This window comes from Phyllobates terribilis, unplaced genomic scaffold (assembly GCF_046119375.1).
Source record: "Phyllobates terribilis strain yellow unplaced genomic scaffold, ASM4611937v1 Scaffold_4__5_contigs__length_816908805, whole genome shotgun sequence".
NCBI lineage: Eukaryota > Metazoa > Chordata > Amphibia > Anura > Dendrobatidae > Phyllobates > Phyllobates terribilis.
The window spans coordinates 455,227,494-455,515,851 of record NW_027362764.1 but is presented as its reverse complement, the minus strand read 5'-3'; positions in this window follow the sequence as shown (position 1 = coordinate 455,515,851).

The window sequence follows — 288,358 nt, the reverse complement described above, 5'->3', positions numbered from 1 at the left end:
CCATCTATACTGACCTCCATCAGGTTGCAAATTGAATAAAAAAATTTTCTGCATCTAGCTCTGAAAAAATATTTGGGCTTCTAACGGTGTGTGGGACTTGGTCTATTAGTCCATCTATACTGACCTCCATCAGGTTGCAAATTAAAAATAATTTTTTTCTGCATCTAACCCAGCCAATAGTTTTGGCCTAATACCACAGTTTGGCCACTCAGCTCTGCTCGGTTACCATCCATTGTTTTTTTGTGCAAACAACTCCAGAGTTGTGAATTAGTTAACCACCAAAATGAGTGGAAAAAGGCCTGCTGCTGGTGGAAAGGGGAATAGGCGTGTTGGGAAGGGGAAAAAAGGTTGTGTCCGTGGGGTAGGTGCAGAAGAAAGACCATCTTCCAGCCAAACTAAAATGTCTACTTCTTTTAGCGGACAATGTGATAAGATCCCTTTCTTACGGCCACGCCAATCGCTACAAATTCCAGATGAGGCACAAAAACAGCAGGTGATTCAACGGATATCAAGTGCTACTTTAAGTGGGCTCTCCTCCACATCAACTTCAACATCACAAATACTCCAGTCCTCAAAGGTGTCACCCAAATCGCACTTGCTTCCTCACAGCTCCCAAATCTCCAGCTGCCCGTCTGAGTATGAGGTAGAACAGATGGTTGAGTCTGCAGAGCTGTTTACTCATACTATAGCCTGGGAATCAGAGGTCGACTCCAGCGCTTCTGTGAATCCAGACGAGGAAATGATCTGCACTGATGCCCAGAATCTTTATAAGTCGGATCCAGGACCAGACGCAGAAGGTTCTGACCATAATGTAGACCCTCATTCCCAAACTGTAACTCCTGTTGGTGGAGACAATGAGGAAGACGATGATAAGACTCAAATACCTGATTGGAGCGACAACTTTAGTTTTTTGTCAGGGCAGGAACAGGTTGGCTCTGAGGACGACGGGTGTGATAACGCACAGGGTGATGATGATGTGGTCGGAGATCCCACTTACTGTCAACCCACAATCAGCCAAGAGATGAGGTCAGCAGAGGAGGTGGAGGAAGATGCTAGTGACGACGAGGTCAGGTTGCGCCTTCCTGGACAGAGACGTAGTACTGGAAGCACGTCAACAACTGCATCCTCAAACACAACTCTGCCTCTCACCACAAGTCGTGGTGGCTCTTCAGGTCGCATGGGTGCTAAGCCTTGCATAGCCTGGGCATTTTTTCAGATCGATAAAGATGACCCAACTCGTGTTATCTGTAACATTTGTTAGCAAAAGCTAAGTAGAGGCCAAAAAATACATAGTTTGAGTACTTCATGCATGAACCGGCACATGGACATGAAGCATAAGTTGCAGTGGGAAGCTCAGTGTGCTACAATGCGGCCTAGCCGGCCGGGCCAACCACCGTCTGCCATATCTTGTGCATCCGCGGCCTCTTCATCCTCTGTGACTAGGGGGACAGCAGTCACACCTGTTTTGGGGCGCAGACCTGCCACCTCTTTACCCGCAACAGCCAGCGTGATTGGCAGGTCATCATTTTCTTTGGAGGTGGTAACACCAGCTGGTCTTGAGCGCTGTCCGACATCGATAGCACCACCTTTGGATCAAGGCAACCTAACATGTCCGCCTGCATCTTCCTCACAGACCGGCAGTTTGCCGGGGACACCCTTATCAACCCTGTCTAAGCACAATAGCCAGCCCTCGGTCCCTCAGATGTGGACAAGTAAAAGACCATTTCCTCCTAGCCATGAGAAAGCTAAGAGGTTGAATTTCACCATCTGCAAGCTCTTGGCTACAGAAATGCTGCCTTTCCGCCTGGTGGACACAGAGGATTTTCGAGACCTTATGTCCGTCGCAGTGCCCCAGTACCAGATGCCCAGTCGGCACTACTTCTCAAAGAAAGGTGTGCCTGCGCTCCACCAGCATGTCGCACACAACATCACCGCTTCTTTGAGAAACTCTGTGTGTGACAGGGTGCATTTCACCACAGACACTTGGACGAGTAGGCATGGACAGGGGCGTTACATGTCGCTGACTGGGCACTGGGTAACTATGGTGACAGCAGGACAAGGGGCTGCTGTCCAAGTCTTGCCGTCCCCACGAGTTGTGCGTCAATCCTCTTTATGTCAAAGTTCCTCCACTGCTTCTGCCTCCTCAACCTCCTCTCGGTCTTCCACCTGCACCCAAAGCCTGTCTGGTCATGCCACAAGCTTTCTAACTGCGCAGAAGGGATCCTGCACACCTCCTTACTATGCTGGCAGTAGGGCTCAACGTCATCAGGCGGTTTTTACATTGAAATGTCTGGGAAATGTGAGTCACACAGCTGAGGAGTTGTGGTCAGCTCTGGAGAACCAATTTCATGAATGGTTGTCTCCACTGGACCTGAAACCAGGGAAGGCCGTGTGCGACAATGCTGCAAACCTGGGTGCGGCCCTTCGCCGGGGCAATGTCACACACGTGCCTTGTATGGCTCACGTGTTGAACCTGGTTGTCCAGCAATTTTTAGCCCACTATCCCAGACTAGATGGCCTTCTGCAGAGGGCACGGTCGCTGTGTGCTCACTTCCGCCGTTCGCATCCCGCAGCTCAGCGACTTACATCTCTACAGAAGTCGTTGGGCCTGCCACTTCACCGGCTAAAATGCGATGTGCCTACCCGGTGGAATTCAACTCTGCACATGTTGCAGCGACTGTGGCAGCACCGACAAGCCCTGGTGCAATACGTTCTGACGTATAGCCTGGGCCAACGAGATTCAGAGGTGGGGCAAATCACGCTGGAGGAGTGGTCTCAGATCAGGGACCTATGCACCCTTCTGCACAGTTTTGAAATGGCGACGAAGATGTTTAGTGCTGACGATGCCATTATCAGCATGACTATTCCGGTGATTTACATGCTGGAGCACATGTTAAACAGAATTCGGAGTCAGGTGGTGGCACAAGAGGAGGTGGAGGAAGTAGAGGAGGAGGAGTTGTATGCTGAAGGGCTAACATCTGCAAGGTCCAGACGGTCGGCAGCACCAAGGCGGCAGGCATGTGAGGGTGGGGGAGATGATTTTACCAGGGCGCATGGTAGCAGCCAAACTAGTGAGGAAGGTGCAGGAGCCCAGGAAGAAGTGGAGGACGAACTGATGGAAGACTCATCAGATGAGGGAGACCTTGATCACATTTCTGTTGTGCGAGGTTGGGGGGAGAGGACAGAGGAAGGAAGCATGATTGTTACCTCGCCACCAACACAACAGGGACTTGGTGCTCCTGGATGCGCAACACACATGAGTGCCTTCTTGCTGCACTACCTGCAACATGACCCTCGAATTGTGAGAATTAGAAATAATCCTGACTACTGGGTTGCCACACTGTTAGATCCCCGGTACAAAAGTAAATTTGCAGAAATTATTCCTGCCATAGAAAGGGATGCACGCATGCAGGAGTATCAGCAGAGACTGTTGCAGAATCTTACATGTGCTTTTCCACAAAATACCAGTGGTGCACGTAGTGAATCTCACAGTTCCAACTTGCCAACTGTGGGACCGTCAAGTGTTCAGCACTCAAACCGTAACAGAACCACAGTATCTGCTGGTAACATCAATTTTGCGGAATCATTTCACCACTTTTTTAGCCCATCCTTTGCAAGGCCACAGGAGACAAGAAGTCTGACACATAGTCAACGCCTAGAGACGATGGTACAGGAGTATCTCCAAGTAAACATTGAAGCCACGACTGTGTCACTGGACCCTTGCTCTTTTTGGGCTTCCAATCTGGATAAATGGCCGGAGCTAGCCACTTACGCCTTGGAGATCTTGTCATGCCCCGCAGCCAGCGTTCTGTCTGAACGTGTGTTCAGCGCTGCTGGTGGTGTGCTGACAGATAAGCGCACGCGGCTCTCCACTGATAATGTAGACAGACTCACGTTCATAAAGATGAACAAATCATGGATCCGAAACGACTTTTCTACCCCTGTGTCATCCTGGGGAGAGTAAAAGCTTGATGATTGGTTAAAATCACCCTACCAACCGTTTTAAGCTTTCAAATTACTAATCATGTTTATCTGTATCTTGACTGGAAAATAATTTGGGCTTTGTAGCAGTGTGCAGCACTGATCCTATTAGGCCATCTATAATAAGCTTCACCAGATTTAAAATTAAAAATAATTTTTAGCTGCATCTAGCCCGGAAAATAATTTTGGGGCTCCGAGATGCGCAAGACACATAAGTGCCTTCTTGCTGCACTACCTGCAGCATGACCCTCATATTGTCAGAATTCGAAGTAATCATGACTACTGGGTTGCCACACTCTTAGATCCCCCAAACTTTTCGATCAACCTTTTCATTTTAATAAAGACCAAAAAAATGGTCATTTTTGAAATTATAAGCATTAGCAGGTTGTTAGAAACTGAAATCAAACAGTTTTCAACTCAAAACTTTATTCTAGGTGATGTTACATTTTCACATAGGACCCCTTGTTCGAAAGGAGCTTCTGAACTCTCTCGTCCATTCAATTTGTCAGGTTTTGGATGGTTTCTGCTTCAATTGTTTTGCATGAGGACAGAATACCCTCCCAGAGCTGTTGCTTAGATGTGAACTGCCTCCCGCCATCATAGACACTCCTTTTAATGATGCTCCAAAGGTTCTGAATGGGGTAGAGGTCAGGGGAGCATGGGGGTCACACCATAAGTTTGTCCCCTTTTATGCCCATATCAGCCAGAGATGCAGATGTTTTATGTGCAGCATGAGATGGTGCATTATCATGCAGAAAAATGATCTTGCTGTGAAATACACGGTTCTTCTTCTTGAACCATGGCAGGAAGTGCTGTTTGAGAAAATCCACATACATTATGGAGTTCATCTTTAGCGCCTTCAGGGATCCTAAAGGGGCCGACAATCTCTCTCCCCATGATTCCAGCCCAAAACATTACTCCACCTCCTCCTTGTTGGCGCTGTAGCCGTGTTTGCGTGGGGTGTCCATCAACCAGCCATCCTCCACTCCATTCATCTGGACCATCGAGCGCTGCACGGCACTCATCCGTGAACAAAACAGTTTTGAAATCAGTCTTCATGTAATGTTTGGCCCACTGGAGCCGTTTCTGCTTGTGTGAAGTGGATAGAGGAGGTCGACAGGATGGCGTATGCACAGCTGCAAACCTCTGAAGGACCCTGCATCTTGTTGTTCGGGGGACGTTGGAGGCACAAGCAGCTTCAAAAACTTGTCTGCTGCTATGACAAGGCTTTTTTGCCGCTGCTCTTTCAACCTGACGTAATTGCCTGTAGGAAAGAGTCCTCAATTTGCCCTTATCAGCACGCACACGTGTGTACTGTGAATCAGCTACATACTTCTTGATTGCCAAGACACTTCATCCTGATCATCGCACAATGTTGATTGTAGTCATGCCTTGACCTAAACACTCCACAATTTGTTGCTTCTCAGCAGCCGACACATCCTTTTTCTTTCCCATTTTGGCAGAAAATGTAGGCTGCTTAATAATGTGAGAGAGCCTTCTTAAGTAGTCTTGCCTTTCATTGGACACACCTGCCAAACTAATTAGCACAGGTGTCTGCAATTGCTTACAGTGATATAAAGAGCCCTGACACACATCACCATCAATGAGTTTAACTGACAAACAAACAAATTCTTCCCTTATCACTCCTAAACACTTTTTGCATAATAATTTGGAACGCGGTGTACATGTGCTTTTCCACAAAACACCAGTGGTTCACGTAGTGAATCTTACAGTTCTAACTTGCCAACCGTGGTCTGTATGGAATTGTTCAATAAAGGGCCCAAAATTAAGATAACATAGATGGGAGAGGTCTCTATGAATAGGAATTCCTAAGTATTTGATACCCTGTGAGGGCCAGGCAAAGGGAAAGTTGGACTGGATGGAATCCTATATGGATTTAGGGAGGGAGACATCGAGGGCCTCAGACTTCGCTGCATTGATTTTAAAATTTTACCATGTAACAAAGTGATCTATTTCAGCCATAACAGCAGGGATGGATATATGTGATTGAGTGATATATACTAGGACATCATCAGCAAATAGAGAGCACTTGTACTCGGTGCCTCCCACCTCAATCCACCTAATATTGGGGTTATGGCGAATTGATGAGAGCAGGTGCTCCGTCACTAGGATGTATAAGAGAGGGGACAGAGGACATCCCTGCCTTGTCCCATTGGTGATTGTGAAAGGTGATGAAAATGTTCTGACGCACCCCCTGGGCCTTGGGACACCCGGAGCCGGACCCTTTTTGGTGGATGCTGGTGGTTGTAGTCTTCGTGGCGGCGATCCGGTTCCGTGGCTCAGGGCGGTCAAACCAGTGGCGGAACTATTTATGTGGTTTTGATGTTTAAATGTCCGACTACGCCACCCGTGGATTGCGGTCAGAGTGAACCGCCGCTACAGGGCAGACCGCTAAGGCTGGTGTTGTGGGTGCAGCAGAGCGTAGCATAACTCCCCACGGGAGGAGTATAGCCTCAGGGCAGTGTATGCGGAGGATGGGGGTGATGGTGCAGAGCAGCAGCAGTAACGACACGAGTCAGTGATGCAGTTCAGGGCCTTTACTCACAGTTCTTATTATCCAGACCACGTCTGCAGGTAACGGCTGCCCACGTCGTACTGTGCTCACCAGGTGAGGGGCTCAGACAACTCCCAGATAACTTTGGAGCGCTTCACAGGACCCCCTTTGTGTGTCCTTTGTCTGGCCTTTCTTACCAACACTTCTGTCCGGCTGCCTCGGGCCTCCTCTTGGTAAACTTGGCGCCAGTTTCCCTGACCCTATGTGGTGCCTTCCTAGCGGGTGGAGCAAGGGGCTGCGCCACATAAAATGTCAGAGCCTCCGGTTTCTAGCTGAGGGTCGTTTCCTGCCTCCACTAGTTCGGGGACCGGTCTCCCCCTTTGGCCTGACCCCTCCACGCAGGTGGATTCGGGCGTGCGGTGGCGACTCGCCCGTCCGCACCCCTGGGATCCCTTCATTCCTCGTTCCTGGAGCCTTCTCCGCTCCTCTTCCTTCCTTCTCCCTCTTGCAGGCCTGGGCCTCTGTTACTAGGCCCGCCTCCGGAGCAGAGCTCATGCAGAGCCCCTGCTCCCTGCCACTTCTGCTCAGACTTCTCTGCACTGAACTAAGATGGTGCCCACCTTTTATACTCCCTTCTCAATGCACCCAGGAACTGCTTCCTCCCTGCTCCTGCACTGCAGGGTTCCCCTTCCTCAGTGTTCCCTCCCCCCACTCCAGCCAGGGACAGGGACTGTCGTGCCCATCTCAGGGGCATATTGGTCGCCCTGCCCCACGGCAATGTGGTGTAATGCATGCAGGTGTCGGGTCCTGATCCACACTCCATCCTTATCTGAGAGTGAGATATCACACCTCTGGGTGAGGTGCAATACGTCTGTAGCAACCGAGCCCTCGGTGCTACAGTTCCATTTATCTTCAGCCTAGGTGACGTATTGTGATACAGGGCCGTGATTTTGGCTATAAAAGGGTCCCCTAGACCCCTACCCCAAGCTTTTTAAGAGAATCATATATGGCGTGCCAGGAGACTCTATGGAATGCTTTCTCAGCATCCAACGAGAGTATCTACTTACAAATTTTTAACTGCATCTAGCCCAGGAAATACTTTGTGCCTAGTAGCAGTGTCTGCTAGTCAGCGGATTATCCCGGCTGTTAAGCAAGCTACACCACCTGTAGTTTGGACACTTAATTTTTTCAAAGGAAATGCTTCGGGACCACGGGATACTCAGTGAAGAGCATCAGGAGGCACCCCAAGGCATAGGGGCTGGGACTGGCACTAGGATGCCTTGCGGTGGACAGCCGAGCTCGATCCTTATAAAAGCTTTTTAACTGCAGCAGCTTTAGTGGACGCTACTGGAGCTGGAATTACGCGGCTGCTGGCATGAGACTTGCCCTCCAATAGATCCTTGTAAATGGATTTAAAGTGTATTCATTCAAATTAGAGGGACAATTTAAATTAAAAAGCTTAGAGCTGCCTCCACCACAGGGGGGCTCTCTCGACCCACCAGCGGACAGGCACCAGTATTGGGAGAGGGGGGCTGGCCGTCAGGGTTCACCGCGGCTCTGGCACAAACCCGGCGACACGGAGGTGGCACGGGCAGGAGCGGACTGGCCGTCTCGGCTTCTCACTTTTTGGATTTTAGAAGGGCATGACATGCCTATATCTGTGTCTCCCCCTCCTTTTACTCCTCCACCTCTTTTCTTTTCGCATGACTATATGTACTTGTCACTTTTCCATGTGTTAGTTGTGTCTTCTGAGCAGTTTGTCAGCTTTTGGACACCTTTGAAGGTGTTTTCTATGTGTTTCTATGTGTTTTTGTTTGCCTGCCATTGGTTTTAACGGTGTTCGAAGGTGTTCGACGAACAGTTCGACGAACAGTTCGGCGAACACACGGGTGTTCGACGAACCGAACCGAACTCGAACACTACGGGGGTGGCTCAACACTACTCATGAGTATCTATGCCTCTTTTAATGCATCCCATTATTTTATTTGCCTTTGCAGCAGCTGCCTGACACTGGCCACTAAACGTGAGCTTGTCGTCCACCAATACACCCAGGTCTTTTTCTGTTACAGTTTTGCCCAGTGTTTTACAATTAAGCATATAATTATACATTTTATTTCCTCTGCCCAAGTGCATTACCTTACATTTATCCCCATTAAAGCTCATTTGCCATTTATCAGCCCAAGCTTCTAGTTTACATAGATCCTCCTGTAATATAAAATTGTCCTCCTCTGTATTGATTACCCTGCAGAGTTTAGTGTCATCTGCAAATTTTGAAATATTACTCTGTATGTCCCCTACAAGGTCATTAATAAATATGTTAAAAAGAAGGGGGCCCAATACTGACCCCTGTGGTACCCCACTGTTAACTGAGACCCAGTCTGAGTGTTTTCCATTAATAACCACCCTTTGTTTCCTATCACTGAGCCAATTCTTAACCCACATACATATATTTTCCCCTATTCCCAATGTTCTCATTTTATGTATCAACTTTTTGTGTGGAACCGTATCAAAAGCTTTTGAAAAGTCCATATACACAACATCCACTGCATTTCCTTGGTCCAGTCCAGAACTTGCCTCCTCATAAAAACTGATCAGATTAGTTTGACAGGAACGGTCCCTCGTAAACGCATATTGATATTGGGTCATGAGGTTATTCTTCTTCAGATACTCTATCATAGCATCTCTTAGGAAACCCTCCAGAATTTTACCCACAGTAGAGGTTAAGCTTACCGGCCTATAATTTCCAAGTTCAGTTTTTGTCCCCTTTTTGAATATTGGCACCACATTTGCTATAAGCCAGTCCTGTGGTACAGACCCTGTAATCTTTAAAGATTAAAAATAATGGTCTATCTATGACATTACTTAATTCCTGCAGTACTCACGGGTGTATCCCATCCGGGCCCGGGGATTTGTCAACTTTAGTGATTTTTAGACGCCGCCGTGCTTCCTGCTGGTTTAAGCAAGTGACATTTACTGGAGAATTTTTGTTATCACTAATCATGTTTTCTGTCATGTGATTTTCTTGTGTAAATACGGTTGAAAAAAAATCATTTAGCATATTGGCTTTTTCCTCATCCTCATCCACCATTTCACCCAGACTATTTTTAAGGGGGCCAACACTATCATTTTTTAGTTTTTTACTATTTATGTAGTTAAAGAATATTTTGGGGTTATTTTTACTTTGTCTGGCAATGATTCTCTCTGCCTCAATCTTTGCTGCCTTGATTTGTTTTTTACATAATTTATTTAATTTTCTATATTTATTTAATGCCTCATCACTACCTACTTGCTTTAGTTCTCTAAATGCTTTCTTTTTGTCACTTATTGCGCCCCTTACAGCTCTATTTAGCCATAGTGGTTTCCTCCTATTTCTAGCATGTTTATTCCCAAGGGGTATATATTGTGCACAGGTTCTGTTCAGGATGTTAATAAATGTCTCCCATTTGCTTTGTGTAGCTTTATGTCTCAGGATATCGTCCCAGTTTATTGCATTAAGATCATCTCTTAACCGTTGGAAATTTGCCTTCCTGAAGTTTAGTGTCCTTGTAACCCCTCTACTACACATCTTATTAAAGGTTACATGAAAACGTATTATTTTGTGATCACTATTACCCAAGTGACCCCCAACTCGTATATTTGATATGCGGTCTGGCCTATTGGTTAATATTAGGTCTAGCAGTGCCCCCCTTCTTGTTGGGTCCTGAACCAGTTGTGAAAGGTAATTGTCTCTCATAGTAGTCAAAAACCTATTTCCTTTGCTTGAACTACATGTTTCTGTCCCCCAATGTATTTCAGGGTAGTTGAAGTCTCCCATAATAATGACTTCTCATTGAGTTGCTGCTTCATCTATTTGCTTTACGTGGATATTCTCCGCTACTTCCATTATTTTTGGAGACTTATAACAAACCCCTATCAGTAATTTATTATTTTTTCCCCCTCCCCTTATCTCCACCCACAGGGACTCTACATTTTCATTAGATTCACATATATCCTCCCTCAAGACAGGTTTTAAGGATGATTTTAAATATAAACACACCCCCCCTCGCTTGTTTGTATGGTCATTTCTGAACAGACTATAGCCCTGCAAATTAACTGCCCAGTCATGGCTCTCGTCCAGCCACGTCTCAAATATCCCTACCATGTCATAATTATTTTCCAACAAAATTAATTCTAATTCCTCCATTTTGTTGGTGAAGCTTCTGGCATTAGTGTACATGCATTTTATGTATCTCTCTGTACCTCTATTCCTTCTTACTTTATTGACTGTTCTAACCCCACCCCCAATTTCTTTATTTGTGCCCAGGTCACTATCTGCACTATCTTCCCCACCTATAAAATGAATACCCTCCCCCCAATCCCTAGTTTAAACACTCCTCCAACCTTCTAGCCATTTTCTCCCCCAGCACAGCTGCACCCTCCCCATTAAGGTGCAGCCGGTCCCTAGCGTAGAGTCTGTAGCCAACTGAGAAGTCGGCCCAGTTCTCCAGGAACCCAAATCCCTCCTTCCTACACCAGTTCTTGTGCCACTTATTTATCTCCCTAATCTCCCGTTGCCTCTATGGCGTGGCACGTGGTACCGGTAGTATTTCAGAGAATACCACCTTGGAGGTCCTTGCTTTCAGCTTGTGTGGTTTATTCACTGTTGCTCTACATATTTGTGTGTAGAATATTTACTGCTAGTATGCATTTATGTGAGTAGAATATTCACTGCTGGTGTACATTTATGTGTGTAGAATATTCACTGCTGGTGTACATTTATGTGTGTAGAATATTCACTGCTGGTATACATTTATGTATGTGGTTTATTCACTGTTGGTATATACTTATGCATACATTTTCCCCTGTTAATATAATTGTATGTGCAGTTTATTTACTTCTAGCAAAAATGTATATGTTTAGGCAAGAGAAGGACAATTTTAAATTTTCTTTTTATTTTAACTTTTCCATTTTTTTGTTTACAGGTATGGTGGCACCATTTCACTTTTTGATTTCAGGTGGAAGAAACGTAAGACTCTAGACTAGACTTGCAGCCTTGTGCCTTTATATCAGAACTCTGAGGAAAATTCTAATATTTTCATAATTGTCAGGAAACAGGTTCAATATCCTATACCCAGAGGATTTTTGAGCAACAATGTAATCCTTGTGAGACTCGCCATCAGTGTTTCTTCTAAGCTTTTCATACTGGAACAAAAAACAGTTAAACAGCATTCTATCTAATGAGGTTCACAAGCCAAATAGTAGTTGCTTCCAGTTGCAGGCTTTCTTATTTTTAATTTTATAATTTCCAGAGACCACAGCGTAGAGGGAACGATGCTGGCAAACATGTAGTGATACCATGCCAATATTGTTGCTTTTGCTGCAGGTATACAGTAAATGGTCTGTGAATATCTGCATGCACCTTTCATTTACGACTATTAATTCAGCCAGTAGCATTTTTTGTAATATACCTTTATTAACATTTTGATAGTTTTCAGTTTTTATTCTTGATAAAGCCACCAATAGTTTACTGTATTTAGATATTACTTTGGGACTGGTTCTTAAATGAGTTTTCTGTGAATACGTTTCTTAGACTTATCAGCTTGTGATAGGTTAAAATATGAAAAAGATCTGTTACTTTATGAAGATGGCATGAGCCACTGAACTTAGTGATTGGCTGCAGCGATGTGCACTGTAGTTGTGACAGCAAATACCTGTTACATGAATTCAGTATTCTTGTATTTTACGCTATTTGGAGATGCGTTGTGTAGTTAGAAAATAAGATCCAGAGCCCATTTACAACATTGCATCAAATGTGCACTCAATGTGATTTGTACATTGTACAATGAACATAATGTGTAAAACAAAGTTGGTAGATATCACACTCAATCCTATCAAAGGCAATGCTAATAGAAAAATTTATCTTTGGCGCTCGTGATAATTTTTTTCTACAGGATCCATGAGCATGAAACTACCAATGTTGGCTCCCTTCTGCAGAAGAATAGGGGTCACATTTGTTAATATGGAATTTCTGCTCGGGAACTTAGTTTGTCTGTGGTAAAATGATCTGAGGGTGCAATAGCACTGGAGGTAATGAGCTGCGAGATAGTCTTACCAAAATATCCTGCAGCCTTTCTACTGGTTGGTATTCACGGTGGAGTGGAAAAAGTGATTTGGACTTGATTATGAATTGGTTTTTCTCCAACATGCTAGCAATGACCTGGAAAGAAGGAAGAACGCCTGAGGCAAGAATACTAGTGATGTTACCTACATGGATGCTTTTGGCAAATATCTTGTAATCCTTTCTTCCTGAATAATAAAGCCTGAGGCAGAATGTGACCATCATGTAGATTACACTTCAAGCTCATAAATCCCCTTTACTCTATAATCGCTTAGAATTTATTAAACTCTATTTTCTGTATTACGCCCAGATAACATTACTGCAATGAAAAGGGAGGAGAAAATAGTGCACAGCCGCTTGTCCATGACTCTTGTACATGTACAAGGTATATATTCAATTATGCTATATTTTCAGGCATTTATATTCTTCACTTTACTTGCATGATGACTGGTATGAAGTAATAATTAGCAATATTGCTACAGCCTTTTAATAAAAAATACTTACAGAGTTCCCTTTTAATTCTCACTATGATCAACCAGTTCATTTTTACCTGCATGGATGATAAATTACCCAGTTATTTTGTATTTTTTTTTTTACTTTTAACTTTTCTTTAAATGTTTTACATATAGGCAGATGTGACACATTTAACAAAAATGCTGTGATAAAATCACGTGTTTTAAATCTCAAAAACTCTCTGCAGAAATATAGTTCACATCTTAGCAGCCAGAGAAATGAGTCATAAATCAAATGGAAATTCTATGCACATGCATTCACTCCATGAGCGATATTATACAAAAAAAAAAAAAAAAGAAACTTAGCATATATATAGTCTATGAAACAAGTGACAAGTAGCAATACATCATTGCTGATATAGTAGCTTTTTGACTATATTTTGCACATGTACTTAGTACGTGTTGCACTCTTTGACATGTTGTGGGATGCTTATTTTACCACTTGTAACCAAGGGTGATTCTCAAAATAATAAAACTCCAAAAAATTCCATTCAAATGGACTTTTGTACACTTTTAACCAAAATGTAAAGAAATGTTTTTTTCATTCAGGTTTCTTGTAAGTTTGTAAGATAAAATTAAACTGTCACCTATTTGGAGCTATAACCTTTATTTAACAATTGCTTGCTAGATTTAAAAAAATCATTAAGATTCGCAATTAGATTAGGGAATCTTTATGAAACAGGGAAAAATTTGAACAAATGGGTACCAAAGCTAAAGGTCACCTCTTATGTATCCTTGATCTCAAAATGTCTGCCATGGACAGTCAAGGAACGAGCAGGTTCAAAGAGCTCTCCCTGGTTTTCACCCGTTGTCCCATGTACATGTATTGGGTTTCCCTGTAGTGTACCTGCTGGAGGGTGAAGTGAGTTGAGGAATGAAATGTAAAAAGTGGGGACAATCACAAAATAGTAACCATATATGTCATAGATGTAATTGTAAAATCTTTAAGCAATTTCATAGTTGATAATGAATATTGAAGCATGGCTATGACCTCTGGATGACCCCAGTGCAAGAGGACCCCCCCTAATGTGAACAAATAATTAAAGAGGATTATCTGATGGATCGCAGACCAGGCAGGGCTGACAGGAATTTTGGGGTACGACAGATTTATTGCCAGTAGAGATAGTCTATCATCTCTAGCCACAGCTTGAACAGAAAGACAAGCAGATTACTTTAAAATCCTTTGTTCTCCTTTGCAAATTATGAATATTATGTTATTATGGATGGCATAGATATAACATATATGAGAGACATATTTTTGGAGTTGTGATGAAGTGGCGAACATAACGCAATGTCTTACATCACTGGACAGTTGAGGCAACACCTCCAAATGAATATCAGCCAGATGGATGATACTATCCATGACATGTTTCCTATGTATAAAAAGGTGAAATCGAGATAGGAAACATGACAGTAATATTACCCGCCACATCCCTGACCAGCCCTGCTTTGAGTCACCAGAGGAGAGGTATGTGGGTTTGACTTGTGTTAATAAAAGCAAATGCCAAACTATAATCATTAACAGTCCTGTGTCAGTGAGCTAAGGTTCTGTACCGTTATCCCCCAACAATGAAGAGCTCCCCTTCATAAGAGACATAGCCAACCCTGCAACATCAGGTTTAGCATATTTCTTCTGTTTATCCTTTTATTTTATGTAATTGTTTATACAGTATTGTTTTGTCCTTTTTGTAACATCATGCATATTTTTATAAATAGTGCCTATTTTTCGGATTAAATATATATCATTTTATAGTTCCATTCCTCTTGCTCTATAAACCGCCCCCCTTAAGCAATACGCTATCTGTAATGGGTGTCCAATCGACCTGCATAAACGATTGGTGGTGGCAGCTAGTTCCTTTTGTTATTGTGGAGTTGGCAGTGATGGTACCGGAATATATATATTCCATGCACTGGAATCGGATGTGTATAAACTATACGCTCACTGTGAGTTCCCCAATAACTGGACTAGTAGTGGAAACAGCCACAGCCCGACCCATCAATCATCAGTTAATTGTGTAACTGTCCTTACGATTGGAGGCAGCGGAGTGTTGTTCACTGACAAATTGGTTACCCACCGGGAAATCTGTGTGATTCCTCATGTTGGTTCTTTGACAAATTGGTGTAAGTGGTCGGATCTGCGTGATCTCTCTTGGTGGTTATCTTTGACAATATAGTATAGTCAGTAGTTCAAGTCCATAAGATTAGCCAGAGATGTATGGCCAAGAGAGTAATCAGTCAGTCCAAGGATCAAGCTCATAGAATCATAGAACATCCTATGGTATTGAAGGAGAAAGCAGAGGAAATTATTGAACCACTCTCCATAATCTTTGAAAATTCTTGGAGAACAGGAGAAGTCCCAGAAGACTGGAGAAGTTCAAATGTTGTCCCTATCTTCAAAAAGTGGAAGGAGGTGGACCTTGGGAACTATAGGCCTGTGAGCCTTACTTCTATACCAGGAAAGATCTTTGAACAAATTATTAAACAACATGTATGCAAGTATCTTTCTAATAATGAAGTGATTAACCAAAGCCAGCATGGGTTTGTAACTAATAAGTCATGTCAGACTAACTTAAATTCCTTCTATGACAGAATCACTGACTGGGTGGATCAGGGAAATGCAGTAGATATAGTATATCTTGACTTCAGCAAAGCATTTGACAAAGCATCTCATACCATTCTTTTTGAAAAAATGACCAACTATGGAATGGACAAGGCAACTGTTATGTGGATTCATAACTGGCTTAGTGATCGGACCCAAAGAATGGTCATAAATGGTTGCACATCTAGTTGGAAGAACGTCTCAAGTGGGGTACAACAAGGCTCTGTCATGGGCCTCATATTGTTCAACATCTTTATCAATGATTTAGATGAATTAGAAGAAGGAATTGAGGGTACACTGATTAAATTTGCTGCTGACACAAAGCTAGGAGGGATGGCTAATACTAGAGAAGAGAGAGAATTCAAAGAGATCTTAACAAACTGGAACTGTGGGTAGCAACTAACACAATGGTTTTTAACAAGGAGAAATGCAAAGTCCTACATCTGGGCAAGAAAAATGAAAAAAGCATTTACGGAAGCAACAGTACATGTGAAAAAGACTTGGGTATACTAATAGATCACAGACTAAGCATGAGTCAACAGTGTGATGCAGCAGCAAAGAAGGCAAAAACAATAATGGGTTGCATTAACAGAAGCATACTGTCTAGATCACGTGAAGTAATTACTACTCCTCTTTGGTCAGACCTCATCTAGAATACTGTGTCCAGTTCTGGGCACCACATCTTAAAAAAGACATTAAGAAACTGGAGCAAGTTCAGAGAAGAGCAACCAAAATGATGACCAGCCTGCAAACAATGTCCTATGAGGAACGGTTAGAGGATTTGAGAACGTTTAGCTTGCAAAAGATAAGACTGAGAAGAGACTTAATAGCTGCCTACAAATATCTCAAGGACTATCACACTGTAGACAGATCAGCTTTATTCTCATTTGCATAACGAAAGCCTAGAAGCAATGGGATGAAACTGAAAGGAAGAAGAAACAGATTAGATATTAGAAAAAACTTTTTGACAGTGAGGGTGATTAACGAGTGGAACAGGCTGCCTCGAGAGGTGGTGAGTTCTCCTTCAATGGAAGTCTTTAAACAGAGGCTGGACAAACATCTGTTTGAGATGGTTTAGGGAATCCTGCATTGAGCAGAGGGTTGGACCAGATGAGTCTGGAGGTCCCCTTCAACTCTAACATTCTATGATTCTATTCTATTCTATACACACCCCTAGATCCATAAACTGCTCCTCTCCATAGTGACTGGCCTGCCAAGATGACCTTTATTAACATGTTTTATTGTATTAATTTTTAAGGGATGGATTTGAGCATGTGATGCATGGACATCCTTGCATTATTTGGTATCCTATCCCTGGATTGAAGTTTTATGCATGTAGCATTTAAGCGTTGGTGCACATTTGTCCTCTTGGAGTACATGGGAAGTTGAGGAGTGTAGCATTGAAATGCAAATGTAAGACTTGCCTTCTACAAGCACACACGCTAACTCCCTTCATGCTGTGGAAAGGGGAATTTACTGCTGGTTGAAGCTAAAGCATGCAACATGGAGCCTTAGGCGCAATGTTCAATACTTATGTGACATGCAGAAGTAGTGCTTTTGCTTCAAAAGTATCCAGCAACTATAAGAGTCAACACAGTCACAGTAGATAGGAAGTATTGTGCTTCAGAAGCATCCAGCAACTAGAGGGTCACACAGTCACAAGAGACACGGAGTGATTAGCAGAGACCCGGGGGGATTGTGGGGAACTTGTTTACTATTCTGGCTGCAGCAAAAGGGAGAAGTGGTGTGTGATCTGTATCTCACAGAAGTTCAGGAAAGAGAACAGTATTCAAGTCCAGGGCGAATCTCAACACAGGTCTGATACCCTGCACTGTTAGTTCAGGAAGTCTATCATCAGGCAGGAAGATAAGGACTGGAAGGAATTGTGTCACAGGGATATTCTCCCTCATCAAACCCTCCTCCCCTCCATCTCTATGCAGGATAAAGAATGCTGTGTACTAGTGAGTCCTTGTGAAGGAAAAGCCCACTGTTTATGCATAGAAGTGTGCTGCCAAGAGATCTAATCTGTGCTGAATTATGCTACTGAAGAGACTGACGTTACTGTGCCTGCTTTATGAGACTGTACTGTAATGAAGATTGTTGCTGTAATATCCCTGAATTGCACTGGCCATGCTTCAGATTAAATTCCACTGTTAAACTGTTGAAAAAGACTCTTGTCAGAAGTGTCTGGTCAGCAACTGAATATATCGTGTGCCTGTGGTCGCCCTGAGTAACAGTTCCCCCAGGATTCCAACAAATTCATGAAACCCATCTCTCCCTATCTGAACCTAGCGGTGTGCATGTAACACTTAGCGATGTAGGGCTACAGGACCCCTTTATCAGGTGTTGGATTTAGACAAACTGGAAGTGTAGCACCCCGAGGACTCGGCTGCTACAGGGGTATTGCACCTCAGACCAGAGGTGTGGTATTCCACTCCCGGGTAAGGATGGAGTGTGGAACTGGGCTCAGATAGCTGCATGCACTACACTCACCCCATTTCCGGGGGACAGATCAACGGTACTCCCACCAGATAGATGTGCAGGTACGACAGCTTCTGTCCCTGGCTGGAGTGGGGAGGGGGGAGGAACATCCTAGTGGTGTAGGAGCAGAGAGGGGAGGGACTCTGGGCAGAGGTAGGAGCCCATTGGTTGCTTGTCACCTGGGCTCGGGTGTCAGAGGGAGTATATAAGGTGGGCACCATCTTAGGACAGGGTCTGTTCTGTGCAGAGAGGAGCTCAGCCAGAGAGGGCTGACAGGGAGCTGTGGCTCAGTCTGGGCCCAGCTCCAGAGTCAGGCCTGGAGTGGAGGCCTGAAGCTGAGAGAGGGAGAGAGAGAGAAGTCAGAGGAAGAAGGAACAGAAACACCAGGAAAGGCCCAGAGACGCAAGAGAGAGGGAACCCTAAGATCCCACGAAATAACGGGTGAAGGGTTGGCAGAACAGGGTGCCGGATCCCAAACTGGTGAAGGCCAATTATCCTTAGCCAGGAACCGGAGGTCGTGGACAAGTTTTGGCGCGACCCCTCGCCATATCTACCAGGAAGGCATACCATATAGGGTCAGGGAAACCGGGAAAGGTTTCACCACCAGAAGGCCCGAGGGAGCTGGACAAAGGTGGATCCCTGGTGGGGACGGCCAGTAGAAAGGAAGAGAGGGGAGTTCAGGACCACGCTCTGGAACTGCCTGGGAGTTGGCCGAGTCCCGCACCTGGTGGACGCAGCACGGCTCGGGTGGTCCTAGCTGTACACAAGGGACCTGATAAAGAACTGTGAGTAAAGCTGTGAAAACTGCAATTGCACGTCTCTGAGCTTCCTTGTCACACCACCACTACCACTATCATCTTTTCCTGCTTCATCAGCTGCCCTGAGGCTATACCCCTCCCGTTGGGGGTTATACCATCCACGCTGCACATCCGTACCACCGGCCTCAGCGGACTGCCCTGCAGCGGCGGCTTCATAGCCTCATTCAACGGGTGGCGTAGTCGGACACTAATACCATTATATCAATAACGCCACTTAGTTTGACCACCCTGGGCACGGACCGGGTCACCGCCACACGAAGACTACTACCCCCATCGGATCCGGCTCCGGGTATTCCCCGCGCGCACGCGCGCCGCACCCCAAACATGGCCCAGGGGGCGAGTCAGAAGGATGCTGGATTAAAGCTGGGCATAGGTACTGGAGGTGAGCAGAGTAACTCACACAAGGCAAAGCTCAAGAAATCCAGTATTTCAATCCTCTTAGAGAGACGGCTCCTTTCAAGGTTCCAGACCTAGGTCATTCTGAGGACACTCCATAGGATAGAGTTGGATTACTGTGTACTCTTTGCAACCTTTAGATGCACCTGAATATACTAGCTCACTTGAAGAGGCAGACTGTAAAAGCAGCAGAATCACCATTGCAACATGATTATACCGATCATAGTGGGGAATCATTCCATGTTGCTTATGTCAAGTTATAAAGTCCCCTGTGTTTGCTGGAGGAAATTCAAACTGTAATCTAAAAATGTAGCGTGAATACAACTCCATCAATTGCTGTTTACAGGCTTGATTCCCAGGTTCATGGAATTTGGGATAATGCTGATTTCCAAGACAGATTAGGACCCATTTTTGATGCAATCTTATTAAACTCTGACTTTAACTATTTTGTGCAGGTGTTGGCAGGGAGACTATCCATGGCAATTACTGACTGTTCCTCACCACATCTACAAGGTGAGTATAAGTGTTTTTTTTGTTTTTAACCTTTTGATGGCCTTGTACGATTCAGAAAAATGGTGGCCAGATACCATAGAATCTGTAATAAGTGCCTGATTTTGGGTAGGAAAAGGATGAAAACAGAGTATTTTTCCCAACCTAAAGATCGAAGGATGTTAAGTCATCCCAAATATTGGCTTGTACTACTTGATGGCAAAGAATACATGCTTAATGAAATGAAGGAATTCTGACTTTCTTAAACATTTGGTGCTTCTTCGCCTTGGTAAAATGATATCTATTTGGGAATCTGGTTAGTTAAAGCTTGGAAAAATGTTGAGATTCCCATCCAGTGTTATGTTTATCAAGGTTTGAGAAAGAGTAAAATAAGTAAATAATACACAGAATATTTATTGTTCTTCACCATTAGAAAAAAATAACATGCACCTGTGTGTGGTCTATAAATTGAGCTTTTTTTGTAAACGGGAGAAAAGTGAAATACTTTAAATCCGAAGAAGAATGAGGAATATTATATTACTCAGCTTTTCTCTTCTACATAGACAGTTTAATCCCCCATATCTTGACCCATTCTCCTAGCATCAATTAAAACATGCTATACAGGCCACACAGGACAAAAATATTTTTTTTTTATTATTTTTCCTTCGGGAATCTTCAAAATTCTGAGAGAAAGTACAACAAAAAAGTAGAATTATGTCTAAAGTATATAAATTACTTTTAGAAGTATATAACAGAGATAAAATATTTAACCATGAGAACAGAAAGGAAAGGCATCTGGAGCAATTATGATGAAATTCACTGGAAATAAGAACTTATCCAACATGAATAAAGTAGCCATCAATAAAACTACTGTTATAATTCTATTTAATATTATTCACAGAATGTATCATACACTAGGTACTACAGATGTAGCCTTATTTAAACTAACACACAAGAAAAATATCACATGCAGAAAATTAATTCTTAACACAACAAAGGTGGCACGCAGTGACTATGGGCGCTAACCAAGTCCCTAGAACTAGGGGTGCCCTTGTCTATCCCTGTCCCCTGGATTACTCCTGAAGGTGGAGATGCTGGGTTCAAGTGCCTTGCTATGCTCCTATGTCAACCCTTATCTATCCCCTCCCCCACCCAGGGTAGTGGGAAGCTGCAGTGTATAGAAACACACTAACTAGACAAACAAGGAAAGAGGGACAGGGATAAATAACAATACAAGCCATATAAAATACACTCACCAAACAACAGAGTGGGACACATGGGAGTTAAATGAAGGAGGAACTAAATAGGAGAGGATGAGGGCATGCAAACAAACAAACTCCAAGCCACAGTCTCCTGAACGAATCTCCAAACGCCTACTCCAACCATGAACTACACCTCCAACTCCAGAACCATGCAGCAAGAACTAGCACTGGCAATCCCTAAGTGCTAGAGGTGAGCATATATAGCACAGGTGAGTGGCCAACAATGAACCGCTGAGTCAATCCAGATAGGAAAATTCCAAGAGCTTCAACTGAACAGTTTAACCTTTGCACTGCTAGCAAGGAAAAAACCCCACACTGTTTAATAAGATGGTGACGTTCTTCTAACCGATGCAGGAATTCGTGAAACCAGAAATCGCAGTCTTCTGGCCCTTTTCTGTCGCAGTATCCCCATGACAAAAGGACATTGAATTTGTAAAGTTAGCTGCTGAGTTACACAATACTACATTAGGATGTCTTTCTGCATCCTGATATTTTTGCCATTTTAAGTAAGACTACATATGCAATTTAGAAATATGAAGTTGACATATGCTAAATAGAATTATAAAAAATTGTATTACTCAAGTACTTTTTATCTGCTAGCCTTAGTCATTGTTGGTAACTGACTCTGATAAGTGTCCATCTGTTCAAACATGGGATAACATAGCGGAAAACTAAAATATATAAAAAAATATACTGCAACCATGTCAACATAAATTTAAGAAAATGGGAAATAATGTGGTCACATTGGTAATTGTTTTCTTTTTCATGTGGAACTATGAAAAAGTGGAAAAGGAAAAGAATCAGTGGGAAAAATTCAAGATGGATTTTGTATACTCTGATTTGAATAAATATATTAAAGGGAATCTGTTAGCAGGATAAACCCTCCTAAGCCGTCTATATGTGCATGTAGGTCATAGCAAGCTGAACAAAATGATTCCTTGATATTTGTGATCCAATGTGTTATTCCAGAGATACCCATGTTTTTCTTATATGATATGAGCTGTCAAGGACTATAGGCCAGACACTGATCTGCATGAGAATCTGTCTCCAGAGCTTATTTTACATGAAAGGGGAGTTACCAGTGTGAGACATGTAATTAACACAGTACAGTAGAACTGATCTTTGTCTTCTTACAAACACATTTTGCTGCTGTATTGTAACACTGTCTGCCTGTGAGATGGAAGCTGAAGCTGAGAGGAACTTGCAGATGTGTCAGGTATTATCACACTCAGCTCTGCAGTGAGATCAGAGCTGTGTGTGAATATGAGATGAGAGCAGAGAGCGGCCATTACACACCACCCTGGTAACTCCTCCTTTATGTAGAATAAGCTCTGGAGGCAGATTCTCATGCAGATTAGTGTTATTCACATAGTCTGGAACTGCTCATTTTCATATAAGATAAACATGGGTTTCTCTGAAATAAAACATTGGATCACAGATATCAAGATTTCTCTGAATAAAAGACTCATTTTATTCAGCTTCCTGTGAGCGATGTACCCATATAGATGATTTAGGAGGGTTGATCCTGCTAACAGATTCCCTTTAAACCAGAGGCGAATCTAGACTTTCCTCCACCCAGTGCAAAAATTAAAAAAATTGGTGTCACTGAAAACACTACTACTGGGAGGAAATTAAGTTTATTCCACCAGGCAACCTTTGGCTTTCAGTCATGGAGGTGTGCCATGGCGTATACAGTGACTGCTCAATACACAGTGAGCGGCGGTTGTAAGTACGCCCTAGCACCTTCATTGACAGCTGGCACTGCAGTACATCAGTGCAGAGAAAGCTATAAGCGGAGTGGTTACTATTACAGCTTACTGTATACTGAGCAGTGACTGATGACGACCATGCACGCCTCTATGCCTGAAAGTTGGAGGAATAAAGTTAATTTCCACCCAACAGCTGCACTTTTAGAACGCTATTAAACTGCAGATTAACTCTATGTCTGCAGGTTAATAGCATTTGGGGACGTGGTAGGTTCCCTTTAAGGGACCCCCTCCATGCTGCCTCCTTTCCATACAGAGCCCCTTCTTTATACGGTTTCCTCACACTGTATACTCCTTATACTGCCCAGTCTCTATACTGTTCAACCTCCACATAACCCCTCCTCTACATACTGTCATCTTCTTGTTACCCGCTTTCTATAATGCCCCCTACACTACCCAGTCTCTATACTGTGTCCCCCTCACATTTTTCCTTAGCCATATTCTCTCTTTCCACTCCTTACTATTCATACTATCATACTATTCCATTTCATTCCACAACATATTGTCCCCTCACAAGTCCTTTTCTTCCCCATTTAAAACTTCTCTGTATCTTCGGCTCTAATCAAAGCGCTTACGTCTTCGACACCACCGAAGGAGCGTTTACTCATGTGCAGCTCAGGTGTGATGTCAACTACATGCCGGTGGTCAAAAGATTCAATTGTACTCATGCCTGAAAACCCACCAAGCACCATTCCATATCACCTACCCAAATTCCAGAAAAGATACTATCAATACCACATGGTAAAAACTAAAAATCTCTTAGTAATTAAGAGGTTAATATGATCAAAATGCAAAAAAAAATCTTATTGTAGCACCCATCGATTTATATTTTTCAAACTAGTTCTTGGAAGCATTCTCAACATCTCTCGTGAAAACATTAAACTGTAATAACTGAAACGTGACTGTAGACAATTTTCAATGTTCATGTATCATTCAGTATTTCCAGAGATTGGTAGATTATTGTAATTTATGAACATAAGTGATTTATTCAAGCATAAACTGATAATATTTATTTTTGCTTTCTGCTGAGAAAGAGACATTTTTCAATATTATGAACAGTCTAATATTGATCTAGGCAGTAGGTATGTATAAGGAGATGGGCTGTGAATGATGGAATCATGTCTTAACTGCATAAATACGGCCATTGCAGACTGAATTTTTACCTGTTATTTTGCAGGATAGCAACCAGAAAGTTAAATTCCTTTAATTTGTCCTATTGTATCAGATTGTATCATCACAATAGAAGAAATATATTAAAACCAGTGAAAATAAAACTCAGCCCTGCTTTCATTTTCTAAAAGGTCTCTGAAAAATGAGAGGCATGAGAGTTGCTTGGCATGACCATTTTTAATTTCTATCAGTTTTCAGGAGGTTTTCTGCTGCAATTTTTAAAGTTAACTGTGAAAAGCTATATTTATTAAAGGGAATCTTTCAGCAGGTTTTTGCTACCTCATCTGAGAGCATGATGATGTAGAGATAGAGACCTTGAATCCAATGATGTATCACTTAGTTTACTGGGTGCAGCCGTTTTGACACAATCAGAGTTGTTAGATGTAGAATGCAGCAGAGCTGAGAAAGCTAACCCCACCCACACCAGGTTCTGTATTTACATTGTCTATTGACAGTGATCTGCTTATCACAGGAGGATGGCGGAGTCTGACTAGCAAGCACACACCAGCTAGTCACAGCAGTGATAATGTCCTAGTTATAAAATCTTCATTGTAAGTAGACAACAGCACACAGCTTGATAAGTGACACATCCCTCAATTCAATGTTTTTTTTAACCGCCATCTCATGCTGTCCTCAGATTACATAGCAAAAACCTGCTGAAAGATTCCTTTAAAAAAAAAGAAGTCAAACTTATGGAATCCGTTCCAGCACTGTGCTCTGACAGTCTCCATTAGACTCGATGCAATGACATCCCAATCACCATTTACCTAACCCTGCAGCCAATCAGTGACTTCAGTGGTTGGGTCACTGGAGTCTGTGATGTCAATGTTTCTGTTCTGGTGATAATCAGTGCTTTATTTCAGTAGTAAGTGTGACTTTTTTTTTCTTTCATCAGGAAAGCTACCCACTTTTAAACAAGTTGTCCACTACTTGGACAACCCCTTCTCATTCTCCATGTTTGGCCTCGATAAAATAAAAACACTTATACTCACCTCCCATGTCGGCACCGTTCCAACAGTGTCAGCACTCGCGGTCCTGGGGCTCACATGCGGTTTTTATGACAAGTGAGCCCTGTCAGCGTTGGCGTCACTCTCCCTGCCTTCAGAAATATATGTAATCAAAAGGCAGTGAGTGACCAGCCGCAGCTACCACTTCCTCTCGATTATTATACGTCCGAAGGTGGGGACAGTGACACCAGTGCTGATTGGGTACAGGGCTCACATGTCATAACTAGAGATGAGCGAGTAGAGAAATAATCGGACTCGCTATATTCATAACGAGTAGGTCCCAATAATCGGGTACTCGTTACGAATAGCGAGTCCAATGTATGTCAATGGGGAAAGCGAGTAAGCCGCGTAATTGTCTTCTGGAGCCTATAAAGCGGTCTGGGGGCTGAGGAAAAGGCTGAAATGGGTGCATGATTGTTTAAAAGCCGGCAGTAAAAAGCCGCCGGCTTTTAAACAATCACTCAGGCCCATACTCACTTCCCCGCAGCCTTCCATCCCATTCCTAAGTTAGGACCGGGCGGGGAGCGCAGCACCAGGGAGCGGGGAGCAAAGGACCCGGGCGGGGAAGCTGGCAGTGAAAAGACTTCACAGCCGGCTTTCCCGTTCGGTGCTGCGCTCCCCACTCCCTGATCTACGCTCCCCACTCCCTGGTTCTTCACTCCCCACCCGGTCCTAACTTAGGATCGGGATGGGAGGCAGCGGGGGAGCGGGGAGCGTACAAAATTGCCCAAATCGATGGGAACAGTGCTCAATTAAACGTCAGGCAGGCAGAATATATAGGCAGACAGGAAGGCAGGGTATATAGGAGGGTGAATGAATAACATAGCAGGGCACTTGGAACACACTAGTGCCCTCTGATTTTCATGCACCCGGCTGGCAATTCATCAGCGGCATACACCAGTACCCGACAATTTAGAACAGAAAGAATAGAGCATCACACATAGATAGATAGAAACATGTCAGTCACATATATAATAAGTACAGTGACAGTGTTGGTTACTGTACTTGTCATTGAGTTGTAAAATAAAGGATTTATTAAAAAACAAATTGGTGTGGGATCCCCCGTATTTTTAGTCTCTAGCGGAGGTTAAGCAGACGGCTGGGGCAGATGTTTGAAGCCTGGGAAGGGGGTAATACCCACGAAGCTTCCCAGACTACTAATATCAGCCCCCAGCTGAATACCTAGCCTTTACTAGCTATTAAAATGGGGGACCCCCCAAAAAAATGACGTGGGGTCCCCCTATTTTAATAGCAAGCAAAGGCTAGGCAGACAGCTGGGGGCTGATATTAATAGCCCAGGAAGTGTGCCATGAATATTGGCTCCCTCCCGGTCTAAAAACACCAGCCGTCAGCCGCCCCAGAAATGGCGCATCCATAGGATGTGCCAATTCTGGCACTTAGCCTCGCTCTTCCCACTGCCATGTGGCGGTGACAGTGGGGTAATAGGGCTGGGGTTGATGTCAGCTTATAATGCCAGCTGACATCAAGCCCAGGTTAGTAATGGAGAGGCATCTATAAGACACCCCCATTACTAACCCCATAGTGAAAGCTAAAAAAAACACCAACACCCAGAATAAAATCCTTTAATTGAAATAAACACACATTCCTTTAATGTTCTAAATTAAACTCTACTTACCGTATTGCCCATTCCAGCTGAAGCCAATGTCTTCTGCAATAAAAGTAAAATAATAAACCAACCTCATCTTTACCTTTCTATGGTTCCCAGGACGGCTTCAGCTCTGCTACATTGACATGACAGGCTGGATTGCAACAGAACGATGCCATCCAGCTTGCCATGCCGCAGACACTGAGAAGCTCTTCAGTGAAGCTCCTCACTGTCTGGCTGTGACGGCATACAGATGAGCCGAGTACATGTCCAATGAACTCAGCTCACCTCATGCACGTCACTGACAGCGTGGGAGAATTCTCCTGCGCATGCGGTGCCGGCAAATGACGTCACCGCTTGAGCAGGAGAATTCCCCCCACGCTGGGATGGCATTGAGATGGCAGGCTGGATGGTAGCAGAACGCTGCCATCAAGCTTGTCATCCTTCAGAGACACTGCGGAGTCCGGGTCCTTCGCTCCCCGATCACTGGTGCTGCGCTCCCCTCCTGGTCCTAACTTAGGATCGGGATGGGAGGCGGCGGGGGGAGTGGAGGATCGGGATGGGAGGCTGCCGGGAAACGAGTATGGGGCTGAGTGGTTGTTTAAAAGCCGGCGGCTTTTTACCGCCGGCTTTTAAACAATGATGCACCCATTTCAGCCTTTTCCTCAGCCCCCAGACCGCTTTATAGGCTCCAGCAGACACTTACTTGGCTTACTCGCATTTCCCATTGACTTAACATTGCACTCGGTACTCCAGCGTGTAATCACAAGGAAACTCGGGGAGTAACGAGTAGCCCTAGTACCGTACTATTCGGCGAGTACCAAATAGTGACGAGTATACTTGCTCATCCCTAGTCATAACAACTGCACATGAGCCCCGGGATTGTGAGTGCTGACATCAGTGGAACAGCGCCAGCGCAGGAGGTATTATTTTATTGGGGCCAAACATGGAGAATAAGAAGGGGTTGTCCTAGTAGTGGACAACCCCTTTAACTTCAAAACTAGCTATGTTCAATGTATAGAAAGAAAAATTATAAGTAGCACTAGCATATGGAATCAGGGTGCCAAGCCTCCCAGGCACAGGCCAACCTTCAATATAATCCAAAAAATTGGAGGCAGCACACCATATAGAAATTGAATAATAGTGCTATTTAATAGTTCATAATGGCCATCATGGCTATTAAATAGCACTGTTTTTCACTTTCTATATGGTGTGCTGCCTCCAATTTTTTGGATTATGTTCAATGTATGCAATTTGATAATTTATTAGTAAGGGTATAACATTGATCTTTTGTGCATGATCACAATGTATACCATAAAATTAAATACACTTATGGCCTCCATATAATTATCAGTCCACCATGGGGGCTTCTCAAAGTCTCAACTTGTCTTCATGAAAATCTTCTGTTCCTTCCAATTGCTGCAGATCTCTTTTCTCTGACATCACATTTCCTTGCTAACAAAATAATGTCGCCTCTGACAGTGAATCTCTTATCAGAGTGGTCACATCTCCCATCCAGCAGAACATCAAACTGCTGGGCAACACATCTCCAACCTTCTGCTCACTGCCCGCTAAAGCTAATGACATTGTGGCAGGATTAATCCTCAATATTGTAAAAGCCTCTATTCAAATCCTGAGATGGCTCCAATTTAGCAGAATGGCTCCTAGAGACCTGCTTTGTGTGATATTGCTGTAATATTGGATTTCCAGTTCAACTATGGAATCAATCAGAAATATAAGCACCTGAGTAAAAAAAAGTTTCAATCTCCTTAAAACATATCGGGTTGTGCAGATGTGACCTGTAGGTCAGCTTCATCTGGCAATGGATCAGCCTGCAGTGTTAGCTAACACAGCAGAGGCCGCCCAAATACACAGATGAAACACGTCTAATCATCCTACTAATTCAAGCATACACGGACGAAGCTAAGATGTTTTGTCTGATACAGCAACAGGTTTGATGAATAATTAATGTAGCAGTGTAATTAATCAGTGCAACCTCTCATATATTAAACTCTCAAGGACTCTGTCATTAGAAATTTGCTAAGAAATGGATGAACAATAATAAAGGAGTGATACTATAAAGTGATTTTTTTTTTAAGAAAAGTGAGAACTCGGGTCCGTATAGTAGATGGCCATGAGTTCTTTAAACGGCAACTGAAATTCTTGTTATTGCAGTTGTTAAAGTTGTGGCAAACAGTGTTGAAAATGGGGAGATTGCCAGACTCCATGGGAGAAGCACCTGTGATTCCGATACCTAAGATAAGCAAGGATGCACTGTTGCCAGAGTCATATAGGCAAAATTTTAAACTATTGTCAAAATATTTGAAAAATATTGAGGATTTGATTAATTGGGATAATTATTGGTCTTATATAGTGAGCAAACCATATTTAAGAAAAATAGATGTTGCACTCTGTAACGGGTCTGGGAGGTGGAACCTCAGAGCAACTATACAAAGGGGCAGTCCTTGTAAGGAAGCGGGTAGCTCCCAGGGAAGGTGGGCAGGTAGTCACGGCAAGTGACAGGGACAGTCTCTGGGTAGAAGGGCAGGAGGTCACGGCAAGTGACGGGGACAGTCTCTTGACAGGCGGATGGACACGGCAAGTGACAGCAGGGTAAGAGTCCCTAGACGGGCAGGTGGTCACAGCAAGTGACAGCAGGGAAAGAGTCTCTAGACGGGCAGGTGGTCACGGCAAGTGACAGCAGGGAGTCTCTAGATAGGCTAGCAGGCAGGTAGCAGGTGAGCACTCCCAGGTGAGCGGGCAAGAGTCTCTGGACAGGCAGGTGGTCACGGCAAGTGACGGCAGAGCCTCCAGGTAGGCTAGCAGGCAGGTAGCAGGTGAGCACTCCCAGGTGAGCGGGCAAGAGTCTCTGGACAGGCAGGTGGTCACGGCAAGTGACGGCAGAGCCTCCAGGTAGGCTAGCAGGCAGGTAGCAGGTGAGCGCTCCCAGGTGAGCGGGCAAGAGTCTCTAGACAGGCAGGTGGTCACAGCAAGTGACGGCTAAGCCTCCAGGTAGGCTAGCAGGTAGGTAGCAGGTGAGCGCTCCCAGGTGAGCGAGTAAGAGTCTCTGGACAGGCAGGCAGGTATCAGGCAGGTATCTGGCAGGTACTTCCTGGTCCGCAGGCGGACTGATCCATAGACAGACTGGCAGGTGCTGGTAGGCAGACTGTCGGACCACAGGATAGCAAGCTGGTAAGCAGATATCAGGCAGGTATCAGGCAGGTATCAAGCAGGAATCTGGCAGGTGACTGGCAGGTAACTGGTAACGGGACCTGAGGGCTGAAGCAGAGTTGAAAGGCTTTGCAACAACATTGCTCGGGCACCTCCATTTTGGAGGAGGTGCCTTATATATGGTGAGGTCCTCCGGCCATTGGCCGGGGACTCCTTAGGACGGCGCGCGCGGCCCCTTTCAGAGAGGTGGAGCGCGCGCGCGCACGCCCTAAGCACAGAGGCCGGGAAGTAGCGCGCGCTGCCAGCAGAGCGGGAGGAAGCCGCCGGGCATGGAGCGGAGAGGTGAGGGGAACGGCGTCCCTGTCTGGCAGGAGGCAGGGACGCCGACGCTACAGTACCCCCCCCTTTAGGCCCCCCCTTTTTTAGGCCAGAGAGAAATTTTTCAAGGATGAGCGGGGCATGGATGTTCTCCCGGGGCTCCCATGTTCTCTCCTCAGGACCAAACCCCTTCCAATCCACTAGAAAAAAAGGACTTTCCTCTTACCCTTTTGGTGGCCAGAATGTTCTCTACCTCAAACTCGGTTTCAGCTGAAACCGGAGCAGGAGGCGTACCTGTAGACTTAGAAAAAGAGTTAAGTACCACGGGTTTGAGTAGAGATACATGGAAGGAGTTAGGAATCCGCAAGTTGGCTGGGAGTTTCAATTTATAGGCCACTGGGTTGATTTGTTTGATAACTTCCAGTGGGCCGATGAACCGAGGCCCTAACTTGTAGGAAGGAATCTTGAGCCGGACATACTTGGACGAGAGCCAGACCTTATCTCTAGGACGGAATTGTGGTGGATCCAGACGTCTTTTGTCAGCCTGTTTTTTCATCCGCTCGGATGACTGAAGAAGTGCGGATCTGGTACTCTCCCAAATGGAGGAAAATTCGATAACGAGAGATTCCGCAGCCGGATTGTCCACTGAGGTGGAGACGGGAAACGGGATCCGAGGATGCTGACCGAAGACTACAAAAAACGGGGATTTGGAGGAACATTCGCTCTCGTGATTATTGTAAGAAAATTCGGCCCACGGTAAAAGATCCACTCAGTCGGAATGGTGAGCATTAACAAAGTGCCGGAGGTAACTGGTTAAAATTTGGTTGATCCGTTCTACTTGGCCATTGGACTGTGGGTGATATGCAGAAGAAAAGTCCAAGGTGACCCCCAGCAGTTTACACATGGCTCGCCAAAAACGAGAGGTGAACTGAACCCCTCGGTCGGATACGATGTGGAGAGGAAGACCGTGTAGACGGAAGACATGATGGATAAAGTCTTTAGCTAACTCTGATGCAGACGGGACACCCGGCAGGGGAGTAAAGTGAGCCATTTTGGAAAAGCGGTCAGCGACCACCCATATGACCGTACAACCGGCAGAGACAGGGAGGTCCGTTATAAAGTCCATAGCTATATGCTGCCACGGGGCAGCAGGTACAGGAAGAGGAAGGAGACGGCCGGCTGGCAGATGTCTCGGAACCTTGTTGCGGGCGCAGGACACACAGGCTGAAACAAAGTCTATTACGTCCTTGTGCAGGGTAGGCCACCAGTAATGCCGGGAAATAAGCTGGAGGGTCTTTTTCTGACCAGCGTGGCCAGATAGCTTGGACGAGTGTCCCCAGTGTAGAACCTTCTCATGATCAGGAACAGTTACGAACGTCTTACCGGGTGGAAGACGATTTAGATTCACGGGGGCCACCTGCATTACTTTGGCGGGGTCGATGATGTGTTTAGGCTCCTCCTCAAGATCAGAGACCAAAAAGGATCGGGATAAGGCATCAGCTTTTATGTTTTTGTCAGCCGGGCGAAAATGAAGAATGAAATTAAAGCGGGCGAAGAACAAGGACCGCTTGGCGCGGGTTAAGTCTCTGGGCACTCTGGAGGTAAGCCAAGTTCTTGTGGTCCGTGTAAATTATTACCGGGTGAAGAGCCCCCTCGAGCAGGTAACGCCACTCCTCCAGTGCCAGCTTAATGGCCAACAATTCTCGGTCTCCTATAGAATAGTTGTGCTCAGATGAGGAGAAGAGTTTGGAGAAGAAGCCGCAGGTTACCATTCTTCCGGAAGATGAATTTTGGGTAAGTACTGCTCCGGCTCCGGAGGAGGAAGCGTCGACTTCTAGAAAGAATTGTTTGTTGCTGTCCGGACGATGCAGCACAGGGGCGGAGGAAAAAGCTCGTTTTAAGGAAAGGAAGGCCTCCTCTGCTTCGAGTGGCCATTCTCTGGGATTAGCGCCCTTACGGGTGAGCGCCGAGATAGGGGCAGTCCGGGAAGAGAAGTGCGGAATGAAGAGGCGGTAGTAGTTGGCGAAACCCAGGAACCGCTGAATAGCCTTCAACCCCTCTGGTCGGGGCCACTTCTGGATGGCAGACAGTTTCTCAGGGTCCATTTGTAGGCCGGTCTGAGAGATTATGTAGCCCAGAAACGGAAGCGAGGTCTGCTCAAAGAGGCACTTCTCATATTTAGCGTAGAGGTGGTTCTGCCTGAGCATGAGCAGGACCTGACGAACATCCCTCCGGTGAGTGAGAAGATCTGGAGAGAAGACCAAGATGTCGTCCAGGTACACCACCACGCAGGAGTAGAGAAGGTCATGGAAGATGTCATTGACCAACTCTTTAAAGACGGCGGGAGCGTTACAGAGACCGAAGGGCATTACAAGGTATTCATAGTGATCGTCCCGGGTGTTGAATGCCGTCTTCCATTCATCCCTCTGACGGATACGAACCAGATTATACGCCCCACGGAGGTCCAGCTTGGTGAAGATTCTAGCCCCCCTCAGACGGTCAAATAATTCAGGAATGAGCGGAAGGGGGTATTTATTTTTCACTGTGATCTGGTTAAGGCCTCTATAGTCTATACAGGGACGGAGTGAGCCGTCCTTCTTTTTGACGAAGAAGAAGCCTGCTCCCGCCGAAGAGGTAGATTTCCGGATAAATCCCTGGGCCAGATTCTCCTCAATATATTCAGACATGGACCGGGTCTCAGCAGCGGACAAAGGGTAAATACGCCCACGGGGAGGAGTAGCGCCGGGCATCAGGTCAATTGGGCAGTCGTATGGTCTATGAGGGGGTAATGTCTCTGCTTCTCTTTTATTAAAGACGTCCGCAAAAGGCCAATAGGGAACCGGTAGGCCGGGTAGATTGGCTGGGGTAGGAGAAGGACGAGCAGGATGAAAGGGAACTAAACAAGTCTTATGGCAGTCCTGTCCCCAGCGAAGAACTTCTCCGGTCTGCCAATCAAGCACGGGTGCGTGTCTCTGGAGCCATGGTAGGCCTAGCAAGAGGGCGTGAGAGAGTCCAGGCAGAACATGAAAGAAGATGCTCTCAGAGTGCAGCATTCCCACCTGCAGAGTTATGGATTCGGCGATGAGTTGGATGGGATGAGGTAAGAGGCCCCCATCCACGGCGACGACAGATAAGGGTACAGCCAGAGGTTTGGTGGGAATGCGGTATTTCTCTACCAGGGACTGAGAAATGAGATTTCTGGCAGCTCCAGAGTCAAGTTGAGCCAGTTCAAAATAACGGTTCTCCCCCCAGATGATAGAGACCGACAGCATTAGAGATGGAGAGGGTTTATTTCTGCCTAGGGCGACCTCTCTGAGCGACCCTAGACACAGGCGTTTCCCGACCTCTCCGGGCAGGAACGGATTCGGTGCTCCTTACTGCCACAGTAGAAGCAGCTCCCCTTGGCACGGCGTAATTCTTGACGGGTCTTGACCATCTTGGTCTGGTCGACCTGCATAGGCTCGGGTGAGTGCTCCGGGGGAGTAACGGAGGAAGTGACGGGTCTCTGGAAGGTAGCGGCAAGGCGTGGAAACGTTCTCTCACGGGTGGCCTCTTTGGTGCTCCTGGAACCGGATGTCAATCCGGGTGGCAAGTGTAATTAAGTCGTCGAGAGTGGTAGGAATGTCCCGACCGGCGAGTTCATCTTTAATACGGCCGGACAGACCCTCCCAGAAGACGGACACCAGGGCGTCGTTATCCCAGGCAAGCTCCGAAGCAAGGGTGCGGAACCGTATGGCATATTGGCCCACGGTGAGACTTCCTTGGCGGAGGCGTAGCAGAGATGAGGCGGATGAGGTCTTCCGTCCTGGTTCATCGAAGACCTTCAGGAAAGCAGTGAGAAAGGCTGGCAGGTTCGACACCAGGGGGTCTCCTCTCTCCCATAGAGGATTTAGCCAAGCCAGCGCCTCCCTCGTGAGATGGGACATGATGAAGGCTACTTTGGCTCGGTCGGTGGAAAACTGGTGTGCCAACAGTTCGAAGTGCAGAGTGCACAGGTTAATGAAGCCCCGTGCCTGACCGGGATCTCCGCCAAAACGAGGCGGGGCGGTGAGGTGGGGACCGGGAAGAGATGCCATGGAATTGATGGGCAGCGACGCTGCCGGGGTAGGAGTCGTGCGACTGGAAGCAGGTCCCGAAGAGGTAGTCAGTGTGTCTAGGCGGGAGTTAACACTACGCAGGTGGCTCAGGATGGACTCCTGTTGGGACCTCTGACGGGAAAGTTCATGACATAGGTCCGAGAGCGAGGGAGCTTGGGTGCCACCGGGTTCCATGGCCCTAGCAAACTGTAACGGGTCTGGGAGGTGGAACCTCAGAGCAACTATACAAAGGGGCAGTCCTTGTAAGGAAGCGGGTGGCTCCCAGGGAAGGCGGGCAGGTAGTCACGGCAAGTGACAGGGACAGTCTCTGGGTAGAAGGGCAGGAGGTCACGGCAAGTGACGGGGACAGTCTCTTGACAGGCGGATGGTCACGGCAGTGACAGCAGGGTAAGAGTCCCAAGACAGGCAGGTGGTCACGGCAAGTGACAGCAGGGAAAGAGTCTCTAAATAGGCTAGCAGGCAGGTAGCAGGTGAGCGCTCCCAGGTGAGCGGGCAAGAGTCTCTGGACAGGCAGGTGGTCACAACAAGTGACGGCTAAGCCTCCAGGTAGGCTAGCAGGTAGGTAGCAAGTGAGCGCTCCCAGGTGAGCGAGTAAGAGTCTCTGGACAGGCAGGCAGGTATCAGGCAGGTATCTGGCAGGTACTTCCTGGTCCGCAGGCGGACTGATCCATAGACAGACTGGCAGGTGCTGGTAGGCAGACTGTCGTACCACAGGATAGCAAGCAGGTAAGCAGATATCAGGCAGGTATCAGGCAGGTATCAAGCAGGAATCTGGCAGGTGACTGGCAGGTAACTGGTAACGGGACCTGAGGGCTGAAGCAGAGTTGAAAGGCTTTGCAACAACATTGCTCGGGCACCTCCATTTTGGAGGAGGTGCCTTATATATGGTGAGGTCCTCCGGCCATTGGCCGGGGACTACTTAGGACGGCGCGCGCGGCCCCTTTAAGAGAGGTGGAGCGCGCGCGCCCTAAGCACAGAGGCCGAGAAGCAGCGCGCGCTGCCAGCAGAGCGGGAGGAAGCCGCCGGGCACAGAGCGGAGAGGTGAGGGGAACGGCGTCCCTGTCTGGCAGGAGGCAGGGACGCCGACGCTACACACTCCAAGATTTCATGCAGAAAAAATAAATTTATTTTTTCTGCATGAAATCTTGGAGTGCCAAATCTATTTTCTTACTTCTGGAGTGGTATCCTATTTGTGCACCCTCTAAGAGAGTGCCACACAGCCTTTTTTTTACTTCAAACCATAGTTATGCCTGAGAAGTCTTCCACGAATAATATTAGGCAGCTGTTTCTGAACATCCTGGTGTCCTCAAGGAATATGGGAGATTGTTTTTCCCCAAGATTTTTTACAGTATTGAGTTTAATTATTGTAGGTAGTCACGTATTGGATGGTCTTTGGTGCCCCTTTAATCTCATGGGTGCATTTTCTGTGTAGTGGCCCAGGTACAAAGGTTTTCTCACAATGCTTCTGGATATAAGGGTCTAACGGGAAAAGTACTGACTTATCTCAATTCATGGATTGTTCCCAGTGGTGCTATAAACTACTTTATGGTACAAGTCACCCAAAAACAATAACATGTCATTGGTGTACGAGGCAAAACGCTTCTCGATATTACTGTGTGAGAAACCTAATATTCCGAGAATTAGACCTTCAAGGGATTCAATAAATACTTCACAGAAGAGGGGAGACAATAGATACCCTTGAGAGAAGTGGTATAAAGTGGTGTCACAATATGGATACTTAGAGACAGAGGCCATTGTCTGCCCTGAATGAGCACATTGCTTCTATGTAATCTGGTTATTTGATTAATTTACTTAATAGAATAACTTCTGATGCAAGTGTCCTTTATCTGTGGTAAGGAGAAACAATTTAATTAAAATGGTACTTGTAAAATGTAAAATGTCCCAGTAAGAGATGAGCTAATATATTCAAAGGGAATGGAATTCACTTATATGTGGATTCAGCAAAATGGCGGCCGCTGGCCGACATTTTTCTGAGTTGTAGAGAACCATCCAAAGATAAAAGAACAAAAAAAAAATCCCTATACTCTGAGCACCACTCACCTCTCTGACCCCTCTGCTCTTCAGTGACTTTAGGGGTGCAGGGGCCGGAGAGGTGAGCAGTGAGGTGAGGGTAAGGATTCTTTTTTTTTTATATCTTACGTTTAGAAAAATCAGAAAATGCCCAAAAGAATAAGCATATGCATTTCTATGTAGCTATGACATACAGTATGTTAAGGCTTATTAAAGTCTTTTAACCACTTCAGGCTTCTAAAAATGGCAAGTAGTTAAAAGAAGTGACTTGTCCATTGTTCTGCTGTTTTCCACTCAGAAGATGCTTTGTAATTTTTGGAGTGAAAAAAATGACTGAAAAACTACAGTATAAGAGACGTCACATAAACCATGGGAAAACCCTCCAAAAAAATGCTAGTGACCAAAACTGTTGGAAAAATGCTCAGGAAACGACTTGTAAATTGACTCATAAGATGCTTCAGAAAAATGAAGCTCAAACTTTCCTGAAGGATCTTCTGCTTAAAAAACTTGTGGATTTGCCTGAGTTTAAGGGCCTACTCACACAGGCGTTGATACTCTCATGAGAGAGAATCAAGTCAATTATATTAATGACACTCGGCTCAAACTATGTCAGAGTTTGATTCGAGTATCATCTGAGTGTGATCCGACTCTCTATCTCGCATGAGAGAAGATGGAGAATGCAATTTCTCCATCTTCTCCATTGTCTCTGTGTGCGTACATTGGACTGCACTTAGATGACATCCGATCTAAATATTGGAGCCACTCACAGCATGCTGTGATCATTTTTTCATGCCGAAGCAGCATGAGAAAATAATCGCATATCTGCGCTGCTCCATGGTATACTGCAATGAGAGTGTACCCTAAAAGACATTGTGTATACAGTACATGCCCTAATTGTTTTAAAAGGCTCAAATTGTTTGAGCCGCTGATATGGCAGAAATAATATGTAAGATTAGATTAGAGACCTTCCAGAGGGAGAAGTAAAGGAGTAGCCACAATCTTCTAAGCCCCTGGCTATATTTTATAGTAACCCAGCTGTAACAGTATAAGGAATGGGGACAGGTGGCGACAATGGGTATTGCGGCAAAATTATTTACCCAAAGAGGGAGGGGACACCATCTATTATATTCACTCCTCAATAATAAAATTGCAACACCAAGAAACAAAGTCTAATCTCACACCAGTCCTACTCCTGGGATGATGGCAGTGGCGTACCGCCAATGGCGGTAGACCACGTCACTGCTATGGGGCCCGTGGCCAGAGGGGGCCCGTGAGCCAGAAGGGCCCCAAGCAGCGTGGGAACGAGGAGGATAGGTGAGTAGGAGGTTGCGGCAGTGGAGGAGCGGGGCACACGCAGTAGCCCCTGCCGCAGCTACTACATGTGCCCGCTGCTAAAGGGACATGAATATTCCCTCTTCTCAACTCCCATGGGTGTGGAGAAGAGGGAATATTCATTCTCTTCAGCAGTGGGCATGGAGGAGCGCTGAGCCGTGGCTCCTGTCAGTGCCCGCTGCTAAAGAGAAAGCATATTCACACTTCTTCACATCCATAGTCTCAGTGTGGAGAGGAGTGAATGTGCCAGCAGCAGCAGCAACAGCAGCTCACCTCAGCTTCTGAGAGCGCGCGCAGCTCAGATGCCGACATGAGCTGCTGCAGACATGACTCAGCTCTGGAGCAGAGGTGAGGAAGGAAGGTGAGTATAAGTGTTTATTGTTTTATGTGTGCAGTGATTGGGGGATGAGGGGGCCACACATACCAAAATACTTGGATTGAGGAGGCCACACATACCAGGAATGGGGGATTGAGGAGACCACACATACCAGGATTAGGTGATTGAGGAGGCCACACATACCAGGATTTGGGGATTGAGGAGGCCACACATACCAGGAATGGGGGATTGAGGAGGCCACACATACCAGGAATGGGGGATTGAGGAGGCCACACATACCAGGATTTGGGGATTGAGGAGGCCACACATACCAGGATTTGAGGATTGAGGAGACCACACATACCAGGATTTGGGGATTGAGGAGGCCACACATACCAGGATTTGGGGATTGAGGAGGCCACACATACTAGGATTTGGGGATTGAGGAGGCCACACATACCAGGATTTAGGGATTGAGGAGGCCACACTTACCAGGATTGGGGGATTGAGGAGGCCACACTTACCAGGATTGGGGGATTGAGGAGGCCACACATACCAGGACTGGGGGATTGAGGAGGCCACACATACCAGGATTTGGGGATTGAGGAGGCCACACTTACCAGGATTGGGGGATTGAGGAGGCCACACTTACCAGGATTGGGGGATTGAGGAGGCCACACTTACCAGGGATTAGGGGATTGAGGAGGCCACACTTACCGGGATTGGGGGGTTGAGGAGGCCACACTTACCAGGGATTGGGGGATTGAGGAGGCCACACTTACCAGGATTGGGGGATTGAGGAGGCCACACATACCAGGATTTGAGGATTGAGGAGGCCACACATACCAGGATTTGGGGATTGAGGTGGCCACACTTACCAGGATTGGGGGATTGAGGAGGCCACACATACCAGGATTGAGGGGTTGAGGAGGCCACACATACCGGAGTTGAGGAGGCCACACATACCAGGATTGAGGGATTGAGGAGGCTACACATACCAGGGATTGTGGGATTGAGGGGGACACACATACCAGGGATTGGGGGATTGAGGAGGCTACACATACCAGGGATTGTGGGGGCCACAGATACCAGGGATTGTGGGATTGAGGGGGCCACACATACCAGGATGGGAAATTTAGCTGCTGCTGCATTTCCCACCCTAGGCTTATACTCAAGTCAATAGGTTTTCCCATTTTTATGTGGTAAAATTAGGGGTCTCGGCTTATATTCGGGTCAGTTTATTTAAAATATACGGTATTTTAAAATCAGTGAGTATGTGGTGCCCATAATACGTCAGGACTGTGGCGTGCATTATACTATATGGGGGCTGCATTTTACCCTATGGGGTGTGTAATATACTGTATGGAGGACTATGGGGAGTGCATTATATTCTATGGAGGACCATGGGAAGTTCATTATACTATATGGAGGATTATGGGGGGAGCATTATGCTATATGGAGGATTATGGGGGCGCATTATACTATATGGAGGATTATGGGGGGAGCATTATACTATATGGAGGATTATGGGGGCGCATTATACTATATGGAAGATTATGGGGGGAGCATTATACTATATGGAAGATTATCGGTGGTGTATTATACTATATGGAAGGCTATGTTGGGCCATTATAATATTTGAGGGCTATGTGGGGGGCCATTATACTGTATGAAAGCAATTATACAGTGTGAAGGTTTGTGTAGGGTCCATTATACTGTTTGGAGGGCTGTGTGGGGGCCATGAGAGTGTATGGAGGGCTCTGTGGGGTTCACAGTTGGGGGATTATATTGCGTTAGGGTCACCATACTTTGCCGTGGGAGTTGAAGTGGGGTACAATAGGGTCATTATACTGTGCATGTGGAGAAATGCACCATAGGGGCACTTTTGTTGGCATCATACTTTATGAGGCAATGAAAGAGGAATCTACAACTTCAGAAGGAGGAAAATTTCTATGTAAAGGCTGGAAAGTTATGAGATCTGCTCTTCTGTGACACTGACAAATATTTATTTATTTTTTGTGGGGGGGGGGCCCAATTAGAGCTTCTGCTATGGGGCCCCATGTACGTCCCTGGATGATGGTGTGGGATGGCATAATGAATGGTAGCCAGGCCCCTCTATTCTTCATTCCATATGCACTAACAACATTAATTTGTCAGTGGAGTCTGTGGTACAGCCATTTTTCCAAAGTGTCCCAGAAGCTTTTGTTCATGCTACTGTGTACAGCCTGCATGATGTAAAAGTGCTACAATGACCTTTAGAGTCTCCAGTATTGTCTCCAATTAGGAACATCTGGTAACATCATTGGTTCACAACTGCAAAGGGAACTGCCAGAAGTGGAATTGAATGATTTGCTTGCTAAAAGGCATACCACAAATAAATTCTCAAGTTTATATATAGATCACAATGCAACATATCATAAATAACCTATCAAAGAAATCATAACTGCGACCATACAATAATGCAAAAATAGATACCTCTATTGAATGATTAATAAAAACATGCAAAAGTACTGTTCAATGAATCCATTTAATGAAAGGAAACAGAAAGATTGACAATAATGTCACTATAATGCAAATAATGTTGCAATTTTAATGTTGATGAGTGTATTATGGTAACTTACTGCATTGGGAACTAATATTTTTACTAATGATGCATGTCTGGAATAAGGCTAAACTAGTGCAAACATGACAAGGTGTACATTTCTTATCCCACTTTGGAAAAATGCTAAATAACCTGAACTGTTGAAGCTGAGGGGCTTTCACACATGAGGTGCCAGGTATATATAAAGTTGCCCAGGTGTATTATAATAGTATTCTGAAAAGTTTAGATCAAGTACAAGTGGCATTTGAGCTGTGAACATGAATGTACAGTGTAGATTAATAGTGTATAGTTTAGTAAGCAATGGGACAGAGGTCCATTTTCTTTGTTGTAAAGGAACCTTCTATCTTTCTCGCCTAGATTAGGTGAATATGTTTATTTTTTATTTTTGTATGGGGGTCCTCATATAGAGTCGTAACTACTAAGGGGGCCCTCATATAGAGTCGTGGCTACTAAGGGGGCCCTCATATAGAGTCGTGACTACTAAGGGGGCCCTCATATAGAGTCGTGGCTATTATGGGGCCCTCGTACAGTGTGGGGAATACTAAGGGAGCCCCCATACAGAATTCGAAAGCATGTATTTCTATGCAGCTGTCACGAGGATTGCGATGCTAACCTCACCCGAGTAATACAGCAGTCTGACTGCACGCTATCACTGATGCTGGCGCAGAGGGGTGGGAGGGTTTATGGGTGGGATTCGGGGTGCATATTTACTTTTGATTTACATGTGCTTGACTAGTCGGTGCGTGACTCTGAATTGTCCGGAGCTTACAGCAAGAAAATGACACAAGGTAGAGCAATAAAAAGTTACAGATTCTGAAAGGGCTGCCCAAGCCCTATTTCAGGATACTATTGGTATGCTATGAAAAAAATCACTTGACAGCTTCCCTTTAAGATTCTCATTAGAGATGAGTGGTGTTCGACTCGAACTGTTCGACAATCTCAAGTTCGAGCTGTTTTGGGCGGTGTTCGAGACGTTCGGTGAACACGAACAATTTGAAAAAAATTTGGCTGTTCGAGGTTATGTTCGATAACTGTTCGTGCACCAAAATCATAATTGGATTTTTTCTCAGTAATGCTGAAAATTAATGTTAATACGCAGTTTGAGTGTACAGCGGGGAGGGGGGAGGGGCATGGGATGGATCTCTGCAGAAATAATGAAGATCTCCATTTTTTTTCTCTTTCCCGCATTTACAGTGGGGAGCAGCGCACACACGGAGCAAACTGCTTTTTTCACACAAGCAACGGCATGTGTCATTGGCAGTGTATGTTACATGTCCTTGCCCTATAAGATCCAGCCATTTTCCCCGTCGCCACAATTTTCTCACTGTTGCAGCTGCGTGTTAGACGCTATACTTTGTTAATTTTAAGCCAATTTTCGCACAAATCTACAGATAGCTTGGGAGTAGGGAATAGTTGTGATTGCAGTCCTTTTAAGGACTAGGTTACATCATTTCCTACGACATTTATCAGGCAGGTCTGTGCTCTTAAATAGATAGGTTGGGAGTAAAGACTAATTGTAATTGCAGTCCTTTTCAGGGCTATGTTACATCAGTTCCTATCACTTTTATCAGACAGGTCTGTGCTCTTAAATAGATAGGTTGGGAGTAAAGACTAATTGTAATTGCAGTCCTTTTGAGGGCTAGGTTACATCAGTTCCTGTCACTTTTTGCCAGGCAGGTCTGTTTTAGTGCTGTGCAAGTTTTTTTCACAGCATTTGGCTAAATCTAGCAAAGCAAATTCTTTTTGGCCTCTTGCAGTGTGTGTTAGTCAGTGGAGTAGCCTATCTGTGTTGCAAGCTACACCACCTGTGTATAGAATACAATTGTTTTTACTGCACCTAGTGAAGTAAAACCTTTTGGGCATAGCATCATTCTATTAGTCCATTTATACTAACCTCCACCAGGTTGCAAATTCAATATAATTTTTTTCTGCATCTAGCTCTGAAAAAATATTTCGGCTTGTAGCAGTGTGTGGGACTTGTTCTATTAGTCCATCTATACTAACCTCCACCAGGTTGCAAATTCAATATAATTGTTTTCTGCATCTAGATCTGAAAAAATATTTCGGCTTGTAGCAGTGTGTGGGACTTGTTCTATTAGTCCATCTATACTAACCTCCACCAGGTTGCAAATTCAATATAATTTTTTTCTGCATCTAGCTCTGAAAAAATATTTCGGCTTGTAGCAGTGTGTGGAACTTGTTCTATTAGTCCATCTATACTAACCTCCACCAGGTTGCAAATTCAATATAATTTTTATCTGCATCTAGCTCTGAAAAAATATTTCGGCTTGTAGCAGTGTGTGGGACTTGTTCTATTAGTCCATCTATACTAACCTCCACCAGGTTGCAAATTCAATATAATTTTTTGTCTGCATCTAGCTCTGAAAAAATATTTCGGCTTGTAGCAGTGTGTGGGACTTGTTCTATTAGTCCATCTATACTGACCTCCACCAGGTTGCAAATTCAATATAATTTTTTTCTGCATCTAGCTCTGAAAAAATATTTCGGCTTGTAGCAGTGTGTGGGACTTGTTCTATTAGTGCATGTATACTAACCTCCACCAGGTTGCAAATTCAATTTAATTTTTTTCTGCATCTAGCTCTGAAAAAATATTTCGGCTTGTAGCAGTGTGTGGGACTTGTTCTATTAGTCAATCTATACTAACCTCCACCAGGTTGCAAATTCAATTAAATTTTTTTCTGCATCTAGCTCTGAAAAAATATTTCGGCTTGTAGCAGTGTGCGGGACTTGTTCTATTAGTCCATCTATACTAACCTCCACCAGGTTGCAAATTCAATATAATTTTTATCTGCATCTAGCTCTGAAAAAATATTTCGGCTTGTATCAGTGTGTGGGACTTGTTCTATTAGTCCATCTATACTAACATCCACCAGGTTGCAAATTCAATTTAATTTTTATCTGCATCTAGCTCTGAAAAAATATTTGGGCTTGTAGCAGTGTGTGGGACTTGTTCTATTAGTCCATCTATACTAACCTCCACCAGGTTGCAAATTCAATATAATATTTTTCTGCATCTAGCTCTGAAAAAATATTTCGGCTTGTAGCAGTGTGTGGGACTTGTTCTATTAGTCCATCTATACTAACCTCCACCAGGTTGCAAATTCAAAATAATTTTTATCTGCATCTAACCAGATACTTTTGGGCTAATTCCACAGTTTGGGCACTCAGCTCTGCTCGGTTCCCATCCATTATTTTTTGTGCAAACAACACCAGAGTTGTCAATTAGTTAACTACCAAAATGAGTGGAAAAAGGCCTGCTGCTGGTGGAAAGGGGAATAGGCGTGTTGGGAAGGGAAAAAAAGGTTGTGTCCATGGGGTAGGTGTTAAAGCAGCAGTAACATCTGCAGAAGAAAGACCATCTTCCAGCCAAGCTAAGATGTCTACTTCTTTTAGCGGACAATGTGATAAGATCCCTTTCTTACGGCCACGCCAATTGCTACAAATTCCAGATGAGGCACAAAAACAGCAGGTGCTTCAATGGATATCAAGTGCTCCTTTAAGTGGGCTCTCCTCCACCTCAACTTCAACATCACAAATACTCCAGTCCTCAGAGGTGTCACCCCAATCGCATTTGCTTCCTCACAGCTCCCAAGTCTCCAGCTGCCCATCTGAGTATGGGGTAGAACAGATGGTTGAGTCTGCAGAGCTGTTTACTCATACTATAGCCTGGGAATCAGAGGTCGGCTCCAGAGCTTCTGTGAATCCAGACGAGGAAATGATATGCACTGATGCCCAGAATATTTATGAGTCGGATCCAGGACCAGACGCAGAAGGTTCTGACCATAATGTAGACCCTCGTTCCAAAACTGTAACTCCTGTTGGTGGAGACAATGAGGAAGACGATGATGAGACTCAAATACCTGATTGGAGCGACAACTTTAGTTTTTTGTCAGGGAAGGAAGAGGTTGGCTCTGAGGACGACGGGTGTGATAACACACAGGGTGATGATGACGAGGTTGGAGATCCCACTTACTGTCAACCCACAGTCAGCCAGTCGTTGAGGTCAGCAGAGGAGGTGGAGGAGGATGCTAGTGACGACGAGGTCAGGTTGCGCCTTCCTGGACAGAGACGTAGTACTGGAAGCACGTCAACAACTGCATCCTCAAACACAACTCTGCCTCTGACCACAAGTCGTGGTGGTTCTTCAGGTCGCATGGGTGCTAAGCCTTGCATAGCCTGGGCATTTTTCTCAGATCGATAAAGATGACCCAACTCGTGTTATCTGTAACATTTGTCAGCAAAAGCTAAGTAGAGGCCAAAAAATACATAGTTTGAGTACTTCATGCATGAACCGGCTCATGGATATGAAGCATAAGTGGCAGTGGGAAGCTCACTGTGCTACAATGCGGCCTAGCCGGCCGGGCCAACCACCGTCTGCCACATCTTGTGCATCCACGGCCTCTTCATCCTCTGTGACTGGGGGGACAGCAGTCACACCTGTTTTGGGACGCAGACCTGCCACCTCTTTACCCGCAACAGCCAGCGTGATTGGCAGGTCATCATTTTCTTTGGAGGTGGAAAAACCAGCTGGTGTTGAGCTCTGTCCGACATCGATAGCACCACCTTTGGATCAAGGCAACCTAACATGTCCGCCTGCATCTTCCTCACAGACCAGCAGTTTGCCGGGGACACCCTTCTCAACCCCGTCTAAGCACAACAGCCAGCCCTTGGTCCCTCAGATGTGGACAAGTAAAAGACCATTTCCTCCTAGCCATGACAAAGCTAAGAGGTTGAATTTCACCATCTGCAAGCTCTTGGCTACAGAAATGCTGCCTTTCCGCCTGGTGGACACAGAGGATTTTCGAGACCATATGTCCGTCGCAGTGCCCCAGTACCAGATGCCCAGTCGGCACTACTTCTCATAGAAAGGTGTGCCTGCGCTCCACCAGCATGTCGCACACAACATCACCGCTTCTTTGAGAAACTCTGTGTGTGACAGGGTGCATTTCACCATAGACACTTGGACGAGTAGGCATGGACAGGGGCGTTACATGTCGCTGACTGGGCACTGGGTAACTATGATGACAGCAGGACAAGGGGCTGCTGTCCAAGTCTTGCCGTCCCCACGCGTTGTGCGTCAATCCTCTTTATCTCGAAGTTCCTCCACTGCTTCTGCCTCCTCAACCTCCTCTCAGTCCTCCACTTGCACCCAAAGCCTGTCTGGTCATGCCACAACCTTTCTAACTGCGCAGAAGGGATTCTGCACACCTCCTTACTATGCTGGCAGCAGGGCTCAATGTCATCAGGCGGTTTTTACTTTGAAATGTCTGGGAAATGTGAGTCACACAGCTGAGGAGTTGTGGTCAGCTCTGGAGAACCAGTTTCATGAATGGTTGTCTCCACTGGACCTGAAACCAGGGAAGGCCATGTGCGACAATGCTGCAAACCTGGGTGCGGCCCTTCGCCGGGGCAATGTTACACATGTGCCTTGTATGGCTCACGTGTTGAACCTGGTTGTCCAGCAATTTTTAGCCCACTATCCCGGACTAGATGGCCTTCTGCAGGGGGCACGGTCGCTGTGGTGCTCTCTTCCGCCGTTCGCATCCCGCAGCTCAGCGACTTACATCTCTACAGAAGTCGTTGGGCCTACCACTTCACTGGCTAAAAAGCGATGTGCCTACCCGGTGGAATTCAACTCTGCACATGTTGCAGCGACTGTGGCAGCACCGACAAGCCCTGGTGCAATATGTTCTGACGTATAGCCTGGGCCAACGAGATCCAGAGGTGGGGCAAATCACGCTGGAGGAGTGGTCTCAGATGAGGGACCTATGCACCCTTCTGCACAGTTTTGAAATGGCGACGAAGATGTTTAGTGCTGACGATGCCATTATCAGCATGACTATTCCGGTGATTTACATGCTGGAGCACATTTTAAACAGAATTCGGAGTCAGGTGGTGGCACAAGAGGAGGTGGAGGAAGTAGAGGAGGAGGAGTTGTATGCGGAAGGGCTAACATCTGCAAGGTCCAGACGGTCGGCAGCATGTGAGGGTGGTGGAGATGGTTTTACCAGGGCGCATGGTAGCAGCCAAACTAGTGAGGAAGATGCAGGAGCCCAGGAAGAAGTGAAGGATGAACTGATGGAAGACTCATCAGATGAGGGAGACCTTGATCACATTTCTGTTGTGCGAGGTTGAGGGGAGAAGGCAGAGGAAGGAAGCATGATTGTTACCTTGCCACCAACACAACAGGGACTTGGTGCTCCTGGATGCGCAAGACACATGAGTGCCTTCTTGCTGCACTACCTGCAACATGACCCTCGAATTGTGAGAATTAGAAATAATCCTGACTACTGGGTTGCCACACTGTTAGATCCCCGGTACAAAAGTAAATTTGCAGAAATTATTCCTGCCATAGAAAGAGATGCACGCATGCAGGAGTATCAGCAGAGACTGTTGCAGAATCTTACATGTGCTTTTCACCAAAACACAAGTGGTGCACGTAGTGAATCTCACAGTTCCAACTTGCCAGCCATGGGACCGTCGAGTGTTCAGCACTCAAAACATAACAGAAACACAGTATCTGCTGGTAACATCAATTTTGCGGAATCATTTCACCACTTTTTTAGCCCATCCTTTGCAAGGCCACAGGAGACAAGAAGTCTGACACATAATCAACGCCTACAGACGATGGTACAGGAGTATCTCCAAGTAAACATTGACCCTTGCTCTTTTTGGGCTTCCAATCTGGATAAATGGCCGGAGCTCGCCACTTACATCTTGGAGATCTTGTCATGCCCCGCAGCCAGCGTTCTGTCTGAACGTGTGTTCAGCGCTGCTGGTGGTGTGCTGACAGATAAGCGCACGCGGCTCTTCACTGATAATGTAGACAGACTCACGTTCATAAAGATGAACAAATCATGGATCCGAAACGACTTTTCAACCCCTGTGTCATCCTGGGGAAGAGTAAAAGCTTGATGATTTGTTAAAATCACCTCTCTAACCATTTTAATTTTAAGCTTTCAAATTACTAATCATGTTTATCTGTATCTTGGCTGGAAAATAATTTGGGCCTTGTAGCAGTTTGCAGTACTGATTCTATTAGGCCATCTATACTAAACTCCACCAGATTTAAAATTACTAATCATGTTTATCTGTATCTTGGCTGGAAAATAATTTGGGCCTTGTAGCAGTGTGCAGTACTGATTCTATTAGGCCATCTATACTAAACTCCACCAGATTTAAAATTACTAATCATGTTTATCTGTATCTTGGCTGGAAAATATTTTGGGCCTTGTAGTAGTTTGCAGTACTGATTCTATTAGGCCATCTATACTAAGCTCCACCAGCTTTCAAATTAATAATAATTTTTAGCTGCATCTAGCCTGGGAAATAATTTTGGGGCTCCTAGATGCGCAAGACACATGAGTGCCTTCTTGCTGCACTACCTGCAACATAACCCTCAGATTGTCAGAATTCGAAATAATCCTGACTACTGGGTTGCCACACTCTTAGATCCCCCACACTCTTCGATCAACCTATTCATTTTGATAAAGAACAAAAAAAAATGGTCATTTTTGAAATTATAAGCATTAGCAGGTTATTAGAAACTGAAATCAAACAGTTTTCAACTCAAAACTTTATTCTAGGTGATGTTACATTTGCACAAGGACCCCTTGTTCGAAAGGAGCTTCTGAACTCTCTCGTCCATTGAATTTGTCAGGTTTTGGATGGTTTCTGCTTCAATTGTTTTGCATGAGGACAGAATACCCTCCCAGAGCTGTTGCTTAGATGTGAACTGCCTCCCGCCATCATAGACACTCCTTTTGATGATGCTCCAGTGGTTCTCAATGGGGTTGAGGTCAGGGGAGCATGGGGGTCACACCAGAAGTTTGTCCCCTTTTATGCCCATATCAGACAGAGATGCAGATGTGTTATGTGCAGCATGAGACGGTGCTTTATCATGCATGAAAATGATCTTGCTGCGGAATACACGGTTCTTCTTCTTGAACCATGGCAGGAAGTGCTGTTTGAGAAACTCCACATACATTATGGAGTTCATCTTTACCCCTTCTGGGATCCTAAAGGGGCCGACAATCTCTCTCCCCATGATTCCAGCCCAAAACATTACTCCACCTCCTCCTTGTTGGCGCCGTAGCCGTGTTTGCATGGGGTGTCCATCAACCAGCCATCCTACACTCTATCCATCTGGACCATCGAGCGTTGCACGGCACTCATCGGTGAACAAAACAGTTTTGAAGTTAGTCTTCATGCATTGTTTGGCCCACTGGAGCCGTTTCTGCTTGTGTACAGTGGATAGAGGAGGTCGACAGGATGGCTTACGCACAGCTGCAAACCTGTGAAGGACCCTGCATCTTGTTGTTCGGGGGACGTTGGAGGCACCAGCAGCTTCAAAAACTTGTCTGCTGCTATGACAAGGCTTTTTTGCCGCTGCTCTTTTAACCTGACGTAATTGCCTGTAGGAAAGAGTCCTCATTTTTTCCTTATCAGCACGCACACCTGTGTACTGTGAATCAGCTACATACTTATTGAATGTGCGATGATCAGGATGAAGTGTCTTGGCAATGTTGATTGTAGTCATGCCTTGACCTAAACACTCCATAATTTGTTGCTTCTCAGCAGCCGACACATCCTTTTTCATTTTGGCAGAAAACGTAGGCTGCTTAAAAATGTGGGACAGCCTTCTTAAGTAGTCTTGCCTTTCATTGGACACACCAGCCAAACTAATTAGCACAGGTGTTTGCAATTGCTTACAGTGATATAAAGAGCCCTGACACACATCACGATCAATGAGTTTAACTGACAAACAAAAAAATTCTTCCCTTATCACTCCTAAACACTTTTTGCATAATAATTTGGAGCACAGTGTACATGTGCTTTTCCACAAAACACCAGTGGTTCACGTAGTGAATCTTACAGTTCTAACTTGCCAACCGTGGTCTGTATGGAGTTGTTCAATAAAGGGCCCAAAATTAAGATAACATAGACGGGAGAGGTCTCTATGAATACGAATTCCTAAGTATTTGATACCCTGTGAGGGCCAGGCAAAGGGAAAGTTGGACTGGATGGAATCCTGTATGGATTTGGGGAGGGAGACATCGAGGGCCTCAGACTTCGCTGCATTGATTTTAAAATTTGACCATGTAACAAAGTGATCTATTTCAGCCATAACAGCAGGGATGGATATATGTGATTGAGTGATATATACTAGGACATCATCAGCAAATGCAGAGCACTTGTACTCGGTGCCTCCCACCTCAATCCACCTAATATTGGGGTTATGGCGAATTGATGAGAGCAGGTGCTCCGTCAGTAGGATGTATAAGAGAGGGGACAGAGGACATCCCTGCCTTGTCCCATTTGTGATTATGAAAGGTGATGAAAATGTTCCATTTATCTTCAGCCTAGGTGACGTATTGCGATACAGGGCCGTGATTTTGCTTATAAAATGGTCCCCTAGACCCCTACCCCAAGCTTTTTAAGAGAATAATATATGGCGTGCCAGGAGACTGTATGGAATGCTTTCTCAGCATCCAACGAGAGTATCTAATTACAAATTTTTAACTGAATCTAGCCCAGGAAATACTTTGTGCCTAGTAGCAGTGTCTGCTAGTCAGTGGATTATCCCAGCTGTTAAGCAAGCTACACCACATGTAGTTTGGACACTTAATTTTTTCAAAGGAAATGGTTGGGGCCCCCGGGACACTCAGTAAAGAGCATCGGGGAGGGTCCCCAAGGCACAGGGGCTGGGACTGGCGGTAGGACGCCTTGTGGTGGACCGCCAAACTCGATCCTTGTAAAAGCTTTTTAACTGCAGCAGCTTTAGTGGATGCTACTGGAGCTGGAATTACCGCGGCTGCTGGCATGAGACTTGCCCTTCAATAGATCCTTGTAAAAGGATTTATAGTGTACTCTTTCAAATTAGAGAGACAATTTAAATTAAAAAGCTTAGACCTGCCTCCACCGCAGGGGGGCTCGCTCGACCCACCAGCGGACAGGCACCAGTATTCGGAGAGGCGGGCTGGCCGTCAGGGTCCACCACGGCTCTGGCACAAACCCGGTGACACGGAGGTGGCACGGGCAGGAACGGACTGGCCGTGTCGGCTTCGCACTTTTTTGGTTTTAGAAGGGCATGACATGCCTATATCTGTGTCTCCCCCTCCTTTTACTCCTCCACCTCTTTTCTTTTCGCACGACTATATGTACTTGTCACTTTTCCATGTGTTAGTTGTGTCTTCTGAGCAGTTTGTCAGCTTTTGGACACCTTTGAAGATGTTTTCTATGTGTTTCTATTTGTTTTTGTTTGCCTGCCATTGGTTTTAATGGTGTTCGAAGGTGTTCGACGAACAGTTCGACGAACAGTTCGGCGAACATACGGGTGTTCGACAAACCGAACCGAACTCGAACACTACGGGAGTGGCTCAACACATATTCTCATATCTCAACTTGCCCCAGCTCAAGCTCTCCAGCTGTAGGTTAATATTAGGGTACCATCTCTGAAGCAGGTTGCATCTCATGCATGTATTTGTGGGGCCCCTGCGGGTCCAGTTGCCACAGAGGTACTGCATCTCACCTAGAGGTGTGGTACCCCACTCTCAGGTAAGGACGGAGTACTACCAGAGACCCACACATCCACATCCAATGCACTCCACTTCAGTAGGAAAGGGTGAGATTGCTCCTAAGGGAGAGCACAGTCCCTGTTTCCTAGCTGAAGAGTGGAACCATGTAGTGGGTGTGGGTGGAGGAAGTAAATCAGGGGAGCACCTTCAGAAGGAAGGGAACCATCTAGAAGGAGTTCAGTCATAGCCATTCCTGCTCAGGAGAGCAGTGTAGGAGGGTCCAGGCTCCTGGCTCCAGTGCTTGGAGCAGGAGTTGAGAGGAGAGAGAGGAGTTGGGCCTAGTCTGAGAGGCCCAGGAGAGAGAGTGAGAGAGGACGGGAGCAGAGGGAAGGCTCCAGAGACAGAGGGGATCCCAGGTGCACGGTAAGTGCAGGAAGCCACCCGTGCGCCTGAATTCACACGGACGTGGAGGGATTAGGCCACAGAGAGGGGACCGGCCCCTAAACTAGTGGAGATCAACCAGGCTCAGCTAGATAACCAGAGGCTGCTGCATTTTCAAGGTGCTGCAGCCAACAACCACAATTACATCGCCGAAAAGGTGGCCGCATAGGGTCCAGAGGACTGCAGGTCACCTGACAAGACCCAAGGCTACTGGCTCGGGACACTGATTGTGAGGTACAGGGCAGTAGGATGAGAGCCAACGCAGTGAGACGACCGGGAAAGGTACATAGAACGGGGTCCCATGCAAGTTCTCCTAAAATACCTGAGAGTTTGCTGGATCACTACCCCGGAGGACACAGGACGACGTGGGCGGTTATAATCCAGAAAGTGTAACCTGAGGAACTTAACAACTGTGAGTAAAACCTGAAGACTGCACCCCACTGTGTCCTTGAATAATTGCTGCGCCATCACCAGCCCTGCACTACACAGCACCAGCAACATCTACCTCATATAATATATAATTTCCTGCCCTGAAGCTTAGCTCTGCCTGTGGAAAGCTGAACCAACTCTGCTGCGTCACCATCAGCTCCAGAGGATCTGCACCGCAGTGGCTGCTTCATATAGCCGCATACCACAGGTGGCGTCACAAACATTATCTCTGAAAACACTTTATTTCCTCTTTTACTTTCCCTTTAATTGATCGCCATGGGTCACGGACCGGGTCACTGCCACCGTGACATCCCCAGCACTGACCGGCCTGGCTACCGAGTACCCCACGGCCCGTCATATTCTTTTACAAGGCATTATTCTATTGTGGCATTACACTCACTTAGAAGAAGACACAAAAAAAGGTTTGGGCAAACCAATACATGGACATTTGGTCTTTAATCCCTGCAGACTAATACACATGGGATAAAGAGCGCATACCGTTCTCAGAGTGGTATAGATTTAAGGTTGGGGATTTGTAGGACAATGGGTAATTGGATTCAGGTTTTCATGGTGTTAGGATGTGTAATGGGTCAGCAGCACCATGAATGATGTTCGGAGATATTTACCTGTACAGACTCAGCTATAGTGCTTACTAGTCCCTTGGGGGCAGTGCCTGGTGCAGACGTGACAAGGAATTTCCTTGTTGCCTAGCTCTGCAGCTTAATATTGAGTGGTGAGTTAAGGCCACAGATGTATGGCTTCAGTTAATGATGATGGCTCAAAAGATTCCTTCCTTTTAGTCAGGGGCAGCTGCATCCCCATGCATGTATGTCATCCCAGAGAGTGCAGGCTTTTTAATGAGGGCCACTGCAAGTTCTTCAGTTTATGTAAATGTAAGCACAAATGCTTGGCCTGTGGTGGCCCACACGCTGCAGCCCACTGCAATAGATCAGTCAAAACAGCACCTAAGACAATGAGGACAATAGAGGGAAAAGACCCCAGCAAACATAGCCGAGATGTCCCTATGGCTCAACCAATATGCCAATAAAGCAGCAGCCTCTTAGCTATGTTTTGGTTTCACCTATGGTTTCTTTATCCCTTTTTACTACTATATTGAGCCCTTCATATTAGAAAATTAAAATTTGCATGTAATACCCAGTTATACTTAAACAAAATTTAATTGGTCTCTGCAGTCTGGTGGACCCCAAGCCAATTAGGGAAGTGGTCACTGATTGCAGGAGCAATGTTCATGCCACTATGATAATGTTCCCCTGCCCTCCTGCCCTTACTTTTTTTAAGATATGAAGAAGTTAACAAGTTTTAACCCTTTCCTTCCTCAAGCTTTTCAAAGTAATGTGTTGCTAGGGGTCTCACTCAAACCTCTCCTATTGGACCTTAGTATAGCTTTTCCATTTGCTGCCCCCCCAAACTGGCTGTAGCAATAATGCCTGGTATGTACCATCCCCCTGGGTTCCTTTTCTCCGATATCTGTGGCTGAAGCTTCCCATCCTAACAGTGCCTATTATTTGTATTGATATGTTTTATGTATGGTTGACTTCTTTTGCTTTCTATCTGATTCTAGTGTTACTGAAACGAGTCACAGCTAGTGGTTGGATATCTCCATGGATATGGATGGAACTGAAGGTGGACTTGCCCACTGCAAGTCAGGTGGTGACATATCATTTAGGACTCTGGATGTCTACATGGTTTTATATTATAAGAAAGTTTTAAGAATAAATAAAGCTGTGTCAGATCCCATCTAACAAAGAATCATTGTTTGCATGTTTTTTTTTTTTTTCTATTTTATAGGGTGAACTGGAGCAGTGGGGACCCATATGGCAACATTTTATTGGTCTCTATTGTCTCAACAGATCATGAAGAACAGAGATGGTCTCGGGTGCTCGATGCTCGGGTCGAGCACATTGGAATACTCGGGTGCTCGACCCGAGCAACGAGCCCAATGTAAGTCTATGGGAAAGTCGAACATTTTTCAGGCGGCTCTCCCCGGCGGTCTTCAGAGGGCCTAAAAATTGGCAAAATAAATGGGAACAGTGCTCAAATGACATGGGGACAGCATGCGGAAGACCCCTGGAAGCATTTCTGACTCCCAGGTCACTTCTGTCAACAACGTTGTCAGAGGTATTATGCCACTTTTACGGAATCACAATGAAACATACCAAAACGAAACCAAAATGGATTTTCCTGGGAAATATGTTCAGGAACATCCTTTCCAGGGTAATGACTTGTATATAAAGCAAAATAAATAACCAAAAACAAAAATGCTCCTCCACACCTTGGGCTATGTTCACATGTAGCGTTTTTGATGCGTTTTTTCACTTGTGCATTGCTTTCAACCATGACAAATGCATTCATCAGGAAATGTCATTTTAACATTTTACAACCTTATCTGGACATGTGGTGTGTGAGATATCATCAGTCACACCGTGTTTCATTTATGAAGGAGGGACTCTGAAAGTCATAAAGCCTATTTTTATAGGGCCATCAGATGGCTGTTCTTAAAGGACCAGCAGTCGGCCCTCACTATTCTTAGAGAGCCATCAGCCAGCTATATTTTATTGTTCCCATTACTAAAGAGTGGGTCTCCTATACTGTTATTGCGCATGCAGTGAGTGCCAGGGCTGCCCAAAATTTGGACGCACCCCAATACCCCTTTGAAGAGACTTAGAGGAGGGCCTCCTGTAAAACAATGTTCCCATTATTAGGAAGTAGGTCTCCCATTGCGTTTGCCTATGCAGTGAAAGCAAGGGTTGCCAAAAATTTGGAAGCACTTCAATGCCCCTTGGAAGAGACATGGAGGTCAGAGGGCCTCCTCAAAACAATGCTCCCATTATTAGGAAGTGGGTCTCCCATAGTGCTGGCCTATGCAGTGAACGCAAGGGTTGCCAAAAATTTGGAGGCACTTCAATGCCCCTTGGAAGAGACATGGAGGTCAGAGGGCCTCCTCAAAACAAGGTTCCCATTATTAGGAATTGGGTCTCCCATAGTGCTGGCCTATGTAGTGAATGCAAGGGTTGCCAAAAATTTATAGGCACTTCAATGCCACTTGGAAGAGACATGGAGGTCAGAGGGCCTCCTCAAAAATATGCTCCCATTATTTGGAAGTGGGTCTCCCATAGTGCTGGCCTCTGCAGTGAATGCAAGGGTTGCCAAAAATTTGGAGGCACTCAAATGCCCCTTGGAAGAGACATGGAGGAGGGCCTCATAAAAAAATGTTCCCATTAGAAAGGAGCAGGCCTCCTATACTTGTAATGCCCATGCACTAAGTGTATGGGCTGACAAACATTTACCCCTGGGGGGTATACATGAACATACTGTATAATTTTTTATTTTTTTTATGGGCATCATAAACACCCTTTAAAAAAAATATGTGGGTGTTGCATCATGGACCACGGTCACCTTGGTGATATGGTGGTGGAGGATGAGGATAAGGAGGAGGACAAGAGCAAATAGCCAAAATCAGGAAGCGTATACCCATGTGTGGGTGTGAAAAGGTGCATGGGAATACACCTCCCAAGAAAAGACACTGGATTTGAGTTTATGTTACGCTGCTATCAGCCTCAGGAATAAGAGATATAAAGTTCTCCTTGTAGCGTGGGTCTAGAAGTGTCACTAACCAGTAATGACTGTCACTAAAAATTTTGAGAACGCGAGGGTAATGGTAAAGGCAGCGTAACATAAACTCAACCATGCATGCAAGACTGCTAACAGGCAAGACTTCTGTGTCCTCACCAAGAGGATGACTGACCATGCTCTCCTCCTCCTCCTCTCTGTCCTCTGGCCATCCACGCTGAACAGACGGTATGACAGCTGTGCAGGTAGTACCGTGTATAGCACATGAAACTAGCTCCTGTCCTTCCTCCTCCTCCTCTTCCTCATTGTCACCCAATCCATGTTGGGATGAGATGAGGCTGGGCTGTGTGAAATCACCATGTATGGTTCCTTGCTCCATCTCATCATGCTCCGCCTGCAATGCATCCTTTTTGATTGTGAGCAGAGAGCATTTCAGAAGACAGAGAAGTGGGATGGTGACGCTAATTATGGCATCATTGCCGCTCACCATCTTGGTGGAGTCCTCAAAGTTTTGAAGGATGGTACATATGTCTGACATCCATGTCCACTCCTGAGGTCTTATGTGTGGAGTCTGGACTGAATACCGACGGCCTTGTTGATGCTGGTACTCAACAACTGCCCTCTTCTGCTCACAAATCCTTCCCAACATCTGCAGTATAGAGTTCCAATGTGTGGGGACATCACACACCAGTCTGTGAACCGGAAGCTGCAAACGCTGCTGAAACAAGGCATGGGCGGCGGAAGCTGTAGCTGACTTTCTAAAATGGGCACACAGGCGGCGTACTTTAACTAGCAGATCCGGCAACTCCGTGTAGGATTTGAGAAACCGCTGAACCACGAGGTTAAGCACATGGGCCAGGCATGGTACGTGTGTGAGCTTGCCTCAGAGCCACCACCAGGTTCCGGACATTGTCACACACGACCATGCCTGGCTGTAGGTTCAGCAGTGTGAGCCACAGATCTGTCTGCTCTTTCAGAGCTGTCCACAACTCTTTAGCATTGTACGGTTTGTCACCTAAGCATATTAGCTTCAGCACAGCCTGTTGCTGCTTGGCCGAGGCAGTGCTGCAGTGCTTCCAGCTTGTGACTGATGTGGTCATCTTGGAGATGGAGGCTGAAGAGGAGGAGGAGGCTGAGGAGGATGAGGTGCAGGAGCTGTAGACCATGGGGGCAACCCTGATTGACCTAGGGCCCGCAATCCTTGGCGTCGGGAAGACGTGTTCCGTCCCAAGGTCTGACTGGGTCCAGGCTTCCACTATGTTAACCCAGTGTGCTGTCAGCGAGATGTACCGTCCCTGCCCACAAGCACTTGTCCACGTGTCCGTGGTTAGGTGGACTTTCCCGGTAACTGCGTTGTTGAGGGCACGGCTAATGTTTTGGGACATGGGCTTGTGTAATGCGGGGACGGCACACCGGGAGAAATAGTGGCGGCTGGGGACCGAGTACCGAAGGATGGCCACCGCCATCAGGTTGCGGAATGCTTCCGTCTCCACAAGCCTGAAAGGAAACATTTCGAGCGCAAGCAGTTGTGAAATGTGAGAATTTAGTAGTGTGGCCTGTGGGGCGTTGGCTGCATATTTTTGCTTGCATTCCAAGGACCGGGGTATGGACAACTGAACGCTGCACTGGGACAAGGACATGGACCTGCTTCCTGATGCTGCTAATTGAGAGTGCGCAATGACAGGTGCAGGGCAGGAGGCATCTTCGCATGCACCATGGACAGGGGGTTGGCTTGCATGCACAACAGCGGAAGAAGCAATGGTGCCACCCGCAGACACTATTCCTGGACCCTGGGGTTCAGCCCACAAAGTCGGGTGTTTTGCTGCCATGTGCCTGATCATGCTGGTGGTGGTCAGGCTGGTCGTTTTGCCACCCCTGCTGATGCTGGCATGGCAGGTGGTGCAAATGGCCTTTTTGGGGTTATCGGCAAAGTCTTTAAAAAACATCCAGACTCAGAAAGACCTAACAGTTGTACTGGCAACTTCCTTCGTGTTGGTGTTACTGGGAACGGTTGCCTGCCTTCTGTCTACGGCCAACACACTGCTTCTTCCTGCCTGTTGGGATGCTCTGCCTCCCTCCCCCTGTGTGCTGCTGTCCTCGTTCTGCATGTCCTCCTGCCATGTTGGGTCAGTTACTATTTAATCCACCACCTCGTCTTCCACTTCTGCACCCTGGTCCTCCTCCTGACTTTCTGGCAATTGTGTCTCATCATCGTCCACCTATTGTGACACTTTCCCACCATCCCCTTCATGTGACCGTGGCTGCTCAAATATTTGGGCATAGCTACATGTGATCTCCTCTTGCCCCGCTTCAAATGGACCGGGCGAGAGGCCTGAATCTATAAATGGAAAAGTGAACAGCTCTTCAGAATGTCCAAGTGTGGGATAAGTTGTCTCAGGGCACTCGGCATGGTGGGAGGAAGGAGGATAAGGGTGAGGAATATGCGGTCCAGACTCACGGCTACTGAGACTTGATCGTGTGGAAGACAGGGTGGTGGTGGTGGCTAAGTGATTGGAAGCATTATCCGCTATCCAACCAACAACCTTTTGACACTGGTCTGGGTTCAATGGTGGTGTGCTGCGGTCCCCTAGGAATTGGGACAGGAAGGTCGGGCGAGAAGATGTGGGTGTTTTTTGTGGCACAATTTCAGCTTGCCCACGGCCTTGTCCTCGGCCTCTGCATGCACCATCACCATCAAGTCCAGTCCCCCGTCCCTTGCCACGTGCCTTGCCCATTTTAAATGCAGGTCAGTATCTTCCATGCTCACTACAAATGACTGAGTTTGGAGTGAACATATATGTGATCCGTGTGATGGAGAAAACACAGTTTTAAATAGCTGGATTTCTAGCGCTGTAATATGGAAAGGACCTGGCTGTATTCTGCAGTGCCAACAAGCAAATGGCGCAGAAAAAACATGTTTTCTGGATCGCTTTTTAACCGGTTCCCAACCGCCCACTGTACATAAACGTCCGCGCTGCCTGGGCTCTGTGCAGCGCGGACGTTTAAAAACGGTGGGTGGTCTCGCAGCGCTCAGGACCCCCAGGGTCCTGCAAGCACTGCGATTCCGGTGCAGAGCGTTAGCTCTGACAGGGAACATCAGCGGGACCTGATTGGATCAGGTCCCAGTGATGTTAACCCTTTGCTGTCTTCTATATGCTGCGATCTATAGTGATCGCGGCATATAGGAGACAGCAGGAGGAGAGGGGGTCGTCTTTCTTACCTCCGAAGACCTCCGATTCCTTTCAGGACCTGGGGTTGCTATGGCAGCTGGAGGTCACATAACCGCCTCCAGGTCTGCCATATATGGTGTCCTGTCTGGCTCAGCCTGCAAGCTGAGCCAGACAGGAGACTCTGCCTGAAACAGGGAAGATCTCATGTAATGTAATGTAATACATGTCTATTACATTACATGAGATCAGTGATCAGAAAAATAAAAATCAATGTCCCATACAGGGACTAAGTAAAAATGTAAAAAAAAGTAAAAAAAAAGCTTTTAAACAGTTAAAAAAAAATCACAAAATAAATAAAAATAAATAAATAAAATATTAAACCAATAAATCCGTATATTTTTACAAAACCAAAAAAAGAACACATATTTGGTATCGCCGCGTCCAAAACAACCCGAGCTATAAAACTGTCACACTAATTAACTCCTTCTGTGCACACCGTAATAAAAATAAATAAAAAACGGACCAAAAAATATGCTTTTTCATCATATCGCCAAACAAAAAGTGGATAAAAATGCGATCAAAAAGCAAAATAGAAAAAGAAATGGTACCGCTGAAAACGTCATCTTGTTCCGCAAAAAACAAGCCACCATACAGCTCCATCAGTCGAAAAATAAAAAAGTTATAGTGCTCAGAATAAAGCAATGCAAAAAAAAAAATTTTTTCTATAAATTTGTTTTATTGTGTAAAAGTGCCAAAACATAAAAAAAATACAGTAAGTGTAGTATCGCTGTAAATGTACTGACCCGAAGAATAACGCTGCCTGATCACTTTTACCTCACGCAGAACGGCATAAAAAAAAACCTCAAAGAACAATTCCTGAATTGTTTTTTGTTAATTTTACCTCCAAAAAACGGAATAGAAAGCGATCAAAAAATGTCACGTACCCAAAAATGGTACCAATAAAAATGTCAACTCGTCCCGCAAAAAACAAGCCATCACATGACTGTCGGTCGAAATATGGAAAAATTATAGCTCTCAAAATATGGTGATGCAAAAACTAGATTTTGCAAAAAAAAGCGTCTTTTAGTGTGTGACAGCTGTCAGTCATAAAAACCCGATATAAATCTGGTATCTCTGTAATCGCACCGACCCGAATAATAAAGTAATATCATCACTTATACCGCACGAGGAGCGGCGTAAAAAATAAATAAAACCAATTCTTCACCTGCTACTGATTTGTTTATTATGTCTCTGAAAGATCGCAGTAAGGCTCTGCTCACATTTATCCTGCGCTCTGCGCTGAGCACTTACACCAGAGTTTCCGTGTAAATCTCAGAAATACGTGATTCAGCCAGAACCCATGACGGAAGATTCCCTGTAATGAGGCAGATATAGACCACTGTGGACGCCGTCTAGCCTGGGATCCCACGGTGTCATTTGTTTTAGGCGTTCATAAAAGTGCGGTTGGCCCATTTTGTGCACTTCTGAAAAAAAGGACACCGCTAAACAGAGGCCAGACGGAGTCCAGAGTAACTCTGCTGCCTCATTACAGTGAATGGATCCCGCAGGGGTTTTATCTGAATTATATCACTTGGAAATTTAGATGGAAACCCCGATGTAAGTGCTCAGCCTAGAGCGCCGGATAAATGTTACATAAAATGTTCCCAATAAAAGCTTCAACTCAGTCCTCTAAAAAAGCTAGTCCCCACTCAGGTCTGTCATCTGTTAAAAATATAAGGGACTTCCAAGTTACTGGTAGCAGAAAGGCTCTGGAAAAGCGAAATGGCCCTTGCCCCCCAAAAGAAATTCAGAAAATTTTGTGCTCCCAAATCCAAATGCCTATTCTACAATAATTTGTTCTCCAATTGTCAAATAGCACTCCCCCCCCCCCCAGATCTCGCTGTATGGCTGAGCGGTACGATACAGCCACATATGGGGTATTGCCACTTTTAGAAGAAATTGTGTGACACATTTCGGCACCATTTTTACCCATTGCCCTGTGTGAAAATGTAAAATCTGAGGGTAAAACATTTTTTTGTGGTAAAAATATAATTATGCTTTTTTCACTGCCCAATGGTATAAATTTAAAAATTAAAAAATACTCACTACTTCCCTAGATGAATTCCTTGAGAGGTGTAGTTTACAAAATGGGGTCACTTGTGGGGGTTTCTGCTGTTTCGGCATGTCAGCGACTCTTCAAATGTGACATGGTGTCAGCCACCTATCCCAGCCAACATAGCGCTCCTTTCTCTTCCGAACCCTGCCGTACACCAAAGCAGTGCTTTTCCCCCACATATGGGGTATCGGCGTACTCAGGAGAAATTGCACAACAAATTTCATGGTGCAATTTATCCTGTTACCCTTATGATAATGCAAAGTTAAGGGATGAAAAACGGTTTTGTGGGAAAAATTAGAAAATTTAATTTTTACAGCTCAATATTATAATCTTCTGTGAAGCACCTTGGGGTTCAAGGTGCTCACCACACATCTAGATAAGTTCCCTAAGGGGTCTAGTTTCCAAAATCGTGTCACTTGTGGGTGGTTTCCACTGTTTAGGCACATCAGGAGCTCTCCAAACGCAACATGGCGTCTGCTAATTATTCAGACAAATTTTATATTCAAAAAGTCTAATGGCGCTCCTTCCCTTCCGAATCCTGCAGTGTGCCCAAACAGTGGTTTTCCCTCACATATGGGGTATCAGCACGCTCAAGAGAAATTGAACAAAAAAAATTGGGGTCCATTTTTTCCTGTTACCCCTGTGAAAATAGAAAAAATTGGGTCTAAAGTAACATTTTTGTGAAAAAAGTTAAATGTTAATTTTTTTCTTCCACATTCCAAAAATTCCTGTGAAGCACCTGAAGGGTTAATAAAGTTCTTGAATGTGGTTTTGAGCACCTTGAGGGGTGCAGTTTTTAGAATGGTGTCACTTTTTGGTATTTTCTGTCATAAAGACCCCTCAAAGTGACTTCAAATATGATGTGGTCCCTAAAAAAATGTTTTTGCAAATTTTGTTGGAAAAATGAGAAATCGCTGGTCAACTTTTAACCCTTATAGCTCCCTAACAAAAAAAAAATTTGGTTCCAAAATTGTGCTGATGTAAAGTAGACATGTGGGAAATGTTATTTATTAACTATTTTGTGTGACACATCTCTCTGATTTAAGGGCATGAAAATTCAAAGTTAGAAAATTGCAAAATTTTCAAAATTTTCGCCAAATTTCCGATTTTTTCACAAATAAACGTAAGTTATATCGAAGAAATTTTACCAGTATCATGAAGTACAATATGTCGCGAAAAAACATTCTCAGAATTAGGGGAATACGTTGAAGCGTTCCAGAGTAATTACTTCATAAAGTGACAGTGGTCAGAATTGAAAAAATTGGCCCGGTCACGAAGGCAAAAACAGGCTCTGGTGCGAAGTGGTTAAGCAAATAATGAGGATTAAGATCCAAATAAAAGCACTCCTGGCCTCTGAGACCTGGGCCTTTGTATAGAAATATCTAACAGCAGTAGAAGGCAGAATTGGAATGGAGCCTCTTGTGCTACATGCACTGCAGTCTGCTATGTTCACTACCATTCAAAAGTTTGGGGTCATCCAGACAATTTTGTTTTTTCCATGAAAACTCATACTTTTATTTATCAAATGAGTTGCAAAATGATTAGAAAATATAGTCCAGACATTGACAAGGTTAGAAATAATGACTTTTATTTGAAAGAATAATTTTCTCCTTCAAACTTTGCTTTCGTCAAAGAATGCTCCCTTTGCAGCAATTATAGCATTACAGACCTTTGGCATTCTAGCTGTTAATTTGCTGAGGTAATCTTGAGAAATTTCCCCCCATGCTTCCTGAAGCCCTTCCCCAAAGTTGGATTGGCTTGATGGGCACTGTTTCCATACCATACGGTCAAGCTGCTCCCACCGCAGCTCAATGGGGTTGAGATCTGGTGACTGCGCTTTCCACTCCATTACAGATAGAATACCAGCTGCCTGCTTCTTCCCTAAATAGTTCATGCATAATTTGGAGGTGTGCTTTGGGTCATTATCCTGTTGTTGGATGGCTCCAATCAAGCGCTGTCCACAGGGTATGGCATGGCGTTGCAAAATGGAGTGATAGCCTTCCTTATTCAAAATCCCATTAACTTGTACAGATCTCCCACTTTAACAGTACCAAAGCAACCCCAGACCATCACATTACCTCCACCATGCTTGACAGATGGCGTCAGGCACTCTTCCAGCATCTTTTCAGTTGTTCTGCATCTTACAAATGTTCTTCTGTGTGATCCAAACACCTCAAACTTTGATTCGTCTGTCCATAAAACTTTTTTCCAATCTTCCTCTGTCCAATGTCTATGTTCTTTTGGCCATACTTATCTTTTCCTTTTATTAGCCAGTTTCAGATATGGCTTTTTCTTTGCCACTTTGCCCTGAAGGCCAGTATCCTGGAGTCACCTCTTCACTATAGACGTTGACACTTGTGTTTTGCGTGTACTATTTAATGAAGCTGCCAGTTGAGGAGCTGTGAGGCATCGATTTCTCAAACTAGAGACTCTAATTTACTTGTCTTGTTGCTCAGATGTGCAGCGGGGCCTCCCATTTATCTTTCTACTCTGGTTAGAGCAGTGTTTGTGCTCTCCTCTGAAGGGTTGTAGGAAATCTTCAGTTTCTTGGCAATTTCTCACATGGAATAGCCTTCATTTCTAAGAACAAGAATAGACTGTCGAGTTTCACAAGAAAGTTCTCTTTTTCTGGCCATTTTGAGAGTTTCATAGAACAAACAAATGTAATGCTCCAGATTCTCAACTAGCTCAAAGGATGGTCAATTTTATAGCTTCTCAAATCAGCCAAACAGTTTTCAGCTGGGCTAACATACTTGTGCAAGAGTTTTCTAGGGTTTTCTAAACATCCATTAGCCTTCTTACACAGTTAGCAAGCACAATGTACCATTAAAACACTGGAGTGGTGGTTGTTGGTATTGGGCCTCTATACAACTATGTAGATATTGCAGATATTTACAGCTAGAATAGTCAATTACCACATTAACAATGTATAGAGTGTATTTCTGATTCATTTAATGTTAGCTTCATTGACAAAAAATATGCTTTTCTTTCAAAAATAATGAAATTTCTAAATTACCCCAAACTTTTGAACGGTAGTGTACACTGCCTGCCTATATACTCTGTCTGCCTGATATCTCTGCAGACGGATTAGTTAGACCTCAAAGGGACTGTTTGTTAAGATGGATATGTGAAATGTACGTTTTTTATCCCTACACTACCTAATATACAAGCAAATCTCTCCCTGACGCAGCAGCACCTCTCCCTACTTTGCCTGATTCTGGAGTGACTGTGATGAGCACAGCGTCGCCAGGTCTGATATAGACCTGATGACGCTGTGCTGCCATCCAATCACTGTAATGCCACAACCACCATGGCTGCGGCATTGCAATGAGTGGCAGGCAATCCCTGCATGTTGATTAGCTCTGTAAAGAGTGCCAAACATGCAGGGAGGGGACCCGAGCATCCGCCCGAGCATCTCGCAAGTACTCAGCCAGCTCCGAGCATCTCGAGTACTGAGATGCTCGGGCGAGTACCGAGTACTTGCGAGTATGCTCGCTCATCACTAATGTTCAGTAAATGCACTCAGTACTTTGTCGGGGCTCCTTTTGCATCAATTATTGCATCAATGTAACGTGCCATGGAGACGATCAGCCTGTGGCACTGCTGAGGTGTCATGGAAGCCGAGAGTGCTTTGATAGCAGCCTTCAGCTCATCTGCATTGTTGGGTCTGGTATCTCTCATCTTCCTCTTGACAATACCTCATACATTCTCTATGGGGTTAAGGTCGGCGAGTTTGCTGGCTAATCAAGCACAGTGATACTGTTGTTTTTAAACCAGGTATTGGTACTTTTGGCAGTGTGGACAGGTGCCAAGTCCTGCTGGAGAATGAAATTTCCATCACCAAAAAGCTTGTCGGCAGAGGGAAGCCTGAAGTGCTCTAAAATTTCCTGGTAGACGGCTGCGCTGACTTTTGTCTTGATAAAACACAGTGGACCTACACCAGCAGATGACATGGCTCCCCAAACCATCACTGATTGTGGAAACTTCACACTAGACCTCAAGCAGCTTGGATTGTGTGCCTCTCCACTCTTCCTCCAGACTCTGGGATCTTGATTTCCAAACGAAATGCAAAATTTGTTTTCATCTGAAAATAACATCTTGGACCACTGAGCACCAGTTCAGGTCTTTTTCTCCTTGAACCAGGTAAGATGCTTCTGGCATTGTCTATGGATCATGAGTGGCTTGACACAAGGAAGGCGAGACTTGTAGCCCATGTCCTGGATACGTCTGTGTGTGGTGGCTCTTGAAGCAATGACTCCAGCAGCAGTCCACTCCTTGTGAATCTTCCCCAAATTTTTGAATGGCCTTTTCTTAATAATCCTTTTAAGGCTGCGGTTATCCTGGTTGCTTGTGCACTTTTTTCTCCCACACTTTTTCCTTGAACTCAACATTCCATTAATACGCTTGCATACAGCACTGTGTGAACAGCCAGCTTCTTTAGCAATGACATTTTGTGGCTTACCCTCCTTGTGGAGTGTGTCAATGACTGCCTTCTGGATATCTCTCAAGTCAGCTGTCTTCCCCATGATTGTGAAGCCTACTGAAACAAACTAAGGGACCTTTTTAAACGCATCGGAAGCCTTTGCAGGTGTTTTTTTTGTTAATTATACTAATTTTCTGAGACTATGATTTTTGTGTTTTCATTGGCTGTAAGTAGTGATGAGCGAACGCGCTCGCCACTACTCGGTACTTGCCCGAGCATCATGGTGCTCGACAAGCTTGGCGAGTATTTCCAGGTTGCTCGGGTGGGAACTCGGGTCCCCTCCCTGCTTGTTTGGCGCTCTTTAGAGAACCAATGAACATGCAGGGATTGCCTGCCATGCACTGTAATGCTGTAGCCATGTTGGTTGTGGGCATTACAGTGATTGGCTGGCCGCACAGCATCATCAGGTCTATATAAGACCTGGCGCCGCCATGCTCGTCACAGTCACTCCGGATCAGACAGTGTCGGGAGAGCTGTTGCTGTGTCAGGGAGAGATTTAATCATGTATTAGGTAGTGCAGGGAGAAAAAACGTACATTACACATATCCATTTTAACAAACAGTCCTTTTGAGGACTAACTAATCCATCTGCAGAGATATCAGGCAGGCAGTGTATATAGGCAGGCAGGCAGGGTATATAACAGACTACAGTGCACATAGGACAAGAGGCTCCATTCCAGTTCTGCCTTCTGCTGCTGTTATATTTCTAGAAATAGGCCCAGGTCTCAGGGGCCAGGAATAATTTTTTTTGCATCTTCATCCTCATAATTTGCTTAAAAAGCAATCCAGAGAACACAATTTTTCTGCGCCATTTGCTTGTTGGCACTGCAGAATACAGCCAGGTCCTTTCCATATTACTGCGCTAAAAATCCAGCTATTTAAAACTGTGTTATCTCCGTCACATGGATCACATATATGTTTTCAGAAAATACTGCCATTTCTGGCCTGCATTAATTTTTTTTTTTTGAGTGTGTCAGCAAAGTTTTTGACCCTGGTTAGCTGTTTAAAATAGTTACCTACAGGCCAAGTATTTAAAAACGTGTTTTCTTCGTCACACGAATCACATATACGTTTTCAGAAAATACTGCCATTTCTGGCATCCATTAAAAATGTTTTTCAGTGTGTCAGCAAAGTTTTTGACACTGGTTTGCTGCTCAAAATAGTTACCTACAGGCCAGGTATTTAAAACTGTGTTTTCTCCGTCACACGGATTACATATACGTTTTCACAAAATACTGCCATTTCTGGCCTCCATTAAAAATTTTTTCAGTGTTTCAGTGAAGCAATTCACAGCAGTTTGCTGTTCAAACTACTTACCTACAGGCCAGGTATTTAAAACTGTCTTTTCTCCGTTAAACGGCTCACATATAAGTTCGCTCCAAACATTTGTAGTGAGCGTGGAAGATACTGTCCTCCATTTAAAATGGGCAAGGCACGTGGCAAGGGACGGGGAACTGGACGTGATGGTAATGGTGCATGCAGAGGCCAAGGACAAGACCATGGGCAAGCTGAAATTGTGCCACAACAAGCACCCACATCTTCTCGCCTGACCTTCCTGTCCCAATTTCTAGGGGACCGCAGCACACCACTATTGAACCCAGAGCAGTATCAAAAGGTTGTTGGTTGGATAGCGGATAATGCTTCCAGTCACTTAGCCACCTCCCCCACCACCCTGTCTTCCACACGGTCAAGTCTTAGTAGCCGTGAGTCTGGACCGCATATTCCTCACCATGATCCTCCTTCCTCCCACCATGCCGAGTGCCCAGAGACAACTGATCCCACACTTGGACACTCTGAAGAGCTGTTCACTTTTCTATTTATAGATTCGGGCCTCTCGCTCGGTCCACTTGAAGCGGGGCAAGAGGAGATCACGTGTAGCGATGCCCAAATATTTGAGCAGCCACGGTCACACGAAGGCGATGGTGGGAAAGTGTTACAATAGGTGGACGATGATGAGACACAGTTGCCAGAGAGTCAGGAGGAGGACCAGGGTGCGGAAGTGGAAGACGAGGTGGTGGACGATATAGTAACTGACCCAACCTGGCAGGAGGACATGCAGAGCGAGGACAGCAGCACACAGGGGGAGGGAGGCAGAGCACCCCAACAGGCAGGAAGAAGCAGTGTGGTGGCTGCAGAGAGAAGGCAGGCAACCCTTCCCCGTAACACCAACACGAAGGAAGTTGCAAGTACAACTGTTAGGTCTTTCTGAGTCTGGTTGTTTTTTAAAGACTCTGCCAATAACCCCAAAAAGGCCATTTGCACCACCTGCCAGGCCATCATCAGCAGGGGTGGCAAAACGACCAGCCTGACCACCACCAGCATGATCAGGCACATGGCAGCAAAGCACCCAACTTTGTGGGCCGAACCCCAGGGTCCAGGAACAGTGTCTGCGGGTGGCAACATTGCTTCTTTCACTGTTGTGCATGCAAGCCAATCCCCTGTCCATGGTGCATGCGAAGATGCCTCCTGCCCTGCACCTGTCATTGCACACTCTCAAGTGGCAGCATCAGGAAGCACGTCCATGTCCTTGTCCCAGCGCAGCATTCAGTTGTCCATACCCCAGTCCTTGGAACGCAAGCGCAAATATGCAGCCAACACCCTACAGGCCACACTACTAAATTCTCACATTTCTCGACTGCTTGCACTCGAAATGTTGCGTTTTAGGCTCGTGGAGACGGAAGCATTCTGCAACCTGATGGCGGCGGCCATCCCTCGCTACTCGGTCCCCAGCCGCCACTATTTCTCCCGGTGTGCCATCCCCGCATTACACAAGCACATGTCCCAAAACATTAGCCGTGCTCTCAACAACGCAGTTACCTGTAAAGTCCACCTAACCACGAACACGTGGACAAGTGCTTGTGGGCAGGGACGGTATATCTTGCTGATGGCACACTGGGTTAATATAGTGGAAGCCTGGACCCAGTAGGACCTTGGGACGGAACAAGTCCTCCCGAAACCAAGGATTGCGGGCCCTAGGTCAATCAGGGTTGCCCCCATGGTCTACAGCTCCTGCACCTCATCCTCCTCAGCCTCCTCCTCCTCTTCAGCCTCTGTCTCCAAGATGACCACATCAGTCACAAGCTGGAAGCACTGCAGCACTGCCTCGGCCAAGCAGCAACAGGCTGTACTGAAGCTAATATGCTTAGGTGAAAAACCGCACAATGCTGAAGAGTTGTGTACAGCTCTGAAAGAGCAGGCAGATCTGTGGCTCACACCGCTGAACCTACAGCCAGGCATGGTCGTGTGTGACAATGGCCGGAACCTGGTGGTGGCTCTGAGGCAAGCTCACACACGTACTATGCCTGGCCTATGTGCTTAACCTCGTGGTTCAGCAGTTTCTCAAATCCTACCCGGAGCTGCAGGATCTGCTTGTTAAAGAACGCCGCCTGTGTGCCCATTTTAGAAAGTCAGCTACAGCTTCCGCCGCCCTTTCAGTGTTTCAGCAGCGTTTGTAGCTTCCGGCTCACAGACTGGTGTGTGATGTCCCCACGCGTTGAAACTTTACACTGCAGATGTTGGGAAGGAAAGCCTTGTCTTAGCGGCAGACAAGTTTTTGAAGCTGCTGGTTCCTCCAACGTCCCCCGAATAACAAGATGCAGGGTCCTTCAGAGGTTTGCAGCTGTGCGTAAGCCATCCTGTCGACCTCCTCTATCCACTGTACACAAGCAGAAACAGCTCCAGTGGGCCAAACAATACATGAAGACTGACTTCAAAACTGTTTTGTTCACCGATGAGTGCCGTGCAACGCTCGATGGTCCAGATGGATGGAGTGGAGGATGGCTGGTTGATGGACACCCCACGCAAACACGGCTACGGCGCCAACAAGGAGGAGGTGGAGGAATGTTTTGGGCTGGAATCATGGGGAGAGAGATTGTCGGCCCCTTTAGGATCCCTGAAGGGGTAAAGATGAACTCCATAATGTATGTGGAGTTTCTCAAACAGCACTTCCTGCCATGGTTCAAGAAGAAGAACCGTGTATTCCGCAGCAAGATCATTTTCATGCATGATAATGAACCGTCTCATGCTGCACATAACACATCTGCATCTCTGTCTGATATGGGCATAAAAGGGGACAAACTTATGGTGTGACCCCCATGCTCCCCTGACCTCAACCCCATTGAGAACCTCTGAAGCATCACCAAAAGGAGTGTCTATGATGGCGGGAGGCAGTTCACATCTAAGCAACAGCTCTGGGAGGGTATTTTGTCCTCATGCAAAACAATTGAAGCAGAAACCATCCAAAACCTGACAAATTCAATGGACGAGAGAGTTCAGAAGCTCCTTTCGAACAAGGGGTCCTATGTGCAAATGTAACATCACCTAGAATAAAGTTTTGAGTTGAAAACTGTTTGATTTCAGTTTCTAATAACCTGCTAATGCTTATAATTTCAGAAATGACCAATTTTTTGGTTCTTTATTAAAATGAAAAGGTTGATTGAAGAGTGTGGGGGATCTAAGAGTGTGGCAACCCAATAGTCAGGATTATTTTGAATTCTGACAATCTGAGGGTCATGTTGCAGGTAGTGCAGCAAGAAGGCACTCATGTGTCTTGCGCATCTCGGAGCCCCAAAATTATTTTCCGGGCTAGATGCAGCTAAAAATTATTATTAATTTGAAAGCTGGTGGAGCTTAGTATAGATGGCCTAATAGAATCAGTACTGCAAACTGCTACAAAGCCCAAATTATTTTCCAGCCAAGAAACAGACAAACATGATTAGCAATTTTAAATCTGGTGGAGTTTAGTATAGATGGCCTAATAGAATCAGTACTGCACACTGCTACAAGGCCCAAATTATTTTCCAGCCAAGATACAGATAAACATGATTAGTAATTTTAAATCTGGTGGAGTTTAGTATAGATGGCCTAATAGAATCAGTACTGCACACTGATACAAGGCCCAAATTATTTTCCAGCCAAGATACAGATAAACATGATTAGTAATTTGAAAGCTTAAAACGGTTGGTGAGGTGATTTTAACAAATCATCAAGCTTTTACTCTCCCCAGGATGACACAGGGGTAGAAAAGTCATTTCGGATCCATGATTTGGTCATCTTTATGGAAGTGAGTCTATCTACATTATCAGTGGAGAGCCGCATGCGCTTATCTGTCAGCACACCATCAGCAGCGCTGAACACACGTTCAGACAGAACGCTGACAGCGGGGCATGACAAGATCTCCAAGGCGTAAGTGGCGAGCTCCGGACATTTATCCAGATTGGAAGCCCAAAAAGAGCAAGGGTCCAGTGACACAGTCATGGCTTTAATGTTTACTTGGAGATACTCCTGTACCATCGTCTCTAGGTGTTGATTATGTGTCAGACTTCTTGTCTCCTGTGGCCTTGCAAAGGATGGGCTAAAAAAGTGGTGAAATGATTCCGCAAAATTGATGTTACCAGCAGATACTGTGTTTCTGTTACGTTTTGAGTGCTGAACACTCGACGGTCCCACAGTTGGCAAGTTGGAACTGTGAGATTCACTACGTGCACCACTAGTGTTTTGGGGAAAAGCACATGTAAGATTCTGCAACAGTCTCTGCTGATACTCCTGCATGCGTGCATCTCTTTCTATGGCAGGAATAATTTCTGCAAATTTACTTTTGTACCAGGGATCTAAGAGTGTGCAACCCAGTAGTCAGGATTATTTCTAATTCTCACAATTCGAGGGTCATGTTGCAGGTAGTGCAGCAGGAAGGCACTCATGTGTCTTGCGCATCCAGGAGCACCAAGTCCCTGTTGTGTTGGTGGCAAGGTAACAATCATGCTTCCTTCCTCTGCCCTCTCCCCCCAACCTCGCACAACAGAAATGTGATCAAGGTCTCTCTCATCTGATGAGTCTTCCATCAGTTCGTCCTCCACTTCTTCCTGGGCTCCTGCACCTGCCTCACTAGTTTGGCTGCTACCATGCGCCCTGGTAAAACCATCTCCCCCACCCTCACATGCCTGCCGCCTTGGTGCTGCCGACCGTCTGGACCTTGCAGATGTTAGCCCTTACGCATACAACTCCTCCTCCTCTACTTCCTCCACCTCCTCTTGTGCCACCACCTGACTCCAAATTCTGTTTAAAATGTGCTCCAGCATGTAAATCACCGGAATAGTCATGCTGATAATGGCATCGTCAGCACTAAACATCTTCGTCGCCTTTCAAAACTGTGCAGAAGGGTGCATAGGTCCCTGATCTGAGACCACTCCTCCAGCGTGATTTGCCCCACCTCTGGATCTCGTTGGCCCAGGCTATAGGTCAGAACGTATTGCACCAGGGCTTGTCGGTGCTGCTTCAGTCGCTGCAACATGTGCAGAGTTGAATTCCACCGGGTAGGCACATCGCATTTTAGCCGGTGAAGTGGCAGGCCCAACGACTTCTGTAGAGATGTAAGTCGCTGAGCTGCGGGATGCGAAAGGCGGAAGTGAGCACACAGCGACCGTGCCCTCTGCAGAAGGCCATCTAGTCCGGGATAGTGGGCTTAAAAATTGCTGGACAACCAGGTTCAACGCGTGAGCCATACAAGGCACGTGTGTGACATTGCCCCGGCGAAGGGCCGCACCCAGGTTTGCAGCATTGTCGCACACGGCCTTCCCTGGTTTCAGGTCCAGTGGAGACAGCCATTCATGAAACTGGTTCTCCAGAGCTGACCACAACTCCTCAGCTGTGTGACTCACATTTCCCAGACATTTCAAAGTAAAAACCGCCTGATGACGTTGAGCCCTGCTGCCAGCATAGTAAGAAGGTGTGCAGGATCCCTTCTGCGCAGTTAGAAAGCTTGTGGCATGACCAGACAGGCTTTGGGTGCAGGTGGAGGACCGAGAGGAGGTTGAGGAGGCAGAAGCAGTGGAGGAACTTCGAGATAAAGAGGATTGACGCATAACTCGTGGGGACGGCAAGACTTGGACAGCAGCCCCTTGTCCTGCTGTCACCATAGTTACCCAGTGCCCAGTCAGCGACATGTAACGCCCCTGTCCATGCCTACTCGTCCAAGTGTCTGTGGTGAAATGCACCCTGTCACACACAGATTTTCTCAAAGAAGCGGTGATGTTGTGTGCGACATGCTGGTGGAGCGCAGGCACACCTTTCTTTGAGAAGTTGTGCCGACTGGGCATGAAGTACTGGGGCACTGCGACCTTCATAAGGTCTCGAAAATCCTCTGTGTCCACCAGGCAGAAAGGCAGCATTTCTGTAGCCAAGAGCTTGCAGATGGTGAAATTCAACCTCTTAGCTTTCTCATGGCTAGGAGGAAATGGTCTTTTACATGTCCACATCTGAGGGACCGAGGGCTGGCTGTTGTGCTTAGACGGGGTTGAGAAGGGTGTCCCCGGCAAACTGCCGGTCTGTGAGGAAGATGCAGGCGGACATGTTAGGTTGCCTTGATCCAAAGGTGGTGCTATCAATGTCGGACAGCGCTCAACACCAGCTGGTGTTTCCACCTCCCAAGAAAATGATGACCTGCCAATCACGCTGGCTGTTGCGGGTAAAGAGGTGGCAGGTCTGCGTCCCAAAACAGGTGTGACTGCTGTCCCCCCAGTCACAGAGGATGAAGAGGCCGCGGATGCACAAGATGTGGCAGACGGTGGTTGGCCCGGCCGGCAAGGCCGCATTGTAGCACAATGAGCTTCCCACTGCAACTTATGCTTCATATCCATGTGCCGGTTCATGCATGAAGTACTCAAACTATGTATTTTTTGGCCTCTACTTAGCTTTTGCTGACAAATGTTACAGATAACACGAGTTGGGTCATCTTTATCGATCTGAAAAAATGCCCAGGCTATGCAAGGCTTAGCACCCATGCGACCTGAAGAGCCACCACGACTTGTGGTCAGAGGCAGAGTTGTGTTTGAGGATGCAGTTGTTGACGTGCTTCCAGTACTACGTCTCTGTCCAGGAAGGCGCAACCTGACCTCGTCGTCACTAGCATCCTCCTCCACCTCCTCTGCTGACCTCATCTTTTGGCTGACTGTGGGTTGACAGTAAGATGAATCTCCAACCTCGTCATCATCACCCTGTGTGTTATCACACCCGTCGTCCTCAGAGCCAACCTCTTCCTGCCCTAACAAAAAACTAAAGTTGTCGCTCCAATTAGGTATTTGAGTCTCATCATCGTCTTCCTCATTGTCTCCACCAACAGGAGTTACAGTTTGGGAACGAGAGTCTACATTATGGTCAGAACCTTCTGCGTCTGGTTCTGGATCCGACTCATAAAGATTCTGGGCATCAGTGCAGATCATTTCCTCGTCTGGATTCACAGAAGCTCTGGAGCCGACCTCTGATTCCCAGGCTATAGTATGAGTAAACAGCTCTGCAGACTCAACCATCTTTTCTACCCCATACTCAGACGGGCAGCTGGAGACTTGGGAGCTGTGAGTAAGCAAGTGCGATTGGGGTGACACCTCTGAGGACTGGAGTATTTGTGATGTTGAAGTTGAGGTGGAGGAGAGCCCACTTAAAGGAGCACTTGATATCCGTTGAAGCACCTGCTGTTTTTGTGCCTCATCTGAAATTTGTAGCGATTGGCGTGACCGTAAGAAAGGGATCTTATCACATTGTCCGCTAAAAGAAGTAGACATCTTAGTTTGGCTGGAAGATGGTCTTTCTTCTGCAGATGTTACTGTTGCTTTAACACCTACCCCACGGACACAACCTTCTTTTCCCTTCCCAACACGCCTATTCCCCTTTCCACCAGCAGCAGGCCTTTTTCCACTCATTTTGGTAGTTAACTAATTCACAACTCTGGAGTTGTTTGCACAAAAAACAAAGGATGGGAACCGAGCAGAGCTGAGTAGCCAAACTGTGGTATTAGCCCAAAAGTATTGGCTGGGTTAGATGCAGATAAAAATTATTTTGAATTTGCAACCTGGTGGAGGTTAGTATAGATGGACTATTAGAACAAGTCCCACACACTGCTACAAGCCGAAATATTTTTTCAGAGCTAGATGCAGAAAAAAATTATATTGAATTTGCAACCTGGTGGAGGTTAGTATAGATGGACAAATAGAACAAGTCCCACACACTGCTACAAGCCGAAATATTTTTTCAGAGCTAGATGCAGAAAAAAATTATATTGAATTTGCAACCTGGTGGAGGTTAGTATAGATGGACTAAAAGAACAAGTCCCACACACTGCTACAAGCCGAAATATTTTTTCAGAGCTAGATGCAGAAAAAAATTATATTGAATTTGCAACCTGGTGGAGGTTAGTATAGATGGACTAATAGAACAAGTCCCACACACTGCTACAAGCCGAAATATTTTTTCAGATCTAGATGCTGAAAAAAATTATATTGAATTTGCAACCTGGTGGAGGTTAGTATAGATGGACTAATAGAACAAGTCCCACACACTGCTACAAGCCGAAATATTTTTTCACAGCTAGATGTAGAAAAAAATTATATTGAATTTGCAACCTGGTGGAGGTTAGTATAGATGGACTAATAGAACAAGTCCCACACACTGCTACAAGCAGAAATATTTTTTCAGAGCTAGATGCAGAAAAAAATTATATTGAATTTGCAACCTGGTGGAGGTTAGTATAGATGGACTAATATAATGATGCTATGCCCAAAATGTTTTACTTCACTAGGTGCAGTAAAAAAAATTGTATTCTATACACAGGTGGTGTAGCTTGCAACACAGATAGGCTTCTCCACTGACTAACACACACTGCAAAAGGAGAAAAAGGATTTGCTTTGCTAGATTTAGCCAAATGCTGTGAAAAAAACTTGCACAGCACTGGCACAGACCTGCCTGGCAAAAAGTGATAGGAACTGATGCAACCTAGCCCTCAAAATTACTGCAATTACAATTAGTCTTTACTCCCAACCTATCTATTTAAGAGCACAGACATGCCTGATAAAAGTGATACGAACTGATGTAACCTAGCCCTGAAAAGGACTGCAATCACAATTAGTCTTTACTCCCAACCTATCTATTTAAGAGCACAGACCTGCCTGCTAAAAGTCCTAGGAAATGATGTAACCTAGTTCTTAAAAGAACTGCAATCACAACTATTCCCTACTCCCAAGCTATCTGTAGATTTGTGCGAAAATTGGCTTGAAATTAACAAAGTATAGCGCACACAGCAACAGCGGTGCCGTCTAACACGCAGCTGCAGCAGTGAGAAAATGGTGGCGACGGGGAAAATGGCTTGGTCTTATAGGGCAAGGACATGTGATATACACTGCCAATGACACATGTCCTTGCTTTTGTGAAAAAAAGCAGTTCGCTCCATGTGTGCGCTGCTGATAGACTGACAGATTGCACCTCCCCACTGTAAATGCGGGAAAGAGAAAAAAAAATGGAGATCTTCATTATTTCTGCAGAGATCCATCCCCTGCCCTCCACCTGCCCCGCTGTACACTCAAACTGCGTATTAACATTAATTTTCAGCATTACTGAGAAAAAATCCAGTTATGATTTTGGTGCACGAACAGTTATCGAACATAACCTCGAAAAGCCAAATTTTTTTCAAATTGTTCGTGTTCGCCGAACGGCTCGAACACCGCCCAAAACAGCTCGAATTTGAGATTGGCGAACAGTTCGAGTCGAACACCGCTCATCTCTAGTCATGGTTAGGGTTTTGAACTGGAGTCTCTGAGCAATGGGGAGCCAGTGAAGAGATTGACAGAGAGGAGAGGCCGGGGAATAGCGGGGGAACAGGTTGATTAGTCGAGCAGCAGAGTTTAGGATAAATTGGAGGGGTGCGAGAGTGTTAGAGGGGAGGCCACAGAGCAGGAGGTTGCAGTAGTCAAGGCGGGAGATGATGAGGGCGTGCACTAGTGTTTTTGCAGATTCATGGTTGAGGAATGTGCGGATCCGGGAGATATTTTTGAGTTGGAGTCGGCAGGAAGTGGAAAGGGTTTGGATATGTGGTTTGAAAGAGAGTTCAGAGTTCAGGGTTACCCCAAGGCAGCGAGCTTGACGGACTGGGTAGAGTGGGCAGCCATTGACGTTGATAGATAGGTCAGTTGGGTGGTTGAATGAGATGGCGGAAAGATGATGAATTCTGTTTTGTCCATGTTAAGTTTTAGAAATCTGGCAGAGAAGAAGGATGAAATAGCAGACAGACATTGTGGGATTTTGGTTAGTAGGGAGTAGTGTTGAGCGAGCATTAAAATGCTCAGGTGCTCGAAGCTCGGGCCGAGCTTCCCGTGATACTCGGGTGCTCGACGCGAGCAACGAGCCCAATGTTAGTCTATGGGAGACTCGAGCATTTTTGCGGTGGCACCCCTGGCAGTCTTTTAAAAGCCTAACAAGTGCCCAAAACGATAGTGACAGTGCTCAAATGACATGGGGACAGCATGGGGATCGCCCCAGGAAGCATTTCTGACCCCCAGGTCACTGCTGTCAACAACGTGGTCAGAGGTATTAAGCCACTTTTACGGGCTCACAATAAAACGTTCAAAAACGAAAGTGAAACTTTTTTCCTGTGAAATATGTTAAGGAACATCCTTTCCAGGGAAAAGACTTGTGTATAAGTTAAAATAAATGACCAAAACCAAAAATACTCCTCCACACCTTCGGCTATGTTCACAAGTAGCATTTTTTATGCGTTTTTGCACTTTTGTATTGCTTTCAACTATGACAAATGCATTCACCGGGAAATGTCATTTTAACATTTTACAACCTTATCTGGCCATGTGCTGTGTGACACATGGATAAAGTGCTGAAAAGACATGGGAACAGCATGGGGAAGACCCTTGGAAGCATCTCTGACTCCCAGGTCACTGTCTAAAAGTGTGCCCATCATAAGTGATCCTTGCCGCATCAGAAGATGCAGACTTGCAACTATCCCCATGCAAGTTCTAGTCCCAGGGCAGTGTTCAATTGTACCTCCCCCATTCCTTGCAATACAAGCACAAGTATGCAGCCTGCCACCCACCCACCCCCAGGCTGCAATACCATACTGCTTGCTTGCTTGAACTTGAAATTGGGCCTTTTACGCATGTGGAGGCGGAATCTGGCCACCACGTCATGGCTGTGTTGGCGGCCTGGAATCCATACTCAGTCCCCAGCCGTCCGGCGGCCGGGTGTCCATACTCAGTCCCCAGCCGCCTGGGGGCAGCCAGGTGTCCATAAACGGTCCCCAGCCGCCCCTATTTCTCCTTGGAACATCCCCCCACACACTTTTCTTAGCCCGGCCTACTTTAGGCAGCATTGGACGAGCCCACCAGAGAACCAGACTCCTCCGGTGGGCCCTGACTTCTCCATCGGTGGATTTGAGAGTGCCAAGGTGAGGAGCATGATGATGATGACAGAAGTTAGCATCTGCTATGTTTTCTTTTAATGCAAGTGTAAGTGTGCAGCCTGCCACCCACCCACCCCCAGACTGCAATTCCATACTGCTAGCTTGCACTTGAAATGGGGCCTTTTAGTTTGGAGGAGGCCGAAGCTGGCCACTACCTCATGGCTGCTTCAGCAGCGAGGTATCCATACTCAGTCCCCAGCCGCCCCTATTTGTCCTGGTGTGCCTTATACATAAGATTAAGCGCGTATACCAAAACATTACCTGTGCCCTCCCCAGTGCATTTAGTGGGAAGGAGAGCCTATTCCGCTGTAGTGTGTGAATGCGAAACCCCTGTTCATGGTACATGCGAAGATGCCTCCCACCTTGCACCTGTCGTTGCAGACTTGCAACTATCACCATTCAAGTCCTTGTCCCAGGGCAGTGTTCAATTGTACCTCTCCCATTCCTTGCAATGCAAGCGCAAGTATGCAGCCTGCCACCCACCCACCCCCAGGCTGCAATACCATACTGCTTGCTTGCACTTTAAATTGGGCCTTTTAGGCATTTGGAGGCGGAATCTGGCCACCACGCCATGGCTGTGTCGGCGGCCTGGTATCCATACTCAGTCCCCAGCCGCCTGGTTGCCGGGTGTCCCCGCTTGCTCCCAGCCTCCAGGGGGTGGCCGGGTGTCCATACTCGGTCCCCAGCCACCCCTATTTGTCCCGGTAACCTTTCCGACACTTTTCTTAGCCTGGCCTGCTTTAGGGCAGCGTTGGCCGAGCCCACCGGACTATCAGACTCCCCCGGTGGGCCCTGGCTTCTCCATCAGGGGAGTTGAGAGTGCCAAGGTGAGGAGCATGATGAGGATGATAGAAGTTAGCATCTGCTTTGTTTTGTTGTAATGCAAGCGCATGTATGTAGTAGCGGCTAGGCCTGAGGTGGTCAGCGTTTTGGCGCATATCCTACCTCCTCCGAGGATGGCTGGATGTTTTCCTGCTACTATCCAAGTTCTATGACTCCCGTTAAAACAAAGCTTCAGGTGATAAATGATGGATGAGGTAGTGGCAAAGGAGAAAGAGCAGGAGGAACAGGGACCATTCACATCAATATCAGGCCAGTCAACCAGATATGTCTTGTAGGATATGTTTCTGTAACAAAAGGAGCGGTTCGGCTACACAGTTATAGGGCATACAGTGAGTGCAATGCCTACCAAAAATTTCGAGGCACTCCAATGCCCCTTGGAAATGACATGGAGGTCAGAGGGCGTTAACTAAACCTTTTTTTCCATTTATAGCAACTGGGTCTCCTGTGCACTGTTGGCCTAAGCAGTGAATGGAAGGCTTTCCAAAAATTATGAGGAACTGCAATGCCCCTTACAAGAGCCATGTGTGGCACCCCAGGGGTCTGGTCACCACAGTAATAGAAATATTACGTCGGAGAGCAAGTGGGAGGTTTCCTGGTCAGGATCCCTTAAACATGCAATATCCTCCAATTCCAGTCCTGGGAGGCGAGAATTCTGCCCTTATAAACTGGATCTGGGGCGGGGTTAAGTGAGTCAGAGAACAGAGAACAGTCAGAGTCAGAGTGAGAGCAAGGGAAAGTAACAGCAAGGAGCTCTGTAGGAGCTAGGAGCTAAAGACCAGGGGCTGGAAGCTGAGCAGAGCTCGCACTGGCAGAAGACAATAGGAACCGGACACAGGAGTCCGAGGCTGTGAGGACTTATATATCCAGCAGCAGAAACCAGCCAGCAGGGGATTTCAGGTCCTCTGCCCATAGAAGCCCGGAGGCTCAGTCACAAGCAAGGGACCAGCACCGCCGTCGTGGAGCTGAGGCCCCAAGTCACCAGCCATACGGGTGAGCACTACACGGCACACTCAGGGACGTGGGCTACTTCTACCCGCTTACAGCAAGGTTGCCAGGAAGAGTGCAGACAGACGGGGAGGCCTACAACTCCACCTGGCCAGGGGAACTCCTGCTTGCTCACAGACTGACCAGGCCTCTTATGCTAGCCAGTACTCCCGGGAGGGTCAACCATATAATCATCAGTAAAGACCCTGAACTGCACTGCAAAGACTCTGAATCGTTCCTGCTTCGCTCGTGCACCATCACCCCCATCATCCACACTCACTGCCCTAAGGCTATACTCCTCCCGTGGGGAGTTATCCCATTCTCTGCTGCGCACACAACACCAGCCTCAGCGGTCTGCCTCGCAGCGGTGGTACTCCCTGACCGCAATCCACGGGTGGCGCAGTCGGACAATTAACCTCAAAACCTAAGAAAGACTGCCACTGGTTTGACCAGCCTGAGCCACGGGACCGGGTCACCGCCACGGAGACTACAGACCCCAGAGACCCGGCACCAAGTATCCCACACACGTGTACACACAGCCCAGGGGGCGCGTCACATGCAGTACAGCATATTACAAACATAAGTCCCATTTTTGGGGAGTGGGTCTCCCATAGTATTTGCTTATGCTTTCCAAGCAAAAGCTGCCAAAAATTAGGACGGAGCAACTTGCAATGCCCCTTACAAGAGCCATGCAGTACAGCATATTACAAACATAAGTCCCATTATTGGGAAGTGGGTGTCCCATAGTATTTGCTTATGCCTTGCAAGCAAAAGCTGCCAAAAATAAGGACGGAGGAACTTGCAATGCTGGCACCCTGGTGGTATAGTGGTGGTGGAGGCTGAGGATAAGGAGAGGAAGATAAAACAGCCGAAACGAGGAAGCGTATACCCATGTGTGGGTGTGAAGCGGTGCATGTGAATACACCTCCCGAAATAACACAGTGGATTTGACTTTATGTTACTCTGCTGTCATTTGGTGGTGATGAGAAGTCTGGCCCAATCCAGCCCTTGTTCATTTTGATAAGCGTCAGCTTGTCAGCATTGTCAGTTAACAGGCGAGTGCGCTTATCAGTTATAATTCCCCCAGCGGCACTAAAAACACGCTCCGATAACGCGCTAGCGGCAGGGCAGGCCAGGACCTCCAAGGCGTACAGAGCGAGTTCATTCCAAGTGTCCAGCTTGGATACCCAATAATTAAAAGGCACAGAGGAATCACGGAGGACGCTGGTACGGTCGGCAAGGTACTCCCTCACCATCTTTTGAAACTTTCCACTCCTTGTGAGAGTATCCCCCGCGCCTCAGGGCCTGTAAGCTGCGCGGGTGTCAGAAAACTGTCCCAGAACGTTGACAGTGTTCCCCTGCCTCTGCTGGATTGGAGTTGCATCTCTCTCACCTGTACGCCTTGGTTGGGCAACGAACTGTGACCTCTGCCGCTAGCGTGCTCAGATGGGAATTTTTTTAAGAGTTCTGCAGCAAGGGCCTTCTGGTACTGCCCCATTTTTGTAGACCTCTCCACCTCAGGAATAAGAGAGTGAAAGTTCTCCTTGTAGCGGGGGTCTACAAGTGTCACCACCAGTAATGACTGTCACCCAACATTTTGACAACGTGAGGGTCACGGTTAAGGCAGCGTAACATAAAGTCAGCCATGCGTGCCAGACTGGTAACGGGCAAGATTTCCGTGTCCTCACCAAGATGACGACTGACCATGCTCTCCTCCTCCTCTTCCTCCTCCCCCCTGTCCTCAGGCCACCCACGCTGAACCGACGGTATGACACTTGTACAGGTACTACAGTCTACAACGCATGATAGCAGCTCCTGTTCTTCCTCCTCCTCCTCCTCCTCCTCCTCCTCTCCCTCATTGTCCCCCAATGCACGTTGGGATGAGATGAGGCTGGGCTGTGTGTAATCGCCCGCTACGGCTTCTTGATCCATCTCATCATACTCTGGATGCAATGCCTCCTCTTTAATTCTCTGCAGAGAGCGTTGCAAAAGACAGACAAGTGGGATGCTGACACTAATGATGGCGTCATCGCCACTCACCATCTTGGTGGCCTCCTCAAAGTTTGTCAGGATGGTACATATGTCAGAGATCCAGGTCCACTCATGAGGTCTTATGTGTGGAGTCTGACCTGAATATCGATGGCCTTGTTGCAGCTGGTACTCCACAACTGCTCTCTTCTGCTCACAAATCCTTTGCAACAAGTGGAGGGTAGAGTTCCAACGTGTGGGGACATCACACACCAGTCAGTGTGCCGGAAGCTGCAAACGCTGCTGCAACACAGCAAGGGCGGCGGAAGCTGTAGCCAACTTGCGAAAATGAGCTGACAGGCGGCGTACTTTCACGAGCAGATCTGGCAACTCGGGGTACGATTTAAGAAACCACTGAACCACGAGGTTAAGCACATGAGCCAGGCATAGTACGTGTGTGATCTCACCTTGCCTCAGAGCCGCCACCAGGTTACGGCCATTGTCACACACGACCATGCCAGGATGTAGGTTCAGCGGTCTCAGCCACAGATCTGCCTGCTCTTTCACAGCTGTCCACAACTCACAAGCAGTGTGAGGCTTATCACCTAAGCTTATGAGTTTCAGCACAGCCTGTTGCCGCTTGGCGGAGGCAGTTCTGCAATGCTTCCAGCTTGTAACTGATGTGGTGATATCGGAGATGGAGGCTGAACATGAGGAGGAGGAGGAGGAGGATGCGCAGGAGCTGTACACTGTGGGGGCAACTCTGACTGACATAGGGCCCGCAATCCTCGGCGTGGGGAGTATGTGTTCCGTCCCAAGGTCCGACTGGGTCCCGGCTTCCACTATGTTTACCCAGTGTGCCGTCAGAGAGATGTACCGCCCCTGGCCACAAGCACTTGTCCACGTGTCCGTTGTCAGGTGGACTCTCCCAGTAACTGCGTTGCTGAGGGCACGGCAGATACTTTGGGACACGTGCTTGTGTAGTGCGGGTATGGCACACCGGGCAAAATAGTGTCGGCTGGGGACCGAGTACCAAAGGACGGCCACCGCCATAAGATTGCGGAAGGATTCCGTCTCCACCAGCCTAAAAGGCAGCATTTCCAATGCAAGCAGTCGTGAAATGTGCGAATTTAGGACTGTGGCCTGTGGGGCATTAGCTGAGAATTTCCGCTTTCGTTCAAAGGTCTGGGATATGGACAATTGAACACTGCGGTGGGACGTGGACGTGGACGTTGATGCTGTTTCTTGAGAAACTGCCATAACAAGTGAAGACTGAGAGGAGGGGGCATCTTTACATGCAGTATGGACAGGGGATTGCCTTGCACACACAACAGGGGGTTCTATTGCACGCACAACAGTGAAAAAGCAGTGGTGACACCCGCTGACACTGGTCGTGGACCCTGGGTTTCGCCCCACAAAGTCGGGTGCTTTGCTGCCATGTGCCTGATCATGCTGGTGGTGGTCAGGCTGGTAGTTTTGTCACCCCTGCTGATGCTGGCATGGCAGGTGGAACATATGGCCTTTTTGGGGTTATCAGCAGAGTCTTTAAAAAAATTCCAGACTCTGGAAGACCTACCGCTTGTACTGGCAACGTCCCTCGTGTTGGTGTTACGGGGAACGGTTGACTGCCTTCTGTCTGCGGCCACCACACTGCTTCTTCCTGACTGTTGGGGTACTCTGCCTCCCTCCCCCTGTGTGCTGCTGGCCTCGCTCTGCATGTCCTCCTTCCACGTTGGGTCAGTTACTAGATCATCCACCACCTCCTCCTCTTCCACTTGTGCACCACGATCCTCCTCCTCACTTCCTGGCAATTGTGTCTCGTCATCGTCCACCTCTTGTGACAGATTGCCAACGTCGCCTTCCTGTGGCCATGGCTGTTCAAATATTTGGGCATCGCAACATGGAATCTCCTCTTCCACCACTTCAAGCGTATCAGGCGAGGGGCCCAAATATGGAAATGGACCAGTGAACAGCTCTTCAGAGTGTCCAAGTGTGGGATCACTTGCTGTCTGACGACACTCGGCATGGTGGGAGGAAGGAGCATCAGGGTGAGGAGGAGTATGCAGTCGAGACTCACGGCTACTAAGAGTTGACCGTGTGGAAGACAGACCGGAGGTGGTGGTGCCCAGGTAACTAGAAGTATTATCTGCCATCCAATTAATAACCTGTTCACACTAATAAGTTCTCAATACTGGTGTTGTTCTGTGCTTCCCTAGTAATTCGGGCAAGAAGTGGGAGCAAGAAGATGTGGCTGTTGGTTGTGGCACATTTTCACCTTGGCCACAGCCCCGTCCTCTGCACGAACCATCACCAGAACGTCCACTTCCACGTCCCTTGCCACGCGCCTTACCCTTTGTAAATGAAGTAAAATAGCTTACACTTGCACTATCAATGGAAAAAGGGTAATAAAAAGTAGATTAGAACCATGGAAGAGGAAAACCACAGTTATTGTTCACTGGGGTATACCACACTTTTTTAAATAGAGATATTTGCGGCTGAACAGTGAGCGACACACTCAAACTGCTATTTTTTTAGATACCAAAGGCCCAAAACTGGATAGTACAGCGATTTGACCCGTGGAACTGCGAAACCACACTGGGATGTCGGGCCTACACAAGACTATTTTCAACAGATATATTTTTGTGTCACAACAGTCCGGAGACACTACTGCTTTTCTTTACGGAAAAAACTACCAAAAGCTGAATAATAGAGATTTTTTTACCGTGGGATGGCAAAACCACAGTTATTGTTTACTGGGGTATGCCACACTTTTTTAAATAGAGATATTTGCGGCTGAACAGTGAGCGACACACTCAAACTGCTTTTTTTTTAGATATCAAAGGCCCAAAACTGGATAGTACTGCGATTTGACCCGTGGAACTACGAAACCACACTGGGATGTCGGGCCTACACAAGACTATTTTCAACAGATATATTTTTGTGTCACAACAGTCAGGAGACACTACTGTTTTTCTTTGCGGAAAATATACCAAAACCTGAATAATAGAGATTTTTTACCGTGGGATGGCAAAACCACAGTAATTGTTTACTGGGGTATACCACACTTTTTTAAATAGAGATATTTGTGGCTGGACAGTGAGCGACACACTCAAACTGCTTTTTTTTTAGATACCAAAGGCCCAAAACTGGATAGTACAGTGATTTGACCCATGGAACTGCGAAACCACACTGGGATGTCGGGCCTACACAAGACTATTTTCAACAGATATATTTTTGTGTCACAACAGTCAGGAGACACTACTGTTTTTCTTTGCGGAAAATATACCAAAACCTGAATAATAGAGATTTTTTACCGTGGGATGGCAAAACCACTGTAATTGTTTACTGGGGTATACCACACTTTTTTAAATAGAGATATTTGTGGCTGGACAGTGAGCGACACACTCAAACTGCTTTTTTTTTAGATACCAAAGGCCCAAAACTGGATAGTACAGTGATTTGACCCATGGAACTGCGAAACCACACTGGGATGTCGGGCCTACACAAGACTATTTTCAACAGATATATTTTTGTGTCACAACAGTCAGGAGACACTACTGTTTTTCTTTACGGAAAATATACCAAAACCTGAATAATAGAGATTTTTTAACGTGGGATGGCAAAACCACAGTTATTGTTTACTGGGGTATACCACACTTTTTTAAATAGAGATATTTGCGGCTGAACAGTGAGCGACACACTCAAACTGCTTTTTTTTTTAGATACCAAAGGCCCAAAACTGGATAGTACAGCGATTTGACCCGTGGAACTGCGAAACCACAGTGGGATGTCGGGCCTACACAAGACTATTTTCAACAGATATATCTTTGTGGCACAACAGTCAGGAGACACTACTTTTTTTCTTTATGGAAAAAACTACGAAAAGCTGAATAATAGAGATTATTTACCGTGGGATTGCAAAACCACAGTTATTGTTTACTGGGGTATACCACACTTTTTTAAATAGAGATATTTGCGGCTGAACAGTGAGCGACACACTCAAACTGCTTTTTTTTTTAGATACCAAAGGCCCAAAACTGGATAGTACAGCGATGTGACCCGTGGAACTGCGAAACCACACTGGGATGTCGGGCCTACACAAGACTATTTTCAACAGATATATTTTTGAGACACAACAGTCAGGAGACACTACTGTTTTTCTTTACGGAAAATATACTAAAACCTGAATAATAGAGATTTTTTACCGTGGGATGGCAAAACCACAGTTATTGTTTACTGGGGTATACCACACTTTTTTAAATAGAGATATTTGCGGCTGAACAGTGAGCGACACACTCAAACTTCTTTATTTTTAGATACCAAAGGCCCAAAACTGGATAGTACAGCGATTTGACCCGTGGAACCGCGAAACCACACTGGGATGTCGGGCCTACACAAGACTATTTTCAACAGATATATTTTCGTGTCACAACAGTCAGGAGACACTACTGTTTTTCTTTACGGAAAAAACTACCAAAAGCTGAATAATAGAGATTTTTTACCGTGGGATGGCAAAACCACAGTTATTGTTTACTGGGGTATACCACACTTTTTTAAATAGAGATATTTGCGGCTGAACAGTGAGCGACACACTCAAACTGCTTTTTTTTTAGATACCAAAGGCCCAAAACTGGATAGTACAGCGATTTGACCCGTGGAACTGCGAAACCACACTGGGATGTCGGGCCTACACAAGACTATTTTCAACAGATATATTTTTGTGTCACAACAGTCTGGAGACACTACTGTTTTTCTTTAGGGAAAATATACCAAAACCTGAATAATAGAGATTTTTTACCGTGGGATGGCAAAACCACAGTTATTGCTTACTGGGATATACCACACTTTTTTAAATATAGATATTTGCGGCTGAACAGTGAGCGACACACTCAAACTGCTTTTTTTTTAGATACCAAAGGCCCAAAACTGGATAGTACAGCGATTTGACCCATGGAACTGCGAAACCACACTGGGATGTCGGGCCTACACAAGACTATTTTCAACCGATATATTTTTGTGTCACAACAGTCAGGAGACACTACTGTTTTTCTTTACGGAAAAAACTACCAAAAGCTGAATAATAGAGATTTTTTACCGTGGGATGGCAAAACCACAGTTATTGTTTACTGGGGTATACCACATTTTTTTAAATACAGATATTTGCGGCTGTACAGTGAGCGACACACTCAAACTGCTTTTTTTTTAGATACCAAAGGCCCAAAACTGGATAGTACAGCGATTTGACCCATGGAACTGCGAAACCACACTGGGATGTCGGGCCTACACAAGACTATTTTCAACAGATATATTTTTGTGTCACAACAGTCAGGAGACACTACTGTTTTTCTTTACGGAAAATATACCAAAACCTGAATAATAGAGATTTTTTAACGTGGGATGGCAAAACCACAGTTATTGTTTACTGGGGTATACCACACTTTTTTAAATAGAGATATTTGCGGCTGAACAGTGAGCGACACACTCAAACTGCTTTTTTTTTTAGATACCAAAGGCCCAAAACTGGATAGTACAGCGATTTGACCCGTGGAACTGCGAAACCACAGTGGGATGTCGGGCCTACACAAGACTATTTTCAACAGATATATTTTTGTGTCACAACAGTCAGGAGACACTACTTTTTTTCTTTATGGAAAAAACTACGAAAAGCTGAATAATAGAGATTTTTACCGTGGGATTGCAAAACCACAGTTATTGTTTTATGGGGTATACCACACTTTTTTAAATAGAGATATTTGCGGCTGAACAGTGAGCGACACACTCAAACTGCTTTTTTTTTAGATACCAAAGACCCAAAACTGGATAGTACAGCGATGTGACCCGTGGAACTGCGAAACCACACTGGGATGTCGGGCCTACACAAGACTATTTTCAACAGATATATTTTTGTGACACAACAGTCAGGAGACACTACTGTTTTTCTTTACGGAAAAAACTACCAAAAGCTGAATAATAGAGATTTTTTACCGTGGGATGGCAAAACCACAGTTATTGTTTACTGGGGTATACCACACTTTTTTAAATAGAGATATTTGCGACTGAACAGTGAGCGACACACTCAAACTGCTTTTTTTTTAGATACCAAAGGCCCAAAACTGGATAGTACAGCGATTTGACCGGTGGAACTGCAAAACCACACTGGGATGTCGGGCCTACACAAGACTATTTTCAACAGATATATTTTTGTGTCACAACAGTCTGGAGACACTACTGTTTTTCTTTAGGGAAAATATACCAAAACCTGAATAATAGAGATTTTTTACCGTGGGATGGCAAAACCACAGTTATTGCTTACTGGGATATACCACACTTTTTTAAATATAGATATTTGCGGCTGAACAGTGAGCGACACACTCAAACTGCTTTTTTTTTAGATACCAAAGGCCCAAAACTGGATAGTACAGCGATTTGACCCATGGAACTGCGAAACCACACTGGGATGTCGGGCCTACACAAGTCTATTTTCAACCGATATATTTTTGTGTCACAACAGTCAGGAGACACTACTGTTTTTGTTTACGGAAAAAACTACCAAAAGCTGAATAATAGAGATTTTTTACCGTGGGATGGCAAAACCACAGTTATTGTTTACTGGGGTATACCACACTTTTTTAAATAGAGATATTTGCGACTGAACAGTGAGCGACACACTCAAACTGCTTTTTTTTTAGATACCAAAGGCCCAAAACTGGATAGTACAGCGATTTGGCCGGTGGAACTGCAAAACCACACTGGGATGTCGGGCCTACACAAGACTATTTTCAACAGATATATTTTTGTGTCACAACAGTCTGGAGACACTACTGTTTTTCTTTAGGGAAAATATACCAAAACCTGAATAATAGAGATTTTTTACCGTGGGATGGCAAAACCACAGTTATTGCTTACTGGGATATACCACACTTTTTTAAATATAGATATTTGCGGCTGAACAGTGAGCGACACACTCAAACTGCTTTTTTTTTAGATACCAAAGGCCCAAAACTGGATAGTACAGCGATTTGACCCATGGAACTGCGAAACCACACTGGGATGTCGGGCCTACACAAGACTATTTTCAACCGATATATTTTTGTGTCACAACAGTCAGGAGACACTACTGTTTTTCTTTACGGAAAAAACTACCAAAAGCTGAATAATAGAGATTTTTTACCGTGGGATTGCAAAACCACAGTTATTGTTTACTGGGGTATACCACACTTTTTTAAATAGAGATATTTGCGGCTGTACAGTGAGCGACACACTCAAACTGCTTTTTTTTTAGATACCAAAGGCCCAAAACTGGATAGTACAGCGATTTGACCCGTGGAACCGCGAAACCACACTGGGATGTCGGGCCTACACAAGACTATTTTCAACAGATATATATTTGTGTCACAACAGTCAGGAGACACTACTGTTTTTCTTTACGGAAAAAACTACCAAAAGCTGAATAATAGAGATTTTTTACCGTGGGATGGCAAAACCACAGTTATTGTTTACTGGGGTATACGACACTTTTTTAAATAGAGATATTTGCGGTTGAACAGTGAGCGACACACTCAAACTGCTTTTTTTTTAGATACCAAAGGCCCAAAACTGGATAGTACAGCGATTTGACCCGTGGAACTGCGAAACCACACTGGGATGTCGGGCCTACACAAGACTAATTTCAATAGATATATTTTTGTGTCACAACAGTCTGGTGACACTACTGTTTTTCTTTAGGGAAAATATACCAAAACCTGAATAATAGAGATTTTTTACCGTGGGATGGCAAAACCACAGTTATTGCTTACTGGGGTATACCACACTTTTTTAAATAGAGATATTTGCGGCTGAACAGTGAGCGACACACTCAAACTGCTTTTTTTTTTAGATACCAAAGGCCCAAAACTGGATAGTACAACGATTTGACCCATGGAACTGCGAAACCACACTGGGATGTCGGGCCTACACAAGACTATTTTCAACAGATATATTTTTGTGTCACAACAGTCAGGAGACACTACTATTTTTCTTTACGGAAAATATACCAAAACCTGAATAATAGAGATTTTTTACCGTGGGATGGCAAAATCACAGTTATTGTTTACTTGGGTATACCACACTTTTTTAAATAAAGATATTTGCGGCTGAACAGTGAGCGACACACTCAAACTGCTTTTTTTTTAGATACCAAAGGCCCAAAACTGGATAGTACAGCGATTTGACCCATGGAACTGCGAAACCACACTGGGATGTCGGGCCTACACAAGACTATTTTCAACCGATATATTTTTGTGTCACAACAGTCAGGAGACACTACTGTTTTTCTTTACGGAAAAAACTACCAAAAGCTGAATAATAGAGATTTTTTACCGTGGGATTGCAAAACCACAGTTATTGTTTACTGGGGTATACCACACTTTTTTAAATAGAGATATTTGCGGCTGTACAGTGAGCGACACACTCAAACTGCTTTTTTTTTAGATACCAAAGGCCCAAAACTGGATAGTACAGCGATTTGACCAATGGAACTGCGAAACCACACTGGGATGTTGGGCCTACACAGGACTATTTTCAACAGATATATTTTTGTGTCACAACAGTCAGGAGACACTACTGTTTTTCTTTACGGAAAATATACCAAAACCTGAATAATAGAGATTTTTTACCGCGGGATGGCAAAACCACAGTTATTGTTTACTGGGGTATACCACACTTTTTTAAATAGAGATATTTGCGGCTGAACAGTGAGCGACACACTCAAACTGCTTTTTTTTTAGATACCAAAGGCCCAAAACTGGATAGTACAGCGATTTGACCCGTGGAACTGCGAAACCACAGTGGGATGTCGGGCCTACACAAGACTATTTTCAACAGATATATTTTTGTGTCACAACAGTCAGGAGACACTACTTTTTTTCTTTATGGAAAAAACTACGAAAAGCTGAATAATAGAGATTTTTTACCGTGGGATTGCAAAACCACAGTTATTGTTTACTGGGGTATACCACACTTTTTTAAATAGAGATATTTGCGGCTGAACAGTGAGCGACACACTCAAACTGCTTTTTTTTTAGATACCAAAGGCCCAAAACTGGATAGTACAGGGATGTGACCCGTGGAACTGCGAAACCACACTGGGATGTCGGGCCTACACAAGACTATTTTCAACAGATATATTTTTGTGACACAACAGTCAGGAGACACTACTGTTTTTCTTTACGGAAAATATACTAAAACCTGAATAATAGAGATTTTTTACCGTGGGATGGCAAAACCACAGTTATTGTTTACTGGGGTATACCACACTTTTTTAAATAGAGATATTTGCGGCTGAACAGTGAGCGACACACTCAAACTTCTTTATTTTTAGATACCAAAGGCCCAAAACTGGATAGTACAGCGATTTGACCCGTGGAACCGCGAAACCACACTGGGATGTCGGGCCTACACAAGACTATTTTCAACAGATATATTTTTGTGTCACAACAGTCAGGAGACACTACTGTTTTTGTTTACGGAAAAAACTACCAAAAGCTGAATAATAGAGATTTTTTACCGTGGGATGGCAAAACCACAGTTATTGTTTACTGGGGTATACCACACTTTTTTAAATAGAGATATTTGCGGTTGAACAGTGAGCGACACACTCAAACTGCTTTTTTTTTAGATACCAAAGGCCCAAAACTGGATAGTACAGCGATTTGACCCGTGGAACTGCGAAACCACACTGGGATGTCGGGCCTACACAAGACTAATTTCAATAGATATATTTTTGTGTCACAACAGTCTGGAGACACTACTGTTTTACTTTAGGGAAAATATACCAAAACCTGAATAATAGAGATTTTTTACCGTGGGATGGCAAAACCACAGTTATTGCTTACTGGGGTATACCACCCTTTTTTAAATAGAGATATTTGCGGCTGAACAGTGAGCGACACACTCAAACTGCTTTTTTTTTAGATACCAAAGGCCCAAAACTGGATAGTACAACGATTTGACCCATGGAACTGCGAAACCACACTGGGATGTCGGGCCTACACAAGACTATTTTCAACAGATATATTTTTGTGTCACAACAGTCAGGAGACACTACTATTTTTCTTTACGGAAAATATACCAAAACCTGAATAATAGAGATTTTTTACCGTGGGATGGCAAAATCACAGTTATTGTTTACTTGGGTATACCACACTTTTATAAATAGAGATATTTGCGGCTGAACAGTGAGCGACACACTCAAACTGCTTTTTTTTTAGATACCAAAGGCCCAAAACTGGATAGTACAGCGATTTGACCCATGGAACTGCGAAACCACACTGGGATGTCGGGCCTACACAAGACTATTTTCAACCGATATATTTTTGTGTCACAACAGTCAGGAGACACTACTGTTTTTCTTTACGGAAAAAACTACCAAAAGCTGAATAATAGAGATTTTTTACCGTGGGATTGCAAAACCACAGTTATTGTTTACTGGGGTATACCACACTTTTTTAAATAGAGATATTTGCGGCTGTACAGTGAGCGACACACTCAAACTGCTTTTTTTTTAGATACCAAAGGCCCAAAACTGGATAGTACAGCGATTTGACCAATGGAACTGCGAAACCACACTGGGATGTTGGGCCTACACAGGACTATTTTCAACAGATATATTTTTGTGTCACAACAGTCAGGAGACACTACTGTTTTTCTTTACGGAAAATATACCAAAACCTGAATAATAGAGATTTTTTACCGCGGGATGGCAAAACCACAGTTATTGTTTACTGGGGTATACCACACTTTTTTAAATAGAGATATTTGCGGCTGAACAGTGAGCGACACACTCAAACTGCTTTTTTTTTTAGATACCAAAGGCCCAAAACTGGATAGTACAGCGATTTGACCCGTGGAACTGCGAAACCACAGTGGGATGTCGGGCCTACACAAGACTATTTTCAACAGATATATTTTTGTGTCACAACAGTCAGGAGACACTACTTTTTTTCTTTATGGAAAAAACTACGAAAAGCTGAATAATAGAGATTTTTTACCGTGGGATTGCAAAACCACAGTTATTGTTTACTGGGGTATACCACACTTTTTTAAATAGAGATATTTGCGGCTGAACAGTGAGCGACACACTCAAACTGCTTTTTTTTTAGATACCAAAGGCCCAAAACTGGATAGTACAGGGATGTGACCCGTGGAACTGCGAAACCACACTGGGATGTCGGGCCTACACAAGACTATTTTCAACAGATATATTTTTGTGACACAACAGTCAGGAGACACTACTGTTTTTCTTTACGGAAAATATACTAAAACCTGAATAATAGAGATTTTTTACCGTGGGATGGCAAAACCACAGTTATTGTTTACTGGGGTATACCACACTTTTTTAAATAGAGATATTTGCGGCTGAACAGTGAGCGACACACTCAAACTTCTTTATTTTTAGATACCAAAGGCCCAAAACTGGATAGTACAGCGATTTGACCCGTGGAACCGCGAAACCACACTGGGATGTCGGGCCTACACAAGACTATTTTCAACAGATATATTTTTGTGTCACAACAGTCAGGAGACACTACTGTTTTTGTTTACGGAAAAAACTACCAAAAGCTGAATAATAGAGATTTTTTACCGTGGGATGGCAAAACCACAGTTATTGTTTACTGGGGTATACCACACTTTTTTAAATAGAGATATTTGCGGTTGAACAGTGAGCGACACACTCAAACTGCTTTTTTTTTAGATACCAAAGGCCCAAAACTGGATAGTACAGCGATTTGACCCGTGGAACTGCGAAACCACACTGGGATGTCGGGCCTACACAAGACTAATTTCAATAGATATATTTTTGTGTCACAACAGTCTGGAGACACTACTGTTTTACTTTAGGGAAAATATACCAAAACCTGAATAATAGAGATTTTTTACCGTGGGATGGCAAAACCACAGTTATTGCTTACTGGGGTATACCACCCTTTTTTAAATAGAGATATTTGCGGCTGAACAGTGAGCGACACACTCAAACTGCTTTTTTTTTAGATACCAAAGGCCCAAAACTGGATAGTACAACGATTTGACCCATGGAACTGCGAAACCACACTGGGATGTCGGGCCTACACAAGACTATTTTCAACAGATATATTTTTGTGTCACAACAGTCAGGAGACACTACTATTTTTCTTTACGGAAAATATACCAAAACCTGAATAATAGAGATTTTTTACCGTGGGATGGCAAAATCACAGTTATTGTTTACTTGGGTATACCACACTTTTATAAATAGAGATATTTGCGGCTGAACAGTGAGCGACACACTCAAACTGCTTTTTTTTTAGATACCAAAGGCCCAAAACTGGATAGTACAGCGATTTGACCCATGGAACTGCGAAACCACACTGGGATGTCGGGCCTACACAAGACTATTTTCAACCGATATATTTTTGTGTCACAACAGTCAGGAGACACTACTGTTTTTCTTTACGGAAAAAACTACCAAAAGCTGAATAATAGAGATTTTTTACCGTGGGATTGCAAAACCACAGTTATTGTTTACTGGGGTATACCACACTTTTTTAAATAGAGATATTTGCGGCTGTACAGTGAGCGACACACTCAAACTGCTTTTTTTTTAGATACCAAAGGCCCAAAACTGGATAGTACAGCGATTTGACCAATGGAACTGCGAAACCACACTGGGATGTTGGGCCTACACAGGACTATTTTCAACAGATATATTTTTGTGTCACAACAGTCAGGAGACACTACTGTTTTTCTTTACGGAAAATATACCAAAACCTGAATAATAGAGATTTTTTACCGCGGGATGGCAAAACCACAGTTATTGTTTACTGGGGTATACCACACTTTTTTAAATAGAGATATTTGCGGCTGAACAGTGAGCGACACACTCAAACTGCTTTTTTTTTTAGATACCAAAGGCCCAAAACTGGATAGTACAGCGATTTGACCCGTGGAACTGCGAAACCACAGTGGGATGTCGGGCCTACACAAGACTATTTTCAACAGATATATTTTTGTGTCACAACAGTCAGGAGACACTACTTTTTTTCTTTATGGAAAAAACTACGAAAAGCTGAATAATAGAGATTTTTTACCGTGGGATTGCAAAACCACAGATATTGTTTACTGGGGTATACCACACTTTTTTAAATAGAGATATTTGCGGCTGAACAGTGAGCGACACACTCAAACTGCTTTTTTTTTAGATACCAAAGGCCCAAAACTGGATAGTACAGCGATGTGACCCGTGGAACTGCGAAACCACACTGGGATGTCGGGCCTACACAAGACTATTTTCAACAGATATATTTTTGTGACACAACAGTCAGGAGACACTACTGTTTTTCTTTACGGAAAATATACTAAAACCTGAATAATAGAGATTTTTTACCGTGGGATGGCAAAACCACAGTTATTGTTTACTGGGGTATACCACACTTTTTTAAATAGAGATATTTGCGGCTGAACAGTGAGCGACACACTCAAACTTCTTTATTTTTAGATACCAAAGGCCCAAAACTGGATAGTACAGCGATTTGACCCGTGGAACCGCGAAACCACACTGGGATGTCGGGCCTACACAAGACTATTTTCAACAGATATATTTTTGTGTCACAACAGTCAGGAGACACTACTGTTTTTGTTTACGGAAAAAACTACCAAAAGCTGAATAATAGAGATTTTTTACCGTGGGATGGCAAAACCACAGTTATTGTTTACTGGGGTATACGACACTTTTTTAAATAGAGATATTTGCGGTTGAACAGTGAGCGACACACTCAAACTGCTTTTTTTTTAGATACCAAAGGCCCAAAACTGGATAGTACAGCGATTTGACCCGTGGAACTGCGAAACCACACTGGGATGTCGGGCCTACACAAAACTAATTTCAATAGATATATTTTTGTGTCACAACAGTCTGGAGACACTACTGTTTTTCTTTAGGGAAAATATACCAAAACCTGAATAATAGAGATTTTTTACCGTGGGATGGCAAAACCACAGTTATTGCTTACTGGGGTATACCACACTTTTTTAAATAGAGATATTTGCGGCTGAACAGTGAGCGACACACTCAAACTGCTTTTTTTTTAGATACCAAAGGCCCAAAACTGGATAGTACAACGATTTGACCCATGGAACTGCGAAACCACACTGGGATGTCGGGCCTACACAAGACTATTTTCAACAGATATATTTTTGTGTCACAACAGTCAGGAGACACTACTATTTTTCTTTACGGAAAATATACCAAAACCTGAATAATAGAGATTTTTTACCGTGGGATGGCAAAATCACAGTTATTGTTTACTTGGGTATACCACACTTTTTTAAATAGAGATATTTGCGGCTGAACAGTGAGCGACACACTCAAACTGCTTTTTTTTTAGATACCAAAGGCCCAAAACTAGATAGTATAACGATTTGACCCATGGAACTGCGAAACCACACTGGGATGTCGGGCTTACACAAGACTATTTTCAACAGATATATTTTTGTGTCACAACAGTCAGGAGACACTACTGTTTTTCTTTATGGAAAAAACTACCAAAAGCTGAATAATAGAGATTTTTTACCGTGGAATGGCAAAACCACAGTTATTGTTTACTGGGGTATACCACACTTTTTTAAATAGAGATATTTGCGGCTGAACAGTGAGCGACACACTCAAACTGCTTTTTTTTTAGATACCAAAGGCCCAAAACTGGATAGTACAGCGATTTGACCCATGGAACTGCGAAACCACACTGGGATGTCGGGCCTACACAAGACTATTTTCGACAGATATATTTTTGTGTCACAACAGTCAGGAGACACTACTGTTTTTCTTTACGGAAAATATACTAAAACCTGAATAATAGAGATTTTTTACCGTGGGATGGCAAAACCACAGTTATTGTTTACTGGGGTATACCACACTTTTTTAAATAGAGATATTTGCGGCTGAACAGTGAGCGACACACTCAAACTTCTTTATTTTTAGATACCAAAGGCCCAAAACTGGATAGTACAGCGATTTGACCCGTGGAACCGCGAAACCACACTGGGATGTCGGGCCTACACAAGACTATTTTCAACAGATATATTTTTGTGTCACAACAGTCAGGAGACACTACTGTTTTTCTTTACGGAAAAAACTACCAAAAGCTGAATAATAGAGATTTTTTACCGTGGGATGGCAAAACCACAGTTATTGTTTACTGGGGTATACCACACTTTTTTAAATAGAGATATTTGCGGCTGAACAGTGAGCGACACACTCAAACTGCTTTTTTTTTAGATACCAAAGGCCCAAAACTGGATAGTACAGCGATTTGACCCGTGGAACTGCGAAACCACACTGGGATGTCGGGCCTACACAAGACTATTTTCAACAGATATATTTTTGTGTCACAACAGTCTGGAGACACTACTGTTTTTCTTTAGGGAAAATATACCAAAACCTGAATAATAGAGATTTTTTACCGTGGGATGGCAAAACCACAGTTATTGCTTACTGGGGTATACCACACTTTTTTAAATAGAGATATTTGCGGCTGAACAGTTAGCGACACACTCAAACTGCTTTTTTTAGATACCAAAGGCCCAAAACTGGATAGTACAGCGATTTAACCCATGGAACTGCGAAACCACACTGGGATGTCGGGCCTACACAAGACTATTTTCAACAGATATATTTTGTGTCACAACATTCTGGAGACACTACTGTTTTTCTTTACGGAAAAAACTACCAAAAGCTGAATAATAGAGATTTTTTACCGTGGGATGGCAAAACCACAGTTATTGTTTACTGGGGTATACCACACTTTTTTAAATAGAGATATTTGCGGCTGAACAGTGAGCGACACACTCAAACTGCTTTTTTTTTAGATTCCAAAGGCCCAAAACTGGATAGTACAGCGATTTGACCCGTGGAACTGCGAAACCACACTGGGATGTCGGGCCTACACAAGACTATTTTCGACAGATATATTTTTGTGTCACAACAGTCAGGAGACACTACTGTTTTTCTTTACGGAAAATATACCAAAACCAGAATAATAGAGATTTTTTACCGTGGGATGGCAAAACCACAGTTATTGTTTACTGGGGTATACCACACTTTTTTAAATAGAGATATTTGCGGCTGAACAGTGAGCGAAACACTCAAACTGCATTTTTTTTAGATACCAAAGGCCCAAAACTGGATAGTACAGCGATTTGACCCATGGAACTGCGAAACCACACTGGGATGTCGGGCTTACACAAGACTATTTTCAACAGATATAGTTTTGTGTCACAACAGTCAGGAGACACTACTATTTTTCTTTACGGAAAATATACCAAAACCTGAATAATAGAGATTTTTTACCATGGGATGGCAAAACCACAGTTATTGTTTAATGGGGTATACCACACTTTTTTAAATATAGATATTTGCGGATGAACAGTGAGCGACACACTCAAACTGCTTTTTTTTTTAGATACCAAAGGCCCAAAACTGGATAGTACAGCGATTTGACCCGTGGAACTGCGAAACCACACTGGGATGTCGGGCCTACACAAGGCTATTTTCAACAGATATATTTTTGTGTCACAACAGTCAGGAGACACTATTGTTTTTCTTTACGGAAAAAACTACCAAAAGCTGAATAATAGAGATTTTTTACCGTGGGATGGCAAAACCACAGTTATTGTTTACTGGGGTATACCACACTTTTTTAAATAGAGATATTTGCGGCTGAACAGTGAGCGACACACTCAAACTGCTTTGTTTTTAGATTCCAAAGGCCCAAAACTGGAGAGTACAGCGATTTGACCCGTGGAACTGTGAAACCACACTGGGATGTAGGGCCTACACAAGACTATTTTCAACAGATATAGTTTTGTGTCACAACAGTCAGGAGACACTACTGTTTTTCTTTACGGAAAATATACCAAAACCTGAATAATAGAGATTTTTTACCGTGGGATGGCAAAACCACAGTTATTGTTTAATGGGGTATACCACACTTTTTTAAATATAGATATTTGCGGCTGAACAGTGAGCGACACACTCAAACTGCTTTTTTTTTAGATACCAAAGGCCGAAAATTCGATAGTACAGCGATTTGACCCATGGAACTGCGAAACCACACTGGGATGTCGGGCCTACACAAGACTATTTTCAACAGATATATTTTTGTGTCACAACAGTCAGGAGACACTACTGTTTTTCTTTACGGAAAATATACCAAAACCTGAATAATAGAGATTTTTTACCGCGGGATGGCAAAATCACAGTTATTGTTTACTGGGGTATACCACACTTTTTTAAATAGAGATATTTGCGGCTGAACAGTGAGCGACACACTCAAACTGCTTTTTTTTTAGATACCAAAGGCCCAAAACTGGATAGTATAGCGATTTGACCCATGGAACTGCGAAACCACACTGGGATGTCGGGCTTACACAAGACTATTTTCAACAGATATATTTTTGTGTCACAACAGTCAGGGGACACTACTGTTTTTCTTTACGGAAAATATACCAAAACCTGAATAATAGAGATTTTTTACCATGGGATGGCAAAATCACAGTTATTGTTTACTGGGGTATACCACACTTTTTTAAATAGAGATATTTGCGGCTGAACAGTTAGCGACACACTCAAACTGCTTTTTTTTTAGATAGCAAAGACCCAAAACTGGATAGTATAGCGATTTGACCCATGGAACTGCGAAACCACACTGGGATGTCGGGCTTACACAAGACTATTTTCAACAGATATATTTTTGTGTCACAACAGTCAGGAGACACTACTGTTTTTCTTTACGGAAAAAACTACCAAAAGCTGAATAATACAGATTTTTTACCGTGGGATGGCAAAACCACAGTTATTGTTTACTGGGGTATACCACACTTTTTTAAATACAGATATTTGCGGCTGAACAGTGAGCGACACACTCAAACTGCTTTTTTTTCAGATTCCAAAGGCCCAAAACTGGATAGTACAGCGATTTGACCCGTGGAACTGTGAAACCACACTGGGATGTCGGGCCTACACAAGACTATTTTCAACAGATATATTTTTGTGTCACAACAGTCAGGAGACACTACTGTTTTTCTTTACGGAAAATATACCAAAATCTGAATAATAGAGATTTTTTACCGTGGGATGGCAAAACCACAGTTATTGTTTACTGGGGTATACCACACTTTTTTAAATAGAGATATTTGCGGCTGAACAGTGAGCGACACACTCAAACAGATTTTTTTTTTAGATACCAAAGGCCCAAAACTGGATAGTACAGCGATTTGACCCGTGGAACTGCGAAACCACACTGGGATGTCGGGCCTACACAAGACTATTTTCAACAGATATATTTTTGTGTCACAACAGTCAGGGGACACTACTGTTTTTCTTTACGGAAAATATACCAAAACCTGAATAATAGAGATTTTTTACCATGGGATGGCAAAATCACAGTTATTGTTTACTGGGGTATACCACACTTTTTTAAATAGAGATATTTGCGGCTGAACAGTGAGCGACACACTCAAACTGCTTTTTTTTTTAGATACCAAAGGCCCAAAACTGGATAGTATAGCGATTTGACCCATGGAACTGCAAAACCACACTGGGATGTCGGGCTTACGCAAGACTATTTTCAACAGATATATTTTTCTGTCACAACAGACAGGAGACACTACTGTTTTTCTTTACGGAAAAAACTACCAAAAGCTGAATAATACAGATTTTTTACCGTGGGATGGCAAAACCACAGTTATTGTTTACTGGGGTATACCACACTTTTTTAAATACACATATTTGCGGCTGAACAGTGAGCGACACACTCAAACTGCTTTTTTTTTATATTCCAAAGGCCCAAAACTGGATAGTACAGCGATTTGACCCGTGGAACTGTGAAACCACACTGGGATGTCGGGCCTACACAAGACTATTTTCAACAGATATATTTTTGTGTCACAACAGTCAGGAGACACTACTGTTTTTCTTTACGGAAAATATACCAAAATCTGAATAATAGAGATTTTTTACCGTGGGATGGCAAAACCACAGTTATTGTTTACTGGGGTATACCACACTTTTTTAAATAGAGATATTTGCGGCTGAACAGTGAGCGACACACTCAAACTGCTTTTTTTTTTAGATACCAAAGGCCCAAAACTGGATAGTACAGCGATTTGACCCGTGGAACTGCGAAACCACACTGGGATGTCGGGCCTACACAAGACTATTTTCAACAGGTATATTTTTGTGTCACAACAGTCAGGAGACACTACTGTTTTTCTTTACGGAAAATATACCAAATCCTAAATAATAGAGATTTTTTACCGTGTGATGGCAAAATCACAGTTATTGTTTACTGGGGTATACCACACTTTTTTAAATACAGATATTTGCGGCTGAACAGTGAGCGACACACTCAAACTGCTTTTTTTTTAGATTCCAAAGGCCCAAAACTGGATAGTACAGCGATTTGACCCGTGGAACTGTGAAACCACACTGGGATGTCGGGCCTACACAAGACTATTTTCAACAGATATATTTTTGTGTCACAACAGTCAGGAGACACTACTGTTTTTCTTTACGGAAAATATACCAAAACCTGAATAATAGAGATTTTTTACCGTGGGATGGAAAAACCACAGTTATTGTTTACTGGGGTATACCACACTTTTTTAAATAGAGATATTTGCGGCTGAACAGTGAGCGACACACTCAAAGTGATTTTTTTTTTAGATACCAAAGGCCCAAAACTGGATAGTACAGCGATTTAACCCGTGGAACTGCGCAACCACACTGGGATGTCGGGCCTACACAAGACTATTTTCAACAGATATATTTTTGTATCACAACAGTCTGGAGACACTACTGTTTTTCTTTACGGAAAATATACCAAAACCTGAATAATAGAGATTTTTTACCGTGGGATGGCAAAACGACAGTTATTGTTTACTGGGGTATACCACACTTTTTTAAATAGAGATATTTGCGGCTGAACAGTGAGCGACACACTCAAACTGCTTTTTTTTTAGATACCAAAGGCGCAAAACTGGATAGTACAGCGATTTGACCCGTGGAACTGCGAAACCACACTGGGATGTCGGGCCTACACAAGACTATTTTCAACAGATATATTTTTGTGTCACAACAGTCAGGAGACACTACTGTTTTTCTTTACGGAAAAAACTACCAAAAGCTGAATAATAGAGATTTTTTACCATGGGATGGCAAAACCGAGGTTATTGTTTACTGGGGTATACCACACTTTTTTAAATATAGATATTTGCGGCTGAACAGTGAGCGACACACTCAAACTGCTTTTTTTTTAGATACCAAAGGCCGAAAACTGGATAGTACAGCGATTTGACCCATGGAACTGCGAAACCACACTGGGATGTCGGGTCTACACAAGACTATTTTCAACAGATATATTTTTGTGTCACAACAGTCAGGAGACACTACTGTTTTTCTTTACGGAAAATATAAGAAAACCTGAATAATAGAGATTTTTTACCGTGGGATGGCAAAATCACAGTTATTGTTTACTGGGGTATACCACACTTTTAAAATAGAGATATTTGCGGCTGAACAGTGAGCGACACACTCAAACTGCTTTTTTTTTTAGATTCCAAAGGCCCAAAACTGGACAGTACAGCGATTTGACCCGTGGAACTGCGAAACCACACTGGGATGTCGGGCCTACACAAGACTATTTTCAACAGATATATTTTTGTATCACAACAGTCAGGAGACACTACTGTTTTTCTTTACGGAAAAAACTACCAAAAGCTGATTAATAGAGATTTTTTACCGTGGGATCGCAAAACCACAGTTATTGTTTACTGGGGTATACCACACTTTTTTAAATAGAGATATTTGCGGCTGAACAGTGAGCAACACACTCAAACTGCTTTTTTTTTACATACCAAAGGCCCAAAACTGGATAGTACAGCGATTTGACCCGTGGAACTGCGAAACCACACTGGGATGTCGGGCCTACTCAAGGCTATTTTCAACAGACATATTTTTGTGTCACAACAGTCTGGAGATACTACTGTTTTTCTTTACGGAAAATATACCAAAACCTGAATAATAGAGATTTTTTACCGTGGGATGGCAAAACGACAGTTATTGTTTACTGGGGTATACCACACTTTTTTAAATAGAGATATTTGCGGCTGAACAGTGAGCGACACACTCAAACTGCTTTTTTTTAGATACCAAAGGCCCAAAACTGGATAGTACAGTGATTTGACCCGTGGAACTGCGAAACCACACTGGTATGTCGGGCCAACACAAGACTATTTTCAACAGATATATTTTTGTGTCACAACAGTCAGGAGACACTACTGTTTTTCTTTACGGAAAAAACTACCAAAAGCTGAATAATAGAGATTTTTTACCGTGGGATGGCAAAACCAAGGTTATTGTTTACTGGGATATACCACACTTTTTTAAATACAGATATTTGCGGCTGAACAGTGAGCGACACACTCAAACTGCTTTTTTTTTAGATACCAAAGGCCGAAAACTGGATAGTACAGCGATTTGACCCATGGAACTGCGAAACCACACTGGGATGTCGGGCCTACACAAGACTATTTTCAACAGATATATTTTTGTGTCACAACAGTCAGGAGACACTACTGTTTTTCTTTACGGAAAAATATACCAAAACCTGAATAATAGAGATTTTTTACCGTGGGATGGCAAAATCACAGTTATTGTTTACTGGGGTATACCACACTTTTTTAAATACAGATATTTGCGGCTGAACAGTGAGCGATACACTCAAACTGCTTTTTTCTTAGATACCAAAGGCCCAAAACTGGATAGTATAGCGATTTGACCCATGGAACTGCGAAACCACACTGGGATGTCGGGCTTACACAAGACTATTTTCAACAGATATATTTTTGTGTCACAACAGTCAGGAGACACTACTGTTTTTCTTTACGGAAAAAACTACCAAAAGCTGAATAATAGAGATTTTTTACCGTGGGAAGGCAAAACCACAGTTATTGTTTACTGGGGTATACCACACTTTTTTAAATACAGATATTTGCGGCTGAACAGTGAGCGACACACTCAAACTGATTTTTTTTTTAGATACCAAAGGCCCAAAACTGGATAGTACAGTGATTTGACCCGTGGAACTGCGAAACCACACTGGGATGTCGGGCCTACACAAGACTATTTTCAACAGATATATTTTTGTGTCACAACAGTCTGGAGACACTACTGTTTTTCTTTACGGAAAATATACCAAAACCTGAATAATAGAGATTTTTTACCGTGGGATTGCAAAACCACAGTTATTGTTTACTGGGGTATACCACACTTTTTTAAATAGAGATATTTGCGGCTGAACAGTGAGCGACACACTCAAACTGCTTTTTTTTTTAGATACCAAAGGCCCAAAACTGGATAGTACAGCGATTTGACCCATGGAACTGCGAAACCACACTGGGATGTCGGGCTTACGCAAGACTATTTTCAACAGATATATTTTTGTGTCACAACAGTCAGGAGACACTACTGTTTTTCTTTACGGAAAAAACTACCAAAAGCTGAATAATAGAGATTTTTTACCGTGGGATGGCAAAACCACAGTTATTGTTTACTGGGGTATACCACACTTTTTTAAATAGAGATATTTGCGGCTGAACAGTGAGCGACACACTGAAACTGCTTTTTTGTTAGATACCAAAGGCCCAAAACTGGATAGTATAGCGATTTGACCCATGGAACTGCGAAACCACACTGGGATGTCGGGCTTACACAAGACTATTTTCAACAGATATATTTTTGTGTCACAACAGTCAGGAGACACTACTGTTTTTCTTTACGGAAAAAACTACCAAAAGCTGAATAATAGAGATTTTTTACCGTGGGATGGCAAAACCACAGTTATTGTTTACTGGGGTATACCACACTTTTTTAAATACAGATATTTGCGGCTGAACAGTGAGCGACACACTCAAACTGATTTTTTTTTTAGATACCAAAGGCCCAAAACTGGATAGTACAGTGATTTGACCCGTGGAACTGCGAAACCACACTGGGATGTCGGGCCTACACAAGACTATTTTCAACAGATATATTTTTGTGTCACAACAGTCAGGAGACACTACTGTTTTTCTTTACGGAAAATATACCAAAACCTGAATAATAGAGATTTTTTTACCGTGGGATGGCAAAATCACAGTTATTGTTTACTGGGGTATACCACACTTTTTTAAATAGAGATATTTGCGGCTGAACAGTGAGCGACACACTCAAACTGATTTTTTTTTAGATACCAAAGGCCCAAAACTGGATAGTATAGCGATTTGACCCATGGAACTGCGAAACCACACTGGGATGTTGGGCTTACGCAAGACTATTTTCAACACATATATTTTTGTGTCACAACAGTCAGGAGACACTACTGTTTTTCTTTACGGAAAAAACTACCAAAAGCTGAATAATAGAGATTTTTTACCGTGGGATGGCAAAACCACAGTTATTGTTTACTGGGGTATACCACACTTTTTTAAATACAGATATTTGCGGCTGAACAGTGAGCGACACACTCAAACTGCTTTTTTTTCAGATTCCAAAGGCCCAAAACTGGATAGTACAGCGATTTGACCCGTGGAACTGTGAAACCACACTGGGATGTCGGGCCTACACAAGACTATTTTCAACAGATATATTTTTGTGTCACAACAGTCAGGAGACACTACTGTTTTTCTTTACGGAAAATATACCAAAATCTGAATAATAGAGATTTTTTACCGTGGGATGGCAAAACCACAGTTATTGTTTACTGGGGTATACCACACTTTTTTAAATAGAGATATTTGCGGCTGAACAGTGAGCGACACACTCAAACAGATTTTTTTTTTAGATACCAAAGGCCCAAAACTGGATAGTACAGCGATTTGACCCGTGGAACTGCGAAACCACACTGGGATGTCGGGCCTACACAAGACTATTTTCAACAGATATATTTTTGTGTCACAACAGTCAGGGGACACTACTGTTTTTCTTTACGGAAAATATACCAAAACCTGAATAATAGAGATTTTTTACCATGGGATGGCAAAATCACAGTTATTGTTTACTGGGGTATACCACACTTTTTTAAATAGAGATATTTGCGGCTGAACAGTGAGCGACACACTCAAACTGCTTTTTTTTTTAGATACCAAAGGCCCAAAACTGGATAGTATAGCGATTTGACCCATGGAACTGCAAAACCACACTGGGATGTCGGGCTTACGCAAGACTATTTTCAACAGATATATTTTTCTGTCACAACAGACAGGAGACACTACTGTTTTTCTTTACGGAAAAAACTACCAAAAGCTGAATAATACAGATTTTTTACCGTGGGATGGCAAAACCACAGTTATTGTTTACTGGGGTATACCACACTTTTTTAAATACACATATTTGCGGCTGAACAGTGAGCGACACACTCAAACTGCTTTTTTTTTATATTCCAAAGGCCCAAAACTGGATAGTACAGCGATTTGACCCGTGGAACTGTGAAACCACACTGGGATGTCGGGCCTACACAAGACTATTTTCAACAGATATATTTTTGTGTCACAACAGTCAGGAGACACTACTGTTTTTCTTTACGGAAAATATACCAAAATCTGAATAATAGAGATTTTTTACCGTGGGATGGCAAAACCACAGTTATTGTTTACTGGGGTATACCACACTTTTTTAAATAGAGATATTTGCGGCTGAACAGTGAGCGACACACTCAAACTGCTTTTTTTTTTAGATACCAAAGGCCCAAAACTGGATAGTACAGCGATTTGACCCGTGGAACTGCGAAACCACACTGGGATGTCGGGCCTACACAAGACTATTTTCAACAGGTATATTTTTGTGTCACAACAGTCAGGAGACACTACTGTTTTTCTTTACGGAAAATATACCAAATCCTAAATAATAGAGATTTTTTACCGTGTGATGGCAAAATCACAGTTATTGTTTACTGGGGTATACCACACTTTTTTAAATACAGATATTTGCGGCTGAACAGTGAGCGACACACTCAAACTGCTTTTTTTTTAGATTCCAAAGGCCCAAAACTGGATAGTACAGCGATTTGACCCGTGGAACTGTGAAACCACACTGGGATGTCGGGCCTACACAAGACTATTTTCAACAGATATATTTTTGTGTCACAACAGTCAGGAGACACTACTGTTTTTCTTTACGGAAAATATACCAAAACCTGAATAATAGAGATTTTTTACCGTGGGATGGAAAAACCACAGTTATTGTTTACTGGGGTATACCACACTTTTTTAAATAGAGATATTTGCGGCTGAACAGTGAGCGACACACTCAAAGTGATTTTTTTTTTAGATACCAAAGGCCCAAAACTGGATAGTACAGCGATTTAACCCGTGGAACTGCGCAACCACACTGGGATGTCGGGCCTACACAAGACTATTTTCAACAGATATATTTTTGTATCACAACAGTCTGGAGACACTACTGTTTTTCTTTACGGAAAATATACCAAAACCTGAATAATAGAGATTTTTTACCGTGGGATGGCAAAACGACAGTTATTGTTTACTGGGGTATACCACACTTTTTTAAATAGAGATATTTGCGGCTGAACAGTGAGCGACACACTCAAACTGCTTTTTTTTTAGATACCAAAGGCGCAAAACTGGATAGTACAGCGATTTGACCCGTGGAACTGCGAAACCACACTGGGATGTCGGGCCTACACAAGACTATTTTCAACAGATATATTTTTGTGTCACAACAGTCAGGAGACACTACTGTTTTTCTTTACGGAAAAAACTACCAAAAGCTGAATAATAGAGATTTTTTACCGTGGGATGGCAAAACCGAGGTTATTGTTTACTGGGGTATACCACACTTTTTTAAATATAGATATTTGCGGCTGAACAGTGAGCGACACACTCAAACTGCTTTTTTTTTAGATACCAAAGGCCGAAAACTGGATAGTACAGCGATTTGACCCATGGAACTGCGAAACCACACTGGGATGTCGGGTCTACACAAGACTATTTTCAACAGATATATTTTTGTGTCACAACAGTCAGGAGACACTACTGTTTTTCTTTACGGAAAATATAAGAAAACCTGAATAATAGAGATTTTTTACCGTGGGATGGCAAAATCACAGTTATTGTTTACTGGGGTATACCACACTTTTAAAATAGAGATATTTGCGGCTGAACAGTGAGCGACACACTCAAACTGCTTTTTTTTTTAGATTCCAAAGGCCCAAAACTGGACAGTACAGCGATTTGACCCGTGGAACTGCGAAACCACACTGGGATGTCGGGCCTACACAAGACTATTTTCAACAGATATATTTTTGTATCACAACAGTCAGGAGACACTACTGTTTTTCTTTACGGAAAAAACTACCAAAAGCTGATTAATAGAGATTTTTTACCGTGGGATCGCAAAACCACAGTTATTGTTTACTGGGGTATACCACACTTTTTTAAATAGAGATATTTGCGGCTGAACAGTGAGCAACACACTCAAACTGCTTTTTTTTTACATACCAAAGGCCCAAAACTGGATAGTACAGCGATTTGACCCGTGGAACTGCGAAACCACACTGGGATGTCGGGCCTACTCAAGGCTATTTTCAACAGACATATTTTTGTGTCACAACAGTCTGGAGATACTACTGTTTTTCTTTACGGAAAATATACCAAAACCTGAATAATAGAGATTTTTTACCGTGGGATGGCAAAACGACAGTTATTGTTTACTGGGGTATACCACACTTTTTTAAATAGAGATATTTGCGGCTGAACAGTGAGCGACACACTCAAACTGCTTTTTTTTAGATACCAAAGGCCCAAAACTGGATAGTACAGTGATTTGACCCGTGGAACTGCGAAACCACACTGGTATGTCGGGCCAACACAAGACTATTTTCAACAGATATATTTTTGTGTCACAACAGTCAGGAGACACTACTGTTTTTCTTTACGGAAAAAACTACCAAAAGCTGAATAATAGAGATTTTTTACCGTGGGATGGCAAAACCAAGGTTATTGTTTACTGGGATATACCACACTTTTTTAAATACAGATATTTGCGGCTGAACAGTGAGCGACACACTCAAACTGCTTTTTTTTTAGATACCAAAGGCCGAAAACTGGATAGTACAGCGATTTGACCCATGGAACTGCGAAACCACACTGGGATGTCGGGCCTACACAAGACTATTTTCAACAGATATATTTTTGTGTCACAACAGTCAGGAGACACTACTGTTTTTCTTTACGGAAAAATATACCAAAACCTGAATAATAGAGATTTTTTACCGTGGGATGGCAAAATCACAGTTATTGTTTACTGGGGTATACCACACTTTTTTAAATACAGATATTTGCGGCTGAACAGTGAGCGATACACTCAAACTGCTTTTTTCTTAGATACCAAAGGCCCAAAACTGGATAGTATAGCGATTTGACCCATGGAACTGCGAAACCACACTGGGATGTCGGGCTTACACAAGACTATTTTCAACAGATATATTTTTGTGTCACAACAGTCAGGAGACACTACTGTTTTTCTTTACGGAAAAAACTACCAAAAGCTGAATAATAGAGATTTTTTACCGTGGGAAGGCAAAACCACAGTTATTGTTTACTGGGGTATACCACACTTTTTTAAATACAGATATTTGCGGCTGAACAGTGAGCGACACACTCAAACTGATTTTTTTTTTAGATACCAAAGGCCCAAAACTGGATAGTACAGTGATTTGACCCGTGGAACTGCGAAACCACACTGGGATGTCGGGCCTACACAAGACTATTTTCAACAGATATATTTTTGTGTCACAACAGTCTGGAGACACTACTGTTTTTCTTTACGGAAAATATACCAAAACCTGAATAATAGAGATTTTTTACCGTGGGATTGCAAAACCACAGTTATTGTTTACTGGGGTATACCACACTTTTTTAAATAGAGATATTTGCGGCTGAACAGTGAGCGACACACTCAAACTGCTTTTTTTTTTAGATACCAAAGGCCCAAAACTGGATAGTACAGCGATTTGACCCATGGAACTGCGAAACCACACTGGGATGTCGGGCTTACGCAAGACTATTTTCAACAGATATATTTTTGTGTCACAACAGTCAGGAGACACTACTGTTTTTCTTTACGGAAAAAACTACCAAAAGCTGAATAATAGAGATTTTTTACCGTGGGATGGCAAAACCACAGTTATTGTTTACTGGGGTATACCACACTTTTTTAAATAGAGATATTTGCGGCTGAACAGTGAGCGACACACTGAAACTGCTTTTTTGTTAGATACCAAAGGCCCAAAACTGGATAGTATAGCGATTTGACCCATGGAACTGCGAAACCACACTGGGATGTCGGGCTTACACAAGACTATTTTCAACAGATATATTTTTGTGTCACAACAGTCAGGAGACACTACTGTTTTTCTTTACGGAAAAAACTACCAAAAGCTGAATAATAGAGATTTTTTACCGTGGGATGGCAAAACCACAGTTATTGTTTACTGGGGTATACCACACTTTTTTAAATACAGATATTTGCGGCTGAACAGTGAGCGACACACTCAAACTGATTTTTTTTTTAGATACCAAAGGCCCAAAACTGGATAGTACAGTGATTTGACCCGTGGAACTGCGAAACCACACTGGGATGTCGGGCCTACACAAGACTATTTTCAACAGATATATTTTTGTGTCACAACAGTCAGGAGACACTACTGTTTTTCTTTACGGAAAATATACCAAAACCTGAATAATAGAGATTTTTTTACCGTGGGATGGCAAAATCACAGTTATTGTTTACTGGGGTATACCACACTTTTTTAAATAGAGATATTTGCGGCTGAACAGTGAGCGACACACTCAAACTGATTTTTTTTTAGATACCAAAGGCCCAAAACTGGATAGTATAGCGATTTGACCCATGGAACTGCGAAACCACACTGGGATGTTGGGCTTACGCAAGACTATTTTCAACACATATATTTTTGTGTCACAACAGTCAGGAGACACTACTGTTTTTCTTTACGGAAAAAACTACCAAAAGCTGAATAATAGAGATTTTTTACCGTGGGATGGCAAAACCACAGTTATTGTTTACTGGGGTATACCACACTTTTTTAAATACAGATATTTGCGGCTGAACAGTGAGCGACACACTCAAATTGCTTTTTTTTTAGATTCCAAAGGCCCAAAACTGGACAGTACAGCGATTTGACCCGTGGAACTGCGAAACCACACTGGGATGTCGGGCCTACACAAGGCTATTTTCAACAGATATATTTTTGTGTCACAACAGTCAGGAGACACTACTGTTTTTCTTTACGGAAAATATACCAAAACCTGAATAATAGAGATTTTTTACCGTGGGATGGCAAAACCACAGTTATTGTTTACTGGGGTATACCACACTTTTTTAAATAGTGATATTTGCGTCTGAACAGTGAGCGACACACTCAAACTGCTTTTTTTTTAGATTCCAAAGGCCCAAAACTGGATAGTACAGCGATTTGACCCGTGGAACTGTGAAACCACGCTGGGATGTCGGGCCTACACAAGACTATTTTCAACAGATATATTTTTGTGTCACAACAGTCAGGAGACACTACTGTTTTTCTTTACGGAAAAAGCTACCAAAAGCTGAATAATAGAGATTTTTTACCGTGGGATGCCAAAACCACAATTATTGTTTACTGGGGTATACCACACTTTTTTAAATAGAGATATTTGCGGCTGAACAGTGAGCGACACACTCAAACTGATTTTTTTTTAGATTCCAAAGGCCCAAAACTGGATAGTACAGCGATTTGACCCGTGGAACTGTGAAACCACGCTGGGATGTCGGGCCTACACAAGACTATTTTCAACAGATATATTTTTGTGTCACAACAGTCAGGAGACACTACTGTTTTTCTTTACGGAAAATATACCAAAACCTGAATAATAGAGATTTTTTACCGTGGGATGGCAAAACCACAGTTATTGTTTACTGGGGTATACCACACTTTTTTAAATAGAGATATTTGCGGCTGAACAGTGAGCGACACACTCAAACTGCTTTTTTTTTTTATACCAAAGGCCCAAAACTGGATAGTACAGCGATTTGACCCGTGGAACTGCGAAACCACACTGGGATGTCGGGCCTACACAAGACTATTTTCAACAGATATATTTTTGTGTCACAACAGTCAGGAGACACTACTGTTTTTCTTTACGGAAAAAACTATCAAAAGCTGAATAATAGAGATTTTTTACCGTGGGATGGCAAAACCACAGTTATTGTTTACTGGGGTATACCACACTTTTTTAAATAGAGATATTTGCGGCTGAACAGTGAGCGACACACTCAAACTGATTTTTTTTTTAGATACCAAAGGCCCAAAACTGGGTAGTACAGCGATTTGACCCGTGGAACTGCGAAACCACACTGGGATGTCGGGCCTACTCAAGGCTATTTTCAACAGATATATTTTTGTGTCACAACAGTCAGGAGACACTACTGTTTTTCTTTACGGAAAAAACTACCAAAAGCTGAATAATAGAGATTTTTTACCGTGGGATGGCAAAACGACAGTTTTTGTTTACTGGGGTATACCACACTTTTTTAAATAGAGATATTTGCGGCTGAACAGTGAGCGACATACTCAAACTGCTATTTTTTAGATACCAAAGGCCCAAAACTGGATAGTACAGCGATTTGACCTGTGGAACTGCGAAACCACACTGGGATGTCGGGCCTACACAAGACTATTTTCAACAGATATATTTTTGTGTCACAACAGTCAGGAGACACTACTGTTTTTCTTTACGGAAAAAACTACCAAAAGCTGAATAATAGATATTTTTTACCGTGGGATGGCAAAACCACAGTTATTGTTTACTGGGGTATACCACACTTTTTTAAATATAGATATTTGCGGCTGAACAGTGAGCGACACACTCAAACTGCTTTTTTTTTAGATACCAAAGGCCGAAAACTGGATAGTACAGCGATTTGACCCATGGAACTGCGAAACCACACTGGGATGTCGGGCCTACACAAGACTATTTTCAACAGATATATTTTTGTGTCACAACAGTCAGGAGACACTACTGTTTTTCTTTAGGGAAAATATACCAAAACCTGAATAATAGAGATTTTTTACCGTGGGATGGCAAAATCACAGTTATTGTTTACTGGGGTATGCCACACTTTTTTAAATAGAGATATTTGCGGCTGAACAGTGAGCGACACACTCAAACTGCTTTTTTTTTAGATACCAAAGGCCCAAAACTGGATAGTATAGCGATTTGACCCATGGAACTGCGAAACCAAACTGGGATGTCGGGCTTACACAAGACTATTTTCAACAGATATATTTTTGTGTCACAACAGTCAGGAGACACTACTGTTTTTCTTTACGGAAAATATACCAAAACCTGAATAATAGAGATTTTTTACCGTGGGATGGCAAAACCACAGTTATTGTTTACTGGGGTATACCACACTTTTTTAAATAGAGATATTTGCGGCTGAACAGTGAGCGACACACTCAAACTGCTTTTTTTTTAGATACCAAAGGCCCAAAACTGGATAGTATAGCGATTTGACCCATGGAACTGCGAAACCACACTGGGATGTCGGGCTTACGCAAGACTATTTTCAACAGATATATTTTTGTGTCACAATAGTCAGGAGACACTACTGTTTTTCTTTACGGAAAAAACTACCAAAAGCTGAATAATAGAGATTTTTTACCGTGGGATGGCAAAACCACAGTTCTTGTTTACTGGGGTATACCACACTTTTTTAAATACAGATATTTGCGGCTGAACAGTGAGCGACACACTCAAACTGCTTTTTTTTTAGATTCCAAAGGCCCAAAACTGGATAGTACAGCGATTTGACCCGTGGAACTGTGAAACCACACTGGGATGTCGGGCCTACACAAGACTATTTTCAACAGATATATTTTTGTGTCACAACAGTCAGGAGACACTACTGTTTTTCTTTACGGAAAATATACCAAAACCTGAATAATAGAGATTTTTTACTGTGGGATGGCAAAACCACAGTTATTGTTTACTGGGGTATACCACACTTTTTTAAATAGAGATATTTGCGGCTGAACAGTGAGCGACACACTCAAACTGATTTTTTTTTTAGATACCAAAGGCCCAAAACTGGATAGTACAGCGATTTGACCCGTGGAACTGCGAAACCACACTGGGATGTCGGGCCTACGCAAGACTATTTTCAACAGATATATTTTTGTGTCACAACAGTCAGGAGACAATACTGATTTTCTTTACGGAAAAAACTACCAAAAGCTGAAGAATAGAGATTTTTTTACCGTGGGATGGCAAAACCACAATTATTGTTTACTGGGGTATACCACACTTTTTTAAATAGAGATATTTGCGGCTGAACAGTGAGCGACACACTCAAACTGCTTTTTTTTAGATACCAAAGGCCCAAAACTGGATAGTACAGCGATTTGACCCGTGGAACTGTGAAACCACACTGGGAAGTCGGGCCTACACAAGGCTATTTTCAACAGATATATTTTTGTGTCACAACAGTCTGGAGACACTACTGTTTTTCTTTACGGAAAATATACCAAAACCTGAATAATAGAGATTTTTTACCGTGGGGTGGCAAAACCACAGTTATTGTTTACTGGGGTATACCACACTTTTTTAAATAGAGATATTTGCGGCTGAACAGTGAGCGACACACTCAAACTGCATTTTTTTTAGATACCAAAGGCCCAAAACTGGATAGTACAGCGATTTGACCCATGGAACTGCGAAACCACACTGGGATGTCGGGCTTACACAAGACTATTTTCAACAGATATATTTTTGTGTCACAACAGTCAGGAGACACTACTGTTTTTCTTTATGGAAAAAACTACCAAAAGCTGAATAATAGAGATTTTTTACCGTGGGATGGCAAAACCACAGTTATTGTTTACTGGGGTATACCACACTTTTTTAAATACAGATATTTGCGGCTGAACAGTGAGCGACACACACAAACTGCTTTTTTTTTAGATTCCAAAGGCCCAAAACTGGATAGTACAGCGATTTGACCCGTGGAACTGTGAAACCACACTGGGATGTCGGGCCTACACAAGACTATTTTCAACAGATATATTTTTGTGTCACAACAGTCAGGAGACACTACTGTTTTTCTTTACGGAAAATATACCAAAACCTGAATAATAGAGATTTTTTACCGTGGGATGGCAAAACCACAGTTATTGTTTACTGGGGTATACCACACTTTTTTAAATATAGATATTTGCGGCTGAACAGTGAGCGACACACTCAAACTGCTTTTTTTTTTAGATACCAAAGGCCGAAAACTGGATAGTACAGCGATTTGACCTATGGAACTGCGAAACCACACTGGGATGTCGGGCCTACACAAGACTATTTTCAACAGATATATTTTTGTGTCACAACAGTCAGGAGACACTACTGTTTTTCTTTACGGAAAAAACTACCAAAAGCTGAATAATAGAGATTTTTTACCGTGGGATGGCAAAACCACAGTTATTGTTTACTGGGGTATACCACACTTTTTTAAATATAGATATTTGCGGCTGAACAGTGAGCGACACACTCAAACTGCTTTTTTTTTAGATACCAAAGGCTGAAAACTGGATAGTACAGCAATTTGACCCATGGAACTGCGAAACCACACTGGGATGTCGGGCCTACACAAGACTATTTTCAACAGATATATTTTTGTGTCACAAGAGCCAGGAGACACTACGGTTTTTCTTTACGGAAAATATACCAAAACCTGAATAATAGAGATTTTTTACCGTGGGATGGCAAAATCACAGTTATTGTTTACTGGGGTATGCCACACTTTTTTAAATAGAGATATTTGCGGCTGAACAGTGAGCGACACACTAAAACTGCTTTTTTTTTAGATACCAAAGGCCCAAAACTGGATAGTATAGCGATTTGACCCATGGAACTACGAAACCACACTGGGATGTCGGGCTTACACAAGACTATTTTCAACAGATATATTTTTGTGTCACAACAGTCAGGAGACACTACTGTTTTTCTTTGCGGAAAATATACCAAAACCTGAATAATAGAGATGTTTTACCGTGGGATGGCAAAACCACAGTTATTGTTTACTGGGGTATACCACACTTTTTTAAATAGAGATATTTGCGGCTGAACAGTGAGCGACACACTCAAACTGCTTTTTTTTTAGATACCAAAGGCCCAAAACTGGATAGTACAGCGATTTGACCCATGGAACTGCAAAACCACACTGGGATGTCGGGCCTACACAAGACTATTTTCAACAGATATATTTTTGTGTCACAACAGTCAGGAGACACTACTGTTTTTCTTTACGGAAAATATACCAAAACCTGAATAATAGAGATTTTTTACCGTGGGATGGCAAAACCACAGTTATTGTTTACTGGGGTATACCACACTTTTTTAAATAGAGATATTTGCGGCTGAACAGTGAGCGACACACTCAAACTGCTTTTTTTTTAGATTCCAAAGGCCCAAAACTGGATAGTACAGCGATTTGACCCGTGGAACTGTGAATCCACACTGGGATGTCTGGCCTACACAAGACTATTTTCAACAGATATATTTTTGTGTCACAACAGTCAGGAGACACTACTGTTTTTCTTTACGGAAAATATACCAAAACCTGAATAATAGAGATTTTTACCGTGGGATGGCAAAACCACAGTTATTGTTTACTGGGGTATACCACACTTTTTTAAATAGAGATATTTGCGACTGAACAGTGAGCGACACACTCAAACTGATTTTTTTTTAAGATACCAAAGGCCCAAAACTGGATAGTACAGCGATTTGACCCGTGGAACTGCGAAACCACACTGGGATGTCGGGCCTACACAAGACTATTTTCAACAGATATATTTTTGTGTCACAACACTCAGGAGACACTACTGTTTTTCTTTACGGAAAAAACTACCAAAAGCTGAATAATACAGATTTTTTACCGTGGGATGGCAAAACCACAGTTATTGTTTACTGGGGTATACCACACTTTTTTAAATAGAGATATTTGCGGCTGAACAGTGAGCGACACACTCAAACTGCTTTTTTTTACATACCAAAGGCCCAAAACTGGATAGTACAGCGATTTGACCCATGGAACTGCGAAACCACACTGGGATGTCGGGCCTACTCAAGGCTATTTTCAACAGATATATTTTTGTGTCACAACAGTCAGGAGACACTACTGTTTTTCTTTACGGAAAAAACTACCAAAAGCTGAATAATAGAGATTTTTTACCGTGGGATGGCAAAACCACAGTTATTGTTTACTGGGGTATACCACACTTTTTTAAATATAGATATTTGCGGCTGAACAGGGAGCGACACACTCAAACTGCTTATTTTTTAGATACCAAAGGCCGAAAACTGGATAGTGCAGCGATTTGACCCATGGAACTGCGAAACCACACTGGGATGTCGGGCCTACACAAGACTATTTTCAACAGATATATTTTTGTGTCACAACAGTCAGGAGACACTACTGTTTTTCTTTACGGAAAATATACCAAAACCTGAATAATAGAGATTTTTTACCGTGGGATGGCAAAATCACAGTTATTGTTTACTGGGGTATACCACACTTTTTTAAATACAGATATTTGGGGCTGAACAGTGAGCGACACATTCAAACTGCTTTTTTTTTAGATACCAAAGGCCCAAAACTGGATAGTATAGCGATTTGACCCATGGAACTGCGAAACCACACTGGGATGTCGGGCTTACACAAGACTATTTTCAACAGATATATTTTTGTGTCACAACAGTCAGGAGACACTACTGTTTTTCTTTACGGAAAATATACCAAAACCTGAATAATAGAGATTTTTTACCGTGGGATGGCAAAATCACAGTTATTGTTTACTGGGGTATACCACACTTTTTTAAATAGAGATATTTGCGGCTGAACAGTGAGCGACACACTCAAACTGCTGTTTTTTTTTTATACCAAAGGCCCAAAACTGGATAGTATAGCGATTTGACCCATGGAACTGCGAAACCACACTGGGATATCGGGCTTACACAAGACTATTTTCAACAGATATATTTTTGTGTCACGACAGTCAGGAGACACTACTGTTTTTCTTTAAGGAAAATATACCAAAACCTGAATAATGGAGATTTTTTACCGTGGGATGGCAAAACCACAGTTATTGTTTACTGGGGTATACCAGACTTTTTTAAATATATAGATTTGCGGCTGAACAGTTAGCGACACACTCAAACTGTTTTTTTTTTTAGATACAAATGGCCCAAAATGGATAATACAGAGGTTTGAACCGTGGAAGTGCAAAACAACACTTCTGTTTATGAAAAATCAGAGACACGTGTTTTTTTTGGGGGGGGGGGGGGGACACACCAAAAGGTTAATAAGACGGGTATCTGTACACTGTGAAGGAGGAAAAAAAAAGGAGGATTTAGATGTAAAAAAAAGGATTTTTCCTGGCCCCCGACACCTGGTGCTACGTCCAGCAATTTCAGCAACAGGAGCACACAGGACTGTAATGCAGTGTTTGCTGGTATAACCACTGTGTCTCCTATACAGCCTGCCTGCCTGGTATCTGTGATGGATGTTAGTCCTGTAAAGGACTGTTTGTTTGTTCTGGCAGCCTTTACAGACCCTACACTAACTATTTCGCAGTTTATATCTCTCCCTAAATCAGCAGCGCTGTCCCTACACTGTCTAATCCGGAGCGACTGTGTCCAAGATGGCGGCGCCCGGTTTTAAATACTCGAGGTGACGCTGTGCGGCCAGCCAATCACTGTAATGCCCACAACCAACATGGCTGCAGCATTACAGTGACTGGCTGGCAATCCCTGCATGTTCATTGGCTCTGTAAAGAGCGCCAAACATGCAGGGCGGAGACCCGAGCTCCCGCCCGAGTAACCCGGAAATGCTCGGTGCTCGCCGAACATCCCGAGTAGCGTGATGCTCGGGCGAGTACCGAGCATGTTCGCTCAACACTAGTAGGGAGGTGATATCGGGTCCAGAGAGGTAGATCTGTGTGTCATCAGCATAGAGGTGATAATGAAAGCCGTGAGACTCTATCAGCTGTCCCAGGCCGAAGGTGTAGATGGAGAAGAGCAGAGGTCCTAGAACTGAACGTTGGGGGACACCGACAGATAGGGGGCGAGATGAGGAGGTGGTGTGTGAGTGGGAGACACTGAATGTCCGGTCTGTTAGGTATGAGGAGATCCAGGATAGGGCCAAGTCTGTGATGCCGATAGATGAGAGAGTCTGTAGTAAGAAGGAATGGTCCACTGTGTCAAAGGCAGATGACAGGTCTAGGAGGAGGAGGACAGAGTAGTGTCGCTTAGATTTTGCGGTTAGTAGGTCGTTGGTGACTTTAGTCAGTGCAGTTTCAGTAAAATGGTGCGGTCGGAAACGAGATTGTAGGCGGTCAAAGAGGGAGCAGGAGGAGAGGTGGGAGGACAGTTCAGAATGGACATGTTGTTCCAGTAGTTTTGAGGCACAGGGGAGAAGTGATATGGGGCGATAGCTAGACACAGAGGATTGGTCAAGGGAGGGCTTTTTGAGGATGGGTGTGATTGAGGCATGTTTGAAGCATGAGGGGAAGACACCAGTTGTTAGTGACAGGTTGAAGAGGTGGGCTAGGGCTGGGATGAATATAGTGGTAAGGTTTGGGATGAGGTGGGACGGGGTTGGGTCAAGTTTACAGGTGGTGAGGTGTGATTTGGAGAGTAAGGAGGAAAGTTGATCTTCAGAAATGGTGAAGAAGGTGGTTTTGGAGGAAGAGGGTTGAGTAGGTATGGGGAGGGGGTGTGGGGGCTTTAGGCAAAAGGTTTGTCTGATGGTGTCAATCTTCTGCTTGAAGAATGAGGCAAAGTCTTCGGCTGAAATAAGAGGAGAGGTAGGAGGCACTGGGGGATGGAGGAGAGAATTGAAGGTGTTGAATAGTTGTTTGGGGTTGTGAGACAGGGAGGATATGAGAGATGTGAAGTATATTTGTTTTGCTGCAGTGAGTATGGACTTGAAGGTAGTGAGGGACTGTTTGAATGCGATGAAGTGCTCATGGGAGTGGGACCTTTTCCATCTATGCTCAGCAACCCTGGAGGCCCGTTGCAGTTCTTTAGTTAGGCTGGTGTGCCAGGGTTGTCTGTTGATTGTGCGAGTCTTGGTATGTGTGAGGGGGGCGACCGAATCGAGAACTGCAGCGGTTGTGGTGTTGTATAAAGTGGCAGCAACATCTGCATCATGTAAGGAACGTGGGAACATCTTTTTATGAGGCCCTCCTCCACGTCTCATTCAAGGGGCATTGAAGTGTCTCCAAATATTTGGCAGCCCTTGCATTCACTGCATAGGCCAACACTATGGGAGACTCTCTCCTTTCTAACGGGAATTTGTCATTACTGTGGCCCTGCTCTATGTGTCTTTAAATTCTTAGTGGGGTATTTCCTAAAATTGGTCAGCCGTTGGACTCACTACATACAGTGGTGGCCAAAAGTATTGGCACCCCTGCAATTCTGTCAGATAATACTCAGTTTCTTCCTGAAAATGATTGCTATCACAAATTCCTTGGTATTATTATCTTAATTTAATTTGTCTTCAAAGAAAAAACACAACAAGAATTGTCCTAAAGCCAAATTGGATATAATTCCACACCAAGCCTAAAAAAGGGGGTGGACAAAAGTATTGGCACTGTTTGAAAAATCATGTGATGCTTCTCTAATTCGTGTAATTAACAGCACCTGTAACTTACCTGTGGCACCTAACAGGTGTTGGCAATAACTAAATCACACTTGCAGCCAGTTAACATGGATTAAAGTTGACTCAACCTCTGTGCTGTGTCCTTGTGTGTACCACATTGAGCATGGAGAAAAGAAAGAAGACCAAAGAACTGTCTGAGGACTTGAGAAACCAAATTGTGAGGAAGCATGAGCAATCTCAAGGCTACAAGTCCATCTCCAAAGACCTGAATGTTCCTGTGTCTTCCATGCGCAGTGTCATCAAGAAGTTTAAAGCCCATGGCACTGTGGCTAACCTCCCTAGATGTGGACGGAAAAGAAAAATTGACGAGAGAGTTCAACGCAAGATTGTGCGGATGGTGGATAAAGAACCTCGACTAACATCCAAACAAGTTCAAGCTGCCCTGCAGTCCGAGGGTACAACAGTTTCAACCCGTACTATCCGTCGGCGTCTGAATGAAAAGGGACTGTATGGTAGGATACCCAGGAAGACCCCACTTCTTACCCAGAGACATAAAAAAGCCCGGCTGGAGTTTGCCAAAACTTACCTGAGAAAGCCTAAAACGTTTTGGAAGAATGTTCTCTGGTCAGATGAGACAAAAGTAGAGCTTTTTGGGAAAAAGCATCAACATAGAGTGTACAGGATAAAAAAAGAGGCATTCAAAGAAAAGAACACGGTCCCTACAGTCAAACATGGCGCAGGTTCCCTGATGTTTTGGGGTTGCTTTGCTGCCTCTGGCACTGGACTCCTTGACCGTGTGCATGGCATTATGAAGTCTGAAGACTACCAACAAATTTTGCAGCATAATGTAGGGCCCAGGGTGAGAAAGCTGGGTCTCCCTCAGTGGTCATGGGTCTTCCAACAGGACAATGACCCAAAACACACTTCCAAAAGCACTATAAAATGGTTTGAGAGAAAGCACTGGAGACTTCTAAGGTGGCCAGCAATGAGTCCAGACCTGAATCCCATAGAACACCTGTGGAGAGATCTCAAAATGGCAGTTTGGAGAAGGCACTCTTCAAATATCAGGGACCTGGAGCAGTTTGCCAAAGAAGAATGGTCTACAATTCCAGCAGAGCATTGTAAGAAACTCAATGATGGTTACCGGAAGCGGTTGTTCGCAGTTATTTTGGCTAAAGGTTGTGCAACCAAGTATTAGGCTGAGGGTGCCAATACTTTTGTCTGGCCCATTTTTGGAGTTTTGTGTGAAATGATCAATGATTTGATTTTTGCTTCATTCTCTTTTGTGTTTTTTCCTTGCAAGCAAAATAAATGAAGATAATAATACCAAAGAATTTGTGATTGCAATCATTTTCAGGAAGAAACTGAATATTATCTGACAGAATTGCAGGGGTGCCAATACTTTTGGCCACTACTGTACCCTATAACTGTATAGCAGACCCTCTCCTTTCTAATGGGAACATGTCGTACCTTTCTACTGTGGCCCTGCTTCCTGTGTCTTTAAATTCTTAGTAGGGTTTTCCCTAAATTAGTCAGCCATTGGACTCACTGCATACCCTATAACTGTATAGCAGACCCTCTCCTTTCTAATGGGAACATGTCGCACCTTGTTACTGTGGCCCTGCTCCGTGAGTCTTTAAATTCTTAGTGGGGTTTTTCCTAAAATTAGTCAGCCGTTGGACTCACTGCATACCCTATAACTGTATAGCAGACCCGCTCCTTTCTAATGGGAACATGTCATACCTTGTTATTGCGGCCCTGCTCCGTGTGTCTTTAAATTTTTAGTGGGGTTTTTCCTAAAATTAGTCAGCTGTTGGACTCACTGCATACCGTATAACTGTATAGCTGACCCTCTCCTTTCTAATGGGAACATGTCGTACCTTGTTACTGTGGCCCTGCTCCGTGTGTCTTTAAATTCTTAGTGGGGTTTTTCCCAAATTTTGGCAGCCCTTGCAGTCACAGCATGGGCATTACCACTATAGGAGACCCGCTCCTTTATAATGGGAACATTTTTTTTACTGAGACACTCCTCTATGTCTCTTCAAAGGGGTATTGGGTTGCGTCCAAATTTTTGGCAGCCCTTGCAGTCACTGGATACACAATAACAGTATAGGAGACCCACTTGTTAATAATGGGAACAACAAAGCATAGCCGGCTGATGACTCTCTAACAATAGCTTGGGCCGACTGCTGGCCTTTTAAGAATAGTAAGGGCCATCTGATGTCCCTATGAAAATAGGCTTTATGACTTTCAGAGTCCCTTCATCATAAATAAAACAGGAAGTGTCTGATGATGTGTCACACACCACATTGCCGGCTAAGGTTGTAAAATGTTAAAATGACATTTCCCGGGGAATGCATTTGTCTTAAAAAAAAAAACTTAAAAAAAACAAAACAATAGGATCTTTCATTAATATAAAGAACAGCGTCACCAATTTAACAACAATGTAATCACATTGTTCAGCTCATGCACCTCCTCCTCCATCTCCGAAATGACCACATCAGTCACAAGCTGACAGCACTGCAGCACTGCCTTGGCCAAGCGGCAACAGGCTGTGCTGAAGATAACATGCTTAATGCTTAATTGACAAACCGCCCAGAGTTGTTGAAAGCTGTAACACAGAAGCCTGATCTGTGGCTCTCGACGCTGAATATACAGCTTGGCATGGTCGTGTGTGACAATGGGCGGAACCTGGTGACGGAGAAATGATAGCCGGGGTAGATACGGTTTCCCTCTATACCAGTCCTTTCACCGAGCTAAAGAATATGGCTGTGGTGAAATACAACTCCCACTAACAAGCTGTTTCAGATTGAAAAACATTGTGCCCACCAGAGGATTTGATTCTGAGGTCTAACCTTTCTTCTCCGCTCAAGAGCCCCATAGCAGCTGCAAAGTTAGCGTTATCATGAACTCTCCTGAGGTAGAAGCCAAGGCACACCAGAGGACACCGTGTGTGGAAAGGTTCCCAGACACTCTATGGCTGCTTTTTTACTGAGGTGGAAACCCACGCAAACACGGGGAGAACATACAAAGTCCTTGCAGATGTTGTCCTTGCTGGAATTTGAACCCAGGATCACAGCGCGGCAAGTCTTCAGTGCTAACCACTGATCCAATGTGCTGCCGTTCACCCTCTAATATCTAACAGGCTAGCACCTGCTGCCACTCTATCTTCAGCTCCTTTGTGAGAAAATGTATTTGGGCAGCCACTCAGTCTTCCAAATAAAATTCCTGAGAAGGAAATTGGGGATGGCTTCTCTACTGGTACTGGGGGCAGTGCTAATACCATGGCGTCGTACCATAGTTTGCTGGAAATATTCCAGGCTGGTAGGAGGCAAGCTAATTCCCACAGAAAAGTACCAGCAGTAATGCTCAGGGACCCGGGGGAACATTACCAGCAGTAATGTTCAGGGAAGACGGAGACAACACCGTGAGAAATAGTGACGGCTGGGGACCGAGTATGGACACGAGGCATGAGGCATGTGGTTGTGAAAAGCTTCTGCCTCCACGAGCCTAAAAGGCCACATTTCAAGTGCAAGAAGCTTTACAGGACTTCCTGTGAGAAATGACATGCAGGCTAGATAGGGTTTCCCTCTATGCCAGTCCTTTCACCGAGCTAAATACAACTGTCAGCAAAAAAAGTTGTGGACTGGCTCTGTACCATCCCAGGCCACATTCACCTGTCCACGTGTTTGTGATTAGGTTGTCCTTCCCAGTAAGTGCACTGCGGAGGTCACGGGTAATGTTGTGGGACCCGTGCTTGTGGAAGGCTGAGGCGATACCGGGAAATATAGTGGCGGCTGAGGACCGAGTATGGGTATGGGTGGGTGGTTGGCTGGCTGCTTGCATTCTTGCACTTGCATTCCAAGGAATGGGGTAGGGACAACTGAACGCTGCAGTGGGACAAGGTGATTGTTGCAAGTCTGCAATGACTGGTGCATGGCGGGAGGCATCTTCGCATGCGCCAAGGATCACTTATGATGGGCACACTTTTAGGCAGTGACCTGGGAGTCAGAGATGCTTCCAGAGGTCTTCTCCATGCTGTTCCCATGTCTTTTCAGCACTGCATGCATGTGTCTGATGATGTGTCACACACCACATGGCCAGATAAGGTTGTAAAATGTTAAAATTACATTTCCTGGTGAATGCATTTGTCTTGGTTGAAAGCAATGCAAAAGTGCAAAAACGCATCTAAAACGCTACGTGTGAACATAGCCCAAGGTGTGGAGGAGTATTTTTGGTTTTGGTTATTTATTTTGCCTTACCCTGGAAAGGATGTTCCTTAACATATTTCCCAGGAAAATCCATTTTGGTTTAGTTTTTGTATGTTTTATTGTGAGTCCGTAAAAGTGGTGTAATACTCTGACAACGTTGTTAACAGCAGTGACCTGGGAGTCAGAAATGCTTCCAGGGGTCTTCCCCATGCTGTTCCCATGTCATTTGAGCACTGTTCCCATCAATTTGGGCAATTTTTAGGCCCTCTGCAGACCGCCGGGGGGAGCCGTCTAAAAAATGCTCACGTTTCCCTTAGACTTACATTGGGCTCTTTGCTTGGGTCGAGCACCCGAGTATTCTAATTTGCTCGACCCGAGCAACGAGTACCTGAGCATTTTAGTGCTCGCTCATCACTAGCTGTAAGCCATAATCATCAACATTAAAAGAAATAAACGCTTGAAATAGATCACTCTGTTTGTAATGACTCCATATAAGATATGAATTTCACTTTTTGTATTGAAGAACTGAAATAAATTAACTTTTTGATGATATTCTAATTTAGTGAGATGCACCTGTACCAAGATAAAACACATTATCTGAACATGTCTTGTTTCTGTCTCCATCAGTAAAATATTATCAGTATAATATTTTAGTCCAACAAACTGTTAACATAAATCGTCTATTTCCATAATCTTACTAATGAAGACAGCTACATTGACATCTTCCTTTGAGTCAAATTGACTTCTATTTATATTTTGCTTTTAATTAATCTCTAGGAATTGTTAAATGTTTCAACATGATCCTCAAATATGTTACATAGTAACAGTGGCAGCACATCTTGTGGAATAATTACATCCCCACTCCTACTACCCGGGGAATAAGTAAGAAACACATCACTTGTAAGCACAAATCATTCAGTTCTTTTAACTTGTGACTAAATGGGCTACAATTCCTCCCATATATGAAGTGTGACTGATGTGGGTCTTACAAGCTCGGGCTAAAATATTAGGTGAAAAGCGTGAGAAAGATTATATTTTACTGTATGTTCACATCATTCCTTTCATGGTTTCTATGCTTTTAATTAGAATTGTTGTCTTTTTGTTGTACTGGGACAACTGGATAAAGGGGTAAATTGAACTAAATTTGTTTTCCGCTTTGAATAACCATTAGTAGAGATGAGTGGATTTTTTGATATTTGAATTCACCGTCTTCACTAAATGTTCCCCAAAAATTTGATTTGCAGCGAAGAAATTTGCCTTAATCTCAATATTGGAAACTTGTAATTGCTTGGAAAATATATGTGGGGGATAATAGAGAGAAACCTGATAACCATAAGAGCTTACACTTTATAGGCATTAGAGAGAGAGAACCCAGGTGACCATAAGAGCTTACACTCCACACAAGAGAGAGAGAGAGAGAGAGAAGAGAGCTAACCATAAGAGAATTCGCTCTACAGGAGAGAGAGAGGACTCTGCTTTTAATAAGAGCTTACACTCTACATGAAAGAGAGAGAACCCTGCTGATTATAAGAATTTATACTCTACATGAGAGAGAGAGAACCCTGCTGACCATAAGAGCTTACACTCTACAGGAGAGGCCCAGTTACTGACTACCACTGTACAAGGAATGATAATCCGCTAGATGTCATAGGTGCAGGACATTATGGGAAGGCCTGTGTGACAATGCAAAGTGACATTAGCCCGCTCTCTTATCGTTTAACGGTGTGGGAAATGATGCCAGGAAAGTTTTTTTGCGAACTACAAATAGAATCTCAGTTTGAATTTGTATGAAATTGCGAATTTCAATAAATTTGAATCAAATTCTGACTACTGTTGAACTCTAGCTATTAGGGCTCATGCACATGGACATTACCATTCCGGTTTGCACAGACCCATAATAAAGCCTTCTTTTATGTGAATTTGGCCTCCACTGTACCTCCGTGTGAAGAGGCATATGGAGGAGTATTTCTCTTTTACTATCTGATTTAAATACAAGAAAACTGTATTGGACTGTATGGAAGTAATCTCAATTAGAAGAATAGCAGGGGAGTAAACCTCCATTTGTACATCTGACTGCCTGCGCTGAGTACTAGTGATGGGCGAGCACTAAAATGCTCGGGTGCTCGTTGTTCGAGTAGAACAAATTGGAATGCTCGAGTGCTCGATCCAAGTAACGAGCCCAATGTAAGTCTATGGGAAACTCGAGCATTTTTCAGGCGGCTCCCCCCGGCGGTCTGCAGAGGGCCTAAAAATTGCCCAAATCGATGGGAACAGTGCTCAAATGACATGGGAACAACATGGGGAAGACCCCTGGAAGCATCTCTGACTCCTAGGTCGCTGCTATGAACAATGTTGTCAGAGTATTATGCCACTTTTACGGACTCAGAATAAAACATACAAAAATGAAATCAAAATGGATTTTCCTGGGAAATATGTTAAGGAACATCCTTTCCAGGGTAATGACTTGTATATAAGGCAAAATAAGTAACCAAAAACAAAAATGCTCCTCCACACCTTGGGCTATGTTCACACATAACGTTTTTGATGCGTTTTTGCACTTTTGCATTGCTTTCAACGGTGAAAAATACGTTCACCGGTAAATGTTATATTAACATTTTACTACCTTATCTGGCCATGTTGGGTGTGAGACATGATCAGACACATCCTGTTTCATTTATGAAGGAGGGACTCTGAAAGTCACAAAGCCTTTTTTTATAGGGCTATTAGACGGCCCTTACTATTTTTAAAGGGCCAGCAGTCGGCCCTCGCTATTGTTAGAGAACCATCAGCCGGCTATGCTGTGTTGTTCCCATTATTAAAGGGAATGTGTCGCCCCCTTGGTGATATCAGACCTCTACTATGTTCATACAGGTGATAGAAGAGTAAATCTATATTTATCTGTATGGCCCATAGCAGAGGTCTGATTGCAGAGAAATCTGGTTTTATAAAGTCTGCTTTCCAGAGGCTTAGCGTCTGGGGGGCGCCAAGTAAACCCCTCCTATCTGCTTACTATTCCCCTAAATCGCCGCCTGTGTGTTAAATTACCATATTCCCCCCCTCCCCTGCATGTCACAGGGCCCTGTGACAGGCCCTGTGACGTGCCCTGCTCTGCCTCTCCTCCCGCGCATGTGCAAAGCGCCGCTCCTGTGGAGCGCGCTTTGTTTCCCTCTGGCCCCATTGGCTGCATACTGCCGGTGGAGCGTAAGTCTCATTGACTCACCGTCGCTTGTGTAATACAAGGCTGGGGCGCAGTATGCAGCCAAATGGGGCTGGAGGGAAACAAAGCACGCGCCATGGGAAATATGGTAATTGAGCACAGCGTCGGCGATTTTTTGCGGAATAGTAAGCAGACAGGAGGGGTATGCTTGGTGTCCCCCAGACGCCAAGCCTCTGGAAAACAGACTTTATAAAACCAGATTCTCTGCAATCAGACCTCTGCTATGGGCCATACAGGTAAGTATAGATTTACTTTTCTAACACCTGTATTCCCATAGTAAAGGTTTGATATCGCCCAGGGGGTGACACATTCCCTTTAAAGATTGGGTCGCCTATACTATTATTGCATATGCAGTGACTGCAAGGGCTGACAAAAATTTGGACGCACCCCAATATCCCTTTGAAGAGAGGAGGGCCTCAGTAAAAAAAATGTTCCCATTATAAAGGAGTGGGTCTCCTATAGTGGTAATGCCCATACAGTGAGTACAACGGCGGCCAAAATTTGGGAAAAACCCCAATACCAATTTAAAGACACATAGAGGTGGGCCTCACTAATGACATGTTCTCATTAGAAAGGAGTGCTTCTGCTATACCGTTATAGTGTATGCAGTGAGTACAATGCCTGACAAAATTTGGGAAAAACCCCAATACCAATTTAAAGACACATAGAGGTGGGCCTCACTAATGGCATGTTCTCATTAGAAAGGAGTGCTTCTGCTATACCGTTATAGTGTATGCAGTGAGTACAATGCCTGACAAAATTCGGGAAAAACCCCAATACCAATTTAAAGACACATAGAGGTGGGCCTCAGTAACGACATGTTCCCATTAAAAAAGAGTGGGTCTCCCATACTGTTCTTGCATATGCAGTGACTGCAATGGCTGCCAAAAAATTGGAGGCACTCCAATGCCCCTTGCAAGAGGCGTAGAGGAGGGCCTCATGAAAAATTTTTCCCACTATTAGGAAGTTGGTCTCCCATACTGTTTGCCTATAGGACGGCACAGCAGGAGAAATAGTGGCGGCTGGGGACTGAGTACTGAGGGACGGCTGCCGCCATCAGATTGTGGAAAGCTTCCATCTCCACGAGCCTATAAGGCAACATTTTAAGTGCAAGTGACTCGCCCCCTGGGCCGTGGGGTACTCGGAACCGGGCAATAGGGAGACGATGGGGGTAGTAGTGGCGACCCGGTCCCGTGGCTCAGGGTGGTCAGACCAGTGGCAGTCTTTTAGATGTCTTAGATAATGTCCGACTACGCCACCCGTGGATTGCGGTTATTAGGAACTGCCGCTGCAGGGCAGACCGCTGGGGCCGATGATGTATGCAGCTGGGATGATGTGACTCCCCACGGGAAGAGTGCGGCCCCAGGGCAGTGTAGTGGATGGTGGGAGTGATGGTGGTGAGAGTTCCCGTGCCGTTAGTGCTGGAGGAGCGAAAGAGCACACAGACAACGTACTGCAGTCCAATGTCTTTTACTCCCAGTTCAGGTGCTCCGGGTCACTTCTGCGCAAGCAGTGACCACCCAAGCCGTGCAGTGTCCACCAGGTGAGGGGCTCGGTCAACCCCCAGGCAGTTCAGGAGCATGGCACAGGACCCCCTTCAATCCTTTCTCTGGCCTGCCTCACCAGTGACCCACTTTTGTCTAGCTGCCGCGGACTTGTGCGGGTAAACGTGGGCCCCGTTCTCCGCTGTCCTATATGGTGCCTTCCTAGCAAGTTTGATGAGGTACTGCACCAATAAATGGTCACAGCCTCCGGTCTTTGGCTGAGGGTTGTTTCTCCTCCACCAACTTGGGATCCGGTACCCTTAATCTGCCTGACCCTGCACCCTGGATTCTCGTGGGTTCTTAGGGTCCCTTCCACCTTCTTGTTCCTGAGCACTTCTGTTTCTCTGTCTCTTCTTCTCCTTTTCTGTTCTGTCTTCTCCTCCTTCCCTTGGCCTCTTCTCCAGGCCCACTTCTCCTTCTCCTCTCAGGCTCCGGCCTTTTCTCTAGGCCTGCCTCTGAGCAGAGCTCCTACAGAGCCTCTGCTCCCTGTCTTCTCCTCTCTCTGCACAGACTGAACTGAACTTCACACAGAGCTAAGATGGTGCCCACCTTTTATACCTCCCTCTGACCATGAGCCCAGGTGACCAGCAACCAATGGGCTCCTACCTACGCTCAGGAACCAACCCCTATCTGCCCCTACAGCACTGGGTATTCCACCCCCCTCCCCACTCCAGCCAGGGACATAGTCGGTCGTGCCTGCACTTCTGTCTAGTGGGAGCACCGTTGAGCTGTCTCTCGGAAATGGGGTGTGTGTGCTGTATGCAGCTAACTGAGCCCTGGTCCATACTCCATCCTTACCCGGAAGTGGAATACCACACCTCTGGCAGAGGTGCAATACCCCTGTAGTGGCCGAACCCTTGGGGCGCTACACAAGCATGTGCAAAATGTGTGAATTTAGTATTGTGGCCTGTGGGGCTTCGTATTTGCACTTGCGTTGGAAAGGACTGGGGAAGGGACAACTGAATGCTGCGCTGGGACAAGGACATGGACGTGGTTGCTGATGGTGCTAGTTGAGAGTGTGCATTGACACGTGCAGGGCGGGAGGCATCTTCACATGCGCCATGGACAGGGGATTGGCGTGCACACACAAGAGCAGAAGAAACAGTGGTGTCACCCGCAGACACTGTTTCTGGACCCTGGCATTCAGCCCACCCAGTCGGATGCTTTGCTGTCATGTGCCTGAGCAAGCTGGTGGTGGTAAAGCTGCTAGTTTTGATATCCCTGCTGATGCTGGCCTGGTAGATGGTGCAAATGGCCTTTTTGGGGTTATCTGCAGAGTCTTTAAAAAACAACCAGACTCGGGAAGACCTAACAGTTGTACTGGCAACTTCCGTCATGTTGGTGTTAAGGGGAACGCTTGCCCGCCTTGTGTCTGCGGTCACCACACTTCTTGTTCCTGCCTGTTGTGGTGCTACACCTCCCTCCCTCTGTGTGCTGCTGTCCTTGCTCTGCATGTCCCCCTGCCAGGTTGGGTCAGGGACTATGTCGTCCACCACCTCATCTTCCACTTCCGCACCCTGGTCCTCCTCCTGACTTTCTGGCAATTGTGTGTCATCATCATCCACCTCTTGCGACAGTAGTTGCACTTTCCCACTGTCCCCTCCGCGATCTCCTCTTGCACTGCTTGAAGCTGGCTTGGCGAGAGGCCCAAATCTATAAATGGAAACGTGAACCGCTCTTCAGAGTGTTCAAGTGTGGGATCAGTTGTCTCCGAGCACTCGTCGTGGTGGGAGGAAGGAGCATCAGGGTGAGTTATATGCGGTCCAGACTCACGGCTACTGAGACTTGACCTTGTGGAAGACTGGGTGGTGGTGGCAAAGTAACTGGAAGCATTATCTGCTATCCAACCAACAACCTATTGATACTGCTCTGTGTTCAATAGTGGTGTTCTGCAGTCCCCTAGTAATTGGTCGAGCAACAAGATGTGGGTGTTTGTTGTGGCCTCGGCCTCTTCATGCACCATCACCATCACATCCACTTCCCCGTCCCTTGCCACACGTCTTGCCTATTTTAAATGGAGGACAATATTTTTCACGTTTCCTACAAATGACTGAATTTGGACCGCAGTTATATGTGATACGTCTGACAGACAACTACGGTTTTAAATAGCGGGCTTGTAGTTTACTATTCTTCACAGCAACCACGTGTGAATAGCTTCACTGACACACTGCAACAAACTGTAAATGGAGGACAGAAATGGCTGAATTGGGACCACAGTTATATGTGACATGTCTGACGGACACCCACGGTTTTAAATAGTGGGCTTGTAGTTTACTATTCTTCACAGCGACCTTGTGTGAATAGCTTCACTGACACACTGCAACAAACTGTAAATGGAGGACAAAATGGCTGAATTTGTACTGCAGTTATATGTGATACATATATCCCATAGAAAAAAAAACATGTACAAAAGAACCACTTGGATATATAAACCATATCAACTCTTTATTTAGACAGATTATACAAACATTAAAATAACGTGAAAAACATATAAACATGGAGTTAACCACTCTGTGGCACCACAATACCAGTAAATGCCATCAGCATACAGATCTTAATCAGTCATCAATATATACCCCCTTCATGGTCTGGTATTAATAAAATCATCCAAGCTGAATCAGGCCCCTAAACCCTTTGGGGCCATCTAATATATATAATCGTCTTATCCCGTCTGTCTGCAACGCTGGATTTCAGAAAAAGATGGCGGCCGTTAGCGGCTCATCTGCCGCATGGAGGTCAGCGGCGATGCAGCCGGGAGATGAGCGGCTAGGGCCGCTGATCTCCCGACGGCAAGTGTGAAGGGAGGACCGGGGAGCGGCGCCACCGGTCGCCATCTCCCGGCTCCTCGCAGCGGAAGTGCCGCACAGGCAGCGCCGCTGCCCGGTCCTCACTAATACGATTCGCCGGCAGCCGCGACCAATCAGCGATATTGGCGCAAAATTTAAACACCGCTCTGCCGATTGGGCGTGGCCGCCGGCCGCAACCAATCAGCGATATTGGCGCCAAATTTAAACACCGCTCTGCACAGAGGTCAGCGGCGATGCAGCCGGGAGATGAGCGGCGCTAGCCGCTCATCTGCCGGCTGCTCACAGCAAAAGTACCCTGACCGGCGGCGCCGCTGACCTCTATGCGGCTACCATCGGGAGATCAGCGTATAAATTGTCCAAAAGTGATGATTCGGTGGATGTAGACAATGAAGATGAACAAGAGCATTATCCAGTTGAATTTTTAAATAGTGTTACGCCATCAGGAATGCCATCCCACAGACTCCAACTTAAAGTTGGTACAATCGTAATGTTGCTGCGGAATCTAAATACAAGAAATGATCTATGTAATGGAACTCGCCTTTTTGTTACTGGACTCCATTCCCACATAATTCAATCAAGAGTGATCAATGCATCAGCAAGAGGACACGAAGTGTTCATTCCACACATTGATTTATGTCCTTCGGACACCGGTCTTCCATTTAGGCTTCGGCGTTGACAGTTTCCAGTAAAACCAGCATTTGCCATGACAATAAACAAGTCACAAGGTCAAACTCTACACCGTGTTGGCATATATTTACCGGAGCCCGTATTTGCTCATGGACAACTCTATGTTGCATTTTCAAGAGTTAAAATGAGATCCAACATCAAAGTGCATGTTTTGGATACCCATTTACAAGGAAAGTTGCTTACAGATAGTCAAAAAGTATTCACAAAAAATGTAGTGTACAAAAATATTTTGGGTTGATATTGTTAAGAAATATATTATAGGGTCGTACTTCTTTTGTCCGAAGATTTATTTAAAAATATAGTTCGATATTCATGGAATAGTTTATATATTTTGATCATCTGTTTAATAATTTCGTTCAGTTGTATTAAGTTCTATAAGCAATAATATTTAATAATAAAGTATTATTTTACCCAGAAAATCCTGTGTATTCATTGTATTATTCTTAAATCTTCATAGTACACACCAGGATATGGAAATGTAACAGTAGGTGCTGCATTTCCCACCCTAGGCTTATACTCAAGTCAATAAATTTTCCCATTTTTTTTGTTGTAAAATTATGGGTCTCGGCTTATACTCTGGTCACTGCGCACAAGCAGCATGTGACCACCGGCTGCAGCTGGCTCTTGCTTCCGCTTATGTCACGACTATTTGCGGCTGCAGCCAAGAGGTCTCCTGTTTCGCATTCCAAGGTGAGTGATGGGCTGTGGGCGGGGTTATCCCCCATCCCGTCACACCCGGCATTCACCGCACGCGCATTCATTGATAAAGCGCGCGGTGGATGCAGGGTGTGACACGATGGGAGATAACCCCGCCCACAGCCCGTCATTCACCGTGATACGTGGAACAAGAGACCCCTGGCTGCAGCGGCAAATAGTCGTGATGTAAGCGGAAGCAAGAGCCGGCTGCAGCCGGGAGAATTACGTGCTGGCTGTGCGTGGTCAACGATGTTGTCACAAGCAGTATTAAGAACATGACGTAATTACAAAATTCCTTACGGGCCCTGGGGGGATACATTGGGGGGGTAATTTAAAGTAGTGCACAACCCATTTAAATACTGCTTCGCTGCTTAGTCGCGCCCGGTCGGCCGCATACATATTCTAGAATACCCGATGCGTTTGAATCGGGCCACCATCTAGTTAAGTATATAAAGGTAATTTAGAGTAATACCTTGACACTGGTGTGGTGCCAGTCCCAGATCCCCAAAAAAAAACCTATTACAAGTTGCAAATGTGTCAAACATAGCCTTTAAAGCAAGAAACCCTCTGCCAGGTCACATCAGCTCAGACCAAACATTGTAGATTTCTTATATCTATTGAATTAGGAATTATACACACTTTTATCAATCACTTTCTTAGGTACACTATACTAAATATGGTGTGCAGCTTGTAAAATTTACATATAATATATTTTAACCCCTCAACAACATCTGATGTACTAATACGCGTCTGTGCCCTGGGACTTAAGAGCCAGACCGGTATTAATACATCATGGCGATCGCGCGCGCACACAGGCTGTGCGGGCGTGATCGCCACTGGGTGTCAGCTGATTGTCACAGCTGACACCCGATACTATGTGCAGGGAGCGGTCCTGCACCGCTCCCAGCACATTAACCCCCGCGATGCTGCGGTCGAAGTCGATCGCAGCATTGCGGGGGCAAGGGGAGGTGATCGCAGATACTCACCTCCTCTTCCGGCTTCCAGCGCTGTCTGCAAAGGCTTCCTGGGTGTTGCCATGACGACCCGATGTCGTCGTGACAACATCCGGGTCACCAGACAGCAGGAAGATTGTTTGGACATGCGCAGTGCATCTCCAAACAATCTTCTCCCTTTCCAGCGCTGACAGCCTGCATGGCACAGGGATGGTGCTGCATTCCTGTGCTATGCAGGCGATCAGAGAAAAAAAGTGAAAGTCCCACAGTGGGACAAAGTAAAAAAGTATATAAACTTTCAGAAAGTGGAAAAAAAAAAAAAAAATTGCAAAAATATTTAAAAAAAAACGAAAAAAATAATCCACCAAAAATAAAAATATAATGTACCCATCAATAAATATTATTATAAAAAAAAAATAAAAAAGAAATAAAAGTACACATATTTGGTATCGCCGTGTCCGGAACAACCTGACCTATAAAACGGTCACACTAGTTAACCCCTTCAGTGAACACGGTAAAAAAAAAAAAAAAAAAAAACGAAGCAAAAAACAATGCTTTATCACCACACTTCCAAACAAAAAATGAATAACACGCGATCAAAAAGACAAATATAAATAAAAATGGTACCGCTGAAAACGTCATCTCGTCCCGCAAAAAACAAGCCAACATACAGCTCCATCAGCCGAAAAATAAAAAAGTTATAGCTCTCTGAATAAAGCTATGCTAAAAAATAATTTTTTCTATAAAATTGCTTTTATTATGTAAAAGTGCAAAACATAGAAAAACGATATAAATGTGGTACCGCTGTAAACGTACTGACCCGAAGAATAAAGCTGCCTTATCAAATTTACCACACGCGGAACAGAATAAAAAAATAACAAAAAAAACAATTCCTGAATTGTTGGTTTTTGTTTATTCTGCCTCCCAAAAATCGGAATAGAAAGCGATCAAAAAATGTCACGTACCTGAAAATGGCACCAATAACAACGTCAACTCATCCCGCAAAAAAAGAGCCATCACATGACTGTCTGCCAAAATCTGGAAAAATTATAGCTCTCAAAATATGGCGATGCAAAAACTAGATTTACAAAAAATGCGTCTTTTAGTGCGTGACAGCTGTCAGTCATAAAAACCCCATATGATTCTGGTATTGCTGTAATCACACCGACCCGAAGAATAAAGTCGTCTAATCACTTATACCGCACGAGGAACGGCGTCAAAAATAATCTCTTGGGTTAGGATTGGGCTAGGGTTAGGGCTGGGTTTGGGGTTGTGGTTGTGCTAGGGTTAGGGTTGTGCTAGGGTTAGGGTTGTGCTAGGGTTAGCGTTATGCTACAGTTAGGGCTGGGGTTGGGGTTAGGGTTGGGGTTAGGGTTGTGATGGGGTTGGGATTTTTTTCAAAAGTAAGAAAAAAAGATGACGATATGGCGACTAGTGTTGAGCGCAAGTGCTCGCTACTTGAGTTTGTATTAGGTGCTCTGGTATGCATTGAGTATCGTGGGCATTTGAGTGACATGCTCGAGTCTCTGTCCCATATGCTTCGCGGCCAAAAAAACTTTACGGGGATTGCCTGCCATGCACGAGCGATCCCCGCATGTTATTTTTTGGGTGTCTAATAACCGTGAAACATGCGGAGCAGGGACTCGAGCATGTCACTCGAGCACACGCTGTACATGGTGCATACCTGAGTACCCGATGCAAACTCAAGTAGCGAGCACTTGCGCTCAAGACTAATGACAACTTATACAATATGATGACCTAATGTAAACAAATTCTGTGCCGTACCTCTGGGTTCAAAATGTTCACTATACACCTTAATAAAATCCTTGAGGGGTATAGTTTCCAAAATGGGGTCACTTGTGGGGGAGCTCCACTGTTTAGGCACATCACGGACTCTCCAAACGCGACATGGTGTCCGCTAACAAATTGAATAAAAAATCGGCTCAAATTGTTAGTGGACGCCATGTTGAGTTTGGAGAGCCACTGCATGCCCAAACATTGGAGCTCCCCCACAAGTGACCCCATTTTGGAAACTAGACCGCCCAAGCCACCAATCTAGATGCATAGTGAGCACTTGGAACCCCCAGGTGCTTCACAAATTGATTCATAAAAATGAAAAAGTGTTTTTTTTTTCACTTTTTCATTTTTATGAATCAATTTGTGAAGCACCTGGGGGTTCCAAGTGCTCACTATGCATCTAGATATGTGCCTTGGGGGGTCTATTTTCCAAAATGGGGTAACTTGTGGGGGAGCTCCAATGTTTGGGCACACAGGGGCTCTCCAAACACAACATAGCGTCCGCTAATTATTCAAGCAAATTTTACAATCAAAAAGTCAAATGGCGCTCCTTCCATTCCGAGCCCTGCCGTGCGCCCAAACAGTGTTTTTTCCCCACATATTGGGTATCTGCGTGCCCAGGGGAAATTGCACAACAAATTTTGGGGTCCATTTTTTCTTGTTACACCCGTGAAAATAAAAAAAATTGGGTCTAAAGTAACATTTTTGTGAAAAAAGTTAAATGTTCATTTTTTTCTTCCACATTCAAAAAATTCCTGTGAAGCACCTGAAGAGTTAATAAAGTTCTTGAATGTGGTTTTGAGCACCTTGAGGGGTGCAGTTTTTAGAATGGTGTCACTTTTGGGTATTTTCTGTCATAAAGACCTCTCAAAGTGACTTCAAATGTGATGTGGTCCCTAAAAAAATGGTTTTGTAAATTTTGTTGGAAAAATGAGAAATCGCTGGTCAAATTTAACCCTTATAGCTCCCTAACAAAAAAAAATTTTGGTTGCAAATTTGTGCTGATGTAAAGTAGACATGTGGGAAATGTTATTTATTAACTCTTTTGTGTGACATCTCTCTCTGATTTAAGGGCATAAAAATTCAAATTTTGAAAATTGCTAAATTTTCTAAATTTTTGCCAAATTTCCATTTTTTTCACAAATAAACGCAAGTGATATGAAAGAAATTTTACCACAATCATGAAGTACAATATGTCACGAAAAAACATTCTTAGAATCAGGGGGATCCGTTAAAGCGTTCCAGAGTAATTACCTCATAAAGTGACAGTGGTCAGAATTGTAAAAATTGGCCTGGTCATTAACGTGCAAACCACCCTCGGTGCTTAAGGGGTTAACCAAATGACAATAAACATGTCTCCATATCTGAACCCTTGAAGGAACTAGTGGGTGAAATGTTCTGCAACTTGTTAGTATTTCGTTGTTTCATTCATTACCAACTTAAACAGATATTCGTTTGCTACCATTGAATGAGAGCTCTCTATACATTGCTATATCTGAAAAGTATTCAACATATTAATTGACTGACAGAGTTGGTGTGATCCAGTCCTTCGGCCACAGCAATAATCTGTGGACAATGGACGGGGACCCTGAGAACCGCCTCCTACCGTCCAGCATTGCTGCTCTTCTTTTGATTAGCTGACCTGGTGCATTGTTATATGTGTAACACAATGTTGTACTAGGCCAGCTAATCAAAATGACAGCTAGTGATGCTGAGAGGCAGTTCTCAGTATTATAGATTACTGATGTGGTTGATCGACCAGGTCCTAAGAATTGATTTACACCAACTTTAATCAAAATATTTAAAATGAGATGTACATCTTATTTGGTACTGAGGCAAATTAGTTTTAACTAGTGATGAGCGAACGTGCTCGCCACTGCTCGGTACTCGCTGAGCAGCACTGTGCTCGACAAGCTCGGCGAGTATTTCCGGGTTGCTCGGGCAGGAGTTCGGGTCCCCTCCATGCATGTTTAGCGCTCTTTAGAGAGCCAATGAACATGCAGTGATTGCCTGCCATGCACTGTAATGCTGTAGCCATGTTGTTTGTGGGCATTACAGTGATTGGCTGGCCGCACAGCATCTATATAAGACCTGGCGCTGCTATGCTCGTCACAGTCTACCCCGGAAACAGGCAGAGTAGGGAGAGCTGCTGCTGCCTCAGGGAGAGATTTGCTTGTTTATAGTTAGTGTAGGTATTCCACAACATATATATATATACAGTACAGAACAAAAGTTTGGACACACCTCATTTAAAGATTTTTCTGTATTTTCATGACTATGAAAATTGTACATTCACACTGAAGGCATCAAAACTATGAATTAACACAAGTGGCATTATATACTTAACAAAAAAGTGTGAAACAACTGAAAATATGTCTTATATTCCAGGTTCTTCAAAGTAGCCACCTTTTGCTTTGATAACTGCTTTGCACGCTCTTGGCATTCTCTTGATGAGCTTCAAGAGGTAGTCAACGGAAATGGTCTTCCAACAATCTTGAAGGAGTTCCCAGAGATGCTTAGCACTTGTTGGCCCTTTTGCCTTCACTCTGCGGTCCAGCTCACCCCAAACCATCTCAATTGGGTTCAGGTCTGGTGACTGTGGAGGCCAGGTCATCTGGCTTAGCACCCCATCACTCTTCCTCTTGGTCAAATAGCCCTTACACAGCCTGGAGGCGTGTTTGGGGTCATTGTCCTGTTGAAAAATAAATGATGGTCCAACTGAACGCAAACCGGATGGAATAGCATGCCGCTGCAAGATGCTGTGGTAGCCATGCTGGTTCAGTATGCCTTCAATTTTGAATAAATCCCACACAGTGTCACCAGCAAAGCACCCCCACACCATCACACCTCCTCCTCCATGCTTCACGGTGGGAGCCAGGCATGTAGAGGCCATCCGTTCACCTTTTCTGCGTCGCACAAAGACACGGTGGTTGGAACCAAAGATCTCAAATTTGGACTCATCAGACCAAAGCACAGATTTACACTGGTCTAATATCCATTCCTTGTGTTCTTTAGCCCAAGCAAGTCTCTTCTGCTTGTTGCCTGTCTTTAGCAGTAGTTTCCTAGCAGCTATTTTACCATGAAGTCCTGCTACACAAAGTCTCCTCTTAACAGTTGTTGCAGAGATGTGTCTGCTGCTAGAACTCTGTGTGGCATTGACCTGGTCTCTAATCTGAGCTGCTGTTAACCTGCGATTTCTGAGGCTGGTGACTCGGATAAACTTATCCTCAGAAGCAGAGGTGACTCTTGGTCTTCCTTTCCTGGGGCGGTCCTCATGTGAGCCAGTTTCTTTGTAGCGCTTGATGGTTTTTGCAACTTCACTTGGGGACACTTTCAAAGTTTGCTCAATTTTTCAGACTGACTCACCTTCATTTCTTAAAGTAATGATGGCCACTCGCTTTTGTTTAATTAGCTGCTTTTTTCTTGCCATAATACAAATTCAAACATTCTATTCAGTAGGAATATCAGCTGTGTATCCACCAGACTTCTGCACAACTGATGGTCCCAACCCCATTTATAAGGCAAGAAATCCCACTTATTAAACCTGACAGGGCACACTTGTGAAGTGAAAACGATTTCCGGTGACTACCTCTTGAAGCTCATCAAGAGAATGCCAAGAGTGTGCAAAGCAGTCATCAAAGCAAAAGGTGGCTACTTTGAAGAACCTAGAATATAAGACATATTATCAGTTGTTTCACACTTTTTTGTTAAGTATATAATTCCACATGTGTTAATTCATAGTTTTGATGCCTTCAGTGTGAATGTACAATTTTCAAAGTCATGAAAATATAGAAAAATCTTTAAATGAGAAGGTGTGTCCAAACTTTTAGTCTGTACTGTATATATATCCAACTGAACTAAAAGTCCTTCTGAGGACTAATCCAGTTGCATATAATCAGTGCTAGTCAGGCAGTGTATGTGGCTGACTGCAGTGTATGTGGCAGACTGCAGTGTATGATACAGCACAAGAGGGTCCATTGAAGTCCTGTTAGTATAGGTGTTCCACAACATATATATATATATATATATATATATATCTATCTCCATCTGAGCTAACAGTCCTTCTGAGGACTAATCCAGCTACATATAATCAGTGCTAGGCAGGCAGGCAGTGTATGTGGCAGACTGCAGTGTATGATACAGCACAAGAGGGTCCATTGAACGTCCTGTCGGCTGCTGCTGTAGTAATTACAGATATTTGTAGACATAGCCCCAGATATCAGGGGCCAGGGCAAATTTTTTTTTATCTTAATCCTGGTTATTTAATTAAAAAGCAATCCAGAGTACACCATTTTTCTGCTCCATTTACTTGTTCTCACTGCAGAATAAAACCAGATCTGTTCCATATTTCAGTTATAAAAGTCCAGAAATTTGAACTGAACGTGGAAAATATTGGCCTCCTTTTCCATTCTGTTGCAGTGTGTCGGTCAAGCTGTTCACACTAGGTGTCTGTGAAGAATAGTATTAGTAAATTACAGGCCTGCTATTTAAAACCGTGGTTCTCTGTCAGACATATCACCTATAAGACTGTTCCAAAATCAGACATTTCTTCCATTTTCCATGTTATTTATTAACTCTTTGTGTGACATCTCTCTCTGATTTAAGGGCATAAAAATTAATATTTTGAAAATTGCAAAATTTTCTAAATTTTCGCCAAATTTCCGTTTTTTTCACAAATAAACGCAAGTGATATCAAAGAAATTTTACCACAATCATGAAGTACAATATTTCATGAAAAAACAATCTCAGAATCAGGGGGATCCGTTGAAGCGTTCCAGAGTAATTACCTCATAAAGTGACAGTGGTCAGAATTGTAAAAATTGGCCTGGTCATTAACGTGCAAACCACCCTCGGGGCTTAAGGGGTTAACTAAATGACAATAAACATGTCTCCATATCTGAACCCTTGAAGGAACTAGTGGGTGAAATGTTCTGCAACTTGTTAGTATTTCGTTGTTTCATTCATTACCAACTTAAACAGATATTCGTTTGCTACCATTGAATGAGAGCTCTCTATACATTGCTATATCTGAAAAGTATTCAACATATTAATTGACTGACAAATAGAGTTGGTGTGATCCAGTCCTTCGGCCACAGCAATAATCTGTGGACAATGGACGGGGACCCTGAGAACCGCCTCCTACCGTCCAGCATTGCTGCTCTTCTTTTGATTAGCTGACCTGGTGCATTGTTATATGTGTAACACAATGTTGTACTAGGCCAGCTAATCAAAATGACAGCTAGTGATGCTGAGAGGCAGTTCTCAGTATTATAGATTACTGATGTGGTTGATCGACCAGGTCCTGAGAATTGATTTACACCAACTTTAATCAAAATATTTGAAATGAGATATACATCTGATTTGGTACTGAGGCAAATTAGTTTTAACTAGTGATGAGCGAACGTGCTCGCCACTGCTCGGTACTCGCTGAGCAGCACTGTGCTCGACAAGCTCGGCGAGTATTTCCGGTTTGCTCGGGCAGGAGCTCGGGTCCCCTCCATGCATGTTTAGCGCTCTTTAGAGAGCCAATGAACATGCAGTGATTGCCTGCCATGCACTGTAATGCTGTAGCCATGTTGTTTGTGGGCATTACAGTGATTGGCTGGCCGCACAGCATCTATATAAGACCTGGCGCTGCTATGCTCGTCACAGTCTACCCCGGAAACAGGCAGAGTAGGGAGAGCTGCTGCTGCCTCAGGGAGAGAGTTGCTTGTTTATAGTTACAATAGCAAAAAAGAAGCAAGACAAAAATATATCTCATACCCTACCATAATTATATATAAATGTAAAGCAAAATTGCATAATAAATATAGGGTACTTAGTGAACTATTTTTGATCAAAAAAAGTATACAAGCCGTCCCACCAGCGGCAAGGTGACCCTAAATTGGGACGGTACCTATACTGCCTATATTAAAAACCTTACTGTATATCAAAGTTGAAGTAATGCATATAAAAGGGTAGACAAATAGGACCGGGTCCCAACTCCAGACCACCTAGGCCCGTGGTAAGCTACATATATACCAATCAGCTCAACAAAGGGCATGCCACACCCTTAAATTGCACAGAATGCAAACAAGTCAAAAAACCAGACAATGTGAACTGAGGTCTAAGATGGCAGACATACAAGAAACAGAGGCATGTTCACACTAGCAAAAAAGAAGCAAGACAAAAATATATCTCATACCCTACCATAATTATATATAAATGTAAAGCAAAATTGCATAATAAATATAGGGTACTTAGTGAACTATTTTTGATCAAAAAAAGTATACAAGCCGTCCCACCAGCGGCAAGGTGACCCTAAATTGGGACGGTACCTATACTGCCTATATTAAAAACCTTACTGTATATCAAAGTTGAAGTAATGCATATAAAAGGGTAGACAAATAGGACCGGGTCCCAACTGCCATCTTAGACCTCAGTTCACATTGTCTGGTTTTTTGACTTGTTTGCATTCTGTGCAATTTAAGGGTGTGGCATGCCCTTTGTTGAGCTGATTGGTATATATGTAGCTTACCACGGGCCTAGGTGGTCTGGAGTTGGGACCCGGTCCTATTTGTCTACCCTTTTATATGCATTACTTCAACTTTGATATACAGTAAGGTTTTTAATATAGGCAGTATAGGTACCGTCCCAATTTAGGGTCACCTTGCCGCTGGTGGGACGGCTTGTATACTTTTTTTGATCAAAAATAGTTCACTAAGTACCCTATATTTATTATGCAATTTTGCTTTACATTTATATATAATTATGGTAGGGTATGAGATATATTTTTGTCTTGCTTCTTTTTTGCTAGTGTGAACATGCCTCTGTTTCTTGTATGTCTGCCATCTTAGACCTCAGTTCACATTGTCTGGTTTTTTGTTTATAGTTAGTATAGGCATTCCACAACATATATATATATATATATATATACAGTACAGACCAAAAGTTTGGACACACCTTCTCATTTAAAGATTTTTCTGTATTTTCATGACTATGAAAATTGTACATTCACACTGAAGGCATCAAAACTATGAATTAACACATGTGGAATTATATACTTAACAAAAAAGTGTGAAACAACTGAAAATATGTCTTATATTCCAGGTTCTTCAAAGTAGCCACCTTTTGCTTTGATAACTGCTTTGCACGCTCTTGGCATTCTCTTGATGAGTTTCAAGAGGTAGTCAACGGAAATGGTCTTCCAACAATCTTGAAGGAGTTCCCAGAGATGCTTAGCACTTGTTGGCCCTTTTGCCTTCACTCTGCGGTCCAGCTCACCCCAAACCATCTCAATTGGGTTCAGGTCTGGTGACTGTGGAGGCCAGGTCATCTGGCGTAGCACCCCATCACTCTTCCTCTTGGTCAAATAGCCCTTACACAGCCTGGAGGCGTGTTTGGGGTCATTGTCCTGTTGAAAAATAAATGATGATCCAACTGAACGCAAACCGGATGGAATAGCATGCCGCTGCAAGATGCTGTGGTAGCCATGCTGGTTCAGTATGCCTTCAATTTTGAATAAATCCCCAACAGTGTCACCAGCAAAGTACCCCCACACCATCACACCTCCTCCTCCATGCTTCACGGTGGGAGCCAGGCATGTAGAGTCCATCCGTTCACCTTTTCTGCGTCGCACAAAGACACGGTGGTTGGAACCAAAGATCTCAAATTTGGACTCATCAGACCAAAGCACAGATTTACACTGGTCTAATATCCATTCCTTGTGTTCTTTAGCCCAAGCAAGTCTCTTCTGCTTGTTGCCTGTCTTTAGCAGTAGTTTCCTAGCAGCTATTTTACCATGAAGATCTGCTGCACAAAGTCTCCTCTTAACAGTTGTTGTAGAGATGTGTCTGCTGCTAGAACTCTGTGTGGCATTGACCTGGTCTCTAATCTGAGCTGCTGTTAACCTGCGATTTCTGAGGCTGGTGACTCGAATAAACTTATCCTCAGAAGCAGGGGTGACTCTTGGTCTTCCTTTCCTGGGGCAGTCCTCATGTGAGCCAGTTTCTTTGTAGCGCTTGATGGTTTTTGCAACTTCACTTGGGGACACTTTCAAAGTTTGCTCACTTTTTCGGACTGACTGACCTTCATTTCTTAAAGTAATGATGGCCACTCGCTTTTCTTTAATTAGCTGCTTTTTTCTTGCCATAATACAAATTCTAACATTCTATTCAGTAGGAATATCAGCTGTGTATCCACCTGACTTCTGCACAACTGATGGTCCCAACCCGATTTATAAGGCAAGAAATCCCACTTATTAAACCTGACAGCGCACACTTGTGAAGTGAAAACCATTTCCGGTGACTACCTCTTGAAGCTCATCAAGAGAATGCCAAGAGTGTGCAAAGCAGTCATCAAAGCAAAAGGTGGCTACTTTGAAGAACCTAGAATATAAGACATATTTTCAGTCGTTTCACACTTTTTTGTTAAGTATATAATTCCACATGTGTTAATTCATAGTTTTGATGCCTTCAGTGTGAATTTACAATTTTCAAAGTCATGAAAATATAGAAAAATCTTTAAATGAGAAGGTGTGTCCAAACTTTTGGTCTGTACTGTATATATATCCAACTGAACTAAAAGTCCTTCTGAGGACTAATCCAGTTGCATATAATCAGTGCTAGTCAGGCAGTGTATGTGGCTGACTGCAGTGTATGTGGCAGACTGCAGTGTATGATACAGCACAAGAGGGTCCATTGAAGTCCTGTTAGTATAGGTATTCCACAACATATATATATATATATATATATATATATATATATATATCTCCATCTGAGCTAACAGTCCTTCTGAGGACTAATCCAGCTGCATATAATCAGTGCTAGGCAGGCAGGCAGTGTATGTGGCAGACTGCAGTGTATGATACAGCACAAGAGGGTCCATTGAACGTCCTGTCGGCTGCTGCTGTAGTAATTACAGATATTTGTAGACATAGCCCCAGATATCAGGGGCCAGGGCAAATTTTTTTTTATCTTAATCCTGGTTATTTAATTAAAAAGCAATCCAGAGTACACCATTTTTCTGCTCCATTTACTTGTTCTCACTGCAGAATAAAACCAGATCTGTTCCATATTTCAGTTATAAAAGTCCAGAAATTTGAACTGAACGTGGAAAATATTGGCCTCCTTTTCCATTCTGTTGCAGTGTGTCGGTCAAGCTATTCACACTAGGTGTCTGTGAAGAATAGTATTAGTAAATTACATTCCTGCTATTTAAAACCGTGGTTCTCTGTCAGACATATCACCTATAAGACTGTTCCAAAATCAGACATTTCTTCCATTTTCATTTCGCTGCAGTGTGTCGGTCAAGCTATTCACACTAGGCATCTGTGAAGAATAGTATTGTTGGTTGGATAGCAGAAAATACTTCCAGGCACTTTGCCACCACCACGACCACCCTGTCTTCCACACGGTCAAGTCTCAGTAGCCGTGAGTCTGGATCGCATATTCCTCAACCTGATCCTCCTTCCTCTCATCATGCCGAGTGCCCAGAGACAACTGATCCCACACTTCAAAAATCAGAAGAGCTGTTTACTTTTCCATTTGTAGATTCGGGCCTCTCGACCGGCCAGCTTCAAGCGAGTCAAGAGGGGAACACGTGTAGCGATGCCCAAATATTGGAGCAGCCACGGTCACATGAAGGCAACGGTGGGAAAGTGCAATTACTGTCGCAAGAGGTGGATGAGGATGAGACACAATTGCCAGAAAGTCAGGAGGAGGACCAGGGTGCGGAAGTGGAAGACGAGGTGGTGAATGATATAGTAACTGACCCAACCTGGCAGGGGGACATACAGAGTGAGGACAGCAGCACACAGGGGGAGGGAGGCATAGCACCACAACAGGCAGGAAGAAACAGTGTCGTGGCCGCAGACACAAGGCGGGAAAGCGCTCCTTGTAACGCCAACATGACGAAAGTTGCCAGCACAACTGTTAGGTAGTGTTGAGCGAGCATGCTCGACACTGCTTGGTACTCACCCGAGCATCACGCTACTCGGGATGTTCGGCGAGCACCGAGCATTTCCGGGTTACTCGGGCGGGAGCTCGGGTCTCCGCCCTGCATGTTTGGCGCACTTTACAGAGCCAATGAACATGCAGGGATTGCCAACCAGTCACTGTAATGCCGCAGCCATGTTGGTTGTGGGCATTACAGTGATTGGCTGGCCGCACAGCGTCACCTCGAGTATTTAAAACCGGACGCCACCATCTTGGACACAGACGCTCTGGATCAGACAGTGTAGGGACAGCGCTGCTGAGCTAGGGAGAGATTTTTGCTGTGAAATAGTTAGTGTAGGGTCTGTAAAGGCTGCCAGAACAAACAAACAGTCCTTCTCAGGACTAATATCCATCCCAGATATCAGGCAGGCAGGCAGGCTGTATAGGAGATGCAGTGGTTATACCAGCAAACGCTGCATTACAGTCCTGTGTTCTCCTGTTTCTGAAATTGCTGGACTTAGCTGCAGGTCTCGGGGGCCAGTAAAAATCCTTTTTTTTCATCTAAATCCTCTTTTTTTTTTCCTCCTACACACTGTACAAATACCCGTCTAATTAACCTATTGGTGTCCCACCCCCCCTTCCCCCCCAAAAAAAATATGTCTCTGATTTTTCAGACACAAATATATCTGTTGAAAAGAGTCTGGTATAGGCCACAGAAACAGAAGTGTGGTTTTGCAGTTCAATGGGTAAAATCTGTGTAGTATCCAGTTTTGGGCTTTTGGTATCTAAAAAAAAAACAGTTTGAGTGTGTCGCTCACTGTTCAGCCGCAAATCTATAGATTTTAAAAAGTCTGGTATACACCAGTTAATTAAAACTGTGGTTTTGCTGTTCCACGGTAAAAAATCTCTATTATCCTGCTTTTTGCATTTTTTGCAGTAAAAAAACCAGTAGTGTCTCCTGAGTGTTCTGACACAAAAATATATCTGTTGAAAATAGTCTGGTGTACGCCTGACAAATCCCAGTGTGGTTTTGCAGTTCAACGGGTAAAATCTGTGTAGTATTCAGTTTTGGGCCTTTGGTATCTAAAAAAAAAACAGTTTGCGTGTGTCGCTCACTGTTCAGCCGCAAATCTATATATTTTAAAAAGTCTGGTATACACCAGTAAACAATAACTGTGGTTTTGCCATTCCACGGTAAAAAGTCTCTATTATTCAGGTTTTGGTATTTTTTCCGTAAGGAAAAACAGTAATAGTTTCTCCCTGATTGTTCTGATTGTTTAAAAGAGTCGGGTGTAGGCCAGAGAAATAGAACTGTGGTTTTCCTCTTCCACGGTTCTAATCTACTTTTTATTACCCTTTTTCCATTGATAGTGCGAGTGTAAGCTATTTTACTTCCTTTACAATGGGCAAGGCGCGTGGCAAGGGACGTGGAACTGGACCTTCTGGTGATGGTGTGTGCAGAGGACGGGGCCGTGGCCAAGGTGAAAATGTGCCACAACCAACAGCCACATCTTCTCGCTCCCATTTCTTGACCGAATTACTAGGAAAACACAGAACAACACTAGTATTGCGAACTGATCAGTGTGAACAGGTTTTTAATTGGATAGCAGATAATACTTCCAGTTACCTGGGCACCACCACCTCCGGTCTGTCTTCCACATGGTCAACTCTTAGTAGCCATGAATCTCGACCGCATACTCCTCCTCACCCTGATGCTCCTTCCTCCCACCATGCCGAGTGTCGTCAGACAGCAATTGATCCCACACTTGGACACTCTGAAGAGCTGTTCACTGGTCCATTTCCATATTTGGGCCCCTCGCTTGCTACGCTTGAAGTGGTGGAAGAGGAGATCCCATGTAGGGATGCCCAAATATTTGAATAGCTACGGCCACAGGAAGTCGACGCTGGCAATTTGTCACAAGAGGTGGACAATGACGAGACACAATTGCCAGGAAGTGAGGAGGAGCATCGTGGTGCGCAAGTGGAAGTGGAGGAGGTGGTGGATGATCTAGTAACTGACCCAACGTGGCAAGAGGACATGCAGAGTGAGGCCAGCAGCACACAGGGGGAGGGAGGCAGAGTACCCCAACAGGCAGGAAGAAGCAGTGTGGTGGCCGCAGGCAGAAGGCGGGCAACCGTTCCCCGTAACACCAACACGAGGGACATTGCCAGTACAAGCGGTAGGTCTTCAAGAGTCTGGAATTTTTTTAAAGACTCTGCTGATAACTAATGTTGAGCCACCCCCATAGTGTTCGAGTTCGGTTCGGTTCGTCGAACACCCGTGTGTTCACCGAACTGTTCGTCGAACTGTTCGTCGAACACCTTCGAACACCGTTAAAACCAATGGCAGGCAAACAAAAACACATAGAAACACATAGAAAACACCTTCAAAGGTGTCCAAAAGCTGACAATCTGCTCAGAAGACATAACTAACACATGGAAAAGTGACAAGTACATATAGTCATGCGAAAAGAAAAGAGGTGGAGGAGTAAAAGGAGGGGGAGACACAGATATAGGCATGTCATGCCCTTCTAAAATCCAAAAAGTGAGAAGCCGACACGGCCAGTTCGTTCCTGCCCGTGCCACCTCCGTGTCGCCGGGTTTGTGCCAGAGCCGCGGTGGACCCTGACGGCCAGCCCCCCTCTCCCAATACTGGTGCCTGTCCGCTGGTGGGTCGAGCGAGCCCCCCTGTGGTGGAGGCAGCTCTAAGCATTTTAATTTAAATTGTCTCTCTAATTTGAATGAATACACTTTAAATCCTTTTACAAGGATCTATTGGAGGGCAAGTCTCATGCCTGCAGCCGCGTAATTCCAGCTCCAGTAGCGTCCACTAAAGCTGCTGCAGTTAAAAAGCTTTTATACGGATCGAGCTCAGCTGTCCACCGCAAGGCGTCCTACCGCCAGTCCCAGCCCCTATGCCTTGGGGTGCCTCCTGATGCTCTTCACTGAGTATCCCGTGGTCCCGAAGCATTTCCTTTGAAAAAATTAAGTGTCCAAACTACAGGTGGTGTAGCTTGCTTAACAGTTGGGATAATCCGCTGACTAGCAGACACTGCTACTAGGCACAAAGTATTTCCTGGGATAGAAGCAGTTAAAAATTTGTAATTAGATACTCTCGTTGGATGCTGAGAAAGCATTCCATAGAGTCTCCTGGCGCGCCATATATTATTCTCTTAAAAAGCTTGGGGTAGGGGTCTAGGGGACCCTTTTATAGCCAAAATCACGGCCCTGTATCGCAATACATCACCTAGGCTGAAGATAAATGGAACTGTAGCACCCTGAGGGCTCGGTTGCTACAGACGTATTGCACCTCACCCAGAGGTGTGATATCTCGCTCTCAGGTAAGGATGGAGTGTGGATCAGGACCCGACACCTGCATGCATTACACCACATTGCCATGGGGCAGGGCGACCAATATGCCACTGAGATGGGCACGACAGTCCTTTTCCCTGGCTGGAGTGGGGGGAAGGAACACTGAGGAAGGGGATCCCTGTAGTGCAGGAGCAGGGAGGAAGCAGTTCCTGGGTGCATTGAGAAGGGAGTATAAAAGGTGGGCACCATCTTAGTTCAGTGCAGAGAAGTCTGAGCAGAAGTGACAGGGAGCAGGGGCTCTGCATGAGTTCTGCTCCGGAGGCGGGCCTAGTAACAGAGGCCCAGGCCTGGAAGAGGGAGAAGGAAGGAAGAGGAGCGGAGAAGGCTCCAGGAACGAGGAACGAAGGGATCCCAGGGGTGCGGACGGGCGAGTCGCCACCGCACGCCCGAATCCACCTGCGTGGAGGGGTCAGGCCAAAGGGGGAGACCGGTCCCCAAAACTAGTGGAGGCGGGAAACGACCCTCAGCTAGAAACCGGAGGCTGTGACATTTTATGTGGCGCAGCCCCTCGCTACACCCGCTAGGAAGGCACCACATAGGGTCAGGGAAACTGGCGCCAAGTTTACCAAGAGGAGGTCCGAGGCAGCCGGACAGAAGGGTTGGTAAGAAAGGCCAGACAAAGGACACACAAAGGGGGTCCTGTGAAGCGCTCCAAAGTTATCTGGGAGTTGTCTGAGCCCCTCACCTGGTGAGCACAGTACGACGTGGGCAGCCGTTACCTGCAGAAGGGGTCTGGATAATAAGAACTGTGAGTAAAGGCCCTGGACTGCATCACTGACTTCGTGTCGTTACTGCTGCTGCCCTGCACCATCACCCCTATCCTCCGCATACACTGCCCTGAGGCTATACTCCTCCTCAGCCTCAGCGGTCTGCCCTGCAGCGGCGGTTCACTCTGACCGCAATCCACGGGTGGCGTAGTCGGACATTAAAACATCAAAACCACATAAATAGTTCCTCCACTGGTTTGACCGCCCTGAGCCACGGAACCGGGTCGCCGCCACGGAGACTACAACCACCAGCATCCACCAAAAAGGGTCCGGCTCCGGGTGTCTCAAGGCCCAGGGGGTGCGTCAGAACATTTTCATCACCTATCATAATCACCAATGGGACAAGGCAGGGATGTCCTCTCTCCCCTCTCTTATACATCCTAGTGACGGAGCACCTGCTCTCATCAATTCGCCATAACCCCACTATTAGGTGGATTGAGGTGGGAGGCACCGAGTACAAGTGCTCTCTATTTGCTGATGATGTCCTAGTATATATCACTCAATCACATATATCCATCCCTGCTGATATGGCTGAAATAGATCACTTTGTTACATGGTCAAATTTTAAAATCAATGCAGCGAAGTCTGAGGCCCTCGATGTCTCCCTCCCCAAATCCATACAGGATTCCATCCAGTCCAACTTTCCCTTTGCCTGGCAGTCACAGGGTATCAAATACTTAGGAATTCCTATTCATAGTGACCTCTCCCGTCTATGTTATCTTAATTTTGGGCCCTTTATTGAACAACTCCATACAGACCACGGTTGGCAAGTTAGAACTGTAAGATTCACTACGTGAACCACTAGTGTTTTGTGGAAAAGCACATGTACACTGTGTTCCAAATTATTATGCAAAAAGTGTTTAGGAGTGATAAGGGAAGAATTTGATTGTTTGTCAGTTAAACTCGTTGATGGTGATGTGTGTCAGGGCTCTTTATATCACTGTAAGCAATTGCAGACACCTGTGCTAATTAGTTTGGCAGGTGTGTCCAATGAAAGTCAAGACTACTTAAGAAGGCTGTCCCACATTATTAAGCAGCCTACATTTTCTGCCAAAATGGGAAAGAAAAAGGATGTGTCGGCTGCTGAGAAGCAACAAATTGTGGAGTGTTTAGGTCAAGGCATGACTACAATCAACATTGTGCGATGATCAGGATGAAGTGTCTTGGCAATCAAGAAGTATGTAGCTGATTCACAGTACACACGTGTGCGTGCTGATAAGGGCAAATTGAGGACTCTTTCCTACAGGCAATTACGTCAGGTTAAAAGAGAAGCAGCAAAAAAGCCTTGTCATAGCAGCAGACAAGTTTTTGAAGCTGCTGGTGCCTCCAATGTCCCCCGAACAACAAGATTCAGGGTCCTTCAGAGGTTTGCAGCTGTGCGTACGCCATCCTGTCGACCTCCTATATCCACTGCACACAAGCAGAAACGGCTCCAGTGGGCCAAACAATACATGAAGACTGACTTCAAAACTGTTTTGTTCACGGATGAGTGCCGTGCAACGCTCGATGGTCCAGATGGATGGAGTGGAGGATGGCTGGTTGATGGAAACCACACGCAAACACGGCTACAGCACCAACAAGGAGGAGGTGGAGTAATGTTTTGGGCTGGAATTATGGGGAGAGAGACTGTCGGCCCCTTTAGGATCCCTGAAGGGGTAAAGATGAACTCCATAATGTATGTGGAGTCTCTCAAACAGCACTTCCTGCCATGGTTCAAGAAGAAGAACCGTGTATTCCACAGTAACATCATTTTCATGCATGATAATGCACCATCTCATGCTTCACATAACACATCTGCATCTCTGGCTGATATGGGCATAAAAGGGGACAAACTTATGCTGTGACCCCCATGCTCCCCTGACCTCTACCCCATTCAGAACCTCTGGAGCATCATCAAAAGGAGTGTCTATGATGACGGCAGTTCACATCTAAGCAACAACTCTGGGAGGGTATACTGTCCTCATGCAAAACAATTGTAGCAGAAACCATCCAAAACCTGACAAATTCAATTGACGAGAGAGTTCAGAAGCTCCTTTCGAACAAGGGGTCCTATGTGCAAATGTAACATAACCTAGAATAAAGTTTTGAGTTGAAAACTGTTTGATTTCAGTTTCTAATAACCTGCTAATGCTTATAATTTCAAAAATGACCATTTTTTTGGTCTTTATTAAAATGAAAAGGTTGATCGAAGAGTGTGGGGGGTCTAAGAGTGTGGCAACCCAGTAGTTAGGATTACTTCGAATTCTGACAATCTGAGGGTCATGTTGCAGGTAGTGCAGCAAAAAGGCACTTATGTGTCTTGCGCATCTCGGAGCCCCAAAATTATTTTCCGGGCTAGATGCAGCTAAAAATTATTATTAATTTTAAATCTGGTGGAGCTTAGTATAGATGGCCTAATAGAATCAGTACTGCACACTGCTACAAAGCCCAAATTATTTTCCAGCCAAGATACAGATAAACATGATTAGTAATTTTAAATCTGGTGGAGTATAGTATAGATGGCCTAATAGAATCAGTAATGCACACTGCTACAAAGCCCAAATTATTTTCCAGCCAAGATACAGATAAACATGATTAGTAATTTGAAAGCTTAAAACGGTTGGTGAGGTGATTTTAACCAATCATCAAGCTTTTACTCTCCCCAGGATAACACAGGGGTAGAAAAGTCGTTTTGGATCCATAATTTGTTCATCTTTATGAACGTGAGTCTGTCTACATTATCAGTGGAGAGCCGCGTGCGCTTATCTGTCAGCACACCACCAGCAGCGCTGAACACACGTTCAGACAGAACGCTGGCTGCGGGGCATGACAAGATCTCCAAGGCGTAAGTGGCGAGCTCCGGCCATTTATCCAGATTGGAAGCCCAAAAAGAGCAAGGGTCCAGTGACACAGTCATGGCTTCAATGTTTATTTGGAGATACTCCTGTACCATCGTCTCTAGGCGTTGACTATGTGTCAGACTTCTTGACTCCTGTGGCCTTGCAAAGGATGGGCTAAAAAAGAGGTGAAATGATTCCGCAAAACTGATGTTACCAGCAGATACTGTGTTTCTGTTACGGTTTGAGTGCTGAACACTCGACTGTCCCACGGTTGGCAAGTTGGAACTGTGAGATTCACTACGTGCACCACTGGTGTTTTGTGGAACAGCACATGTAAGATTCTGCAACAGTCTCTGCTGATACTCCTGCATGCGTGCATCCCTTTCTATGGCAGGAATAATTTCTGCAAATTTACTTTTGTACCGGGGATCTAACAGTGTGGCAACCCAGTAGTCAGGATTATTTCTACTTTTCACAATTCGAGGGTCATGTTGCAGGTAGTGCAGCAAGAAGGCACTCATGTGTCTTGCGCATCCAGGAGTACCAAGTCCCTGTTGTGTTGGTGGCGAGGTAACAATCATGCTTCCTTCCTCTGTCCTCTCCCCCCAACCTCGCACAACAGAAATGTGATCAAGGTCTCCCTTATCTGATGAGTCTTCCATCAGTTCGTCCTCCACTTCTTCCTGGGCTCCTGCACCTTCCTCACTAGTTTGGCTGCTACCATGCGCCCTGGTAAAACCATCTCCCCCACCCTCACATGCCTGCCACCTTGGTGCTGCCGACCGTCTGGACCTTGCAGACAGGGCCGGCCTTTGGGGCGTGCCAGCTGTGCAACTGCACAGGGCGCCTCAAACTTGAGAGTGAAGGGGGGCGCTGCGCTGGCTCCCTCCCCGTCGGTATTTTTCTTATGGAAGAGCAGAGAGGGAGCGCCCAGCGTTTCTTCTGTGCTCAGGCGCCGGCGCCCCCTCTCTGCTCTGAAATGTCCGGCCGGGACCCGGGCGCGCTGCACTCTCTCCTCCTCACACACAGGGGCGGAACTACCGCCCGTGCAGCCGGTTCATTGAACGGGGGCCCCGAGGGAGAGGGGGCCCCTTCAGCCTCCAGCAGGGCCGCCATCAGGGCATGACTGCCCTGACTCCAGTATGGGGCCCGGCCGGTAGGGGCCCCCTTGGGGGCCCCCCTCTTGTGTGTCTCTCTCCTCATGGGGCCCCCGGCCCCATGCTAAGCGCCGGGGCCGGAACATCTCTGTCATGATTTCTCTGACTTCCGGTCATGTGACGGCACCGTCACATGACCGGAAGTCAGGAGAACCTGGTGTCATCGATTTGGACGAGGATTCTGCAGGGATCGCATGGGGGTAAGTATAACAAGTTTTTTTTTTTTTTTAAATACAATTTACTAGGAGTGGGGGGAATGGGAGGTGCACATGTGGGGGAGGGGAATGAGAGAGGTGCACATGTGGGGGAGGGGGATGAGAGAGGTGCACATGTGGGGGAGGGGGATGAGAGGTGTGCACATGTGGGGGAGGGGGATGAGAGATGTGCACATGGGGGGGATGAGAGAGGTGCACATGTGGGGGAGGGGGATGAGAGAGGTGCACATGTGGGGGAGGGGGATGAGAGAGGTGCACATGTGGGGGAGTGGGATGAGAGAGGTGCACATGTGGGGGAGGGGGATGAGAGAGGGGCACATGTGGGGGAGGGGGATGAGAGATGTGCACATGGGGGGGTGAGAGCTGCACATGGGGGAATTGGGAGAAAATGAGCTGCACATGGGGGAATTGGGAGTAGGGGGATAATGAGCTGCACATAATGAATGTGGGGTGGGGGACAGTAAATGATGATGGGGTGGGGAGAGCAGGACATGATATAATGAATTGGGGCAGGGGGTGCATGTAAATAATGAATGCGGGGAGCAGGAAGTATAGAGTAGGGGGCGTTGCGGATGCAGGAGTGTAACTGGTAACAAATTGGCGGAAAGAGTAGAGGTTCTAATTAAATTATATATTAAGTGCCTATTTACAGTTAATGGGGGCACCGTGGTGGATTACAATTTATATTTGGAATGGTAGGTTGTATAATAACTAACCATATATTGATGGTGGATACACGTCTGTATTCAGCTGCGTAATGTAGAAGTTGGGGAATGTGCTCTAGATAACTGTGTTATTTTATGCAGAGACGAGTCCTGGCTGGAAGACGTAATGGCGGTCTGTGCTGGATGAAGGAGAAAAGCGTAGCTGAAGGACTTCACCTAGAGACGTCACCAGTGAGTCAGTGTATTACATGTACACTTACACTATATACTATGTACCGGGCTCCTGTGTATAATGTCACTGGTGATCACTGTATTACCTGTACACTGACACTATATACAGAGCTCCTGTGTATAATGTCACTGATGATCACTGTATTACCTGTACACTGACACTATATACAGAGCTCCTGTGTATAATGTCACTGGTGATCACTAGATTACCTGGACACTTACATTATACATACCATGTATAGAGCTCCCGTGCATAATGACACTTATGGTAATATTAGTAATGTGGTGGTAATATTAGTAATGTGGTGGTAATATGTGGTCTGGTCATGGTGTGGCAGTTTTTCCCCCTTCTGTGTGGTATTATTCGGTCACTATGTTGTGGTAATATGTGGTCTGGTCATGGTGTGGCAGTATTCCCTGTATGTGGTATTATTGGTCATTTTTAAAAAAAAATGTATATGACACATTCCCTTAAAGAAAACTAAATAAAAATATATCTAAAAAGAGTATTGGATATTTTAAGAAAATTTTAATAGGTTAGAGTAGGGCCCTGCCAGAAGAGTCTACCTTATCGTGGTGGCGGCTTTAAAACTTTTCAACTTTTGTTGCTTGTTATTACTTGATCATTTGATTAATAAAAAATGCACTTGTTGTTTTCACCTACATGAGTTTAATTTTTTTTCTTTGGGGGGGGGCGCCAAGAGGGATTTCGCACAGGGCGCCATATACCCTAAGGCCGGCCCTGCTTGCAGATGTTAGCCCTTCCGCATACAACTCCTCCTCCTCTACTTCCTCCACCTCCTCTTGTGCCACCACCTGACTCCGAATTCTGTTTAAAATGTGCTCCAGCATGTAAATCACCAGAATAGTCATGCTGATAATGGCATCGTCAGCACTAAACATCTTCGTTGCCATTTCAAAGCTGTGCAGAAGGGTGCATAGGTCAATGATCTGAGACCACTCCTCCAGCGTGATTTGCCCCACCTCTGGATCTCGTTGGCCCAGGCTATACATCAGAACGTATTGCACCAGGGCTTGTCGGTGCTGCCACAGTCGCTGCAACATGTGCAGAGTTGAATTCCACCGGGTAGGCACATCGCATTTTAGCCGGTGAAGTGGCAGGCCCAACGACTTCTGTAGAGATGTAAGTCGATGAGCTGCGGGATGCAAACGGCGGAAGTGAGCACACAGCAACCGTGCCCTCTGCAGAAGGCCATCTAGTCCGGGATAGTGGGCTAAAAATTGCTGGACAACCAGATTCAACACGTGAGCCATACAAGGCACGTGTGTGACATTGCCCCGGCGAAGGGCCGCACCCAGGTTTGCAGCATTGTCGCACACGGCCTTCCCTGGTTTCAGGTCCAGTGGAGACAACCATTCATGAAATTGGTTCTCCAGAGCTGACCACAACTCCTCTGCTGTGCGACTCACATTTCTCAGACATTTCAAAGTAAAAACCGCCTGATGACGTTGAGCCCTACTGCCAGCATAGTAAGGAGGTGTGCAGGATCCCTTCTGCGCAGTTAGAAAGCTTGTGGCATGACCAGACAGGCTTTGGGTGCAGGTGGAGGACCGAGAGGTGGTTGAGGAGGCAGAAGCAGTGGAGGAACTTTGAGATAAAGAGGATTGACGCACAACTTGTGAGGACAGCAAGACTTGGACAGCAGCCCCTTGTCCTGCTGTCACCTTAATTACCCAGTGCCCAGTCAGCGACATGTAACGCCCCTGTCCATGCCTACTCGTCCAAGTGTCTGTGGTGAGATGTTCCCTGTCACACACAGAGTTTCTCAAAGAAGCGGTGATGTTGTGTGCAACATGCTGGTGGAGCACAGGCACACCTTTCTTTGAGAAGTAGTGCCGACTGGGCATCTGGTACTGGGGCACTGCGACGGACATAAGGTCTCGAAAATCCTCTGTGTCCACCAGGCGGAAAGGCAGCATTTCTGTAGCCAAGAGCTTGCAGATGGTGAAATTCAACCTCTTAGCTTTCTCATGGCTAGGAGGAAATGGTCTTTTACTTGTCCACATCTGAGGGACCGAGGGCTGGCTGTTGTGCTTAGACGGGGTTGATAAGGGTGTCCCCGGCAAACTGCTGGTCTGTGAGGAAGATGAAGGCGGACATGTTAGGTTGCCTTGATCCAAAGGTGGTGCTATCGATGTCGGACAGCGCTCAACACCAGCTGGTGTTACCACCTCCAAAGAAAATGATGACCTGCCAATCACGCTGGCCGTTGCGGGTAAAGAGGTGGCAGGTCTGCGTCCCAAAACAGGTGTGACTGCTGTCCCCCCAGTCACAGAGGATGAAGAGGCCGCAGATGCACAAGATGGGGCAGATGGTGGTTGGCCCGGCCAGCTAGGCCGCATTGTAGCACAGTGAGCTTCCCACTGCAACTTATGCTTCATGTCCATGTGCCGGTACATGCATGAAGTACTCAAACTATGTATTTTTTGGCCTCTACTTAGCTTTTGCTGACAAATGTTACAGATAACATGAGTTGGGTCATCTTTATCGATCTGAAAAAATGCCCAGGCTATGCAAGGCTTAGCACCCATGCGACCTGAAGAGCCACCACGACTTGTGGTCAGAGGCAGAGTTGTGTTTGTGTCACGCTGTCTCTGTATACTGGAGGTAGGGGGCCTAAGCTGACCCTAAGCTGGGGCCCTGACTAATCCCTCAACCTGGAGGTACTGTTAAAGGTACAGAGGTCCAGGCCGCCGGCGTAACCCCTACCTCCTGAGGATCCCTGCACCTAAGTAATCTAGTCCTGAGAAGGACCCCGATCACAACAAAAGGGGACAAGTAACAATATGCCCACACACAGTACTTAGACGAACGAGACAGTACAAGGGAAAAACCAAAACCACCTTGCATACAACAACTACACAACTACAACAGAGGGAACACCAACGGGAAAGGAGATAAATGATAAAGCGAGGAAGGGAAAAAACATTCCAAATACACTTATCTCAGAAACTCCAAATACCACGATCCGCTCTGTTAGTCAGAATGAAAAGCTTTCACCGACACTTCCCAAACAGACCAGCAGGCATTTGAAGGAGTCTCACTACAGCAGTATTGATTGCAGCTGGGCGAGGCTGGACCTCGTCTAGCACAGAGAGAGAGAGAATTAACTCCCTCACTGCCGAAAAACACAAAGCACCAACAAGTCAGCTGCGAGAAGTCAGGCTGTGTACTCGTGACGATCTTCGTGGCGACACACCCGTGACAGTACCCCCCCTTCTACGAGGGGCCTCCGGACCCTCAGGGCCAGGTTTATCCGGGTGAGTCGTGTGGAAGGCCCGAACTAATCGGTCTGCGTTAATATCCGACGCAGGAACCCACATCCTCTCCTCAGGACCATACCCTTTCCAATGAACCAGGTACTGAAGGGACCGGCGATTAAAGCGTGAATCGATGACCCTCGATACCTGGAACTCCAAGTTACCATTGACCACCACTGGAGGGGGAGGTAAAGGTGACGGTACCACCGGCGCCACATACCTCTTAAGCAACGATCTGTGGAACACGTCGTGAATTTTAAACGTAGGGGGGAGGTCAAGACGGAATGCCACCGGATTAATAATAGAACTGATTCTGTACGGCCCGATGAACCTGGGACCCAGTTTCCAGGAGGGAACCTTAAGTTTAATATTCCTGGTAGACAACCATACCCGATCGTTCACACTTAGGTCCGGACCAGACACTCTCCTCCTATCAGCCATACGTTTGTATCGGTTCCCCATAGTATTCAGATTCTTCAGCACCCCTCTCCATACTGAAGCGAGTGATGAGGAAAATCGTTCCTCCTCAGGAACCCCCGAATAGCCCCCCCTACTGAAAGTACAAAACTGGGGGTGAAAACCATATGCCCCAAAAAACGGGGACTTACCAGTGGACTCGCTCCGCCTATTATTAAGAGCAAACTCTGCCAGAGGTAAGAAAGAAGCCCAGTCCTCCTGGTTCTCTGACACAAAACACCGGAGATATGTCTCCAAGCTCTGGTTCATACGTTCCGTCTGACCATTGGTCTGAGGATGAAAAGCCGATGAGAATGACAAATGCATCCCCCGCCGTGCACAAAACGCCTTCCAGAACTTGGACACAAACTGAGACCCCCGATCAGACACCACCTCGGAGGGTACCCCGTGAAGCCTCACAATCTCCCCAATGAACACCTGCGCAAGAGTTTTAGCATTAGGGAGAGCCGGAAGAGCGATAAAATGTGCCATCTTGCTGAACCTGTCCACTACAACGAGTATGACTGTTTTACCCAAAGACGGAGGGAGGTCCGTAATAAAGTCCATAGACAGATGAGTCCAAGGACGCTCCGGGATCTTCAAAGGTAAGAGGGCCCCAGATGGACGGGTATGTGAGGTCTTAGAGCGCGCACAAACCCCACAGGACGCGACAAAAGTTACGACCTCCTTATGTAAGTTAGGCCACCAAAACCGACGCGAGAGGAGATCCACAGTTGCTTTACTCCCCGGGTGTCCTGCAAAAACTGAGTTATGGTGTGCCTCGATCACCTTTTGTCGCAACTGATCTGGAACAAACAGTCTCCCCAGAGGTCCAACAGGGGCGTCCCCCTGAGCCTCCAATACCTCCTCCTCCAGCTCAGAGCATACTGCCGAAACCACCACCCCCTCCTGAAGGATAGGAATCGGGTCGTCCGTATTCCCGGCCCCAGGGAAACTACGAGATAAGGCATCCGCCTTTACATTTTTTGACCCAGGACGATATGTAACGAAAAAATTAAACCTGGTAAAAAACAATGACCACCTAGCTTGTCTGGGATTCAGACGTTTCGCGGACTCCAGATATAGCAGGTTCTTGTGATCGGTGATGACGGTGACCGGATGGACTGCCCCCTCCAAAAAATGGCGCCACTCCTCAAAAGCTAACTTAATGGCCAAGAGTTCCCTATTGCCGACATCGTAATTCCTCTCAGCGGACGACAATTTTTTAGAGAAAAAGGCGCACGGATGCCACTTACCAGGGGACGAACCCTGTGACAATACTGCTCCCACCCCTACCTCGGAAGCGTCTACCTCTACAATGAATGGCTGTGACGCATCAGGTTGAATGAGTATGGGTGCCGAGGCAAAACATTTTTTCAAGGAGGAGAATGCTTGACAAGCCTTGTCAGACCACCTAGAAAAATCCGTCCCCTTTTTAGTCATGTCTGTGAGAGGCTTAACCATGGACGAGAAATTACGAATGAACTTCCGGTAATAATTAGCAAACCCCAGGAAACGTTGTAGTGCCTTAAGATTCTCTGGCCGATCCCACTCAAGAACTGCCCGCACTTTCCCAGGGTCCATACGAAAACCGGACGCTGAAACCAGGAAGCCTAAAAACTGGAGTTCCTGTACGGCGAACACACACTTTTCCCATTTGGCATACAGTTTATTATCCCGCAAGATCTGTAACACCTGCCTAACGTGCTCCTGATGAGACACCAGATCCGGCGAGTAAATTAAGATATCATCCAGATATATGACAACAAACTGTCCCACCAGGCGGCGAAAAATGTCATTAACAAAGTGTTGGAACACTGCCGGGGCATTAGTCAGACCGAATGGCATGACAAGGTTCTCATAATGCCCCTCCGGAGTGTTAAACGCCGTCTTCCACTCATCCCCCTCCTTCATCCTAATCAGATTGTACGCCCCCCTGAGATCCAACTTAGAGAACCATTTGGCGCCCACGATCTGATTAAAGAGATCGGGAATAAGTGGGAGCGGATACGGATCTCGGACCGTAATCCGATTAAGTTCACGGAAATCCAGGCAAGGGCGTAGGCCTCCATCTTTCTTCTTAACAAAGAAGAACCCCACAGCCACCGGTGAAGATGAAGGTCTAATATGCCCCTTAGCCAGACTTTCTGAAATATAATCCTTCATGGCCTGCCTCTCAGGACCAGAAAGGTTATACAACCTAGCTTTAGGTAACTTGGCCTCAGGGAGCAATTTTACAGAACAGTCATACTCGCGATGAGGAGGTAGTTCCTGACACCCTTTCTCCGAGAATACATCCTCAAAGTCCGCCAGAAATGGAGGTAAGACCCAAGGAGTAACCGCACCGATGACCGTGTTCATGCAGTTTTTATTACAGAATTTACTCCATTGGCTTATCTCTCTGGTTTGCCAATTAATAACCGGGTTATGCTTAGCTAACCAAGGAAGGCCCAACACTATAGGAGTGGGAAGACCCTCCAACACGTAGCAAGACAACAGTTCTTTATGTATCGCCCCCACTTGAAGTTTTACGTCATGCACAGCTTGCAAAAAACTTCCCTGACCGAGAGGCCTGGCATCGATCGAGAATATGGGGATGGGTTTAGCCAACTCACTCAATCGCATACCTTGAACCCGGGCAAACCGAGCATCAACCAGATTAGCCCCGGCCCCACTATCCAGAAGAACAGATATCCTCTCAGTTCTCGTACCCACCACCACCTCCGCCGGTACGAGAAACTGAGACGAACCTAGGGACGAAATACCTACTCCCAGATTGCCGTCCACCACACAACCTGGGATCAACAGTTTTCCGACGACTCTTCACTCTGCAAGGGACGGGATGGACACCCCCCAATAAAATGTCCCTCTCTCCCGCAGAAGAAACACCTTCCTGTCTTATGGCGCACCACCGGTCCCCTCCCCCGAAATGATGTCCCTCCTAATTTCATAGGCTCCTCTGGACTGACCAGGGGAACCACCATATGAGGGGACCTTGTAGGAGGTGGAGTCATCACAGGGGGTGGAGTTATCCCGCACCTCTCCCGAAGCCGTCTGTCAACGCGAATAGCAAGGGCCATAGCGGCTTCCAGTGACGCGGGAGAGTCATACTGTGCCAACACATCCTGTAATTTGTCGGATAAACCTTGACAAAACTGGCTCCTAAGAGCCGGGTCATTCCACTGGGTGTCCGTGGCCCACCTACGGAACTCCGAACAGAATTCCTCCGCCGGACGATCTCCCTGCTGGATCCTACGTAACTTAGACTCAGCAAGGGAGATCCGATCTGGGTCATCATACACGAGTCCCAGAGCAGCGAAAAACCTATCCACTGACTGGAGAGCCGGGGAGCCCGGGGGAAGAGAGAACGCCCAAGATTGTGGGTCCCCTTGTAGGAGCGAGATGACAATTCCCACCCTTTGTTCTTCACTCCCCGATGACCGAGGCCGCAGCCGAAAGTACAACTTGCATGCCTCCCGGAAAACAAAAAACTTGTCCCGCCCCCCAGTGAACCTGTCAGGGAGAGCTACTTTAGGTTCTGGTCCGGCTTGCTCCTGAGGATGCAAAACCTTGGACCTAACGTCCGCCAGCTCCATGGACAAACTCTGCAACTGCCGAGCTAGACCGGCTACTGGATCCATGGTAGCTGGAGAAAAACTAAGTGGGTCGGTGAAAATGTCACGCTGTCTCTGTATACTGGAGGTAGGGGGCCTAAGCTGACCCTAAGCTGGGGCCCTGACTAATCCCTCAACCTGGAGGTACTGTTAAAGGTACAGAGGTCCAGGCCGCCAGCGTAACCCCTACCTCCTGAGGATCCCTGCACCTAAGTAATCTAGTCCTGAGAAGGACCCCGATCACAACAAAAGGGGACAAGTAACAATATGCCCACACACAGTACTTAGACGAACGAGACAGTACAAGGGAAAAACCAAAACCACCTTGCATACAACAACTACACAACTACAACAGAGGGAACACCAACGGGAAAGGAGATAAATGATAAAGCGAGGAAGGGAAAAAACATTCCAAATACACTTATCTCAGAAACTCCAAATACCACGATCCGCTCTGTTAGTCAGAATGAAAAGCTTTCACCGACACTTCCCAAACAGACCAGCAGGCATTTGAAGGAGTCTCACTACAGCAGTATTGATTGCAGCTGGGCGAGGCTGGACCTCGTCTAGCACAGAGAGAGAGAGAATTAACTCCCTCACTGCCGAAAAACACAAAGCACCAACAAGTCAGCTGCGAGAAGTCAGGCTGTGTACTCGTGACGATCTTCGTGGCGACACACCCGTGACAGTTTGAGGATGCAGTTGTTGACGTGCTTCCAGTACTACGTCTCTGTCCAGGAAGGCGCAACCTGACCTTGTCGTCACTAGCATCCTCCTCCACCTCCTCTGCTGACCTCATCTCTTGGCTGACTGTGGGTTGACAGTAAGTGGGATCTCCAACCTCATCATCATCACCCTGTGTGTTATCACACCCGTCGTCCTCAGATTCAACCTGTTCCTGCCCTGACAAAAAACTAAAGTTGTCGCTCTAATCAGGTATTTGAGTCTCATCATCATCTTCCTCATTGTCTCCACCAACAGGAGTTACAGTTTGGGAATGAGGGTCTACATTATGGTCAGAACCTTCTGCGTCTGGTCCTGGATCCGACTCATAAAGATTCTGGGCATCAGTGCAGATCATTTCCTCATCTGGATTCACAGAAGCGCTGGAGCCGACGTCTGATTCCCAGGCTATAGTATGAGTAAACAGCTCTGCAGACTCAACCATCTGTTCTACCTCATACTCAGATGGGAAGCTGGAGATTTGGGAGCTGTGAGGAAGCAAGTGTGATTGGGGTGACACCTCTGAGGACTGGAGTATTTGTGATGTTGAAGTTGAGGTGGAGGAGAGCCCACTTAAAGGAGCACTTGATATCCGTTGAAGCACCTGCTGTTTTTGTGCCTCATCTGGAATTTGTAGCGATTGGCTTGGCCATAAGAAAGGGATCTTATCACATTGTCCGCTAAAATAAGTAGACATTTTAGTTTGGCTGGAAGATGGTCTTTCTTCTGCAGATATTACTGTTGCTTTAACACCTACCCCACGGACACAACCTTTTTTCACGTTCTCAACACGCCTATTCCCCTTTCCACGAGCAGCAGGCCTTTTTCCAATCATTTTGGAGGTTAACTAATTCACAACTCTGGAGTTGTTTGCACAAAAAAACAATGGATGGGAACCGAGCAGAGCTGAGTGGCCAAATCTATTGTCTGGGTTAGATGCAGAAAAAAATTATATTCAATTTGCAACCTGATGGAGGTCAGTATAGATGGACTAATAGAACAAGTCCCACACACTGCTAGAAGGCCAAATATTTTTTCAGAGCTAGATGCAGATAAAAATTATTTTTAATTTGCAACCTGATGGAGGTCAGTATAGATGGACGAATAGAACAAGACCCACACACTACTAGAAGGCCAAATATTTTTTCTGAGCTAGATGCAGAAAAAAATTATATTCAATTTGCAACCTGATGGAGGTCAGTATAGATGGACTATTAGAACAAGTCCCACACACTGCTAGAAGGCCAAATATGTTTTCAGAGCTAGATGCAGATATAAATTATTTTTAATTTGCAACCTGATGGAGGTCAGTATAGATGGACTAATAGAACAAGTCCCACACACTGCTAGAAGGCCAAATATTTTTTCAGAGCTAGATGCAGAAAAAAATTATATTCAATTTGCAACCTGATGGAGGTCAGTATAGATGGACTAATAGAACAAGTCCTACACACTGCTAGAAGGCCAAATATTTTTTCAGAGCTAGAGACAGATAAAAATTATTTTTAATTTGCAACCTGATGGAGGTCAGTATAGATGGACTAATAGAACAAGTCCCACACACTGCTAGAAGGCCAAATATTTTTTCAGAGCTAGATGCAGAAAAAAATTATATTCAATTTTCAACCTGATGGAGGTCAGTATAGATGGACTAATAGAACAAGTCCCACACACTGCTAGAAGGCCAAATATTTTTTCAGAGCTAGATGCAGATAAAAATGATTTTTAATTTGCAACCTGATGGAGGTCAGTATAGATGGACTAATAGAACAAGTCCCACACACTGCTAGAAGGCCAAATATCTTTTCAGAGCTAGATGCAGATAAAAATTATTTTTGATTTGCAACCTGATGGAGGTCAGTATAGATGGACTAATAGAACAAGTCCCACACACTGCTAGAAGGCCAAATATTTTTTCAGAGCTAGATGCAGATAAAAATTACTTTTAATTTGGAACCTGATGGAGGTCAGTATAGATGGACTAATAGAACAAGTCCCACACACTGCTAGAAGGCCAAATATTTTTTCAGAGCTAGATGCAGATAAAAATTATTTTTAATTTGCAACCTGATGGAGGTCAGTATAGATGGACTAATAGAACAAGTCCCACACACTGCTAGAAGGCCAAATATTTTTTCAGAGCTAGATGCAGATAAAAATGATTTTTAATTTGCAACCTGATGGAGGTCAGTATAGATGGACTAATAGAACAAGTCCCACACACTGCTAGAAGGCCAAATATTTTTTCAGAGCTAGATGCAGAAAAAAATTATATTCAATTTGCAACCTGATGGAGGTCAGTATAGATGGACTAATAGAACAAGTCCCACACACTGCTCGAAGGCCAAATATTTTTTCAGAGCTAGATGCAGATAAAAATTATTTTTAATTTGAAACCTGATGGAGTTCAGTATAGATGGACTAATAGAACAAGTCCCACACACTGCTAGAAGGCCAAATATTTTTTCAGAGCTAGATGCAGAAAAAAATTATATTCAATTTGCAACCTGATGGAGGTCAGTATAGATGGACTAATAGAACAAGTCCCACACACTGCTAGAAGGCCAAATATTTTTTCAGAGCTAGATGCAGATAAAAATTATTTTTAATTTGCAACCTGATGGAGGTCAGTATAGATGGACTAATAGAACAAGTGCCACACACTGCTAGAAGGCCAAATATTTTTTCAGAGCTAGATGCAGATAAAAATTATTTTTAATTTGCAACCTGATGGAGGTCAGTATAGATGGACTAATAGAACAAGTCCCACACACTGCTAGAAGGCCAAATATTTTTTCAGAGCTAGATGCAGAAAAAAATTATATTCAATTTGCAACCTGATGGAGGTCAGTATAGATGGACTAATAGAACAAGTCCTACACACTGCTAGAAGGCCAAATATTTTTTCAGAGCTAGATGCAGATAAAAATTATTTTTAATTTGCAACCTGATCGAGGTTAGTATAGATGGACTAATAGAACAAGTCCCACACACTGCTAGAAGGCCAAATATTTTTTCAGAGCTAGATGCAGATAAAAATTATTTTTAATTTGCAACCTGATGGAGGTAAGTATAGATGGACTAATAAAACAAGTCCCACACACTGCTAGAAGGCCAAATATTTTTTCAGAGCTAGATGCAGATAAAAATTATTTTTAATTTGCAACCTGATGGAGGTCAGTATAGATGGACTAATAAAACAAGTCCCAAACACTGCTAGAAGGCCAAATATTTTTTCAGAGCTAGATGCAGATAAAAATTATTTTTAATTTGCAACCTGATGGAGGTCAGTATAGATGGACTAATAGAACAAGTCCCACACACTGCTATAAGGCCAAATATTTTTTCAGAGCTAGATGCAGATAAAAATGATTTTTAATTTGCAACCTGATGGAGGTCAGTATAGATGGACTAATAGAACAAGTCCCACACACTGCTAGAAGGCCAAATATTTTTTCAGAGCTAGATGCAGATAAAAATGATTTTTAATTTGCAACCTGATTGAGGTCAGTATAGATGGACTAATAGAACAAGTCCCACACACTGCTAGAAGGCCAAATATTTTTTCAGAGCTAGATGCAGAAAAAAATTATATTCAATTTGCAACCTGATGGAGGTCAGTATAGATGGACTAATAGAACAAGTCCCACACACTGCTCGAAGGCCAAATATTTTTTCAGAGCTAGATGCAGATAAAAATTATTTTTAATTTGAAACCTGATGGAGGTCAGTGTAGATGGACTAATAGAACAAGTCCCACACACTGCTAGAAGGCCAAATATTTTTTCAGAGCTAGATGCAGAAAAAAATTATATTCAATTTGCAACCTGATGGAGGTCAGTATAGATGGACTAATAGAACAAGTCCCACACACTGCTAGAAGGCCAAATATTTTTTCAGAGCTAAATGCAGATAAAAATTATTTTTAATTTGCAACCTGATGGAGGTCAGTATAGATGGACTAATAGCATGATGCTATGCCCAAAAAATTTTACTTCACTAGGTGCAGTAAAAAATTTGGCATTCTATACACAGATGGTGTAGCTTGCAACACAGATAGGCTACTCCACTGACTAACACACTCTGCAATAGGCCAAAAAGGATTAGCTTTGCTAGATTTAGGCAAATGCTGTGAAAAAAACTTGCACAGCACTGGCACAGACCTGCCTGGCAAAAACTGATAGGAACTGATCTAACTTAGTCCTGAAAAGGACTGCAATTACAATTAGTCTTTACTCCCAACCTATCTATTTAAGAGCACAGACCTGCCTGATAAAAGTCGTAGGAAATGCTGTAACCTAGTCCTTAAAAGGACTGCAATCACAACTATTCCCTACTCCCAAGCTATCTGTAGATTTGTGCGAAAATTGGCTTTAAATTAACAAGGTATAGCGCACACAGCAACAGCGGTGCCGTCTAACACGCAGCTACAGCAGTGAGAAAATGGTGGCGACGGAGAAAATGGCTGGGTCTTATAGGGCAAGGACATGTGACATACACTGCCAATGACACATGCCCTTGCTTGTGTGAAAAAAAGCAGTTCGCTCAGTGTGTGCGCTGCTGATTGGCTGACAGACTGCACCTCCCCACTGTAAATGCGGGAAAGAGAAAAAAAAATGGAGATCTTCATTATTCCTGCAGAGATCCATCCCCTGCCCCTCCCCCCGCCCCACTGTACACTCAAACTGCGTATTAACATTAATTTTCAGCATTACTGAGAAAAAATCCAGTTATGATTTTGGTGCACGAACAGTTATCGAACATAACCTCGAACAGCCGAATTTTTTTCAAATCGTTCGTGTTCGCTGAACGGCTCGAACACCGCCCAAAACAGCTCGAATTTGAGATTAGAAAACAGTTCGAGTCGAACAACGCTCATCTCTACTGATAACCCCAAAAAGGCCATTTGTACCACCTGCCATGCCAGCATCAGAAGGGTGACAAAACCACCAGCCTGAACACCACCAGCATGATCTGGCACATGGCAGCAAAGCACCCGACTTTGTGGGGCGAACCCCAGGGTCCACGACCAGTGCCAGCGGGTGTCACCACTGCTTATACGATGTTGTGCGTGCAATAGAACCCCCTGTTGTGTGTGCAAGGCAATCCCCTGTCCATACTGCATGTAAAAATGCCCCCTCCTCTCAGTCTTTACTTGTTATGGCAGTTTCTCAAGAAACAGCATCAACGTCCACGTCCCACCGCAGCGTTCAATTGTCCATATCCCAGACCTTTGAACGAAAGCGGAAATTCGCAGCTAATGCCCCACAGGCCACAGTCCTAAATTCGCACATTTCATGACTGCTTGCGTTGGAAATGCTGCCTTTTAGGCTGGTGGAGACGGAATCCTTCCGCAATCTTATGGCGGTGGCCGTCCCTCGGTACTCGGTCCCCAGCCGACAGTATTTTGCCCAGTGTGCCATCTCCGCACTACACAAGCACGTGTCCCAAAACATCAGCCGTGCCCTCAACAACGCCGTTACCGGGAGAGTCCACCTGACAACGGACACGTGGACAAGTGCTTGTGGCCAGGGACGGTACATCTCCCTGATGGCACACTGGGTAAACATAGTTGAAACCGGGATCCAGTCGGACCTTGGGACGAAACACATCCTCCCCACACCGAGGATTGCGGGCCCTATGTCAGTCAGAGTTGCCCCCACAGTGTACAGCTCCTGCGCATCATCCTCCTCCTCCTCATGTTCAGCCTCCATCTCAGATATCACCACATCAGTTACAAGCTGGAAGCACTGCAGTACAGCCTCCGCTAAGCGGCAACAGGCTGTGCTGAAACTCATAAGCTTAGGTGATAAACCTCACACTGCTTATGAGTTGTGGCCAGCTGTGAAAGATCAGGCAGATCTGTGGCTGAGACCGCTGAACCTACATCCAGGCATGGTCGTGTGTGACAATGGCTGTAACCTGGTGGCGGCTCTGAGGCGAGGCGAGATCACACACGTACCATGCCTGGGTCATGTGCTTTACCTCGTGTTTCAGCGGTTTCTTAAATCGCACCCCGAGTTGCCAGATCTGCTCGTGAAAGTACGCCGCCTGTCAGCTCATTTTCGCAAGTCGGCTACAGCTTCCGCCGCCCTTGCTGTGTTGCAGCAGCGTTTGCAGCTTCCGGCACACCGACTGTTGTGTGATGTCCCCACACATTGGAACTCTACTCTCCACATGTTGCAAAGGATTTGTGTGCAGAAGAGAGCAGTTGTGGAGTACCAGCTGCAACAAGGCCATCGAAATTCAGGTCAGACTCCACACATAAGACCTCATGAGTGGACCTGGATGTCTGACATATGTACCATCCTGACAAACTTTGAGGAGGCCACCAAGATGGTGAGTGGTGATGACGCCATCATTAGTGTCAGCATCCCACTTGTCTGTCTTTTGCAACGCTGTCTGCAGAGAATTAAAGAGGAGGCATTGCAGCCAGACTATGATGAGATGGATCAAGGAGCCGTAGCGGGCGATTACACACAGCCCAGCCTCATCTCATCCCAACGTGCATTGGGGGACAATGAGTGAGAGGAGGAGGAGGAGGAGGAAGAACAGGAGCTTTTATTATGCGCTGTAGACGGTAGTACCTGTACAAGTGTCATAACGTCGGTTCAGCGTGGGTGGCCTCAGGACAGGGGGGAGGAGGAGGAGGAGGAGAGCATGGTCAGTCGTCATCTTGGTGAGGACACGGAAATCTTGCCCGTTACCAGTCTAGTATGCATGGCTGACTTTATGTTACACTGCCTTAACCGTGACCCTCGCATTGTCAAAATGTTGGGTGACAGTCATTACTGGTTGGTGACACTTTTAGACCCCCGCTACAAGGAGAACTTTTACTCTCTTATTTTTGAGGTGGAGCGGTCTACAAAAATGGGCCAGTACCAGAAGGCCCTTGCTGCAGAACTGTTAAAAAAATTCCCATCTGAACACGCTAGCGGCAGCGGTCACAGTTTGTTGACCAACCAAAGCGTACAAGCGAGAGAGAGGCAACTCCAATCCAGCAGAGGCAGGGGAACACTGTCAACGTTCTGGGACAGTTTTCTCAGACCCTCCCTTCGGACAGACCCTGAGGCGCGGGGTACTCTCACAAGGAGTGGAAAGTTTCAAAAGATGGTGAGGGAGTACCTTGCTGACCGTATCAGTGTCCTCTGTGATTCCTCTGTGCCTTTTAATTATTGGGTATCCAAGCTGGACACTTGGAATGAACTCGCTCTGTACGCCTTGGAGGTCCTGGCCTGCCCTGCCGCTAGCGTGTTATCGGAGCGTGTTTTTAATGCCGCTGGGGGAATTATAACTCATAAGCGCACTCGCCTGTCAACTGACAATGCTGACAAGCTGACCCTTATCAAAATGAACAAGGGCTGGATTGGGCCAGACTTCTCATCACCACCAAATGACAGCAGAGTAACATAAAGTCAAATCCACTGTGTTATTTCGGGAAGTGTATTCCCATGCACCGCTTCACACCCACACATGGGTATATGCTTCCTCATTTCGGCTGTTTTACGTTCTTCTCCTTATCCTCAGCCTCCACCACCACTATGCCACCAGTGTGACTGTGGTCCATGTTGCCATTATTTTTGTCAGCTTTTGCTTGGAAAGCATAAGCAAAGACTGTGGGAGACCCACTCCCCAATAAGGGGAATAATATTTTTAAGATGCTGTACTGTATGACTCTTGTAAGGGGCATTAAAAGCATTTTGTTATACCACTCTGACCTCCACGTCTCTTCTGAGGGGCATTAAAAGCGTCTTGTTAAGCTGCTGCTACCTCCACGTCTTTTCTGAGGGGCATTAAAACCGTTTGGTATACCACTCTGACCTCCACGTCTCTTCTGAGGGGCATTAAAAGCGTCTTGTTATACCACTCTGACCTCCACGTCTCTTGTAAGGGGCATTAAAACCATCTTGTTATACCACTCTGACCTCCACGTCTCTTCTGAGGGGCATTAAATCCGTCTTGTTTTACCACTCTGACCTCCACGTCTCTTCTAAGGGGCATTAAAAGCGTCTTGTTGTACCCCTCTGACCTCCACGTCTCTTGTAAGGGGCATTAAAACCATCTTGTTATACCACTCTGACCTCCACGTCTCTTCTGAGGGGCATTAAAAGCGTCTTGTTATACCACTCTGACCTCCACGTCTCTTGTAAGGGGCATTAAAACCGTCTTGTTATACCACTCTGATCTCCACGTCTCTTCTGAGGGGCATTAAAAGCGTCTTGTTAAGCTAATGCGACCTCCATGTCTCTTGTAAGGGGCATTAAAAGCGTCTTATTATGCAACTCTGACCTCCACGTCTCTTCTGAGGGGCATTAAAAGCGTCTTGTTATACCACTCTGACCTCCACGTCTCTTCTGAGGGGCATTAAAAGCGTTTTGTTATACCACTCTGACCTCCACGTCTCTTCTGAGGGGCATTAAAAGCGTCTTGTTAAGCTACTGCGACCTCCACGTCTCTTCTGAGGGGCATTAAAAGCGTCTTGTTATACCACTCTGACCTCCACGTCTCTTCTGAGGGGCATTAAAAGCGTCTTGTTATACCACTCTGACCTCCACGTCTCTTGTAAGGGGCATTAAAACCATCTTGTTATACCACTCTGACCTCCACGTCTCTTCTGAGGGGCATTAAAACCGTCTTGTTTTACCACTCTGACCTCCACGTCTCTTCTGAGGGGCATTAAAAGCATCTTGTTATACCCCTCTGACCTCCACGTCTCTTGTAAGGGGCATTAAAACCGTCTTGTTATACCACTTTGACCTCCACGCCTCTTCTGAGGGGCATTAAAACCGACTTGTTATACCACTCTGACCTCCACGTCTCTTCTGAGGTGCATTAAAACCGTCTTGTTATACCACTCTGACCTCCTCGTCTCTACTGAGGGGCATTAAAAGCATCTTGTTATACCACTCTGACCTCCACGTCTCTTCTGAGGGGCATTAAAAGCATCTTGTTATACCACTCTGACCTCCACGTCTCTTGCAAGGGGCATTAAAACCATCTTGTAATACCACTCTGACCTCCACGTCTCTTCTGAGGGGCATTAAAACCCTATTGTTATACCACTCTGACCTCCACGTCTCTTCTGAAGGGCATTAAAAGCGTCTTGTTATAACACTCTGACCTCCACGTCTCTTCTGAGGGGCATTAAAAGCGTCTTGTTAAGCTACTGCGACCTCCACGTCTCTTCTGAGGGGCATTAAACCGTCTTGTTATGCCACTCTGACCTCCACGTCTCTTCTGAGGGGCATTAAAAGCGTCTTTTTATGCCACTCTGACCTCCACGTCTCTTGTAAGGGGTATTAAAACCGTCTTGTTATACCACTCTGACCTCCACGTCTCTTGTAAGGGGCATTAAAACCGTCTTGTTATACCACTCTGACCTCCACGTCTCTTCTGAGGGGCATTAAAAGAGTCTTGTTTTACCACTCTGACCTCCACGTCTCTTCTGAGGGGCACTAAAAGCATTTTGTTATACCTCTCTGACCTCCATATCTCTTGTAAGGGGCATTAAAACTGTTTTGTTATACCACTCTGACCTCCACGTCTCTTCTGAGGGGCATTAAAAGCGTCTTGTTATGCCACTCTGACCTCCACGTCTCTTCTGAGGGGCATTAAAAGCTTCTTGTTATACCACTCTGACCTCCACGTCTCTTGTAAGGGGCATTAAAACCGTCTTGTTATACCACTCTGATCTCCACGTCTCTTCTGAGGGGCATTAAAAGCGTCTTGTTAAGCTACTGCGACCTTCACGTCTCTTGTAAGGGGCATTAAAAGCGTCTTATTATGCAACTCTGACCTCCACGTCTCTTCTGAGGGGCATTAAAAGCGTCTTGTTATACCACTCCGACCTCCACGTCTCTTCTGAGGGGCATTAAAAGCGTTTTGTTATACCACTCTGACCTCCACGTCTCTTCTGAGGGACATTAAAACCGTCTTGTTATACCACCCTGACCTCCACGTCTCTTCTGAGGGGCATTAAAAGCGTCTTGTTAAGCTACTGCGACCTCCACGTCTCTTCTGAGGGGCATTAAAAGCGTCTTGTTATACTACTCTGACCTCCACGTCTCTTCTGAGGGGCATTAAAAGCGTCTTGGTATACCACTCTGACCTCCACGTCTCTTGTAAGGGGCATTAAAACCATCTTGTTATACCACTCTGACCTCCACGTCCCTTCTGAGGGGCATTAAAACCGTCTTGTTTTACCACTCTGACCTCCACGTCTCTTCTGAGGGACATTAAAACCGTCTTGTTATACCACCCTGACCTCCACGTCTCTTCTGAGGGGCATTAAAAGCGTCTTGTTAAGCTACTGCGACCTCCACGTCTCTTCTGAGGGGCATTAAAAGCGTCTTGTTATACTACTCTGACCTCCACGTCTCTTCTGAGGGGCATTAAAAGCGTCTTGGTATACCACTCTGACCTCCACGTCTCTTGTAAGGGGCATTAAAACCATCTTGTTATACCACTCTGACCTCCACGTCTCTTCTGAGGGGCATTAAAACCGTCTTGTTTTACCACTCTGACCTCCACGTCTCTTCTGAGGGGCATTAAAAGCATCTTGTTCTACCCCTCTGACCTCCACGTCTCTTGTAAGGGGCATTAAAACCGTCTTGGTATACCACTTTGACCTCCACGTCTCTTCTGAGGGGCATTAAAACCGTCTTGTTATACCACTCTGACCTCCTCGTCTCTACTGAGGGGCATTAAAAGCATCTTGTTATACCACTCTGACCTCCACGTCTCTTCTGAGGGGCATTAAAAGCATCTTGTTATACCACTCTGACCTCCACGTCTCTTGCAAGGGGCATTAAAACCATCTTGTAATACCACTCTGACCTCCACGTCTCTTCTGAGGGGCATTAAAACCGTCTTGTTATACCACTCTGACCTCCACGTCTCTTCTGAAGGGCATTAAAAGCGTCTTGTTATACCACTCTGACCTCCACGTCTCTTCTGAGGGGCATTAAAAGCGTTTTGTTAAGCTACTGCGACCTCCACGTCTCTTCTGAGGGGCATTAAACCGTCTTGTTATGCCACTCTGACCTCCACGTCTCTTCTGAGGGGCATTAAAAGCGCCTTGTTATGCCACTCTGACCTCCACGTCTCTTGTAAGGGGCATTAAAACCGTCTTGTTATACCACTCTGACCTCCACGTCTCTTGTAAGGGGCATTAAAACTGTCTTGTTATACCACTCTGACCTCCACGTCTCTTCTGAGGGGCATTAAAAGCGTCTTATTTTACCACTCTGACCTCCACGTCTCTTCTGAGGGGCATTAAAAGCGTTTTGTTATACCTCTCTGACCTCCATGTCTCTTGTAAGGGGCATTAAAACTGTCTTGTTATACCACTCTGACCTCCACGTCTCTTCTGAGGGGCATTAAAAGCGTCTTGTTATGCCACTCTGACCTCCACGTCTCTTCTGAGGGGCATTAAAAGCTTCTTGTTATACCACTCTGACCTCCACGTCTCTTGTAAGGGGCATTAAAACCGTCTTGTTAAGCTACTGGGACCTTCACGAGTCTTCGAACGGGCACTGCATTTCCTCCTAATTTTTTGAAGCTTTTGCTTGGAAGGCATAAGCAAATACGATGGGAGATCCATTCCCCAATAATGGGACTTATGTTTGTAATATGCTGAACTGCATGGCTCTTGTAAGGGGCATTGCAAGTTTGTATGTCCTAATTTTTGGAAGCTTTTGCTTGGAAGGCATAAGCAAATACTATGGGAGACCCACTCCCCAATAATGGGACTTATGTTTGTAATATGCTGTACTGCATGGCTCTTGTAAGGGGCATTGCAAGTTGGTCCGTCCTAATTTTTGGAAGCTTTTGCTTGGAAGGCATAAGCAAATACTATGGGAGACCCACTCCCCAATAATGGGACTTATGTTTGTAATATGCTGTACTGCATGGCTATTGTAAGGGGCATTGCATGTTGGTCCGTCCTAATTTTTGGAAGCTTTTGCCTGGAAGGCATAAGCAAATACTATGGGAGACCCACTCCCCAATAATTGGACTTATGTTTGTAATATGCTGTACTGCATGGCTCTTGTAAGGGGCATTGCAAGTTGGTCCATCCTAATTTTTGGAAGCTTTTGCTTGGAAGGCATAAGCAAATACTATGGGAGACCCACTCCCCAATAATGGGACTTATGTTTGTAGTATACTCTACTGCATGGCTCTTGTAAGGGGCATTGCAAGTTGCTCCATCCTAATTTTTGGAAGCTTTTTCTTGGAAGGCATAAGCAAATACTATGGGAGACGCACTCCCCAATAATGTGTCTTATGTTTGTAATATGCTGTACTGCATGGTTTTTGTAAGGGGCATTGCAAGTTCCTCATAATTTTTGGAAAGCCTTCCATTCACTGCTTAGGCTAACAGTGTACAGGAGACCCAGTTGGTATAAATGGAAAAAATGGTTTAGTTAAGGCCCTCTGACCTCCATGTCATTTCCAAGGGGCATTGGAGTGCCTCAAAATTTTTGGTAGGCATTGCACTCACTGTATGCCCTATAACTGTGTAGCCAAACCGCTCCTTTTGTTACCGAAACATATCCTACAAGACATATGTGGTTGACTGGCCTGATATTGATGTGAATGGTCCCTGTTCCTCCTGCTCTTTCTCCTTTGCCACTACCTCATCCATCATTTATCACCTGAAGCTTGATTTAACGGGAGTCATGGAACTGGGATAGTAGCAGGAAAACATCCAGCAATCCTCAGAGGAGGTAGGATATGCGCCAAAACGCTGACCACCTCAGGCCTAGCCGCTACTACATACATGCGCTTGCATTCCAAGAAAACAAAGCAGATGCTAACGTGTATCATCATCATCATGGTCCTCACCTTGGCACTCTCAACTCATCTGATGGAGAAGCCAGGGCCCACCAGAGGAGTCTGGTTCTCTGGTGGTCTCGTCCAGTGCTGCCCTAAAGTAGGCCGTGCTAAGAAAAGTGTGTGGGGGGAAGTTGACAGGAGAAATAGGGGTGGCTGGGGACCGTTTATGGACACCCGGCTGCCCCCGGCGGCTGGGGACTGAGTATGGATTCCAGGTCGCCAACGCAGCCATGACGTGGTGGCCAGATTCTGCCTCCACATGCCTAAAAGGCCCAATTTCAAGTGCAAGCAAGCAGTATGATATTGCAGCCTGGGGGTGGGTGGGTGGTTGGCTGCATATTTGCGCTTGCATTGCAAGGAATGGGGGAGGTACAATTGAACAGTGCCCTGGGCACGGGGATAGTTGCAAGTCTGCATCTTCTGATGCGGCAAGATGACTTCTGATGGGCACACTTTTAGGCAGTGACCTGGGTGTCAGAGTTGCTTCCAGGGGTCTTCCCCATGCTGTTCCCATGTCTTTTCAACACTGTATGCATGTGTCACACAGCACATGGCCAGATATGGTTGTAAAATGTTAAAATGACATTTCCCCGTGAATGCATTTGTCACGGTTGAAAGCAATACAAAAGTGCAAAAACGCATAAAAAATGCTACTTGTGAACATAGCCCAATGTGTGGAGGAGTATTTTTTGTGGGGGGTTATTTATTTTACCTTATACACAAGTCATTACCCTGGAAAGGAAATTCCTTAACATATTTCACAGGAAAGCAGTTTCAGTTTCGTTTTTGAACGTTTTATTGTGAGCCCTTAAAAGTGGCTTAATACCTCTGACCATGTTGTTGACAGCAGTGACCTGGGCATCAGAAATGCTTCCTGGGGAGATTCCCATGCTGTCCCCATGTCATTTGAGCACTGTCACTATCGTTTTGGGCACTTTTTAGGCTTTTAAAAGACTGCCGGGGGTGCCGCGCCAAAAATGCTCGGGTCTCCCATAGACTAACATTGGGCTCGTTGCTCGGGTCGAGCACCCGAGTATCACGGCGAGCTCGGCCCGAGCTTCAAGCACCCGAGCATTTTAGTGCTCGATCAACACTACTGTTAGGTCTTCCCGAGTCTGGTTCTTTTATAAAGACTCTGCTGATAACCCCAAAAAGGCCATTTGCACCACCTGCCAGGCCAGCATCAGCAGGGGTATAAAAACTAGCAGCCTGACCACCTCCAATATGATCAGGCACATGGCAGCAAAGCACCTGACTAAGTGGGCCGAACCCCAGGGTCCAGCAACAGTGTCTGCGGGTGACACCACTGCTTGTTGTGCGTGCACGCCAATCCCCTGTCCATGGCGCATGCCAAGATGCCTCCCGCCCTGCACCTGTCATTGAACACTCTCAACTAGCACCATCAGCAAGCACGTCCATGTCCCTACCCCAGTCCTTGGAATGCAATCGCAAATACGCAACCAATGCCCCACAGGCCACACTACTAAATTCACACATTTCGCAAATGCTTGCGCTCTAAATATTGCCTTTTAGGCTCGTGAAGACTGAAGCTTTACACAACCTGATGGTGGCGGCCGTCCCTCGGTACTTGGTCCTCAGCCGCCACTATTTCTCCCGGTGTGCCGTCCCCGCATTACACGAGCACGTGTTCCACAACATTAGATGTGCCCTCAACAATGTAGTTACTGGGAAAGTCCACCTAACCATGGACATGTGCTTGTGGGCAGGGACGGTACATCTCACTGATGGCACACTGGGTTAATATAGTGGAAGTCGGGACCAAGTCACACCTTGGGACGGAACACATCCTCCCGACGCCAAGGATTGTGGGCCCTTGGTCAATCAGGGTTGCCCCCACATTCTACAGATCCTGCACCTCCTCCTCCTCCTCATCTTCCATCTTCGAAATGACCACATCAGTAACAAGCTGAAAGCACTACAGCACTGCCTCGGCCAAGCGGCAACAGGCTGTGTTGAAGCTAATATTCTTAGCTGAAGAGTTGTGGACAGCTCTGAAAGAGCAGGCAGATCTGTGGCTGACACCGCTGAACCTACAGGCAGGCATTGTTATGTAGTACTATGGCCAGAACCTGGTGACCGCTCTGATGCGAAGCGAGCTCACACATGTACTATGCCTGGCCCATGTGCTTAACCTCGTGGTTCAGCGGTTTCTCAAAACCTACCCAGATCTGCCAGATCTGCTTGTCAAAGTATGCCGCCTGTGTGCCCATTTTAGAAAGTCAGTTACAGCTTCTGCCGCCCTTGCGTTGCTTCAGCAGCGTTTGCAGCTTCCAGCTCACTGACTGGTCTGCGATGTTCCCATGCATTGTAACTCTACATTGCAGATGTTGGGAAGGATTTGTGAGCAGAAGAGGGCAGTTGTTGACTTCCAGCATCAAGAAGGCCGTCGATATTCAGTTCAGACTCCACACATAAGACCTTAGTAAAGGACATGGATGTCAAACATCTGTATCATCCTCCAAAACTTTGAGGACTCCACCAATATGGTGAGCGGCGATGACGCCATAATTAGCATCACCATCCCACTTCTCTGTCTTCTGAAACGCTCTCTGCTCACAATTAAAGTGGATGCATTGCAGGCGGAGTACGATGTGATGGAGCAAGGAACCATACAGGGTGATTCCACACAGCCCAGCCTCATCTCATCCCAATGTGGATTGGGTGACAATGAGAAAGAGGAGGAGGAGGAGGAAGAACAGGAGCTAGTTTCCTGCTCTATAGACGGTACTACCTACAAAACTGTCATACCGTCTGTTCAGCGTGGATGGCCTGAGGACAGGGAGGAGGAGGAGGAAGATGAGGAGGAGAGCATGGTCAGTCATCCTCTTAGTGAGGACACGGAAGTCTTGCCTGTTAGCTGTCTGGCACACATGGCTGGGTTTATGTTACGGTGCCTTTCCCATGAACTTCGTGTTGCCCAAATTTTGGGTGACAGTCATTACTGGTTGGTGACAATTCTAGACCCATGCTACAAGGAAAACTTTCTGTCTCTTATTACCGTGCTGTACTGGGGCAGTACCAGAATGTCCTTGTTGTGGAATTATTAAACAAATTCCCATCTGAAAACGCTGGCGGCAGAGGTCACAGTTCGTTGGACAACCAAGGAGTACAGGCGAGAGAGACACAAATACAATCCAGCAGAGGCAGGGGAACACTGTTAAAGTTCTGGGACAGTTTTCTCAGACCCTCCCATCGCACAGGCCCTGATGCGAGGGGTACTCTCCCAAGGAGGGAACATTTTTGGAAGATGGTGAGGGAGTACCTTGCCGACCGTACCAATGTCCTCCGTGATTCCTCTGTGCCTTATAATTATTGGGTATCCAAGCTGGACACGTGGCATGAACTGGCTCTCTCTGCCTTGGAGGTCCTGGCCTGCCCTGCCGCTAGCGTTTTATCAGAGCGGGTTTTTAGTGCCGCTGGTTGAATTATAACCTATAGGCGTATCCGTCTCTCAACTGAAAATGCTGACAGGCTGACTCTTATAAAAAAGGAACAAGGAGTGGATTGGGCCAGACTTCTCAACACCACCAAATAAAAGCAGTGTAACATAAACTCAAATAAAGTGTCTTTTTTTGGGAGGTCTAACTCTATTCCCATGCACCTCTGTCTTCACACCCAGATGTGGGTATACGCTTCCTGATTTTGTCTATTTGCTATTGTCCTCCTCCTTCTCTACATCCTCATCCTCCACCACCATATCACCACCATATGTACCATATCAACATATCTACGTCTCTTGCAAGGAACATTGGAGTTCTTCCAAATTTTTGGCAGCCGTTGCTTCACTGCATAGGTAAACAGTATGGGAGACCCACTTCCTAATAATGGGAACATTGTTTTCAGGAGGCCCTCTGACCTCTACGTCTCTTGCAAGGGGCATTGGAGTGCGTCCAAATTGTTGACAGCCATTGCAGTCACTGCATAGGCAAACAGTATTGCAGACCCTCTGCTTTCTAATAAGAACATGTTGTTACTGTGGCCCAGCTGTATGTGTCTTTAAATTGTTAGTAGGGTTTTTCCTAAATTTTGGCAGCCGCTGCACTCACTTCATACCCTATAACTGAATAGCAGACCCTCTCCTTTCTAATGGGACCATGTCGTACTCGTTACTGAGGCCCAGCTCTATGTGCCTTTAAATTGTTAGTGGGTTTTTCCTAAATTTTGGCAGCCATTGCACTCTCTGTGTACCCTATAACTAAATAGCAGACCCTCTCCTTTCTAATGGGAATATGTCGTACTCGTTATTGTGGCCCAGCTGTATGTGTGTTTAAATTGTTAGTGGGGTTTTTCCTAAATTTTGGCAGCCGTTGGACTCATGGCATAACATTTGACTGTAAAGCAGACCCTCTCCTTTCTAATGGGAACATGTCGTTACTGTGGCCCAGCTTTATGTGTCTTTAATTTGTTAGTAGGGTTTTTCCTAAATTTTGGCAGCCGTTCGACTCACTGCATATCCTATAACTGAATAGCAGACCCTCTCCTTTCTAATTGGGACATGGTGTTACTGTGGCCCAGCGCTATGTGTCTTTAAATTGTTAGTGGTGTTTTTCCCAAATTTTGGCAGCTCTTGCAGTCACAGCATGGGCATTACCACTATAGGAGACCCGCTCCTTTATAATGGGAACATTTTTTTTACTGAAACCCTCCTCTATGTCTCTTCAAAGGGGTATTGGGTTGTGTCCAAATTTTTGGCAGTCCTTGCAGTCTCTGCATATGCAATAACAGTAGACCCACTCGTGATGGGAACAACAAAGCATAGCCGGCTGATGGCTCTCTAACAATAGTGAAGGCCGACTGCTGGCCCTTTAAGAATAGCAAGCGCCGCCTGATAGCATTATAAAATTAGGCTTTGTGACTTTCAGAGTCCCTCCATCATAAATGAAACAGGATGTGTCTGATGATGTGTCACACACCACATGGCCAGTTAAGGTTGTAAAATGTTAAAATGACATTTCCTGGTGAATGCATTTGTCTTGGTTGAAAGCAATGAAAACGTACAAAAACGCATCAAAAACGCTATGTGTGAACATAGCCCAAGGTGTGGAGGAGTATTTTTGTTTTTTATTATTTATTTTGCCTTATATATAAGTCATTACCCTGGAAAGGATGTTCCTTAACATATTTCCCAGTTACATCCATTTTGGTTTCGTTTTTGTATGTTTTATTGTGAGTCCATAAAAGTGGCGTAATACCTCTGACAATGTTGTTGACAGCAGTGATCTGGGAGTCAGAAATGCTTCCAGGGGTCTTACCCATGCTGTTCCCATGTTATTTGATCACTACTCCCATCGATTTGGGCAATTTTTAGGCCCTCTGCAGAGCGCCGGGGAGGCCGCCGGAGAAATGCTCGAGTTTCCCATAGACTTACATTGGGCTCGTTACTCGGATCGAGCACTTGAGCATTCCAATTTGCTCGACTCAAACAACGAGTACCCGAGCTATTTAGTGCTCGCTCATCACTAGTTTTAATGTTCCTTAATCCTTACTTGTTATGGGTACTTGCACACTTGTGAATGTCACAATTAGCCCCTATAGGTGTCACGCTGTCTCGGCGTTCAGGAGGTCAGGAGCCTATGCTGACCCTACACTGAGGACCTGCCTAATCCCTCTACCTGGAGGTACTGTTGATGGTACAGAGGTCCAGGCTGCCAGCGTAAACCTACCTCCTGAGAATCCCTGAACCTCAGTAATCTAGTCCTGAGAAGGACCCCGATCACAACAATTGGGGACAGGACCGTATATGCCAAACACAGTACAAGACGAACGAGACAGTACAAGGGGCAAGCCAAAAACCACCTTGCATACAAAAAACTTACACCACTACAACGGAGGGAACACCAACGGGTAAGGGGATAAAGAATAAAGCGAGGAAGGGAAAAAACCACACCGAGTACACTTCGCTCCTAACTCCACAATACCACGTATCCCTCTGATAGTCTGCATGAAAAGCTTTCACCGACAACTACCCTATCAGAACGGCAGGTATTTGAAGGAGTCCCAATACTGCAGAATTAACTGCAGCTGGGCGAGGCTGGGCCTCGTCTAGCACAGAGAGAGAGAATTAACTCCCTCCCTGCCGAAAAACACCAAGCACCAAAAATTCAGCTGCGAGAAGTCAGGCTGTGTAATCGCGACGATCTTCGTGGCGACACACCCGTGACAGTACCCCCCCTTCTACGAGGGGCCTCCGAACCCTCAGGGCCAGGTTTATCCGGGTGAGTCGTGTGGAAGGCCCGAATTAATCTGTCTGCGTTAATATCCGACGCAGGAACCCACATCCTCTCCTCAGGACCATACCCCTTCCAATGAACCAGGTACTGAAGGGACTGGCGATTAAAACGTGAATCGATGACCTTCGATACCTGAAACTCCAAGTTACCATTGACCACCACAGGAGGAGGAGGTAAAGGTGACGGTATCACCGGCGCCACATACCTTTTAAGCAAAGATCTGTGGATCACGTTGTGAATTTTAAAAGTAGAGGGGAGGTCAAGACGAAATGCCACCGGATTAATTATAAAGCAGATCCTATACGGCCCGATGAACCTGGGACCCAGTTTCCAGGAGGGAACCTTAAGTTTTATATTCTTGGTAGACAACCATACCCAATCGTTCACACTTAGGTCCGGACCAGACACTCTTTTCCTATCAGCCATATGTTTGTGTCGGTTCCCCATAGAACTTAGATTATACAGCAACCCTTTCCATATCGAAGCGAGTGATGACGAAAATCGTTCCTCCTCAGGAACCCCCGAAGAGCCCCCCCTACTGAAAGTACAAAACTGGGGGTGAAAGCCATATGCCCCAAAAAACGGGGACTTACCAGTGGACTCACTCCGCCTATTATTAAGAGCAAACTCCGCCAGAGGTAAGAAGGAAGCCCAGTTCTCCTGGTTCTCTGACATAAAACACCGGAGATGTGTCTCCAAACTCTGGTTCAGACGTTCCATCTGACCATTGGTCTGAGGATGAAAAGCCGAAGAAAACGATAAATGCATCCCCCGCCGTGTACAAAATGCCCTCCAGAAATTGGACACAAACTGAGACCCCCGATCAGACACCACATCAGAGGGTACACCAACGGGTAAGGGGATAAAGAATAAAGCGAGGAAGGGAAAAAAACACACCGAGTACACTTCTCTCCTAACTCCACAATACCACGTATCCCTCTGATAGTCTGCATGAAAAGCTTTCACCGACAACTACCCTAGCAGAACGGCAGGTATTTGAAGGAGTCCCAATAGTGCAGAATTAACTGCAGCTGGGCGAGGCTGGGCCTCGTCTAGCACAGAGAGAGAGAATTAACTCCCTCCCTGCCGAAAAACACCAAGCACCAAAAACTCAGCTGTGAGAAGTCAGGCTGTGTAATCGCGACGATCTTCGTGGCGACACACCCGTGACAATAGGTGAGTAACAGTTTTTAGTAAATCTGTTGCCGGCATTTATGGTGATACTCATTTTGTCCAGCAACCTAAGTTCCTTTTGGTGTAATACCACAGTTTAGTAATCAGCTAAAGTTTCTCTTATAATTAGCAGCAACAGTCCCTTAAAACCGATATCCACAACCTCTCTTAATTACCAGCCCTAGCTACCCCAAAACTGCTAGTCACATTCTCCCCATAATTTCCAGTTACAGCCCTCTCTATAATTGCAGCAATTGCTTTCCTTATAATTGCTAAGATTTGAGAGTCCTCAGTGGTTGATACCTTTTAATGGCTACCTGAAAAGATGGCAGCAAATGACAAGCTTTAGAGACTACTCAGGCCTCTGCATCAGGCCAGTATCACACAAAATCTGAAGAGTCACATATTTATACACAACAGTACACAGGAGTAGTGCAATAGATAAGACAAGCGATGTGAAGCAGAACTATCATTATGGGAGAGGGATAAATACTTGTAGCTGTAAATATTGCAACAGTTCATAGATAAGGTGAAAGTGTGAAAGTTTTATTGCTCTGTGATCGAGGGACAATTTTCATCCAAAACATGTAAAAAAAAACTCTATTGTCTACAGCCAAGCCATCAGACACAAACTGATATATTCCAACCCTATGGATAGAGACAAACACCTTGGTGGGTTCAGAAAGATTTTTTTGAATCAGGGCTACCATCCAAGAACAATTGAAACCAGATTACAAGAGCCACCAGAATATCAAGGAATCATCTCCTACATTACAAAACCAAACAAGAAAGCAACCGGGTTCCTCTAGTAGACACCTACAATCCAAATCTGGAGGTGCTAAGGAGAGCTGCACGAAAACTACAACCCTTACTACAAAAAGATGCCCGATTACAATCCATATTTCCAGACCCCGCACTTCTGTGTTTCAGGCAACTCCCAAATCTACAAAGCATCATTGTCAGATAACAATACAACAAATTCAATGGCCAATTTCACGGCAAAGTAAACCTAAAAAACATTGGTAGAATTGCTGCTTTGTTTTTTTTTTTAATTCTAACTAAAAGATTTTTTATTTACATTTTAAAATGCATTATGCAGTAACTAAATAGTACAGCTTAAAAATAAAACATCCTGCAGCAAATAAACTCTCTTAGAGCTATGTGTAATTATAATTATTTTAGGATTTACTTTTTCACATATTGCAAGTTTTTCCAAAGTCAGTTTTGTTACATGCTGGCCATTTCTATGACATAATGTTATATCATTGTTTTCATTATGCTTGAATAAACTGTTTATGATGACATGATCATGTTAGCAGCACTATATATCAATGGCAGTTAAAGGGTAAAACCAGCTCACTGGCAATAAATACTCATCTTTAAATAAATATCTGCCATTGTCAATAATGTTTATATAAATGGTAAATAGGATTGAACTAGTCTAGATTAAATCTAAATTCAAGAATAAATCATTAAAAAAGATCTAAAGGGTTCACAAAGATTTTCCAATCCTATATATACATTGTATATGAGTCATTAGGTTCTTTCTCTACCATTCCATCCTACACTATTTAGGCTGTGAGAATTTTCTGGCTGCTGAATGTTCTCCCTGCTTGACAAATCTTGTCACGAATGCTTACTGTACTTGACACTTGAAATGTCTCTTACCGGAACGCCAGTAACATTGTGCAAATATTTACATTTCCTTGTAACACTGGCATATTTAATAAATGCATGATTAATCCCCACTATGGTGTAATATTTATGAGAAAATAGCTACGGTCTAAAATTATCTCAACTGTATTGTTATTTTTTGTGCTTACAGTAATATCTAGGAAGCTTCACACATTTATCACATTAGAGGGATTGTCCATTACCGGACGACCCCAGTTAAAATAAAGATGAACGATACCTCCTGCAGTGACGCTATTCCAGAATTCCTGAAATGCTGGTGCCGCTCTTCCCGGAGAATGACATTACTTTTTGTGTCATGTGTTGGCTGCAGCTCATCAATATTCCATCAGGGCAAACGTCCACTGGATGAAATGGCAAAGGATGCAGCTGTTGAGCGACCGCTCATTGGCTTCAGCCGGCACAAGTCAGTCAGATCACTCTACGGGAACAGTGGCGCCAACATTGCTGGAACTGCGCTGCGGCAGAAGGTAAATATCGATTGTCTTTATATTAATTGGCCAGTAGTGGACAACCTCTTTAATGCTATAGTCACATATAGTGGATTCTATCTGTTTTTTCATGTAAATTGTGGCATAACAATTATGCCAGCATTGCATGTGTTTATGCCTGATTCAATGCTCCAGAAAAAAATTCACATGGAATAATAACAAGATTTCAGAATATTCTCTGTTGACATGGATTCTATGCTAGAGTTAGCTCCATTGGACTTTTATGTAGCTAATTTGCATAGAAATCCAAAAATAAATTAATGATAGAAATCCAAGCTTTAGTTTTGGATTTGTGAATTAGATTAGGCTACAGGGAGATTTTTAATCACACAATTTTGATAAGTTGGTCAAGTTATGAATCACAAATTGCCAAAACCTAACAGCTGGCAGAAATCAGACCAGTCAGAACCTGCAGAAACGTATTCACAATCATTGTTAGGGCAAGTGCAGATGAGCTTATTTGCCGAGTACGATCCGACAAAACAACGGATCGGACTCAGACCGATGTTAGTCTATGGGGCCAAAGGACTTGTCCACTACTCGAACAACCCCTTCTCAATCACCATAATACCAGTCGTAAAATAACAACAGCCTACAATCACCTCCTGACATTGGGAAGATCTGAGCACTGCTTCTGCTTTTTGACCTTCTGCAGATGTCAAGTTACCGATCTACAGAAAATAATAAGAATGCACAAATAAATCAATCACAAATCCTACAAATAAAATATAACATTTTATTTATTAAATAGTTTAAAACATATTTCATATTAAAAATAGATGTATAGTGCATTGTGAAAGTATTTGCCCCCTTGAACTTTTCTACCTTTAGCCACATTTCTGGCTTCAAACATAAAGATATAAAATTCAAATTTTTTTGGGACGAATCAACAACAAGTGGGACACAATCGTGAAGTGGAACGAAATTTATTGGATATTTTAAACTTTTTTAACAAATTTAAAACTGAAAAGTGGGATGTGCAATATTATTCGGCTCCCTTGAGTTAATACTTTGTAGCGCCACCTTTTGCTGCGATTACAGCTGCAAGTCGCTTGGGGTATGTTTCTATCAGTTTTGCACATCGAGAGGCTGAAATTCTTGCCCATTCTCCCTTGCAAAACAGCTCGAGCTCAGTGAGGTTGGATGGAGGGCGTTTGTGAACAGCAGTTTTCAGCTCTTTCCACAGATTCTCGATTGGATTCACGTCTGGACTTTGACTTGGCCATTCTAACACCTGGATACGTTTATTTTTGAACCATTCCATTGTAAATTTTGCTTTATGTTGGGCATCATTGTCTTGATGGAAGATAAATCTCCGTCCCAGTCTCAGGTCTTTTGCAGACTCCAACAGGTTTTCTTCCAGAATGGTCCTGTTTTTGGCTCTGTCCATCTTCCCATCAATTTTAACCATCTTCCCTGTCCCTGCTGAAGAAAAGCAGGACCAAGCCATGATGCTGCCACCACCATGTTTGACAGTGGGGATGGTGTTTTAAGGGTGATGAGCTGTGTTGCTTTTACGCCAAACATATCGTTTTGCATTATGGCCAAAAAGTTCGATTTTGGTTTCATCTGACCAGAGCACCTTATTACACATGTTTGGTGTGTCTCCCAGGTAGCCTGTGGCAAACTTCAAACAAAACTTTTTATGGATATCTTTGAGAAATGGCTTTCTTCTTGACACTCTTCCATAAAGGCCAGATTTGTGCAGTGTACGACTGATTGTTGTCCTATGGACAGACTCTCCCACCTCAGTTGTAGATCTCTGCAGTTCATCCAGAGTTATCATGGGCCTTTTGGCTGCATCTCTGATCAGTCTTCTCCTTGTTCGAGATGAAAGTTTAGAGGGATGGCCGGGTCTTGGTAGATTTGCAGTGGTCTGATACTCCTATTTCAATATGATCGCTTGCAAAGTGCTACTTGAGATGGCCAGCACTGCACCTGTTAACTTCCCTGTGTGCAGGCCAGGCCGCGTCACTGCTACGAGACACGGCCCTGTGCGCAGCCGTATATGCTAGTGTGACGTCATGCAGTGCGCGCTGCACTGCTGCACCGGAGAGGAGCTGGAGGACTGGAGCCAAGCCGGGGGATGGTGAGTGTGTTTGTGTGTGAGTGTGTGTGTATTTGTGAAAGCGTGTGTGTGTGTGTTTCAGTGTGTGTGAGTGATTGAGTGAGTGAGTGTGTGTGTGCAGGCAGATATCATTGTGTGATGTCTGTTTATATGTATTTTTGTGTTTCAAATGTGTATATACGTGTATGTTTATGTCTGTATATGTTTTTGTGTGTGCGTGAATGCGTGCAGCCTCCCGCTCTGTATAGATGGTGACGTGCGGCCTCCTGCTGTGTATAGACGGTGCCGTGCGGCCTCCTGCTGTGTATAGATGGCTACGTGCGGCCTCCTGCCGTGTATAGATGGCTATATGCGGCCTCCTGCTGTGTATAGATGGCTACGTGCGGCCTCCTGCTGTGTATAGATGGCTACGTGCGGCATCCTGCTGTGTATAGATGGCTACGTGCGTTCTCCCGCTGTATACAGATGGCTACGTGCAGCCTCCTGCTGTGTATAGATGGCTATATGCGGCCTCCCGCTGTGTATAGATGGCTACGTGCAGCCTCCCGCTGTGTATAGATGGCTACGTGCGGCCTCCTGCTGTGTATAGATGTCTACGTGCGGCCTCGTGCTGTGTATAGATGGCTACGTGTGCTCAATATTAAGCCATACAAGTAATGTAAGGCTATGTGCCCACGATGCAGAAATGCTCCGGATTTTTTTTGAGTGTTTCTGCATCTCCCTGGCAGAAAAAACGCATGCGGCTTGTACATGAGCTTTTCCTGCCAGGGACATGCGGATGTGAAGCGTTCTTCACTTGCATTTCCGCATGCGGGTTGACAAGAGCTTTCCAAGCGATTTTAGCATAACTTGGAAAAAGTACTTGACAACTTGGTCACACTATATAAATCCATGCAACCCGCATGGATTTATATAGTGTGACCGTAAAAGAATGGTAAAAAATAAAAAATAAATATATACTTACCTTCTGATGGCCTGCCGACGTCAGCGGTCGCGTGACCCATCACATGGCTAAATGACATCATCACAGGTCCTTTAGTCTACTGCGAGCTGCCGGCAAGCCAGGACGCATCGGATAAAGATACCGGGGTCAATCAGAAGGTAAGTTTAATATTTATTTTTTATTTTATTCTTTTTTTTACACGTTCTATGGCACCCGGGTCCGGAGGAGAGTCTCCTGTCCTCCACACCCGGGTACCATCCGCACATTGAAACGCATGGAATCCGCATGTACAGATGCAGTGATGCGGATTCCATGCTTTCCAATGCAAGTCAATGGCGGCGAAAACGCTGCGCTTCTGCAAAATAATTGGTAGTGCTGCGGATTTTTCCGCAATGATAATCCGCAGCGGAAATTTCCGCAGCATGTGCACTGCACATGCGGATTATCATTGGGGAACATGGCAGACCTTCTACCAAGCGTTTTTTAAGCATTTCTGCAGCGGAATTGCCGCTGCGGAAATGCTTAAAAAATGCATAGTGGGCACACAGCCTAAAAAAAATTATTATAATTAATATATTGCTATTGTGCCAAATTAATTTCACGTGAACGATCACATGATCTATCAGAGGGGATCATGTGACATGTGATACATCAGGTGTGTGTTTGTGTGTGTGTGGGGGGGCCCGCGCCTTCTAAACTGCCCCGGGCCCTTGCCACTCTTAATCCACTGCTGATTGCACGCCCCACTTTTCAGTTTTTAATTTGTTAAAAAAGTTTTAAATATCCAATAAATTTCGTTCCACTTCACGATTGTGTCCCACTTGTTGATTCTTCCCCAAAAAATTAGAATTTTATATCTTTATGTTTGAAGCCAGAAATGTGGCTAAAGGTAGAAAAGTTCAAGGGGGCCAAATACTTTCACAATGCACTGTATATACAAATTTCAGGGAAATTTTGAGCACATTAAGGAAGTATTGGGAAGGTCAGTGTACAATGGTGTTAAAGATCAGTGCAAAAGTAAATAAATCGCACAGATAAATAATTATATTAAACATAGTCAAGAAAGCATTGAAACCATGTAAATTAAAGGGAATCTGTTACCCCCTGGGATGCTTTTAACCTATTACTATGGGCATACAGGTGATAGAATTGTTAAAATAGTCCTACCTGTAAGCCTCATAGCTTCTGTCTTGTTGTTGAGAAATCGTCTTTTAATCCTGTATGTTAATAAGATCTTCCAGGCTCCGGGGTGTGCGGTGCCTGGAAGAAAACTCCTGTTTTCAGCTGCCCTTATGCAAGATTAAGGGCATATTCCATAATATATCAAATAAATATCAAATTTAATTATACAATGATTATATGTACATGTAAACCTCCATGGAATAAATGGCGCTATAATAATAAAAAATAATAATAAAAATATCATTGAAATACACATATCGAAGAGAAAGCGTTACCATTAGCAAATGATTAAAGGATAGGGGTTATAAAGAACAACCTATTTTTAAGTCCCTTAATAAGGTGCAAAAAGTAACAAGAAATGATACGCTATATACTAATGATAAAATTAAGACAAAAAGGAATAATAGTCTCCAAATAAATTCCAATGAAAACAAAAATAATAATTACAAAACAAACAATATAGATTACAGATAAGGTAGTTTTTAGTACTTCTTATAGCTTACAATTCAATAATATTAGGAGCATTATTTCCAGGTACAATCCAGTTCTATATCAGGATCAAATCTTCAATCAAATATTATCAGATGGATACAAGTGCATAGCCAAGAGGGTGTTCCCCTGGCAATATGTTAACACCAAGTTTATTTCAGAAAGCACAATCCAATAAAACCTGGCTTTCGATTGAAGGCTTTTTTAAGTGCGCTGGTGCAAAGTGCAACATGTGTCAGTTTGCATGTAAAACACAAAAAAGTAACGACACAATAAATATCAACTCATTTATTAACTGCAATGCCGACCATGTCATATACCGCATACTATGCAATCACTGCAATATCAAGTATATAGGTTGCATTAGTCGTAAACTAAAAAGAATATTAGAAAACTTGCAGAACATCAATAACAAAAATAAAACATATTCGGGTGTAACCAAGCAGTTTTTGGAAACGCATAATGAGAATACTGACGGTTTTTTGTTGTTTGGGATTGAGAGAGCATTTTGGAGAATGAAATTAAACACTAAACAACCAAGGGGGATGAATTTTAGAAATGATACTATGTTCATACACTAGTGTTTATTATTTGATTTATTTTGGATCATGGTGATTGGTCTGGGTCCAATGTTTAACATATTAATTACTCTATATACAGGTGCTTCTCACAAAATTAGAATATCATCAAATAGTTAATTTATTTCAGTTCTTCAATACAAAAAGTGAAACTCATATATTATATAGAGTCATTACAAACAGAGTGATCTATTTCAAGAGTTTATTTCTGTTAATGTTGATGATTATGGCTTACAGCCAATAAAAACACAGAAGTCAGTATCTCAGTAAATTAGAATAATTAACAAAAAACACCTGCAAAGGCTTCCTAAGCATTTAAAAAGGTCCCTTAGTCTGTTTCAGTATGACTAAGGGTGATAATGCCAGAAATGCACAACAGTAATCATTTTCACCACCATGGATATATTTTTAACTGTTTTTAAAAATATGCAATAAAGGAATGTTGATTTTATTTGCATCCACTACAATCCAACTTCTTTTTTTTTTGTCAAATATCATATTGAATAGTTACCTAAACCAACCTACGAACATTCACTCCCGATGTGCGTTTCGCACTCTGCTTCTTCAAGGGCACATAACAGTGTGTTATATACCCTCCATTTATATACCCCCATAATATAATCCTGCACCTGAACAAAATAATGCTTCACGCCAGGTGATGTCCTATCAATGTATGATGTATACACTTGGGCATTGACGCAAGTACTTCCAGATCATCCTCTGGATAAAAATCAAATCGCGTGACCGTAAACTGGAAATCAAAACTACGTTCCATCTTGGGATGCATGATGGTAATCCCCTGTGTCACACACATGAAGTACGTTAGGTCAGTCCAGGGCATGCGCACAATTGAATGATCCATTGCATCGGTGCCAATACTAGGGGGGAGGTGTGTAACATTGCATTCCGCCTTGGAACGCACAAGAATGATGTTCAACGTTACACATTGGAAGTATATGTAACATTGTATTCCATCAAGGAGCGCACACGTGACTGCACACAACAAGTGCACAGATCACGTGCCTGTCCAATTAGAGTTGGTTTGGTATGTTCAAATAATACAGTATCATGCACTATTCAGTAAGCATCAATACAAAAAGGAGATTTGAGCAAAAATCCCAAAAAATTATGAATAATAAGTACAAATAAATATTAATTAATAAAAAATAAATAAATTATAGTAGGGAAATATTGCTGCATAATGATATATGTATTAAAAAACACTAATTCAATAAGGTAAGTATAAATATTTGCTCACAAAATAAATTAGTGAACAAGGAAAATTGCGTGATGATTGAATGCACTGTGTAAATGTGACGAACATATGCTAAGAAAACTGTAATTAAACATCATGTTATATGAATGCCAAAAAAAGGTGAGTGCATGCAAAAAAAGGGGATATATGCAAAAGACAAGTGTGTGAAAATAGTGAATGTTTAACCATGAAATAAAAATAAATACAAATATGTATAGGACAATAATATGTGAGAATAAAGTGAAAGGTGTAAATGTCAGAGCAAAAAAAGGAAGAGTAAAAAAAGCAAAATAAAGGGATAAGTAAAAAGATATGAATCTATATATATGAATATAAGGAATACACATACCATTATATAAACCACGTAAAATGAGGGTATAGAGTGAATATATATTTCTGTAAAGAACATATAACCCTTTATAAACTACCCCAAAATTCCCATCTAGGAGAAATATAAAGTTGTATGCAAATACAGTTATGCATTCCAGATGTCTGTAAAAGAGAGCACAAAAAGTGCATGAATATATTTGCATTCTCCAGATGGAAGCGAGAGTGAAGCAGCCCATTCGTGACTGCTAATTAGCTGCAGAGCTCACATAACATAATAGCGTCATGTGAGCCCCAGAAGTCGCAGCGCCAAAATCACTGGAATGGCAGTGGTACCGGAGGTACCGGATAGGCTGTTATTACTCAAAGAGGGGGAATATAGTGAGTGAGAAGTGGTGGTCTTTAAATGTGTGACTTTGGATTTGTGAATTGTGATAAATTTATTAGCCTTTTCAGCCATGTTGGTGTACAAGAAATGTATGTAACATACCCCTGTAAGTTGAAAAAAAGCTAGAAACCAAATAGCTAAAATAGAGATCAGCTAAATACTAAATCTGCCTATATTTTTATCATTGTTGCACAAAACACAGATATAAATATTTAACCACAGTTGCCCTATGCTCACACACATCAAAGTAAATGAAAGTAACTAATATCTAAAGCTCATCTATTCCAGGTATTTTTCTTTAAGGTACACTGATTCTCTACCTAAGGTCAATAAGGACTTACATCTGCTCAGTATCTTCCCGAATTGCCGATTTTGTCAGTGGTGTTAGGCTATGTTCACACTAAGCATTTTTTCAGCATTTTTTCTGCAGCAAAACCTGATCTCTGGGCAAGAAAGAAGCTGCATCAAAAATGCAGGTTTTGGTGCATTTTTTGGTGTGTTTTTTCTATGTTTTTGCGGCTTTTTTCAGCTTTGCTTCCACCACAGAAGCATGAACACAAGTCAACAATGCAAGACATGTGTGAAACCATATTAACCAGAATTACAAATGTAACAGTGAGGGAGGTGAATTGCTCATAAATCGCAGTGCATTGAGTTTGTAGTACACTATTTATTTTCACACTATGGTCTGCCATTCAGTTGCTCAGAGATTGTTCAATTTCACACCTCCGTGGGCCACAGGTACTGTTCAATCTCACATCAAGCTCAGCCAATGATACATTGTACATATCACTAATTTAATTAAACTGTCCTAATCCAAACAGCCATCTCAGTTGACCTAGACAAGATGGTAAAATCACAAAAATAAATGAGTTTCAAGCACAACGGTAGCTGCTTTTTTCTCTAAAAATGCAACAAAACCTGAGTGTGAGCATAGTGCTCACACTATGCTTTTTTCAGCGTTTTTTCACCACCCATTACTCTTAATGGATGAAAAACGCTGAAAAAATGCTGAAAGAAGTGACATGCTCTATTGTACAAAAAAAACATGCAAAGAACAAAATACTGATGACACAAAAGCCATGTGTGCATGAGATTTCTGAAATCTCATAGACTTTGCTGGTACTGTAAAACGCAGCTGAAAATTTGCATAAAAAATGCATAAAAAAGCACCTAATGTGAACACAGCCTTATACCGATGCACACCGCTGGTACTAGCCATTTTCCTGTGAAAGATGGAGATAGCTGGGAGAAAGCGGCTCCCAAATTTAATAATATACAAGAATTGATTAACCGCACCAAAATATGACATTTTATTAGATATGCATTAAAAGCCATTCACATGAAAAAAAGGCACCACAAACCAATATGTTACTGAGGTCAACAAATAGTAAGCAATGCATGCAATGAGTCACACTAATTATGCTAGTCAGGTGGCAAAGGAAGATAGAACACACAGGAGAAAGGTACTGTAGATTAAATGCTGAAAATGCACCTAATGGTTATATGTTGGTCTAGATGCAAGAAAATATATACTATATACTACCTATTGAAGCTCATCAAGAGAATGCAAAGAGTGTGCAAAGCAGTCATCAAAGCAAAAGGTGGCTACTTTGAAGAATCTAGAATATAAGACATATTTTCAGTTGTTTCACACTTTTTTGTTAAGTATATAATCCCACAATCCCACATGTGTTAATTCATAGTTTTGATGCCTTGAGTGTGAATGTACAATTTTTATAGTCATGAAAATACAGAAAAATCTTTAAATGAGAAGGTGTGTCCAAACTTTTGGTCTGTACTGTAGGTATAATGATTATGAAGTGGCTTAAACAACCTATTAAACTCTACTGACAAATCCTACTTTACCACAGCAGTTGGCACCCTAAAAAATGTACGACTTGATACCCCCACGCAACCTAGATTTGAATCCACTTATAAATCTGCAAATCTTAAAGAAGTTGTCCAGTACTTTATATTACCCCCCAAAGTATCCCCCCGGGGCCCTTAAGGATTTTTGTAAAAACCTTACGTTGCTGTTTGCGCCTGTGAGCGGCACTATCCTTGGCCGCTCACAGGCATCACATGACCCCACGCTGACGTCCCGACAAGTGAGGCATGACTCAGCGCTGGGGTCCCCATGGTGGCTGCTGGATTGTGGGCGGGGGTTACCCCCCGCATCACACCCAGCACCCACCGAGCGCTTTCCCAATGAATGGGGAGAGGCAAAGCACGCAGTGGATGTTGGGTGTGATGCGGGGGGTAAGACAGAGAAGACAGAGACCCCTGGCTGCTGCCAGCACTTATCGTGACGTCAGCGGATGTCAGAGCCGGCTGCAGTCGGGGGTCACGTGATGCCTGTGAGTGGCCAGTGATAGCACCACTCACAGGCAGTATCTGCAACGTAATTACAAAAATCCTTAGGGGCCCTGGGGGGATACATTGGGGGGGTAATATAAGGTACTGGACAATCCCTTTAATATCATGAATATGAGAGCAAAGATCTTTCAACAAAATAAACTCACATCCCATTATAGTCCAATGCTTTTTCCCTCTGAATTTAAAGGTTCATTGGGCCAACAGCCTGAAACACCGTGTCTGCAAATTGAGATTCTGATTTGGCTATTATCTTAAGTCATATTGCACGACTCGTTAAAGGGTTGATTGTGACTTGTAGGATTGCTGCTTCCAATAGGTAGAGCTATAGAGTTCAAGTCATCTTTTTCTCTGAAGAGGCAATTTGCATATTAAATTTCCCAGAGGAGCATTGTACGACAAATAAGCCTCCTTACTTTGGCATGCCAGAGCCGGTGTGTCACTCTCCACAGGGAGAAATGTCACCCCTTAGATCTCAGTCCTGAGGTTCATTGCGAAACTCAAGATTAAAGGGAATCTGAGAGCAGCATGATGTAAGTGCATTGCCCCCTATTCCGGTTGTATCATATTCTGGGCTACTTGCACCAGTTTTGATAAAATAACTGCTTTATCTGCTGCAGATTTACCAGTTGTGATGCCAGTGACTACTGACGGACAAGCCGTAAAGCTTGGTAGTCAAGAGGTCCGGGGTCAGATACCAAGAGGGCTCATCATAAACAAATGGGTAAAGTAAAGGCGTAGTCAGGTCACAGTCAGAAATCAGAATTCCAGAAAGGTAGCAGATCAAGACAAAAGGGCAAGGTAAATGGATGGTCAAAGGCAAGGTCCAAAGTCAGGCAACAAAGATCAACTACAGGAACACAGAGAACAGAGCAAGCACACACCATTTGAGCTAAGCTTCAACTGGCACTAATTGGAGGCAGAGAGCCAGCTAAATGGCCAGGTAATCATTCGAATAGCAGACTCATGGATCAAGCCCCGGCAATCTCCAGCCCTGAACTGTCAATTAACACACTGACAACTCAGCATGCCCCTGCCTCTGATTGGACGGCTGAGCTTGCCATAATCATACTGACAGCTCAGCATGCCCCTGTCCTAGATTGGATGGCTAAACTGTCACTCACTGCTTCCAAACACACCTATAAGCGGAATTGTGACAGTACCTCCTCTTTTAAGGGGGGCCACCAGACCCCCATGTTTTCCCAGGAAACCTATGATGTAAATACTGACCTGACATTCAGCCTTCACAGGGACATATAACAGGATGAGGGACATACAGTGGTGTGAAAAAGTGTTTGCCCCTTCCTGATTTCTTATTCTTTTGCAAGTTTGTTACACTTAAATGTTTCAAATCACAAAACAAATTTAAATATTAGACAAAGATAACATAAATAAACAAAAAAATCAGTTTTCAAATGATTATTAAGGGAAAAAGAAATCCAAACCTACAGGGCCCTGTGTGAAAAAGTGATTGCCCCCTAAACCTAAAATCTGGTTGGGCCACCCTTACAGCAACAACTGCAATAAAGCATTTTTGATAACTGGCAATGAGTCTTTTACAATGCTCTGGAGGAATTTTGGCCACTCATCTTTGATAAATTGTTGTAATTCAGCCACAATGGAGGGTTTCTGAGCATGAACTGCCTTTTTAAGGTCATGCCACAGCATCTCAATTGGATTAAGGTCAGGACTTTGACTAGGCCACTCCAAAGTCTTAATTTTGTTTCTCTTAAGCCATGCAGAGGTGGACTTGCTGGTGTGTTTTGGATCATTGTCCTGTTGCATAACCCAAGTGTGCTTCAGCTTGAAGTCTCAAACAGATGGCCAGATATTCTCCTTCAGGATTTTTTGGTGGACAGCAGAATTCATGGTTCCACTTACCACAGCAAGTCTTCCAGGTCCTGAAGCAGCAGAACAGCCCCAGACCATGACAGTATCATCACCATAATTTACTGTTGGTATGATGTTTCTTTTCTGAAATGCTGTGTTACTTCTGCACCAGATGTAATGGGACGTATACCTTCCAAAAACTTCAACTTTTGTTTTGTCAGTCCACAGAGTATTCTCCCAAAAGTCTTGGCGATCATCAAGATGTTTTCTGACAAAACTGAGACGAGTCTTTATTTTCTTTTTGATCAGCAGTAGTTTTCATCTTGGAACTCTGCCATGCCTGATATTTTTGCCCAATCTCTTTCTTATGGTGGAGTCATGAACACTGACCTTATTTGAGGCAAGTGAGGCCTGCAGTTCTTTGAATGTTGTTGTGGGGTATTTTGTGACCTCTTGGATGAGTCTTTGCTGCACTCTTGGGGTAATTTTGGTCATCCAGCAACTCCTGGGAAGGTTTACCACTGTTCCGTGTTTTCACCATTTGTGGATAATGGCTCTCACTGTGGTTTGCTGGAGTCCCAAAGCTTTAGTAATGACTTTATAACCTTTTTCAGACTGATAGATCTCAATTACTTTATCATTTGTTACTGAATTTCTTTGGATCGCAGCATGCTGTCTAGCTTTTGAGCATATTTTGGTCTTCTTCACTTTGTCAGGCAGGTCTTATTTAAGTGATTTCTTGATTGAGAACAGGTGTGGCAGTAATCAGGACTGTGTGTTGCTAAAGAAACTGAACTCGGCTTCCCAAAGATGTGATAAACCACAGTTAATTTATGTTTTAAAGGGGGAAGGGGGCAATTACTTTTTCACACAGGGCCCTGTAGGTTTGGACTTCTTTTTCCCTTAATAATAAAGACCTTTATTTAAATACTGCATTTTTTGTTTACTTGGGTATCTTTGTCTAATATTTAGATTTGTTTTGTAATCTGAAATATTTAAGTGTGACAAACATACAAAAGAATAGGAAATCAGGAAGGGGGCAAACACTTTTTCACACCACTGTATACCATAAAGGGGGACATATACCAGTATGAAGAGCATATACCAGGATTTGGAACATATGCGAGGATGGGGGAACATATGCTAGGATGGGAAAACATATACCAGGATGGGGACATATATATCAAGATAGGAGAAATACAGTTGTGCTCAAAAGTTTACATACCCCGGCAGAATTTTTCTTTTCTTGGCCTTGTTCCAGAGAATATGAATGATAGCAAAAAACTTTTTCTCCACTCATGGTTATTGGTTGGGTGAAGCCATTTATTGTCAAGCTACTGTGTTTTCTCTTTTTAAATCTTAATGTCAACCAAAAACATCCAAATGACCCTGATCAAAAGTTCAGATACCCTGGTGATTTTGGACTGATAACATGCACGGAATTTTAAAACAAATGGGTTTGAATGGCTACTTAAGGTAACATCCTCACCTGTGACGTGTTTGCTTGTAATCAGTTTCTGGGATCCAGGCAGACTCTTGCATCTTTCATCCAGCCACTGACGTTTCTGGATTGTGAGTCATGGGGAAAGCAAAAGGATTGTCAACGGATCTACGGGAAAAGGTAGTTGAACTGTATATCACAGGAAAGGGATACAAAAAAATATCCAAGGAATTGATAATGCCAGTCAGCAGCGTTCAACTAATGGAAAATCAGGGGCTCTGTCAAAACCAAATCACGGTGAGGTAGACCAACAGATATTTTGGCCACAACTGCCAGGAAAATTGTTTAAGATGCAAAGAAAAACCCACAAATAACATCAGCTGAATTTCAGCACTCTCTGAAAACTAGTGGTGTGGCTGTTTCAAGATGCACAATAAAGAGGCACTTGAAGAAAAATGGGCTGCATGGTAGAATCGCCAGAAGAAAGTCATTACTGCTCAAATGCCACAAAGTATCTCGCCTACAATACACAAAACAGCACAGAGACAAGCCTTCTGGAACAAGGTAATTTGGAGTGATGAGACCAAAATTGAACTTTTTGGCCACAACCATAAATGTTACATTTTCCCTGACTGGTCAGACACCAATATATCTCTTTAAAAGAGTCTGGTGTAGGCCAAAGAAACAGAACTGTGGTTTTGTAGTTCCACGGGTCAAATCTCTGTATTCCTGTTTTTGGCTTTTTTTGCCATAAATAAAACAGTAATAGTGTCTCCCTGACTGCTCAGACACCAATATATCTGTTTGAAAGATTCTGGTGTATGCCACATAACTATAACTGTGGTTTTTCAGTTCCACGGGTCAAATCTCTGTCTTATCCTGCTTTTGGCATTTTTGCCATTAAAAAAATAACTGTAATAGTGTCTCCCTGACTGGTCAGACACTAGTATATCTGTTTTAAAGAGACTGGTGTAGGCCTGAGAAATAGACCTGTGGTTTTGATGCTCCACGGGTCAAATTTCTGTATCATCCTGCTTTTGGCATTTTTGACGTAAAAAAAAACTGTAATAGTGGCTCCCTGACTGTTCAGACACAAATTTTTCTGATTGAAAGAGTCTGGTGTATGCCACATAACTATAACTGTGGTTTTGCAGTTCCACGGGTCAAATCTCTGTATTATCCTGCTTTTGGAATTTTTAGTCGTAAAAAAAACTGTAATAGTGTCTCTCTGACTAGTCAGACAACAATATATCTAATTAAAAGAGTCTGGTGTAGGCCTGAGAAATAGAACTGTGGCTTTGATGTTGCACGGTCAAATCTCTGTATGATCCTGTTTTGCCATAAAAAAAACCTGTAATAGTGTCTCCCTAACTGGTCAGACACCAATATATCTGTTTAAAAGAGTCTGGTGTAGGCCAGAGAAATAGAATTGTGGTTTTGCAGTTCCACAGGTCAAATCTCTGTAATATCCTGCTTTTGACATTTTTTCCAAAAAGAAAACTGTAATAGTGTCTCCCTGACTGGTCAGACACAAATGTATCTGTTCAAAAGAGTCTAGTGTAGGCCAGAGAAATAGAACTGTGGTTTTGCAGTTCCACGGGTCAAATTTCTGTATTATCCTGCTTTTGTCATTTTTTGTAGTGAAAAAAAAAACTGTAATTATGTCTCCCTGACTGTTCAGACACAAATATGTCTGATTGAAAGATTCTGGTGTACCCCACATAACTATAACTGTGGTTTTTCAGTTCCATGGGTCAAATCTCTGTATTATCCTGCTTTTGGCATATTTTGCCATAAAAAAAAACAGTAATAGTGTCTCCCTGACTGGTCAGACACCAATATATCTGTTTAAAAGATTTTGGTGTACGCCACATAACTATAACTGTGGTTTTGCAGTTCCACGGGTCAAATCTCTGCATTATCCTGCTTTTGGCATTTTTTGCCATAAAAAAAATTGTAATAGTGTCTCCCTGACTGGTCTGACACCAATATATCTGTTTAAAAGAGTCTGGTGTAGGCCAGAGAAATAGAACTGTGGTTTTGCAGTTCCACGGGTCAAATTTCTGTAATATCCTGCTTTTGGCATTTTTTGCCGTAATAGAAAACTGTAATAGTGTCTCCCTGACTGGTCAGACCCCAATATATCTGTTTAAAAGATTCTGGTGTACGTTACATAACTATACCTGTGGTTTTGCAGTTCCACGGGTCAAATCTCTGTATTATCCTGCTTTGGCATTGTTTGACGTAAAAAAAAACAGTCATAGTGTCACCCTGACTGGTCAGACTCCAAAATATTTGTTTAAAAGATTCTGGTGTACGCCACATAACTATAACTGTGGTTTTGCAGTTCCACGGGTCAAATCTCTGCATTATCCTGCTTTTGGCATTTTTTGGCGTAAAAAATAACTGTAATAGTGGCTCCCTGACTGGTCAGACACCTATATATCTGTTTAAAAGAGTCTGGTGTAGGCCAGAGAAATAGAACTGTGGTTTTGTAGTTCCACGGGTCAAATCTCAGTATTATCCTGTTTTTGGCATTTTTTTCCATAAAAAAACTATACTAGTGTCTCCCTGACTGGTCAGACACCAATATATCTGTTTGAAAAATTCTGGTGCACGCCACATAGCTATAACTGTGGTTTTACCGTTCCACGGGTCAAATCTCTGTATTATTCTGCTTTTGGCATTTTTTGCCGTAAAAAAAAAAACATAATAGTGTCTCCCTGACTACTCAGACACCAATATATGTGTTTAAAAGTGTCTGGTGTAGGCCAGAGAAATAGAACTGTGGTTTTGCAGTGCCACGGGTCAAATTTCTGTATTATCCTGCTTTTGGCATTTTATGTCGTAAATAAAAACTGAAATAGTGTCTCCCTGACTGTTCAGACACAAATATATCTGTTTGAAAGAGTCTGGTGTACGCCACATACCTATAACTGTGGTTTTGCAGTTCCATGGGTCAAATCTCTGTATTATCCTGCTTTTGGCATTTTTTGCCATAAAAATAAACAGTAATAGTGTCTCCCTGACTGGTCAGACACCAATATATCTGTTTAAAAGAGTCTGGTGTAGGCCAGAGAAATAGACTTGTAGTTTTGTAGCTCCACGCGTCAAATCTCTGTATTATCCTGCTTTTGGCATTTTTTGCCATAAAAGAGAACTGTAATAGTGTCTCCCTGACTGGTCAGACACCAATATATCTGTTTAAAAGATTCTGGTGTACGCCACATAACTATAAATGAGGTTTTGCAGTTCCACAGGTCAAATCTCTGTATTATCCTGCTTTGGGCATTTTTTGCCATGAAAAAAAAACTGTAATTATCTGTTTAAAAGAGTCTGGGGTAGGCCAGAGAAATAGAACTGTGGTTTTGCAATTCCACGGGTCAAATTTCTGTATTATCCTGCTTTTGTCATTTTTTGCCGTGAAAAAAATCTGTAATTATGTCTCCCTGACTGTTCAGACACAAATATATCTGTTTGAAAGATTCTGTTGTACCCCACATAACTATAACTGTGGTTTTTCAGTTCCATGGGTCAAATCTCTGTATTATCCTGCTTTTGGCATATTTTGCCATAAAAAAAACAGTAATAGTGTCTCCCTGACTGGTCAGACACCAATATATCTGATTAAAAGATTCTGGTGTACGCCACATAACTATAACTGTGGTTTTGCAGTTCCACGGGTCAAATCTCTGTATCATCCTACTTTTGGCATTTTTTGCCGTAAAAAAAAACTATAATAGTGTCTCCCTGACAAAGATTCTGGTGTATGCCACATAACTATAACTGTGGTTTTACAGTTCCACGGGTCAAATCTCTATATTATCCTGCTTTTGGCATTTTTTGCCGCAAAAAAATACTTTAATAGTGTCTCCCTGACTGGTCAGACACCAATGTTTCTGTTTAAAATAGTCTGGTGTATGCCACATAACTATAACTGTGGTTTTGCAGTTCCACGGGTCAAATCTCTGTATTATCCTGCTTTTGGATTTTTTTGCCGTAAAAAAACCTGTAATAGTGTCTCTGTAACTGTTCAGACACTAATTTATCTGTTTAAAAGAGTCTGGTGTAGGCCAGAGAAATGGAACTGTGGTTTTGCAGTTCCACTGGTCAATCCTCTGTATTATCCTGCTTTTGGCATTTTTTGCCATAAAAGAAAACTGTAATAGTGTCTCCCTGACTGATGAGACACCAATATATCTGTTTAAAAGAGTCTGGTGTAGGCCAGAGAAATAGATCTGTGGTTTTGCAGTTCCACGGGTCAAATCTCTGTATTATCCTGCTTTTGGCATTTTTTGCTGTAAAAAAAAACTGTAACGGTGACTCCCTGAATGTTCAGACACAAATATATCTGTTAGAAAGATTCTGGTGTACGCCACATAACTGTAACTGTGGTATTGCAGTTCCATGGGTCACATCTCTGTATTATCCTACTTTTGGCGTTTTTGCCGTTAAAAAAAACTGTAATAGTGTCTCCCTTACTGTTCAGACACAAATATAACAGTTTGAAAGATCCTGGTGTACGACACATAACTATAACTGTGGTTTTGCAATTCCACGGGTCAAATTTTTGTATTATCCTGCTTTTGGCATTTTTTGCCGTAAAAAAAAAACTGTAATAGTGTCTTCCTAACTGGCCAGACACCAACATACCTGTTCAAAAGAGTCTGGTTTAGGCCAGAGAAATAGAACTGTGATTTTGCAGTTCCACGGGTCAAATCTCTGTATTATCTTGCTTTTGGCATTTTTTGCTGTAAAAAAAACTGTTATAGTGTCTTCCTGACTGGTCAGACACCTATATATCTGCTTAAAAGAGTCTGGTGTATGCCACATAACTATAACTGTGGTTTTGCAGTTCCACGGGTCAAATCTCTGTATCATCCTGCTTTTAGCATTTTTTGCCGTAAAAAAACTGTAATAGTGTCTCCCTAACTGATCAGACACAAATATATGTGTTTGAAATATTCTGGTGTACGCCACATAACTATGACTGTGGTTTTGCAATTCCACTGGTCAAATCTCTGTATCATCTTGCTTTTGGCAATTCTTTTCGTAAAAAAACACTGTAATAGTGTCTCCCTGACTGATCAGACACCAATATATATGTTTAAAAGAGTCTGGTGTAGGACAGAGAAATAGATCTGTCGTTTTGCAGTTACATGGGTCAAATCTCTTTATTATCCTGCTTTTGGCATTTTTTTCCGTAAAAAAAACTGTAATAGTGACTCCCTGAATATTCAGACACAAATATATCTGTTTGAAAGATTCTGGTGTACGCCACATAACTATAACTGTGGTTTTGCAGTTCCACAGGTCAAATCTCTGTATTATCCTACTTTTGGCATTTTTTGCCAAAAAAAAACTGTAATAGTGTCTCCCTAACGGATCATACACAAATATATGTGTTTGAAATATTCTGGTGTACGCCACATAACTATGACTGTGGTTTTGCAATTCCACTGGTCATATCTCTGTATTATCTTGCTTTTGGCAATTCTTATCGTAAAAAAACACTGTAATAGTGTCTCCCTGACTGATCAGACACCAATATATATGATTAAAAGTGTCTGGTGTAGGACAGAGAAATAGATCTGTCGTTTTGCAGTTACAAGGGTCAAATCTCTTTATTATCCTGCTTTTGGCATTTTTTTCAGTAAAAAAAACAGTAATAGTGACTCCCTGAATATTCAGACACAAATATATCTGTTTGAAAGATTCTGGTGTACGCCACATAACTATAACTGTGGTTTTGCAGTTTCACAGGTCAAATCTCTGTATTATCCTGCTTTTGGCATTTTTTGCCAAAAAAAACCTGTAATAGTGTCTCCCTGACTGGTCAGACACCAGTATATCTGTTTAAAGAGTCTTGTGTAGGCCAGAGATATAGAACTGTGATTTCGCAGTTCCACGGGTCAAATCTCTGTATTATCTTGCTTGTGGCATTTTTTGCCGTAAAAAAAACTGTAATAGTGTCTCCCTGACTGTTCAGACACCAATATATCTGTTTAAAACAGTCTGGTGTACGCCACATAACTATAACTGTGGTTTTGCAGTTCCACAGGTCAAATCTCTGTATTTTCCTACTTTTGTCATTTTTTGCCGAAAAAAAAAATGTAATAGTGTCTCCCTGAATGGTCAGACACCAGTATATCTGTTTAAAAGAGTCTGGTGTAGGCCAGAGATATAGAACTGTGATTTCACAGTTCCACAGGTCAAATCTCTGTATTATCTTGCTTTTGGCATTTTTTTGCTGTAAGAAAACCTGTAATAGTGTCTCCTTGACTGGTCAGACACCAATATACCTGTTTAAAAGAGTCTGGTGTACGTCACATAACTATAACTGTGGTTTCGCAGTTCCACGGGTCAAATCTCTGTATTATCCTTCTTTTGGCATTTTTTGCCATAAAAAAAACTGTAATAGAGTCTCCCTGACAGGTCAGACACCAATATATCTCTTTAAAATAGTCTGTGGTAGGCCAAAGAAACAGAACTGTGGTTTTGCAGTTCCACGGGTCAAATCTCTGTATTCCTGTTTTTGGCTTTTTTTGCCGTAAATAAAACAGTAATAGTATCTCCCTGACTGTTCAGACACCAATATATTTGTTTGAAAGATTCTGGTGTATGCCACATAACTATAACTGTGGTTTTTCAGTTCCACGGGTCAAATCTCTGTATTATCCTGGCTTTGGCATTTTTGCCATCGAAAAAATAAATGTAATAGTGTCTCCCTGACTGGTCAGACACTAATATATCTGTTTAAAAGAGTCTGGTGTAGGCCTGAGAAATAGAACTGTGGTTTTGAAGTTGCACGGGTTAAATTTCTGTATCATCCTGCTTTTGACATTTTTGCCGTAAAAAAAATCTGTAATAGTGCCTCGTTGACTGTTCAGACACAAATTTTTCTGAATGAAAGAGTCTGGTGTATGCCACATAACTATAACTGTGGTTTTGCAGTTCCACGGGTCAAATCTCTGTATTATCTTGCTTTTGGAACTTTTAGTCGGAAAAAAACTGTAATGGTGTCTCTCTGACTGGTGATACACCAATGTATCTAATTAAAAGAGTCTGGTGTAGGCCAGAGAAATAGAACTGTGGTTTTGCAGTCCCACGCGTCAAATCTCTGTATTATCCTGCTTTTGGCATTTTTTGCCGTAAAAAAATCTGTAATAGTGTCTCTCTAACTGGTCAGACACAAATATATCTGTTTAAAAGAGTCTGGTGTATGCCACATAACTATAACTGTGGTTTTGCACCTCCACGGGTAAAATCTCTGTATTATCCTGCTTTTGGCATTTTTTGCCATAAAAAAACCTGTAATAGTGTCTCCCTAACTGTTCAGACACAAGTATATGTGTTTGAAAGATTGTGGTGTACGCCACATAACTATACCTGTGGTTTTGCAGTTCCACGGGTCAAATCTCTGTATTATCCTGCTTTTGGCATTTTTGCCATAAAAGAAACTACAATAGTGTCTCACTGACTGTCCAGACACAAATTTTTCTCATTGAAAGAGTCTGGTGTATGCCACATAACTATAACTGTGGTTTTGCAGTTCCACGGGTCAAATTTTTTTTTTATCTTGCTTTTGGCATTTTTTGCCGTAAAAAAAAAACTGTAATAGTGTCTCCCTAACTGGTCAGACACCAATATATCTGTTTAAAAGAGTCTGGTGTAGGCCAGAGAAATAGAACTGTGATTTTGCAGTTCCACGGGTCAAATCTCTGTATTATCTTGCTTTTGGCATTTTTTGCTGTAAAAAAAACTGTAATAGTGTCTACCTGACTGGTCAGACACCAATATATCTGTTTAAAAGAGTCTGGTGTATGCCACATAACTATAACTGTGGTTTTGCAGTTCCACTGGTCAAATCTCTGTATTTTCCTGCTTTTAGCATTTTTTGCCGTAAAAAAAACTGTAATAGTGTCTTCCTAGCTGATCAGACACAAATATATGTGTTTGAAATATTCTGGTGTATGCCACATAACTATGAATGTGGTTTTGCAGTTCCACTGGTCAAATCTCTGTATTATCTTGCTTTTGGCAATTTTTGCCGTTAAAAAACACTGTAATAGTGTCTCCTTGACTGATCAGACACCAATATATATGTTTAAAAGAGTCTGGTGTAGGACAGAGAAATAGATCTGTGGTTTTGCAGTTCCATGGGTCAAATCTCTTTATTATCCTGCTTTTGGCATTTTTTTCCGTAAAAAAAACTGTAATAGTGACTCCCTGAATATTCAGACACAAATATATCTGTCTGAAAGATTCTGGTGTACGCCACATAACTATAACTGTGGTTTTGCAGTTCCACAGGTCAAATCTCTGTATTATCCTACTTTTGGCATTTTTTGCCATAAAAAAAAACTGTAATAGTTTCTCCCTAACTGATCAGACACAAATATATGTGTTTGAAAGATTCTGGTGTACGCCACATAACTATTACTGTGGTTTTGCAGTTCCACGGGTCAAATCTCTGTATTATCTTGCTATTGGCATTTTTTGACGTAAAAAAAACTGTAATAGAGTCTCCCTGACTGGCCAGACACTAATATATCTCTTTAAAAGAGTCTGGTGTAGGCCAAAGAAATGGAACTGTGGTTTTGCAGTTCCACGGGTTAAATCTCTGTATTCCTGTTTTTGGCTTTTTTTGCCGTAAATAAAACAGTAATAGTGTCTCCCTGACTGTTCAGACACCAATATATCTGTTTGAAAGATTCTGGTGTATGCCACATAACTATAACTGTGGTTTTTCAGTTCCACGGGTCAAATCCCTGTATTATCCTGCTTTTGGCATTTTTGCCATTGAAAAAATAACTGTAATAGTGTCTCCCTGACTGGTCAGACACTAATGTATCTGTTTAAAAGATTCTGGTGTAGGCCTGAGAAATAGAACTGTGGTTTTGATGTTCCACGGGTCAAATTTCTGTATTATCCTGCTTTTGGCATTTTTTGCCGTAAAAAAATACTGTAATAGTGTTTTTCTGACTGTTCAGACACAAATATATCAGTTTGAAAGATTCTGGTGTATGCCACATAACTATAACTGTGTTTTTGCAGTTCCACGGGTCAAATCTCTGTATTATCCTGCTTTTGGCATTTTTTGGCATAAAAAAAAACTGTAATAGTTTTTCCCTGACTGGTCAGACTCCAATATATCTGTTTAAAAGAGCCTGGTATATGCCACATAACTACAAATTTGGTTTTGTACCTCCACTTGTCAAATCTCTGTATTATCCTGCTTTTGGCATTTTTTGCCGTAAAAAAACCAGTAATAGTGTCTCCCTGACTGGTCATACACAGATATATCTGTTTGAAAGAGTCTGGTGTACGCCACACAACTATAACTGTGGTTTTGCAGTTCCATGAGTCAAATCTCTGTATTGTCCTGCTTTTGGCATTTTTTGCTGTAAAAAAATGTAATAGTGTCTCCCTGACTGTTCAGACACAAATATATCTGTTTAAAAGAGTCTGGTGTATGCCACATAACTATAACTGTGTTTTTGCAGTTCCACTGGTCAAATCTCTGTATTATCCTGCTTTTGGCATTTTTTGCCGTATAAGAAAACATTAATAGTGTTTCCCTGACTGGTCAGACTACAATATATCTGTTTAAAAGAGTCTGGTGTTTGCCACATAATTATAACTGTGGTTTTGCAGTTCCACGGGTCAAATCTCTGTATTATCCTGCTTTTGGCATTTTTTGCCGTAAAAAAAACTGTAATAGTGTCTCCCTGACTGGTCAGACACCAATATATCTGTTTAAAAGAGTCTGGTGTAGGCCAGAGAAATAGAACAGTGGTTTTGCAGTTCCAAGGGTCAAATCTCTGTATTATCCTGCTTTTGGCATTTTTTGCCGTAAAAAAAACTGTAATAGTGTCTCCCTGACTGATCAGACACCAATATATCTGTTTAAAAGAGTCTGGTGTAGGCCAGAGAAATAGATCTGTGGTTTTGCACTTCCACGGGTCAAATGTCTGTATTATCCTGCTTTTGGCATTTTTTTCCGTAAAAAAAAACTGTAATGGTGACTCCCTGAATGTTCAGACACAAATATATCTGTTTGAAAGATTCTGGTGTACGCCACATAACTATAACTGTGGTATTGCAGTTCCACGGGTCAAATCTCTGTATTATCCTACTTTTGGCGTTTTTGCCGTAAAAAAAACTGTAATAGTGTCTCCCTAACTGGCCAGACACCAATATATCTGTTTAAGAGAGTCTGGTGTAGGCCAGAGAAATAGAACTGTGATTTCGCAGTTCCACGGGTCAAATCTCTGTTTTATCCTGCTTTTAGCATTTTTTGCCGTAATAAAAACTGTAATAGTGTCTCCCTAACTGATCAGACACAAATATATGTGTTTGAAATATTCTGGTGTACGCCACATAACTATAAAACTGTGATTTCGCAGATCCACAGGTCAAATCTCTGTATTATCTTGCTTTTGGCATTTTTTGCCGTAAAAAAACCTGTAATAGTGTCTCCCTGACTGTTCAGACACCAATATATCTGTTTAAAAGAGTCTGGTGTACGCCACATAACTATAACTGTGGTTTTGCAGTTCCACAGGTCAAATCTCTGTATTATCCTATTTTTGGCATTTTTTGCCGAAAAAAAAACTGTAATAGTGTCTCCCTGACTGGTCAGACACCAGTATATCTGTTTAAAAGAGTCTGGTGTAGGCCAGAGATATGGAACTGTGATTTCGCAGTTCCACGGGTCAAATCTCTGTATTATCTTGCTTTTGGCATTTTTTGCCATGAAAAAAACCTGTAATAGTGTCTCCCTGACTGGTCAGACACCAATATATCTGTTTAAAAGAGTCTGGTGTACGCCACATAACTATAACTGTGGTTTTTCAGTTCCACGGGTCAAATCTCTGTATTATCCTGGCTTTGGCATTTTTGCCATTAAAAAAATAAATGTAATAGTGTCTCCCTGACTGGTCAGACACTAGTATATCTGTTTAAAAGAGTCTGGTGTGGGCCTGAGAAATAGAACTTTGGTTTTGATGTTCCACAGGTCAAATTTCTGTATTATCCTGCTTTTGGCATTTTTGCCGTAAAAAAAAACTGTAATAGTGTCTCCCTGACAGTTCAGTCACAAATTTTTCTGATTGAAAGAGTCTGGTGTATGCCACATAACTATAACTGTGGTTTTGCAGTTCCACTGGTCAAATCTCTGTATTGTCCTGCTTTTGGAATTTTTAGTCGTAAAAAAACTGTAATAGTGTCTCTCAGACTGGTCAGACCCCAATATATCTAATTAAAAGAGTCTGGTATAGGCCAGAGAAATAGAACTGTGGTTTTGCAGTCCCACGGGTCAAATCTCAGTATTATCCTGCTTTTGGCATTGTTTGCCGTAAAAAAACACTGTAATAGTGTCTCCCTGACTGTTCAGACACCAATATATCTGTTTGAAAGATTCTGGTGTACGCCACATAACTATAACTGTGGTTTTGCATTTCCATGGCTCAAATCTCTGTATTATCCTGCTTTTGGCATTTTTTGCCGTAAAAAATATTGTAATAGTGTCTCACTGACTATTCAGACCCAAATATATCTATTTGAAAGATTCTGGTGTATGCCACATAACTATAACTGTGTTTTTGCAGTTCCATGGGTCAAATCTCTGTATTATCTTGCTTTTGGCATTTTTTGCCATAAAAGGAAACTATAATAGTGTTTCCCTGACTGATCAGACACCAATATATCGTTTTAAAAGAGTCTGGTGTAGGCCAGAGAAATAGATCTATGGTTTTGCAGTTCCACGGGTCAAATCTCTGTATTATCCTGCTTTTGTCATTTTTTGCCGTAAAAAAAAACTTTAATGGTGTCTCCCTGACTGGTCAGACACTAATGTATCTGTTTAAAAGAGTCTGGTGTATGCCACACAACTATAACTTTGGTTTTGCAGCTCCACGGGTCAAATCTCTGTACTATCCTGCTTTTGGATTTTTTGCCGTAAAAAAACCTGTAATAGTGTCTCCGTAACTGTTCAAACACTAATTTATCTGTTTAAAAGAGTCTGGTGTAGGCCAGAGAAATAGATCTGTGGTTTTGCAGTTCCACGGGTCAAATCTCTGTATTATCCTGCTTTTGGCATTTTTTGACGTAAAAAAAACCTGTAATGGTGACTCCCTGAATGTTCAGACTCAAATATATCTGTTTGAAAGATTCTGGTGTTCTCCAAATAGCTATAACTGTGGTATTGCAGTTCCACGGGTCAAATCTCTGTATTATTCTACTTTTGGCATTTTTGCCATAAAAAAACTGTAATAGTGTCTCCCTTACGGTTCAGACACAAATATAACAGTTTGAAAGATCCTGGTGTACGCCACATAACGATAACTGTGGTGTTGCAGTTCCACGGGTCAAATTTTTGTATTATCCTGCTTTTGGCATTTTTTGCCATAAAAAAAACTGTAATAGTGTCTCCCTGACTGGTCAGACACCAGTATACCTGTTTAAAAGAGTCTGGTGTAGGCCAGAAAAATAGAACTGTGATTTCGCACTTCCACGGGTCAAATCTCTGTATTATCTTGCTTTTGGCATTTTTTGCCGTAAGAAAACCTGTAATAGTGTCTCCCTGACTGGTCAGACACCAATATATCTGTTTAAAAGAGTCTGGTGTATGCCACATAACTATAACTTTGGTTTTGCAGTTCCACGGGTCAAATCTCTGTATTATCCTTCTTTTACCATTTTTTGCCATAAAAAAAACTGTAATAGTGTCTCCCTTACTGATCAGACACAAATATATGTGTTTGAAATATTCTGGTGTACGCCACATAACTATGACTGGGGTTTCGCCATTCCACTGGTCAAATCTCTGTATTATCTTGCTTTTGGCAATATTTGCCGTTAAAAAACACTGTAATAGTGTCTCCTTGACTGATCAGTCACCAATATATATGTTTAAAAGAGTCTGGTGTAGGACAGAGAAATAGATCTGTGGTTTTGCAGATCCACGGGTTAAATCTCTTTATTATCGTGCTTTTGGCGTTTTTTTCCGCCAAAAAAACTGTAATAGTGACTCCCTGAATATTCAGACACAAATATATCAGTTTGAAAGATTCTGGTGTACGCCACATAACTATAACTGTGGTTTTGCAGTTCCACGGGTCAAATCTCTGTATTATCCTGCTTTTAGCATTTTTTGCCATAAAAAAACTGTAATAGTGTCTCCCTAACTGATCAGACACAAATATATGTGTTTGAAATATTCTGGTGTATGCCACATAACTATGACTGTGGTTTTGCCGTTACCCTGGGAAAATCTCTGTATTATCTTGCTTTTGGCAATTTTTGCCGTTAAAAAGCACTGTAATAGTGTGTCCTTGACTGATCAGACACCAATATATATGTTTAAAAGAGTCTGGTGTAGGACAGAGAAATAGATCTGTGGTTTTGCAGTTCCACGGGTTAAATCTCTTTATTATCCTGCTTTTGGCATTTTTTTCTGTAAAAAAAACTGTAATAGTGACTCCCTGAATATTCAGACACAAATATATCAGTTTGAAAGAGTCTCATGTATGCCACATAACTATAACTGTGGTTTTGCAGTTCCACGGGTAAAATCTCTGTATTATCATGCTTTTAGCATTTTTTGCCGTAAAAAAAACTGTAATAGTGTCTCCCTAACTGATCAGACACAAATATATGTGTTTGAAATATTCTGGTGTACGCCACATAACTATGACTGTGGTTTTGCCATTCCACTGGTCAAATCTCTGTATTATCTTGCTTTTGGCAATATTTGCCGTTAAAAAACACTGTAATAGTGTCTCCTTGACTGATCAGACACCAATATATATGTTTAAAAGAGTCTGGTGTAGGACAGAGAAATAGATCTATGGTTTTGCAGTTCCACGGGTTAAATCTCTTTATTATCCTGCTTTAGGCATTTTTTTCCGTAAAAAAAACTGTAATAGTGACTCCCTGAATGTTCAGACACAAATATATCTGTTTGAAAGATTCTGGTGTACGCCACATAACTGTAACTGTGGTTTTCCAGTTCCACAGGTCAAATCTCTGTATTATCCTACTTTTGGCATTTTTTGCCATAAAGAAAACGGTAATAGTGTCTCCATGACTGTTCAGAAACAAATATATCAGTTTGAAACATTCTGGTGTACGCCACATAACTATAACTGTGGTTTTGCAGTTCCACGGGTCAAATTTTTGTATTATCCTGCTTTTGGCATTTTTTGCCGAAAAAAAACCTGTAATAGTGTCTCCCTGACTGGTCAGACCCCAGTATATCTGTTTAAAAGAGTCTGGTGTAGGCCAGAAAAATAGAACTGTGATTTCGCACTTCCACGGGTCAAATCTCTGTATTATCTTGCTTTTGGCATTTTTTGCAGTAAGAAAACCTGTAATAGTGTCTCCCTGACTGGTCAGACACCTATATATCTCTTTAAAAGAGTCTGGTGTAGGCCAAAGAAATAGAACTGTTGTTTTGCAGGTCCACTGGTCAATTCTCTGTATTCCTGTTTTTGCTTTTTTTGCCGTAAATAAAACAGCAATAGTGTCTCCTTGACTGTTCAGACACCAATATATCTGTTTGAAAGATTCTGGTGTATGCCACATAACTATAACTGTGGTTTTGCAGTTCCACGGGTCAAATCTCTGTATTATCCTGCTTTTGGAATTTTTAGTCGTAAAAAAACTGTAATAGTGTCTCTCTGACTGGTCAGACACCAATATATCTAATTAAAAGAGTCTGGTGTAGGCCACAGAAATAGAACTGTGGTTTTGCAGTCCCACGGGTCAAATCTCAGTATTATCCTGGTTTTGGCATTTTTTGCCGTAAAAAAATACTGTAATAGTGTCTCCCTGACTGTTCAGACACAAATATATCTGTTTGAAAGATTCTGGTGTATGCCACATAACTACAACTGTGTTTTTGCAGTTCCAAGGGTCAAATATCTGTATTATCTTGCTTTTGGCATTTTTTGCCATAAAAGGAAACTATAATAGTGTTTCCCTGACTGATCAGACACCAATATATCTTTTTAAAAGAGCAAAAAAGAAGCAAGACAAAAATATATCTCATACCCTACAATAATTATATATAAATGTAAAGCAAAATTGCATAATAAATATAGGGTACTTAGTGAACTATTTTTGATCAAAAAAAGTATACAAGCCGTCCCACCAGCGGCAAGGTGACCCTAAATTGGGACGGTACCTATACTGCCTATATTAAAAACCTTACTGTATATCAAAGTTGAAGTAATGCATATAAAAGGGTAGACAAATAGGACCGGGTCCCAACTCCAGACCACCTAGGCCCGTGGTAAGCTACATATATACCAATCAGCTCAACAAAGGGCATGCCACACCCTTAAATTGCACAGAATGCAAACAAGTCAAAAAACCAGACAATGTGAACTGAGGTCTAAGATGGCAGACATACAAGAAACAGAGGCATGTTCACACTAGCAAAAAAGAAGCAAGACAAAAATATATCTCATACCCTACCATAATTATATATAAATGTAAAGCAAAATTGCATAATAAATATAGGGTACTTAGTGAACTATTTTTGATCAAAAAAAGTATACAAGCCGTCCCACCAGCGGCAAGGTGACCCTAAATTGGGACGGTACCTATACTGCCTATATTAAAAACCTTACTGTATATCAAAGTTGAAGTAATGCATATAAAAGGGTAGACAAATAGGACCGGGTCCCAACTCCAGACCACCTAGGCCCGTGGTAAGCTACATATATACCAATCAGCTCAACAAAGGGCATGCCACACCCTTAAATTGCACAGAATGCAAACAAGTCAAAAAACCAGACAATGTGAACTGAGGTCTAAGATGGCAGACATACAAGAAACAGAGGCATGTTCACACTAGCAAAAAAGAAGCAAGACAAAAATATATCTCATACCCTACCATAATTATATATAAATGTAAAGCAAAATTGCATAATAAATATAGGGTACTTAGTGAACTATTTTTGATCAAGAAAAGTATACAAGCCGTCCCACCAGCGGCAAGGTGACCCTAAATTGGGACGGTACCTATACTGCCTATATTAAAAACCTTACTGTATATCAAAGTTGAAGTAATGCATATAAAAGGGTAGACAAATAGGACCGGGTCCCAACTCCAGACCACCTAGGCCCGTGGTAAGCTACATATATACCAATCAGCTCAACAAAGGGCATGCCACACCCTTAAATTGCACAGAATGCAAACAAGTCAAAAAACCAGACAATGTGAACTGAGGTCTAAGATGGCAGACATACAAGAAACAGAGGCATGTTCACACTAGCAAAAAAGAAGCAAGACAAAAATATATCTCATACCCTACCATAATTATATATAAATGTAAAGCAAAATTGCATAATAAATATAGGGTACTTAGTGAACTATTTTTGATCAAAAAAAGTATACAAGCCGTCCCACCAGCGGCAAGGTGACCCTAAATTGGGACGGTACCTATACTGCCTATATTAAAAACCTTACTGTATATCAAAGTTGAAGTAATGCATATAAAAGGGTAGACAAATAGGACCGGGTCCCAACTCCAGAACACCTAGGCCCGTGGTAAGCTACATATATACCAATCAGCTCAACAAAGGGCATGCCACACCCTTAAATTGCACAGAATGCAAACAAGTCAAAAAACCAGACAATGTGAACTGAGGTCTAAGATGGCAGACATACAAGAAACAGAGGCATGTTCACACTAGCAAAAAAGAAGCAAGACAAAAATATATCTCATACCCTACCATAATTATATATAAATGTAAAGCAAAATTGCATAATAAATATAGGGTACTTAGTGAACTATTTTTGATCAAAAAAAGTATACAAGCCGTCCCACCAGCGGCAAGGTGACCCTAAATTGGGACGGTACCTATACTGCCTATATTAAAAACCTTACTGTATATCAAAGTTGAAGTAATGCATATAAAAGGGTAGACAAATAGGACCGGGTCCCAACTCCAGACCACCTAGGCCCGTGGTAAGCTACATATATACCAATCAGCTCAACAAAGGGCATGCCACACCCTTAAATTGCACAGAATGCAAACAAGTCAAAAAACCAGACAATGTGAACTGAGGTCTAAGATGGCAGACATACAAGAAACAGAGGCATGTTCACACTAGAAAAAAGAAGCAAGACAAAAATATATCTCATACCCTACCATAATTATATATAAATGTAAAGCAAAATTGCATAATAAATATAGGGTACTTAGTGAACTATTTTTGATCAAAAAAAGTATACAAGCCGTCCCACCAGCGGCAAGGTGACCCTAAATTGGGACGGTACCTATACTGCCTATATTAAAAACCTTACTGTATATCAAAGTTGAAGTAATGCATATAAAAGGGTAGACAAATAGGACCGGGTCCCAACTCCAGACCACCTAGGCCCGTGGTAAGCTACATATATACCAATCAGCTCAACAAAGGGCATGCCACACCCTTAAATTGCACAGAATACAAACAAGTCAAAAAACCAGACAATGTGAACTGAGGTCTAAGATGGCAGACATACAAGAAACAGAGGCATGTTCACACTAGCAAAAAAGAAGCAAGACAAAAATATATCTCATACCCTACCATAATTATATATAAATGTAAAGCAAAATTGCATAATAAATATAGGGTACTTAGTGAACTATTTTTGATCAAAAAAAGTATACAAGCCGTCCCACCAGCGGCAAGGTGACCCTAAATTGGGACGGTACCTATACTGCCTATATTAAAAACCTTACTGTATATCAAAGTTGAAGTAATGCATATAAAAGGGTAGACAAATAGGACCGGGTCCCAACTCCAGACCACCTAGGCCCGTGGTAAGCTACATATATACCAATCAGCTCAACAAAGGGCATGCCACACCCTTAAATTGCACAGAATGCAAACAAGTCAAAAAACCAGACAATGTGAACTGAGGTCTAAGATGGCAGACATACAAGAAACAGAGGCATGTTCACACTAGCAAAAAAGAAGCAAGACAAAAATATATCTCATACCCTACCATAATTATATATAAATGTAAAGCAAAATTGCATAATAAATATAGGGTACTTAGTGAACTATTTTTGATCAAAAAAAGTATACAAGCCGTCCCACCAGCGGCAAGGTGACCCTAAATTGGGACGGTACCTATACTGCCTATATTAAAAACCTTACTGTATATCAAAGTTGAAGTAATGCATATAAAAGGGTAGACAAATAGGACCGGGTCCCAACTCCAGACCACCTAGGCCCGTGGTAAGCTACATATATACCAATCAGCTCAACAAAGGGCATGCCACACCCTTAAATTGCACAGAATGCAAACAAGTCAAAAAACCAGACAATGTGAACTGAGGTCTAAGATGGCAGACATACAAGAAACAGAGGCATGTTCACACTAGCAAAAAAGAAGCAAGACAAAAATATATCTCATACCCTACCATAATTATATATAAATGTAAAGCAAAATTGCATAATAAATATAGGGTACTTAGTGAACTATTTTTGATCAAAAAAAGTATACAAGCCGTCCCACCAGCGGCAAGGTGACCCTAAATTGGGACGGTACCTATACTGCCTATATTAAAAACCTTACTGTATATCAAAGTTGAAGTAATGCATATAAAAGGGTAGACAAATAGGACCGGGTCCCAACTCCAGACCACCTAGGCCCGTGGTAAGCTACATATATACCAATCAGCTCAACAAAGGGCATGCCACACCCTTAAATTGCACAGAATGCAAACAAGTCAAAAAAACAGACAATGTGAACTGAGGTCTAAGATGGCAGACATACAAGAAACAGAGGCATGTTCACACTAGCAAAAAAGAAGCAAGACAAAAATATATCTCATACCCTACCATAATTATATATAAATGTAAAGCAAAATTGCATAATAAATATAGGGTACTTAGTGAACTATTTTTGATCAAAAAAAGTATACAAGCCGTCCCACCAGCGGCAAGGTGACCCTAAATTGGGACGGTACCTATACTGCCTATATTAAAAACCTTACTGTATATCAAAGTTGAAGTAATGCATATAAAAGGGTAGACAAATAGGACCGGGTCCCAACTCCAGACCACCTAGGCCCGTGGTAAGCTACATATATACCAATCAGCTCAACAAAGGGCATGCCACACCCTTAAATTGCACAGAATGCAAACAAGTCAAAAAACCAGACAATGTGAACTGAGGTCTAAGATGGCAGACATACAAGAAACAGAGGCATGTTCACACTAGCAAAAAAGAAGCAAGACAAAAATATATCTCATACCCTACCATAATTATATATAAATGTAAAGCAAAATTGCATAATAAATATAGGGTACTTAGTGAACTATTTTTGATCAAAAAAAGTATACAAGCCGTCCCACCAGCGGCAAGGTGACCCTAAATTGGGACGGTACCTATACTGCCTATATTAAAAACCTTACTGTATATCAAAGTTGAAGTAATGCATATAAAAGGGTAGACAAATAGGACCGGGTCCCAACTCCAGACCACCTAGGCCCGTGGTAAGCTACATATATACCAATCAGCTCAACAAAGGGCATGCCACACCCTTAAATTGCACAGAATGCAAACAAGTCAAAAAACCAGACAATGTGAACTGAGGTCTAAGATGGCAGACATACAAGAAACAGAGGCATGTTCACACTAGCAAAAAAGAAGCAAGACAAAAATATATCTCATACCCTACCATAATTATATATAAATGTAAAGCAAAATTGCATAATAAATATAGGGTACTTAGTGAACTATTTTTGATCAAAAAAAGTATACAAGCCGTCCCACCAGCGGCAAGGTGACCCTAAATTGGGACGGTACCTATACTGCCTATATTAAAAACCTTACTGTATATCAAAGTTGAAGTAATGCATATAAAAGGGTAGACAAATAGGACCGGGTCCCAACTCCAGACCACCTAGGCCCGTGGTAAGCTACATATATACCAATCAGCTCAACAAAGGGCATGCCACACCCTTAAATTGCACAGAATGCAAACAAGTCAAAAAAACAGACAATGTGAACTGAGGTCTAAGATGGCAGACATACAAGAAACAGAGGCATGTTCACACTAGCAAAAAAGAAGCAAGACAAAAATATATCTCATACCCTACCATAATTATATATAAATGTAAAGCAAAATTGCATAATAAATATAGGGTACTTAGTGAACTATTTTTGATCAAAAAAAGTATACAAGCCGTCCCACCAGCGGCAAGGTGACCCTAAATTGGGACGGTACCTATACTGCCTATATTAAAAACCTTACTGTATATCAAAGTTGAAGTAATGCATATAAAAGGGTAGACAAATAGGACCGGGTCCCAACTCCAGACCACCTAGGCCCGTGGTAAGCTACATATATACCAATCAGCTCAACAAAGGGCATGCCACACCCTTAAATTGCACAGAATGCAAACAAGTCAAAAAACCAGACAATGTGAACTGAGGTCTAAGATGGCAGACATACAAGAAACAGAGGCATGTTCACACTAGCAAAAAAGAAGCAAGACAAAAATATATCTCATACCCTACCATAATTATATATAAATGTAAAGCAAAATTGCATAATAAATATAGGGTACTTAGTGAACTATTTTTGATCAAAAAAAGTATACAAGCCATCCCACCAGCGGCAAGGTGACCCTAAATTGGGACGGTACCTATACTGCCTATATTAAAAACCTTACTGTATATCAAAGTTGAAGTAATGCATATAAAAGGGTAGACAAATAGGACCGGGTCCCAACTCCAGAACACCTAGGCCCGTGGTAAGCTACATATATACCAATCAGCTCAACAAAGGGCATGCCACACCCTTAAATTGCACAGAATGCAAACAAGTCAAAAAACCAGACAATGTGAACTGAGGTCTAAGATGGCAGACATACAAGAAACAGAGGCATGTTCACACTAGCAAAAAAGAAGCAAGACAAAAATATATCTCATACCCTATTATATATAAATGTAAAGCAAAATTGCATAATAAATATAGGGTACTTAGTGAACTATTTTTGATCACCTTGCCGCTGGTGGGACGGCTTGTATACTTTTTTTGATCAAAAATAGTTCACTAAGTACCCTATATTTATTATGCAATTTTGCTTTACATTTATATATAATTATGGTAGGGTATGAGATATATTTTTGTCTTGCTTCTTTTTTGCTAGTGTGAACATGCCTCTGTTTCTTGTATGTCTGCCATCTTAGACCTCAGTTCACATTGTCTGGTTTTTTGACTTGTTTGCATTCTGTGCAATTTAAGGGTGTGGCATGCCCTTTGTTGAGCTGATTGGTATATATGTAGCTTACCACGGGCCTAGGTGGTCTGGAGTTGGGACCCGGTCCTATTTGTCTACCCTTTTATATGCATTACTTCAACTTTGATATACAGTAAGGTTTTTAATATAGGCAGTATAGGTACCGTCCCAATTTAGGGTCACCTTGCCGCTGGTGGGACGGCTTGTATACTTTTTTTGATCAAAAATAGTTCACTAAGTACCCTATATTTATTATGCAATTTTGCTTTACATTTATATATAATTATGGTAGGGTATGAGATATATTTTTGTCTTGCTTCTTTTTTGCTAGTGTGAACATGCCTCTGTTTCTTGTATGTCTGCCATCTTAGACCTCAGTTCACATTGTCTGATCTTTTTAAAAGAGTCTGGTGTAGGCCAGAGAAATAGATCTGTGGTTTTGCAGTTCCACGGGTCAAATCTCTGTATTATCCTGCTTTTGGCATTTTTTGCCGTAAAAAGAAACTTTAATGGTGTCTCCATGACTGGTCAGACACCAATGTATCTGTTTAAAAGAGTCTGGTGCATGCCACATAACTATAACTTTGGTTTTGCAGCTCCACGGTCAAATCTCTGTACTATCCAGCTTTTGGATTTTTTGCCGTAAAAAAACCTGTAATAGTGTCTCCGTAACTGTTCAGACACTAATTTATCTGTTTAAAAGAGTCTGGTTTAGTTCAGAGAAATAGAACTGTGGTTTTGCAGTTCCACGGGTCAAACCTCTGTATTATCCTGCTTTTGGCACTTTTTTACCATAAAAGAAAACTGTAATAGTGTCTCCCTGACTGATCAGACACCAATATATCTGTTTAAAAGAGTCTGGTGTAGGCCAGAGAAATAGATCTGTGGTTTTGCAGTTCCACTGGTCAAATTTTTGTATTATCCTGCTTTTGGCATTTTTTGCCGTAAAAAAAAAACTGTAATAGTGTCTCCCTAACTGGTCAGACACCAATATATATGTTTAAAAGAGTCTGGTGTAGGTCAGATAAATAGAACTGTGATTTCGCAGTTCCACGGGTCAAATCTCTGTATTATCTTGCTTTTGGCATTTTTGCTGTAAAAAAACTGTAATAGTGTCTCCCTGACTGGTCAGACACCAATATATCTGTTTAAAAGAGTCTGGTGTATGCCACATAACTATAACTGTGGTTTTGCAGTTCCACAGGTCAAATCTCTGTATTATCTTGCTTTTGGCATTTTTTTCCATAAAAAAAACTGTAATAGCGACTCCCTGAAAATTCTGACACAAATATATCAGTTTGAAAGATTCTGGTGTACGCCACATAACTATAACTGTGGTTTTGCAGCTCCACGTGTCAAATTTTTGTATTATCCTGCTTTTGGCATTTTTTGCCGAATAAAAAACTATAATAGTGTCTCCCTGACTGGTCAGACACCAGTATACCTGTTTAAAAGAGTCTGGTGTAGGCCAGAAAAATAGAACTGTGATTTCGCACTTCCACGGGTCAAATCTCTGTATTATCTTGCTTTTGGCAATATTTGCCGTTAAAAAACACTGTAATAGTGTCTCCTTGACTGATCAGTCACCAATATATATGTTTAAAAGAGTCTGGTGTAGGACAGAGAAATAGATCTGTGGTTTTGCAGATGCACGGGTTAAATCTCTTTATTATCCTGCTTTTGGCATTTTTTTCCGTAAAAAAAACTGTAATAGTGACTCCCTGAATATTCAGACACAAATATATCAGTTTGAAAGATTCTGGTGTACGCCACATAACTATAACTGTGGTTTTGCAGTTCCACGTGTCAAATTTTTGTATTATCCTACTTTTGGCATTTTTTGCCGAAAAAAAACTGTAATAGTGTCTCCCTGACTGGTCAGACACCAGTATATCTGTTTAAAAGAGTCTGGTGTATGCCACATAACTATAACTGTGGTTTTGCAGTTCCACGGGTCAAATCTCTGTATTATCTTGCTTTTAGCATTTTTTGCCATAAAAAAACTGTAATAGTGTCTCCCTAACTGATCAGACACAAATATATCTGTTTGAAATATTCTGGTGTATGCCACATAACTATGACTGTGGTTTTGCCATTCCCTTGGGAAAATCTCTGTATTATCTTGCTTTTGGCAATTTTTTCCGTTAAAAAGCACTGTAATATTGTGTCCTTGACTGATCAGACACCAATATATATGTTTAAAAGAGTCTGGTGTAGGACAAAGAAATAGATCTGTGGTTTTGCAGTTCCACGGGTTAAATCTCTTTATTATCCTGCCTTTGGCATTTTTTTCTGTAAAAAAAAACTGTAATAGTGACTCCCTGAATATTCAGACACAAATATATCAGTTTGAAAGAGTCTGGTGTATGCCACATAACTATAACTGCGGTTTTGCAGTTCCACGGGTCAAATCTCTGTATTATCCTGCTTTTAGCATTTTTTGCCGTAAAAAAAACTGTAATAGTGTCTCCCTAACTGCTCAGACACAAATATATGTGTTTGAAATATTCTGGTGTATGCCACATAACTATGACTGTGGTTTTGCCATTCCACTGGTCAAATCTCTGTATTATCTTGCTTTTGGCAATATTTGCCGTTAAAAAACACTGTAATAGTGTCTCCTTGACTGATCAGACACCAATATATATGTTTAAAAGAGTCTGGTGTAGGACAGAGAAATAGATCTATGGTTTTGCAGTTCCACCGGTTAAATCTCTTTATTATCCTGCTTTAGGCATTTTTTTCCGTAAAAAAAACTGTAATAGTGACTCCCTGAATATTCAGACACAAATATATCTGTTTGAAAGATTCTGGTGTACGCCACATAACTATAACTGTGGTTTTCCAGTTCCACAGGTCAAATCTCTGTATTATCCTACTTTTGGCATTTTTTGCCATAAAAAAAACGGCAATAGTGTCTCCATGACTGTTCAGAAACAAATATATCAGTTTGAAAGATTCTGGTGTACGCCACATAACTATAACTGTGGTTTTGCAGTTCCACGTGTCAAATTTTTGTATTATCCTGCTTTTGGCATTTTTTGCCAAAAAAAAAACTGTAATAGTGTCTCCCTGACTGGTCAGACACCAGTATATCTGTTTAAAAGAGTCTGGTGTAGGCCAGAAAAATAGAACTGTGATTTTGCACTTCCACGGGTCAAATCTCTGTATTATCTTGCTTTTGGGATTTTTTGCCGTAAAAAAAACCTGTAATAGTGTCTCCCTGACTGGTCAGACACCAATATATCTGTTTAAAATAGTCTGGTGTACGCCACATAACTATAACTGTGGTTTTGCAGTTCCACGGGTCAAATCTCTGTATTATCCTTCTTTTTGCATTTTTTGCCGTAAAAAAAACTGTAATAGTTTCTCCCTAACTGATCAGACACAAATATATGTGTTTGAAAGATTCTGGTGTACGCCACATAACTATAACTGTGGTTTTGCAGTTCCACGGGTCAAATCTCTGTATTATCTTGCTTTTGGCATTTTTTGACGTAAAAAAAAACTGTAAAAGCGTCCTTCTGACTGGTCAGACACCAATATATCTCTTTAAAAGAGTCTGGTGTAGGCCAAAGAAATAGAACTGTGGTTTTGTAGTTCCACCGGTCAAATCTCTGTATTCCTGTTTTTGGCTTTTTTTGCCGTAAATAAAACAGTAAAAGTGTCTCCCTGACTGTTCAGACACCAATATATCTGTTTGAAAGATTCTAGTGTATGCCACATAACTATAACTGTGGTTTTTCAGTTCCACGGGTCAAATCTCTGTATTATCCTGCTTTTTGCATTTTTCCCATTAAAAAAATAACTGTAATAGTGTCTCCCTGACTGGTCAGACACTAATATATCTAATTAAAAGAGTCTGGTGTAGGTCTGAGAAATAGAACTGTGGTTTTGATGTTCCACGGGTCAAATCTCTATATTATCCTGCTTTTGGAATTTTTAGTCGTAAAAAAAACTGTAATAGTGTCTCTCTGACTGGTCAGACACCAATATATCTAATTAAAAGAGTCTGGTGTAGGCCAGAGAAATAGAACTGTGGTTTTGCAGTCCCACGGGTCAAATATCTGTATTATCCTGCTATTGGCATTTTTTGCCGTAAAAAAATACTGTAATAGTGTCTTTCTGACTGTTCAGACACAAATATATCTGTTTGAAAGATTCTGGTGTATGCCACATAACTATAACTGTGGTTTTGCAGTTCCACGGGTCAAATCGTTGCATTATCCTGCTTTTGGCATTTTTTGCCATAAAAAAAAACTGTAATAGTGTTTCCCTGACTGGTCAGACTCCAATATATCTGTTTAAAAGAGTCTGGTGTATGCCACATAACTATAACTTTGGTTTTTTACCTCCACTTGTCAAATCTCTGTATTATCCTACTTTTGGCATTTTTTGCTGTAAAAAAACCTGTAATAGTGTCTCCCTAACTGGTCAGACAGAAATATATCTGTTTGATAGAGTCTGGTGTACGCCACATAACTATAACTGTGGTTTTGTAGTTCCATGGGTCAAATCTCTGTATTATCCTGCTTTTGGCATTTTTTGCTGTAAAAAAACTGTAATAGTGTCTCCCTGACTGTTCAGACACAAATATATCTGTTTAAAAGAGTCTGGTGTATGCCACATAACTATAACTGTGTTTTTGCAGTTCCAGTGGTCAAAACTCGGTATTATCCAGCTTTTGGCATTTTTTGCCGTATAAAAAAACTGTAATAGTGTTTCCATGACTGGTCAGACTACAATATATCTGTTTAAAAGAGTCTGGTGTATGCCACGTAATTATAACTGTGGTTTTGCAGTTCCACGGGTCAAATCTCTGTATTTTCCTGCTTTTGGCATTTTTTGCCATAAAAAAAAAACTGTAATAGTGTCTCCCTGACTGGTCAGACACCAATATATCTGTATAAAAGAGTCTGGTGTAGGCCAGAGAAATAGAACAGTGGTTTTGAAGTTCCAAGGGTCAAATCTCTGTATTATCCTGCTTTTGGCATTTTTTGCCGTAAAAAAAACTGTAATAGTGTCTCCCTGACTGGTCAGACACCAATATATCTGTTTAAAAGAGTCTGATGTAGGCCAGAGAAATAGATCTGTAGTTTTGCAGTTTCACGGGTCAAATCTCTGTATTATCCTGCTTTTGGCATTTTTTGCTATAAAAAAAAACTCTATTAGTGTCTCCCTGACTGTTCAGACTCAAACATATCTGTTTAAAAGATTCTGGTATACACCACATAACTATAACTGTGGTTTTGCTGTTCCTCGGGTCAAATATCAGTATTATCCTGCTTTTGGCATTTTTTGGAACAAAAAAACTGTAATAGTGTCTCCCTGACTGGTCAGACACCAATATATCTGTTTAAAAGAGTATGGTGTAGGCTGAAGAAATAGAACTGTGGTTTTGCAGTTTCACAGGTCAAATCTCTGTATTATCCTGCTTTTGGCATTTTTTTCCGTAAAAAAAAAACTGTAATAGTGTATCCCTAACTTCAGACACAAATATATCTGTTTGAAAGATTCTGGTGTACGCCACATAACTATAACTGTGGTTTTGCAGTTCCACGGGTCAAATCTCTGTATTGTCCTGCTTTTGGCATTTTTTGCCATAAAAAAACCAGTAATAGTGTCTCCCTGATTGGTCAAACTCTAATATATCTGTTTGAAAGATTCTGGTGTATGCCACATAACTATAACTGTGGTTTTTCAGTTCCAAGGGTCAAATTTCTGTATTATCCTGCCTTTGCCATTTTTTGCCGCAAAAAAAAACTGTAATAGAGTCTCCCTGACTGGTCAGACACCAATATATCTGTTTAAAATAGTCTGGCGTAGGCCAGAGAAATAGAATTGTGGTTATGCAGTTTCACGGGTCAAATCTCTGAATTACCCTGCTTTTTGCATTTTTTGCCATAATAAAAAACTCTATTAGTGTATCTCTAACTGTTCAGACACAAATAAATCTGTTTGAAAGATTCTGGTGTACGCCACATAACTATAACTGTGGTTTTGCAGTTCCACGTGTCAAATCTCTGTATTGTCCTGCTTTTGGCATTTTTTGCCATAAAAAAAACCTGTAATAGTGTCTCCCTGACTGGTCAGACACCAATATATCTGTTTAAAAGAGTCTGGTGTAGGCCAGGAAAATAGAACTGTGGTTTTGCAGTTAAAAGGGGTCAAATCTCTATATTGTCCTGCTTTTGGCATTTTTTGCCGTAAAAAAAACTGTAATAGTGTCTCCCTGATTGGACAGACACCAATATATCTGTTTAAAAGAGTCTGGTGTAGACGAGAGAATTAGAACTGTGGTTTTGCAGTTCCATGGGTCAAATCTCTGTATTATCCTGCTTTTTGCATTTTTTGCTGTAAAAAAAAACAGTAATAGTGTCTCACTGACTGGTCAGACACCAATATATCTGTTTAAAAGATTCTGGTGTTTGCCACATAACTATAACTGTGGTTTTGCAATTCCACGGGTCAAATTTCTTTATTATCGTGCTTTTGGCATTTTTTGCCATAAAAAAACTGTAATAGTGTCTCCCTGATTGGACAGACACCAATATATCTGTTTAAAAGAGTCTGGTGTAGACGAGAGAATTAGAACTGTGGTTTTGCAGCTCCATGGGTCAAATCTCTGTATTATCCTGCTTTTGGCATTTTTTGCCATAAAAAAAACTGTAATAGTGTCTCCCTAACTGGTCAGACACAAAGATATCTGTTTGAAAGATTCTGGTGTATGCCACATAATTTTAACAGTGGTTTTGCAGTTCCATGGGTCAAATCTCTGTATTATCCTGCTTTTGGCATTTTTTGCTGTAAAAAAACCCAATAATAGTGGCTCCCTGACTGGGCAGACACAAATATATCTGTTTGAAAGTTTCTGGTGTACACAACATAACTATAACTGTGGTTTTGCCGTACCATGGGTCAAGTCTCTGTATTATCCTACTTTTGGTATTTTTTTCCATAAAAAAAACTGTAATAGTGTCTCCCTGACTGTTCAGACACAAATATATCAGCTTGAAAGATTCTGGTGTACGCCACATAACTAAAACTGTGGTTTTGCAGTTCCATGGGTCAAATTTTTGTATTATCCTGCTTTTGGCATTTTTTGCCGTAAAAAAAAATGTAATTGTGTCTCCCTTACTGGTCAGATACCAATATATCTGTTTAAAAGCGTCTGGTGTAGGCCAGAGAAATAGAACTGTGATTTCGCAGTTCCATGGGTCAAATCTCTGTATTATCTTGCTTTTGGCATTTTTTGCTATAAAAAAAACTGTGATAGTGTCTCCCTGACTGGTCAGACACCAATATATCTGTTTAAAAGAGTCTGGTGTACGCCACATAACTATAACTGTAGTTTTGCAGTTCCATGGGTCAAATCTCTGTATTATCCTGCTTTTGGCATTATTTGCCGTAAAAAAAAACTGTAATAGTGTCTCCCTAACTGTTGAGACACAAATATATGTGTTTGAAAGATTCTGGTGTACGCCACATAACTATGACTGTGGTTTTGCAGTTCCACGGGTCAAATCTCTGTATTATCTTGCTTTTGGCATTTTTGGCCATAAAAGAAAACTGTAAAAGTGTCTACCTGACTTATTAGACACCAATATATCTGTTTAAAAGAGTTTGGTGTAGGCGAGAGAAATAGATCTGTGGTTTTGCAGTTCCACGGTTGAAATCTCTGTATTATCCTGCTTTTGGAATTTTTTGCCGTAAAAAAAGACTGTAATAGTGTCTCCCTAACTGTTCAGACACAAATATATCAGTTTGAAAGATTCTGGTGTACGCTACATAACTATAACTGTGGTTTTGCAGTTCAACGGGGCACATTTTTGAGTTATCCTGCTTTTGGCATTTTTTGCCGTAAAAAAAGAGTGTAATAGTGTCTCCCTGAGTGGTCAGACACCAATATATCTGTTTAAAAGAATCTGGTGAAGGCCAGAGAGATAGAACTGTGATTTCGCAGTTCCACGGGTCAAATCTTTGTATTATCTTGCTTTTGGCATTTTTTGCTGTAAAAAAACTGTAATAGTGTCTCCCTGACTGTTCAGACACCAATATATCTGTTTAAAAGAGTCTGATGTAGGCCAGAGAAATAGAACTGTGGTTTTGAAGTTCCACGGGTTAAATTTCTGTATTATTCTGCTTTTGGCAATTTTTGCCATAATATAAAACTGTAATAGTGTCTCCCTGACTGTTCAGACACAAATATATCTGTTTGAAAGATTCAGGTGTACGTCACATAACTATAACTGTTGGTTTTCAGTTCCAAGGGTCAATTCTCTGTATTATCCTGCTTTTGGCATTTTTTGCCATAAGAAAAACCTGTAATAGTGTCTACCTAACTGTTCAGACACAAATATATCTGTTTGAAAGATTGTGGTGTACGCCACATAACTATACCTGTGGTTTTGCAGTTCCACGAGTCAAATCTCTGTATTATCCTGCTTTTGGCATTTTTTGCCGTAACAAAAAGCTGTAATAGTTTCTCTCTGACTGGTCAGACACCAATATATCTGTTTAAAAGAGTCTGGTGTAGGCCAGAGAAATAGAACTGTGGTTTTCTAGTTCAATGGGTCAAATCTCTGTATTAATCCTGCTTTTGACATTTTTTGCCATAAAAGAAAACTGTAATAGTGTCTCCCTGACTGATCAGACACCAATATCTCTGTATAAAAGATTCTGTTGTAGGCCAGAGAAATAGATCTGTGGTTTTGCAGTTTCACGAATCAAATCTCTGTATTATCCTGCTTTTGGCATTTTTTGCTGTAAAAAAACCCTGTAATAGTGTCTCCCTGACTGTTCAGACACAAATATATTAGTTTAAAAGCTTCTGGTGTACGCCACATAACTATAACTGTGGTTTTTCAGTTCCACGGGTCAAATTTTTGTATTATCCTGCTTTTGCCATTTTTTGCTGTAAAAAAAAACTGTAATAGTGTCTCCCTGGCTGGTCAGACACGAATATATCTGTTTAAAAGAGTCTGGTGTAGGCCAGAGAAATAGAACTGTGATTTTACAGTTCCACGAGTCAAATCTCTGTATTATCTTGCTTTTGGCATTTTTTGCCGTAAAAAAAACTGTAATAGTGTCTCCCTGACTAGTCAGACACCAATACATCTGTTTAAAAGAGTCTGGTGTACGCCACATAACTATAACTGTGGTTTTGCAGTTCCACGGGTCAAATCTCTGTATTATGCTGCATTTGGCATTTTTTGCAATAAAGAAAACTGTAATAGTGTCTCCCTGACTGATCAGACACCAATATATCTGTTTAAAAGAGTCTGGTGTAGGCCAGAGAAATAGAACTGTGGTTTTGAAGTTCCACGGTTCAAATTTCTGTATTATCCTGCTTTTGGCATTTTTGCCATCAAAAAAGACTGAAGTAATGTCTCCCTCACTGTTCTGACACAAATTTTTATGATTGAAAGAGTCTGGTGTATGCCACATAGCTATAACTGTGGTTTTGCAGTTCCACGGGTCAAATCTCTGTATTATCTTGCTTTTGGCATTATTTGCCATAAAAAAAACTGTATTAGTGTCTCCCTGACTGGTCAGACACCAATATATCTGTTTTAAAGAGTCTGGTGTGGGCCAGAGAAATAGAACTGTGGTTTTGCAGTCCCACGCGTCAAATCTCTGTATTATTCTGCTTTTGGCATTTTTTGCCATACAAGAAAACTGTAATAATGTCTCCCTGACTGGTGAGACCCCAATATATCTGTTTGAAAGAGTCTTGTGTACGCCAGAGAAATAGAACTGTGGTTTTGCTGTTCCACGGGTCAAATTTCTGTATTATCCTGCTTTTGTCATTTTTTGCTGTAAAAAAAAAACGTATTAGTGTCTCCCTGACTGTTCAGACACAAATATATCTGTTTGAAAGATTCTGGTGTAAGCCACATAACTATAACTGTGGTTTTGCAGTTCCACGGGTCAAATGTCTGTATTATCCTGCTTTTGGCATTTTTCGCCATACAAAAAACTGTAATAGTGTGTCCCTGACTGGTCAGACACCAATATATCTGTTTAAAAGAGACTGGTGTAGGCTGAAGAAATAGAACTGTGATTTTGCAGTTCCACAGGTCAAATCTCTGTATTATCCTGCTTTTGGCATTTTTTGCCGTAAAAAAAAACTGTAATAGTGTCTCCCTGACTGGTCAAACCCCAATATATCTGTTTGAAAGATTCTGGTGTACGTCACATATCTATAACTGTGGTCTTTCAGTTCCAAGGGTCAAATCTCTGTATTATCCTGTCTTTTGCATTTTTATGCCGTAAACTGTAATAGTGTCTCCCTGACTGGTCAGACACCAATATATCTGTTTAAAAGAGTCTGGTGTAGGCCAGAGAAATAGAACTGTGGTTTTGCAGTTTCACGGGTCAAATCTCTGTATTATCCTGCTTTTGGCATTTTTTGCCGTAAAAAAAAACTGTAATAGTGGCTCCCTAACTGTTCAGACACAAATATATATGTTTGAAGGATTCTGGTGTACGCCACATTACTATAACTGTGGTTTTGCAGTTCCACGGGTCAAACCTCTGTATTATCCTGCTTTTGGAATTTTTTGCCGTAAAATAAAAACTGTAATAGTGTCTACCTGACTGGTCAAACACCAATTTATTTGTTTAATAGAGGCTGTTGTAGGCCAGAAAAATAGAACTGTAGTTTTGCAGTTCCACGGGTCAAATCTCTGTATTGTCCAGGTTTTTGCATTTTTTGCCATAAAAAAACCTGTAATAGTTTCTCCCTGACTGGTCAGACACCAATATATCTGTTTAAAAGATTCTGGTGTATGCCACTTAACTATAACTGTGGTTTTGCAGTTCCACGGGTCAAATATCTGTACTATCCTGTTTTTGGCATTTTTTGCCGTAAAAAAAAACTGTAATAGTGTCTCCCTGACAGGTCAGACAACAATATATCTGTTTAAAACAGTCTGGTGTAGGCCACAGAAATAGAACTGTGGTTTTGCAGTTCCACGGGTAAAATCTCTGTATTATCCTGCTTTTGGCATTTTTTGCCGTAAAAAAAAAAACTGTAATAGTGTCTCCCTAACTGTTCAGACACAAATATATCTGTTTGAAAGATCTTGTGTACGCCACATAACTAAAACTGTGGTTTTGCAGTTCCACGGGTCAAATCTCTGTATTGTCCTGCTTTTGGCATTTTTTGTCGGAAAAAAAAACAGTAATAGTGTCTCCCTGACTGGTCAACAGTCTATAATAAAGTTCCGGCACTCAAAAAATGATATCGAGATTCAATAATATAACTTTCAGAGAGATCCTTTAATTGATTCTTCAATAAATGATTAAGATTCTTCAATGAATGATTGCCCTATTGCCCAACGTTTCAACCCCACCAGGGTTTTCATCAGGGGCTTCAGATCAACTAATCTAAGATCATAAAAGTAAACACATATAAGTATGATATTAATATTAGACAGAAATATGGTAGAATAATATTAGAAGAATCAAAAAATATGACTTGTATCATAATAATCACCACCTTGAATAGTAATAGGATCATCAAAGAAATAAAGAAGAGATGCAGATACAATTATTTCCCATAGGACCGAATAACCGTGTTGGACGACACCTTCAGACGTAACATATTTAGGCCCATGAGACACATATACACAATACAACACCAAGAATAATAAACCCAAGAGAAAGTAAATGAATAAGACCAATATAACATGAATATGTAAAATACCTAAGTGGTAGATTTCTATCTCATGTAAGTGAAGAACCCTCAGAGAATGGTATAGGATATCCAGGCACTAAAAGGTTAATGCTGCTGATAGAAATAGATTTTTCTCATATGATAAAATATCCAAAGGTCAAAATTAAGTAAATAAAGGCATACCCACCTAGAGATAAAGGTATAAGGTATGTCATCAGTGGCCGAAATATCCGGTGATGCCACCTGGAATCACCGGGGAGTATACTGCCAGTCTAGAGGATTAGAATAAATCTTCAATGGTAGAACTAAAGTGAACTATCTAATCGCATGAAGTCAGGATTAGGTACATACCTCTATGTGTCCAAATGTCTCTGGCACAGGTGACTGTGGCTGTATGACAGGTGATACAGACTGGAACTGTGGTGTGTTGTATGTGCTGGGAGGCTGACAGGGTTTAAATAGCGCTATATTTCGCGCTCTATTTCCTGCTTCCGGGGTTCTGTGATGTCACATCTGGTTTGGTGGAACGCAAACTTCCGGTTTTGTGGAACGCATCACCGCGCATGCGCGAGGTGTGTATTTCCTGTCCCAGCCCTTCTATGGAACGCAAAGTGTGCGTTCCACTGCAAGAATCATATAGGTACATAGCCCACCACTCACAAAACTGGCCTAAATACATGGCATGTATGTGTGTTTAGAATATGAATGGGAGAAGATTTGAAAAAAGAAAAAGGGGGAGAGTAAAATAAAGAAGAAAAGGAAAAAGGAAAAAAGAAAAACAGAAAAAATTAAACATATAATGTAATAGATATAGAGCCAATACAATTCAGTTCTATAGAAGTATATCAAATAATCCGGAAATAATCTGATTCCGGTATGTACGGATACGTGGTGTCCTGATCAATGCTGGCATAGGGAAGACGTGTCTTGTCTAAACATGAAGAGTCTGAAAAAAAGAACGGTAACAGAAGTGTAATATAAATACTGATATAGGGTAATCTATTGATAGATTATGAATGGTCCAAAGAGTCCTTTACACCTAAAAAAGGAAATATAAAAAGTGAAAACAAAATTTTATAGAAAAAATATGAAATAAATATTTTTGTAAACAGAGGGGGAGGGGGAAAAAAAGGGGAAAGGAAGGAAAAAAAGGTTGCTTCAAATATGGACTTCGTACTCTCTATTGACACCATGGGGCTCCATTGTTTTCAAAGTGAAGATCCAAAATGCTTCCCTATCCTTCAGTTTCTGTATCCTATTGCCTCCCCTCCTGCTAAGTGGAACATGATCTATGACCTGGAAACGAAGCTGTGTAACTGAATGATGCTGCGTAGAAAAATGATTCGGAATAGGTAGCAGATTATATCTACATTGGATGGTTGATTTGTGTTTACTAATGCGGTCTCGGATATGTTGGGTGGTCTCCCCAACATGTCCAAGACCACAGGGACATTTAATTAGAAACACAACGAAAGAGGATTCGCTCGAAAGTAGATGCACTATTTGGCCTAGGAGTTATAGATCAGAAATTATCTGACTATTTGATCAATAAACATCCAGTGGTACCAGTGTTTTACACACTCCCTAAAATTCACAAAAACTTACAGTTTCCTCCTGGATGACCAATAGTGGCATCTACAGATTCCCTTCTCTTCCCTCTTGCCAAAAAGGTGGAAAAGATGTTAACACCTCTGTTGACAGCCATTACATCATACGTTAAAGACTCGTCTGATTTTTTGTCACACTTACATCAACTTGATAGTATTCCTCCGGGATCTATTATAGTTACATTAGAAGTAAATAGCTTACACACCTCCATTGATCATGACCTTGGCCTGGAAGCATTGACTTGGTTCTTGGATAAATACAGTCTTTATCCACAATCACGTAAGGATCTTTGTGTAGATTTATCTGACATTATTCTACATAATAATTTTTTTCTATTTGGGGACAGGTTCTATACACAACAACAGGGGACAGCTATGGGGTCGAACATGGCTCCACCCTATGCTAACATCTTCATGGCACATTTTGAAGATAAATATGTATCACCTATTACAGGCACATTTCCGGGTATTAGGTTATGGAAACGCTATATTGATGACGTTTTCGTCATCTAGGATAAAGATGAAATAGCACTTGACGAATTTTTGACTTATCTCAATGGTTGTACACCACGCATTTCTTTCACACTGAATTATGACAGATGTCGCATTAATTTCCTAGACATTATGGTCATTGTAGATGACAGGGTTGCTTCACCACCGACTTATTTGTTAAATCTACAGATCGTAATGCTTTGTTGCATTACACCAGCTGTCATCCCAGACATGTGTAAAAATCTCTCCCCATCTCACAAAAATTTGTCAAGAGAGGATATCCGTCCTCGATCGCTTTTCCGTCACTTGCGTCAAGGGAACGTACACCTGCTACAAATAGGATGTTTTTCGTCAATACCTATCATCCGTACCAGACCTTGATTCGGGACATCCTAAGAGATCACTGGTCGGTACTCAGTAGATCTTATCCCACAATAATTGAATTCCAACAGCCGGTCTTAGTTTGTAACAAGAGACCTTCCAATTTGAGAGATAAGCTAGTTAAGGCTGACATTGGTAGTAACCAGGTGATGATACGTCAGATGACGTTGACAACACCTCGCATGGGTAATTTCCCATGTCTGGGATGCCGCCAGTGCTCGAACATGACAAGGGGAAGCCATTTCACCCATCCACTTTCGGGTAGGAGATTCACTATCAAGGGGTACTTCACTTGTGAATCCTCTTCCGTTGTGTGTCTGATTAAATGTCCCTGCGGTCTTGGATATGTTGGGGAGACCACCCAACATATCCGAGACCACATTAGTAAACACAAATCAACCATCCGATGTAGATATAATCTGCTACCTATTGCGAATCATTTTTCTACACAGCATCATTCAGTTACACAGCTTCGTTTCCAGGTCATAGATCATGTTCCACTTAGCAGGAGGGGAGGCAATAGGATACAGAAACTGAAGGATAGGGAAGCATTTTGGATCTTCACTTTGAAAACATTGGAGCCCCATGGTGTCAATAGGGAGTATGAAGTCCATATTTGAAGCAACCTTTTTTCCTTCCTTTCCCCTTTTTTACCCCCTCCCCCTCTGTTTTCCAAAATATTTATTCATATTTTTTCTATAAAATTTTGTTTTCACTTTTTATATTTCCTTTTTTAGGTGTAATGGACTCTTCGGACCATTCATAATCTATCAATAGATTACCCTATATCAGTATTTATATTACACTTCTGTTACCGTTCTTTTTTTCAGACTCTTCATGTTTAGACAAGACGCGTCTTCCCTATGCCAGCATTGATCAGGACACCACATATCCGTACATACCGGAATCATATTATTTCCGGATTATCTGATATACTTCTATAGAACTGAATTGTATTGGCTCTATATCTATTACATTATATGTTTCATTTTTTCTGTTTTTCTTTTTCCTTTTCTTCTTTATTTTCCTCTCCCCCTTTTTCTTTTTTCTAATCTTCTCCCATTCATATTCTAAACACACATACATGCCATGTATTTAGGCTAGTTTTGTGAGTGGCGGGCTATGTACCTATATGATTCTTGCATTGGAGCGCACACTTTGCATTCCATAGACAGGCTAGGACAGGAAATACACATCTCGCGCATGCGCGGTGATGAATTCCACAAAACCGGAAGTTTCGTTCCACCAAACCGGATGTGATATCACAGAACCCCGGAAGCAGGAACTAGAGCGTGAAATATAGCACTATTTAAACCCTGTCAGCCTCTCAGCACATACAGTACACCACAGTTCCAGTCTGTATCACCTGTCATACAGCCACAGTCACCTGTGCCAGAGGCATTTGGACACATAGAGGTATGTACCTAATCCTGACTTCATGCGATTAAATAGTTTATTTTAGTTCTACCATTGAAGATTTATTCTAATTCTCTAGACTGGCAGTATACTCCCTGGTAATTCCTAGTGGCAACACCGGATATTTCGGGCACTGATGACATACCTTATATCTTTATCTCTAGGTGGGTATGCTTTTATTTACTTAATTTTGATCTTTGGATAGTTTCTCATATGAGAAAAATCTTTTTCTATCAGCAGCATTAACCGTTTAGTGCCTGGATATCCTATACCATTCTCTGAGGGTTCTTCACTTACATGAGATAGAAATCTACCACTTAGGTATTTTACATATTCATGTTATATTGGTCTTATTCATTTACTTTCTCTTGGGTTTATTATTCTTGGTGTTCTATTGTGCATATGTGTCCCATGGGCCTAAATATGTTACGTCTGAAGGTGTCGTCCAACACGGTTATTCGGTCCTATGGGAAATAATTGTATCTGCATCTCTTCTTTATTTCTTTTTTGTTTCTATTACTATTCAAGGTGGTGATTATTATGATACAAGTCATATTTTTTGATTCTTCTAATATTATTATATCATATTTCTGTCTAATATTAATATCATACTTATTTGTGTTTACTTTTATGATCTTACATTAGTTGATCTGAAGCCCCTAATGAAAACCCTTGTGGTGTTGAAATGTTGGGCAATTGGGCAATTATTCATTGAAGAATCTTGATCATTTATTGAAGAAGCAATTAAAAGATCTCTCTGAAAGTTATATTATTGACTCTCGATATCATTTTTTGAGTGCTGGAACTTTATTATAGACTGTTAATCACGTTATGTTCCAGGCACCCACATATAATAGTTGAGCCTGGCTTATGCATATTTTTGTGATCCCTGACTGTTCAGACACCAATATATCTGTTTAAAAGAGTCTGGTGTAGGCCAGAGAAATAGAACTGTGGTTTTGCAGTTCCACAGGTCAAATCTCTGTATTATCCTGCTTTTGGCATTTTTTACCATAAAAGAAAACTGTAATAGTGCCTCCCTGACTGGTCAGACACCAATATATCTGTTTAAAAGAGCATGGTGTAGGCCAGAGAAATAGAACTGTGGTTTTGCAGTTCCACGGGTCAAACCACTGCATTATCCTGCTTTTGGCATTTTTTGCCGTAAAAAAAAACTGTAACAGTGTCTCCCTAACTGTTCAGACACAAATATATCTGTTTGAAAGATTCTGGTGTATGCCACATAACTATAACTGTGGGTTTGCAGTACCACGGGTCAAATCTCTGTATTATCCTGCTTTTGGCATTTTTTGCCGTAAAAAAAACTGTAATAGTGTCTCCCTAACTGGACAGACACCAATATATCTGTAAAAAAGAGTCTGGTGTAGGCAAGAGAAATAGAACTGTGGTTTTTCAGTTCCACGGGTCAAATCTCTGTATTATCCTGCTTTTGGCATTTTTTGCCGTAAAGAAAAAACAGTAATAGTGTCTCCCTGACTGGTCAGACACCAATATATCTGTTTAAAAGATTCTGGTGTATGCCACATAACTATAACTGTGGTTTTACAATTCCACGGGTCAAATGTCTGTATTATCTTGCTTTTGGCATTTTTTGCCGTAAAAAAAAACAGTAATAGTGTCTCCCTGACTGGTCAGACACCAATATATCTGTTTAAAAGAGTCTGGTGTAGGCTAGAGAAATAGAACTGTGGTTTTGCAGTTCCACGGGTCAAATCTCTGTATTATCCTGCTTTTGGCATTTTTTGCCGCAAAAAAAAACTGTAATAGTGTCTCCCTAACTGTTCAGACACAAATATATCTGTTTAAAAGAGTCTGGTTTAGGCCAAAGAAATAGAACTGTAGATTTGCAGTTCCACGGGTCAAATCTCTGTATTACCCTGCTTTTGGCATTTTTTGTCGTAAAAAAAAACTGTAATAGTGTCTCCCTGACTGTTCAGACACAAATATATCTGAAAGATTTTGGTGTACGCCACATAACTATAACTGTGGTTTTGCAGTTCCACGGGTCAAATCTCTGTATTATCTTGCTTTTGTCATGTTTTGCCTTAAAAAAAAACTGTAATAGTGTCTGCCTGACTGGTCAGACACCAATATATCTGTTTAAAAGAGTCTGGTGTAGGCCAGAGAAATAGAACTGTGGTTTTGCAGTTCCACGGGTCAAATCTCAGTATTATCCTGCTTTTGGCATTTTTTGCCGTAAAAAAAAAACTGTAATAGTATCTCCCTGACTGGTCAGACACCAATATATCTGTTTAAAAGAGTCTGGTTTAGGCCAAAAAAATAGAACTGTGGTTTTGCAGTTCCACGGGTCAAATCTCTGTATTATCCTGCTTTTGGCATTTTTTGCCGTAAAAAAAACAGTAATAGTGTCTCCCTGACTGGTCAGACACCAATATATCTGTTTAAAAGAGTCTGGTGTAGGCCAGAGAAATAGAACTGTGGTTTTGCAGTTCCACGGGTAAAATTTCTGTATTATCCTGCTTTTGGCATTTTTTGCCGTAAAAAAAAACTGTAATAGTGTCTCCCTGACTGTTCAGACACAAATATAACTGTGGTTTTGCAGTTCCACGGGTCTATCTCTGTATTATCCTGCTTACTGCATTTTTTGCTGTAAAAAAAATAGTAATAGTGTCTCCCTGACTGGCCAGACACCAATATATCTGTTTAAAAGAGTCTGGTGTAGGCAAGAGAAATAGAACTTTGTTTTTGCAGTTCCATGGGTCAAATCTCTGTATTATCCTGCTTTTGGCATTTTTTGCCATAAAAAATAACTGTAATAGTGTCTCCCTGACTATTCAGTCACCAATATATCTGTTTGAAAGATTCTGGTGTATGCCACATAACTATTACTGTGGTTTTGCAGTTCCACGGGTCAAATCTCTGTATTATCCTGCTTTTGGCCTGTTTTACGTAAAAAAAAACTGTAATAGTGTCTCCCTGTCTGTTCCGTCACAAATATATATGTAGGCCAGAGAAATAGAACTGAAGTTTTCCTCTTCCACGGTTCTAATCTCCTTTTTATTACCCTTTTTCCATTGATAGTGCGAGTTTAAGCTATTTTACTTCATTTACCAAGGGCAAGGCGCGTGGCAAGGGACGTGGGACTGGACTTTCTGGTGATGGTGTGTGTAGAGGACGGGGCCGTGGCCAAGGTGAAAATTTGCCACAACCAACAGCCACATCTTCTCGCTTCCACATCTTGACCGAATTACTAGGGAAGCACACTACAACACCAGTATTGCGAACTGATCAGTGTGAACAGGTTATTAATTGGATAGCAGATAATACTTCAAGTTACCTGGGCACCACCACCTCCGGTCTGTCTTCCACACGGTCAAGTTTTAGTAGCCGTGAGTCTCAACCGCATACTTCTCCTCACCCTGATGCTCCTTCCTCCCACCATGCCGAGTGTCGTCAGACAGCAACTGATCCCACACTTGGACACTCTGAAGAGCTGTTCACTGGTCCATTTCCATATTTGGACCCCTTGCCTGTTCCGTTTGAAGTCATGGAAGAGAAGATCCCATGTAGCGATGCCCAAATATTTGAACAGCCACGGCCAGAGGAAGTCGACGCTGGCAATTTGTCACAAGAGGTGGACGATGATGAGACACAATTGCCACGAAGTGAGGAGGAAGATCGTGGTGCACAAGTGGAAGAGGAGGAGGTGGTGGATGATCTAGTAACTGACCCAACGTGGCAGGAGGACATGCAGAGTGAGGCCAGCAGCACACAGGGCGAGGGAGGCAGAGTACCCCAACAGGCAGGAAGAAGCAGTGTGGTGGCCGCACACAGAAGGCAGGCAACAGTTCCCCGTAACTTCAATACGAGGGACGTTGCCAGTACAACCGGTAGGTCTTCCAGAGTCTGGAATTTTTTTAAAGACTCTGCTGATAACCCCAAAAAGGCCATTTGTACCACCTGCCATGCCAGCATCAGCAGGGGTGACAAAACTACCAGCCTGACCACCACCAGCATGATCAGGCACATGGCAGCAAAGCACCCGACTTTGTGGGGTGAACCCCAGGGTCCACGACCAGTGTCAGCGGGTGTCACCACTGCTTCTTCCGCTGTTGTGCTTGTAATAGAACCCCGTGTTGTGCGTGCAAGGCAATCCCCTGTCCATACTGCGTGCAAAGCTGCCCCCTCCTCTCAGTCTTCACTTGTTATGGCAGTTTCTCAAGAAACAGCATCAACGTCCACATCCACGTCCCACCGCAGCGTTCAATTGTCCATATCCCAGAGCTTTGAACGAAAGCACAAATTTGCAGCCAATGCCCCACAGGCCACAGTCCTAAATTCTCACATTTAACGACTGCTTGCATTGAAAATGCTGCCTTTTAGGCTCGTGGAGACGGAATCCTTCCGCAACCTTATGGCGGTGGCCATCTCTCGGTACTCGGTCCCCAGCCGACACTATTTTGCCCGGTGTGCCATCCCCGCACTACACAAGCACGTGTCCCAAAACATCTGCCGTGCCCTCATCAACGCAGTTACTGGGAGAGTCCACCTGACAAAGGACACGTGGACAAGTGCTTGTGGCCAGAGACGGTACATCTCCCTGACGGCACACTGGGTAAACATAGTGGAAGCCGGGACCCAGTCGGACCTTGGGACGGAACACATCCACCCCACACCGAGGATTGCAGGCCCTATGTCAGTCAGAGTTGCCCCCCCCAGTGTACAGCTCCTGTGCAATATCCTCCTCCTCCTCCCCATGTTCAGCCTCCATCTCAGATATCGCCACATCAGTTACAAGCTGGAAGCACTGCAGTACTGCCTCAGCCAAGAGGCAACAGGCTGTGCTGAAACTCATAAGCTTAGGTGATAAACCTCACACTGCTTGTGAGTTGTGGACAGCTGTGAAAGAGCAGGCAGATCTGTGGTTGAGACCGCTGAACCTACATCCAGGCACGGTCATGCGTGACAATGGCCGTAACCTGGTGGCGGCTCTGAGGCGAGATCACACACGTACCATGCCTGGCTCATGTGCTTAACCTCATGGTTCAGCGGTTTCTTAAATCGTACCCCAAGTTGCCAGATCTGCTCGTCAAAGTACGCCGCCTGTCAGCTCATTTTAGCAAGTCGGCTACAGCTTCCGCCGCCCTTGCTGTGCTGCAGCAGCGTTTGCAGCTTCCAACACACCGACTGGTGTGTGATGCCCCCACATTTTGGAAATCTACCCTCCACATGTTGCAAAGGATTTGTGAGCAGAAGAGAGCAGTTGTGGAGTACCAGCTGCAACAAGGCCATCGATATTCAGGTCAGACTCCACACATAAGACCTCATGAGTGGACCTGGATGTCTGACATATGTACCATTCTGACAAACTTTGAGGAGTCCATCAAGATGGTGAGTGGCGATGACGCCATAATTAGCATCAGTATCCCACTTGTCTGTCTTTTGCAACGCTCTCTGCAGAGAATTAAAGCGGAGGCATTGCAGCCAGTGTATGATGAGATAACCCGTAATCAAAATCCCATAATGGGCAATTACACACAGCCCAGCCTCATCTCATCCCAACGTGCATTGGGGGACAATAAGGGAGAGGAGGAGGAGGAGGAAGAACAGGAGCAGGTATCATGCGCTGTAGACGGTAGTACCAGTACAACTGTCATACAGGCGGTTCAGCGTGGGTGGCCTGAGGACAGAGGGGAGGAGGAGGAGGAGGAGAGCATGGTCAGTTGTCATCTTGGTGAGGACACGGAAGTCTTGCCCGTTACCAGTCTGGCAAGCATGGCTGACTTTGTTACGCTGCCTTAACCGTGACCCTCGCGTTATCAAAATGTTGGGTGACAATCATTACTGGTTGGTGAAACTTTTAGACCCACGCTACAAGGAGAACTTTAACTCTCTTATTCCTGAGGTGGAGAGGTCTACAAAAATGGGGCAGTACCAGAAGGCCATTGCTGCAGAACTGTTAAAAAAATTCCCATCTGAACACGCTAGTGGAAGAGGTCACAGTTCATTTTACCAACCAAGGCGTACAGGCAAGAGAGACACAACTCTAATCCAGCAGAGGCAGGGGAACACTGTCAACATTCTGGGACAGCTTTCTGGGACCCGCCCAGCTTACAGGCCCTGAGGCGCAGGGTACTCTCACAAGGTGTGGAAAGTTTCAAAAGATGGTGAGGGAGTACCTTGCCGACCGTACCAGCATCCTCCGTGATTCCTCTGTGCCTTTTAATTATTGGGTATCCAAGCTGGACACTTGGAATGAACTCGCTCTGTACACGTTGGAGGTCCTGGCCTGCCCTGCCGCTAGCGTGTTATCCGAGCGTGTTTTTAGTGCCGCTGGGGGAATTATAACTGATAAGCGCACTCGCCTGTCTACTGACAATGCTGACAAGCTGATCCTTATCAAAATGAACAAGGGCTGCATTGGGCCAGACTTCTCATCACCACCAAATGACAGCAGAGTAACATAAAGTCAAATCCACTGTGTTATTTCGGGAGGTGTATTACCATGCACCACTTCACATCCACACATGGGTATACACTTCCTCATTTCGGCTGTATTTTGCTCTTCTCCTTATCCTCTGCCTCCACCACCACTATACCACCAGGGTGACCGTGGTCCATGTTGCCAGCATTGCAAGTTCCTCCATCCTAATTTTTGGCAGCTTTTGCTTGGAAGGCATAGGCAAAGACTATGGGAGACCCACTCCCCAATAATGGGAATAAAGTTTTTAATATGCTGTACTGCATGGCTCTTGCAAGGGGCATGAAAACCGTCTTGTTAAGCTACTGCGACCTCCATCACTTTTCCCAGGGGCATTGATATTGTCTTTTTATTCCACTGCGACCTCCACGTCTCTTCCAAGGGGCATTAAAACCATCTTTTTAAGCTACTGCGACCTCCACGTCTCTTCCAAGGGGCATTAAAACTGTCTTGTTAAACTACTGCGACCTCCACGTCTCTTCCAATGGGCATTAAAACCGTCTTGTTAAGCTACTGCGACCTCCACCACTTTTCAAGGGGCATTAATATTGTCTTTTTATTCCACTGCGGCCTCCATTATTCTTCCAAGGGGCATTAAAACCGTCTTAATAAGCTACTGCGACCTCCACCATTCTTCTAAGGGGCACTAAAACCGTCTTGTTAAGCTACTGCGACCTCCACCACTTTTCCAAGGGGCATTAAAAAAGTCTTGTTAAGCTACTGCAACCTCCACCACTCTTCCCAGGGGCATTGATATTGTCTCTTTATTCCACTGCCACCTCCACATCTCTTCCAAGGGGCATTAAAACTGTCTTGTTAAGCTAATGCGACCTCCACGTCTCTTCCAAGGGGCATTAAAACTGTCTTGTTAAGCTACTGCGACCTCCATGTCTCTTCCAATTTGCATTAAAACCGTCTTGTTAAGCTACTGCGACCTCCACTACTTTTCCAAGGGGCATTCATATTGTCTTTTTATTCCACTGCGACCTCCACGTCTTTTCCAAGGGGCATTAAAACCATTTTGTTAAGCTACTGCGACCTCCACCACTTTTTCAAGGGGCATTGATATTGTCTTTTTATTCCACTGCGACCTCCATCATTCTTCCAAGGGGCATTAAAACCGTCTTGTTAAGCTACTGCGACCTCCATCACTTTTCCCAGGGGCATTGATATTGTCTTTTTATTCCACTGCGACCTCCACGTCTCTTCCAAGGGGCATTAAAACCATCTTTTTAAGCTACTGCGACCTCCACGTCTTTTCCAAGGGGCATTAAAACTGTCTTGTTAAACTACTGCGACCTCCACGTCTCTTCCAATGGGCATTAAAACCGTCTTGTTAAGCTACTGCTACCTCCACCACTTTTCAAGGGGCATTAATATTGTCTTTTTATTCCACTGCGGCCTCCATTATTCTTCCAAGGGGCATTAAAACTGTCTTGATAAGCTACTGCGACCTCCACCATTCTTCTAAGGGGCACTAAAACCGTCTTGTTAAGCTACTGCGACCTCCACCACTTTTCCAAGGGGCATTAAAAAAGTCTTGTTAAGCTACTGCGACCTCCACCACTCTTCCCAGGGGCATTGATATTGTCTCTTTATTCCACTGCCACCTCCACATCTCTTCCAAGGGGCATTAAAACTGTCTTGTTAAGCTAATGCGACCTCCACGTCTCTTCCAAGGGGCATTAAAACTGTCTTGTTAAGCTACTGCGACCTCCATGTCTCTTCCAATTTGCATTAAAACCGTCTTGTTAAGCTACTGCGACCTCCACTACTTTTCCAAGGGGCATTCATATTGTCTTTTTATTCCACTGCGACCTCCACGTCTTTTCCAAGGGGCATTAAAACCATTTTGTTAAGCTACTGCGACCTCCACCACTTTTTCAAGGGGCATTGATATTGTCTTTTTATTCCACTGCGACCTACATCATTCTTCCAAGGGGCATTAAAACTGTCTTGTTAAGCTACTGCGACCTCCACCATTCTTCCAAGGGGCACTAAAACCGTTTTGTTAAGCTACTGCGACCTCCACCATTCTTCCAAGGGGCATTAAAACCGTCTTGTTAAGCTACTGCGGCCTCCACCACTTTTCCAAGGGGCATTGATATTGTCTTTTTATTCCACTGCGACCTCCACCACTTTTCCAAGGGGCATTAAAACCATCTTGTTAAGCTACTGCGACCTCCACCACTTTTCCCAGGGGCATTGATATTGTCTTTTTATTCCACTGTGGCCACCACCACTTTTCCCAGGGGCATTAAACCTGTCTTGTTAAACTACTGCGACCTCCATCATTCTTCCAAGGGGCATTAAAACCATCTTGTTAAGCTACTGCGACCTCCACCACTTTTTCAAGGGGCATTGATATTGTCTTTTTATTCCACTGCGATCTCCACCATTCTTCCAAGAGGCATTAAACTGTCTTGTTAAGCTACTGCGACATCCACCACTTTTTCAAGGGGCATTGATATTGTCTTTTTATTCCACTGCGATCTCCACCATTCTTCCAAGCTTCCAAGGGGTATTAAACCATCTTGTTAAGCTACTGAGAACTCCACCACTTTTCCAAGGGGCATTGATATTGTCTTTTTAGTCCACTGCGACCACCACCATTCTTCCAAGGGGTATTAAACCGTCTTGTTAAGCTACTGCGACCTCCACTACTTTTTCAAGGGACATTGATATTGTCTTTTTATTCCACTGCGACCTCCACCATTCTTCCAAGGGGTATTAAACAGTCTTGTTAAGCTACTGCGACCTCCACCACTTTTTCAAGGGGCATTGATATTGTCTCTTTATTCCACTGTGACCTCCACCATTCTTCCAACGTTCATTGCATTTCCTCCTAATTTTAGCCAGCTTTTGCTTTTCAATGCATAGGCCAACACTAAGGGAGACCCACTCCCCAATAATGGGTAGAAGGTTTTTAGTAGACTGCAATCCACGTCTGTTTCAAGGGGCATTGCAGTTCCTCAAAATTTTTGGAATGCCTTCCATTCACTGCTTAGGCCAACAGTGCACAGGAGACCCAGTTGCTATAAATGGAAAAAATGGTTTAGTTAAGGCCCTCTGACCTCCATGTCACTTCCAAGGGGCATTGGAGTGCCTCGAAATTTTTGGTAGGCATTGCACTCACTGTATGCCCTATAACTGTGTAGCCGAACCGCTCCTTTTGTTACAGAAACATATCCTACAAGACATGTGTGGTTGACTGGCCTGATATGGATGTGAATGGTTCCTGTTCCTCCTGCTCTTTCTCCTTTGCCACCACCTCATCCATCATTCATCACTTGAAGCTTTGTTTTATCGGGAGTCATAGAACTGGGATAGCAGCAGGAAAACATCAAGCAATCCTCGGGAGGAGGTAGGATATGCGCCAAAACGCTGACCACCTCAGGCCTAGCCGCTACTACATAGATGCGCTTGCATTCCAAGAAAACAAAGCAGACGCTAACTTCTATCATCATAATCATGCTCCTCACCTTGGCACTCTCAACTCCCCTGATGGAGAAGCCAGGGCCCACCGGAGGAGTCTGGTTCTCTGGTGGGCTCGTCCAATGCTGCCCTAAAGCAGGCCGGGCTAAGAAAAGTGTGGGGGAACTTCCAAGGAGAAATAGGGGCAGCTGGGGACCGTTTATGGACACACGGCCGCCCTGGGGACCATGTGTGAACACCCAGCCGCGGGGCAGCTGGGGACTGAGTATGGACACCCGGTCGCCCTGGGGACCGAGCGAGGACACCCAGCTGCCGGGCAGCTGGGGACTGCATACTTGCGCTTGCATTGCAAGGAATGGGGGAGGTACAATTGAACACTGTCCTGGGACAAGGACTTGCACGGGGATAGTTGCAAGTCTGCATCTTCTGATGCGGCAAGGATCACTTCTGATGGGCACACTTTTAGGCAGTGACCTGGGTGTCAGAGATGCTTCCAGGGGTCTTCCCCATGCTGTTCCCATGTCTTTTCAGCACTGTATGCATGTGTCACACAGCACATGGCCAGATAAGGTTGTAAAATGTTAAAATGACATTTCCCGGTGAATGCATTTGTCACGGTTGAAAGCAATACAAAAGTGCAAAAACGCATAAAAAATGCTACTTGTGAACATAGCCCAAGGAGGAGTATTTTTGTCTTTGGTTATTTATTTTACCTTATACACAAATCTTTACCCTGGAAAGGAAGTTCCTTAACATATTTCACAGGAAAACCGTTTCAGTTTCATTTTTGAACGTTTTATTGTGAGCCCGTAAAAGTGGCTTAATACCTCTGACCACTTTGTTGACAGCAGTGACCTGGGGGTCAGAAATGCTTCCTGGGGCAGTCCCCATGCTGTCCCCATGTCTTTTGGGCACTGTCACTATCGTTTTGGGCACTTTTTAGGCTTTCTACAGACTGCCGGTGGTGCCGCCGCAAAAATGCTCGGGTCTCCCATAGATTAACATTGGGCTCGTTGCTTGGGTCGAGCACCTGAGTATCACGGTGAGCTCGGCCCGAGCTTCGAGCACCCGAGCATTTTAGTGCTCGCTCAACACTAGCTGTAAGCCATAATCATCAACATTTACAGAAATAAACACTTGAAATAGATCACTCTGTTTGTAATGACTCTATATAATATATGAGTTTCACTTTTTGTATTGAAGAACTGAAATAAATTAACTTTTTGATAATATTCTAATTTAGAGAGAAGCACTTGTAGGTGGGTTATGTAGGTGTAAAGTATTTTATGAAATATAAATCGACATGACATTTACTGATCCTTATAGATTCTTGAGTTTGGATACTAAACATTATTTTCAAGCCGATTTCATTGGCACAAAAAAAATGCTTTACACATAGAAAGCCAAATTCATATAAGCGTGAAAACAGCATAATCATTGCTAAACATGTGAAAAACTAACGGTAGAAATTAAATTAGTCTTGGGGTCTCTTGAGATATTTACAATACAAATTACAATAAAAAAGGATGGAATAAGTCATGTCAGATCAAAAGTTACAGTATAAGTCTTTTTTATTAATTTATTTTCTGATGTTTTAAGTAAAGAACCACAATCTATGTAAAACCTTAGTGGGAGACTTTCAAAATGGATACTGATCATTTGGCCTATAATAATGTCCTCAATCCCACCAAATTAGTTGATAAAGCACCAATAAATTGAAACTACTACTGAACTGAAGTTTTTGTTTCAACCAGTATAGTTTTCAATTCCTATCCATCTATTAGTATTAACTAGAGATGAGCGAACCTGAACTTAAAAGTTCGGGGTTTTTCCCGGACAGTTAGTGTCGGGTATTAAACGCCAAACTCGGACTTCTCCCGAAAGTCCGTAGCAATGTTCAGAGTTCCGGGGGGAAGTCCGAGAGAGAGTATTTTTTCCCAAATCCAAAGTTTGGGTCTCCATTGTTTTCATTGGGGTTCGGGTTCTGTTTCATGTTTGAGTACAGTTCTGGTACCCAAAATGAACTTTGGACTAAAGTTCGGGTTGGGTACCAGAATCTGAACTTTCATGGGTCTGCTCATCCCTAGTATTAACACATAATTTCTATTATTATTATTATTATTCTTTTATTATTACTAGTAATAACATTACTATTAGTAGCAAAATTAAAAGAAATTCACTGTAAAGCAAATCAAATCCAAAAAACATCACAGAACAAAAGCAGCCATACTTACCAATACCTGGCCACAATACTAATGCACTGCAGGATGCAGCAAGCCCACATGATAAAAGGCGAAGGCAGCACAAGTGCAAGTATTAGTAGTAGAAGCATTAGTATTATTATAATTACTATCATTAGTTCTTCTGTAGATACAGGCAAAATTCACACATCTATAAATCTAGGGCAAAACGGTGACTTTCTCCAATATACCGTTGGCATGGCTAGAATTCACCATGTGTCCTACTACATCACACCATCGCAACTCAATATAAGGGCTTATTCACACATCAGTATTTGGTTAGTATTTTACATAAGTGTTTATATGCCAAAACCAGGAGTTGAACAATCAGATAAAAACTATAATTGAAAGATTGAACCTGCTCTGTGTTTTTGAGACACTTTTGGTTTTGGCATACAAATACTGATCAAAAACCTGTAAATAAATCCTAATTTACTGGATTAACTTTGAGATCCCGAGGGTACTGCAATTGCAATAGGTAGATTGCAAGAAGTACAACCACATCATACTCCATTCACTTGTATTGTGCCTGTGATGTAGCAGTGACACATAATGATCTTTGACAATGTGACAGTTATGGCGGCCAAAGTCGCCTAGCCTTACATGGCAATATCATCATACAAAGACCCAAGAAACTCAAAAAGCCACTAAAATTAAAATAAACATTACTAACCTAAGTGAATTAACAATATAACATTTCAACTTTATTAAATTAAATTATATTTATAAAGAATTCACCCATGCCGATCCAACACCTTAATTAAACAATGTTGCAATAAGTTACAGTTGCATGTTGAAGTCTTTGGCGACTTGTGACTTATGGCTGAAAATCGCACACATTTGGTAACATTTGCGGCTCAGTGTCACAGCACAGTCGCAGGGGGTCGCAAGTCACGATACAATGCAATAGGAAATGATCAGTTGTGATGTGACGTTGTGATTTCAGTGTCATGCAACACAGCGCCGTATACCCCTAGCTTATCAAATATGTTACTCAGGATGCAAGGATTGCAAATTATGGAATATTTATCACAACAGTGTACAATAAAATTGGTTTCTTTCTCTTTGGAAAACTGCAGGCTAGAAAAACCATAGGTAAAAACTTTATTTTTTTCACATTCAGCATTAAAGTGCAAATATCCACAAAAGCAATCCTAACAGTAATTATATTCCAGCAAATCTATGAAAATGAAAATGGAGTTATATCTATAGGAAGCATGTTATACAGCAGGGAGAGCTGGGTAGAAATGATATATATAATTTTGGTAGAAAAGTTCCAGTTCTATAAACTTTCCATTTTATAATTTTAAACTCTTTTCACTCTGGACTTAGTAGTCAAGTGGGTGGGTTTATTCAGTGATTGACAGCCTTCTCTGCATGACTGCGTATACAGAGGTAACTGTCAATCACTCAGCCGGACCTCCCACTTGGCTGCTAAGCATAGATTTATTCATGCCTCCTGTACTTAACTGATATGGATGGATTACATTTCCAACTTCACAGGTTTCTTTATACCTAAATCTCATCCCTGATGCCCAGAAAAACCTGCCTCCCCGAGCAATTTTTCCCATGGCTTTGAGATTGAATAGTTTGCTGCAGAATGTGAACCCAACCTTAAAATCAGCAGCACTACCTACAATGTGTTATTAAAGCCCCTTGGTAAAGTTCACTCTATAATAAAATATGTTTCATTTCAGTAAAAAAAGAAACAAGCAAAATAAATACTATTTTTCACGGTTCCATGAAAACTGGATTGAAAAATGTGTTTGACTGCAAAAAATCTTTATATAAAAAGAAAATAATTGAAATATCGCTGCCAATATACTTCCTTTAACATGATGTCAGCGCATTTAAAGCAGATAAATTGACCTCATTTCCCAGAGCTTCTCAGACACCAATTCATAAGATGATCTAGTGCATTTCATGATGTTATCCAGTCTAGCAGAGCCAACGGCACAATGTTATCTATTGACAAGAAAAGCAAAAGCAGATAACTTTTAAAAGAAACATGAGCTAAAATAAATCATCTAATAATTGCTTTGTGTTATATTGAGTTCTTTATTATCTTTTGTAGGGGTGTACATTTCCTAACTTCATACATCTAACCTCAACCAATTGGCCGAATTTCATTCTTCTTGTACAGTATGTTTGACAATGTATAGTCCCAAAAGTATGGCCATATCCTCCATGTCTCTTCAATGAACGAGTCCAGTAGGGCATAGCAATTGTGTAAATGGAACGGAGCAAAACAACTTATTTTCTTGCAATAGCACCTGTCAAGAGTTGGGATATTTTGGACAAAAAGGGAACACTCAGTTCTCAATTGATAAAGACCAAATGATGATGTCAAGACAACTGGGTCAGCACATCTCCAAACTGGTAGATCTTGTGAGGAGTTCCCAGTTTGCTGTTGTTAGTACCTATCAAAAGTGGCCCAAAAAAGGTTAATCGGTGAACGAGCGATAGCGTTATAGACACATAGTGCTCACTGATTGTCTATCAGGAGTGATCATATGTATTAAAGGGATAGTCTGGGACGTTTTTTTTAATTAACAGACCTGTAGTTACTAACAGAGGCAACTAATTGCCTGTTGTACCCAGTGCCAGCACAGAGCAGTCATTGACCTCTCCTGCTAGTGATTCCGCTGCTCCATGTCAAAAGAGCAGCTATTCTTCTTCTGGACCCCCTTAGACTTTTATCTTTGGGGTTATCTGAAGGCAATTGTCAATGCTGTGAAGATACGAGATGTGCAGCATCTGAAACAATGGATACTGGAAGCCTGTGCTAGCATTTTTCTGCGATGTTGCTATCAGTGTGTCAAGAGTGGGAGAAGAGGGTTGCATTGACAATCCAACACAATGGGCAGCACTTTGAACACATTTTATAAGTGGCCATAAACTTGTAAATAACTCATGAAAGAATAAAGTTACGTTAAAACCAAGCACACCATTGTTTTTCTTATGAAATTCTCAATAGGTTTGATGTGTCACATGACCCTCTTCCCATTGAAAAAAATTAAGTTGGATTCAAAAGGGCTGACTTCAAAATGGCCACCATGGTCACCACCCATCTGGAAAAGTTTCCCCCCTCCCATATACTAATGTGCCACAAACAGGAAGTTGATATCACCAACCATTCCCATTTTATTTAAGTGTATACATATAAATAGCCCACCCTGTGAGTGGAGGACAGAGGAGCCTCTTAAGGAAGAAGTTACAGGTCTGTGAGAGCCAGAAATCTTGCTTGTTTGTAATTGACCAAATACTTATTTTCCACCAAAATTTGAAAAAAAATTCTTTCCAAATTAACAATGACAGACTCCTCATTAGCAGCTATAAGCAGCATATCAAGGCATAATAAGGAAATTAAGAATATTAAAGATAAAGCAGCTGCTCAGCCTGTAGTGAGATCTAAAGAGGGTATGAAGCATAATACTCCTATTTCTACAACCCTTGGCAAAAATTATGGAATCACCAGGCTCGGAGGATGTTCATTCAGTTGTTTAATGTTGTTGAAAAAAAAGCAATGTAATTTTTTCCCTCTGCTTGGTCTGAAAAAAATTACCCTTACTGAGTACCACATTTTTAATCTTGATTTCTTTTAGTGTTTCTTAAAGCCCTAAAGTTGACATTTGAAATGACTTTAGTTTTGTGCCATGTCTGTGATCTGCTTATTTTCAACAACATTAAACAACTGAATGAACATTCTCCGAGACCTGTGATTCTATAATTTTTTTGCCAGGGATTGTATACCACAAGTATAGTATACAGTAAATACTATGGTCCTCCCTAATATGACACAATTAGCAGACTCTTCTGCAGAAATACAATATGCAGATCAGAAGGGAAAAAACCCTATACTCAAGGGACAATACCCTCTTACCAGGATAAGTTCCTTATTGGAGAAGTCCATCCCAGATATGATTTACGTCGTCCATCTTCTTTGAGATCCCTTGCATCCTCATCCTTATCAGATTTCTCTAACATAAGGACCGGAGAAGGATTTAAACATGAGGACAACACATTTAATAAAAGTATGACAGTTAAACGCGGTAAAAGAAAAGAAAGAGGTAATGACAATGTTCTTCTTAAAGGGGCCACAGCCTGCTTTAACTCAGACACAAACATAACCCCACATTGGATACAAACCTCCTTGTACCTACTCAAAGCTTACATATAAGTAATACACCTCACAAAGTATCTAATGTACGTTTTGACTTACCAGCTCTCCATAAAATCATGAAAGATTTGATTTCGGCTGCTGCAACTCAACTCAAACAAATTTTGAGTAAAAAAATCGATAATCTTCCAAACTTAATGGACTCAATTAACCTCAAGATTATTGAGATGGAGAAAAAAGTTGAGGAAATCTCATCTAAACACATCTTAGAGAAAAACCATGTCTCATTAAAAGAGGAAGTTAAACAACTTAAATCCAAACGAATTAACAAAGAAGACAGGAATAGGAGGCATAATATCAAATCTCCCCAAACAATCTTCCATCATTTATTGAAGATCTTATAAAGAAAACAATTCCATCAATGAGCGATTTGGATCTAACTATTGATAGAGCTTGCAGATTACCCAAGTTAATATTTCTACACAAGGACACACCAAGGGAAGTTATAATGAGACTGCATTTTTACCAAAAAAAGAGTCAACTTATGGGATACTTAAGGAAGCACAACAACCTCCCGGCTCCATACGAGCATATCAAAATGTTTACAAATCTATCAAAAGAAACACTTAAGGCACTGAAATCCTTCCCCCAAATCACAAGCATTTTAAGAGCAAAGACTATTCCATACAAATGGGGTTTCCCAATTAGACGTATAAATATTTTTTAAAGAAACCACTCAAATACCGTATTTTTCAGGTTGTAAAATGCACTTTATTTCCTCCAAATTTGGGAGGAAAATGGGGGTGTGTCTTATAATCTGAAGGGAGCTTATCGGGGGGAGTCAGCGGCAGTGAGGCGGGGTCACAGGAGGCAGGATCGCTACTTCAGGAGGCAGGGTCGTTGCTTCACGAGGCCGGAGGTAGGAGTGGAGCGATGCTGCGGTGCCTGTGCGCTTATTAGATGTCTCGTTTCCCAAGATCTCAATAAGTATATGCTCCGCCTCCAGCGGCCATTTTCCTGCAGTCCACCCCAGGGAACAGAATGGGAAAGGGGACTCCGCTCATCGGCACCAACATCTAATAAGCGCAGGTACCGCAGCATCGCCCCATTCCTGCCGCTGGCTTCCTTAAGCAGGGACCCTGCCTCCTGAAGCAGTGGCCATGCCTCCTGTGACCCCGCTCTACAACTCTGGTTAGCTACCATTAAAACAGACTATAAAATGCACAATTCTTTTTTTCCTATTTTACACCCCCAAATTTGGGGTGTGTCTTATTGTTCGGTGCGTCTTATAGTCCGCAAAATACGGTAATTATGAATCAGGAAGATGGTAGTAACTTTCTCTCAAAATATGATCTGATTGACGAAGGAGACAGAGACAAGACGCAGATGAACAAAAAGGAGTAAGGTGAAACCTAACCTTGTAATCTCATTTGCTTTGTAATTTTAATATGCATTGAAGTTTATTCTGCTGGTCTCATTTCCTTTAGGTAAATTGCAGGGATGACACTGCAATTTTTGGCTGAACTTTCCTCCCGTTAGTAAGGCTTAGATCCTTACACGGGTCATCTGAGCCTAATCAGATGGTTTATTTTTATTATTGATGTGGTTTTATCATTATGCATGTTATTTGTATTATATTACTGTTGTAAAATATATGTTTGTACCTTTTGCCTTACAATCAACATTTTCACTTTTTAAATGCGGTTTTCTATTTCTGGTATATTCAGAGATTCTTTACACTGTAATAGATAGGTAAAATATCTTCTCTTAATGTTAAGGGCCTCAACAGCCTTATAAAATGTTACGGGTCTGGGTGGTGGAACCTCTGTGCTGGGATGCAAGGAGAGACCAGAGGGGCATAACGAAGTGCCTACTCGGACCGACCCTGGCTGCACGGCGGCTTAGTCGACTCCGTGAACCAAGGAGAGACTGGGCAGGTGGACCAGGTGTCACTCTGTGACCGACCTTGTGTGAGAGTAGGCGACTCCCACGGGTCAGATAGCTGAAGCTGACAGGACCAGCGGGAGAGCACGGCAGGTAGCCTGACGGGTGATCCGGGTTGGCAAGCAGGCGGACACGGCAGGTAGCCAGATGGGTGATCCGCGTTGGCAAGCAGGCGGACACGGCCGGTGGCTTGACAGGTGATCCGGGTATACAGGCTGGCGGGCACGGCTGATAGTCAGGCTGGTGGGCACGGCTGATACACAGGCTGGCGGGATTGGCAGATAGACAAGCTGGTGGGCATGGCTGATAACCAGGCTGGTGGGCACTGGAACCTGAGGGCTGAGGAGAGTGTTAGCACACAAACAACAACCTTGCACAGGTACCTCCATTTTGGAGGAGGTGCTTTATATAGGAGTGGTCCTCCGGCCATTGGCCGTGGACTCTTTAGGACGGCGCGCGCGGCCCCTTTAAAAGGGAGGTGGGGCTCGCCCTAAGCACAGTGCCAGGAAAGCTGCGTGCGGTGCGAGCAACAGTAGCGGCAGGAGCAGGGGAGCTGGAGGACGCCGGACTGGGACCGCGGCAGTGAGGGGAACTGCGTCTCTGCCCGGCAGGAGGCAGAGAAGCAGATGCTACAGTACCCCCCTTTTACGCCCCCTCTTCTTTAGGCCCGCAAGAAATTTCTCAAGAAGATGAGGGGCATGAATGTTCTCCCTGGGATCCCAAGATCTCTCCTCAGGACCAAACCCCTTCCAATCCACAAGAAAGAAAGTCTTTCCTCTTACCCTCTAGATGGCCAAAATGTTCTCTACCTCAAAGACGTCCTCAGCGGAGACTAGAGCTGGAGCGGTACCTGGATCGTCAGAGAAAGAATTAAGGACAACAGGTTTGAGGAGAGACACATGAAAGGAGTTGGGAATCCATAAGGAGGCCGGGAGTTTCAGCTTGTAAGCCACTGGATTTATTTGGTTCAGAATCTCGAATGGACCGATGAACCGTGGATCCAACTTATATGAGGGTATCTTGAGACGGACATATTTGGAGGAGAGCCAGACCTTGTCTCCTGGACGGGATTGAGGCGGATCCAGACCTCTCTTATCAGCAAGCTTCTTCAACCGCTCGGAGGAATGAAGAAATGCAGACCTAGTGACCTCCCAAATTGCAGAAAATTCACTGACGAGAGACTCTGCAGCAGGATTGTCCACTGAAGTGGAGACGGGAAACGGAATCCGGGGGTGTTGACCGTAGAAAACAAAAAACGGAGACTTAGCAGAGGACTCACTCGCATGGTTGTTATAGGAAAACTCGGTCCAGGGCAGGAGCTCAACCCAATCGCTATGGTGTGCGTTGACAAAGTGCCGAAGAAAGCTGGTAAGGATCTGATTAACACGTTCCACTTGACCATTGGACTGAGGATGATAGGCAGAAGAGAAATCCAAAGAGACTTCCAGCAGCTTGCATGTAGCACTCCAAAAGCGAGAAGTGAACTGAACTCCTTGGGCCGAAACACTGTGGAGGGGTAAGCCAAGGAGACGGAAGATGTGACTGATAAAGTCCTTAGCCAGCACAGGTGCAGATGGAAGGCCAGGCAGAGGAATGAAGTGAGCCATATTGGAGAAGCGGTCGGCGACCACCCAAGTGACAGTAAAACTGGCCGATACCGAAATATCTGTGATGAAATCCATTGCAATATGTTGACACGGAGCGGAAGGCACGGGAAGAGGATGGAGATGACCGGCTGAAAGGTGCCTAGGTATCTTGTTACGGGCACAATAGGAACAAGCCGCGACAAAATCCGCAACTTCCTTGCACAGGGTGGGCCACCAATAGTGCTGGGCAATGAGCAGAAGTGTCTTCCTCTGGCCGGCATGGCCAGCCAGTTTGGATGAATGGCCCCAGAGTAAGACCCTCTTCCAATCCTGAGCAGCTACAAAGGTTTTACCAGGAGGTAGATGAGACAGGTAAAACGAAGCAACAGTCATTGTTCTGGAGGGATCAATGATGTGTAGAGGCTCCTCTTCCATGCCGGAAGACAGAAAAGAGCGGGATAGAGCGTCGGCTTTAATGTTCTTGTCTGCCGGGCGGTAATGGAGATTGAATCAGAATCGAGCAAAGAGCAAAGACCATCTGGCCTGACGAGGGTTTAGTCTCTGGGCGGTCTGCAAATATTCAAGGTTTTTATGGTCAGTGTAGATGACCACTGGGTGCAGAGCCCCCTCAAGCAAGTAGTGCCACTCCTCCAGCGCTAATTTGATGGCCAGCAGTTCTCGATCTCCTATGAAGTAATTACGCTCGGCCAGAGAAAAGAGTTTGGAGAAGAGGCCACAGGTCACTATTCGCCCTGACGAAGATTTCTGGGTGAACACTGCTCCGGCTCCGGAGGAAGAGGCATCAACCTCCAGGAAGAACTGTTTATTGCCATCAGGACGGTGTAGCACAGGAGCAGAGGAGAAGGCTAGTTTAAGAGAGATAAAGGCATTCTCTGCCTCGGGAGACCACTCCCTGGGATTTGCTCCCTTATGGGTAAGAGCAGAGATGGGAGCTGTCCAGGAGAAGAAATGAGGAAAGTTAGCGAATCCCAGAAACCACTGAATAGCCTTCAACCCCTCAGGTCAGGGCCACTTTAAGATGGCAGACACCTTCTCGGGATCCATCCGCAGTCCGGTCTCCGAGATGAAATACCCCTGAAACGGCAGGGAGGTCTGCTCAAAGAGGCATTTCTCGTACTTAGCATATAGGCGATTCTTCCAGAGCCTCAGCAGTACCTGACGAACATCCCTCCAGTGAGAGGGCAGATCAGGGGAGTACACCAAGATATCGTCCAGGTACACCACCACACAGGAATACAGGAGATCTCGAAAGATATAGTTTACCAACTCCTGGAAGATGGCTGGAGCATTACAGAGACCGAAGGGCATCACGCGGTACTCGTAGTGACCATCCCGGGTGTTGAATGCCGTCCTCCACTCGTCTCCCAGGCGGATCCGGACCAGATTGTAAACCCCATGGGCAGTCAAACAGCTCTGAGATGAGAGGCAGGGGGTACTTATTCTTGATGGTAATCTGGTTTAGGCCCCTATAGTCGATACAAGGACGAAGAGAGCCGTCCTGCTTCTTGACGAAGAAGAATCCTGCTCCAGTCGGAGAGGTGGACTTTTGGATAAATCCCCTAGCAAGATTTTCTTAAATATATTCAGACATGACATGGGTCTCGGCCAGCGACAAGGGGTAGATTCACCCGTGAGGAGAGGAAGCACCAGGTATTAGGTCGATGGGGCAATCATACAGCCTATATGGTGGTAGTATCTCTGCCTCCTTTTTATCAAAAATGTCCGCATAGGACCAGTAGGGTGCTGGCAGGCCAGGTAGGTTAGCGGGAGTAGAAGGGGGTCGAGCAGGACGAACTGGAACAAGACAGGTCTTATGGCATTCCTGCCCCCAACGGAGCACCTCTCCCGAGCTCCAATTCAGGACGGGCTCATGTCTCTGTAACCAAGGCAGGCCAAGCAAGATGTGATGAGAGAGACTGGACAGTACGTAAAAGGAAATCTTCTCCGAGTGCAGCATTCCCATCTGAAGAGTTACTGGCTCAGTGACCAACAAGATGGTTTCAGGGAGAAGATTTCAATCCACAGAAGAAACTGCTAAAGGGTCCGCCAGATGTATGGTAGGAAACTGAAAACGCTCCACGACGGCCTGTTGGATGAGATTCCCAGCGGCTCCGGAATCCAGATGGGCAGTCTCGAAGAAGCGGGTCTCACCACTGGTAACGGAAATCTACAGAGTCAAGGGCGGAGAGGAAGAACTCTTGCCTAGGACGACCTCTCTGAACGGTCCTAGACACTGGAGTTTCCCGGTCTCACCAGGCAAGAGCGGATCTGATGCTCAATATTGCCACAATAGAAGCAACTCCCCTCGGCACGATGGGTCTCCTGACGAGACTTGACCATCTTGACTTGGTCAATTTGCATCGGCTCTGGAGAAGACACCCGGTGGAGTGCAGGTCGCGAGACTGGACTTTGGAGAACGGGAGCGAGGCACTGATGTTTCTTCTCACGGGTCATCTCCTTAGCGCGATCCAGGAAACGGATTTCAATCCGGGTAGCTGATGACACCAGGTCATCCAGGGAGGGAGGTATGTCACGACCGGCTAGCTCATCTTTGATCCGTCTGGAAAGGCCCTCCCAAAAGGTGGACACCAGGGCCTCATTGTTCCAGGCAAGTTCAGATGCGAGGGTTCGGAAACGTACCGCATACTGGCCCACAGTGAGACTCCCTTGGCGGAGTCGGAGAAGTGAGGAGGCAGTAGAAGATTTTAGTCCGGGCTCATCGAACACCTTCCGGAAGGCTGCGAGAAAAGCCTGAAGATCTGACACCAGAGGATCCCCTCTCTCCCACAGTGGGTTAAGCCACGCCAATGCCTCTCCGGTGAGGTAAGACATGATGAACGAGACCTTGGCCCAGTTGGAGGTGAACTGGTGTGCCAGGAGTTCAAAGTGCAGCATGCACTGATTTATGAAGCCCCGACATAGGATGGGATCACCACCAAAACGTGGAGGCGCAGAGAGCCGGGGTCCAAAGCCGGGTGCCACAGCACCACTGGGTTGAGGTGCCGCCGGAGCGGATGCCGCTCGGTTAGAGGCGGACACAGTCGGGGTGGACAGCACGTCCAGGCGGCAGTTGACTGTCCGCAGATAGGACAGGATGGTATCCTGTTGGGATCTCTGGTGAGAGACCTCTTGGTACAGGTCAGAGAGCGAAGGAGCCTGGGAGCCACCGGGTTCCATGGCCTGTGCCAACTGTTATGGGTCCGGGTGGTGGAACCTCTGTGCTGGGATGCAAGGAGGGACCAGAGGGGCGTAACTAAGTGCCTACTCGGACCGACCCTGGTCGTATGGCGGCTTAGTCGACTGAACCAAGGAGGGACCGGGCAGGTGGACCAGGTGCCACTCTGGGACCGACCTTGTGTGAGAGCATGCGACTCCCACGGGTCAGATGGCTGAAGCTGACAGGAACAGTGGGAGAGCACAGCAGGTAGCCTGATGGGTGATCCGGGTTGGCAAGCAGGCGGACATGGCAGGTGGCCTGACAGGTGATCCGGGTAGACAGGCAGGTGGGCACAGCTGACAGACAGGCTGACTGGCACGGCTGATAGACAGGCTGGCGGGCACGGCAGATAGATAGGCTGGCGGGCACAGACTCGGGAAGCTGTGCGCCGTGCACGCAACAGCAGCAGGAGCAGGGGAGCTGGAGGATGCTGGACTGGGACTGTGGCGGTGAGGGGAACGGCGTCTCTGCCCGGCAGGAGGCAGAGACGCCGACGCTACATAAAAAAGATCCTTTGTTTGGAGGGAACCAAAAATCTCAAATCCTGATATATTCTGCCTCCAAGAGATTAAATTTTCTGTGTCAAACCCTCCCAAATTCTCACACAAAAATTATCCATACATCTACACAGCGTCTATGGAACAGAAAAAAGCAGGAGTCCTTACAGCAATTAGACACCTGGTCGCTTTTCAATTCTTATCAGAAATCAAGGAAGCAAATTGTCGTTAGCATATACTCATTTGCAAAATTAACAATTGTGAATGTACCATTGTAAACATATACAGTAGGTAAAATAAGTATTTGATACACTGCCAATTTTGAAAGTTTTCCCACCTACAAAGAATGGAGAGGTCTGTAATTTTTATCGTAGGTACACTTCAACTGTGAGAGACAGAATATGAAAAAAAATCACATTGTATGAGTTTTACATAATTACTTTGCATTTTATTGCATGAAATAAGTATTTGATACAATAGAGAAACAGAACTTAATATTTGGTACAGAAACCTTTGTTTGCAATTGCAGAAGTCAGACATTTCCTGTAATTCTTGACCAAATTTGCACACACTACAGCAGGGTTTTTGGTCCACTCCTCCATACAGATCTTTTTCAGATCTTTTAGGTTTCAGGGCTGTCGCTGTGTTGCATTGAGTTTTAGCTCCCTCTAAAGATTTTCATTTGGGTCCAGGTCTGGAGACTGGCTAGGCCACTCCAGAATCTTGAAATTATTTTTATGGTCCCATTCCTTAGTTGCCTTGGCTGTGTGTTTCGGGTCATTGTCATGCTGGAAGACCCAGCCACAACCCATCTTTAATGCTCTTACTGAGGGAAGTAGGTTGTTGGCCAAAATCTTGCATATATGATGCCATCCATCCTCCCTTCAATACGGTGCAGTCGTCCTGTCCCTTCTGTAGAAAAGCACCCCCAAAGTATGATGTTTCCCCAACCATGCTTCATGTTTGGGATGCTGTTCTTGGGGTTGTACTTATCCTTCTTCTTCCTCCAAACATGGCGAGTTAAGTTGATGCCAAAAAGTTCTAATTTGGTCTCATCTGACTTCATGATCTTCTCCCATGCTTCATCTGGATCATCCAGATGGTCATTGGTGAACTTCAAATGGGCCTGGACATGTGCTGGCGTGAGCATGGGGACCTTGCGTGCAGGATTTTAGTCTATGATGGCGTAGTGTGGTACTAACGGTAATGTTTGAAACTATGGTCCCAGCTCTCTTCAGGTCATTGACCAGATCCTTGCGTTTAGTTCTGGACTAATTCCTGACTTTTCTCAGAATCATCCTTACCCCACGAGGCGTGATCTTGCATGGAGCCCCAGACCGAGGAAGATTGACAGTCATCTTGTCTTTCTTCCATTTTCTAATAATTGTGCCCACAGTTGTTGCCTTCTCACCAAGTTGCTTGCCTATTGTCCTGTAGTCCTTCCCTGACTTGTGCAGGTCTACAATTTTGTACCTGGTGTCCTTAAACAGCTCTTTAGTCTTAGCCATGGTGGAGAAGTTGGAGTGTGATTGAGTGTGTGGACAGGTGTCTTTAATACATGTAACTAGTTCAAATAGGTGCAATTAATACAGGTAATGAGTGCAGAGTAGAAGGACTTCTTAAAGAAGAACTAACAGGCCTGTGATAGCCAGAATTCCTGCTGGTTGGTAGGTGATCAAATACTTATTTCATGCAATAAAATGCAATTTAATTATTTAAAAATCATAAAATGTGATTTTCTGGATTTTATTTTTAGATCTTGTCTCTCACAGTTTAAGTGTACCTGCGATAAAACGTACAGATCTCTCCATATTTTGTAGGTGGGAAAACTTGCAAATTCGGCAGTGTATCAAATACTTATTTCCCCACTATATGCTCCTAACAGAGGCTAAATCTCCTTTATCAATAAGATTTGGAAAAACTTAAATCATGCCAAAAAGGTGATTTAATCATCTTTGGGGATTTTAATATCATTCACTATCAAGATTGGGACACAACAACTTCATCAAGACATAAAACCTATACCTTACAAAATTTGATTAATTCTTATTATTATTATTTATTGATACAGCACCATTGATTCCATGGTGCCGTACATGAGAAGGGGTTACATACAAAATACTGATATCACTTACAGTAAGCAAACTAACAATGACAGACTGGTACAGAGGGAAGAGGATCCTGCCCTTACGGGCTTACATTCTACAGTATGATGGAGAAGGAGACAGTAGGTTGGGAAGGTTGCAGTAGCTCCGGAGGTGTTGGGCTGATCATTGCAGGTTGTAAGCTTTCTTGAAGAGATGGGTTTTCTTTTCAGGTTCAGTCTGAAGGATTCAAATGTGGTAGATGAGGTAAGTTGTTACAAAGTGCACAGTGCAATATCAATTAACATATACAGTTAGGTCCATATATATTTGGACAGAGACAACATTTTTCTAATTTTGGTTCTAGACATTACCACAATGAATTTTAAACAAAACAATTCAGATGCAGTTGAAGTTCAGACTTTCAGCTTTCATTTGAGGGTATCCACATTAAAATTGGATGAAGGGTTTAGGAGTTTCAGCTCCTTAACATGTGCCACCCTGTTTTTAAAGGGACCAAAAGTAATTGGACAATTGACTCCAAGGCTATTTCATGGACAGGTGTGGGCAATCCCTTCGTTATGTCATTCTCAATTAAGCAGATAAAAGGCCTGGAGTTGGTTTGAGGAGTGGTGCTTGCATTTGGAAGGTTTTGCTGTGAAGTAAACATGCGGTCAAAGGAGCTCTCCATGCAGGTGAAACAAGCCATCCTTAAGCTGCAAAAACAGAAAAAACCCATCCGAGAAATTGCTACAATATTAGGAGTGGCAAAATCTACAGTTTGGTACATCCTGAGAAAGAAAGAAAGCACTGGTGAACTCATCAATGCAAAAAGACCTGGGCGCCCACAGAAGTCAACAGTGGTGGATGATCGCAGAATAATCTCCATGGTGAAGAGAAACCCCTTCACAACAGCCAACCAAGTGAACAACACTCTCCAGGAGGTAGGCGTATCAATATCCAAATCTACCATAAAGAGAAGACTGCATGAAAGTAAATACAGAGGGCTCACTGCACAGTGCAAGCCACTCATAAGTATCAAGAATAAAAAGGCTAGACTGGACTTTGCTAAAAAAACATCTAAAAAAGCCAGCACAGTTCTGGAAGAACATTTTTTGGACAGATGAAACCAAGATCAACCTCTACCAGAATGATGGAAAGAGAAAAGTATGGCAAAGGCGTGGTACAGCTCATGATCCAAAGCATACCACATCATCTGTAAAACACGGCGGAGGCAGTGTGATGGCTTGGGTATGTATGTCTGCCAGTGGCACTGGGTCACTAGTGTTTATTGATGATGTGACACAGGACATAAGCAGCCGAATGAATTCTGATGTAGTCAGAGCCATACTGTGTGCTCAGATCCAGCCAAAATGCAGCCAAACTGATTGGTCGTCGTTTCATACTACAGATGGACAATGACCCAAAACATAAAGCCAAAGCAACCCAGGAGTTTATTAAAGCAAAGAAGTGGAATATTCTTGAATGGCCAATTCAGTCACCTGATCTCAACCCAATTGAGCATGCATTTCACTTGTTAAAGACTAAACTTCAGACAGAAAGGCCCACAAACAAACAGCAACTGAAAACCACAGCAGTGAAGGCCTGGCAGAGCATCAAAAAGGAGGAAACACAGCGTCTGGTGATGTCCATGAGTTCAAGACTTCAGGCAGTCATTGCCAACAAAGGGTTTTCAACCAAGTACTAGAAATGAACATTTTATTTACAATTATTTAGTCTGTCCAATTACTTTTGATCCCTTTTAAAAACAGGGTGGCACATGTAAAGGAGCTGAAACTCCTAAACCCTTCATCCATGAATCACATGGAGCTTATTGCAGATGGAGTGCGCATTACAGAGTGCTCCAGAGAGAGGAAGCAGGGGGGTGGGCGTCAAGGGCACGAGTTTTACGTACAAGAGATTGCGGTAGTTCATATTTGGTAGGGAGCAATAAGAGGGGAAATTAATGGGAAGTAATAGCTGTAGGGGTCCAGGATTAATCAACATAGCCTATATGATATCTTTATTTAGACGTTTGAATACAACATCTAAATAATTCACATATTACTCAGGTGCCACTCGTATCTAATGATTGATTTCATGTTAACAGATTTACAATTGCTACTTAAATTCAAAGAAGCCTCTATAGGCAACATAGCCTGGTCCGATCACACCCCAATCTCTTATATTTATCAAACATCCAGCAACTATAACAACATGAGACCATGGCGCTGCAATTATTTTATATTCCCTGGGGGGCTTCACCTGCCACATGGGTAAGGTTTCTTTTCATTGAATTATTCTATGGTGGTTTTTCTGACATATTTTCATTTACACATGTGTGACATAGGACGGATTGCATACATGTAAAGATTCCACCTATCAGTCATAATATAATACCTTCTATACTTGCATGTTGCATGTGTTTTCCCTACCCCAGGGTTTTTGCTTGTTGCTATTTTGCCTGTCCTGGTTATTTGTAAGAATGTTTTTAACCAGTAGTTAATAAAAATTTATATTTTATACACACTTCCTTTGCCCCTCCTCTTTTCAAGTATTCATTTAGGAGTATTCTAGATTTCTTTATATGCATGAATGATCTATGATGATCTAATTATTTGTACTTCATTATGCCTATGGGACTTGTATTTCTAAACTATTCTATATTGAAGCATCCTGTCTATAAAAAAAAAATATAAAATTCTATAAAAAATTATTTTAAAGAAAATACCCTACAAAAAATATCACCCTTCATTATATGGAATGTTCATAAGGTGGTTATAAGAGGAATACTAATTCAATTAAATTCCTAATACACAATAACAAACAAAAAGAAGATCTAGGATACTTCTAATGAAATCTGAAAAATAGAAAAATCCCCCAAAATTGAACTGCTTAAATTAAGAGCCGAACTTAAAGGAGTGTTAATAGGGGATTACAACAAAATGGTCGAATCCGACAAAACTAAGCATTATTATGAATACAAAAAAAGTCTAAATATATGGCTAATAAGATCAAACAAAAAATGAAGACAAAAATTCTCAACAACAAAAATAAACAAAAATACACTTCTTCATCCTAAGGAAATATCCGAAGCTTTCGAATCTTACTACCATTCCTTATATAACCTTAAATATGATTTGACAATATCACAATCTAAAGAAGAAGATAGTTTACGCTCGGATATTCACCTTCCTACCTTATCAGAGGAGCAATTATCAGATCTAATCTCCACATTGTCAGTCTCTGAAGTAGAATTAGCATTAGCTAAACTAAAAGAAAATAAAGCTCCAGGATTTCCAAATGAATACGACCTACTCTTTAAATAACTCGTAGCTGACCGTCTTGCCAACATATTTTATCAGGCAACAGAAGAAAATTTATTTCCATCTGGAAATTTACAGGCATCGATTACACTAATACAAAAATATCAATCAGACCCTTCAGAAATCTTAAACTATAGACACATATCCCTCTTAAATACTGATTTAAAAACTTTAGCAAAAATTATAGCTGACAGGCTATTAGAAATGTTACCACACTTCATTCATATAGACCAACCTGTTTTTTTCAAGTATAGTCAAACTTCAGAAGGTACTAGAAGGGCCAAGAATTTAATCTCGATAATAGGAAACAAAAGAATCCACATGATGATTCTATCCCTAGACGCAAAAAAGCGTTTGATCAAATTAATTGGCTTTACATGTTTACAGCAATATAACATTTTGGCTTTCACCGATGGATCTTTAACCACTTCGCACCAGAGCCTGTTTTTGCCTTCGTGACCGGGCCAATTTTTTCAATTCTGACCACTGTCAGTTTATGAAGTAATTACTCTGGAACGCTTCAATGTATTCCCCTGATTCTGAGAATGTTTTTTCATGACATATTGTAATTCATGATAGTGGTAAAATTTCTTCGATATAACTTGCGTTTATTTGTGAAAAAATCGGAAATTTGGCGAAAATTTAGAAAATTTTGCAATTTTCAAACTTTGAATTTTCATGCCCTTAAATCAGAGAGATATGTCACAGAAAATAGTTAATAAATAACATTTCCCACATGTCTACTTTACATCAGTACAATTTTGGAACCAATATTTTTTTTTGTTAGGGAGCTATAAGGGTTAAAAGTTGACCAGCGATTTCTCATTTTTCCAACAAAATTTACAAAAGCATTTTTTTAGGGACCACATCATATTTGAAGTCACTTTGAGGGGTCTTTATGACAGAAAATACCCAAAAGTGACACCATTCTAAAAACTGCACCCCTCAAGGTGCTCAAAACCACATTCAAGAACTTTATTAACCCTTCAGGTGCTTCACAGGAATTTTTGGAATGTGGAAGAAAAAAATTAACATTTAACTTTTTCTACAAAAATGTTAATTTAGACCCAATTTTTTTTATTTTCACAGGGGTAACAGGAAAAAATGGACCGCAAATTTTTTTGTGCAATTTCTCTTGAGTGTGCTGATACCTCATATGTGAGGGAAAACCACTGTTTGGGCGCACTGCAGGGTTCGGAAGAGAAGGAGCGCCATTAGACTTTTTGAATGTAAAATTTGTCTGCATAATTAGCAGACGCCATGTTGCGTTTGGAGAGCTCCTGATGTGCCTAAACAGTGGAAACCCCCCACGAGTGACACCATTTTGGAAACTAGACCCCTTAGGGAACTTATCTAGATGTGTGGTGAGCACCTTGAACCCCAAGGTGCTTCACAGAAGTTTATAATATTGAGCTGTAAAAATAACATTTTCACATTTTTCCCACAAAACCGTTTTTCATCCCTTAATTTTGCATTATCATAAGGGTAATAGGATAAATTGCACCATGAAATTTGTTGTGCAATTTCTCCTGAACACGCTGATACCCCATATGTGGAGGCAAATTACTGTTTGGGCGCATGGCAGGGTTTGAAAGGGAAGGAGCGCCATTTGACTTTTTGAATGTAAAATTTGTTTGAATAATTAGCAGATGCCATGTCGCATTTGGGGAGCCCCTAATGTGCCTAAACAGTGGAAACCCCCCACAAGTGCCACCATTTTGGAAACTATACCCCTTAGGGAACTTATCTAGATGTGTGGTGAGCACCTTGCACCCCCAGCTGCTTCACAGAAGTTTATAATATTGAGCCGTAAAAATAAAATTTTCACATTTTTCCCACAAAAAATGTTTTTCATTCCCTAATTTTGTATTATCATAAGGGTAACAGGATAAATTGCACCATGAAATTTGTTGTGCAATTTCTCCTGAACACGCCGATACCCCATATATGGAGGCAAATTACTGTTTGGGCATATGGCAGGGTTTGAAAGGGAAGGAGCGCCATTTGACTTTTTGAATGTAAAATTTGTTTGAATAATTAGCGGACGCCATGTCACATTTGGGGAGCCCCTAATGTGCCTAAACAGTGGAAACCCCCCACAAGTGCCACCATTTTGGAAACTAGACCCCTAAGGGAACTTATATAGATGTGTGGTGAGCACCTTGCACCCCCAGCTGCTTCACAGAAGTTTCATAAAGGTAACAGGATAAATTGCACCATGAAATTTGTTGTACAATTTCTCCTGAGTACGCCGATACCCCATATGTGGGGGAAAACCACTGCTTTGGTGTACGGCAGGGTTCGGAAGAGAAAGGAGCGTTATGTTGGCTGGGATAGGCAGCAGACACCATGTCACATTTGAAGAGTCGCTGACATGCCAAAACAGCAGAAACCCCACAAGTGACCCCATTTTGTAAACTACACCTCTCAAGGAATTCATCTAGGGAAGTAGTGAGTATTTTTTAATTTTTACATTTATACCATTGGGCAGTGAAGAAAACATAATTATATTTTTACCACAAAAAAATGTTTTACCCTCAGATTTTACATTTTCACACAGGGCAATGGGTAAAAATGGTGCCGAAATGTGTCACACAATTTCTTCTAAAAGTGTCAATACCCCATATGTGGCTGTATCGTACCGCTTAGCCATACGGTGAGATCTGGGGGGGACAGAGTGCTATTTGACAATTGGAGAACTAATTATTGTAGAATAGGCATTTGGATTTGGGAGCACAAAATTTTCTGAATTTCTTTTGGGGGGCAAGGGTCATTTTGCTTTTCCAGAGCCTTTCTGCTACCAGTAACTTGGAAGTCCCTTATATTTTTAACAGATGACGGACCTGAGTGGGGACTAGCTTTTTTTGAGGACTGAGTTGAAGCTTTTATTGGGAACATTTTACGTAACATTTATCCGGCGCTCTAGGCTGAGCACTTACATCGGGGTTTCCATCTAAATTTCCAAGTGATGTAATTCAGATGAAACCCCTGCGGGATCCATTCACTATAATGAGGCAGCGGAGTTACTCTGGATTCCGCCTGGCCTCTGTCTAGCGGTGTCCTTTTTTTCAGAAGTGCACAAAACTGTGGCCAACCGCACTTTTATGCACGCCTAAAACAAATGACACCGTGGGATCCCAGACTAGACGGCGTCCACAGTGGCCTATATCTGCCTCATTACAGGGAATCCTCCATCATGGGTTCTGGCTGAATCATGTATTTCAGAGATTTACATGGAAACTCTGGTGTAAGTGCTCAGCGCAGAGCACAGGATAAATGTTGGCAGAGCCTTACTGGGATCTTTGGGAAACATAATAAACAAATCAGTAGCAGGTGAAGAATTGGTTTTATTTATTTTTTACGCCGTTCCTAGTGTGTTATAACTGATTAGATTACTTTATTCTTCGGGTCGGTGCGATTACAGAGATACCAGATTTATATTGGGTTTTTATGACTGACAGCTGTCACACACTAAAAGATGCTTTTTTTTGCAAAATCTAGTTTTTGCATCCCCATATTTTGAGAGCTATAATTTTTCCATATTTCGGCCGACAGAGTCATGTGACAGCTTGTTTTTTTGCGGGACGAGTTGACATTTTTATTGGTACCATTTTTGGGTACGTGACATTTGTTGATCGCTTTCTATTCTGTTTTTTGGGAGGTAAAATTAACAAAAACAAACAATTCAGGAATTGTTTTTTGAGTTTTTTTTTATGCCGTTCTGCGTGTGGTAAAAGTGTTCAGGCAGCGTTATTCTTCGGATCAGTACGTTTACAGCGATACTACACTTACTGTATTTTTTTTATGTTTTGGCGCTTTTACACAATAAAACAATTTTATAGAAAAAAATATTTTTTTTGCATTGCTTTATTCTGAGCGCTATAACTTTTTTATTTTTTGACTGATGGAGCTGTATGGCGGATTTTTTTTTGCGGAACAAGATGACGTTTTCAATGGTACCATTTTTATTTCTCTTTTGTTTTTTGATCGCATTTTTTTCCACTTTTTGTTTGGCGATATGATGAAAAAGCATATTTTTTTGCTCCGTTTTTTATTTATTTTTATTACGGTGTGCACAGAAGGAGTTAATTAGTGTGACAGTTTTATAGCTCAGGTTGTTTTGGATGCGGCGATACCAAATATGTGTACTTTTTTTGGTTTAATATTTATTTATTTTTATTTATTTTGTGATTTTTTTTTTAATAGTTTAAAAACTTTTTTTTTACTTTTTTTTACATTTTTTCTTAGTCCCTGTATGGGACATTAATTTTTATTTTTCTGATCACTGATCTCATGTAATATAATAGACATATATTACATTACATTAAATGAGATCTTCCCTGACTGTTTCAGTCAGAGTCTCCTGTCTGGCTCAGCTGTAGCTGAGCCAGACAGGACACCATATATGGCAGAGCTGGAGGCGGTCATGTGACCTCCAGCTGTCATAGCAACCCCAGGTCCTGGAAGGACTCGGAGGTCTTCGGAGAGGTAAGTAAGATGACCCCCTCTCCTCCTGCTGTCTCCTATATGCCGCGATCACTATAGATAGCGGTATATAGAAGACAGCAAAGGGTTAACATCACTGGGACCTGATCTAATCAGGTCCCGATGATGTTCCCTGTCAGAGCTAACGCTCTGCACCGGAATCGCAGCGCTTGCAGGACCCTGGGGGTCCTGAGCGCTGCGAGACCACCCACTGTTTTTAAACGTCGGCGCTGCACAGAGCCCAGCAAGCGCCGACGTTTATCTACAGTGGGCGGTCGGGAACCGGTTAATGCTCTTTATACCAACCCATCAGCCAATGTCACAGTCAATAATCTTCCATCTGAAATTTTCCCGATCTCCAATGGCACAAGGCAAGGATGTCCACTCTCTCCAATCCTTGCTACACTTACCATAGAACCGTGGGCGGAACATAGGAGAATGAACAACTACTACATTAAAGACATTCCTACAAATGCAAGGCATTATAAGGTTGGCCATTTTGTGGATGACATAATCCTAATGCTAACCGACCCACTCAATTCTATCCGAGAATTAACTAAATTAATAAACAGGAGAGAAAGGCCATACAATCTTTGAAAACCAACAAAGAAATCATCATTAAACCTGCTGACAAGGGTGGTGCAATAGTCATGATGAACATGTGGCGCCCCTGCGGGTTCAGTTGCCACAGAGGTACTGCATCTCACCCAGAGGTGTGGCACCCCACTCTCAGGGAAGGAGGGAGTACTGCCCGGGACTCACCCACCTGCATCCAACACTACACCACTCCAGACCAGCAGGCGGGGCAAGATGCAAGCGTACAGTGCTGAGCCCTGTCCCTGGATGGAAGGGGGGGAACCAAGTGAGGGGGAACCATGTAGTGGGTGTGGGTGGAGGAAGTAGTTCAGGGGAGCATTGTCAGTAGGAGTATAAGAAGGAAGGGAACCATCTAGAAGCAGGTCACTTCAGAGGAGAGAGAGTTGGGAGCAGGAGCTCTGGAGGAGCTCTGCTCAGAGGAGTGGAGAAAGGAGCATGGCCTAGTCTGAGAGGCCAGGGAGGAAAGACTGAGAGTAGAGGACGGGAGCAGAGGGAAGGCTCCAGAGGCAGAGGGGATCCCAGGGGCACGGTGAGAGCAGGAAGCCACCCGTGCACGCGAATCTACACGGACATGGAGAGATCAGGCCGCAGAGGGGACCGGCCCCTAAAATAGTGGAGAAGAATCAGGCTCAGCTAGATAACTGGAGGCTACTGTACTTTCAAAGTGCAGCTGCCAACTACCACAATTACATCACCGAAAAGGTGGCCGCATAGCGTCCAGGGGACTGCATGTCGCACAACAAGATCCGAGGCTGCTGGCTTGAGACACTGATTGTGAGGCGCAGGGCAGGAGGGTGAGAGCCAGCGCAGGAAGACGACTGAGGAAGGAACATAGAACGGGGTCCCGTTTAAGTACTCCTGAAATACCTGAGAGCTGCTGAACCCCTTCCTTGGTGAACACAGGATGACGTGGGTGGTTATAAGTTGGCAGTTGTAACCAGGAGCAGTGTGATAACTGTGTAAAATCTGAAGACTGCACCCCACTGTGTCCTAGAATTATTGCTGCGCCATCACCAGCCCTGCACTACACAGCACCAGCAACATCTACCTAATAGCATCTCTATATCCTGCCCTGGGGCTAAGCTCTGCCTGTGGAGAGCTGAACCAACTCTGCTGCGTCACCACCAGCTCCAGAGGATCTGCACTGCAGCGGTGGCTCCATATAGCGGCATACCACAGGTGGCGTCACGAACATTCTCTATAAAAACTTTATTCCCCTTTTCTTTATTGCCCTTTAATTGACCGCCCTGGGTCACGGACCGGGTCACTGCCACCGTGACATCCCCCAGCACCGACCGGCCCAGCTACCGAGTACCCCACTGCTCAGGGGGCGTGTCAAACACATCAGACTACATGAAGGAAGCAAACAGACAACTGATGGACACACGCTACTACAAAACACTGGAGTCTGACCCTACACAGGACTATTACAAGGAACTAAACAAGTTGGTATCTTGTCTGCCTGATGAATCCATAAGAGCCAATGACCTGTTACCAGAGAGTCCAAGAATGGGGACATTCTATATGCTTTCCAAAATCCACAAATCTGGTAATCCAGAAAGACCAATTATTTCATGTGTGGGCACCCTTACTGAGCAAGTTTCTGGATGTGTAGAGGGTGTTCTTAAACCCCTGGTAAAGAATACACCCAACTACATTCAGGACATGATGGACCTACTGAATAAACTAGCAGCAATAGGTCTTCTACCAGAAGGAACCATCCTGGCCACCATGGATGTGGAATCGTTGTACTCTAATATCCCACACCAGGATGGATTAAATGCCTGCAAAAGCTTCATGGAAAATACAGGAATTGATGCTGATTCCGTGGTGAAACTTACAAAATTCATCCTCACCCACAATTACTTTGAATTTGATATTAACATATATCTACAGGAGACTGATACAGTGATGGGAAGTAAAATGGCTCCACAGTGCGCAAATCTTTTCATGGCCAAGCTTGAAACTGACCTTTTGTCCTCATATCCCATCAGGACTCTGGCCTACTATTGTTTCATTGACGATATTTTAATCATCTGGGCGGAGTCTGAGCAACAGCTGAAGATGTTCCATGAACACTTTAATCGATTTCATCCCACCATCAACCTAACACTCACCTACTCCTGTACTGAAATTAACTTTTTGGACACCATCATCAAGCTACAGAACAATGAAATAGAGACATCCTTGTATCGGAAGCCAATCGACCGTCCAACATATCTTAAATGGGACAGTTTCCATCCAAAATACATAAAAAACTCTATTGTCTACAGCCAAGCCATCAGATACAATTGGATATGTTCCAACCCAATGGATAGAGAGAAACACCTTGATGGCCTCAGAAAGACCTTTTTGAATCAGGGCTACCATTCAAGAACAATTGAGAACCAGATTACAAGAGCCACCAGAATATCAAGGAATCATCTCCTTCATTACAAAACCAAACAAGAAAGCAACCGGGTGCCTCTTGTAGTCACCTACAATCCAAATCTGGAGGTGCTAAGGAGAGCTGGACGGAAACTACAACCTTTACTACAAAAAGATGCCCGATTACAATCCATATTTCCAGAACCCCCACTTCTGTGTTTCAGGCAGCCCCCAAATCTAAGAAGCATCATTGTCAGAAGCTCCCTGTCATCTCCACCAGCTACAGGTACCTTTCCTTGCAACCAGAAAAAATGTAAAACCTGTCCGTTTATAATGACCACAGACAAGATGAAGATACCTAACTCACATCAGGACTACAAGATCCCAGGTACTTTCAGCTGTATGACATCTAATGTAGTGTACTTAATTATATGTACCAAATGTCCAGCTGGGTGTCTGTATGTAGGAGAGACAGGGCAAAAACTTAGGACAAGGATGAATCATCATCGCTATACAAGGAAAGAAAAAAGAATAGATCTACCTGTAGCCAAGCATTTTTGTTCCCCTAATCACAGCATCAAAAGCATGAAATTACTGGTATTAAAAGGTAGCTTCAAATCTCAGAGAGAAAGGAGAGTCGCGGAATATAAACTAATGGTGACCTTTGACACTTCAAAGCAGGAATAAATGTGTTGCATGGATTTATGTCATTCTACATCAACTAAGGAATGTGGCCATCAGACTTGTGGGGTCATCACAACACTGCACCAAAGAATAAAACTTTCACAGTCCTTATCTATGAATTGCTAAAATATTTACAGCCAGGAATGTTTATCTCTCCCATAGTAATAGATCTGCTTTTCATCACCTGTCTCATCTATTGCATTATTTTTGTGCCATATTGTGTATAAATATGTGACTCTTCAGATTTTGGGTTATACTAGCTTGATGAAAAGGCCTGAGTAGTCTCGAAAGCTTGCAACCTGTTACCATCTTTTCAGTTAGCCATTAAAAAGTATCAACCACTGAGGACTCTCAAATCTAAATATTTTTAAACCCAGTCATAAAATTCTTGATATAAACTTATCCTACATGTATAAATAACAAGACAACATTTAAAAAATAGGAAAAGCAGAAAATTCTTGGTTAGGAAAACTAGTTTTGTACAAAATGTCACTACTTCAAAAGTTTCAATACATATTTCATTCAATTCCCATTTATATACTGTACCAGATCACTGGAGAAATAAATTCCCGAAACAACTCATAAATCTCATTTGGAGTCAGAAACCACCCAGAATTTCCAAACAAATCCTATTTAAGTATGTAAATAGAAAAAACAGTGGCACTGGTAGGTAGGTTGATGTCCTGGTGGGATAGGGAAGTAGATGTGGTCTTTACAGATGAGGTGCAGCTGGCTCAGACATATGTTTTGGTTGTTAATTAGTAAAAGGATCAATATTAAAGAGAGAGACACAAGAAAAGTTAAAGGAGTACAGAGTCTATTTTTAGGAAGAATAAGGTGGTACAAAGTAAGTTCCCTGGACTCCATATATACCTGGTATTATTGATCCTATGTCTCTCTGTTGGAGGTAGATGTCCACATAGGTATGGAGTGGTCCAATGGAGACCTGAACGGAATAATCAATACAAAGTGGGTACCGTGGGGGAATCTTAATTAGGGGTTGCCAATGTGATTTGCTGGCTCAATGGACTATTGACCTCTTTTGTGTAGCTATATTATATAGGAGGCTGGTAAGGGTCATTTGGATCTCGACATGCCTTTACAGGAGTATTGGCTGTCTCCTAAGTGCCTCAGATTGAAAATTAATTAGTTATGTGTACTGCTCACTTAGAAACTGCTCACCTCACGATGTGAGGTGCTGGAATATAAATTGGAGAAATGTGGGTGATAGAGGCAAGGTCCAAAGTGTATACTGTGGGGAAAAGAGAGCAGTGATACTCACAAGGACGTTGAGTTAATACACAGAGTATGTGTATGTAGCAGGTCACGATGATTCCTGCGGTATGCAGCTGATGGCAGAGCGCGGCAGGAATAGCAGTGAAGATGGCAGAAGGATGTCCGCAGCTTCGGTCCCAGAGTACCGCGTGCCAGGTAGTAAGAAAGTGCCCCACTGCGTCGCGCCAATTAAGGGTTTGTACTTACAGGTCTGTACTTGCAGGTCCGGGCGTGTTTTCAATGATGCCGGTTAGAATGGTTGCAGGGTGCCGTGCTGTGTTACCGGATGATGTAGTCCTTAGGCTGATAGTTGCAGATGCTCAGAGGGGAGCAGTCTGTGTAGAAAGAGGGAAGGAAGTGAGACTGGAGTCCCAGCCGGTGACTCAACACTCAGGGAGCTTCTCCTGAGCGTGTGGTAGAGGCAGGTCAGGAAGACCTGAAGGGAATACTGTCACGTGACAGTCACGTGATACAAGCTTGTACGGGTGCCTATTTGGACCAAAAACCTACGCGTTTCGGAAACAGAGGACGGTTTCCTTCATTAGGGTAGGTCCATACTAGGCATAGGGTTCTTTATATAGGTCCAGTGGTATATCAATTGTAAAAAGAAAAAAAAAAAGGCAGTTGATTGGGGAATGGTTCACAGTCTTATGGAAGGATTAGTTGTAGGTGGTGTAAAGCGGCTGTGTTCACACCGTGCAGTAACTGAGGCAGTGACCCAAGCAAGTCCAACATAAACAGCTTTATTCAGCAACTCATGAGTAAACATACAAGTCCTCCGGTTCGCAGCCGGGTTAACATGAGTCCTTAAACAATGGTTGCCGTGGGCAACGGCTATACCTGGCTGCTAAGAGCCTGACGGGTGCAGAGCCTTTCCAGGCATGGGTTCAGCTACTCACAGGCCCACCCAAACTTTCCTGCTATGTTTCTAGCAGGTCCCAACACTGAACAACACTAATCCTTAGTGCAGGGTTTTTAAAGGACCTGTGGCAAGAGCCACTGGAAAACCCGGGTTGAAGGGAGGAGGCCATCCCACTGCCTTCCTGTAGCCTCCCCCAAGAAATAAAGGCCCTGCCGGGTTTTACTAATCTGTCTTAGCCAGATAGCCTGACCAGGTGAATGTTCACCTTCATTCCTACATTGCAGCTGCAGGTTGTGACTGCAATGCACTCCAATGGATTTAATATGTCTCTGTACACATTCTGGGGGATATATAACGTTCTTCGTATATGATCCCGGTCACTGCCTCACATATTCCCCCCTGTGTTCAAACTTGTGGGGTTGAACATTTGACCGGGACAGGGCATCCGCGGTTGCCTGCGACTTCCCACGGCGATGTTCTACAGAGAAACTGAAATTTTGCAGTGACAGGAACCAGCTGGTGACTCGCGCATTCCTTTCCTTGGCATTCCTCATCCATACCAAAGGTGGGTGGTCCATCACCAAGCGGAACTGACACCCGAGTAAATAATAACGTACTGATTTCAAGGCCCACTTAATAGCCAAACACTCCTTCTCTACCACGCTATAGTTTTGCCGGGATAAGTTTTCTACTCAAGTAGGTGACCGGTCGCTCTTCACCATTCACTTTTTGTGACAATACCGCCCCTAGGCCTACCTCTGAGGCGTCTGTCTGTACAATGAAGATTTCCTTGAAGTTGGGGATGATGAGGAATGGCGGTCCACACAGGGCCAACTTCATGGACTGAAAGGCTTCTTCTGCCTGAGGGTTCCACCGAACCATTACCGATTTTTTTCCTTTCAAGAGATTGGTCAGGGCTGCCATTCTTCCAGCAAAAGTAGGTATAAACCGACGGTAATACCCAAGGATGCCAAGGAACGCCCTCACCTGCTTTGTACTTGACGGTTTAGGACAGTTTTTTATGGCCTCAACTTTATTGATTTGGGGCTTGATAACTCCTCGGCCAATCACATACCCCAAATATCGGGCTTCCTCTAGCTCTATCGCAAATTCTTTTGGGTTTGCCGTTAACCTTGTGGCTCTGAGAGAATCCAGCACCACTTGTACCTGGGATAGATGCGTATGCCAGTCGGTGCTAATATCATCTAGATACGCGGACGCGTACTCCTGATGGGGCTTGAGCACTATGTCCATCAGCCTCTGGAATGTAGCCGGGGCCCCATGTAACCCAAAAGGTAAGACCACATAGTGATATAGACCCTCCGGAGTTATGAAGGCTGTCTTTTCCTTTGCCGATTTCGTGAGAGGTACCTGCCAATAGCCCTTGGTGAGATCGAGCATGGTACAGTACTGGGCCTGCCCCAGTCTCTCAATCAGCTCATCCACCTGGGCATTGGATAAAGGTCAAACTTCGACACTTCATTTAATTTCTGGAAATCATTACAGAAGCGTAATGATCCGTCTGGTTTCGGAATCAGTACGATGGGGCTAGCCCACTCACTCTGTGATTCCTCGATGACGCCTAACTGGAGCATTTGATTTACCTCAGCTGTGATGGCTTGTCTCCGAGTTCGGGGACCCGGTACGGTTTCCTTCGCACCCTTACCCCATTTTCGGTGACAATGTCATTTTGGAGAACTGTAGTCCTACCTGGTAGCTCTGAGAACACATCAGTATCTTGCTGCACCAGCGAGAGAGCCTCCCGTCGCTGCTGTTTATTGAAAGCATCACTTATTCTGACCTCTCCTCCGGACACGTCCCTGGCTGAAGGTAGAGAACTCTCTGGCGATATGCCCGAAGTGACGTCTGCAACTAAACACTCTCGATCTTTTCCAGGTCTTAGCAGGTTTACATGGTAAAGCTCCTCAGGTTTCCTCCTTCCGGGCTGATACACCAGGTAATTTACCTCCCCCACCTTTTCTCAAACCTCATATGGCCCTTGTCACTTGGCCATGAGCTTATTCTTGGCTGTGGGTACCAGTACTAACACCCGATCGCCCTTGTTAAAAGACCTGACCATGGCTCTTTTATTATATGTGCGCCTCTGGGCAGCCTGGGCATCTAACAGATGTTCTTTCACCATGGGCATGACCGCCACAATCCAGTCCTGCATACTAGCCACGTGTTCAATTATACTCTTATGTGGAGTCGGCTCTTATTCCCACATCTCTTTGGCTACGTCCAAGAGACCCTTAGGGTGTCTGCCGTACAATAACTCAAAGGGAGAGAACCCTGTGAAAGCCTGTGGTACCTCACGGACGGCGAACATCAAATAGGGTAGCAACATGTCAGAATCCCTTTCGCCCTTAGAAACCACCTTTTTTAACATGGACTTGAGGGTTTTATTGAACCGTTCTACTAGCCTGTCGGTTTGAGGGTGGTACACCGAGGTGCGCAATTGAATAATTTTTAGCAGTTTGCACAGCTCCATTTTCACCTTGGACATAAAAGGGGTCCCTTGATCCGTTAGGATCTCCTTAGGTAGTCCAAGGTGACAGAACATGGCAAAGAGCTCCCGTGCAATCAGTTTCGCTGAGGTGTGGCGTAGCGGTATAGCCTCCGGGTACCAGGTGGCATAGTCGATGACCACCAGTATATGTTGGTGGCCACGAGCGTATTTTACAATGGGCCCTACCAAGTACATTGCAATCCATTCAAAAGGTACCTCTATCACTGGCAGGGGTACCAATGGGCTATGGAAACTGGCGGTGGGTGTGGTCAATTGACATTCGGGGCAGGATTCGCAGTACTTTTGGACCTCCACATAAATCCTCGGCCAAAAGAACCACTGCAAGATATGTTCTTGCATCTTTTTATCCCCTAAGTGTCCACCCAGCAGGTGTGTGTGTGCCAAATCTAGAACCGCTTGACAGTACGACTAAGGTACCACTAACTGTTCCACGACCTCGTCCCTGACCTTGTCTACTGTATAGAGCAACTCACCGTTGACTACCATGCATGGAAAAACAGTATCTCCCCCGGGCTATTGAGCTACGCCACTTACCTCTAACACCCTTCCCGTGCCCGAGTCAGGGTGGAATCCTGTAGCTGAGCTGTCCCAAACGTGTCCCGGGACACTTCCAGCTCGGGGATTGAAGGAGTCTCCTCGACCTCTCCTGCCAGCACCTCTAGGGGAGACCTGTCTGGGTCACACTCTGTCCCTAGGTTGGAGACCCCTACGGCAGGTACCCCCGACTAGGGTTCATCGGGTACAGCACCTGTAATAAATTTTACCGGGGGAGAGTGGATTTTGTTTTTCCATAGAGTCCAAAACAGGGGCAAGTCTCTTCCCAACACAATCCCATAGGGAAGAGTTTTTACCACCCCCACCACATGTTTTATGTCGCCACATGACGTGGACAAAACTACCTCCGCGGTTGTGTACTCTCGGAGGTCCCCATGGATACACACAACCCCAAATGTCCGCCCACTGGGGTGGTCTCCTGCCACCAACGACCTATGCACCAAAGTCACTAGGCTCCCCGAGTCTAGGAGGGCCTCCATGGGGTACCCATTAACCAGTACCTGGCACAGTTGGGCTTCACTGTCCGAGGGGTCGGCACTCGCAGTGCAGACGGTCTGAGCGTACATTGAGACCCGGCGGTTAAACCCGCAGTCCATGGGCTCTGTAGTAATGGGGCAGTTAGTAACCACATGTCCCAGTCCCTGACACCGCCAGCATCTGATGGTGGAGGTACTGTTAGGTCTTAGGGCCGTTTGAGAGGGAATCGGTCTCCTGCTACTCTCACTCCGGGGTACCCCTTCAGCACGGGTTCGGTGCTGACTGTCCTCAGCAGAGGGACACGACACCCTTCCCGGTTCCTAGGTTGGCAGGGATTGGCGTGACAGCCGCGAGGGGGCAGAGTCCCAGATAAAGTCCTGAGTGGCCGAGTAGTGCTCGATCAGGCTGACCACCTGGTCGAGGGTGCCCGGGTCCCCTTGCCCCATCCAACATTGGATAGCGGCCGGCAGAGTCCTCACCAGCCAGTCGACCACCACCCTCTCCACCATCTGGGCTGGAGTCAAAGACTCTGGCTGGAGCCACCTCTTTACCAGCTGCAAAAGGTCATAAGCCTGAGACTGGGCGGGTCGGGTCTCCACAAAGGCCCATGAAAACACGTGCTGAGCCCTCACGTATGGATTGACCCCAGCCAGGCAAGGATCTCACCTTTGAGCCTCTGGTAGTCCTGGGCGTCCTCCCCGAAATAGGCCTTCTGGGCATCGCCGACCAAAAACGGAGCCACCACTTCAGCGCACTGGCCGGCCGGTAGGTTTTCCCGCTCTGCTGTGCGTTTGTAGACGGTCAGGAAGGCTTCCACGTTGTCCTCCGGTCCAATCTTCCTCAACACTGAGCGAACCTTGTCCCGGGCCTCTTGACTTTCCAGAATTGGTGTTGTGGCCGTTTCCCGCAGGGCAGCAATCTGTTGCAGCAACAGTTCATTTGTTTTTTGCTGCTGCTGGTACAGTAACTGCTGCTGCTGATTGTGCTGCTGCTCCCGCTCCTGCTGTTGCCGTTGGAGACTCTGGTGCTGCTCCTGCTGTTGCCGCTGAGACTGCAGCTGCTGCTGCTGGGTAAGTACCAGCTGCTTTAACAGCTCCTCCATTTTGTCCACGGGGTGGGGCTGAAAGGTGGCAGGCTGGATTGTGGTCATGCAGCTGACGGTGGGGTATGCCTCAGTCACAATGCCCGCTTTCTCCACCAAGTTGTAAGGTGGCGGTGTCTCACTGTGCAGTAACTGAGGCAGTGACCCAAGCAAGTCCAACATAAACAGCTTTATTCAGCAACTCATGGGTAAACAGAAAAGTCCTCCGGTTCACAGCCGGGTTAACATGAGTCCTTAAACAACGGTTGCCATGGGCAATGGCCGCACCGGGCCACTCAGAGACTGACGGGTGCAGGCGTGGGTTCAGCTACTCACAGGCCCACCCAAACTTTCCTGCTATGTTTCTAGCAGGTCCCAACACTGAACAACACTAATCCTTAGGGTTTTAAAGCACCTGTGGCAAGAGCCACTGGAAAACCTCACTCAATGAATTCATAATAGATATTAATAAAAATGACTTTCACTTAGAATTCTCCTCCACTGCTAGTACCCAACAAGTTAACTTTCTGGATCTTACTATCTATATACAGGATCGTAAAACTATACATGTTCCTATCACAAACCTACAGAGTCTAATAGCTATATCATTGTACAGAGTTGTCATTTACCAAGCTGGCTTTTAAAAATACCAAGAGGGCAATTTACGAGGGTTCACCGAAACTGCTCCAAACGAGTTGGAAGCAGATACCCTTGCAAAAAAATTTCTAGCTAAACGCTATGAAATTGAAATGCTAAAAAATGCTAGAGACAATATAAGAGAACTACCCAGAGGTTACCTCCTGGAAGACCAATCCCAGCAAATCGCTGCTCATGATCACCTTGTCATTCCCATTATAACCCTGTACAACTCTAATACTAACATTCTAAGGAAAAAAGTTAAAAAACACTGGCACCTCCTGAAGGAGGATAAAATCATAGGTGATAAAATCCCACAACATCCTAGATTCACCTTCAAGAAAGCAAACAATCTGGGAAACATGATTGTCGCGTTTGTAAAAAATCCTGCAACTAAAACCCAGATACCCCTTATCCCCACCGCAGAAATAGACGGTTTGTTCCCTTGCGACAAATGTTCGGTTTGTAAAACACTCCACACTAAAAACAAAAAAACTATTAAAAATGGGAGTGCCAAACATACTATTATGAACTTTGTTACTTGCACTATAAGGGGTGTTATTTAGATGCCCATGTAATAAACTATATATAGGCCGCACTATATGCCCCCTGACTATCAGAATATATGAACATCTTCGCAACATCAGGAACAAATTTTTAGATCACCCTTATCCAAACACTTTGCGGATAAACACAGTGGGTCATGTAATGGTATCCAAATAACGGGTATACAGACAGTCCCCAGACACTGGCGACAGGGGAACTATATAAAACAAATGTCCAGGATAGAGAGCAGCTGGATATTCAAAATTGACACTTTGAAACCCAGAGGTTTAAACTCTGAGATAGAACTGTTTGCTTTTAATGACTAATAGTCACCATTCAAGTAATCCCTTTTCTGGAATGAAGGATAAAGTCATCATGAGTTCTATCCACCTACAACTAATCCTTCCATAAGACTGTGAACCATTCCCCAATCAACTGCCTTTTTTTTCTGCTTTTGTTTTTTTTTTTACAATTGATACACCACTGGACCTACATAAAGAACCCTATGCCTAGTATGGACCTACCCTGATGAAGGAAACCGTCCTCAGTTTTCGAAACGCGTAGGTTTTTGGTCCAAATAGGCACCCGTACAAGCTTGTACCTCGTGACTGTCACGGGACAGTATTCCCTGCAGGTCCTCCTGACCTGCCTCTACCACACGCTCAGGAGAAGCTCCCTGAGTGTTGAGTCAACGGCCGGGACTCCACTCTCGCATCCTCCCCTCTTTCTACACAGACTGCTCCCCTCTGAGCGTCTGCAACTATCAGCCTAAGGACTACATCTTCCGGTAACACAGCACAGCACCCTGCAACCATTCTAACCGGTATCATTGAAAACACGCCCGGACCTGCAAGTACAGACCTGTAAGTACAAACCCTTAATCGGCGTGACGCAGCAGGGAACTTTGTTACTACCTGGCAAGCGGTACTCTGGGACCGAAGCTGCGGACATCCTTCTGGCATCTTCACCGCTACTCCTGCCGAGCTCTGCCGTCAGCTGCATACCGCAGGAATCATCATGATCCGCTACATGCCGACTCTGTGTATTGACGCAACGTCCTTGTGAGTATCACTGCTCTCTTTTCCCCACAGTATAGACTTTGGACATTGTCTCTATCACCCATATTTCTCCTATTTACATTCCAGCACCTCACGTCGTGAGTAGAGATGAGCGTTGTTCGACTCATACTGTTCGCCAATCTCAAATTCGAGCTGCTTTGGGCGGTGTTCGAGCCGTTCGGCGAACACGAACGATTTGAAAAAAATTCGGCTGTTCGAGGTTATGTTCGATAACTGTTCGTGCACCAAAATCATAACTGGATTTTTTCTCAGTAATGATGAAAATTAATGTTAAAACTCAGTTTGAGTGTACAGCGGGGCGGGGGGAGGGGCAGGGGATGGATCTCTGCAGAAATAATGAAGATCTCCATTTTTTTTTCTCTTTCCCGCATTTACAGTGGGGAGGTGCAATCTGTCAGCCTATTAGCAGCGCACACACGGAGCGAAGTGCTTTTTTTCACACAAGCAAGGGCATGTGTCATTGTCAGTGTATGTCACATGTCCTTGCCCTATAAGACCCAGCCATTTTCCCCGTCGCCACCATTTTCTCACTGCTGCAGCTGCGTGTTAGACGACACCGCTGTTGCTGTGTGCACTATACCTTGTTAATTTCAAGGCAATTTTCGCACAAATCTACAGGTAGCTTGGGAGTAGGGAATAGTTGTGATTGCAGTCCTTTTAAGGACTAGGTTACAGCATTTCCTACGACTTTTGTCAGGCAGGTCTGTGCTCTTAAATAGATAGGTTGTGGGAGTAAAGACTAATTGTAATTGCAGTCTTTTTCAGGACTAAGTTACATCAGTTCCTATCAGTTTTTGCCAGGCAGGTCTGTGCCAGTGCTGTGCAAGTTTTTTTCACAGCATTTGGCTAAATCTAGCAAAGCTAATCCTTTTTGGCCTATTGCAGAGTGTGTTAGTCAGTGGAGTAGCCTATCTGTGTTGCTAGCTACACCACCTGTGTATAGAATACCAATTTTTTTACTGCACCTAGTGAAGTAAAACCTTTTGGGCATACCATCATTCTATTAGTCCATCTATACTGACCTCCTTAAGGTTGCAAATTGAATATAATTTTTTTCTGCATCTAGCTCTGAAAAAATATTTGGCCTTCTCGCTGTGTGTGGGACTTGTTCTATTAGTCCATCTATATTGACCTCCATCAGGTTGCAAACTGAATATAATTTTTTTAAGCATCTACCTCTGAAAAAATATTTGGGCTTCTAGCTGTGTGTGGGACTTGTTCTATTAGTCCATCTATACTCACCTCCATCACGTTGCAAATTGAATATAATTTTTTTCTGCATCTAGCTCTGAAAAAATATTTGGCCTTCTAGCAGTGTGTGGGACTTGTTCTATTAGTCCATCTATACTGACCTCCATCACGTTGCAAATTGAATATAACTTTTTTCTGCATCTAGCTCTGAAAAAATATTTGGGCTTCTAGCAGTGTGTGGGACTTGTTCTATTAGTCCATCTATACTGACCTCCATCAGGTTGCAAATTGAATATAATATTTTTCTGCATCTAGCTCTGAAAACATATTTGGCCTTCTAGCAGTGTGTGGGACTTGTTCTATTAGTCCATCTATACTGACCTCCATCAGGTTGCAAACTGAATATAATTTTTTTCTGCATCTACCTCTGAAACAATATTTGGGCTTCTAGCTGTGTGTGGGACTTGTTCTATTAGTCCATCTATACTGACCTCCATCAGGTTGAAAAATAAATATAATTTTTTTCTGCATCTAACCCAGACAATAGTTTTGGCCTAATACCACAGTTTGGCCACTCAGCTCTGCTCGGTTCCCATGCATTGCTTTTTTGTGCAAACAACTCCAGAGTTGTGAATTAGTTAACCACCAAAATGAGTGGAAAAAGGCCTGCTGCTGGTGGAAAGGGGAATAGGCGTGTTGGGAAGGGGAAAAAAGGTTGTGTCCGTGGAGAAGGTGTTAAAGCAACAGTAACATCTGCAGAAGAAAGACCATCTTCCAGCAAAACTAAAATGTCTACTTCTTTTAGCGGACAATGAGATAAGATCCCTTTCTTACGGCCACGCCAATCGCTACAAATTCCAGATGAGGCACAAAAACAGCAGGTGCTTCAACGGATATCAAGTGCTCCTTTAAGTGGGCTCTCCTCCACATCAACTTCAACATCACAAATACTCCAGTCCTCAGAGGTGTCACCCCAATCGCACTTACTTCCTCACAGCTGCCAAATCTCCAGCTGCCCGTCTGAGTATGAGGTAGAACAGATGGTTGAGTCTGCAGAGCTGTTTACTCATACTATAGCCTGGGAATCAGAGGTCGGCTCCAGCGCTTCTGTGAATCCAGACGAGGAAATGATCTGCACTGATGCCCAGAATCTTTATGAGTCGGATCCAGGACCAGACGCAGAAGGTTCTGACCATAATGTAGACCCTCATTTCCAAACTGTAACTCCTGTTGGTGGAGACAATGAGGAAGACGATGATGAGACTCAAATACCTGATTGGAGCGACAACTTTAGTTTTTTGTCAGGGCAGGAACAGGTTGGCTCTGAGGACGATGGGTGTGATAACACACAGGGCGACGATGATGAGGTTGGAGATCCCACTTACTGTCAACCCACAGTCAGCCAAGAGATGAGGTCAGCAGAGGAGGTGGAGGAGGATGCTAGTGATGACGAGGTCAGGTTGCGCCTTCCTGGACAGAGACGTAGTACTGGAAGCACGTCAACAACTGCATCCTCAAACACAACTCTGCCTCTCACCACAAGTCGTGGTGGCTCTTCAGGTCGCATGGGTGCTAAGCCTTGCATAGCCTGGGCATTTTTTCAGATCGATAAAGATGACCCAACTCGTGTTATCTGTAACATTTGTCAACAAAAGCTAAGTAGAGGCCAAAAAATACATAGTTTGAGTACTTCCAGCATGAACCGGCACATGGACATGAAGCATAAGTTGCAGTGGGAAGCTCACTGTGCTACAATGCGGCCTAGTCAGCGGGGCCAACCACCGTCTGCCCCATCTTGTGCATCTGCTGCCTCTTCATCCTCTGTGACTGGGGGGACAGCAGTCACACCTGTTTTGTGACGCAGACCTGCCACCTCTTTACCCGCAACAGCCAACGTGATTGGCAGGTCATCATTTTCTTTGGAGGTGGTAACACCAGCTGGTGTTGAGCGCTGTCCGACATCGATAGCACCACCTTTGGATCAAGGCAACCTAACATGTCCGCCTGCATCTTCCTCACAGACCGGCAGTTTGCCGGGGACACCCTTATCAACCCCGTCTAAGCACAACAGCCAGCCCTCAGTCCCTCAGATGTGGACAAGTAAAAGACCATTTCCTCCTAGCCATGAGAAAGCTAAGAGGTTGAATTTCACCATCTGCAAGCTCTTGGCTACAGAAATGCTGCCTTTCCGCCTGGTGGACACAGAGGATTTTCGAGACCTTATGTCCATCGCAGTGCCCCAGTACCAGATGCCCAGTCGGCACTACTTCTCAAAGAAAGGTGTGCCTGCGCTCCACCAGCATGTCGCACACAACATCACCGCTTCTTTGAGAAACTCTGTGTGTGACAGGGTGCATTTCACCACAGACACTTGGACGAGTAGGCATGGACAGGGGCGTTACATGTCGCTGACTGGGCACTGGGTAACTATGGTGACAGCAGAACAAGGGGCTGCTGTCCAAGTCTTGCCGTCCCCACGAGTTGTGCGTCAATCCTCTTTATGTCAAAGTTCCTCCACTGCTTCTGCCTCCTCAACCTCCTTTCGGTCCTCCACCTGCACCCAAAGCCTGTCTGGTCATGCCACAAGCTTTCTAACTGCGCAGAAGGGATCCTGCACACCTCCTTACTATGCTGACAGTAAGGCTCAACGTCATCAGGCGGTTTTTACTTTGAAATGTCTGGGAAATGTGAGTCACAAAGCTGAGGAGTTGTGGTCAGCTCTGGAGAACCAATTTCATGAATGGTTGTCTCCACTGGACCTGAAACCAGGGAAGGCCGTGTGCGACAATGCTGCAAACCTGGGTGCGGCCCTTCGCCGGGGCAATGTCACACACGTGCCTTGTATGGCTCACATGTTGAAACTGGTTGTCCAGCAATTTCTAGCCCACTATCCCGGACTAGATGGCCTTCTGCAGAGGGCACGGTGGCTGTGTGCTCACTTCCGCCTTTCGCATCCCGCAGCTCAGCGACTTACACATCTACAGAAGTCGTTGGGCCTGCCACTTCACCGGCTAAAATGCGATGTGCCTACCCGGTGGAATTCAACTCTGCACATGTTGCAGCGACTGTGGCAGCACCGACAAGCCATGGTGCAATACGTTCTGACGTATAGCCTGGGCCAACGGGATCCAGAGGTGGGGCAAATCACGCTGGAGGAGTGGTCTCAGATCAGGGACCTATGCACCCTTCTGCACAGTTTTGAAATGGCGACGAAGATGTTTAGTGCTGACGATGCCATTATCAGCATGACTATTCCGGTGATTTACATGCTGGAGCACATGTTAAACAGAATTCGGTGTCAGGTGGTGGCACAAGAGGAGGTGGAGAAAGTAGAGGAGAAGGAGTTGTATGCGGAAGGGCTAACATCTGCAAGGTCCAGACGGTCGGCAGCACCAAGGCGGCAGGCATGTGAGGGTGGGGTAGATGGTTTTACTAGGGAGCATGGTAGCAGCCAAACTAGTGAGGAAGGTGCAGGAGCCCAGGAAGAAGTGGAGGACGAACTGATGGAAGACTCATCAGATGAGGGAGACCTTGATCACATTTCTGTTGTGCGAGGTTGGGGGGAGAGGACAGAGGAAGGAAGCATGATTGTTAACTCGCCACCAACACAACAGGGACTTGGTGCTCCTGGATGCGCAAGACACATGAGTGCCTTCTTGCTGCACTACCTGCAACATGACCTTCGAATTAGGAGAATTAGAAATAATCCTGACTACAAGGTTGCCACACTGTTAAATCCCTGGTACAAAAGTAAATTTGCAGAAATAATTCCTGCCATAGAAAGGGATGCACGCATGCAGGAGTATCAGCAGAGACTGTTGCAGAATCTTACATGTGCTTTTCCACAAAACACCAGTGGTGCACGTAGTGAATCTCACAGTTCCAACTTGCCAACCGTGGACCGTCGAATGTTCAGCACTCAAACCGTAACAGAAACACAGTATCTGCTGGTAACATCAATTTTGCGGAATCATTTCACCACTTTTTTAGCTCATCCTTTGCAAGGCCACAGGAGACAAGAAGTATGACACATAGTCAACGCCTAGAGACGATGGTACAGGAGTATCTCCAAGTAAACATTGAAGCCATGACTGTGTCACTGGACCCTTGCTCTTTTTGGGCTTCCAATCTGGATAAATGGCCGGAGCTCGCCACTTACGCCTTGGAGATCTTGTCATGCCCCGCAGCCAGCGTTCTGTCTGAACGTGTGTTCAGCGCTGCTGGTGGTGTGCTGACAGATAAGCGCACGCGGCTCTCCACTGATAATGTAGACAGACTCACGTTCATAAAGATGAACAAATCATGGATCCGAAACTACTTTTCTACCCCTGTGTCATCCTGGGGAGAGTAAAAGCTTTATGATTGGTTAAAATCACCTCACCAACCGTTTTAAGCTTTCAATTTACTAATCATGTTTTCTGTATCTTGGCTGGAAAATTATTTGGGCTTTGTAGCAATGTGCAGTACTGATTCTATTAGGTCATCTATACTAAGCTCCACCAGATTTAAAATTACTAATCATGTTTATCTGTATCTTGGCTGGAAAATAATTTGGGCTTTGTAGCAGTGTGCAGTACTGATTCTATTAGGCCATCTATACTAAGCTCCACCAGATTTAAAATTAATAATAACTTTTAGCTGCATCTAGCCCGGAAAATAATTTTGGGGCTCCGAGATGCGCAAGACACATAAGTGCCTTCTTGCTGCACTACCTGCAACATGACCCTCATATTGTCAGAATTCGAAGTAATCCTGACTACTGGGTTGCCACACTCTTAGATCCCCCACACTCTTCAATCAACCTTTTCATTTTAATAAAGACCAAAAAAATGGTCATTTTTGAAATTATAAGCATTGGCAGGTTATTAGAAACTGAAATCAAACAGTTTTCAACTCAAAACTTTATTGTAGGTGATGTTACATTTGCACATAGGACCCCTTGTTCGAAAGGAGCTTCTGAACTCTCTCGTCCATTGAATTTGTCAGGTTTTGGATGGTTTCTGCTTCAATTGTTTTGCATGAGGACAGAATACCCTCCCAGAGCTGTTGCTTAGATGTGAACTGCCTCCCGCCATCATAGACACTCCTTTTGATGATGCTCCAGAGGTTCTGAATGGGGTAGAGGTCAGGGGAGCATGGGGGTCACACCATAAGTTTGTCCCCTTTTATGCCCATATCAGCAAGAGATGCAGATGTGCTATGTGCAGCATGAGACGGTGCATTATCATGCATGAAAATGATCTTGCTGCGGAATACACGGTTCTTCTTCTTGAACCATGGCAGGAAGTGCTGTTTGAGAAACTTCACATACATTATGGAGTTCATCTTTACCCCTTCAGGGATCCTAAAGGGGCCGACAATCTCTCTCCCCATGATTCCAGCCCAAAACATTCCTCCACCTCCTCCTTGTTGGCACTGTAGCTGTGTTTGCGTGGGGTGTCCATCAACCAGCCATCCTCCACTGCATCCATCTGGACCATCGAGCGTTGCACAGCACTCATCCGTGAACAAAACAGTTTTGAAATCAGTCTTCATGTAATGTTTGGCCCACTGGAGCCATTTCTGCTTGTGTGCAGTGGATATAGGAGGTCGACAGGACGGCATACGCACAGCTGCAAACTTCTGAAGGACCCTGCAT